Below are 288358 nucleotides of genomic sequence, written 5' to 3' on the forward strand. Positions count from 1 at the left end.
GTCTGTTAAAGTCATTAAGTCAAATGGATATCCTGCTATAAGAGATTAACATAGCATGTTCTCTAGGTCACGTTGTAAATACTTTTATATGATTTATATGTTGTGTTTTTGTAAACAAAGAGTTGGAGAATATTTGGAGAATTTTCAGGTCAGTTGGAGAATATTTGGAGATTATTTAGGTCAGTTGGAGAATATTTGGAGATGATAGGTATATAAGGTTAAGATTTTTCTTATTTTGGGCAGATTTTGGCAGATCTTGGGAGGACCTTTATAGCCTGATTCATAGAAAGTTGTGCTACATCACTATTCATTTGTATTTAGTTTTGATAGTTTTTCCGCACAGTATTGGACACTGTTGCGTGGTTTTTGTCCGCTCAGTATTGGCCGTGATGCGTGGTTTTTGTCCGCACAGTATTGGACACTGTTGCATGGTTTTGTCCGCTCAGTATTGGACACTGATGCGTGGTTTTTGTCCGCAGAGTATTGGACACTATGCGTGTTTTTTGTGTGTGCAAAGTATTGAACACTGTTGCTTATTTTTTATACGGAATGTAATGAAATCCGTTTGTGATAACGTGTGAAAGTGATGTACCGATGAATCTTTGAATCATACATTTTGTAAACTGTATATAATGTAAATATTCGCCTGGAATGAGACTATAATAAACGATAGATTAGTCGATTTACTTGTATATTTTTTTTTAACAACAAGACTAAACATCACTGGATTATCTGTCGTTAAATTGTCCGTTATTTCAATGTACCCTGCCTGACCTAAAAGTTTTATGATACTCGACCGCCATGTCATAGGTGTGGGAAAAAAGAGCACAATGACTTCAGACTATCCAATTGATCACTGCACTGATTTGTGATGGAGTAAAACTCGTTATTAAAAATTTACAAGACCTAAGACTATAATTTGTCAAAAATAATAACAAAGGATGCAGAAAATACGCACAATACAGATTTGACCAAAAAACACTTATCTCACGTATTGGCGGCACGAACAAGGGTACACCAAAATACAGTATCGAACAAAGAACGGGTTCAGACAATACGGTCAATGCGCATTACTGGTTATACCGAAGCACTTTCTGTATTAGATACAGTCTTCTCATGTCTGAGTGGCGTCTGCCACGAAGATAGGAGACGACTATATCTAATTTACATAGAAGAAAAACTCATCATAGATACCAGGATTGAAATTTTGTATTTGCGCCAGACGCGCGTTTCGTCTACAAAGACTCATCAGTAACGCCCGAATCAAAAAAGCATAGTAATTTATTCTTTTCTCGTGTTCAAAAAAGAGCAATTTGTTTTTGATAAAACAGGAATAGTGCCATTATCTTAAATTTACTAGATGCAGTTACAGTATCAGAAGATGTTGTAGTTACGAATTTGAAAAGAAATCTTAATTGAGTCTTTTTTTTCTGTCATCAAATTGATACCTCGCAATACTTTACTACTTTTTTATTGCAATATGAATAGCTGTACTGTTTTGACTTTTTCTAGTTTAATTGTCAAACCTAAACTTTCTGCTGATAAATAATAACACTATGTAAATGGGTACACAGTAGTTATATTTTTGGTACGACATTCAGGTGCTTACAATATTGGCTAAACAGTATGCTCAGCAGTTTTTTGACATACTTGTAGTCCACAGTTTATTATATAGATAGCAGAACACTACATTTTGTGATTTGTAGATTATAAAGAGAATAAAAACTAATTGGAATCCACTACCGCCTAATTTTCAGGAAATAATACCGCTTACCCATGAATGACTTGGAATACTTTTATTCATCCTTATAATCAGTGATCATTATAGGTAGTAATAAAGTCTACGGTACATGGTCATTAACCAAGAAATTTCTGAGCCATTGGAAGTGAAAATTTAGTGTCAACCAGAATAGATGTTGATTGTAAGTGGAATAAATAAGAAATGAAATTACGATATTGATTTTAGGGGATCCTGAAAGGGGGTTCATTTGCACAGCAAGTTACTCGGTAGAGTCAGCGTCAAGAGTTTAATGGTATGCAAGTTCTAAAGAAACTGGCGTTTCAAGGCCCGCCTACGATAGTATGGGTCATTATGTTTTACGTTCTGTGTGTCCGTTTGTCCGTATCTAGTTAAAGTTTTGGGATGAGATAGTTTACCATGAAGTTATAGTCACACAAACTTGACAATCAGTACAGTTCATTTAAAAAAAATAAAATATGTGTGCTAAATCAGGGTTTTCATCCAGATTTTTACGGTTCACTAAACATGGAAATATGACAGCCTAAGTTGAAGTCGGACATGGTTCCCTATGGTTACAATTACGATTAGAAAAACGGAAAATAGTATGTAAATCGGCCACAGGCACTTGTCTCTGAATTCTTTTTATTCGTATACTAGTATGCATTTTTTTCAAATGAATCAAAGTGCCTGTAAAATCGAGTACAACTGGGTAACTTTAATAAAAAAATGACGATTGGAAAATGGTATGATATGCGTACTCCTGTTACACTCCTTACCGTTTCATCGTTACACAAAACTATTCACTTTTTAAATCCGAATGTTCACTCAGTTACCAGTAAAGCAGAAACTGCTTACTGGGGCACTCGAGTTCACGCCTGTTATGATGAGATTCATGATGTTCAACGTTAATTAACTTTTTTAGTTAATATCTTAATCTATTTTATAGGAGTAATACGACAGGTGTCGCACGTGGAGCAGGATCTGATTATCCTTCCGGAGCACCGAGATCCCCCCAGTTTTAGTTGGGGTTCGTGTTGCTTAGTCTTTAGTTTTCTATGTTGTGTATAATGTACTGTTGTTTGTCTGTTTGTCTTCTTCTTTTTAGCCATGGTGTTGTTAGTTTATTTTCGACTTGTGAGTTTGAGTTTCCCTTTGGTATATTTTGCCTCTCTTTTTAAAGGGTTTAATTTTTTTTTTTTTTACTTGTCATGGTACTAGTAATCTATCGTGCGTGATTTTTTTTTTATTGTTCCGTCCCCTTGTCTTTGCCTATATTTCTTTTTTATCCCAGCCCTACGTTTTTTCATTATTCCGAGGAAAAAAAAACAGTTAATCAAGTTTAGACCCTCTTCAACACCCACATTTCATGCTGGATAATTAGACATTGACCACTATATATAACGTGTTATAAAACTAGGTTGCTGTTAATTGTCACATCTATATTCCGGTAATCTCGACAAGTTTCTAAGACCTTAATTTATCATCAGCTCGTATCTTGTCACAAACAGAATAAATTGTCACGTACGTTTCAGTAATCACGGCTTCCTTTCTTTAAAAGATGGATGGATTTGCCCTTCCTGTTGTATGGCGAATGAAGCAAACAATTAAAAAAGGTATTACAGCACGTTATGAAGATTTTAGCCATAAGCCAATAGTACTGGAAATATTGTCGAAATTATTAAGCGGACAATGTACCATTAGAAATTCATAACGGAAATTAAGCCACATTAATTTGATTTTTAACTCTATGAATTCGATCCGGTGCTCGCACCAAATGGGGGCATTATAAGGTTTTTACTAAATACAAAAAATTACTTTAAACATCCTGTAGAAAAATGACAAATATTTTTACATGAAATTTGCATAGAATTAAAAAAAAAATTATCATCTGCTCCTATGGTTGAAACAAAGATGTTCACCGTCATACTATATCAAATTTTCTCAGAATCAATATGAAAGCAAAAAAAAAAAGAAAAAGAAAAGAGAGATAACTATTCAACGCTTTTGGCGCATTATGTATCCCTCTTCAAAATAAATAAAAATAAGTAATTGACGTGTCCTGAAAGTGGACAGAATTGAAGCATATATAAAAATGCTTTGCGTTTTCCTAAATTGAAAGTCTGAACAAAATTGCCTGAGACAATTCACAAGATTGTATCTTCCTTTACTTCCTATGTCATTGTATGAAATCTACTCCGACGTACAGCCACCGATTGTAGGTTTTAGTGTGTTTTGAGCTTGCTTTTAGTAACTGCGAGCATTTTCTGATACGTATGTTGCTATTATTTTTGATTTTGAATTTTTGTCTATGTTATGTAATCATACTACAAGTATAAAAGAGTGAAATATACCTTTCCTGTTATACGATCTTGTGCGTACCGTTTTTGTGTTTATTGAACAGATATATCATGTTAAGGAGGGGTATTTGCGAAAAATACCAGTCGAGAGAATGTTAAATTTCGCGAGCCGTAAGGCGAGGGAAATTCATTCTCAAGACTGGTATTTTTCGCAAATACCCCTCAAGAACATGCTATATCTGTTTAATTACACCGAATGTTAACGTACAAAACGCATTGATGATCGTGACATAAAACGCATTGATGATCGTGACATTACAAGCGTCCAGTCGGATAGAGTATTTTTTGGCAAATACCACGGCAGAGAGGATAAGAAAGGCATATCGTTTTGCATATACCCCGGCGCTGTTAAAAATGAACGATATTCATTTGATAAAAGTAAATTGGTGAAAAATACACTGGCTATCAACCAATCAAAACCCAGGATTCTTACATAAGGTGTAATTACGTTTGTTATTACCACAGATCATTCTTTTGAGTACCGTTTGTTGTTACCACAGATCATTCTTGTGCGTACCGTTTGTTATTACCACAGATCATTCTTTTGAGTACCGTTTGTTGTTACCACAGATCATTCTTGTGCGTACCGTTTGTTATTACCACATATCATTCTTGTGCGTACCGTTTGTAATTACCGCATATCATTCTTGAGAGTACCGTTTGTTATCACCACAGATCATTTTTGTTCGTTCCGTTTGTTATTACCACATATCGTTCTTGTGCGTACCGTTTGTTATTTCCACAGATCATTCTTGTGAGTACCGTTTGTTATAACCATTGGTCGTTCTTGTGTGTAGCGTTTGGTCCACTGATCGTTCTTGTGTGTACCGTTTGTTATTACCACTGATCGTTCTTGTGCATACAGTTTGCTATAACCACTGATAGTTTTTGTGCATACTGTTTGTTATTACTACTGATTGTTCTTGTGTTTACCGTTTGTTCTTACCACTGGTCATTTTTGTTTTTACCGTTTGTTCTTACCACTGGTTGTTCTTGTGTTTACAGTTTGTTATTACCACTGAGCATTCTTGTGTGTATCGTTTGTTATTACCACTGATCGTTCTTGTGCATACGGTTTTTATTACCACTGATCGTTCTTGTGTATCGTTTGTTATTACCACTGATCGTTCTTGCGTGTACTGTTTGTTATTACCACTGATCGTTCTTATGTGTACCGTTTGTTATTACCACTGATGGTTCTTGCGTTTACCGTTTGTTAGTACCACCGATCCCTCTTGTGTGTTCCGTTTGTTATTACTACTAATCGGGATTTAAAAGGGGTTGAGCTTTGAAAAGAAGTAGCATTAAATGCCATCAAATAACAGTGTGTCATTTGCACATATATGTTCATATATCAATATGCTCTAAAACTTTCCTCATCAACGAAATTTCGAAACAATTGCATTAACTTACAAGATCAACAAGAATTTTGTAACCGCCGTCAACTAATATTCAGCATCAAAAAGTCGTTTGATATTTTATATGTTTCTGATGGCATTTCCTTGACTTAGCGTAAAAGACGAAGACAAGGAAAAATAGCAATATATATCAATATAAGTAATTGAAATCTCTTTTATCTATAACTATAAGGCAGCGTTATCCTAATTAGACTCTAGCATTACATGATTTACATCAGATGGAATTAAAATATATACAGAGATGTCAATATTTTCCTTTTTTCTTTATGCTTTTATAAGACTTCTGTCAATATCACCTAATATAAACTGTGATCTTTATGAGAATTCCCAACTGACTTTCTTTTTATGAAATATTGGTCATTTCGGTTATATTCAGAAGAGTTCGAAAAGAATTGTGACACAATATCACTTGAATATAATGCCGTAAATCTCATGTGGATGATAAAAATATATCCAAACATTTACCAATCTGATTGAAGAGCTCAACATTTATCAAGAATTCTTAATGGAGAGGTTCGCTTGAGCTTAAAAAAGCTTTTCTGACAGAATGAAGTTATTTTCTTTGCCTACATCCATTAACAAACATCTCAAACTTATGTACAGACCAATCGACACGCAATGTATTAAAATATGATATAGACAGATTTTGATTTATGATATTGTTAGCAAATTTTGGCATTAACATTTCATAACACAGAGTTTTGTATAAAATCTACATGATTTTACATCTGTTAAAGGAAATTTCAAGGAAATCATATTGGAGATTAAAATTATATATAAAAGTTTCATTTTTTTTTTGGTAATTAAAAAAGCAATATATTGTTTATTTCAGTACTTCGGTACTGTCATGAAAATACAAATATTGTGTTATCAAAATTTGCTGTAACAAAATTTAGAAAATATTTTAGAATAAGGAATACCTCTTCCACGTGTTAAACTCTGATTCCTTGCCTGGCTTTGGCTATACGATTAAATCAAAGGGACATAGGGGTAAAAAAGAAACTGGGAAAAAGTAGGGAAGTGGGGAAAAAATACAAAATAGCGGGATTTGGGAAATGAGCTCCCCCATGTCATTCTCTCCTTGACCTTTTAGATTTATAAGGTGTTTTTTTTTTAATACGTTTTTGATTTTGATTTTCTTTTTTGGCTTCGAGAATGACTGAAGAGACACTTATTGTCGAAAACTTGTACATTAAAATTGGTACCGTTAATGTTATTATTCAAATTCATGACACAACAACCCTACACAACCTTGACAAAACACAAAACAAATAAACCGCGTTTTATTGTTGTTCATCATCTTGAAGTCACTATGAGAGACCTGTATCGAGCAAAGGATCAGACGGTCCCTTGCACTGGAGTTAATTGCTTAATGTATTGATTACTCGTTAACGCTAAACCAAGGAGGGAATGACATGGGGGAGCTCATTTCCCAAATCCCGCTATTTTGTATTTTTTTCCCACTTCCCTACTTTTTCCCAGTTTCTTTTTTACCCCTATGTCCCACATTCCCACTTTTTACCCTCTATATCCCACATCCCAAAAAGAATGTTATTTCTCTCATGTTTGTATCAAAGCACACACATGCAGGGTTACATCAAGTTATCCGACTAACACGGTCAAAGAAATCCAACATATTCTGTCATGATTTGCTGACAATGCCATTTTTACATCGCGATGACCGTGAGGGCATTCCGATGTATTGCTATCGCCTAGATTTCCATTACGTAACTTTCGTTTTGGGTTTGTAACCGATCTATAAACATGATAAATACGCGGATATTAACGAGTGCAAACTAACATTCCTTATCGTTTGTTATAAATACATCTCTTCAATGAATACTGATAAAAATATTTTTGTTTAGAACATAAATCAGAGACATATATACACAGAGATTGGCAACTGTAACAGTGGTCAGCGAAATCCAATTAAAAACACGCATCACACGAGACTTTAACGAGATCGCCATTTTGCATCTGATCATGACAAGTTCACCACCGCTTCGATTTTTATTTTACATCAAGCTTTTCAAAACAGCATAATGTAAGTATATATTTCAATTTCGTAAATTACTTACCTTGTTTTATTCAGTTTGTAGTAATTGTTAGTTAAAATATTGTGACGATTAACGTTTTATTGTGGTCAATAATAAGGGGAAAGCTTGGCCGACATGGATGTTATGAAAATTTTTTACACGGACGTATTTTTTATTAAAACCTTTTCATTCGAAAAGGAATAAAACCATTTATGAGATGAATCACTTTTCCCAAGACATACTGGTTTTGTGTAAATATGTTGAATTTTTTATTAAATCACCCACTTTGATGCAATTTACAATTAAAATTCAGTATTCTCGCTGTCGGCCACGTTCAATTTTTAAAATGTAAAGACAGGCCCCTGTCCATGTCTACAGTCAATAAACTTTTCCATCTTTAGAGACTAATTATTCCCAGCACATGAATTACTTTCTTATGACATACTGGATTTGTGTATAACAGTTGTTTTTTACATAGTTTCACCCACTTTGATGCAATTTACAATTAAAAATGACCATTCAAGCTGTGGCCATTTTCATTCTCTTCAATATAAAGACAGGCCCCTGTCCATGTCTACAGTCAATAAACTTTTCCATCTTTAGAGAATAATTATTCCCAACACATGAGTTACTTTCTTATGACATACTGGATTTGTGTATAACAGTTTTTTTTTCCATAATTCACCAGCTTTGATGCAATTTACAATTAAAAATGACCATTCAAGCTGTCGGCCATTTTCATTCTCTTCAATATAAAGACAGGCCCCTGTCCATGTCTACAGTCAATAAACTTTTCCATCTTTAGAGAATAATTATTCCCAGCACATGAATTACTTTCTTATGACATACTGGATTAGTGTATAACAGTTGTTTTTTCCATATTTTCACCAGCTTTGATGCAATTTACAATTAAAAATGACCATTCAAGCTGTCGGCCATTTTCATTCTCTTCAATATAAAGACAGGCCCCTGTCCATGTCTACAGTCAATAAACTTTTCCATCTTTAGAGAATAATTATTCCCAGCACATGAATTTCTTTCTTATGGCATACTGGATTTGTGTATAACAGTTGTTTTTTCCATATTTTCACCAGCTTTGATGCAATTTACAATTAAAAATGACCATTCAAGCTGTCGGCCATTTTCATTCTCTTCAATATAAATACAGGTACCTGTCCATGGCTACAGTTTATAAAATTGTCCATCTTTAAAGAACAAATGTACCCATCACCATTGATCACAGGAATTACTTTCCCAAGACATACCGGTTTGGTGTATATAAATTGTTTTTTTTATTATTTCCACCACTTTGATGACATTTACAAGTTTATATACATGTATATTTACATTCAGTATCTGACAGCATTTTTTTTTAACAGGATCCTGCATGTTATAAAAGAACAAAGATGTTGATCAAATTTACCTAACAGTGCAGCATACAAGAGATGTAATATCATATATGTGCTGAATGTAGGACTCCCTAGCCTTTCTGATTGAAAAAAAGATTCCCTGGCAGACAGGAACAACTATTAGTGATGACTTTTTTCAAATGTTACTGCACAGTCATGTAGTGGACCGATTACATGTACTACTATCAATGTGATACTAAAAAATGGTTTTGTAAGAGAGAAAATGACATGTGCTTATCCTGACTGTGAAAACACCACATTATTGTAGTTCAAATATCATAGTTCATATGCCAAACTTGATGTACATTGTATGCAATTTTTGTGCAAGTGATGGTGACATCATTGAACTAAGAATAAATACAAGACTCCGCATTCAATCTATTGAATTTGAAACAGAAGTGGCAGTTGTGCAGAGACTATACGGATAAAAATGCAAATAAATATCTTGTGTTCAACTTCATTTGTCTTCTTTACGTTTACAAAGTATACATGCACATAATTTTTACATATATGTATAACAATATGATGATGTAGTATGATTGCCAATGAGACAATGATTTACATGTATGACTATCATTGGAAGGCCACTCTATAATATCTTTGTATATCATGAGAATGGAAATGCTACCTTTGTAGCATAAAGGTAGCATAATGTAAAAAAAGGGAAAATGTTCATTTATTCAACAACACTCCTGTGAATATATATCTTGACAGTACTAAAGGCAAAATATTTCGTTTCACAAATTCCTTCCTCTCCTCGGAAAATAACATATTTAATTGTTTACATGAAATGACAAAATGTGTAGAATAAGAAGCAAGAAATGTTCACTCTACTTGTACACTACTAGTCGCTCATATTAGTCATCATCTATGTTTGTTTCAGTCCTTTAGCAATGGTGCTTGTTTATATTTTTCTGTTGTGATGTGTTGTTTCAGTTTTACATGTCCTCATTCTGTGATCACTGTTTCACCTCGCCTATTTTGAAAAATGTTAATACAAATATTTTCTGCAATAAATTGAAAAGGCACAGCTGCTACGACTATTCAGAAATGTGAGGTATATGTCAATGAGACAACAACCCAACGACAAAAATATTCTTTGCACATCTATGAATGTTTAAGAATTCTTGTGGAGGTCAAAAGCACATAACGTGTACTTATATATTGGTGACCTGGTACATGTATGTACCTATTGATGCATTCCATCCTAAACATAAATTGTGTGAAGAGACCAAGCAGTTTATATGCTTATAAAAAAACTGATATTAAAATGAATTCCTGTATAACAAATTCCGGGAATGAGACACTATTTTATTTAAACCAGATGAGATATTAGTGGTAAAGGTTTAAACAGAAGCAGGAGATGTCAAGGGGCAATACAAAAAGTACAAGGTCATGTAACACAGATAAAAAAATGACAAATGAAAAGAAAATAACAGCCCACATAGCACTGCACCGAAACATAAACCCACAAAAGATCAGATAAAACTTGTCTTCAATTTTAAATCTTTCTAATTTCAAACTCGAGTTTCACTACCCGATAGGAAAGAGTAAAGATAAGGATGTTGCAGTACTTCTGTGGTCTATGAAACAGAACATTAAAATTCTACAGTCCACAGAGCATTTTACTGTACTTATGATACACGTTGTTTTTAATCAGGGTCTGTGATATTAAGTCTATAAAAAAACTACAAATAATGACAGATTCATATTCAATATTTCATGACAGCAAAAATAGTGATTTCGACAACACTGTACATAATGTACGTTCATTTAGGAAATTCATGCAAAGGTTCCAAAAATAATGTAATTGTAGGTCAATCAAAAATTAATCATTTAAATCCGTTTTCCACGAGACAAAATTCTACTGGCTACATATTTTTTTTATATAAAAAAGTTGCTTTCTGATTTCTTTTTTTGACATGTTAAATGACTATTTTTGTTCCTGATTGAATACTATAGTAGAATGTAGGACAGTAAGTCACAGGACAAAAAGTCACGGACGAAAAGTCACAATTCTGTTTTGAGATTATTTTTCTCTGAACAAGAAAACACTAATTTTTAAAATAATTTTTTGATTTTTTATTGAACTATAATATATGAAGCAACTTTGTAATTAAAATTTATTCAATAAATATCAATGATGATCAAATAATTGTTATGATAACAAAATGTCAAAGTGGTTTGGCACTTAAATGGCTTCATGCTGCCAAGAAATATATTATTTGCATGATTAAAAATTAATAATTTTTCATTTATCAAGGCTTATGAACAATTTCCTGAACTTAAAAATGAATAAATGTAAAAAAAAGATATTATTTGAAGATCTTTCTCTTATATATTCAAACAATTGTCAATAAATTATTTGTGACTTTTTGTCCTATCCAATTTGTGACTTTATGTCCTGTGACTTTTTGTACTGTGACTTTCTGTCCGTTTACCCTATTCATAGTATAGCCCAGTGTTTCTGTTAAAATAAAGTTGTGGTCATGGTTAAAATAATGTCAGAATTTGTTTAGTTGTAAAAACAATTACCAAGTAATAATCCACTTAGAACTTCACCTCCGGCAAAATTCAGGTGATCGGAGGGCAATAAATTGCGTAATCGCACACCTGTGAATCCACAGTCACAACTCTAAGGAAATAATGACCGGAAAATCGGACACACATAATTTCACTGTGTAATTTAGAAGCAAACTTTAGCAAAGAAATGTTTCTTGTAATATCATGATCATTACCAGATTTTACTTTTTAAATTAAAAGAAATGCCGAAAAAAAGAAAAAAATATTTTCTCAATCAAATACATTAAAAAAAATACAACTATTTCAAGTAGTTTTTTAGAAAAAGAATTTATTTGATCTGAAATAAGTTTTCCTGTTACTTTTCTTGATTAGCTATCGAGGTTATTCATCCCTGACTTGTCTACATGTTGTAGAATAATTATCGACGAGAATCTCATTCCGGGCCGCGTTTTTTAACGGGATTTCACGGAGTTGCCAATCTCTGTGTATATATGTCTCTGCATAAATTAATAATATGAAAAATGTTTTGTCGTTAGATATATATATATATATATATATATATAAGTAAAAAATCATTGATAATATCTATTCACACGTACCGAAATGTGTTAAAGCATGCGGAAGAATATCTCAAGAACGTCTTGCGACAATCCCGGCAAGGACCGGTAACTCTGTAATTGTTTTTGCGGGAAAATATGACTGGCAACTCATATCCAATCTTTTAGAAAAATCGAATTTTTACAGAAGTGTGTCCACCATGCACTTGCACTGCACTATTATTAGAATAGTTTAATAGAATGATATACAAATGGATGAACATTATATATATGTAACAGTTATATTAATTTAATATATAACAACAAACCAGTGTATACTGATTTGTATCACTACAATATAATAGTTATTACGGCGAGGTTGAATTTCCTGTCATTTATTCATCATCCACGCACGAACTTGTCTCAGAAAAAAATATATCTCTGTACATTAACTTCAGTTTCAGGTATAGAGATGTGATTTTTTTCTGCGACAAGTGATTTTGACCATCCACAAGAACTTGCGGTTATCCGATGTTCAGTACTTCAGTACTTTGATTAAAAAGCTACAGTAACATACAAGGATTTAGACCAGAGACATATAATGCCTCTGACCACACGGATGGGGCATAACTTGACAAGTATTTGCTTGATAACTTGGGAGGAAATGATATATGAAAAGGGTAAATAACTTAGGTTATGTTTATTTTCGGAGAAGATTTGACTTACTGAACTGAAATATCATTTACACACTAAAAGTCTTTTCTGAAATATTTAAAAGCAAAATTAATGTCAAATAGCTGAAATAATCGAAAGGACAAAAACCCAAAATGCAGATTTGGTATTGTTAGAAAGTCTTTGATAGTTTATGTTAAATTTATTTACAGCCCCCAGACGATTTATAGCTTGTCCCTACCAATTCTTGAAGAATATTTTGATCTCTAGATGTTTTTGGGGTATAAGTGCATTTGGGTTGCTGCCTCGTTGAGACGTATACCCGCATCTAGTTTATTCATTTCAACGATCGTGTTCAAGGTACGTTGTACAAGATAAGCATCAGGAAGAATTAAACAAATATATGGTACGCCCAGTTGACTTATTCATCAATCCTAGGTTATCTAACTTAAATTATATGATTTTCTCAACTTAAAATCGGGATAAATGTGAATAGGGTGTGCCATTATTTCGTGAATTTACTGTTTCATAGATGATTTATCAAGTGATTTTTCTTCGCTGAAATATTCGTCTTTGCTCAGCTGCATTACAAGATGGTGTCTGATGCCAGTTGCACAACTATATCCACAATAATAGAACTACACAAAAATAGTACTTGGACTGAAATGAGCCGGTCATGCACTTAAATCCAAATGTACTTTTAATTATTATCAGAGACATATATACTTATATATATAGATATATGTAGGCAATTATTTGATATTCTGCTATGGATGTCTAATATACAGATAATATATAAATGTGAAAGATTGCCGATGTAAACTAATGTTAGCTTAAAATGTAGGTCACGGTAACCCACATCGTGGAATAGTTTTGTACTACATTGGAGAACTGTGGCATTAACTATCATTGCTAATTTGATCCATAGCCGACTACCTGGGTATCTGAGCTACGGTCGTAAAAGAAAATTCTAAAACAACATTCAAGCAGAATATTTAGGTCATAGTGACTCAGACATTACCAACCGTGTTATGTAACAGTATGCTGTGTTCGAGGGTTGTAATTTTGAAATATCATAAAATATAAAAATTAAGAAACCAAAGTTACTGAAATTTAAAGTGTAGGTTATACTGATCTAATTGTTGCAAAGTGTATTTAATAGTACAAGGAAAACTTAATGAAATATCACCACAGTTGCTCTAAAATTTACACGAAGACATCAACCTTTTTTATTTATTCTTGTCATATTTCCATGTGCATATAGATCTTAAAAATTATCTCTCCATTTTTGTTGTATGATTCATTTATGTTTAACTACTTGGCTTCTTTCTTCTGCGTTACCAAGTCAAAGACCCCTGGAATAATATAATAATGAACAATTCAAACTTATAAGCGACGATATATTTTTTCTTAACGTGTAAGCATTTCAACACGAAAAGGAAAATAAATTCCTAAAGTAAATATAATAAAATTTGTATTTAATTTATATTCAATCATAACGATCATCAATAAGCATAAACAAATAAAAAAATTAAATTAAAAGACAAAATGTCTCGCCTGTTTAGGTTATTGTGATTTTATTTTGTGCTGAAATAATTTTAGAACACAAACACCACAAAAATTTAATATTGACCGATAAAATCTGGAGTCATACCTTGTTAACTGACGCCTTATGTTACGAAGTTTTCATCTGTCGTATGTCCATTGTCCTTGACCTATTTTCATGTTTTAGTGACTGTTTTAAAATGTCTTATTATGCCCCCCTCCACTGCAGCAGGGGCATAAAAAGTTACTGCCATCATAACTGGATTAGCATCCCTGGAGCTCCAGTAGGATACTTCCCTTAGGTCGCGAGGTCACTTGTAAAAATGTCTAAGGTCACCAGGTCACTATTAAGAAAATTAAGTAATTCTTTAAGTAAGGTTTTGAACATTTTTAAAGGTAGTAGGTTGCCTGAAATGATATGTCAGGTCGCACGGTCACCTGCCAAACCTTCTAAGGTTACAGGTTGGTTCGAGCCACATCCCGAGATCTCACATTCTGTGACATTCACATCCCGAGATCTCACATTCTATGATATTCACATCCCGAGATCTCACATTCTGTGACATTCACATCCTGAGATATCACATTCTGTGACATTCACATCCCGAGATCTCACATTCTGTGACATTCACATCCCGAGATCTCACATTCTGTGACATTCAAATCCCGAGATCTCACATTCTGTGACATTCACATCCTGAGATATCACATTCTGTGACATTCACATCCCGAGATCTCACATTCTGTGACATTCACATCCCGAGATCTCACATTCTGTGACATTCAAATCCCGAGATATCACATTCTGCGACATGCATTGCAAGCAAGACACAATGCATATTTTTTTTCTGTTTTCAGGACAATGATAATCACTATGCTATTAATCCTATTGAGTCATGCAATCAATTCTATAGTACTTGTAGCAGACTGTGTTTTAATTAAAAGAGATCATGTTCAAGTTCTGTCTGTAGTCTTAATGTTGAAGTTTTAAAAGCCTCTTAATTACTCATAAGTATAAATTAGCAGTAAGAGGATATAATATAGATATTTCATTGATTTACATGAAGGAATTTTAACATACTTTAACATATCAATTAAATACACTATCTTTAGATGTTTATAGACATTATAAGGTACCTGGGTTGGTTGTTGAATGTTCATCAGCAAATATTACAAGATCGACCATGCCAGAACAAAAAGTATAATTAAATCAATGTGTTCTGAAAAGTAGGTCATTCAGAGAAGTAAGACTACTAAATAACAAAAGTATATATCCTTTAGAGGATACATTGCACTAAATAACAAAAGAATATCCTTTAGAGGGTACATTGCAAAACCATGGGTAATAAACCAAAAACACAAATGTATAGTAAATGCCAAACAACGATATAATTGACAATAAAGACTTTAACTTATTGTTTTTACTCATTTGAATCACACTTAAACATGAAACAAAAATAATTGTTTGAAGTTAAAATGAAGTTGAAATGAGTATAAACCATACATTTGGGGTTTATTAAAAATGGTTTTCATTGTTTTTTTGGAATTGAAAGGATATGGGGTACTGCCTTGAGAATATGAAATCTTGCTTTAGGCAATTAGCTTACACGCACTCTAAAGTGTTTCAAGGTTTTTCTCTCATTTACAGATCATGGTATTCTCTTAATAGATAGCAATGTTTTACACCTGAACAAACATCATTTAGAAAATAAAAAGACAAAATTAAAGTTTATGATTTATTTGGTCAACAAAATAAATAAGAAAACAAATAAAATGTTCATATCACAATTCAATAATGTACAATATTACAGAAATCTATCAAGAACAGAATTGACATTTCAACAAGATAAAAACTCCAATACAAGAAATCTAAAGAATAATTCTAAGTAACAAACATCTTATAAAATTGTGAAATCACAATTTTATATAACAAATAAAACTGATAAAAAATGTAACAAGAGTGCACACGCTGAAATGTCTCGCCTTCTTTACTAATCATTGATATTATGTTGATAGTCCTAAATATAAAGCTTTATTACAACTGTCACATAAACTTAACATTAACCAAGTAAACTAAACATTGACCAATGAACCATGAAAATGAGGTCAAGGTCAGATGAACCATGCTAGGCAGGCATGTACAGCTAACAATTCTTCCATACAACAAATATAGTTGACCTATTGCTTATAGTTTAAGAAAAACAGACCAAAACACAAAAACTTAACACTGAGCAATGAACCTTGAAAATGAGGTCAAGGTCAAACAAAAACTTCGTGACTGACATATAGATCATAAAATATTTCCATACACCAAATATAGTTGAACTATTGCATATAGTATTAGAAAAAAAGACCAAAACTCAAAAACTTAACTTTGACCACTGAACCATGAAAATGAGGTCAAGGTAAGATGACACCTGCCAGTTAGACATGTACACCTTACAATCATTCCATACACCAAATATAGCTGACCTATTGCATGCAGTATTAGAAAAAAGACCAAAACTCAAAAACTTAACTTTGACCACTGAACCATGAAAATGAGGTCAAGGTCAGATGACACCTGCCAGCTAGACATGTAGACCTTACAATCATTCCATACACCAAATATAGTAGACCTATTGCATACAGTATAAGAAAAACAGACCAAAACACAAAAACTTAACTATAACCACTGAACCATGAAAATGAGGTCAAGGTCAGATGACACCTGCCAGTTGGACATGTACACCTTACAGTCCTTCCATACACCGAATATACTAGACCTATTGCTTATAGTATCTGAGATATGGACTTGACCACGAAAACTTAACCTTGTTCACTGATCCATGAAATGAGGTCGAGGTCAAGTGAAAACTGTCTGACGGGCATGAGGACCTTGCAAGGTACGCACATACCAAATATAGTTATCCTATTACTTATAATAAGAGAGAATTTAACATTACAAAAAATATGAATTTTTTTTTCAAGTAGTCACTGAACCATGAAAATGAGGTCAAGGACATTGGACATGTGACTGACGGAAACTTCGTAACATGAGGCATCCATATACAAAGTATGAAGCATCCAGGTCTTCCATCTTCTAAAATATAAAGCTTTTAAGAAGTTAGCTAACGCCGCCGCCGCCGTAGCCGCCGCCGCCGCCAGATCGCTATCCCTATGTCGAGCTTTCTGCGACAAAAGTTGCAGGCTCGACAAAAATGGTGGTAATTTGATGCTGTATAAAAGCAATTGAAACAAGAAGTTGCCTGTATTTTTATGCGAAAAATACCATCATTCATAAGTCACAGTATGGGAAAACAGGAAGTAAGTGTGCAACAGATCTAAAAACTAATCTCAGGTAATAACTAATCACTGTCAAGTTGCTGACCAAATAGAAGTCATTCTGTTCATTACTAGGTGAGAAAAGTGTGACAAAACAATTTGTTTGAGGAACTGACCGACAGGGTGAATGCAATATAGCCCCTGGAATGGGGTATAATATAAAAAGCTGATGGGGGAAAAAAAATTAGTACATATAGATACCAAGATTATACTAAACGATATACTTTTTCTCTATCAATATTGTACCAAATAGTCTGGCATTCTCTAGCGGTAATTGTTTCGGTAATTAGGTTTTCGCCAATATTTGATGACATAGCTCAAATTTTTGTTATCTATTTACCTACAATTAATAGTGAAAATTTCTTTTCTATTAGACCAATTAATAGGAACATAATGTTTTGTTCTTCAGATTTATTTTAAGATAAAAATGGTTCAAGTGGGTGGAATTCCAACTTTTATGTTTTTTTTCTTTTATAGATGTAGGAGATACATTATAGTGCAGTATTGGTACTTGTTTTTAAGATCTTTTAAGGGTCAGGAAATCTTTATTTTGTCTTACATATAGGTTTAACAATTTGACGTTTCATGAGTACATTGTATAATAAAACCAGTACATTTCAACAAAAAAAAGATCAAAGACTCAGACTGAGCAGAATGTTTCTTAAACAATGGAGAATACTTTATACTGAATATTTAAATATTTGAAATATGAAATGTAAAAGTTCCTCAAACAAATCAATAAAAACAGGTGCACAACTTCAACATACATGTATATGCAACATTCCTGTAAAGTTTTAGGGATCTGGGTTTAATATTGTAGGAGTTGATTACACAAATTAGGTGCCCACTTTTCCCCGCCCATCCAACACCCACCCACCATCCCCATTCAGCCAACCTGATAAAAAAATAATAACCTGTAACATGAAAAGCTAAAGGAAAAAATTTTTTTGTGTGGCTTAATTCATTTTCATACAATATTTTGCAAGATTTTTTTTCTCAGTTTTGTACATTATTTTAAATTTATCTGTTATCTTCTAGCTATCCTATTTTTCTTAAAAAAAAAGAAAGAGTTAACTGCCCTTTGTAACAGGCCGTCTTTTCTTTGCTTCATAGTTAATAACTTACAGGTTTCAAAAAAAGGGTAAGGGGGTTTCTCTTTAAATAATCAAGTCTCTATCCTTTGTAATTATGCTACTACATAAATCCTTACTTACAACTATTTGTGATGGCGATAAGGGAGCTACCATTTGATTCTTATGGGGGGGGGGGGGGGGGGGACAGGAGTTTTGAGAAAAAAAAAAGGCAGGATGAGACACTTTTCCAAAAAAAAAAAGGCTGGATGACAGTTTATGTACAAAAAGTCAAGATAAACTAATAAAAAAAAAATGCAGGACCGAATAGAGTGAAAAATAAAAAGGCAGGACAGAGATTACAACTAAAACTAAAAAAAATGCAGGACAAAATTTTTCATCCTAGCTCCCCCCCCCCCCCCCCCCCCATAAAAATCAAATGGTAGCTCCCTTAGGTCATCAACCATAATTCTTAAAGCAGATCTACAAATTATCATTAAAGCGAATTAGGGAACTATCATTAACACATCTTTCCATTTTAGAAAAAGATCAGAAGATCCTTGTACATAATAAATGAACTCTTAAACATACAATTATGGGGAAGGTGCTTATTACAAGTAAGAAGGTATTGAGAAAATACTCCTTTGAGCTCTTATGATAGTATGATCTGAGTTCCAATGCAGTATAATAGTAGAATGTCATATTTATTATTGACAATGATGATCTTATTCTAGCAAAATTACAGAATGATTTATTGACGTCAATAAACCCAGTTTGTTTCATGTTAAAAGAAATGTTGCAAGTGTTTGTAAGAATAAAATAAAAATAAAAATCTAAAATAAAAACTGATCAAAGTCACAATGACATAATCTAAAAAGAAAAACATGGAAAACCTTAAAAAAAATAATCTTATAACAATAAGCGCTAAAAGATAGTCCAATATTTTGACCTAAATGGGTTGTTGATAGAGAATAAAAATGATTTTTATTACCCTTCATTAAACAAGTAGTTTTATGTTTTCAAAATGAATCAATCCTAAAATACTGTTAACAATAAATTCATCATAGAAACCAGGATTAAAAGTTTGTGCCAGACGTGCGTTTTTTCCTATAAAAAGACTCATCAGTGACGCTCGAATCAAGAAAGTTCAAAAGGCCAATATTGACTCCAAGCACAAACAACTTCAAATCATTTAACTTTGACAACAAAAGATACGATGTTATGTACTGTTCCCAATAATTCGGTGAGTACCATCATCACAAGTTAATAAATATGCTAACGTTTTTATTCTGAGAAATTATGTCAAAGCGTCAGAAAAATCTAGTTTGTCTGTTTCAAAGATTTTAAAAATCCAAATCTATCATGTTTTGTAAAAAAAAATTGATTAACAAAAAAAAACTATATTTATAGAGGTAAAAAAAGACCAAAACTACAAATTATAAATATTGCACAGCCTTAAAACATAGATCTAAAACTCTGTAACTATTTTGATGAGGATAAAATCTATTTAGTAATAAGCAGAAAATTTATTAGTGATTCACATCAGAAGAATTAATATAAAAATCTATAAATCTTAGTTTTACTGCATAAAGACACTCTCAAAGAATAGCAGGCAAAAAGCCAGCTATGTTATTAATTTAATTAAACATGAAAATTAAACAGCGAGTGCTATTAAGGTTGAAACAAGTATTATCTACAAAGAATAGCTATATTAATTACAAAATATTATAGCTATTCATTTCATAATTTTTGCTCTATAAATATTCATGCATGTTAAAACAAATAATGAGAACGTGCTTAATTTCTCATATAAACTTCAAAATAAATAAAAATATCACATTCCAGGATCTGATTAAAACTTTAATGAAATACTTGTATGTATAATAACAAAGAAATAAAACTTTTGAAGAGACAAATATCAAATCTTTTTCCAATATAAAATAGCAAATGCATAGCATGATATGTCACATGTCTTTAATAATATAGAATATGGCTAAGTCTAATTAGATTGAAACAAGAGTTTAAAAAAAAAATGTTTGCTTTTGAAATAAGCAAAAAAGCTTGTTTCAGTAAACTTCACTCTGTAAAATTAACTATAAATGACAACACACTCTTATTTTGTCAATAAGAAAAAATCAAGTCAGCCATACATCATGTAAAAAGAAGAAAGATGAAACTAGGGGGAATGGGGTTGAATAAAATCATTGGTAAGGGGGGGGGGGGGGGTAAAAAGCATGAAAAAACTAACAGCAATCACAAAACATTACAAAGAAAACTAAAGATAAATAATGATTACATTGTCTCTCTTATCCATAACAGTTCACATCAGTGACAGAGGATAGATGAGAATTAAGACCTGTGTTTCAAATCTAAAACAAAGTAAAAAATAAAATCAGTACATTGTTGTCCACAGCCATAAAATGCTTTAAATTGATACACAACACATGGTATTGGTTTTAATTGTCAAAACATGCAACTTTATCTGATAAGTAATAACACTTTTACATAAATAGCAATATTTCTATGACAAGTTGAATGAAATTATGGACATGCCATGGTTAACTGGTTGTGGTCTTCATGATTATTATACCACAAGAAAGCCACAAATTATTATTATATCAAATGGACCAAAAGAATTGCAAAAACTGATTTATTAATTTGTCTTTCGGAAAGCCACATCATCATTTTTGTTTTTATTTTCATCTTTTCTGTCATTGCAAAAACTGTGCACTGAGTCACCACTCTTGCATGAGATCACCCAGTTATAGAAAACAATTACGACAACAAATCATTACTGCATGCCTTATATTACGCTACTTTCAAATTCATTACACAAATAACTTCAGCAATTGCATGATGTATTAACAGACTATTCCCTTGTTGTCCATATATTAACTTTTCAAATTATATTCCTGAAAAAAATATAATTTCAATTTTTGTTTTAAATATTTGGTAAAGTACATAAATATTTTAGCTAGAAGCTAAATCATTCAACTAGCAAATTTTATGCTTATTAGCTACAGAGAAGATCATTTCTAACAAATTTATTTTTAGTTAGATGTGTTTTAAACAAATTAAAAAGAATTCGTCTTAAAAGTTTCAGGAGATGATTTTAAAGAACGGCAGATTTTGAAAATTTCCAATCAGATTGAAAGATGACCTCTCCTGGTCATGTGATTCATTGAAATGGAATTATTGGAGGACCATTTGTAGGAAACCTTCCATACATCATTCTTGCCAACTTTGGTTAAAATTGGACATATAGTTTCAAAGAAAAAAATGAAAATGTGAAAAGTTTTCAGATGACAAATGATGATGGATACTATGTAATGGCTAATAGCTGACATTGCCTTATTTGCCAGGTGAGCTAATAAAAACTGTACCCTACACAATGTAAAACAATTGTGTCACTCAAGTCTAAAATGTTCCATCACCTCACTTTCAAGGACAAAACTAAAATTCATTTCTATGACAGTAAAAAAAAATGAGAAATAAACGTACAATCATCTTTTTCATAAGAACAATTTTAACAAACAAATATTCACCTATAATTTTTTATCAACACAAAGTTTGTATATATAAAAAAAATGAAAACAAATCCTTTGAGTATAAAACTAATGTTTTTCTCATTAAAGTTCTCTTAATTATTCTTAGAGTTTCATAGTTTTCATACCCCAAGAGTGAAGTATTTTTGTTATGACAAATGGACGTATATTAAAGAATTTTATGCATCCATTAGTTTGAAAAATTCAACAATGGGATTCAAGATAAATCTTATCCTGGATTCTGCCTTGTTAAATAGTTAATACTTTTTTATTCAAAATTGATCATGAGCAATAATGAAACTGAAGTTACAACAAATTAATCAGAGAGATGTTTTATTCTAACATACTAGATAATAACTAATGACAATTCCTAGATCACAGAAAAACATTAGAGGCTCATGGGATATGAAAAAATAGAGATGTGGGAAATACATCAATGACATAGCAACCTAAAAACATGGAAAAAAGACAGATAGAGGTCAACAAACTGTATTCATTGGACAAGGTCAAAAACAAGAAAAAAGATAAGAGGTCAACGTACATTATTCATTGGACAAGGTCAACATACATAAATCATTGGACAAGGTCAAAACCATGAAAATTTAAAGGTCAACATACAATATTCAATGGACAAGGTCAAAAATATGAAAAATAAAATAGAGGTCAACATACAGTATTCATTGGACAAGGTCATGAAAACTGAAAATGTACATATTGATAAAGCCCATTTTGTGACATTGCGATTATGAATTCTTACACAGACAAAAACGTTCTATAAATACATCCTTTCAAAGTCTGCCAAGTTTACACAAAAATAAATTAAAAATAACTTTTATCACAGCAATAAATTCCTGTGTTGAAAGTGTATAAGACAAAGGAGTAGGTTAGATAAGGCCCTAAAAAAGCCCCTATTTGTGGTTGAAATTTCTAATAAGGGTTTATTGACCAATATCACAATGAAGCATAGTAAACACAATGACTAGACAGGAAATATGACTTTTTGTTAAATATTTAAGTACTTTGTGTTTTATTCATGACGTCACAAATAAGACTCATTTTGATTTTCCATGAAAATTCAATGAAAATGGGTAAATTTACATTAATTTTTTGGACAGGTATTTCAACATAGAGCTCATGTATCAACAAAGTAGATTTTTTAATATAATGTTTGTTATGACATTTTACCTATCTGACTTGAGTATTTAGTTTGTCTATGTTTGTGCTCTATGTTTCCTAGGCATAAATTTGGCTAAAATTTGGACTATTTTGTCACATTTCGAAAAAATCTCTATTTTTGACCTATTTGGGTTGTAAAAATCAATGCTTATAAATAAAACCAACAAAAATAGTACTATTTAACTTTTTCACAAGTCTTTTATTACCCTTACCGAACTTACTCCTTTTGTTACTTTCCCCTCTCCTTATATGACACCCCTCTGCAACTAGGACAGACAGCAAATTTAACTCATTTCATTTTTCATTTTGCTTGATAAGTAGCCTATTGTATTAACTATTTTTGATAATTAAGGATCAACATCATAGCACCTGGCTGCTCAATGAAGATTAAGAGAGATTCATATGTACTGAATGAACAATTTGAACATACTTTTTCACTGGGATAATACATGTTAGAAGACAAAGATTTTTGAACTGTCTATAATAACGGTTGAAATAACTGTTTCAAAAGCTGTTGTCAGATGATTTTACGAAGAATGGGATTCCATCTCTGAAATTCTTGCTGCTTGATATCCCACCAATTCCTTTAACTGAAAAATAAAATAATGAAATGGTAAATAGGATCATTTAATATCTTATTTTAATAACTGAGTTGTGTTTTAGGAAAGTTTAAAAAAAAATAGTTTGTTACAGCTGGTTTGTTTTGCCTTTCACAATCATACATTTATGAAACTGGATATGTAGACAGGTGAGCTTGTCAATTGTAAAAATGATGAAGAATAAAATTCCAGGGAAAAAGGCAACAAAATCTATTGATAGAGCAAATATTCACTAGTAGGCAAGTAAAGATAAAATTATTTTTTTTGCATTACTTCCCTTGTTTGCAAAATCAGGTCAAACACAGTAATAACTAGTGGCACCAAAAGCTTGTATTGCTCATTTGGTATCTACCCATAGCATTGACTAATATGTCTGTTGGGTTTCAGTGAGAGCATGGTGCTTTTTCAAGCGAAAGAAATCTTTGCAGAAATTGCAGAAAATTTATTTTGAAACTCCAATCAGTAATTAAGCAGGGATACTCCATACCCATCCTCAGAATTCAAGGTCATTACAATAGAACCATGAAATAGAGATTATATCAACTTTATGATGAAATCAAGTATATATCAACTGTACCATGTTATCAAGGTCATATCAACTATACCATGAAATAAAGGTTATAACAAATGTATCAATTAATCAAGGTCATATAAAATGTACCTTTCAATCAAGGTCATATAAAATGTACTATTCAATCAAGGTCATATAAAATATACCATTCAATCAAGGTCATATCACTCATACCATGTAATCAAGGTCATATCACTCATACTATATGTAATCAAGGTCATATCACTCATACTATATGTAATCAAGGTCATATCACTCATACTATATTGTACCATGAAATCAAGGTCAACCCTACCTAAAATTAAGATCAAGCATTCTTTGGACCCATATTTTCAAAAAAATTTATCTTGATGTATTCTGTATCAAAGTTAGGTTGTGATATCTGCTTAACATGATTAAATAAACTGTTAACACAGAGATATGTCTCGCCTATTTGTTATTTTGATAATGCAAATGTTGAAATTAAAATAGCAATACTTTAACATGTAAGTTATGCAAATATTCAAAGTCAATGAACCATGACTGCAGGTACAGGGCTAAACAATCTCCATGGAAATGAGATGTGCCAATGCTAATACAACTGCAAACCAAATACCATTGACTTTTCATAAGTCGTTCCCATTAAACAAACCTAAACACAAACATTAACTTGTAAACTATGTAAAAGTTTCAAAGTCAATGAACCATAATTAGGGGGTGGGGTTATATAATCTCCATGGAAATGAAACTTGCAAATGCCAATACATTTGCATACCGAATATCATTGACCTAACATTAGTGTTTCATCTTAAACTGACCTAATCACAAACTAATACATGTAAACTATGCAAAAGTTACAAAGTCAATAGACCATGACTGAGGGTTAAAAACCAAATATTCTCCATGGAAATGAGATGTGCTAATGCTTATACAACTGCATACCAATTATCATTGACCTACCACTAATGGTTCCCCTTAAAGTGACCTAATCACAAACTAATACATGAAAACTAAGCAAAAGTTTCAAAGTCAATAGACCATGAATGAGGGGGCAGGGCCAAATATTCTCCATGAAAATGAGATATGCCAATGCGTATACAACTGCATATCAAATATCATTGACCTACCACTAGTGGTTCCCAATAAACTGACCTAATCACAAACTAATACATGTAAACTAAGCAAAGTTTCAAAGTCAATAGACCTTGACTGAGGGGGCAGGCCAAATAATCTCCATGGTAATGAGATGTGCAAATGCTAATACAACTGCATACCAAATATCATTGACCTACCACTAGTGGTTCACTATGAACTAGACCTAATCACAAACTAATACATTGTTGACGCCGCTGCCGTTGCCGCCGGAAACAGCATAATCTATGTCTGGCTTTTTGACTCTGTCAAGGCGAGACAAAAACTGAAGTTTTGAGTTCAAAACCCACAAGTTGGACTGCAATCTTAATTGACTGGGATTGCTAGTTTTCCGGGTGAAAGTTCAATGGTTCTATACAAGCACTCAGGCTTCTTCAATAAAAAAAAAACAGTACCCTGATAGAGCCAATAATGCTGAAACTGGCATTAAACACCAACAACCAATCAATCACTGCTTGACATAATAGACATATCAGTCCAAAACAAATATCCTCAGACCTCAAAATCATCATTGTTATTTTCGTTTGTTTGTTATTATGTTGAACACTAAACAAAAATAAACACAACTATGGCCTAATACAGATTTTAAAATTTAGAACAAGTCATCATTAACATAGTAAGACAAATCTTGTTGAAAGTACATAATAATTCTAGTATTAGTAATAGATGAAGTGTTATAGGTCTTATTGGGCATGATTTGTAACAAGTAAGCCAAGGTTCTTATCTGTTATAGAGAAATCCCACCAGACATTCTACCCATTATCAGTAAAAGCCTTCTGATCCCCCGACAATCAATCAACTTAAATAATCTGTCAATCAGAGTGTTATTATATATTTTTTTGTTCATATTTGTAATATTGTAATTGTCTAAATGGATAAAAATGACAGGGCGAAAAAAAAAACAAGTTTTCTCTCTGGTACTAGAGCAGATGTTCTCCAACCTTGGAGATCTCTATGGTTTTTCCAATGGAAAAAAAGTATTTTAAGAATTGAAAGCTACTGAAGTAAAAAAAAATCAGGGAAATCATTGTTACTTAGGTAACATTATTATGAAAAAATGTCATTAGTAATTTCGATTGTAGCAGCTATTAATTCTATAAATAAGTCTATTTGCAGTCATTATACATTTAATCTTTTGGAAACAATTTGACACATTATGGGTCATATTAAACATATTAGACAACTTTTGTACCAAAACAGTTTCCCCTGGTCGAAACCTCTTGCACTTACTCCAGAAATTAAACACACAAAAAGAAATATACTTGATTTTTCGGAATTTACAAATTTACAAATAACAACCAGATCAAAACAGCACCAATATTGATGCTTTTATCATAGAAATTAAACAGACAAAAACAAATTTGCTGGATTTTATTTAAAGTTTCCAAATCTACAAATAACAAGCAGATCAAAAGAGCACCAATACTGACGATATCCTTTATGAAGGAGAAGCGATAGAACTAGTTATGGAACAAAGATCTAAGACCTTCATTTCCAATCTAAAAATAAACAAAGAGCTTCCTGCAGCTTATTTTGAAAGACTCTGCATCTCATTTCCAGCTATCGAAGAAACATTGAAGAGAAATCATAGAAATTTGTAGTACTGACAGTTATCCCACATACAGCTTATCATCAACTGGCTTAAAACACAAAGATGCTGCAATTGTTACAATTGAACAAAGAAAACTAAAAAAAAATTCTTAATCAATTTTCAGCATTACTAAAGAAATAGAAGCTACGGCTTGGGAATTTAATCAACTAATAGAAAATCAAGCAGCAGATTACATTTGAAGGTTTATGTTGTCAATTAAGTATACAATTTCTCTATACAAATATTGCACAAAGACAGCAATGAACTTAAAATCTATTGCTTGAGTAATGCAGACAAGGCCACCATGAACAGAATATCAATATGGTATTTTTAGATATCAAAATATTTTTCAAAAATGTTAAAGCTCCTTCATTTTCAGGGCAAAGTGCAGAGGAACGAGTGCAAAAAAATGAAGAAAGGAAAATTAGACAAAAAAGTCGTCTGTTCTAATGTGACTTTATATGTAAAAAGGTAGCCTCAATATAACATATCATTTTTAAATATGCCAATACGTTCAGAGCAATTTTGAAAAATTTAGTTAATAATATAAGGAATGAGAGTGGGAAGAGGAAGGTAGCCTGAAACTCCCGCCACCCCCCCCTCCCCCTCCCAATTTTCTGAGTTAAAAACTTGTGTTTTTTATTCCATTTCTCAGCTTTTAGACTGTTGTTTCGCCTTCTTAGGAAAAAAAACCTTTCAGTACACCACTCAGTTCAAGCTGGCCTAGCTAGGGGCACCCTGTTTTTAAAATCCTGGCACTGCCACTGTTAGCTGAACAGTAATGTGGTGCAGCTAAAATAAACTTTTTAAAAATTTAGCAATTGCTGCCAACAATTTTTTTTTTTTTATCATTTTTCCTGCCATTTACTTGACAGAAAAATCTTGGATCTGGCATATATAATACTTCATGTGCAGTTTTAATCACTTTGGCAGTCATTTTATTATTTCAACCTAACAGACAATGTAATTATTGCTAATAGTTTGTAATTGGTTTATGTAAAGTTTTTAGTGGCATGTTAACCTGTTAATTCTGGCATCAGATAAAAACATATTTTATCTGAAGTTACACCCCAGACTTGATTGAACATGGCTCATCATGGAGGCAAAACAAATGACCAGACCAACATTATTCAAAACTTGGCTGTTGTACAAATCACCTTCACAAGATAAATATTCTTCAATCAGCTGAATTCTATTTTATAGAACTTTATCTTTTATATTTATTTATGGGGGGGGGGGGGGGGGGATTTATTTCTAAAACAGATGGATGTTCACAATAGGTCAAAATGACTTAAAAAAATCAATGAAAATAAAAATTTGGCATTTTTAGTGAATTCTGGTTATTGTAAAGGAGAAAAAATATTTTTCCTGATTGACACAAATTATAAATTGTTTTTATGTTTTTATATGCTAACAAAATAAATCTATCCTTAGACTCAAACTTATTCAGTAACAGATTTTTTGCTATTTCCTTTTCTGAGTACCTATGGGTTTAACATTGACCTGTGAGAATATGTGTCTTAACCTTCATTATGTTTAGATCAAATTTAGTTCACAACAACATACTGTTGATTCATTTATCTTCGTAGATCCAATACCAATTTTTCGTGGAAATTTGATTTCATAGTTTTTCAAAGTTTTTATACAAGCCTATAAAAAGTTTGTACTTCTTTGAACACTTAAACATGTGGTTTACATAGCTTAATCAACCAATGAAATCAACAAAATTGTTATCCTACGAATAATAATTAATCCACAGTATTAACACAACGTTAAATGCATAACATTCTAAGTGTAATCAATGAGATCTGAATACATTTATAAAATGAAAAGAATCAGAGAGGTTTTACTTACTGAATGTATATAATATTTGGAATTCATAACGGTTTACAGCCTATAGGCTACAATTATAGGACACTTTAAATTTATGATAAAGGGCCTTTATATTTGGCTGTTTTGTCAGGCCTGACAGCTAAATTAATGATGACTTTCATGAAGGGTATCTGGTAAATATATAACCCCCAATAAGCAATAAGACAAAAAAAAAAAAATAAAAAAATCCATATACAAAAAATTTATACTGTATCCAAAATCGTTAACATTCTTTTTACATCATTTGCAATTGTGCATTACCCTGTTGAAGAAAGCTGCCATGTTTTAAAGCATACTGTTTTCTCAAAATTTGTACCTTTATATCTGGTTACCAAAAAAAAATCATGAAAATAATACAGACTTCTCCCACTTTCACAGTAAACACCTGAATGGGAGATAACTGTCTGACCATCTGTGACATGGGAGATAACTGTCACACAATCTGTGACATGGGAGATAACTGTCACACAATTTGTGACATGGGAGATAGTTGTTACACAATCTGTGACATGGGAGATAACTGTCACAATCTGTGACATGGGAGATAACTGTCACACAATCTGTGATATGGGAGATAACTGTTACACAATCTGTGATATAGGAGATAACTGTCACACAATCTGTAACATGGGAGATAACTCACACAATCTGTGACATGGGAGATAACTATCACACAATATGTGACATGGGAGATAACTATCACACAAATTGTAACATGAAAAGAACCTAAAAGCTAAATCAGCTATACAGATAAACTGTAACATAAAAAAAACCAGATATACTGCTGAGCTTTACTTGTTCAAAACCTTAAAAAATTGTCCTTTGAAACCATTGGAGATGATTGCAATTCAACCTTGGACATAGAACAACCTTGAAATCTATAAGGAATTGATGAATTACAAATTACAGTACAAAAAACATACTGCTTTGTCTAATACTACTTATTATCTCCTCAATTATTTTACACATTTTGTTGAAGACATTCTATTGATTGGTACCTTAAGAAGTCTATTTTCATAACATCATCTGTCGTACCATAGTTAGAGAGACTTAAGAAATTGTTTGTTACAGTGCTAACTACTGAGTTAGATAATTGCACTTTAGTCTAAAAACCCTTAAAGACATTTAACATGTTCAAGTACAGTTTTGGAATGACTCAGTGCTGTGTTACACTCAAGTCCTCGTTAATTAGAAAACTAAAAACTGCTGAGATGCTTCAAGCAGTATGTAAGAGATGCACATTATATTTAACAAAAATCCTAACTTTACTAAACAACCTAACATATAGAATTTCCATTAATTGTCACAATTTTTTGGAAAACAAAAAATATAAAACCTGTGGATAAAAATCAAATGTACCCAATAATATCAGCCTAAGCCATCTGAGGTCAACTTTGCCTAAAGAACAAACCTTAGTTTCAGCATGATTACATAATTCATAAATTGGAAACTATCATTTTAACCTTACCAAGCAGATGGTATCATTGCGGGACTAGTAAGACAACAAGATCATGGCAGCTTTGCTTTATTTTCACTTTTATATAAAAGTGTTTACAGCATTTTGTTTGCAGCATATTCATTTTCATCCTGTCTTATGCAAGGTTGTTCATTTTCAGTTCTTACTAGGCCAGGATATTCATTTTCAAAATCTTCAACCCTCTAACTTTTTATTTAAGTTATTCACATCTTTTGCCTTATTTTCACTTTTATATAAAAGTGTTTACGGCATTTTGATTTGCAGTATATTCATTTTCATCCTGTCTTATGCAAGGTTGTTCATTTTCAGTTCTTACTAGGCCAGGATATTCATTTTCAAAATCTTCAACCCTCTAACTTTTTATTTAAGTTATTCACATCTTTTGCCTTATTTTCACTTTTATATAAAAGTGTTTACGGCATTTTGATTTGCAGTATATTCATTTTCATCCTGTCTTATGCAAGGTTGTTCATTTTCAGTTCTTACTAGGCCAGGATATTCATTTTCAAAATCTTCAACCCTCTATTTTTCTATTAATTTAAGTTATTCACATCTTTTTTTCAGATTTAGAGCTTGACATACTGTAAACCAACTAATTTTTGCAATCAATGTATTTTTTTTTAGTTTCCCCTGTAAAAAAATTACGAGAATATAAATCGTCACGATAATGTAAATTTTGTGTCATCCCTTATGTTGACATAAAGAAATCAAGATAATAAATCTCTGTGAAGCCAACTTGAAAGGACAAATCATGAAATAAAGTATCCTCGAAAGTAAGCTGTTGTTTGTTGAACACAGTATGTTGATCTATAAATTATTTGTGCTGCGAGGTTGCTGCCTCATTGAGGTATACACCACATCATCTTTTATTTTTAGATGTTATGAAATTTTCTTTTTGCACAAAATAATATAAATCTTTTTGACTTGTTCACATTGCGTGACTCAAGGCAGTTTTACAATTTCAACCTGCAGAAAAACTTATAATTTATATTGATACAATAAAACTGCAACTTTTTCAATATTTCAGCTCTGATTCAAAATATGGTTATATGAAGAAAAAAATCACAATGCAGTCCTTAAAATACAGCACTAGAATTCAAACTGCTCACAGAAAATGACAGAAAAAAAAAATAATATAACAGTCTTTAAAGATGATGCTCAAAGTGGTATACATAAATTGATTTCATATTCATGGGGGAATAAAAAGTCTACTTCTATTTGAGAGTAATTCAGGATGAATACATCAGCTCAAAACTTCTAATAAATCTTGGCAGTGTTTACTACATCTTTGAAATTGTAAAGTATAAATTTTGATGATGAGGGCAAACTTCCAGATTCCAGGGGGAAGATGTCGTGAGAAAGGTTCCTTAATTACTTTATCATACACTGAGAATATCTTATGTTTATTTATATTATGTAATTAAGTGTTTGTCTAGGTAATTACATGGCATTCTGAGAAATATACAATCAATGGACCAAGACACTCATCACATGTGATACATATTAAATTCTTAACGCGAGCACCTGTACTGACAGGCAATTTAAGCAACACCTGCATTTGATGTTTTATTGATGTAAAAAACAAAGATCAAATTTGATATGAAATTCTTTAAACAGGAACTTTTCACTCCAAATCCATTATTTCAAGAAACTTAACCACTTATAAACGAATAATTAGACATAATTCGTAGATAATGAGCAAAGACTCCAATCTTAATGAAAAGGTATAGACATGTGCTCCCCAATAAACAAAATGAGGAAAATTAATAAAATGAAACTTATAGCCTAATTTAAGTCAAAATTATCTTATAAATGATATATGACAGGAAAACAAAATCTAAAATAACACGACAGGTTCCTGACTCGTAGACACTGACATTGAGTAGATAACAGTGTGATTTTGAATTTGCTTACATGTCCTTTTTTAATATAGTCTTTACATGTTAAAAATCCATACTCAATCCACTTCTTTTAAAAAAAAACTTCTTAAATTGAAAATTTAAAAGATTTTTCTGAAACAATCTACCTTGTAGCGTTCCACTACTGGTTTGATTCAAATCATACTAATATTTATAGGTTTCAAATTGAGTGAGAATTCGTTATCTCGTGATATCAAATTGAGTCCTTAAATTTTAATTTAATAATAAACAATGCTCCATCTGTAAAGTTTATTATAATCATTGAAATTAGACAACAAGTTAATATGCACCAATATCCAATTCTGACGAGCAGATAAAATGACTTCTCTAATAGTAAAAATTCTTATTGTGTAGTGCTGACAAGTTGATAAATTTTCAAAATTCCCATATAAATCTAGAAGTAATTTGAGTACAATGAATTTTGAAATTATTTATCAATTCAGCAGCATGTGTTTTTCACACATTGTTTTGGCTTTAAAAAATTGACAGAGATGATTATGAAAAGTAATGACTGAACTCGTAATAGCATTTCAATGTTTTCTTGTAATGATAAATATGAAAACTGAAGGACATATCACAGAATTGTACACTTTATTTTTATCGCCTGCAATTTGATAGTAGTGCTACATGAGCTGGGAATAAATTGTATTACAAGGTTTTCTTGTATTGTACTCACTGATAAAAAAATATGACAAATAAAGTGAAAGTTTTGCTGAATCTACAATTTTTTTTATATAACTGAAATTTTAATAGTACTGAAGACACTGTATCATATTAACTTGCATTACTATGATTTTTTTGTACGGAACTCTCTGGTTGTAAAAATAACAACTGAATCAAATTTAAGAAGAAATATATACTCATGCAGGTCCCTCTTTACTTAACCAAAATCCCAGAATCCAGGGTGTGCACCATAATATCAAAATAAAAAAAATAAAAATAAAGGAATGAAAAATATGTCCAATTCTATTTCAGAGTTGAGCCCCTCAACCAAAATTCTGGTTCTACACCTCTAACAGATTTAATTCTATAAAGCCTTTACGACTTTCAGCTTGCATAACACATTTCTGAAATAACCTTTATGTTGCTTACATCCAAGTCATTTGGACTCTGGTGAATTGTTGTCACAACAGCAATCAAAACACATCTACCTATTTTTACATTTATTAAAAAAAATTTGGACCAAAACTTTAAGGAAATCAAATAAAAACATGTCCTGCTCATTCTATCACATTTCCATGTTCGATGAACCATGAAATCAAGCAAGGTCAAAGTACCTTACTTTGTTATATATTTTATTTCAAATTTCTTTCATAATAAACATATCTACTAAGTAATAAGGTGATGTGACTACAATACTTTAACCTGATATGGAACAGACTAACGCACAGATCAGACAACAATATGCCCCTCGAGGTAAAATCTAAGGTGGGCATAAAAAATGTTGGGGAACATCAAAACAAGAATGATATAAAACAAAACATTGGAACTCATTCCAGATCTAAACCTTGTTCAAGAGTTGCAACTTAATCATATTTGTGAAAAAAAAACAATCAAAAAAGATTTGGATTTAATTCTTACCAGTACCAAGCACTGACTACTTAGCTTAGTGACTAAATAATATGTGGGTTGTTTCATAAAATGTGTCAATTACTTTGATTGAAATGGATTACTAGTTTTCTCCTTTTAATGGAAGATTTAAGTGAATAAAATGTGTATGAAAAACAAATTAATTTGGTTGTTTTGATTTGTAATTTTTAAAAGCAGAAAATAAATGAAGCCATGAATCTCTTAAATTGTCTGTTGATACAAGGACATATATGTTAAGTTATAAATCCTTGGTTGCTACAAATAACATTCCTTTTTATTGGGACTTGACTGGTTTCCTGTAATTCAGAGCTTAACAATGATAGAGCAGACTACTAAATACTAAAACCATTTGGTACCCTAATTGAGGTTTAATATAGCAATCAATAAATGAAAAGTCTGTATTCATGGAAATGAAAACATACAGATTAACTATAATATGTATGTTAGTTGGAGTAAACCTTCTTATCATTAACTCTTTACTGCAACAAACCAGTGCACCTCTGTCAGAAGGGGGACAAATCATTCAGTTTTATTTCAATGATGTTCCCTTTCTCTTGATATTTTGTAACTCTCTACCTTTTTCCTAGGCTATTCCATAAAATTTTGCCGGAATTGATTTTCTTAGTATAACTAACTAACCTCTTTGTTTTCTTTCTCTAACAATGATATTCTTTCCATCAGTTTATTGACATCTATTGCCACTGAACTTTCTGTTGTATTATTCTGTTTAAAAAAAAAAAAAAGAAAAATTCTTAAATCATAAATCATAAATCATAGAAGACTTCATAAACTTGTGAAGATTATTTCAACTGATGGCTGAAAAAGAAGTCTGCTCTTTGCAATATGTGTAAAATATATGGCATCAAGACCTGAGGATTTTCTGAAATTTCCATTGTAAATTAATAAATTGATATTGTAGGAGTTAAGGGATAATAATATAATAATAATTTTTTATGAAATTTGTAATTTGTTTTTCTTTTAATACTGTTACCCAGAACCTTTTTGAAATTGAAATTGTCAATTCAGAATTCAATTGTTTACTTAATTTTTGACTTCACAATGTTGATACATAGATGATAGAGAGTAACTTGTCCCTTCAAAATTTTCAGTTCATGCTTAACTTATGAACTCTTGAAAAATGAGATTCTTTCAAAACTATGAAAAATATCACAAGAAACTACACATGTTTCTGAGTTGAATGATGAAAGTTTCATGAAAATTGGTAAAAAAAATAAAGTCAAATTTTTGTTATTGAAACCTTAAAAATTTATATAAAAAAACAATAAAAAATAATTATGTCTCTTAACCATGTGATATAAATCAGCATTAAATGTAGGCCAAGTTAATTCAAAACTCAATTTATTAAGAAAACCCCAAAACAAAATACTTGAAAACAAATGAAGGATTCTTTTTTATTATGATAGAATAAGATAACATATTTGTGACAGGTCGTATACATCAGTCAGAGAGTTGATTAAGCAGTGCTTTTTAATATTCTTCCGATGAAGAAAATACAGTTACCAAAGCCTGGAATTATATTCTCGTGGAGCAACTTAATGAAGTAATACATGTGACCCTCATATATCAATTGAACTGTTTTTAGCTAGCTATTATAGATTAAACTATCTAATAAACTTGGCTTTTATTCGATTAGTGGTTAATGAAGAAAGCTCAGAATATACGCTGTACTTTTATCGTTTGTTTCTTCCATTGCACTCTTGATAGAAATAAGACATTTCAAGGCTGTGATGATTTTCAAGTGGAATTTTTATTTCGCTAAAGAAAGCTTGACTTTAATGGATGTTTTGCACGAATCTATTAGAATCCACATTTGTTGGCAATAAGAATATGTGCATTGTAAAAAGGAAACTTGATTGCCTTATTTTATTTAATGTTCCCAATGGAATTATGTTAAAAGGGGAAAATAATTAAAGTTTCTTTTTGACAAAAAACCTTATGTCTCCCTTGCTACCACCTTTCTAAATTTACAAAGGAAAACTACTCTTAAAAATTTATCTGAGTTGTGAAAAAAAATTTAACATGTGATGAAGCAAATCTGTAAGGATTCAAACCATTCTAATCAAATAAATGTAAGTTTTAGAAGATTTGGCATTTTTTGTAAACAGGCAAAGGCCATGTTTTTTTTATGGGGAAAACCAAGAAATCAGTCTGATCAATGAAATAGAATAGAATGTTCTTTACAACATGAGGTTTACAGCTACTGCATGTGTATTTTTTTCAGAAATGTACTTTAAATTTTAGGTATTGAAAATATATCCAAATATAAATGCAGCACCAGTTTGGTAAAATAAGTTAACATATTTGTACTGAGTACTCTCAGATCTGTACTTAGTGTCCTTTTTGTTTTAAGGGATGAGGGATGGATAAATACCCTGTCACGTCCGGTCTGTGTTTGTGTTTATGTTTGATGTTTTTCTGCATTCTATCGATCTGATGAGTTAAGCCTTTTTCAACTGATTTTTATAGTTTGTTCTTATGTTGTGCTGTTACACCACTGTCCCAGGTTAGGGGAGGGTTGAGCCCTCACAAACAAGTTTAACCCTGCCACATTCTTTATGTGCCTGTCCCAAGTCAGGAGCCTGTAGTTCAGTGGTTTTCGTTGGTTCATGTGTCATATTTGTTTTTTTCGTAAATTGTTTTGTTATAAATTAGGCTGTTAGTTTTCTCAATTGAATTGTTTCATATTTTTTTATACGGTACGTTTTTTTCTCATTGTTGAAAGCCCTACGGTTGCCTATAATTGCTTACATCCAATTTATTTGAGCTTTGGTGGATAGTTGTCTTATTGACAATCATACCTCATCTCCTTATTTTTATATAAGTTTGAAGTACCAATTTTGTACTTTTATTGTGTTGTACTTGTAAACAGGTACCGTGACAAACCATATTGCACTTGTGCAATGAATAATAACTGCATCTTTTTTTAGTATATTTTTAGATGTAACAGTCCTCCAAAAAAGTACTAACAAGTCTATATAGTGTTTGTACCTTTATAGTTCAAAATGATTACAGTACAACTTTAGTAGACCATATTTTAATGTTTTTGCATTAAATTAATGTTTTATGTTTAGTTATCAGAATATATTAGAATATAGTTTGATGTGCGATATGGGTTTTGCTCATTGTTGAAGGTCATATAGTGACCTATAGTTGTTAACTCCTACGTCATTTGGTCTCTGGTGGAAAGTTAATTGTCTCATTGGCAATCATACCAAATCTTCTTATTTTTATATCAAATATATTTTATTTACAAATATTATAATTTGTAGTCTGCTAGTTTATTTAGGTATCTAGAACTGTACATTACATATTGATTAATTATTATGTTTTCGATTAGTATAAAGGAAAAATTAGTCGGGAATCTTTTGTTTAGCTTCTTTTTGTTTTGGTCAGTTGGCTAGATTAGTCTTTATCGTAAAAAAAAAAAGGATCTTAAGTGGTAGCCATTTCTTCAGTTAATGGAAATTGCCATAGTTTTGTATAATTGTCTAGGCCCATCATATTCTTTATTTTAGGTGTTATATTGATATTTATAGAAATGTAGAGACAGGTGCTTTACCAATCACTTGTATAGACAGGACTAGTGCATGTGCACTACATGTAAGTGTCATTTCATTTGAATATCTACATCAATAATGATGAAATAACCTTTAGACCCACACAGCTTGTTTCTGATTTTTTTTACAAGGAAAAGCCTGAAGTACAAATGGAGTAGTGCAAATGGTACTTAAAGGGAAAATTCACGATTTTTTACTTATCATCTTAATATGTTCATAATACCATAAAAAACATATTCACCAAGTTTTATCTGGATATGAACACTAATAAAGAAGAAAATTGGGAATTAATAATTTTATTTATTCGAACTTCCTGACTTCTGTGACGTAGTTTAAGTCTTTTTGCATGCCGGGAGTGGATTAATCTCATTTTAAGTCTTGTTCGTTAACCATCTTATAACGCGATTTAAAGCGCATCGACGACTTTTGGCGTAGCTATTAACCAACTAATAATTCAGAAAGAAAAGTGATCAGCCGTGCAACTTTTAAAATTAAAATGCACCTTTTATATTTTAAGGATTTCTGATATGATTATAGTAATAAAAGTAAATCATACAATAGAATGTTTTTATGATTTTTTTTCCGACGGATATGTTGAACAAACATATATAACTGATAGTGTAATAAAAATGCGTTTGTATTCTCACCTATTACTTCAGTCGAGGATTTGTCTTACTATACAAATTCTTGATTCAGTCTAGTACTGTGTAAATACAATGCATGTGAATTATACTGACACCACCTGGTAAAGGCGTGGTTAAATTCACGGTTATTAAAAGATTAGCATTATGTAATTTTAATCTTTTGATCTTCACAAGAGTTTTGTTTGGCCTCAAGGGTTCACCGTTGTAAGTATGAAAAAAAACATGGGGAAAAAAAGGATAAAACAGAAGTGCGGGTTTGAGACAGGATTTTTTTTTTTAGTATTTGGGGAGGAATATGGTGGCAAAATAACTGAATCGCCGTTATATAATTTTTAATATTTTGCGTTAGCTCAATTTAAAAAAAAATAGGTGATCATTTTGTTGTAACATCGAAATTCTTTTAATTAAATAAATTTATAGATAAAAATGGCTCACGAAAACGTGCGTATAAATCAAAACTGTACTATTTCAAATTATCATCGGTAACCTTGAATATTTATTTAAATGTGCAGAGAGAATTATCAGTTACATTAATATAGTTTGGTCCGTCCAAAGCGATCTACATATACCTAATCGGGAGTGCCCTGATTAAAATATTCTAAATCTCACAACAACGTATACACTACCAAGAATTTACCAACGTTTTTTTGGTACATTTCTACCCTCGTACATATCAGTACTGTTCGGCAAGACTAAAAACTTGTAATGTTATACTTTCTATTATTTCAGTACTGTTCATTATTATACAATAACTGTACCGTAACTAATTCTATAAATTCAGTACTGTTTTTTTCAGTACTGATTTCGTCAGTACTGTTTCAGTACTGATTTTGACAGTACTGTTTCAGTACTGATTTTGTCAGTATTGTTTCAGTACTGATTTTGTCAGTACTAGTTCAGTACTGACTTCGTCAGTAATGTTTCAGTACTGATTTTGTCAGTAATGTTTCTGTACTGATTTTGTCAGTAATGTTTCAGTACTTAATTTGTCAGTATTGTAATTGTACCGATTTTATTAGTACTATTATTGTACTGATGTTTGTCATTTACTTTTTTAATAAATACTTACTTTTTAGTGCGCACCTTATCCATATATATCAAAAATAGTTGTTTCTTTAGGTATAGCTGTAGCAGTCGATTTGGTGTGGTTTATCTTTTTAATCTGAATGCATTTTGTTTCAAAAAATATTGGGAATTGAAAACTTATAAACTAAGTAAGTATAGTATGGTATATTGTGACATGTTGATGACTCTTTTTTATTTTTTTTATATTTTGTATCTTGTGCAGACATCGCTGATTCAGTGTTGACCTCTATCATTAGAGAAATTTTGACACATGTGCATCTGAGTACAATTGGTATCCAAAAATAGGTTGGATAATTCCGTGACTATATTATTATAATCCTTGTTTAGCTGGCTACATATAAAAACTTATGGTTTTTCTCTTCGACTATATCACTCTGCTGAGCAGGACTTTTTAGCGACTTGAAAATGACTGAGGAAAAGTATCAAGCTTACTTTCGTCTATCAAAAAACTATTGAAGTGAAGGGAAAAACAACAAAAATGAAGCAAAGTAAGCAGTTTATCGGATTTTCTCTAGGGAATTGTTTACCCTTTAGAAGCATATGAATTCATTCCCGGTTTTTAGTCGAGTTGGTGTTGTTTCTTTTTATGTATTTTAACTGTTGTTGTAAATGCACTTTGGTTTTATGAGTCTTTGTTTACTCCTTGATTTTGATTGCGACTGTCTTTCTGTGTTTAAAAAAAAATACGCAATCGACACCAGAGAGATTTACATTGTGGTTCGAGGCTGATATTTTACAATATCAATGTGTATAAAACCGCACAATTTATACATATATCTAACAAGATAAGAATCTTCAATACTGATCATTTTTGGTATTTTGCTATTGCTTAAAACATGTTGACATTAATGATTCCATATGTTAATATGTTAGGCAATGTATTGTAATTAACATAAAACAATGTCTCATCTCCTTTTTTTTTTTTTTTATCATAACTGGAATTTCTTTTATTTATCATAACAATTGTTTTAATATAATAATCTTTATTGTCAAATAAACATATGAAGTCTGTGACAAAAATGTCAATCATTTTCATGCCGATAATTTGTAAAGTTTCAAATGATTTTTCTTTCATATTTTCCTTTCAGAGTAAGAATACTTGAAAAAAACTGGGAGGGTTATTATGAGAAAATTAAGATAATGCCTTTACCAAGTTAAGAATATGACGGTTGTTTTCCATTCGTTCTGCTATTTGATGTGCTTTAGCGTTTGGTTTTGCGAGATGTTTATGAAATTTCCCCGCTTTTTAAAATTTTTCAGAGTTCAGTATTGTTGTAATCTACTTTTAGAAACATAGTTTGTAATCTTGATTTTTGGCAGCAGCAGACTTTATTTCATATGGATGTACCAGTGACATTTAAGTTTTTTTTTATTTATGTAAAAGCTGGCAAACATGGCGTATTCTTGCTATGTAGCAAGTTTTTGGTGAATTTGAAAACAATTTTTCATAAAATATTGCCTGCAAGCACCATTACATTTTTTTTATATAACGGAGGATTAAGATTTGCACATTTTAAATTATTTAAAGAATATTTCTGTTGATATATATATATTAAGTACAAAATATAGTTAAATTCAACAGAAACTTAGGATACAATTGTACTATATAACCCCTTGATTATTTTATGACCCTTGTAATTAAGGTTCATAAATAAAACAATCAAAGAAACACTTAATTTTGCTTGTATCATGTTTTATTGCTCTCCCCCCTTTGCCATCTTTTCTTTGGAATGCTTTATAGAATGTCAGTTTCCTGGCTGGTGTCTTTTCCTCAATTCAGTCTCACATATGATGTGTCTTGTTACATGTAGATTGGTAATTCCAGAGGACTCCCTAGTTCTAATATGAGCTCATTACAAGCATCCATTTTTTATGTTTTGGTACTTGTACGAAACTCAACGGAATTACATGGTTTATGATTAAATATTGTCTTTTCTGATGAATGCCATATTAAAATACATCCTTCTGTATATAGGTCTTTAATTTTTACATCGTACGTTCCCATTTCAGCGGCTGTCTTCTATGCTGTTAATCATTCTGAGAATTTATTCCTAAATAAAAAAAGCAAAATATGATAATTAAATCCATCAACCTCGAAGTATTGGTGTTTGCCAGTGACAAATATTTCATGCACATGTAGCTTTAACCATCAGTCTATTTATGTGCTCTTTATAATAATTATAACGTGTCAAAAGTTTGCAGTTGATGATTAAAATGGTGTAGAAAGTTTCTGCAAGTCATAAAAACATAAATAATTAGTTTCATGATATGTCTTCAACTTAGTATTTTGCACCATCTCCAAAACCAGAGTGATCGCATAGATCCAGCATGGCTGAATAAAAAAATCTCAAAGTAACTAAAATGTTATTGTAAAACATTTCAAACGAGAAAAATAATAAACAATATATAGCAGTCAATGTGGCGGGATTATATAAGATTGTTGGCACCTGGGACAATGGTGGACGGTATCGGGTCCGTTCGCGCCCAATACACGTTCGCACCCTACACGTTCGCACCCCACACGTTCGCCCCCTAGGTCCGTTCGCACCCTACACGTTCGCACCCTTTTTTTATTCAAAAACCTGATAAATTTTTAGATGTTTTGTAAAATATTTTTATTTTCATAAATAAAAATTCGGGAATTTTTAAATGAAATATTGTTTTAAATTGATTTGATGATTAATTATTAAATGTTAATTATGTATGATTACTGCTAATTGGTATTTATACACAGCCTAATATGATGTTATTGTTGGGTGTTTAAAAATCATGATTGTTGTCATGGTTGTTACTTGCTTTAAATGTAAATACTGCATGTATTTAGCTTGGTATGAGTAAAACTTTGAAGATTTTAAATAAAAAAAAATGAAAGATAATTGTTTTTAACAGCTTGGGTCCTTTGATCTCATGTGTGTCAGAATCTCACTTTATTCATAAACAATGAAAAAAAATATTTATAGCAATACACTATCCAAAACATGATTACGAATTAATCAACATATAAAAAAAACGTTGTCAGAATCCCATTTCCTTTTGAAACAATAAAAAAGAAATATTTATAGCAATACACTAACCAAAACATGATTAAGATTTTATCAACACCTAAAAAAACGTTGTCAGAATCTCACTTTATTTAGAAACAATGAAAAAAAAAAATTTATATATATATATTTGTTTTACATGCACACGTATAAAAATTGCGGTTTTTATCCAACGCAATCATAGGTTTGAACGTTGTTTTCAATTTAGACTTGTATATATATAGATATATATAGAGCAATACACTTACCTAAACATGATTAAAAATTATTCAACACAAAACTAAAATACTGGTCGTCAGAATCTCACTTAATTTAAAAACAATGAAAAAAAAATGTTAATAGCAATACATTTACCATTTACCATGACACACAAAAAACCTTGTCAGAATCTCACTTTATTTAGAAACAATGAAAAAATATATATTTATAGCAATACACTTACCAAAACTCGTTTACAAATTATTAAACACAAAACCAATAAAAATTGGGCGCGAACGTGTAGGGTGCGAACGGACTTTGGGTGCGAACGTGTAGGGTGCAAAAGTGAAAGGGGGCGAACGTGCATGGGGGCGAACGTGATTGGGCGCGAACGGACCCGGATTCATGGTGGACTAATATCAAAATGTATCACAAATAAATGAAGCATCGGTAAAAAAAAAAAACCCGGTCAAAATAGGAACAAGTGGGATCGGGACAGAAGAGAAAGAAGTGGGAAGTGGGAAAAGATCGGAAAAAAATACTGTGTGACAAAAACACAGGATTTGAGGAAATGAGCATGTCACGTGTCGGTCGGATCCAGCAATTTTTAAAAAGGGGATCCAAATCAGGAGATAGGGTTCCCAAATTTATTTTCCCTTTCAAATGCATTAATCGCCAAAAAAAAGGGGGTTCCAACCCTCGGACCCCTCCCCCTGGATCCGCCGATGCCCACCCCCTTTTCCTTATCATATGTTCAGAAACATTCAGGATTTATCATTCTCAAATATCAATTATTGATTGATATTATTTCATAACGTTTGGTCAAGTAGTAATGAATATGAATATTCCAACTATATGTCCCCATTCAAATTCATTGATCGTCCCATAAAAGGGGGGTTCCAACCCCCGGACCCCCCTAGATCCGCCAATGTGTAACGCGTATTCTCCTACTTAGGATATGTGTTTTAAATTAGCCATGCGGCATGCGACAATTTTCTCAGTTTTAAAATATTCAATATATACCATACCTTTTGTCCAGAAGAAGTTTGAACTGTTGACTTGTTGAAATGTCACAGTGCGAGTGCAAAAATAACGTTTGTAAACAATGAATGACGTCATGAAATCCAATCACATATATAAACGTAGGCAATTGTAATACTATGTTCAATATTAACCCTCTTGCTGCCAAAGGGACATTTACGGCTTCTACACACAAATCTTGTTGATTGTGTAGAACGTCAAAGTTCCATAGTAACGTCACAATACTGAGAAGCACTGACAATGTCAAAAGACGGCGCCAAAAGGACGATTTTGGCGGGAATGAAGGTCATGAAGCATTTTACTGAATTAAATGCATTATTTGTATACTTAAAACGGATGTCAAAAAATGATACAGGATCATAAGCTTGTTAGTACTGTAATACCAACTTATTTAACGTGTTTACTAATCATCTAGTTCGTCATTTTCATGTAAAATGTTGCATACTAGTACTTTCGAGAAATTTGTTAAACATCAGTTTTTTTTCATACATCTTTCAATCAGAATATCTCATATAATAATCGCATTCCTAATAAATAATCATAGAAAAGGTAACTGTTATACTTGATTACGCGAAATATTAATATACACAATACACGCTTTAGTTAAGAGAACTGGAAAATTTCTTTAGGACTCAAATGCCGCGATTGAATTCTCAGTGAAGATTTTTTTTGTAAAAGTACATAAATGTTACCCGATATACTTGTATTGCCATACGATATTTCAATACATTTTATTCCCGTTTCATCATTTAAGCATTAATATAAAAAATATTTACTTTCATTCGAAATGGGGATGCTAAATAAGGGAGCTACCATTTGATTTTTATGGGGGTCTAGGATGAAATTTGAAAAAAATAGGCAGACAGGAGTTTTGAGTAAAAAAAAGGCAGGATGAGACACTTGCAAAAAAAAAAAAGTCAGGATGACAATTTAGGTAAAAAAAAGTCAGGATAAACTTAAAAAAAAGGCAGGACCGAATAGAGTGAAAAATAAAAAGGCAGGACAGAGATTACAACTAAAAAAAAAATGCAGAACAAAATTTTTCATCCTAGCCCCCCTCCCATAAAAATCAAATGGTAGCTCCCTAAGTAGGTGACCCAATGATTTTTTTCCTATCCTACAAATCATCCTTTCCCAGCCCTTGGCAAAATCTCAATTTTGAGCCATTCATCACAGATCTTTTACTTTGTAGGAACCACTGAGCAACAGATTTATTGTACATTAAATTTCAGACGTCCTAAATATTGCATGAAATACATGTACTTGCCAACTTGGTTAAGAATCAGTTATGCATTTCACTTGACAAAGATAAAACAAAAGCGCTTATAAAGCTAGTAGCAATGGGTATATTATTTTCATTTTTTTTTATAAAGACAAGAAAGATAAAAAAAAAACCTATATTTCAAGGTTAAAAGTTGTATTTTTAAATAATGTTGTATCAAAAACATCGTTTATAACAATCTTAGAGCAATAGTTTTCATAAAATTACTTTTACATCGCTTTTCATAATTACGGCTCCATTGACGCGGGAAAAATTATGGACGGCGGGAAAGCGCTGTTCTACAGCGAGGCACAAGTTTTGCAACGTCACAGATATGAAACGTCAATATAGCAAGAAAAAAACTCAGCAAGAGGGCGGCAAGATTTTGAGACAGAGAAAATATTGTTCTACAAGCCACTTGCAAAAAGTCTTAAAGTTATAGAAACAGACGATTTCCACGACAAGTCAGAGATGGAGGGTCCTTTTCGAATCGTCTACGAATTGCTATTGTTCATGTAAGTTTTACAAACTTAAGAAATCATACTTTTACTCGTTTTTTTTTTTGTGAACATCCTGATATAATTTTTTAGATTTTGTCTTCTATTTCGACAAAAAACTAGGCCTATTTGATCCTATTTCAATGCACTTTTTTAGTGCTAAGTCAATAGAGTTGGGTGCTCATTTTCGCCATAATTTTCCATGTTTTCTGCAGTTTATGTTCAGCCGGTATTTATGTTTTTGAAGTATACTGATATTTCTATATGAAGATAACATCAAAAGAAAAATATTCTTAGCTTGAAAACGTGTTTCTTTGAAAAAAACTCATCTAAAAAGTTAGATTAAAGGCAATTTGAAATTTCCTGATGTTTTGTCAAAGGGGGACACATATTCGCCATTTTTACACATCTATTTAAAACCACATAACTGCAGCTTAAAACAGTATTTATCAAAACGTTGTACGTTTTTTTGGTCCTTTGCGGTAAGTGCCAAAATTTTGTCTAAGTTTAAAAAATAATCATATTTGTTATAAAAATATAATTTACCGTCACATTTCTTCCATTTCATCCATCCTTTGAAGTTTTTACACCTCAAAATCATAAAACGGCGAAATTGTGTCCCCGGCGAATATGTGCACCTCACTCTAATTATTTTTCTGAACATAAATACACACTTCATGCATGTAATTATTAAGAAAAATACATCCAAAAAAACCGAAAAGAATAGAATATTAACAATGTCAATGAATGATTTTTTCCTCAGTGTCATCTGGATTATATAACGGTTTAGCACATAAAGTTACAGTATAAAATTACCTTAGAGTCTACCTTTTTGATTCCGTTAACGTCAGACGTATGCAGTCAAATTCACAACTGTATTCACCCAAATTGCCTTTTAAAACAAACAATAATTGTGTGTACATTTGGTTCACATGCATGTTGACATTTATGTGTAAGACAAAAAAATTATTATGTCAAAAAATGTCTTTCCTTTGGAATTTAGTTCAAACGGGTTCCATAAGGGGTAACAGAACGTTAGACTTGCATATATTTGTTTATAAAAAAGAAGATGTGCTATGATTGCCAATGAAACAACTCTACGCAAGAGACCAAATGACACAGAAATTAACAACTATAGATAGGTCACCGTACGGCCATCAACAATGATCAAAGCCCATACCGCATAGTCAGCTATAAAAGGCCCCGAAATGACAAATGTAAAACAATTCAAACGAAAAAACTAACAGCCTAATTTATGTACAAAAAAAATGAACAAAAAACAAATATATAACACACCAACAAACGACAACCACTTAATTACAGGCTCCTGACTTGGGACAGTCACATACATACAGAGTGTGGCGGTGTTAAACATGTTAGCGGGATTATATTTTTTACCTATATTCTTTTATAATAAGATACAAACTAAAGAGACATAAATTTTGCCTCCAACGGCAAGTGAGAAAAGACCAAGAAACAGAAAACAGACAATTATCCAATGTCCCTTCTTTTTTCACGGATTTAATGCAACTTTAGAATGGCAGGTTTCTCATATCAGTCCCTTTGTTGTCTGTATGAAGTAGCCATAAAGAATAGAGAATAATGTGGTGCTTAAATATAAAGAAAAGAGAATAACAGGCAAAATTTATAATAAATAGTGAAAATGGTATAAAATATTAAAGAATACAGAAATGAAGAAACCCCATCCAGACCCTTTTATAAAGTGCACAGTTTTCTTTGCTTTCTTAATCTTCCTGTTTGAACCGGTCTTGTCCTGGTTTTCATACGGCTACAAGGGAAACTGCATGTGAAATTTATATGAAGAGATCATGTACATACACTTTGTAGAAATATATTTTTTTTTATTGGTCAATGATTGAATTTATGTCGGTTCAAGGCTCCATTAGTCCGACACCCCAAAAGTCCGACGACCCAATGAACCGACACCCTAATAATCCGACACATAATTATTGAACAAAATTTCGTATAAATAATCTTTATTTCAAGAGGATAATTCCATTATATAAAAATAATCCTACTGAGTCAGTGAGAGTCCTCAAAAATACTAACACATTCATAAAGTACTTACAATACATGTATTCAAAATGTGCTTAATGTCCAGTGGCAAATATTACATGCATGTTCCAAACAATTTAATTATATAATAGTTATTGAAAAACTGGTCATGATCGTGATATATGGACTGTCCTATCTATGATTATAGAATTGACTGTCATACAGACTCTAATTTCATTGTCATGGATCATTGAACATGTCAAGTTTCTGTGGTACTTTTATGCATTAAACTTTCAAAAGAAATAGTGCATGGTCAGTAAAGCAGGCACGACATTTCAGCGTGGACACTCTTGTTATATAAATGTGTTATAATATTTCAATTGACCACTATTTCCCAAAGATTCCTGATTTAGGACAGGCACTTTTATTCCTGTTCGTGTATGTGGCGACTTAACCCACCTGTATGTCCTTTTGCCCTTATGTCCCATGTGTCATCAATTGCTCATTAACCACTTGACAGAACTTTGTAACACTTCGATACAATCTTTCTCTCATGATGTACTTTTTCAAATGACAATTTATAAAGTATTAGGTTCATAAATAATACCATAAAAAGCATGTTGGGAATAACAACTTTTTACAAATTGATGCAAAATATTTGATGCAGTATCTATTGTTATAGGTTTCCAAAAATGGATCCCACCAGAACAAAAATAATAAGTCTATGAGGAAAATAAAGGCATAGATCAACAACTAAAAACTGTAATGCACAGATAATATATAAGATCGAGATAGAACTGGTAAGAAATTAGGATTTTTTTAGGTAAGTATTTTCAGTTTGTCCGTATTATTTTATTTCAATAACATGAAATGTTGTAGTGCGCTCATGAGACAACAAACCAACAACGATTAATTCAAAAGAATAGAGAGCAGCATTCAACAATTGAAAGATGTCAATATGGTTAACAAAGAATCCTATGGGAAGTACATATCCATACACAAAACCTCTCAGTTAACTGTTTGACAGATTGCATTGATATTGTGCTCGAATAATCAGATTATGTTTTGTTTTGGTGCCGATCCAAAGATGAGTGTCACATCAGGACATAGTTTAACATATGAACCTAAAGGAAATCTAAACAAAGATCTCCTTCTCTGAAACTAGATTACAGATTGAAATGATAATTAATTTAATCAGAATTGCCACTGTTACAAATAATGAAAAATTCAACAACAAGAATACTTTTTTAAAATTTTTAAACTGCTGTATAAAATAATGAAATGTTGTATGATTGCCAATGAGACAACTACCCACCAAATTTCAGATGAAGTGGATATTAACAATCATAGGCAACTGTGCAGCCTTCAACAATGAGAAAACCCATACCGTATAGTCGGCTACAAAAGACGAAGACATGAAAAATATGAAACAATTCAATTTAGAAAAGTTAACGGCCTAATTTATAACAAAACAATTTAAGAATGTCAGAGTGCAGCCTATATTGAAAACATGGAAATTTGCCAACCCAGACTTGGGGCGCTAAAATTTTTCTCCCAATCGTATTAGATCAGTTTTCAAGTAGGTAACCCATAAATGATTATTCCATTCTTTTTTCATTTTTCTCCATGATAATATGAACCTTTATTTACGTAATACCACCTTTAGCAATGCATGTACACTATACATATTATGTTGTGGTTGACCTATAGTTGACCTTATTATTGGACTTTAACAAACATGATAACATTGAAATCTGACAGTGTTATAATCAACCTTTTATTTTTCAGAAACAAGTTGGCGAAGATTTGTGATATCACATGCACTGGAAGAGCAGTGCAAAATAACATTGAAGCAGAATTATGAAACAGTGATTAAAAACATCAAATTGAGAGAGAAATTTTACATGTTGTAACTATATCATGCTGTTCATTCTTAAGATTACTGTTTATTGTACTTGCAATGGAAGTGAATGCAGTAGATAAAAAGAGAAAGTCTTCATCTTGTTTTATTCAGTTAACAAAAAAATCAATGGTGATGAGCAAAGCATGTATTTTAATGGTCAACAAATGTACATTAGTGACACATCGCCATTAATCCCGATAGGGAGTGTCACTACACACGGATTCCACTGTACAGTCGCAGTTCTCGATGGGTGCTCCGTAAACGGAGGGATCTACGTACATACATACATACATAGCCACCTGACCACAATTGTCAGGAATAATGTAAAATTAGTAATCATGTTTTTAGTACTAGTATTGAAATATTTTCAAAAAGTAACTCAAATCCATGTAACTTGTAATAATTTATGTAATTTGTAATGTGAGGTATATTTGATTAAGTCATTTTTCATGAAAGGAGAAGGTCTTTTTGTGGGAATTTATGCTAAAAAATCAAAAAGGTTAATTTATGTACCAAATGACATCCTTCAGACATTTTAAAATCATTCTGTTGGAAATAGGTCTTTAGATTTACCTCTGTATGTCTGTCTGTAATATGCAAATCCATCACAGGTTTCTGAGGAATTACAAATCAAGAGTTTCCTGAAAGTCATCAGTCCTCATGTGAACATGCTTTACTGAGTAATGCAGTTTAAAATTCATCCATTCAACTTCCCGTTAACAGGATACCTATTAATTCTTACACAAAATTTCATTTATTTTTTAGTTAAATATGCTTTGAAGCTACGGTTAATAGGACAGATTACAATAGTTTTTCATATCTAAGTTACCCTCAATGCAGATACTATTCACAATACACAAATTACAAGTGAATGAAATTGCAGCATGATTAATGTATACAAAAAAAAGGAAATCTATCAATGACTGTCAATAAATTTATTTAACCATTAAAAATCTTAGGGAGCTACCATTTTGATTTTTAGGGGGCTAGGATGAAATTTGAAAAAATAGACAGGACAGGAGTTTTGAGTTAAAAAAAAAGGCAGGATGAGACACTTGTAAAACAAAAAGGCAGGATGAGACACTTGCAAAAAAAAAAGTCAGGATGACAAATTAGGTAAGAAAAAGTCAGGATAAACTTTAAAAAAAAAGGCAGGACCGAACACAGTGAAAAATAAAAAGGCAGGACAGAGATTACAACTAAAAAAAAATGCAGGACAAAATTTTTCATCCTAGCCCCTCCCCCCCCCCCCCCCCCCCCATAAAAATCAAATGGTAGCTCCCTTACAATATGCAAATAAACGGAAATGTATTTATGAGAGTTAGGACTGGAAAAGTGGTTGTATTATAATTGTTCCCTCAGCACATAGCGTAAACTTTTTTAAGGAGAAAAAACATAGACTGTTTAGTCTGAAGGTACCTGTCCAGTTAGGATGACATGTCTTCTAGCAGATTCTCTCCTTGTGGTGAACTAGCATGTCAAAAATTCAACTCAGTGTAATATTGGTCTAGTACAAAATAGTGTCATTATTTATATCTGAGTATCAAGTCCTCGTTCTGATTATGCACTTAACTTGCCACTGGATGACAAAACATCCACCCATCCATCTTCTCAAAGTAATATACCCAGTTTCAATGTTCAAGTCTTGTTAAATATGTTTTGATTTGACCAAAGCAAGACACAGATACATGTAATATGATATTGTCAAATATAAAACCTATATTAATAAGAACTTACTAAAAACATAAACCATATCAATTGACCGCACCAGAATGAGATGCAAATTTGACAATGCCAAAATATTGAAAAAAACAGCTAAAATAACTGTTGAAGAGCTGGACCTAAAGTAAAACAAAATCAGAACAAAAAATCAGCGAAATAAAAAAACATAACGAAATCATCAAGATGTCACAGTATAGAAAAGGATGGAAACGGGGTAAGTGTCAAAGAGAACAATTAACCCAACCCAAATGTACAAAACAACCTAAGACCACCGATACCTTAATTTTGCTATTAATACATAATTACCTAGTTGATTAGTTTTTCAGTTCTTTTTATTTTCAAATTGGCATCACTGTATGCATTCAAATGTAAACATTGTAACCAATTGTAAGATAAATAAACTAAAGTGCACAGCTACGTACTAAAAGAAATGACATCTTTTTTTAAATGAACACATTAATCCATGCACTGAAAAAAAGTAAGAATATACTTAAAACAATAATGAAATATTCCGTTCAGATACAGTACTGACTTAATCAGTATCATAATGAAACAGTACTAAAGAAATCAGTACTGAAACAGTACTGACGAAATCAGTACTGAAACAGTACTGACGAAATCAGTACTGAAACAGTACTGACAAAATCAGTACTGAAACAGTACTGAAAAAATCAGTACTGAATTTATAGAATTAGTAATTGTACAGTTTTTGTATAATAATAAACAGTACTGAATTAATAGGAAGTATAACATTACAAGTTTTTAGTCTTGCCGAACAGTACTAATATGTACGAGGGTAGAAATGTACCAAAAAAACGTTGGTAAATTCTTGGTAGTGTAAATTCTTTAGCTATTTGACCAACGATGTTTTAAAAAATTAACAGAATCAACCTAACGTCAACTTTCCTTTTTTGAATGGAGAAAGACCGGCGGAATCAATTTTCAATGTGCTTTATATCTTGAACCTTTGCAAGACTTGTCATTCATTCATAAACCCACTCTAAACCAGAGACATATATACGTCTGTTTAAACTGACAAGAATACTCCTAAAACGGAAAAAAGCAGTATATCCTTTAAATTTCTGTGATTTAATACCAAGAAAGAAAAAAATCCCGAAATTAATTTGATACTCAATATTTTCCTGGAAAATATTCACATCCTAACTGAAAAAAAGATAAAAATTTGGTATACAGAACATGCAGAAGTGTGAATGTCATAAAACCTAATTGTTATATCAGAAACCATTATAAATGTGAACCTGTATACGTAAGACCTCATGGGACGTCACCTAAGGTCACCTAACCACATACAGGTAATATACAAGTAGCTTGTTATACCCGGAAATGTCACTACTGATACAGAATATACCAATGCAACGAAAATTCTGATGATTGTGAAGCATGACCATTCATTATTTTAGAGGCGTCTTAGGTGGGGGATTGCCGGAACGATTTAATTTAAATTCTGACTAGATTTTTTTTTCTCAATTTAAATCACTGAACTAAAAAAAAAAGAAGAAAACTACGCCCAAGAACAGAATTCTTCTTGTAAATTCATAAATACACCGTTCTTATTTTGTAACTTTCGATAGACATGAACTCCAATCCCCCCCCCCCCCCCTTCCCCAAACCTGGGAACAGTATATCTTACAATGTATATATTCCTGCCAAAATAACAAAAAAGGAGAAAAGGAAAGACCTGAACGGTAAATCACATCAGATTCAGATATTTATATAGTTGATTGTCGTTAGCTAGAGATGTATGAATGTAGGACACAGGACAAAAAGTCACGGACGAAAAGTCACAGGACAAAAAGTCACAATTCAGTTTTGAGATTATTTTTCTGTGAACAAGAAAACACTAAGTTTAAAAATAATTTTTTGATTTTTTCTTGAACTATAATATATCAAGCAACTTTATGATTAAAATTTATTCAATAAATATCAATGATGATCAAATAGTTGTTATGATAACAAAATGTCAAAGTGGTTTGGCACTTAAATGGCTTCATGGTGCCAATAAATATATCATTTGCATGATTAAAATTTAATAATTTTTCATTTATCAAGGCTTATGAACAATTTCCTAAACTTAAAAATGAATAAATATAAAAAGGAAATTTTTCGAAGATCTTTCTCTTATATATTCAAACAATTGTCAACAAATTATTTGTGACTTTTTGTCCTATCCAATTTGTGACTTTATGTCCTGTGACTTTTTGTCCTGTGACTTTCTGTCCGTTTACCGAGATGTATACATGTCTCTGCGTTAACTTATAAAAATAACAGGAAAGTATAAACTTGAAATAGATTTATGATGAATACTATGCAACTGTGACACCTCTTTTTATCACAGCGTACATGCATGTATTTAAATGAGTGTCCGTTATTTCTATTAAGAATGACAATCGTACGTAAAATCCTATAGTTCATGGTGAGACTTTTTGTACCAGATATGCGACTTTTCGTATTCATATTTTCTCTTATATTACTCTCATTTGATATTTTATGCATAAGTGCAATATTGGGAATGGTTTATTACCACCACAAGCTAACTAAAAAAATTAATCAACCCTCTAGCTGACCCGACGTTAATACAACTACTATCAGTCTATTCGCAGTGAAGTTCGATGCACGAACTTGCTTTATGTAATTGTGTAATAAGAGTTTTTAAGCCCGACAGGAAATCGCTTGAATACCTGGTCATGTCACCTCACAATACCCCTGGGATTTCTTCAGCCATGCTAGTGATCAGATAAGAGAAGGTCCGAATTTATTTAAATAAGTTTATTACATAAAAGAATTATGAACAAACTAGATTTTCGAAAACAATTTTACACGGAACACTTATTTATGACTTTGAACTTTGACTATAAACTAATTTCCATTAAATTTTTTTGTTTCAAAAACTTAGTTAAAAAAAACAGTTTTAAAACGACAGACCATAGTACTAGTTATTTAAAAAAAAAATATATAATTACATTTTCCGTATCAAGTTAGTTAGGAAAGGTTGCACAACCATGTCTATTATAATCTTTTTTGTGACCCGGGAAACTGTTTATGCTTTCCTTGTCGGATAAAACAACTGTACGCTTGACAAGATATCGACACTCAATTACGGCTACGTTAGGTTACTGCTTGTTTTGGTCCTTTGTGGTTTATAGATATATCGTGGTTTATATTCAGGGAGGATGTCAAAATGGCCGCATGCGGAGAATTGATACTCTAAATTTAAAATCGATGGTGATCTCTTATCTAGCAGAATAAAACTTTAATATTTATGAATTTGTGCTTTTTTATACATAATGAACATAATATCAATTTTTCATTTTTTTGCGAAGTTTCCCTTTAAAGCATGAATTACAAATCAAGTACAGAGTGCAAAATTATGATACTAATAGTCATTAGAAGTGCTAAAACTGTTCCAAATAATAAAAGTTCATTTTTAAAAATACTAAAAATTTATGTACTGAAAAATACATAAAAAAGGAAGCACCAAAACACTGATCACAACAGACCACATTGACAATTTTGATGAATTAAAGTCCCACCTTCCTTTAAAGTGCCTAAAAAGTACAAACATGTAGGTACCTGTATATATGGTAATTATTTTCGTAACAAGATTTAATTCACAGTACCCAGATAATAAATACACCAGACTAGTTTGTCAACTGTAATTATTCGAAATAATTTTACAAATAATAGTTATATATAGTTATATTATTTATTTCTGAAGTTACAAATTACTAGATGACATTATAGTAATTAGGAGTTTTTTGTTATTTAGGTAAAGTGTTTTAGTATTTAAACATACTTTTAGACAGTTTAGAATTAGTTGAAAATGAAATTATTCCAATTTTGTAATTTTCTGATTTCTTCTATTTTATTATTAAGTTTTGAAAGAAAAAATGTTAAAACTTTGCGTTCAAACATGCCGAAAAAAGGACAAAATTCTAGCTGTATTAGGCTTGATAGTTACTGCACCAAAACATTTTAAATTTATGTTTTTGTCTCCCTTACAAATGTTAAGAGATTAGACCTCACCAATCGACATCAAGGGAATTTGCCAATACAAAAATTTACAGACATGTAAGAATGGTACCAAACTTGACAGAATTATTTCACAACATGCTAAGATACATATCTATTTATTAATCATTTGATCAGATAGATCAAAGGGGTTTCCAATAACAAAGTGTAAAAACATGACATAGTGAGCTCATATACAGATACAACCTATAAGTGTGTACTTTTTAGGCAATATGGAGGAGGGGATTGTTCACATGCACATGTAAAACTTGTTTAATTCCACCACATTTTGACAGTGTGGTCTGTTGGGCTGTCCAATGTTTCGGTGATGTTCTTCCTTTTAAATATTCGTCCTGAATATGCATGAAATATTTGCCACTGGACGTTAAGCAACCAACAATCAATCAATCCTTTTTAATGTATTTATTTTTCAGTACATACATTTGAGGTATTTTCAATAATTCCACAGTTAAGAGGACATTTTGCACTGAGATGTAAAATTATGAAGTTTATACATTTTTTTTATTTCAAACCTTATTCAAAGGGTAAGTCAGTATGTATGCTCATGTACACCAGAATAGTCCATCTTAACCTCATCAATGATAGTGACAGTACATTCCAACTCCTTTGAAAACCAAAGAAAACATCAACAAAAAGTCTTTTATAAAACAAAAACAATTATCATAAAACAAAAACTTACAACTGAAGAATTTTCTTTATGATCTGGTATTTCATTTTGTTGAACACTTTCACTAGATTTGGAGACCTCTGCTGGCATGGTGACAGACGTCTGCTGGTTACTTGTTACTGGTTTTTGTTGATTTGATTTAATACTGGCAGTTTTGATAGGGAGTGGTGGGATGGGGGGTTGGTTGCCTACTGGATAGGGTATTACTTCAGCGTCATCTAATTCCTGAAAAAGTTATAAATCATAATAATTTTAGTAATCTGACCACACCTACCGTAAATATCACCATATTTTCTTTGACCTTTATATAATGGTCAATGGAATTTTAAAATTTCAAAATTACTTGTTTTAGAGGTATTTATGAATAATTCTTTAATCTCAAATTTCATCATTTTCTAAAAATCATGGGTCATGAATCTACAACTTATTAGTCAAAGTCACAGAAATAAATGAACTCTTTGCATCATGTTAAAATATCATTTGTTAAAGTATGTACTTTGTTGTAATATTCAAACCCTCAGTTTCATTTTTTCTTTCAATAGAAAGGTCATAATTCTGCAACAATAAAAGTCAACACCGCAATATTTTAAGGCCCCTTACAATTAATAACAATCTTCTATCATTTACTTTATATATACTAGGATTTCGATATCTTTTGAAAATCTCTATTTTCAGCTTTTTACATTAAAAATAAGAGCCATAACTCTATAATAGTTTGAGTTTAAGTCCCAAAAAATGCAGCATATTAAAACAAAGCATTTAACGTCCTTCAGTAAGAGGGTCTAAATATAACTGACTCTTTATGGTGTAGGCATTAAAAAAAAACCCAATAAAATTAGACACCAGGAATTTACACAAAACTGAAATCTGATATAATGGAGAAATGTTCAAAATCTCATTCAATGAAAAAAAAAAAAATTCTGTCAATTAACGTGGTTTGCATTTTCTTATTCAATCCTTGGTTGATTTTCATTTTAATTTGCGACAAACAGGTTTTCCTTGAATGTTAAGCTTGTTTAATGGAAACATAACAGCAGTATCTTTAAACAACACTTTAGTTTAATTGATAACTCTTCTACAGAATTCTCAAAAATAAAAAAAAAATAGTAATTACATCAGTATCAAAACCTTAATCCAAACTGTTTATTTGGAAAATGAAAACCTTGGATAATTTAAACTTGTTTTAAATGAAAGGGGAATAACTCAATTTCAATTTGTAATACTTGTCATAAAAACAAATGGACAGAAAATAGGGTTAAAACCATGCACAAATTTTGTTTTAAAACGCAAATAAAAAACCCTCAAATGTTTCGGGATAAATATAGAATAAATATCAAATCTGGAAAAGACAACCACAAAAAAAAGTTTACTTTAACCATCTGTCAGTCTATTGAAAATGAATGGAATAAAAAAAATGAGAATGTGTATTGTAAAATTTTGCTATGTAAATATTTGGAGGTGTGGGGTGATTGCCAATAAGGAACCAAAGAGCAATGATGTGATTAATTACTCAACCCCCTAACCTATAACAGTGGTATATCAGTTCAATATAACTGTAAAAAGCTTACATATTTGTTTATTTTCAAAGATAGCATTAATGAAAGTAATGGAATATCTCGGAATTTACGGAATAGCCCAGTTAGACTACACCAACCCTTATTTACTTACCAAGTGTAAAGTATAAATGACGGTATGGGTTTTCCAATGTAAAATTTATGTATTCTTTCCTTTCAAATTTTTTTCAAGTAATTTTTCTTTGAAGTCCTCCATTTTAAATTTCATGGCAAATCATTAAATATTATATATATTCAATAGATTGGGTTAAACCAGATAAGTACAGATTATTAGGTCGGTTTTTTGTTAGATATTGGAAAATATCAGCTGAAAGCTATGACACAGAAAAATTTTATTGGATAGTTACTCCATAGATAAAAAGTTAAAACAGTTCATCCTATGCTGAACACAGAACAGACATATAAATAAAGTCTACAACAATAAAGCATTGATTATGATATTCAAATTTTCAAAATTTACAGTGAAAGGCTTGCAGAGCTTTTTAAATTTGAAAACTGAACTATCTAGATGGTATAAATAACCTGTGGTTAAATCTTTTCACTAGTGTTTTAAAGAAACCAATAAATTTTGTTGAGAATTCTTACACAATATTTGAATCAATTAGTGTTTTTTTTAATATTTCACTAGTTAGGACTTGTTAAATTCATGCAGAACTAGAGAAATTATAATACTTATAAGCTGAGAAATAGCTGAATATTTTAACCTATAATTGATTGAACATTGGTTCGCAGTGTGTCTGGGCAAATCAGCCATATTGCAAAACAGCTATATTAGCTCTTCAACGTTTGTGAAATGTTTTTTTTCATTTTCAAATACTTCGGCCTCAAGTATTAAAGTGATATAACTTGTCAAAATGTGCATCTGGTGCAATAAAATGGGTATCATAAATGTTATTGCAACAAAATATAAACCATTATGAATGTATAATAAAGTTTAAACAGAACTTTGTATCTTTCTTTCACTTGTATCAATTGATTTTATTTTAAGTTTAATTACAGTCAAACCTTTATTTGAAGGTCACCATTAGGACCAGAAAACAGCCTTATAACAGAGGTGACCTTTGAATTGATCTTCAAAATAAAGGGTGACCTCAATATTGATATATTGATTGCTTTTCAAATAAGAATAATATTTCATGTTTAGGGTGAGACTGAGACAAAAAAGGTGATTTGTTCCTATAGAGGAGGAATAATGCAAATCTTCAGAAAAGAAAATATTTACAGCTTTCAGCCAATCAGGAAGATCACTTTCTGCTGTTTCCACAGGGAGTTGGGATACTTCACTGGGCATAACGGGGCTGCCAGGCTTCCCAGAATCCTTTGCAGTATCACAATCTAATGTGCCCTCACTAGACATGTCACTGGCTCCATCACAATAAGCACTGTCCTCTTCTGTTATAATGGGTGGTGAATGTAACACAACTGAGGAAAAAAAGAACCAATACAATTCTATTTCAAATAGCACATGATCAAAATCTCAGTTTTCATTGGATGAGAGAATATTTAAAAAAAAAGTGTAAGCCCTGAAAATAAAGTTATATTAACATACAGTTTACAATTTAATGCATAAGAGTCTGCATGGGGATCCTATATTTCTGTATTAGTTAATTTCATAGGTCATATTTCTCTTTTCTATATATTTTTGCCCATTTTTCTCTATTCTTTATATTTTAGCATCCCAATATTTAAAAAAAAAAAAACAATTTCTGCCTATTTTTCTCTATTCTTTATTTTTTGGACTCATTATCTGTATTTGACCCATTATTCTCTATTCTGTATTTGACCCATTATTCTCTATTCTGTATTTGACCCATTATTCTCTATTCTGTATTTGACCCATTATTCTGTATTCTTTAAACCCCATCTAGACCCTCATGCAAGGCCAAGTATTTAACAAGGACTGTATGACACCACTTGTTAAACTGAAATAAAATTAATGTTTCAATAAATATTTGTACCTGCAGTTATAGCTTGAGAAAAATATAATTAATCAATACACAATGAAACATGAAATATAAAATTTCCAAATCCAATCAAAGGAACAAAGTTTGAAACCACAGATTTAAAATTCAGCATTATAAAACCCATATCAGCTGGAATCCATTAATCAGTAATAGTATTTTAGTTTCCAGGTCCCATTCTACAATGTTACAGTTTAATTTGTCCAATGGATTAATTTCCAAGTAACCAAAAACATTCCCTTTCGTATATAAATGCAACATTGCAGTATTCAAGGAAACTAACTCAATATTTAACACATAATACAGTTGTAGGTAGAATACTGTATTTTGATCCCTAAATGTCTTTTAGTTATGATTACTGTTATCTTTGTTGTTAGGATGCTGTCTCTTTGAAGCATATCCCACATCAAGATTTGTTCACATTGACGGAATCAAATTAAAAAAAAAATAGTGCTGTTTTCATTGTGTTACTTGGTGGCAGTCTGATTTAAGTAAACCCCATATCTTGCATCAAAATGTTTTTATTTCTTATCTAGATTCACACTTTTCACAGTGTAAACACCAGCAATTTGCTTCTTCATCTTTGAATTTGACTTTTTCTGTAAACAAATCCATTTCTTTTTCCCATAGATTTCAGTTTTTTAAATTAAACTATATGACATAAATTGTGTACGGAAAGGAAAATAATACACATGTACATCTACTACACAAAATACAAGTTTCAACAAAGCTGTCAAATGATAAGAGCAAATTTATTATTCACTTTTTACTGTATTTTTCAATTAAACAGTATTTTTTCCACAAATTGCTTTGCAGTCAACTCTAAATAAATCTGAATGAAATTTTCACCTTTAACCTTAGTTATTAATTAAAAGGTTCAATAAGCTCTAATATAACTTTTGCACAATTTGAACACCGAAAAATAAATCTTAAGTTTTGTGTTTAAACTATATGACAATAAATGAAAAATCTCCTGAAAATCAGTTGAAAATTACTTTAGAAATTTGGAAGTCCCTGTTAAATTAATCCACAACGTTTTTGGGCTTAATTGAGAACAGTTAGGCTATAGAGATTGGCATATGGTATAGACATTTGCAATGTATTGACCTCAGATGCGGATCCAGGATTTTGAAAAAGGGGGTGGGCCCCAAACTAGGCAACATTTGAATGGAACATGTAAAAAAATTAACCATTTATGTAGCTCCATAAGAGCCCCCCATCCCCCCCTTAAATATATATTTTTTTTGTGCTTGAATCTGTTGTTGGTGAATTCTTAACATCCTATTTGTCTATGTTATTTCTAAATATAATGATTTCTACATGATAACTATAGTAATTTATTCATAATCCTGTCCACTTTACCAATAAAAATTGTGATGTTTAAAAAAAATACAACAAACAACTGACAGTTACTGACAAGTGAAAAATACAATTTCCTATCAATTGAATTAGAGTTATCTCCCCTAGTATAGACATTTTAACAAATTTGTTCTCACCTGTTTAAGCAAATCTAATTTGCATTGCACACACAGTTAGAATGCCATAAAGCACCACAGAGAGTCGCAATGCTGTTGAATTTTACTAGTTAAGCTTGAATAAAATTTATGCTGAATGCCATGAATTATGGATTATATAAGCAATGCATGCTGGGAGTTCATTTTCATTTGTACTTTTTCAACACAACCTAGCCACATGCTTCCAAACTGCGACAGCAACATGCATTAATGAGGGTGGACAGGGTTATAATTAACTTTTAATTTTTACTTAGTACAGTTTTTATGAAGAATAGATAATTTTCAGTTGACCTAATTCCAGATAGAGTTATTACCCTTTGTCACCATGTTTGAAGGCAAGCCACAATGTGCAAAAATTTCTTCAAAAATCAACTAAATTCAGCTTGTTTTACTGACAGCTAGACTTAAGAAGAAGTTGTTTTCGATTGTTTTAAAGCCTTGCCAGGTTACCACTTTGATATAGAAAGCGTCTTTAGAAGACTTGCTCATACCACATGTAACATGTCTAAAAGAGAGGTGAAAGATACCAAAGGGACATTCAAACTCAAAAGTCGAAAAATACTGATAACGCCATGGCGAAAAAAAGGGAAAAGGAACAAAAGACAAACAACATTACTCAAAACTTATCATAGAAAACAAAATTTAGTAAATCAAATAATAAAATCAACCAGTTTGCTTTCTAACATGCTACCACAGGGAATAACTCCAACTGAAATTAGGTCAAGGGAAAACTACATATTCATACAGATACAGATATATATAATAGTCATAGGAGCAACTCATTATGCAGGCCATTAAAAATTAAATCTACATTTAATTTCACCTTCACTTGACAAAACCTGTATACAACAAGCAACAGACTTTAAAACAAAATTCGTAAAATTTCTATTTCAAATCTTCCATTTCTAAATGTTTACAGTATTTCAAACCTTTAAAAACATAATGTTTCTCTTCGTTTTTAGTTTTCATTATTTTTTGAGACCAGATAATCAATTAAAGATGTCCTCCACACTTTTCAGTGTTTTAATGAGTTTTTTTTATAAATGGTGAAATGGCTAAGATGTCAAACATAAATACATTAATTATCATAAAAAAAATGATTTGAATACCCTATTGTTGAGATATTTGTTTTAAAATTTAAAATAGAATAATAATATATATATAAAAGTTAAACAGACAAAAACACAACTCTGCTGTTTTAATTATATACCCCTTTAACTTTTGTTCAGTACAGGACTACCCTTCCCTGAATACCTTTTAAATCAGTCATTCTTAAAAGTTCCCCTCAAGATGCATAACTGACTGTCAACGAAACATGCATTTTTTTAAATCCTGTCCATCCCATTTTTCTTACCTTTTTTATTTTTTAAACCTATAGGAAAAAGAGAGCTACAATTAAAACAAACTTTAATAAAATTATTTAAAAAAAAAAGAGCTAATTATCTTTAAAGTTTGTTTTGCTCAAATGTTATTCAATACAAACAAAAACATTCCCATGTTAACATTACAAACTGTAGTAAATATTTTGTAAACACAACATAAATAAAAATAAATAGACCAAAGTGTGCAATCAATGACAACAAAGCACTTAAATTAATTAAATATTCAGCCTATACTGTACCTTTATCAATTGTAGCAGCTTCCAATTTCCTGGTTTTGATTTTCATAATATTTTGTAATATTAATTTATTGATTCTATTTAAAGGTACTATTTTTACACTTATATAGATACTATGAAAATAGCTGTAAAAGATGTTCACATTCCGACAGTAACTAAATTTTACACTTCAAGAGTATCTACAATCGTATCTGCCGGATAAAAAGTTCCTGTGTAAAAATCATATCTCATGTTCTGAGTGATGCTCAGAATTAAATTTACTTACTATATGTGATCATCACATTTTGATCAATATCATTCACTCCCTTGTATTAGATGTTTAGCATTTTCTAAATATTATTTTAGGCTAAAACATATAAATAAATTCTTGCATCTATCATTTAAACTGACTTAATTAGTTCTCAGAAAATTTTTCTGAATCAAAAAACAATTTTTAGAAGAAAAATGCATATCACAATAAATCCAAAATAAAACAGTTTCTTGCGAGAAAAAAAATGAAATTCTTTTATTCAACCTTCTGTATATTCAGAAATTAATGCGTGCAATTACTATTGTGATTTTGTCATTTTAGACTAAAATGTGATTATTATTTTTGCAATACATGTGTACTGGGAAAAATTCTGCTTTTTTCATATAAAAAAATCCAAAATGCCAGTTTAAATTATTGCAATTACAACTCTGTTGCATTTTTCGCAATAATAAAAACATCGTAATAATTTCCGAATTTACAGTATTTAAAACTGTTAAAACAGAGAAATAATCATGCCCGTTTAACCTTATCACTTTAAACTTTAACAATTGTGATGCCGCTGACAATGGAAACAGAGTTTTTAAGCATTGCTTCCAGAGTCACAGACTAAACAAAAATCAGTGAAAAACAAAATAACAAATCAATTTGGTCTGACCTCAAAATTCAAGTTAGGACCAATTCCTGAACCCTTTCCCCTTCTAATCCTTACCTTAGGTTACTGTTCAAATGACATTAAGCTACATAACAGATAACACATCTATCAAATATTATAAGCATATAATATTTACGCTTGGTTTCTAATGTAAATATTACACGTCTTAAAAATCAATTTATTTTTTTTTTTTCAGTTTGAAACTTTTTGCATCTTGCAACAGTTGGATGAGTTGTTAATAGGACAGATCCAATTTTAAATTTGAATGACAATTCTATATTTCTGTAAAGAAACATTAAATATGTATAATCTTATATAATGCATGAAAGACATTGAAAGAAACAGAAAATCTTTTATCAAATAAATAGATCAATAACCCATGTTATTAAATCTTGATACTTAATAGGTAAACACTTGTTAGTTATATCTCGGTTATATCTTAAAAAAAAAAAAAATGTTCATGGCAAATGAGAATTACAATTTTTAATTTCTCTGGAAAAAGATTGACTAAGTTTAACTGCACCAGGTGCACATTTAAGCAATAAATGTCTCTTTAGAGATGATCAAGGCCATAATAATTAAAAATATACTGCAGTTGTGCTATTTGCGCAGTCAAATTGCAATGACCCTATAATCATTTGTGATATACAGTCACTTACCCTATATCGCCTTGTTTATGACGTTGACAATGCGTTTTTGTAGAGTTTTATTTATTACGTCATTAAAAGTACAGGTTCATGGAATTTTTACGTGGTTTGCTCCAAATTAAAAAATGATGGTTTTTACCCTAAATATTTCATTTGGAACAGTTGTAGGAGTTGCAGTATATAAAGAATAACCATACATTGTCTCGAAATATAAATTTTATTTGTACAAGGCTTAGAAACTGGTAGAAAGCGAGGCTTATTCTATATACCCAAAATCTAATATAAACATTGAAGTGCTGATAAAACCAAAGAGGATCAAATGTATAGTAAATTCGGGACAAGGAACCTGAGGTATGAATGAAGGAGATCCATTCCTTAACTAGAAATGATTTCAAAGTCTTATAACAGCAGAGGAGTAGATTTGAAATGTTCCCAAAAGGCCAGCTTTGGCTGTAAATGTTCACATTTCACTAGAGAAGTTCTACAATATTGTTCTGTTACACTTTTACACAAGTTTATTCAACAAATTGAAACACTTTTCGTCATGAAATAATGGACTTGATATGTTGGGCCAAATAAAGCCTCTTACTGCACCTTCACCATTTAATTAAATTATCGATAATTAGTATGAAAAGAAACAAAAGTACAGATCATTGTATAAAAGATCTGCATTATCTTGTGAAGTGTTTTGTTCAATAAGCAAAGGAGTAATGAGCAAAACAAAAATGACAGACCAATGTCAACCACTGAATTACACACTCCTGACTAAGAACAAGCACAAAAAAGATGTGGCAGGGTTAAACATGTTTTGTGGCTCAACCCTCCCCTCACCTGAGACAGTTGTGTAACAGGACACCATAAAAACAAACTTATGCTTACTAATGTAAAGCTTTGTAACAAATTTTGATAAGCTCTCATTTGTATGGTGAGCCTCAGTGGCTGAGTGGTCAAAGTAGTCTTTCTACAGTAATCATTACAAAAATAAGAAGATGTGGTATAATTGCCAATGAGACAACTCTCCACCAGACCAAATGACATCGAAGTTAACAGCTGTAAGTCACCTACGGTCTTCAACATGAAACTAGCCTGTCAACACCTAGGTTGTGTGTTCAAACCCTGCTCATGGCAGGTGCATTCGACTCCAATCTTTATTGACAAGGGTGTGGTTCTCTCCAGGTACTCATCCACCCCAAACAATAAAAACTGGCCTGCACGATATTGCAAAGAATGCTGAAATTTTTGTTTAGCACCAACAATCAATCAATCATTTGTATAGCAGATGCTGAGAAAAATGCAACAAAAAATTCTTAAATTTGCACCAGGTGAAGAACCTACATGTATAGGGTTAATTGAAAGTAGATAAGATACTTATATGAAAAAGATGAAGCTTAGTACCAAATATCAAGTTAAACTGATGTGTAGTTGCTGTAAAAAGCCTCAAAATATAAAATAAAGAGATGTGGTATGATTGCCAATGAGACAACTATCCAATATATCAGTTAACTTTTCTAAAACACCTAGCAATTCATGCCATTATGTTTATGTAAAATCAACCATGTAATACTTAAAATCTGCCTTTGCAGTTACCAGGCTTTTAAAAGTATCTTGTATCAATCTCAAAACAGTAGATCATTATCAATAAAATCCTGTTAACAGATAAATGGTATCTGCTGTAAAACTGATCCATGCATATCATGTTTAAAATATTATCATACAGTATTTTTAAATACATATTTGTTAAATTTTTAGTGTGGGAGTTAAAAGTAACAACTATTGAATTTCAAATGCAAAATGTTTTAATTTAAAAATTCCTAACTCATAAATATTTCATTAAGCCTGTTCTACAACATGAAAAATAAATTATAAAATCATAAAGTATGATCAATATACATATTTCATAGACACACAAGCAATAGGCAACATATAATAACACTCATCTAAAATTCTTCTCAGCTATAAAATGCATATTCTTGAAAATCTTTAATCCTTGAGAAGCTACTGAGATGGAAAAATATAAAATGGATAATGGATGCCGAGCACCTTAACTTCTTATCTTTACACACCAAGTAGTGGTACCAGTATAAATAGTTTTCCATTGACATAATTTGGGTTAGAGTTGTTGCCCTTTGCTGTGAGGTCAACACACATAAATTCCTTGTTATACTGACCACTAAACATTAAAAAAAAGTTGCTTTCTTAAGAATGTTAATTAATAGATAACTGTATTGTATTTTAAGCTTTGTGGACGTCTAGCGGTAGTTTTACTGTCGCAAATTGTGTTTACCTGGTGACGTATAGCTGAGACAGTAAAACTACCAATAGACATCAGCAAAGCTTCAAATACAATACAGTTATCTCTATTCAAATGCAAAATAATCAAATCACTCAATTTCAGTCCTTATTTCAGTGTTAAATTTTCATTAAATGAAAATTCTGTGAAATGATGTTACTTCTTTTGCACCTAAATAAGGTGACGTTATAGGTATGTTTCCGGTATCAAACGTAAACACTGGGCGATTTCTGGCTTCTTTTCCTCCTCAGAATGTAATAAAATTTGATAAACAGAAGATTTATAGGTGCAAAATGTGAGATTTTTGCTAATTATTGGAGAAATTACATGTCAATACATTCGGGAATTCAAAATGGTGGCTCCCCTTAGTTACTTGACAGGGAGATAGAGAATTGTACACTGATTGTCATCCAATCAGAACCATTGATACAAAATAATTGCATTAGAATTTGTTTATTCCTTGTATATTTCACCACTAGGATCTACAAAGGAGACTTGCTAGTAACAAATGTTTTAATTTGGTTAGTCAAGAGCAAGGGAAATAACTCAAATTCAAATTATGTCATATTGAAAAATACCTATTCCCTCCATATACAGGTTACACAAGGTTAATTCAATAAAAAATGCTCTTGCTGGAGTTGAGTGAATCAACTTCAGGTTTAATTTAATTACATAAATTCATAGAGATATCAAAGTGAATCACTAACAATCACCATCATTCACTCGGAAAATTCACCAGCAAGGGTGATTTTATGCTGAATCACCTTATTTTAATTTTTTTTATCTATATTCCACAAATAACTTTGATAAAAACAATTTGCATGCTAAACAACACATGATATATCAATTTTTATTAAGTGGTGTTAAATCAAACAAAAGTACTTACATTTATCTTTTGGGGCTGTTAGTAAGAAATGAAAGATAGAGTGTGTATATCTATAAACTTCATTTAAATTGATAAAAATGTAATCAATAAAATATTTTATGTAACTGTAAACAAGTATAGTGGTTTCTTTTGGACAATTTTCATGTTTTGGACATGGGGCAGGGCGAATCATCCTGAAATTATTTTATTCTATGTTATTGAAAAGATTAAAAAACACTAGATTTGCTTATAAATATATGTATGGTTCTTGTTTTTCTTTTAAGTATAATAGACAACAAAAATTAAAATAAAACAAAAAGTTATGTAAGATAGCAATAGACAAATTCCATGGTTGCCATTGGTAACTGTCTATCATATTAGTTATTTGTTTATTGTTGGTAGATCAGGCTGTTGGTTTTATCAATTTACATTGTCATTGTTTTACATTTTGTCATTTCAGGGCCTTAAATAGCTTACTATACAGTATGGATTTTGCACCTTGTTGACCGTATGGTGACCTATAGTTCCTAATAGCTACCTCTTTCAGTCTTTGGTGGATAGTTGTCTCATTGGCAATCATGCCACATCTCCTTATTTCATATTGAGAAGTTGGTTCTTATTTTATTACCTTAAGGTTCATGTGGACCCTTTGACTAAAATGACTGCATTTTTACCTCAAAATTTACTCTGAGTACAGACAAACCTGTGTATCTGGAAAAGTTTTAAGGCAAAGCATGCCCTAGATAAATAAAATTTAAATATATTTTATGTTTTAGAAAATTAAAAACTTAACAGGATTTTGCAGTGCACATTTTTTTCATTTCTCCAGAAGATGCCAAAATAAACTAAGTTGTGAAAGAGGTTTGAGAATTTCCCCACAGATGATAATTGAAGTGCAATATTGATTGATATGGACAATAGATGGACAATAGATACCTGACAATAATTGGTGATTTAAACCTGTACCTGAGTGGACCATATCAAGTGAAACTCAACTGTTTGTTAATTTTATCACCTTCTGCAGGGACGTAAAAAAAAGCACTGCAAAATCCAGTAGAGTTTTAAATTTTCTAAAACATACAATGCATTTGAATTTTATTTATCTAGGGCATGCTATGCTTTAAAACTTTTTCAGATGCACAGGTTTGTCTGTACTCAGAGTAAATTTTGAGGTGAAAACGCAGCCATTTTAGACAAAGGGTCATCATGAACCTCAAGATTTAATTGATTCATTTCTTGTAGTAATTATTTTTTAATAACATATCATTAGAGCAATCAGAAACTATAAACTAGTTTCATATTAATGACTTTTGACTCGGAATTATTTAATTTTTTGACAGGGTACCTACTCTATGGTAGGACATCCTAGTAGGTCAAGTATGTGCAACCAAAAGAAGGTAAATCAAACACAAAATCGGTGCAATTTTAAGGGAAAGTTTACTGCCAATGATTTTGTCACATATAGAAAACATAAAACAGTTAGTTTTCCCCAAAATTGTACCGATTGAAAGCTTGATTTTACTCCTTTACCTTGCTCTTACTTGACCGAGTACCAGGATGTTCTACTACAGAGAAGGTAACCTGTCGAAAAAAAATATAAACTCTGGAGTCAAAAGTTGGTAATATGATAATAGCCTATAATAAAATGCTCCGCAGGGCGCAGCTTGATACGACCGCAGAGGTCGAACCCTGAACAGTTGGGGGAAGTATGGACACAACATTCAAGCTTGATACAGCTTTGCATTTGGATTGTGATTAAATATTTGACACAGCATAGGTTTCTAACACAGAATGAATGTGGTCTAAGAACGTAAAAATTTTAAATTGGACATTCACCTATTATGGTCCAATATCCAAAATCTAAATACATGGTTAGATTCAGCATATCAAAGAACCACAGGAATTCAATTTTTTGATGAAATCAAACAAAGTTTAATTTTGGACCCTTTTGACCTCAATGTGGACAAAGTTGATAACGGGGCCCAAAAATCAAAAATCTAAATACATGGTTAGATTCAGCATATCAAAGAACCCCATATATTCAATTTTTGTTGAAATCAAACAAAGTTTAATTTTGGACCCCGATTTGGACCAACTTGAAAACTGGGCCCATAATCAAAAATCTAAATACATGTTTAGATTCAGCATATCAAAGAACCCTAAGAATTCAATTTTTGTTAAAATCAAACTTAGTTTAATTTTGGACCCTTTGGACCTTAATGTAGATCAATTTGAAAACGGAACCAAAAATTAAGAATCTAAATACACGGTTAGATTCGGCATATCAAAGAACCCCAATAATTCAATTTTTGATGAAATCAAACAAAGTTTAATTTTGGACCCTTTTGACCTCAATGTGGACAAAGTTGATAACGGGGCCCAAAAATCAAAAATCTAAATACATGGTTAGATTCAGCATATCAAAGAACCCCATATATTCAATTTTGTTGAAATCAAACAAAGTTTAATTTTGGACCCCGATTTGGACCAACTTGAAAACTGGGCCCATAATCAAAAATCTAAATACATGTTTAGATTCAGCATATCAAAGAACCCTAAGAATTCAATTTTTGTTAAAATCAAACTAAGTTTAATTTTGGACCCTTTGGACCTTAATGTAGACCAATTTGAAAACGGAACCAAAATTTAAGAATCTAAATACACGGTTAGATTCGGCATATCAAAGAACCCCAAGAATTCAATTTTTGATGAAATCAAACAAAGTTTAATTTTGGACCCTTTGAACCTCAATGTGGACCAATTTAAAAACGGGGCCCAAAATCCAAAAACTAAATACACGGTTAGATTCAGCATATTAAAGAACCCCATGAAATCAAGAATAAAACCCCATTGAAATTGGTCAAGAAATAAGCAATTTATAGGAAGTATCTTCTTTTGCACAATCCTGTGCTATTAAATATTTCTTGCTATTGCGCAATACTGTACAATTGACAATTTCTTGCTATTGCGCAATATTGTGCTATTGGATATTTCTTGCTATTGCGCAATACTGTGCAATTGAAGATTTCTTGCTATTGCGCAATACTGTGCAATTGAAGATTTCTTGCTATTGTGCAATACTGTGCAATTGAAAATTTCTTGCTATTGCACAATACTTATTATATAATAATTTACACATCCTGTTTGGTGTGTATCTCCTACCATATCATTATTATTTGATTTTAAATATAAATCAGAAATAACCAACTTAAAATGGAAAATTTTTAAAAGAAACAAAAAAGGAAAAAAAGAAAAAAAAGGAAAAAAAAATAACCCCCCCCCCCCCAAATTTTTTGAACCCCCTTATGATTCATCACCCCCAAACTCAATCCCAGCCTTCCCTTTGTGGTATGATACCTTGCAGTACAATTTCAGAGAGATCCATACACTTGAACACAAGTTATTGTCTGGAAACTAGAAAAATGTGTTTTTTGGCCTCTTTTTGGCCCCAAATTCCTAAACGTTTAGGGCAATTACCCCCAAACTCAAACCCAGCTTTCCCTTTGTGATATGGAACCTTGTAGTACAATTTCAGAAAGATCCATACACTTACACACAAGTTATTGTCCTGAAACTAGAAAAATGCTTGTTTTTGGCCCCTAATTCCTAAAATATTGAGGCAATTACCCCCATCATCAATCCCAGCCTTTCCTTTGTGGTATGGTACCTTGCAGTACAATTTCAGAGAGATCCATACACTTGAACACAAGTTATTGTCTGGAAACTAGAAAAATGTGTTTTTTGGTCCCTTTTTGGCCCCCAATTCCTAAACGTTTCGGCAATTACCCCCAAACTCAATTCCAGCTTTCCCTTTGTGATATGGAACCTTGTAGTACAATTTCAGAAAGATCCATACACTTACACACAAGTTATTGTCATGAAACTAGAAAAATGCTTGTTTTTTGCCCCTTAATTTTGAGGCAATTACCCCCAAAATCAATCCCAGCATTCCTTTAGTGATATGGAACCTTGTGGTACAATGTCAGAGAGATCCATACACTAACACACAAGTTATGTCTGGAAGTTACAAAAATGCTTATTTTTGGCCCCTTTTGGCCCCTAATTCCTTAACTATTGGTACCATAACCCCCAAAATCAATCCCAACCTTCCTTTTGTGGTATTGAACCTTGTGGTAAAATTTCATAAAGATCCATTCACTTAAACTAAAGTTAGAGTGCGAAAACCAATGTGTCTTCGGACGACGCCGGACGACGACGACGCCAACGTCATACCAATATACGACCACAAAATTTTTTTTGCGGTCGTATAAACAGATAGATGTATGATACCTTATTCAAAAAGAAAAAAGAAAAAAAAAACTAAAGATTGAATAAACTCTAGTGCATAGGTGGAGTTAAGAAGATCCTGCTTTAACAGTTGCAGCCATCGTCTTATTAGTATAACTAGCTAAAATTCAGAGATAAGTTATTACTTAGGAAAGAAAGGATGCTTTTATGACAAAAGTATTGGAAACTATGTCTCTTTAAAATCAAGAATCATACAAAAATGGTTAAATTAAAAATGTCAAGCTGATATAAAAAGACATATAATATAAGACAAAGATGGAATACTGATGCAGTGTTCTCCACAAGGCCTTACATTTTTTTTACAATGGTGCTATTGGAACATATTTGATAATTGAATGCATTGTAAATGTGGTCCTATAAATTTTAGGGAAACAGTGTTTTACCAAATCCCATGGCGCTATTTGAATAATAGCTGGGAGAACACTGCTGCTAAAAAGGCGATAAAAAATCCCACACTCAGCATGCTAATAAATCTAAATCAATATATATATCTACTTACAACTTGGAGAGGATATTCTACTTCTTATAGTTTTCTGGTTTAATACTTTTTCTGCAAGTAAAGAAAATATTTCACTTTTTTAAGGATGTATGTTTATATATATATATAAACAACTCTAAATTGAAAACAACATTCAAACGTATGATTACGTTGGATAAAAACCGCAATTTTTATACTTGTGTATGCAAAACAAATTTCTTGGTATAGGGGTCTAAACAGCACAAACAACATTTTCCAAAAGACCAAAACGTGAAAAAGTATATTTTAACAAAACACATTTGACTAACAACTGATGTTCTTAAACCCTGCTGACTGCCATGGCGATTGCCAAATAAACGTATCACAAGATGTAACAAAATGGATCTTAATTATTAATTTAATACCAAACAGAAAACAACAAGTACCATAACTCTGCACAAAATCATCAGACTGGAACAAACTTCGAACTTGATCTGTAACCGGAAAAGATGGTATACCGCAAACATGAGGTGCAAAAATTTGTACACCATATCCAGATTTCGACAATTAATGTCTCTTCAGTGATGCTAGGAATCGAAATGGTATTTGGAAGGCCATATAATTTACCTCAATTTAGTATAGATTCTTGAATTCTGAACAGTCGAAATAGGATGAATGGATTATATAATCCCGAAGGCAAATATAATACAGGCCCAAACGAAAAAATATAAACAAGTCTAAATTGAAAACAACGTTCAAACCTATGATTGACTTGGATAAAAACTGCAATTTTTATACGTGTGCTGGAAAACAAATTTCTTGGTAGTGGGGTCTAAATACAGCACAAACAACATTTTCCAAAAGACCAAAAAAGTGAAAAAGTATATTTTAACAAAACGTATTTGACTAGCAGGTCGAACAACGGATGTTCTTAAATCCTGCTGACTGCCATGGGGATTGCCAAATAAACAGATCACCAGATGTAACAAAATATATATATATACATACATCCTTAAAAAAGTAATATTTCCCATGAACGCATTCTTCTTTCATTTGTTTGAAATATTGCAATAGTGGTTGTTAGTTACTATTGTATGCTTTAAAAAATATCCCAGTGAAGTTCACTGGGATATTTTTTAAAGCATACAATAGTAACTCACAACCACTATCGCAATATTTCAAACAAATGAAAGAAGAATGCGTCCATGGGACACAGATGCCCCACTTGTTAATATGCAAGAGTCAATGTACTAATTCATACCTTTTGACATTTTGTTCTCTTTGAACCTAAATGACATTTGTTTCTGAATGTTGTCAGTAGAGATTGCTTGGGGATTGAGTGCTCTCATTTGTTCAATAACAATCAGTAATTGGGTAATTCAAATTTTTCCATTTACAAAGGTACATAACTCAAGAATATTGAAATAAACACCACCCAAATTCGAACTTGATCTGTGTTTGGTGGTAATAAGCATTGTGTATAAATCTAAGAACAGTTTCAAAATGCTGAGAATTAAAATTATGCCAAAGTAAGCACAGATATTCCTAACCATGAGAAAGTTTTAAAACAAGCAGTTGAAAAATATATTGCAAAATAAGAAATGAATTAGACCAGAACCATCAAGCATCTTCCAAAGCAAATGGAGAAAGTATAAATGCCATTTCTAAAAGTGAAAGACAAATAAATGAAAAGTATAGTGATGTTCAGAATTTCATTAATACCACTGACATTTCTAAATTTTTCCAAAATAATGTCATCAGAATTGAGAAATCAACAGAAATATCTATACCTAAGCCTGGAATATCAAGCAGAACAACACTGCAGTTTATTCTTGGGGAGATAACTCTGTCTCATGTTGGCAGTTCCACAAAGAGTTTACATGCCATCATCTGAAACAATGGTGGTTTCTCTTAGTGTTGTCAATCAATATCAGACTAAAAAAAGCTCCAATACGAAGTCGACTGATGATTTCGGCCATGTTAACTTATAAGTAGATCTTGTCTTGCTGATCCTTTTTGTTATTTGCTACATATTAAGATTCAGTCCTAAAAGTCCTTCACTATATAATATCTAAACTTACCTGCTATAATGATAGTATGCCAGTGTCTGGCTGCCAGATTAGGTACATCATGCAGAGATCCAAACACAGGTCTGGGGAATGCTGTACACATACTGTTGGGACCTTTCCCATCATATTTAGCACCTAGTCTTCCATTTTCACCGTTACCCCAGGAATAAACTTCATTGTCTGCAAGAAAATAAAACATATCTGTAAATTAAAGAATACAGACATGTGCAGCAGTTATCATTGCATATTAAAGAATGTGGTGTAAGTTGTAGACTTGATCATATTTCTTAAATGAAGGGTAAATAAGCCTTCTCAGAATTCTATTTTTTGGGAGAAGAAAGATAACTCTGATGTAACATTTTCATTTCTATGTTTTAATAATAGCTTATTCTAATATGACGTTCTTCTTTCACTTTGGAAACAAAGCCATGTTCTAATTGCTATAGAACATAGCTAACGCTCGGTAAAAAGATATTGACAAATATAATGCCTACCCATGTTAAAATGAGCATAGAGCATGTCATGAAAGAATTATTTCTTAAACCTATATTGTAATGTATATTCCTATGGCACTTGTGTACTTTTCTCCAATATGAACTTATAACTTGTTAATAAATGCTATGTATATAAAATTTCATACATGGCAATAATGTGTTAGAATACAGACAAGGGTAAAACAGTATACCCCCTCCTTTGAAAATACCTCATCCTTGTTTTCCCTGCCAATTCTACATATAACTTACCACTAGTAGCTGCAACAGTAAAGCCATCACCACATGCCACATTTAATACTTGTTTTCCGGTCAATTCACCACCAATTTTCACCAAATGTAATCTTTTCCTATAATCTCCCACACCAAGTTGTCCATGTTTATTAGAACCAAAGGTCAATAGATGTCCAAACACTGAAACAAATAATACTTTGCTGTTTAATTATTTGTATATACTTCTCTAACTATTGGCAGATTACATGTATTATTTAGATAGGTACAAAGTATATGTTTCTATCTCTTATTTCTTAGAATAGTTTTACTGCCTGCTACATGTGTATATTCCTGAATAAAAAAATGAAGTTGTGGTATGAATGCCACTGTGACAACTATCCACCAGAGACCAAACGAGTGGATTTAAGCAATTATAGGACATTGTACAGCCTTCAACAATGAGCAAAACCCATACTGTATAGTAAGCTCTAAACATACCTGTCAAATGACCTATATTTAGCGGGTGTGACCCTGAAATTTACCATCTCACCCAAGATTTGTGATGACCGGCCCAAGTCATCAAATAACCCCGGATTTCAGTATCTGACCTGTTTTCACCCGTATTCTTGTTCGATGAGACTATTCAGGTCCAAATAGCAAAATTTCCCTCTGAAGTACTTTAAATTTGACATTCAATTTGAACATTATATACTGTTTTATATTGTTATAATAATAGTTTGTCACTCTATTGATGTAAAAGTCACTAATCTTCTAATTATCTTGTAAATTATAACATATAGAGATGTCAGACTTCAAAGGAAATAGTTGAGTCATAAAAGTGGAATCAGGACAACTGGACCAAGACAACTAGGACCAATTTAAAGACAACTCGGACCACTTTTAAAGACAACTTGGACCAGTTTGAAAGACAATTCAGACCAGTTTTAAAGACAACTCTGACCATTTTTTGATGACATGTTACAGACATCTCGGACCACTCTAAAAGACGACGAAAAAAATACTGCATATTATCGCACTTCAGGTATATTATTGACATTATGATTCACAATTTACTGAATTTCTTCATAATAATATTCAGAAATAAATTTGAATATGTTTGATGACCGTTTTCTTTTTCTATCTTTATAAACCTAAGACCAATAGTGCTTTTAGGTCTTTTATCATGCAGTGAATACAAAATTAAAAAAAATTCTCAAAATTCATTTTTACCTGAATGTAAAATTTTTTAATATTTTTCTACACCTGATTCATACCTCAGCTAAGGAAAATATCTTCAGTAGATGCTGTATTTTTTTCAAATCACAATGTCATTGTACTTTTTGTCCAATCACAGTGTTCAGATACGATTGACCTAAGTAGAGTGCACAAAAGAGAAACCTAGTTCCCAGAAAGTATATATTACAGTGCCACCTAAATAATGGTCATTGAAATCCCAAACCTGCATTAATCCATTTAATAATATAAAAATAAGGAGATGTGGTATCAAAGTCAGTATGAGACAGGCAACTATATGGACTTCAACAATGAGAAAAACCCATACAGTATAGCTGGGAACAGTATATCAATATATATATTCCTGAGTATAGGTAGCTATAAAAGGCTCTGGCAAGAAATATATGAAACAATTCAATTACCCGGTAATAGAAAAACTGACGGCCTAATTTATATTTAACTCTTTTTGTATATTTTAGAGAATGATAATGCATTTCTTCATGATTAGGTACATGTGTGAGCATGCAATTTTGATAATTAATGCATTAGTGGTACTTCCTTTTTAGGCATTTCATTGATGAATTTGTCTTGGTGATGTAAGGACTCCTTCTATAATTTCCAAAATTTTAATAAATTGTGTCTAAGACATTAGATGACATAACAGTACAATGAAATGGTAGGAACTGTATACGTTTCCTTTCATAATAGTGAGTATGGATGTAAATCACGTAATCATTTACTGGGGTATTTTCTGTTTGCTTTTTTACAGTTAGAATCAATAAATTCCAAATTTGAGTTACAACCAAGTTTCATTAGACAGCCAATATTTTGTCCTAGCTCTTCACATCAAATACTATTTCATTATGTGATGTAATCAACTTCAACTGTTCAAATAGAATGTTTTTTTTTATACAAAATGCAAAGGGCAATTTATCTTACTGATTTTGATATATCGGAATTCTTACTAACCGTGGATCCAGTAATGTGAATTTTGGAAAGCCTATAAGCTAAATATTTAGGTAATATATTCAATTTAATACTTTTTTTTCTTTTTTTCTTGCATTGTTTTGATAGTGTTAATTTTTCGATTGTAACTTTGAATTCATTATAATTATATTTACATAATAACATTAACAGTCCCAATATTACTTTAACAGCTAATTTCAAACTCTGATTTTGATTTTTTTGTCTAAAAAATCAACTTTTAGTCATGCCGTTTCAATCAAGAATCCTTTAAAGCTAATAAAGTGCTTTGGGGCAGTTTTATTACTCATTTATAGTAATTCTTGGTTGAACTGTAAGGTGGCCTAAATAACTGGATAATCCCTTACTTTAAGAACATGATTTACATTTATTTTTCACAAGTAATGAACATCAAATCCTACAATTCCATTGGTGGAGAACACTTTGCTATATTCTAAATGTCTTTAAATAGTAAAAATGTGCCTAAATCCCCCTTAAGGATGTTCGCTACTCTGTCTTAAAATAACAAGCTTTTTAAAAGACTGTAATAAATTGATAGTATATAAATAATGGAACTAAAATAGCAGAAACAAAATAGGGGTCCATGACCTAATGTTTTCGAGATATAAGCCATTGATAAATTGGCAGGAAATGATTCGCTCTAGATTTTACATACAATAAACATTGGCACCTTTTTTCTTTCAAAAGCTGTGAAAAAATAACAACAATTTTATAAGATTTTCAAAGAGAGCTTTTTAAATATATGTAATAAAATTACAAAAAGAAAAGTAGGGGTTAGCGGGCAAAATATTTATTGGCACTACATAGAAAAAACCAGAGGATTTAAAATATCTGACAAAAAATCATAAACAAGAGGAGCAAACATCCTTAATCCATGTGCGAAACATAAAGCATTTCTTCATGTTCTACTGTATATTGCTCTGTATTAGGAACACTTTGGAATGAGGTGAAAATAGTCTATCTAGTTATAAGAATATAATCTCCTTAGTTTACACCTCTCAGGTCCTGTATGAATTAAACTGTCGTGGACCTCTTAAACTATCTGATTTATATATTTATACCTGAAAACAATAAGGGGAACAACTCTTAATTATAAATATCTTAATAGAAACCCTTAACTGTTTGAAAACTCAACAATATAAACTTTGAAACTTCTTGACGATAAATTTGAAATTGTCATAATACATGACGAGGTTTTAATTAGTTTTTTGATACATCATGAATAAAAAGTTCTTTGTCATGTTTGACACTTTTAAATAAAGAATATTTTTCAAATAAATAAAATTAAGAATGGAAACGGGAACGTGTCAAAGAGACAACAACCCCACCAAAGATAAGAAAACAGCCCAAGAAGACTATTTCTAAATGATTAAAAAAACAAAATGAAATAATTACTCTTACCAGTAAGTGAATATGAAAGAATGTAAAACAATTAAAAGGAGAAAACCAAAGGCCTAATTCATGTAAAATATTATAAACAAAATACAAACATGATAGACATCAACCAAGGACATTTTTAATAACTCCTGTTTAATTGGGACAGGAAAATACAGAATGTGGTCAGGTAAAGCATATTTCAAGCACTTAACATGCCCCTTACTTGGGACAGTGGTGTTAGAGCACCAGATAAGAACAAACAGTAATTATCAGCTGAAAAGGGCTTGATGAGATCGACATAAAGCACAAAAAACAGCTAACATACAGACTAAAGACAAAAAATACCAATCTAAGAGTACTCACAGTTACTAAAAGCTAGTTCAAAACCATTAACAATTGTAATTAAATCATATTTTCCAGACTAATTTATCAATTGGTTCACATTTACTGGAATTAATGCAAAGATGTCATAAACAGTCTGAGAACATCATGACTTTGAGCAACTCCAAAACGGACAGACAGACCAACAAGCAATGCATCTGTTGACAAATAAACTCAGAGACTATCCTCCTCGCCTATTGTTGGTGGGTATAAAAAAAAATTACACTAAAGAAAACCAAACAATCAGATAACTTTATTCACGCCAAAAGAAATTAAATCTATAAGCAATTTAATATCATGCAATATGTAATCGATAGTTTATATGTTTGATAAAGAAGTCATTCTTCACCAATTTGTATTGTAATCTTTAAATAAATATGCACTGCATAGACTTCCTTGTTTGATCTTGTATGTTTGATACAGGTATGTTTATTATAAAAAAACAACATTAAAAGGTACCAGTTTTGTTTAGGTTATTTCTTAGTAATCGCAATATTGATGGTAAGAACAAATTATTTTACTGATAATACTAAATTATGTAAAAATTCCAATTAAAATAGATTTTCCTTTTTAAAGGGATCAGGGTCTAATTCAACTAGCTTCAAATGATCAGTCTAGATTTTTTCTAAAATTATCAATTTCAATGAAAAAACAGAACTAATTTGAGAACCATATAACATATAAGTTTTAAACCTTTGTTAAATCAGGGAAGATAACACAGATAATTTATTTCTATAAAGGAATGTACAGTAAATTTATCAATTTTGTTGATGAGAGTGCTTTTCTATGTTTACTCCTTACAAAACCTGACAATTTGTATCTTGAAAAAAATCTTGGTTACCCATTTTTTGTTATAATTACAATTTTTTTTTGAAAAATGGAACCCTATGTCTTGCCTGCGATTGCTGCTGTGAGTGTAGAAGTGTAATGTTGACTGTAAAAAGTGAGTCCATTTATCAGTAAAATACAGAACTAGAAAAAATAAGTTTTCTTGATGTTATTTCTTGATCTTGAAGATGAGTCTCTGTCCAAGTATTATAACAATCCATGAAGATAAATTATACTTATATTTGGTTATATTTTGTGTTTACAAAATAAGGAATTTGATAATTGTATTTTGTATTAAGAAATATAGATATTGTTTTATTGAAAAGTAACTGTTTATAAACATGGAAATAATTTTAAATTGAGGAACGTATCTCCCTTATGCAAAGCTCTGATCCCTTTTCAAGTTTTGGATTTACCTTAGGTCCTTTATCGGTTGTATAATTTCTTTAACATTTGAATTAGCTAGGTTTCAGATTTTCAAAAATTTTGACTTCAAGCAACACAAAAGAGACATCAATTGTTTAAATTCACATCTGGTGCAGTAAAAATGTGCTGTTCATATGTTAACTGCCACTGATGGATTGTTAGTCCTCAAGAGTATCACCAGTCTCCTTACTCAAGTTCTTTGGTACTGGCATGAAAACAAGGATATTTTTTATCTTTGCTGTTATTAAAACTTTAGAATGTATTTCCTGCATACATCATCTATGAGTCCTTGTATATGTGTAGCTATTCTTTAGGAATTTTTCAATTGTATTATTGAAGCTCTTCAACACTTAAAATAGGTTTTGGATTTTCAAATATTTTTGGCAATGAGCATCACTGAAAAGACATTAATGGTCTTAATGCAAATGTGGGCAGTAACATTGGTACTGTACCACTGGGTTGATACCTCTGCTATTGGACTGTTAGTCCATGAGAATATCACCACCCAAGTAGCTCAGTTCTTCAGTCTTTTAATGCAGATTTTATCTACTGTAAATTTTTAAAAATTTGCAAAGTTTTCAATATTGCTAAAATGGAAATGGAGAGGTTTTGCTAAAATAAAAGCTCACATTTTAAAATTTGATAGCATTATTGTTTGCACCATTTCTTAAAATCGCAATAATTTATCATGCATTTTTGTATATTGTTCATAAATCGCAATAATTAATGCATGAACAAATTTCTGAATTCCAGTATTGAAATTTGCTGTTCATTAAATTAAGAAATGTATCTCCCTCATAGCTCTTGATTCCTTGACTGGGTTTGTCAATACTTTTGGTCCTTTTGACTATTTTAGCTAATCAATATTTTAAGTATGTTTTGGACAGTGTGCTTTATTTCTTGGATGAGTCAATCAATTGTCCATTCTGTCTTAAAACAATGTCATCTATTTCTATTATATCAAATTTCAGAAATATAGAGAAAATGGCCTCGTCAGATGTGGAAATTTGTACTATCTGTTATGATGAATGGAATTCTGAAGAAGCTATCATATGGTGCACAGAATGTGAGGAGTTTCTGTGTATAGACTGCGAAAAACATCATAAAAAGATGAAAATATCTGATGACCATAAAACAATGTCTATTGAGGACTATCACAAGTTACCTCAATTTGTACAGGATATAAGTACCTATTGCCAAGATCACATGGAGAAATTTAAACTTTACTGTTCTTACCATGTCTGTCCATGCTGTGAAAAGTGCTTTGGTGATAAACACAAGAAATGTAGGGATATGAAACCACTATCAGACATTGTAGCACAAGTGAAATCATCTGCCTGGGTTCAACTTCTTGATAAAGATTTGAAGGATGTGAAGGAAAGCTTTGAAGAGATAATAAAATACTTAAATGGTAGGGTTAATACATGCAAAATTCAGAGAATACAAGCGTTTGCAAAAATTCAATATATGAGGAACTCAATAGATGAATTATTCAATAAACTAGAAAAAGAAATAAAAGATGACTTAGAATATAAACATTCAGAGCTGGAATCAAAGATGAATACTCTCCTACATCAACTGGAGCAACAAGCCAATCAGATAAGTCAATTGCAGAGTGAGTTTTCCCAAATGACACAATATGCAACTGAACTACAAATGTATGTTGGTCTGAGAGAAATAGAGAAAACTACATCTAAAGCAGCACAATACATAGAAGATTTAAAAAGGGGAGACAACTTCAAAGAAAATAACTTTGATGTAACCATTTCCCCTTCCGTTCAATCAATTTTAAAATACGTCAAATCGTTTGGTGATATAAATATGAATACCAGACCATCTCCTCTTCAAGTTAATGCTGGAAGAGAAGACCAAGCACAGTTTCTAGTTCCCACTTATCCAGGATTTGAACTCATTAAGACATCAATGTTGAGAACACTGATTATCCCAGATGATAAGAAGTTTATTCATATAGGTGCCTGTAGGATATTATCTGATAGCACATATCTAACTCTTAATAACCAGGATAAAAAAAGTCAGCTGTGGTTATTCAATAATGATGGTACCTTTAAAAGAGAGGTAATAGGAAAATTACCAGGATCTTCATTGGATACATGCTTTGTCAGAAATAATACAGTGGCTGTAACATTAGGATCAGCAAACCAGACAGTGCTGGTAGATATAGAAAAGAAAAAAGTTATTAAAAAAATTAAACTTTCTCATGATTGTTGTGGAGTAGCAAGTGATGGTCAAATATTGGTCATTGGCAGTAGAGAAAAAAGTACCATAGTGAACTTGGATGACGTTAAGTCTCATAAAATCTTAGAAGAAGTTAAGGCAAATTTTATTTCGTTATTCAAAGGAAATATCTATGGAACCATTGGCGATGAACAAAAAGTCTGCTGCTACACAAGTACTGGAGATCCTCTTTGGACATTTAAACACTGTGACATCAGCTTCCCACAAGGGATAACACTAGACATGAATGGCTTCATTTATATAGCTTCTACTGAAAACAACAGTGTCATGGTAGTATCACCTGATGGCAAAACAAGCAAGACAATACTATCAGGGGCTGATGGAATCAAAAATCCTATAGCAATAGACATTAACAGAGAAACAGGAATGATGTTGGTGTCAAGTATAATAAGTGATGATAGCGAGGAGAAATCTTCTCAAAAAGTTTTTGTTTTTCAAATTTGATATGTGAATATAAATAAGTTTGATAATAATGACATTTTGTATGAATCAGCTTCTGGTTATCAGAAACGAATTTGAAATTTAAAAAAGCGACGACTGACCATAACAAACATCTGTAAAATATTAAAGTTATAGTGTGAGATGTTTTCATTTTGTTAATAAAAATGATATCTATATTAGGTTTTTCATTATACTGGCAATACAAAATCTACTACCACTTGGAAGCTCTGATTCTTTTTTTTGTGTGACCAATTTGTAACTTTCATGAAAAAATAATTTTTTTCATAAGGGAAAATGCCTGACAATTTAAAACAGCTGACTGTCTCAGTGCAACTGAGTTTTCAACATTGATGATTATTATATCTAATATAATTTATATATAGTAACAAGTTTTCCACTCTGTAAATGTGCACTTTGTATCTAGCTATTTATAAATCAATAATCACAGGTAAGTGTACTGGTTAAACAAGACATTTTACTTCCCTGTGGAAATTTCTATTACTGAGCATGCACCATCTATCACAACATTTAATGGTAAGAATATATAAAAAGCTCTGGGAGATTAGGGGTATACATTAAACATTAGACAGCAACCCATCAGTAAAAGTAAAGGCATTTACACAACAGGAATCGGAAATGATAGTCGACTTTATTATTTACAGAGTTTTATTGATATAATTTCCGATTCCTGTGTTTACACATAATATAAAACTCATCAAAGAATTATACCAGGCTTATAATTTGATGGGCCAGACGGTTGTTATGTCTTCATCAGACTCATATCAGAGGCTTAGTAATAAAAAAAAATGTTGAAAGGTGACAAATCAAACACAAAATTGCATACAGCAAATCAAGCAAAAACTTATGAAAAGTTGTACCAAATATGTGATGCTCTAGTAGCTTCCAAACAAAAGTTAAAGAAATCCAACAGGGACCACCAAATTGTCATCAACAGCAAATTCTATTCAGGACAAAACAAAACGACAAAGGCATGGGCCCCCACTTTTTAAATGGAAACATCAACATCTGAGGAGATAGGAATTGCCTTGCATTTTGAGCACATAACATTCCCCCTTTTTTCAAATCTTCAATAGATTACATTTGATGGGTATAATGAAAGAACCTTAAGTGAGAAAGCTCACATACCCAAAATCCCACATAATTAATATAAATATTTTTACAAGCCATTGCCCAACGAAATGTACTCTAATTTTATTTTTTCTGATTAACAGACTCAATCATTCAATGTTTTTGATGAGAGGAAACTGTAAACAAATTTGAAGAGGGTCGGATAAAAAAATTAAGGCATCATCCCTGCAACAAGAATAAAAACGGGATATGTTTACGAGGTTCCCTGTTTAAAAAAGATTATTGAACTCATCCAAGGTTTTGGTGAGTGGAAACACATTTGTAGAGGATCTAAAATGAAATGAGTGTGTTTTCCCCACACAAGAATTAAAGTGGGATATTTTTACAAGTTCCCCTCCAGAAAAGATGGTTCCCCATTTAAGATCTTGTATTGTCAACCTCCATCAAAGTTTTAAAGAGAAGACATTTTCATACAAAATTGAAGATGATCCAAAAAATATATCTAAAGACACTAAAGACCTAGATCGATTCTCATCTTCAACAACAACAACACTCTCCAACATCGTAGACTAGATCTATAATTCATAACTTAAATCTCTTTTTTGTTGATCTTGTATTATGCATCATTTTATTGTTGTGTCCAATTTCTCTCTTTGGTTTTTTCTCTCTCTCAAAACACAAAAAAGTGAAAAATGTTTAAGGAAAATAACTCCTATAAGAAGATAACTGAAAATTTCATCTATGCAAGTGGGCTAGGTGAGCTAAAAATGAAGGCATAATACTGTTGACAGAAATTAATATGAAAGTCCAGTGTAGTAAAAGAGTCTATTCAATCAGATTGTTTTTTTTTATCAAAAAATAAAATTGCAAAAATATGGAACTCTTAGGAAATTCAAAATGGAAGGTCCTTTAATGGCAAATCAAAAGCTCAAACACATTAAAGGAATGGAAAACAACTGTCATATTCTTGACTTGGTACAGACATTTTCTTATGTAGAAAATGGTGGATAAATTTATAGCTAGATAAACATCTCACTGATATGACAGTCGCATATAATTCCATTATATTGACCATAACATGTGAGCAAAACATACGGACATATTATTAGGTAAAAAGTTATAAATTTGGGGTACAGCAGACAACATTGTGTTATAATCATTTATTAATCATAATAAAAACTTCCTAGATATCATTGAGATGGGAGCCATCTCTGTGGGCCCCGCTGTGAATAATGTGTGGTAAAAAATTTGTATCTTTATCATTGGACATGGGGTTGTCAACTGAAACCAAAGTTTTTGACCTTGACCTTTGACCTAGGAAGTTGTACATAAATTATGACACACCCTCTGGTGTTGGTTTATATACATGTCCAGTATAAACTTTGAAATCATAACATTTCTCAAGATATAGAGCTGACACGATCTTTACCATAGGACATGGGGTTTTCAACTAAAACCAAAGTTTTTGACCTTGACCTTGATTTTTGACCTAGGAAGTTGTACATAAATTATGACACACCCTCTGGTGTTGGTTTATATACATGTCAAGTATAAACTTTGAAATCATAACGGTTCTCAAGATATAGAGCTGATACGATCTTTACCATATTACATGTGGTTGTCAACTAAAACAAAAGTTTTTGACCTTGACCTTTGACCTAGGAAGTTGTACATACATTATGACACACCCTCTGGGGTTGGTTAATATACATGTCAAGTATATACTTTGAAATCATAACGGTTCTCTAGATATAGAGCGGACACAATTTGTTATGGACGGACGAACTGACGGACAGACGGACGGACAGACTGATCACTATAGGGCGTCCGCCATTCGGCGGGGCCCTAATAACTATTTCAACTGATCTTTTGATATGAGGAAATGGCTAATTTATGAATTGAATGATTGTTGGTGTTTAACACCAGCTTTCAGCACTACTGTGGATTCATTATTATTGGTTAGATACCAATTTTCGTGGATTTCATGGTTACCCGGGAACCACGAATTCCAATGTACAACTAATTACTAATTTTCTATTAGTATGTATGCAGATTTTGGCAAAACCACAAAATCAAATATCCACGAAAATGCAATTTTTCCTCAATCCACGAAAATTGGTACCCACGAAAATAAATGAATCCACAGTATATGCTATATCATGGCGGTCAGTTTATATTGGTTGATGAAGCTGGATTATCCAGAAAGAACATAGACCTTTGGCAGAAAAACCGACAATTATAGTCAATTAAGATTAGGCTTAAATGCACCTGCCATGTGTAGTTTACAACTCACTACCTCAGTGTTGACAGGCTAATGATACGCAGATTTACAACTGAGACCACGTTATCATCAAGAGCCCTTCAAGTTGGAAGAGATCTGATTAGATAACGGCACTATCCAGGCAACAAGAATTTATATGGGATACTTTTTAAGTCTACTTCTAGATGAAATGATTCCCAATTTAAATATCCTGAAAATTGAACCTATTTAAACTTTTCAAACTTCATACAATTTGAAAATGGTCTGAAAATGAAGATGCTATCCTGGCAAAAAAAAACAATATTTGATATTTGAACAAGTGAAACTGCATGCGAGCTACTGCTCACTGAAGATACCCCCGCCCGAATATTTCGGTAAACAGGAAGTTGTTGAGTGATGAATCTGAAAACGCATCACACTGTATAGCTGACTTATATAAACCCTGAAACCAAATTTCAGAATCCTTGTCATGTAGTTCCTGAGAAAAATGTGACGAAAATTTTCAACTTGGCTACATAATGTGTAAAATGATGTAAGAGTTTGGTTAACAGGAAGTTGTTGAGTGATGAATCTGAAAACGCATCACACAGTATAGCTGACTCATATAAACCCTGAAACCAAATTTCAGAAATCCTTGTAATGTAGTTCCTGAGAAAGATGCGACGAAAAATAAAATGTGACGAAAATTTTCAACTTGGCTACTCATGTTTAAAATTTTGTAAGTGTTTGGTAAACAGGAAGTTGTTGAGTGATGAATCTGAAAACGCATCACACTGTATAGCTGACTTATATAAACCCTGAAACCAAATTTCAGAAATCCTTATAATGTAGTTCATAAGAAAAATGTGACGAAAATTTTCAACTTGGCTAGCTATGTGTAAAATGATGTAAGTGTTCGGTAAACAGGAAGTTGTTGAGTGAAAAATCTGAAAACGCATCACACGGTATAGCTGACTCATATAAACCCTGAAACCAAATTTCAGAAATCCTTGTAATGTAGTTCCTGAGAAAGATGCGACGAAAAATATTCATGGGACGGACGGACGAACGGACGGACTGACGGATGGACTGATGGACAGACAGACAGAGGTAAAACAGTATAACCCCTCTTTTTTAAAGCGGATGTATAACTAGTCTTTCTCTTGAAAAAATTGTTGCCAATTTCAGATTTATTTGATAATGGAACTCATTCTTACTTTTAATGAGTGGAAAACTTCCTATAATTTGAAGAAGCTCTGACAAAAACTGTAAGGGTTAGCATGCTGACAACAATGTTATGTTTTGCTGTTCCTCCACGGTCCAAAGTAAAGGGGTGGTGTTAAGGACTGACAAACATGTTTAGCCAAACAACATTCTCTATGTGTCTTTTCCAAGTCAGGAGCCTGCAATTCAGTTGCTGTTGTTTACTGTCGTTTATATTTGTCTTTTATTCATTTATTGCTTTTTCATAAACAAGGCAATTGGTTTTCTTGTTTGAATTGTTTCACAATTCCTCATTTGATCTTGTCATGGCAGGCCTTTTATAACTGCATAACAATATAGTATAACTAAATTTCTTATTGTTGGAAGCTACAATGACCTATAGTTGCTTTCCCAAATCAGCAAAAAACATTTTTTTTCCCGAATCAGAAGTGTAAACAGGAGAGTTTAATAAATGCAAATTTCAATATATTTATATTTCGAAGGAAAAATAGTTGATCAACAATGAATTTAAAACTCTTCTGAGACATTGCTGATATACATCTTTGATATAAATTTCAATAAAAAATTGAGCAACAGTTGTACATGTGAGAGGGCTTATAAGACAAGAGAGTTGATGCCTGGTATTTTTTGTCTCCAAGCATGTGTTGCAGAGGGGGGACAATTATTTACAGCTGATAATTCCTTGCATTAATTCAAAGCCTGATTTTTATGTGCTTTGTCTATATGCCTTTTTGTGTCTCTTTGTAGAAATATTTGTTTGTTTTTATAGTGATTAAGATTATAACACAATGTTGACTGCTGTACCCCAATTTTGACATTTACTTTTTACATACTCATACAATTAGTTTATTCCTGTTAATAAGCTTAAGAGTGTTTACATTTTCAAATATGAAATGTACGTGATCCCTATTACCTTTCCAATAAACCAAGTTTTTGATGGCAATTGTACGAGCATTAATCTAAAAATATCCATAATATGCCAAATATTTAAAAAAAGTCATGCTATCTTTGCTACATGCTGTGTTACTGAATGTAACCATGTTTTCTATCTTAGCAAAGTGGATTCTTATTAATTGTGCAATTTGCATTCATTTTTCAATATTTTTGAAAAACTGTTTTTCTATTGTAAATTTCAGAAATAAGAGAATATGGCCTCATCAGATAGGAACGTGTGCACTCTCTGTTATGATGATGGAACATCTACAGAAGCTGTCACATGGTGCACAGAATGTGAGGTGTTCCTTTGTACAGACTGTGAAAAACATCATAAAAGGTCAAGAACATCCAAAGAACACAAAACCATTTCTTCTACAGAATACCATAAATTACCTCAATTTATGCTAGATATAAGTAGCCAGTGCAAAGACCACAAGAAGAAGTTTGAACTTTACTGTTCTTTCCATGCCTGTCCCTGTTGTGTCACATGCATCACTGATAAACACCAGAAATGTCAAGAAATGAAACCACTATCAGATATTATTAAGCAAGTTAAATCATCTGCCTTTGTTCAACTTCTTGAAAAAGATTTGAAAAATGTAAAAGAAAACTTTGAAGAGATTATAAAATGTTTGAACAGTAGAATCGAAATCAGCAATTCTCATAAACAGAAAGCTGCTGAAGAAATTCGATCTATGAGGAAATCTATAGATGATTACTTAAACAAAATAGAAAAAGACATTCTGGATGACCTCGAATCTAAACAATCAAACATAAAATCAGAAATAAACACTCTTCTACAACAACTGACACAAAGAGCCAATGAAATCAGCCAATTGGAGAGTGAGTTTTCTAAAATGACTCAATATGCAACCGAGTTACAAATGTATGTTGGTCTGAGAGAAATTGAGAAAGCTACATCCCAAGCTGCAAAATATATTGAAGATTTGATCAGTGGCAATGAATTTGAAGAAATTAACCTAAACCTTAATATTTCATCTGAACTTGAATCAATTTTAAAAGATGTCAAATCATTTGGAGATATTTATATCAATACCAGACCATGTACCCTTGAATTAAAAGCTGGAAGAAAAGATCAAGCACAGAACCTAGTTCTTACTATTCCTAGAATTGAACAAATTAAGCCATCTATGTTGAAAAAGCTGGCAATTCCGGAAGATATCTTATCAATGAATATTCGTGCCTGTAGACTATTGCCTGATGGTAAATATCTAATCATTGACAACCAGTTTTATACAGGTCACCTGCTGCTGTTCAGTAATGCTGGCATGTTTCTGAAAGAAGTAGTGGCATTCAATGGATGCTCATTTGATACTTGCATATTAAGAAATAATACAGTGGCTGTCACATTAGGATTGGAAAAGCAGATAGCATTTGTGGAAATAGAAAAGAATAATATCATCAGAACAATTCACTTTTCTCATGTCTGTGATGCAATAGCAAGTGATGGTCAAATGTTGGTCATCAGCAGTATGGAAAAAAGTACATTAGTAAATCTGACTGATGAGTCACATACAATCTTAGAAGGAGTTGTGGCAGATCGTGTTGCATTATTCAATGAAAGTATCTATGGTACACTATATAAAGCAAAGCAAGTCAACTGCTATACTAGTACTGGAGAACCTCTATGGACATTTCAGCACCAAGATATTGTCAGTCCAAGAGAACTTGCATTGGACAAGAATGGCTTTGTTTATATAGCCTCTCGTGGAAACAACAGTATAGTGGTAGTGTCACCAGATGGTAAAACACTTAAGACAATACTGTCTGAGGCTGATGGAATCAAACATCCTTATGCAATAGACATAAACAGAGAAACAGGAATAATGATAGTGTCAAGTCATATACGTGATCATTGTGAGGAGGATCTTTATCAAACAGCTTTTGTTTATAAAATCTAAAATGTGAGATTTTTTAAAATTGCAAATAAAAGTCTAAAGATGTCGACTCTAGTGTTACCACCAGTAATAAGTCTAAGAGTTATAAGTCTTCTTTTTTACCAACAGTTATAGGTCTCTGATCAACACTAGTACTCAAACTCCCTTTTTTAAAAACATACATTTACACAAAATAAAAGATTTGTCTTAGTATATAATATCACAAAGGCCAAATTAAATCTGACACAGAAATGGTGGACATGCAAAAGTTAATTATCTAAAAAATAGTTTGCCAAATTTTACGACAATCTGGTCAACTAGTTAGGTAACTAAGATCATAAAGAATTCTGTGAAGAAAAAATAGTTGAGGGAAAGGATAGAAGGTGACGATAAATTTATCAAACCAAAGAGCTTTAGTTTTTCTTTTGTAATTAAAGTCTTATCTATATAACAACAATTAATACAAAAATCAAATGTAATAAGTCCTCCTACATTAGAATCAACAGTACATTGTCATCTATACATGAAATAAAAAGTTTCCAGGTAATTTTTGTATTTTCAACAGACATTTCTTATTCCTCGACACATAAAAACAAAACAAGAGTGCACACGCTGAAATGTCTCACCTGTTTTACTCATAATGATTGAATTTCATACCATACAACAAATATAGCCTAACCTTGATCACTGATCCATATGATGTCTCGAAGTCAGGTGGACAGATATTTAGATCTTGCAAGGATCCCATGTACCAACTACATTTATTCAACTACTCATAATGAGTGAATATTTCACATGACAAAAAAATCAATTTCTTTTTCAAACAGCCACTAGTCGCTGAACCAAGAAAATGAGGTCAAGGAAATGGCCATTTGACAGATGGAAGGTTTGAAACATAAGGTATGAAGCTTCATGTTTTCTACCTTCTTATATCTTTTTACAAATACCGGTAGTTTATGCTGCTGCCAGATTGAAATCCCTGTCTCCCATTCTGTCACAGCGAGAGAAAAAATCATATAGTATGGGTTATGCTCATGGTTGAAGACGGTATGGTATATATAGCTGCATTACTCTACGTCATTTAATCTCTGTTAAATAGTTGTCTCACTACATTGTCTGAATCATTTTTGATTCTGACAATGTAGTAATGTATCATGCAGAACACAGGTTATGAACATAAATTATGTAATTTTATTGGAATGAAGTTAAGATAAAAATGTTTATATGTTAAGTAAAGGCAATAATTGAAAAACACCCAGAAATGAATAGACCACATAAATAAAAGTAAATATAAAGGTATCGAAATTTAAACCGAAAATGATTAAATAAGGCATAAACTTCTTCATAACTCAAATTCACAGAGATATTAATTTTCTTTAAATAGTACCAAACAAATTGTAGTATAAGGAAAGACATTTAATGCATATATATCATCTAAATGTCACTCCATTGATAAAGGAAGTTTCTTCTACTGTATTATGCTTATTTGTATATCGCCTGTGTGTTTTTATCTTTTAAAAAAATACTTGAATGTACACACACCTGAAGAACTTTGAATAAAGCTATTCAGCTTTCTGTCTTTATTTTCAATACTTTCTGACGCATAGAAATATCTTTTTTATATATACTATAAAAGTAAGTATATGAATTTAAATCAATAATTCTGTGAGACTGGTGTTGGGATAGGTAGTTTAAACAAATGACTTCTCCTTAGAATGCATCATTCAAGTTTTCATGGTAAGACAATTTAATTAGTTCAGGTACAAGCTTTAGATAAAAAAAAAGTAAAAATTGGTATAGGGCAACAAGGCAACACCCAACTGACATAAAAATCCAAAATATATCAAGAGGTCAACATACATGTATGATATGTTTATACGTAGAAACCGATGTCTAACTAAAAGTCATTAAAATCATTTTAAATTTCTGAAATTTTACTTCAACAATAAAACATCTGAGATTGATTCTCATATTTTGTCTGAATCATTGTAAATCTCATTTTAAGGCTGAACAAAAAGAGAAAGTACAGCACAGCATCTTAAACAGATGCCTTTAACTCAGTGACTCCTCGATATATTTAAGTCCATTTGGGAAGGGACATAGTAGTTGATATTAATATTTTGTTGGAAAACAACTCACCTTACGAGTGCCACATGTGGAGGAGGATCTGCTTACCCTTCTGGAGCACCTGAGATCACCCCCAGTTTTTGATGGGGTTCATGTTGCTCAGTCTTTAGTTTTCTATGTTGTGTTTTGTGTACTCTTGTTTGTCTATTGGTCTTTTTCTTTTTTAGCCATGACGTTGTCTGTTTATTTTCGACATATGAGTTTGAATGTCCCTCTCGTATCTTTCGCCCCTCTTTTAAATAGTACATAATTAGAGGCAACAGAATTTAACAGATGTTCAATCTTATACATCCCTTCAGAACATGCAAATCAAACAAAAAGAACAACTGGAGGGAATCACAAGAAATTCAAAATGGGCATAACTGTGTGAATTGACAGGGTACGAAGATCATCTCATGTTACACATGCATTATCTGCCATGCAAACCCACATTCAGAAATCATGTTTTAAATAGGAATGGGACACAAATGGTAAATTTCAAGATTAGAATACTTCTCTCGTATCTAAATATTTAAGACTGCAAAACATGTTCATAGCAATTTGAGACACAGAAACACTAAATCTGTCAGTCAACCATTTGCGATGGTGACCATTAAACTTTTATTGATTTGTTATTCTTTCTCATAACCCTGTTGGAACAGTTTTTGTGTGGGGAGCTTGCCCATGTTTATGAAGTCTGTATAATGCTAACATGCACAAGTATAACAGTGTAACATTTCAACTGAGATATGTAAACACCATACAATTGGGCAGAGGGTATGTTATTGCTTAGTACTGAAACTAGAGGCTCTCAAGAGCCTGTGTCGCTCACCTGTATTTACTGATGCTTTGGAAATCATGTAAAATAAGGTTAAAATCATAATTAATAGTATTAGATATTAGATATTATAATGATATCTAAGATAATAACAAAAAACTGCAAAATTTCTGTAAAATTACTAACTCAGGGGCAGCAACCCAACAATGGGTTGTCAGAATCGTCTGAAAATTTCAGGGCAGATAAATCTAATTCTGATGAACATTTTTGCTACCTGTCAGATTTGTTCTAAATGCTTTAGTTTCAGAGATATAAACCAAAAACTGCATTTTACCCCTATGTTCTATTTTTAACCATGTCGGCCATGATGGTTGGAAGGCGGGGTCATCGGACAAATTTTTTGAAGTAGATACCTAATAATGATTATGGCCAAGTATGGTTAAATTTGTCTCAGTAGTTTCAGAGAAGAAGATTTTTGTAAAAGATTACAAAACTTTACGAAAAATTGTTAAAAATTGACTATAAAGGGCAATAACTCCTAAAGGGGTCGACTGACAATTTTGGTCATCGCAACTTATTTGTAGATCTTACTTTGCTGAACATTATTGGTGTTTACAGTTTATCTCTATCTATAATAATATTCAAAAAAATAACCAAAAACTGCAAAGTTTCCTTAAAATTACCAATTCAGGGGCAGCAACCCAACAACGGGTTGTCAGATTTGTCTGAAAATTTCAGGGCAGATAGATCTTGACCTGATAATCAGTTTTACCCTCGTCAGATTTATTCTAAATGCTTTGGTTTCAGAAATATAAGCCAAAATCTACATTTTACCCCTATGTTCTATTTTTAGCCATGACGGCCATCTTGGTTGGTTGGCAGGGTCATCGGACACATTTTTTAAACTAGATACCCTAATGATGATTATGGCCAAGTTTGGTTAAATTTGGCCCAGTGGTTTCAGAGGAGAAGATTTTTGTAAAAAGCTAACGACGACGACAGACGACGGACGACAAGTGATGAGAAAAGCTCACTTGGCCCTTTGGGCCAGGTGAGCTAAAAATGACAAAAGCTCAATAAGACTGACTGTGAAGTTATAATTGTTTGGTAAAAACTGTCAAAATATTCTCTACATTAAATTTCAGAAATAAAGGCATAAAGAAAATGGCCTCATCAAATAAAGACGTTTGCAACCTCTGTTATGATGATGGAACATCTACAGAAGCTGTCACATGGTGCACAGAATGTGAGGTATTCCTCTGTACAGACTGTGGAAAACATCACAAAAAGTCCAGACTATCTCGAGACCATAAAACCATGTCTACAAAAGACTACCACAAGTTACCTAAATTAATGCAAGAATTTAGTGTCCACTGTCAAAACCACAAGAAGAAGTTTGAAATTTACTGTCCTTTCCATGATTGTCCCTGCTGTGTCCAGTGCATCACTGATAAAAACCAAAAATGTCAAGAAATGAAACCACTGTCAAACATTCTAAAGAAAGTTAAATCTTCTGCCTCAATTCATCTTCTTGAAAAGGAGTTGCAGGATGTTAAAGGAAACTTTGAAATGATGATTAAGTACTTAAACGGAAGGTTGGGTATAAGCAATGACCAAGAACGAAAAGGTATATATGAAATTCAATCTGTGAGGTCCATGATAGATGCTTTCTTAAACAAATTAGAACAAAAAATTATTGATGACTTAAAATCTCTTTTTTTTTTTTTTTTTACTCAAATTGATTCTTTATTGCACATATTGCTGTTTTAACAATAAAACTTGGTGTACAGCATTCCATCAAGTATCCCTGCTAAATTTACTACTAAATATCCAGGGAGAATATTCCGTAGAATTAACAATAAATAACATTGGTATAAATATCTGAATAAATAAATTACTGTTACAAACAGTCTTTATTAATACAAAATTTGTATACTATTTATATTTATAATAATATCTGTAATATTCCAATATCTATAATTACACAAGTTTGTCGGTATTTTTACGGAAATTATTCTTTACTCCGGAATTGGTTTTTTTATACTATCTTTAATGTATCAGAAACGAAATGCGGTCAGTGACCTCGCACGTTCTTTTCAATCTTTCAATTTTGAGAATACACAATTTTCAATCCTGGTGTTTGCATGTATTATTTAATGATTTGAAAATTTGGAATAATGATTCGAAAAAGGTAAGTTGTTGTACTAATATAATTTTGTGTTTACAACTTAATTTATAATTATTAAATAGATTCGTTATTGATTTGACCCAAATAAATATTGTGTCGTGACCTTTACCTATCAAATGTTTGTAAACATTTAAAACATTGGTACAGCATCAATATATTCAAAGATCACACACACGCCTACATATACCAATGCATCTGAAGTATCCACAGGAACATACTTTGGTACATACATACTTTTGCAATTACAACATTGTACAATGTACAGCATCACATGCCTATGCTTTTTTCTACAGTACAGGTACTACAACAAAAATACTTTCTGTAGCTCTATTAATAGTACCAGCTTAATTTTATAAAATTACATCAGTTTTTGCTCAGAGTATAGAGTCCTTTTTTTTTGTAAACTATTTGATACATATATTTCATACTGTTTTATTTTGTACTCATTTCTTCATATCAGAGGTGAATTATTAAGCTAGTCCAAACAATTATGAGTCTCAAAAGACCAACCCAATCATTTTTCCCTGACACCTTCCTTCGACGTAGTTAAGCCTCACAGAAAAAGAAACTAAATTAGCCCTTCAAGACGTCACAACCATTTGGACTAATTTTTTGCGAACAAATTTATACACAACTCACACACACCCAAAGTACATACCGTAACATATATAGATACATGTAGGTACTTACATTGTACATTTACAATTAAAGTATCACAAGCATTAACACATTAATTGATAGCCTCTGTTTTTTTTTACTATTAGCTTAATGCATTTTAATACCATAAAATGACATCAATTTTTTCTCAAAATATTCAACACCTTTGTTAATAAGCAGCTTATCTCTATATTTGCTATACTATATAATTCTACTATATTTTCTACTTCATATTTGAAAATTCTTAATGTGTCTACCATTTTAGCCTTTTTATTAGAAACATAATGTGCTTTATAAACTGAAAAGAACATTAAGCTAAGCAGATGATTTAGTGCATAATATGCCTCATCATAAATTTTGTATCCTATTACAAGAGAATGGAGACTTATTACATGTTCATCAATACAGACTTTTTGAAGTAAACCTTTCATTGATTTCCAAAATGTTTTATGATATGAACATGTAATGAAAAAATGATTATAATTATCTAGTTTATTACAGTATGAACAAAAATTGTTTGTTGAAATTTTCCACTGGAAAAGCAGCTCCTCGTTTGGCAAAATATAATGCATTAATTTCCACCTGAACATTTTTATTTTATTATCTTTAAGATACTCAAAAGTAAATTTAATAGAGTCTTTGAATTCATTTTTAGTCTTCCTATACTTAAGACTCTTTCCCATTTTAAAAAACCGGTTGGTATTTCTATTTTTACTAGACTTAGTACAATTTTGTATATGTCTTTATTATTGATAGTTAGTACATTATTATTATCTCTAAGTTTAATTTTAGTTCGGTTAATATGGACTTTAGTTTTGAATGATTCCTCTGTTTTTTAATTTGTCTGTCCATTGTTTTGGTATGGATTTTTTTAGTTTTGATAGTTCAGAAATCCAATTGCTTTTATTTCTTAATTTTGAAATAATTATTTCTTCTGATATATTTCCCCTATTATCAATTATGTCATTTATATATAATATATCACTATCAATCCAATTATTAAAGAACAGACATTTAGCTTGAAATTTTATGGATCTATTGCCCCATATTACTTGTTTTCTGATATCTAAATAATTATCGATTTGATCATGATGATTGTTTTCATAATTGTTTACAGTTATCCATGTTTTTATCATCTCTTGATAGAAGATTGGTGTATCATTCCATATTTTTCTATCTAGAAGTTTTGTGCTATTTAGATTCATCTTGAAAATGAGCAGGTTTTTTCCAAATTTATTAAGGTGTAATTTTGATAATACAGACCAGTTTGCATTTCCTGATTGTAGTATTTTTAAAATCCATTTTAAATGTATTGATTTTATATAAGACTCCATATCAATCATTTTTAACCCCCCCTCAGAGAAATTTTTAATTATTATTGACCTTTTTATTTTATCTTTTCCTCCATTCCAAATGAATTTATATAAGATTTTATTTATATTTTGTAGATAATCTTTAGTTATGATACTGTTAGTAGCAATGTACGTTATATTTGGTAACAGAAGAGCTTTTACTATTAATATTTTTCCAAGTAGTGTTAACTTTCGTTTTGACCATCTTTCTACAAGTTTTGCTATTTTGTCTATCACCTTTTCCATATTTAATGCTTGACATTCTTTTCTGTCATACCCAAAATAGATACCGAGGCTTTTAATTGGTTTGTTTGTCCAGTTTATATTTTCATATTTATCTTTTGAACTTTTTAATCTCCCTAACCATACCCCTTCTGTTTTGTTTCTATTAAGTTTAAGTCCTGAAAAACTTCCAAATGTTTCAATTATGCTAAGAGCCAAACTTATTTCTTTTCTTGACTGTAGAAAGAGTGTTGTATCATCCGCTAATTGGCAAATTTTTAAATTACAAGATTTTCCTTCTAATTTTATTTTTATTCCTTTAAAATCTTTATTACTTCTTAGTCTTATTGCCATTAATTCTACTGTTATGACAAAAAGGAGAGCTGAAATCGGACACCCTTGTCGTATTCCACGATATATTTTGAAAGGACCTGAGACCCACCCATTATTTAAAATACATCCCTTTATGTCTTTATACATAGTTTCAACCCATCTGATAAAACTAGTTTTAAATCCAAACTTTTTTAGAGTTTCCGTCATAAATGTCCATTCTAACGAGTCAAAGGCTTTACTAAAATCCAAAAAAAGAATTGCTCCTTCTATATTAAATTTCTCAGAATAATCTATAATATCTTGTATTTGTCTGATGTTAAAACCAATATATCTGTTTTTAACATATCCGGTTTGATCTAGACTAATGATAGATGGTAGAACTTTTTTAAGTCTCTGAGCTAACACATAAGCTAATAGTTTTGTATCAATATTCAATAAAGTTATGGGACGGTAATTATTTAATGAAAGAGGGTCATTCTTTTTAAATATTAGTGAAATTGCACCTTTCTTTTGAGAGTTTGTTAATTCTTTTTTTTCATAGTTATAATTAAATACCTTGACAATAATATTTTTTAAGCTATTCCAGAATTGCCTATAAAATTCCACTGTTAGACCATCTAGACCGGGGGATTTATTTAGCTTCATTTTAAATATTGCAGCTGTACATTCAGTTTCTGTTACTTCCCCTTCACATTGATTACTATCTGAGTCTTTTAGCTTTTTTGGTAGCTCTGTTTCTTTAATATACATTTTAACATCATCATCACAAGGGTTAGTGGACTCATAGAGAGTTTTGTAGTATTTCACTTGTAGATTTAAAATTTTATCTTGGTCTGTTGTAGCAGACCCATTTTCATCATATAGTTCAGTTATAATCTTTTTTGTTTGGCGACTCTTTTCTAGTCCCAAGAAGTATGCACTATTTTTTTCTCCTTCTTCAAACCATTTTACCCTTGACCTTATTTTTTGTCCCTTAATTTTGTCTTTATACAAGCCCTCTAAATAATTTTCCACATTTTCAATTTCTTTTTGTAATTTTTGATTTATAAGGGTACCATTATTTATTTCTTTGTTGAGATAATTCAGCTGTTTTTCTAAAATATTTATTTGATCTTTTTTTAATTTGGCTTGTCTTTTACAATAGCTTAAACTTGCATCCCGCACTTCTATTTTCAAGTTATCCCAAAGTATCCCCAAATCATTACAGTTAATTGATTCCTTTTCATATTTAATTATTAGATTTGTTATTATATTTACATAGTCCTCATTGTTTAATATACTGGAATTTAATTTCCAGTAGCCACGCCCCTTATTTCCTCTATCAGTATTGATTTTTAAAGATACTGCATTATGGTCAGTTAGTTTTTGAACAATAGGTCTAATATCACAACTTTTACAATTTTTTAGTACTTCCTTGGAAATCAAGAAATAATCAATCCTGGTGGCCTCTGATCTATCTTTCCTACTCCAAGTAAATTGTTTTAGGTTTTTATTTTTGTTTCTCCAAATATCTATTAATTTACATGATTTTATAAGCCCCTTTAAACTTGTAACTGGTTTATCAAATTTTTTGGAAGATTTAGTTTTATTTTTTGTATCTATCAATGACCAGATGTCGTTGAAATAACCCCCAAGAATTGTTTGACCTAATCCATATTTATTTATATAAGATTTAACTGTTTTGAAGAAACTATTTCTTTCTCTTAATTTATTTGGAGCGTAGATGTTTACTAGCGTGTAGATATTTTCATTGATTTCAATATTAATCAGAATAAATCTCCCTTCAGAATCTTTGTGTTCATCAATAATTTTGAAATTAATTCTATCTTTTATCCATATTGCTACCCCGTGTGAATTACTTGTACCATCACTTCTGAAAAGATTCTCGCCAAATTCTTTATTCAATGTATTTTGCATTAAATTGATAAAATGAGTTTCTTGAATGAATATTACATCACATTTTTGCTGATTTGCCCAACTTACTATTTTATTTATTTTTTCAGGTTGCTGTAGGCCATTAGCATTGACCGTGCATATATGCAGATAATTTCTCATGGTGGTTTATAGTTGGATATTTTAAATTTCATACATGGTGAGTAACATTTTTTTACATTAATAATAACACATTCTATATATTTGTTCTTTGATATTATTTTTTTATTACTTTTGACTGCCTTAAAACTAAATTCGTTTAGTCCTGCTTCTTCACAAGAATAATTTAGAAGACTGTTTATATACTGATGAAACGTTTGTTTCACCTTAGTATTGACATTATACGCTTCACTGATTTCTATTAACTTTTCGAATCGTTGGTATTTAAATTTTGAATTTACATCAATCACGTCAATAACTAAGATTGTTATCACCAGTAATACCGCTTTGTTCACGTTATTCTCTATTTTTATCCTTTGTGTATTCCTGGTTGATATTTTAAGCAGTTCATTTTCCCATGTTTTAACGTATTTAACATGTATTATTTTATCGATCTTCTCTAGCATTAGTTTTGATAACCTATGATCATGCTGATTATTTTTATCACTTTTATGGTGTTTATTTTGTATAAAAAATAGACTTCCGTGTTCCAGGTACACTCGATCTCTAGTTTCAATTTCGTTCGCTCTATATCTTGACCTCATCGTATTAATAGACTTTTTGGTCAAGGTTTTTTCGGAAGACTTTTTAAATAGGATTAATTGTTTTTCCATTTCAGGATATTTTTTATCAAATGATAAAGACATTAATTTGATTGTATTGTAACTTAACCTACATATTCTCAACCACGTGCCTGTGTTCATAAACATAAGCACATGTTGACTCAATTTATGTTTACGTGTTAGTTTGTTATTTACACGTGCACGACGCTTTATGTTTGGCTGTAAAGGTGTATACAACCACACACTTAATACAGTAAAATACAATATATACCATAAAAACATTTTGTATTCTATAATGTCTATATTACTGTTGTTAAATTTGTTTTCAACTTTTATTTTATTTAGCATGTTTAACTTAGCGCTATGGTTTACATCTTCTATAAAGATAATTGTAATAGCAAGGTATAGCTTTATACATATTTTAGACATCAGTGTTATTAAACAAATAACTACCTTTACACAACATACTATGTTTTTAACTAGACTCTCAGAATAAAAGTTCTTTGCTATATTATTACATACATGTACATTAATATAAATATGTATGAATCAAAGTACATTAATGTACATGTATGACTTAAAATCTCAGCATTCAAAACTAACATCGAAGATAAATACTCTCCTAAAACAACTGAAACAGCAAACTGAAAAGATAAGCCAATTGCAGAACCAGTTTTCCAAAATAACACAATGTGCAACTGAGCTACAAATGTATGTTAGTCTGAGAGAAATAGAGAAAACTACATCTCAAGCAGCTCAATACATAGAAGATTTACAAAATGGAGATAACTTCGATGAAAAATATCTAGAGGTTACTATCTCATCTGAACTTCAATCAATTTTAAAAGATGTGAAATCATTTGGAGATATTAATACCAATTCAAGACCCTCTACTCTTCAAGTTAAGGCTGGAAGAAAATATCAAGCACAGTACCTAGTTCCAACTGTTCCTGGAATTGAGCGAATTAAGCCATCCTTGCTGAGACAACTGACATTTCCAGTTGATATAAAGAATGATGTCATGTTTGCTTGTAGAATTTTACCTGATGGTAAATATTTAGTTTTTAATTCGGACTATGATTATAAATACCTAGCACTGTTTAGTAATGATGGCATCTTCATCAGAAAAGTAGTTACATTCACATCATATCCAAAAGATGTTTGCTATGTCAGAGATAATACAGTGGCTGTCACATTAAAATCAAATAATCAGACAGCACTGGTGGACGTAGAAAAGAACAAAATCATAAAAGTTATTGATCTTTCCCATACCTGTAATGCAGTAGCAAGTGATGGTCAAATATTGGTTGTTAGCGGTTATAAGAATCATATGGAGAAAAGTACAATAGTAAACCTGAATGATGAGTCCCATAAAATCTTAGAAGGTGTTGAGGGAGTTTTTATTGCATTATTCAAAGGAAATATCTATGGTACCATTAATAAGAAAGTCTGCTGCTACAAAAGTACTGGAGAACCTCTCTGGACACTTAACCTCAAAGACATTTATAGTCCATATGGACTTGCACTAGACAAGAATGGTTTTATTTATATAGGTTCTAAAGGAAACAACAAAATGGTGGTAGTATCACCAGATGGTAAAACCTTTAAGACAATACTTTCAGCAGCTGACGAGATCGAATCTCCTCAAGCAATGGACATCAACAGTGAAAGAGGAATAATGATAGTGTCAAGCAGAAGATACATTGATTGTGATGATAGTGATGATGACGATGATCATTTTAATAGTTATGATGATTATGTAAATAAAACGTATCAAACAGCTTTTATTTATAAAATCTGAAATGTGAAATTTTTCATTTTGCAAATAAAAGTCTCAATATCTCTAGTGTTTATTGTTATCACCAGTTAGAAGTCTTTTATTTATAAAGAGTTATACGTCTTCTAGTTCACAAACAATAACCAGTCTTCCCACTTTTGCGTCTCTGATAGACACTTAGTACTCAACCCCCTTTTAAAAACTATAAATTAACATTAAATAAGAGATTTGTTTTTTTATTCAACATCACAACAGCAAAATTAAGTTTAACACAGAAATGTTTAAAATTCATCTATTAGAAATAGTGGAGTGACAAATCAGGAAAAGTCGCTTATTTAAAGAGTTTAATGGACCGAAATACCTCACGCCTGAAAATTCACATGAAGATAGAGTAAACATTATACTTTCATTTTAGCCCTGTCGTAGAGTTTTCCCACGGTGCAGTTTTTTGTAAAATCGCGTTAAAGTGTGATTTTCGGATTTTTTTCTTCTTCATTTTCAAACACAGGAACACTTATAATAAATTCCCGAATGAAGATATCATAAAAAAATTGGTATCAGATGAAAGAGTTATGTATCAGCTTTTATTTGACATCAAACTTTAATATCATATGAACATATAAATTGAGTGAATTGGACGATTTTCAAATGTATGTAACATTGTTTTCAATCTTACCGTCTGTCAAAGTATATTACATTTCTTATATATATCACCAATAGTAAATTTTCACAAAAAATAGTGGAACAACGAATACTTAAGAAGTTTTGATATATAAAAGTTTGATAGAACATACAAATCAACTTTTACAAGCATTTTTATAAAACTCATCACATAGCAGTATTACTACTCAATTTTCACCTCAATAAGTCATGTAACGTTCCCCTTTCCTATTTTTCCCTGTCATATGAAATGCAATAAATTTAATATGCATTTTCTTAAGTTTTATAAAAAAGAATATATATTTGTATTAACAGTTGTGTCTATGCGCTTGAATAAGTACAGATGCTAAGGTTTAATAACTTTTGAGGTGCTTTTATTTTTGTTTTTCGAAAAGACTAATTTTAAACCACATTGGAACACATCCGAAAAATCCCGGAAAATTATTGTCAGTGCTTATTCCATCAAATAAGAACGAGTAAAGTAGCTTAGATCATGTTATTAAGCCTTTACATGTCCAAGAAGAAAACATTTTCATGCATTTGAATTAGTCAAAAAAAACCATGCGTGAAACGATGAATCAACTTTCGTTAAAACGCGCTCCATGGCATTACCATGACTGGTAAAAATGTCTATTCTGGAGACAAAAGTCATACAACAAGCTAAGCAATTAAGGCATGTCGAGTCATTTGAGCGTGCCGATATTGTTTTAAATGACGCAAATTATCAGGCAGGCAATCCAGTGGTGAGTTTACTCTTCATAAATAACTTCAAGGACAAGCCGCTTCAACATTCAGCATGCTTTGTTTTAAAACTACTTGATGAAATTAAAAATAATTTGCTTCTGATGCTTCAAATTGATCGGGGCATGATGTTGCTTTTAAATACTTAAAGAAAGTCTACATGATGATCTGTTTGCAAAAGAAAGAAAAAAACCATTTTCGCTGTGGTATAGTTTGCCAGTTACATATGTTTACAGATTTTGCATTTTGCGAAATTTCAAATTATTTCTATCTTTACAATGTATTCCAACCTCTCTGATAAATATTTTGCCTGGTTAGTAGACGACAATTATTTTCAAATGGATAATGATAACAATGCACTCTCATTTGATACTGAACGGAAATGCATACTTTAGCTAAGTGTGTGATATTCCTTTATGAAAAACCAGTACACCCCTGATCAGATAGATGGTATTGGTATTGTCCGAAGTATTTATGTAAAATGGTACAACAGTTATTGAGATTTGGCCAATGACTGCTTTAAAACCAATTAAAAAAAATATGTGCTATGATTGCCAATTAGACAAATCTCCACAAAGACCAAAAAAATACACATACATTTACAACTACAGGTCACCGTATGGCATTCAACAATAAGCAAAACCCTTACCTCATAGTCAGCAATAAAGGGCCCGAATTGACAAATGTAAAACAATTCAAACGAGAAAAACAACGGCCTAATTAATATACAAAATAATAAACGAACAACAAAAATGTAACAGCAACAAATGACAACCACTGAATAACAGGCTCCTGACTTTGGGCCGCCACATACAGAATGTGGCGAGGTTAAACATGTCAGCGGGCGCGCAACCCTCTCCTTACATCAGACATTGGTGTACTAGTATATAAAAAGAAGATGTGGTTTGAATGCCAATGGAACAACTCTTCACAATAGACCAAATGACACAGATATTCACAACTATAGGTTACCGCACGACCTTCAACAATGAGCAAATCCCATACCAAAAAGTCATCTATTAAAGGCGTCAAAGGGACAATAAGGTTTATTTCAAATGGTGGTAGATCCAAATTGTTCTTCTAGTCATTGAATGCAGATCAATTAGAGATTATAAGAAATGTCTTTGTGCACCTGAAAATAAACATGGGTTGATAAGATTTGTAGGTACATTGTAACTATGCCCTATCACACTACAATGATTGTGATTTGCAAGAAAATGACGAAATATTTCTAGCGGGATCTTTTCAAAATCTATAGACTTTGAAGCAATTTTGTGTAGGATCTGTAAGTGACTGAAGAGGCAGATATAAGAATTATTCTGCCGCCTCTTTTTGCAATGAACAAGTATTGAAAAGTTATTCCAAGGGTTGCATCATATTAAAATCATGACAGTTATGTTTTATTTCTAATAAGGTCTTTTCCTCAGATGTCAAACATGTTGAATTTTGATTTTAGACTGGAGGCGTTTCTTCAACCAAAGCCACAAAACAGTTTTTACCTATTCACGACATATGCAACTTTTTAAAAGTTATTGGACCCCTGATGTCTGGCACACCAACAGCAGCTCGCGCTCTTACAGGATGCGACACGTCTTCTCTAATCGAAATTGGCAAAGGAAGACAATTACAAGGGGTGGGGGAAAACATGCATGTATCAAAGTTTGTCATTCTTGCTGGTTCTTATATTGACACATATGTTGCAGTGAAAATCAATTAACCGCGGATCAAAATGACCCCAGAAGCAATGGTCAATCAGTACATGGTGATCTGAATAAACTCATGAGTTTTGTCGGCGCCATACAATGACATCCACTTTTTTTCTAGTATTCCGTTACCTTTTCAAATTGATGTGCATATTGATGTCTAGTGTTAGTGTATTATAATTAAACATAGACAGCAACTTTTGAAGCGTAATATCCCTGTGAATCTTTGTTTGTAGTTTACATATATATCAGGCTTTCAAGTCTGCTATATATATTCCATTGTTTATAGATATAAGAAGATGTGGTATGAGTTCCAATGAGACAAATCTCCATCCAGGTCATAATTTGTAAAAGTTAACCATTATAGGTCAAAGTACGGTCTTCAAAACGTAGCCTTGGCTCACACCGAACAGTAAGGGCTCCAAAATATGACTAGTGTAAAACCATTGCAACGGTCTAATCTATATAAAAAACTAGAAACGAGAAACATTTATGAACCACATCAACAAAAGACAACCATGCATGTCTGTCGTTGTTTCAATAAAAAGGGGGACACATCTTCTCAATGTGCTATTGGTCTACTACGGTACTGATTTATTTATTAACATAAAAACAAACTTCATATACTATAGTGTCATGAACATAAAGACTAATTTTTATAGTTCTAACATCCTTTTAAGTTTAAGTAATCAGCCAAGAATTTAATCATTTTTTTTCATAACATCATGGACCGGGTGTTAACTTTACAGTTCTTATTTCTCCTCTGTTCTTTATGGCATTTTAACAAAACTTTCCCAAAAATATCTTCATATGTGGCCATATATTATTGCATAGCTAAATCTTAATTATGAATATTTTTTGTCGATAATTTCCGTAGATAAAGATATTTGTTTCATTTTCTTACATGTTGCAAGCGAGGGTTTGTATTACTAATCTCTGGTAATCAGACATAAATATGACTAGCCGTATTCGTGTATTATTCCTAGCGCATGCTTCCATCGAAAAAATTTCTCAGTTAACATGAGAGACTACCAAGAAATTGTCCAAAATGTCTAAAATTTGCGATTTTTAAAACCCCCCCCTTTAGACCTTTGACCGCAGTTTTCAAAAATAGGCACCACTTTGGCACTCTACGACACGCCGTTATCAAAGGATATTATATTTATCTACAAAATAAGACCAAAATTAGCCGTGAGGTATTTCCGTCCATTAAATTTTCAAATTTACCTTATTTGTCACCGTACTAAAAAATTATACAAAATCCTCGTCAACTAGTTTTAAAAGTACATAATATCACAAAGAACTCTGTGCAGAAAAAAAAATAAATGAAGGAAAAGAAGAAAGGGGATGATGGATTCATTATTTCAAAGTGCATTAGTTTTCTTTTGTAATTAAAGTCTTATCTTTTCCACAAAGTGTTTAAAAATTTCCAATGTTTTAAATCCTCCTATATACTACAAGAGTGCACACACTGAAATGTCTCGCCTTCTTTAAAAACCATTGATATTATGTTGATAGTCCTAAATGAAAGCTTTACTACAACTATTACATAAACTTAACATGATCCAAGAAAATGAAGTCAAGGTCATATAAACCAAACGAGAAATACATGTACACCTTGCAATCATTCAATTCACTAAATATAGTTGACCTATTGCTTATAGTTTCTAAGAAACAGACTTAACCAAGAAAACTAAACATTGACCAATGAATCGTGTAAATGAGGTCAAGGTCAGATGAACCATGCCAGGCAGACATGAACAGCTTACAATCCTTCCATAAAACAATTATAGCTGACCTATTGCTTATAGTTTAAGAAAAACAGACTGAAACACATAAACTTAACACTGAGCAATGAACCATGAAAATGAGGTCAAGGTCAAATAAAACCTGCAAAACTGACATGTACACCATAGAATATTTCCATACACCAAATATAGTTGACTTATTCAATATAGTATAAGAAAAAAGACCAAAACTCAAAAACTTAACTTTGACCACTGAACCATGAAAATGAGGTCAAGGTCAGATGACACCTGCCAGTTGGACATGTACACCTTACAATCATTCCATACATCAAATATAGTAGACCTATTGCATAAAGTATAAGAAAAATGGACCAAAACACAAAAACTTAACTATAACCACTGAACCATGAAAATGAGGTCAAGGTCAGATGACACCTGCCAGTTGGACATGTACACCTTACAATCCTTCTATACACCAAATATACTAGACCTATTGCTTATAGTATCTGAGATATGGACTTGACCACCAAAACTTAACCTTGTTCACTGATCCATGAAATGAGGTCAAGGTCAAGTGAAAACTGTCTGACAGGCATGAGGACCTTGATAGGTACGCACATACCAAATATAGTTATCCTATTACTCATAATAAGAGAGAAATTAACATTACAAAAAATCACAACTTTTTTTTTAAGTAGTCACTGAACCACGAAAATGAGGTCAAGGACAATGGACATGTGACAGACGGAAACTTCGTAACATAAGGCATCTATATACAAAGTATGAAGCATCCAGGTCTTCCACCTTCTAAAATATAAAGCTTTTAAGAAGTTAGCTAATGCCGCCGCCGCCAAATCACTATCCCTATGTTGAGCTTTCTGCAACAAAAGTCGCAGGCTCGACAAAAATCAACAGCATTTTTCTCTGAAAATTTGCAAATATTACATAAAGTATCAATATATCAAATATTAAACAAAAAGATACTCTCATTACATTTTGAGTGACATTACTCATTACTAACTTAGAGTGGTTAGACATATAAAAAAAATCATAAATTACTCTATGGTATGGGTTTTGCTCATTGCTGCTTTAATATATGTAATTTGGTCTCTCATTGTTAGTTGTCTCATTGTCAAAAGCTTTCTGGACATTGGGTCTTTAATATGCTCTTCAACTTAGTTCTTTATTTTGCCGTTTAAATATTTTGATTCAAGCCTTGCTGATGAGTCTTTTGTAAATGAAACATGCATCTGCTGTACATAATTCTAAGCCTGGTCTCTATGAAGGCATAAAGGCATGAAATTTAAATATGTCTCTGTAAAATTACAAGGTATACATTTTTTAAATAATACAAAACCTTGAAAACTTTATGAGTTAAAGAATATTTACTGTTCATACATTTCAAAAGTTCAAAAAGTTAACTTGGTCCCATTGCATTATAATTTGTTGTGTTTGTATGAGCATAATAAACAGAGAAAAAAAGACCCTTAAAAATAAAGAAATAAACAGTACAATTATAAGGATGTACCATATAGGATTAAATATTGACAAATTTATGTGAATTGAAATTTAAACCAAATAGGATTGATTAAGTCATTAAAGAGAATTGTAGATAAATCACATTGACAGTTATCTGTAATTGTTAAACACAGAATTTTGATTCAAGACATTATCACATATATGTCTTTTGTTTTAAGGAAAACAACACAATTACTTTACATCTAAATAACACTTGATGAGTAAGGTTTTTCTTCTTCTGTATAAAGGGGCCTCGGTGGCCGAGTGGTCTAAGTAGTTACTGCTGTAATCACTAGCCAGTCAACACTGAGGTTGTGAGTTCGAACACCACTCGTGTGAGTGCATTCGACTCTAATCTTAATTGACTAGGATTGTCAGTTTTCCTATCAAAGGTCGGTGGTTTTCTCCGCGCACTCCGGTTTCCTCCACCAAAATAGAACGAAATAGCCCAAAAGCGGTGCTTAAAAGTGGCATTAAAATCCAACAAGAGTGCACACACTGAAATGTCTCGCCTTCTTTACTAATCATTGATATTATGTTGATAGTCCTAAATATAAAGCTTTATTACAACTGTCACATAAACTTAACATTAACCAAGAAAACTAAACATTGACCAATGAACCATGAAAATGAGGTCAAGGTCATTTGAACCGTGCCAGGCAGACATGTACAGTTAACAATTCTTCCATATAACAAATATAGTTGACCTATTGCTTATAGTTTAAGAAAAACAGACCAAAACACAAAAACTTAACACTGATCAATGAACCGTGAAAATGAGGTCAAGGTCATATAAAACCTGCGTGACTGACATATAGATCATAAAATATTTCCATACACCAAATATAGTTGACCTATGGCATATAGTATTAGAAAAAAAGACCAAAACTCAAAAACTTAACTTTGACCACTGAACCATGAAAACGAGGTCAAGGTCAGATGACACCTGCCAGCTAGACATGTACACCTTACAATCATTCCATACACCAAATATAGTAGACCTATTGCATACAGTATAAGAAAAACAGACCAAAACACAAAAACTTAACTATAACCACTGAACCATGAAAATGAGGTCAAGGTCAGATGACACCTGCCAGTTGGACATGTACACCTTACAGTCCTTCCATACACCGAATATACTAGACATATTGCTTATAGTATCTGAGATATGGACTTGACCACCAAAACTTAACCTTGTTCACTGATCCATGAAATGAGGTCGAGGTCAAGTGAAAACTGTCTGACGGGCATGAGGACCTTGCAAGGTACGCACATACCAAATATAGTTATCCTACTACTTATAATAAGAGAGAATTTAACAATACAAAAAATGTTAACTTTTTTTTCAAGTAGTCACTGAACCATGAAAATGAGGTCAAGGACATTGGACATGTGACTGACGGAAACTTCGTAACATGAGGCATCCATATACAAAGTATGAAGCATCCATATACAAAGTATGAAGCATCCAGGTCTTCCACCTTCTGAAATATAAAGCTTTTAAGAAGTTAGCTAACGCCGCCGCCGCCGCCGTAGCCGCCGCCGCCGGATCACTATCCCTATATCGAGCTTTCTGCGACCAAAAGTCGCAGGCTCGACAAAAATCAAAATCAAATCAATCTTCTGTATAATGCTTATATGTATAGGGATTGTGCTTTTTTAATCTATCAAAAGATCATTTAAATTCCACAAACCTGTAGATCTTCAATAAAGCTATTCGCCTTTCCGCCTTTATTATCAAAACTGACTAGTGCAAAGAATTTTTCTTTAAAAGACAAGCTTTAAGACAAATTTTTCTTTTAAGACAAGCTTCAAGACAAGGTGATGAATTTAAATCAACTATCCTTGAGCCAGGTTTTTGAAAATGTAGATTCAACAAATACATGTTCTTGAAAGTTTATAATCAATAAACTATACATAGTCAAACTGTATGGTTAATTCAGAAATATATTTTGCATATCAATAAAAGGAATTAATGGGTAGAAGTCTATGAAACTGCAAATTAAAGACACAAAAATCAACCAGAAATCAAGAGGTCAACACACAGTCATCAACAACAGACAGGATGTAAACAAATCAGGAAAATCTATACAAAATACACAGATAAGATTTTTTGGGGATTATAGAGTTGTCTGTCTGTCTTAAAATTTTATTTGCAGTTTCTAATTGCCTTTTTGCACTACTTCATCAGGAAAAAAATATGGGGTTCTTTATAGCCTGAATCATTCATTTGTAAAAATTATACCTTGTTTTGCTGATCATTTTTGCTGTGTAAAAGTTCTACCTAACTCATGAAAATAAGGCCAAGGTAAGATGAACCTAGTACCAGACATAAATGAACATTTTGCAACCATTATGTGCACTAAATGTAGTTGACCTATCGCTTATAGTATCATAGAAACATACCAAACCAGGGAAACATATCATTGACCAATGAACCATGAAAATGAACTCAAAAGTCAGATAAACCCTACCTGACTGTACACCTTACAATTATTCCATACACTACATGCTTAGAGTGTAAAAAAAAAAACGAGGACCAATGAACCATGAAAATAAATGCATTTTGTCTACCAAAGACTCATCAGTGATGCTTGATTCAAAAAAGTAAAAAACCCAAATAAAATACAAAGTTGAAGAGCATTGAGGATCCCAAATTCCAAAAGGTTTAGGCCGAATACAACTGAGGTAATCTCAAGTGAACTTTATTTTCATGGTTCATTGGTCAGCTGAAACCTTCCTGACAGAAATGTATGCCTTACACTATATTCCATACATGAATTACAGCTGACCAATTGCTTATTGAACCTTGTTCACTGATCCATGAAATGAGGTCGAGGTCAAGTGAAAACTGTCTGACGGGCATGAGGACCTTGCAAGGTACGCACATACCAAATATAGTTATCCTACTACTTATAATAAGAGAGAAAATCTATTACCGATCAATAAAATTAGGTTAAGGTCAATAAACTCATCCTTGCTACATAAATAATGTTTTGTACACCAGAAGGGCATTTCTTCTACAAAAGAGTTTAAAAGACTAATCAGTAAAACCTGTCTGAAGGAAATTGGGACCTTGCAAAAGTCCCATATACAAAATATAGTTATCATTGCATATGTTTAGAAAAAAGCACCCTCTGAAATATAAATTTTCAAACAAATTCTTAACACTAGCACACACTTAGCATCTTCAGTCGCACATTATATGATGACTTCCCATGACAGGTGAGACATCTAAACTACTATGTTACAAATATGAAAAGGATAATCATGTCGAAGGTTAGGCATATTAACAGGAAAGCATGGTTAAACTAGTTTTTGAGTAGTCAACCATTCATAAAATATACAAATCATACAGGTAGAACTAGTATTAAATGAAACCGCATGTATTGAATCCTATTTATTAATTAAAAACATTTTTACCTCAAAATAATACAGTTTCAGATACCAAGAGTATTAGAAAGCTAAATTAAAAAATAATAATACTGATTAAAGACAAAATCAAATAAAAAAAAAAGACTAAAATAAAACAAAATAACAGACATGACCAATTCAAACTTTGGATAATTTATCATGGTTGGAAAGAAGTCGATCTTCAAGTTAAAATGACTGAATTTTAATTCAAAATATAAAACATTACATGCTTGTAAGTCATATTTCAGTATATCTTAACATCAATTTGAATACTTATTGTATTCTTTAAATGGAATAGTTGATCTTTAACTTGATGGTATTAACCTTCATTATAACACCAAGAGAAATATTTATATGCTTTGGTGCACACAGCAGATATTTCTATGCGCACACATTTTAAGACTATATAGAAACAAATGAACAATATCCTGTCCAAATTTTGTCAAATTTGCCACCCCAGTATGATTTCTTGTCATGGGCATTATTAAAACAACATATTTATGGTAAGAAAATATTTACTCTTATAAATAATATGTCATGTATTCTTAAAATATAATTGAAAAAAGTAAAATCACAAAAATACTGAACTCGGAGGAAAATTCAAAATGGTAAGTCCCTAATCAAATGACAAATATAAAAGCTCAAACACATCAAATGAATGGATAACAACTGTCATATTCCTGACTTGGTACAAGAATTTTCATTTTAAAATGATTTCCATTGTCAAAATATTAAAGGAGTAGGGCTAATTTCCTCTGTATTTTTTTTTACATGATTTTCACTCAAAGTGTCAAAAACAGAAATTCATTTAAACAAACTGGAATTAAAAAGAAGTCTATTCTGTATTTTAAAATAAAAGATGCTGCAGTTTTCTATATTTTCATTATCTATCAACACAATGTTCAGTGCTACAAATTGCTGTTGAAGACATAATATGTTTCAAAGATTTCAAGTTTTCATGTTTTTTTGTAAAAGTTTGACTTGAAGGACATTGTTAACCAAATGAATTTATTTGAATCTATCAGACTATATATTGAATTACTTTTTTAAAAATGTCATGTTTATCAATTTTTTCAATAGTTACATAACTTTGTAAAATTTAAACAAAATTACTGTTCTGAAACATCTTTAGGGATTTATAATTTTGTCACATGCTGAATAATATGTCAAATTGCTTTTAAGATTTTAAAGAACTTCAATGAGAATGACAGACTTTTAGAAAATTTACTTAGTATGAAATAAATTCAGAGGAAATTGGCCCTATGCCTCTTTGAGATTTTTGACAATAAAATAAGGTCATGTTATATCAGATGAAATTTGAGCTGTTAAATGAAGCAAGATTGATCGAAATGTAGTATTATATTATATATTTATGTAATTCTCTGTCCTGAGTGTTCTTGCATTTATTTGTACCGTATTCCTGTCATGTAATGTTGTCATTTTAGCGGTATATTTAACATTGCCATAAAGCGCAAGGTTTGGCTAGCCACAAAACCAGGTTCAACCCACCATTTATTCTTAAAATGTCCTGTACCATGTCAGGAATATGGCAGTTGTTATCTAATAGTTCGTTTCTATGTATGTTGCACTTAAGTGTTTCTGTAGTCTTCCTCTTATAGTTGATGTGTTCCCCTTGGTTTTAGTTTGTAACCCAGATTTGTTTTCTCTATCGATTCATAACTTTTGAACAGCAGTATTCTACTGTTGCCTTTATTTATAACAAATGTCTTCCACCAATGATTAAATGATAAATAAAATGGTGTGGCACAAGGCTTCATTGCATTGTTGTAGAGTCAAAATAAGACTAAAGTCGAATGGGGGCAGACTGATATCATTATAATAGTCTCGGCAGGGGGAATAGGGGTTGGGGTGGGGGAAAGTGGGTGGGGAGACAAAAAGGTCCTTTATTTGTTCATCTGACACAAGATAAAAAAAGGAATGCATACATTAAAATTTAGTATATTTCCTTCTTTTTAGGTGGTCTATGTTGGACAGTTACATGTATATCGAATGAATAACACATAACGTATTTCTTTTGTCACTGTAGGTAATTGATGTTTTGATCGGAGTTGTCAAGCATTTAAATTTAATAAACTGTTATCACAGAGATATGTCTCGCCTTTTTGTAATTTTGATAATGCAAATGTTGAAATTAAAATAGAAATACTTTAACATGTAAGTTATGCAAATATTCAAAGTCGATGAACCATGATTGAAGGTACATGGCTAAACAATCTCCATGGAATGAGATGTGCCAATGCTAATACAACTGCATACCAAATACCATTGACTTATTATAAGTCTTTCCCTTTAAACAAACCTAAACACAAACATTAACTTGTAAACTATGTAAAAGTTTCAAAATCAATGAACTATGATCAGGGGTGGTGCTATATAATCTCCATGGAAACGATACTTGCAAATGCCAATAAATTTGCATACCAAATATCATTGACTTAACATTAGCAGTTCATCTTAAACTGATCTAATCACAAACTAAGCAAAAGTTTCAAAGTAAATAGACCATGACTGAGGGGGCGGGGCCAAATATTCTCCATGGAAATGAGATGTGCTAATGCTTATACAACTGAACACCAATTAACATTGGCCTACCACTAATGGTTCCCCTTGAACTGACCTAATCACAAACTAATACATGTTAACTTAGCAAAATTTTCAAAGTCTATAGACCATGACTAAGGGGGGAGCCAAATAATCTCCATGGAAATGAGATATGCCAATGCTTATACAACTGCATACCAAATATCATTGACCTACCACTAGTGGTTCCCCATAAATTGACCTAATCACAAACTAATACAAGTAAACTATGAAAAGTTTCAAAGTTAATAGACCTTGACTGAGGGGGTGGGGCCAAATAATCTCCATGGTAATGAGATGTGCCAATGATAATACAACTGCATACCAAATACCATTGACCTACCACTAGTGGTTCACCATGAACTAAACCTAATCACAAACTAATACATTGTTGACGCCGTCGCCACCGCCGGAAACAGCATACCTATGTCTCGCTTTTTGACTCCGTCAAGGAGAGACAAAAACCTTTCAAATTTCAGCTGATAATCATTGTGGCAACAACCCTACAATAACAACACATTTTCATATATAAGCAACGCTTTCAACCAGACTTTTTTCTGAAAAAAAGTATTATGCTTTCACATTTCAGTTTATCTTAAGATCAATTTTTATTGTTACATTTTTAGGAAAAGTGCTACATCATTCTAAAACAAACATCGTTACTTAAGCCATAACTTTTTTTTGTTGAAAATGATAGTTTCAACGTTATTTATATTGGGTTAAGGAGATAAAAGCTAACATTTGCTAAAAACAAATTTTCATTGGAATTTATCCTAATTTTCAATCTTTGCAAGGATAATTTCTTGACAATTAGTGTGATTTCTTTCTTGGAAAAGATAGTTCTTTTCAATTGTGAAGTTTGTTTGAATTCCGAAAATTTGGTTAAGACTTATATGTACATTTATGCTACTTTATTAGATTTTAGAAATAAAGAAAGAACATGGCCTCATCAGATAGGAAAATCTGCTCTCTCTGTTATGACGATGATGGATCATCTACAGAAGCTGTCACATGGTGCACACAATGTGAGGTGTTCCTTTGTACAGATTGTGGAAAACATCACAAAAAATTGAAAACTTCAGAAGACCATAAAACAATGTCTACGAAAGACTACCATAAATTACCAAAATCTATGCAAGAAATCAGTTCCAACTGCAAAGACCACAAAAAGAAGTTTGAAATTTACTGTTCTTTCCATGCTTGTCCCTGCTGTGTCACATGCATCACTGATAAACATCAGAAATGTCAAGAAATGAAACCACTGTCAGATATTCTAAAGCAGGTCAAATCATCTGCTTCAGTTCAGCTTTTCGAAAAAGATTTGAAGGATGTGAAGGAAAATTTTGAAGAGATTATCAAATATTTGAACAGTAGGATGGAAACCAGCAATATTCAGAAACAGAAAGCTGCTGAAAAAATTAGATCAATGAGGAAGTCGATAGATGATTTCTTAAACAAATTAGAACAAGAAATTCTTGATGAACTTGAATCAGAGCAATCAAAGCTGAAATCTAAGATGAACACTTTACTTCAACAACTGAAAACACAAGCCAATCAGATAAGCAAATTGCAGAGTGAGTTTTCCCAAATGACACAATATGCAACTGAGCTACAAATGTATGTTGGTCTGAAAGAAATAGAGAAATTTACATCTCAAGCAGCACAATACATAGAACGTTTAAAAAGTGGAGGCAAATTAGATGAAAACAACCTAGAAGTAACCATCTCATCTGAGCTACAATCAATTTTAAAAGATGTCAAATCATTTGGAGTTATCAATATCAGCCCGTTTTCCCTTCAAGTCAAGGCTGGAAGAAAAGATCAAGCACAGAACCTAGTTCAAGCAATTCCTGAAATTGAACAAATAAAGCCCTCTATGTTAAGAAAGCTGACATTTCCAGAAGATATGAAGTCTATCAATATATTTGCCTGTAGAATTCTACCTGATGGTAAATATTTAATTCTTGATAGCAGCTTGGATAAAAGTCACCTGCTGCTGTTCAGTAATATTGCTGGCAAGTTTCTGAGAGAAGTAGTGGCATTCACTGGATCCTCATTAGATACTTGCTTTGTAAGAAATGATACAGTGGCTGTCATATTAGGATCACAAAAGAAGACAGCTTTGGTGGATGTAGAAAAAAATGAAATTATCAAAAAAATGTACCTTTCTAGCAATTCTGGTTCAGTAGTAAGTGATGGTCAAATGTTGGTCTTCGGCAGTAGGGAAAACAGTACCATAGTAAATCTGAATGATGAAAAGGACTTAGAATCAAAAGTTTTGGCAAATCATGTTGCACTATTCAAAGGAAATATCTATAGTACCTTAACCGCGGAAAACACTGTCCGCTGCTACAAAAGTACTGGAGAACTACTCAAGTCAATTAAGCACCAGAGTATTGTCAGTCCAAGAGGACTTGCATTAGACAAGAATGGCTTTGTTTATATAGTTTCTCGTGGAAACAACAGTATCGTGGTAGTATCATCAGATTGGAAAAAGTGTAAGACAATATTGTCTGAGGCTGATGGGATCAAACATCCTTATGCAATAGATATCAACAGAGAAACAGGAATGATGATAGTGTCCAGTCATATAAGTGATGGTAGTGAGGAGGAATCATATCAAACAGTTTTTGTTTATAAAATCTGATATGTGAGATTTTTTCATTTTGCAATTAAAAGTGTATAGATCTCTTGTGTTTATTGTTAGCACCAGAAACAAGTCTTTATATCTTATTTTTGTTCCATGTGTGTTTACCTTATCTTATCACACTTGCCTTGTGTGGTTGCCAAAAAGGGAACATTATGGTTAATGTCACTGCATACATGAAAGCTGCCAGTGTATACGAGTACAGGAACACACTAATTTTAATAGCAGCACATATTTTGAGGACTTGGATAAAATGATGGATTTTCTTTAAAAGAAATTCTGTGTGCATGTGCTTTGTAGTTAAACTTAGCCATGTGTAAAACATATTCAACTGTTTTTGTAAAATTTGCAATATCATATAACTGTAAACCCAAAATGGCATCTGAAACAAGATCTGCTTACCCTTACGGAGCATTTGAGATCACCCACTGTTTTGGTGGGGTTTGTGTTGCTCAGTTTTTTGTTTTCTTTGTAAAAAGAAGATCTGGTAAATTGTAAATGAGACAACGCAACACAATAGATCAAAAGACACAGAAATCAACAACTATAGGTCACCTATACATATTCTATGTTGTGATTAACTTTTGTTTTATTAGTTATCAAAGGTACCAGGCTTAAAATTTGATACGCCAATGAATGCACCAATAAATTTAAGGATTTTTCTGAAGAAAAAAAAAACAGAATCATTTTGAGGATGTTCGCTCCTCCTGTTTCTGAATTTTTGCCAGATACTCAAACCTCTGGTTTAAATCATGTAGTGCCTTTAAAATATTTGCCCGCTAACCCCTACTGTTCTTTTCATAATTTTATTACATAGAGTTTAAAAAGAGCTATATTTGAAAGTATCTGGAGATAGTGATAACTAGTGACATGACATTAGTTTTATTTATTGATTGTTGCTGTCTTAAGCCACTTTCAGCTTCGCGCTTTCAGCACTCTTGGCTATTTCATAGTAGTCAGTTTTTATTGGTGGAGAAAGCCAAGTACCAGAAAGAACCTCACCTCAATCGGTAGGCATATCTATTCATTTTCTGTCAGCATGTTTATCTCTTGGTAGTCAGGTTCTTTTTTTATGTGAATGTACATTGCCTCGTTTCCCAATATTTTTGGTAAACCCTATTACCTTATTATTATATTAAACTTTCAGAAATTAGAGAAAATATGGCTTTTGCACCTTCTGTTGTTATTGTAATTGTAATAAGTTTATTGCAATCAGCATATAAGAAAATGATATAGCATCAACAACATATATAATATAGTAAGCATACAATTATAATGGGACGTGTACCCAACAATATTGCACATATAAACATACTTGTTTGAAATACAGTAGTGTACATCTGGTTAAATTATGTACTAGTAGCAAAGTGACTAACTCTAATAATCCTCAGTCACCTGGGATTGTTCAGAGATTCAGATCAGCCTGGCCCCTTCATCTGTTATGATGATGATAAAACATATTTAGACACTCTCACATGGTGCACAAAATTAGAAGTATTCCTTTGTAAAGACTGTGAAAAACATCACTGAAAGTCTAGAACATTCTAAAAAACACAGAAAATATCTATTAAAGATTACTTTAAGGTACCTAGATTCATACAAAAAATAAGCAACCCGTGCAGAGATCACAAGTATGAATTCTACTGTTCATTCCATGCCTGTCCCTGCTGTGTCCAGTGTGTCACTGATACACCAAAAATGTCAAGACATGAAACCACTGTCAGACATTCTAAAGGAACTTAAATCAACCTTAATGAAAAAAAACAACACTATGCATGATGATGTAACTGTAGGACATAGCCGGACAAACCATGATCTCTTTATGCAGCTAGTACCAAAAAAAAAAATGACTAAGTCCAACTACCTGTCATTTTCAGAATATTTGGAAAAAAACATCAAAATCCTGTGGCCATGCACACCTCCATTATGTGTTTGAACATCCTACAAAATATTAAAGCTGTGTCTCCAAAACTGTAGGAGGATATAGCCTTTATGCAGCTTGTACCAAAAAAATGACTAAGCCAAGCTACCTGTCATTTTCAGAATATTTAAAAGAAATCAAAATTCTGTGGCCATGCACACCTCCATTATGTGTATGGACATCCTACAAAATATTAAAGCTTTATCTCCAAAACTGTAGGAGGAGATAGCTGGACAAACCATGATCTCTTTATGCAGCTAGTACCAATAAAATTACTAAGTCCAACTACCTGTCATTTTCAGAAAATTTAAAAGAAATAAAAATCATGTGGCCATGCACACCTTCATTATGTGTATGAACATCCTACAAAATATTAAAGCTGTACCTCCAAAACTGCAAAAGGAGATAGCCGGACAAACCATGATCTCTTTATGCAGCTAGTACCAAAAAAATTACTAAGTCCAACTACCTGTCATTTTCAGAATATTTGAAAAAAAAACCAAAATCCTGTGGCCATGCACACCTTCATTATGTGTATGAACATCCTACAAAATATTAAAGTTGTACCTCAAAAACTGTTGAAGGATCGAGATAGCCGGACAAACAATGTATCCTAATCCAGACAGACAACAGACAGACAACGGACAGATGGACGGACAGGGGTAAATTAATATGCCCCTCGACATTTTGTCGCGGGGGCATAAAAAAAACTACTTAAACAATTGAACTTTCTCATGCATGGCATGGAGAAGCAAGTGATGGTCAAATATTGATTATCACAAGTGAAAAGAAAAGTACCATAGTGAATCTTAATGACATGTCTCATACAATCTTAGATAGACTGGGGGTATTTCTCATTTCATTATACAAAGAAAATATTTATGGTACCAAAAAAGATGCAAACAAAGTCTGCTGCTATAATAGCACTGGAGAACCTCTATGGACATATCAGCACCATAACATTGTCTTTCCATTAGGAATTGAATTAGACAAAAATGGTTTTGAAGACTTTTATCTAAACAAAGTATCAATAACCATAGAAGCAGCTTTAAGATGTTTCAGAAAAAACTAACAAACAATCGTTGTTTTCCCTTATAGTTGATGTTTTCCCTCGGTTTCAGTTTGTCATCCGAATTTGTTTTCGCTTAATTGATTTATGACTATTGAACAGCAATATTGATTACTACTGTTGGTTTATATATATTACCTATATTGTATTGGCTAAAGAGAATAAAATAAATTGAACAATTCAAATATACGTAAGTTTAAACTTGAAAACTATAATAAATTGAACAGCAAAATTGACCTACAAACAAGTCAATCTGAATGAACCAAGAATATTTTAAATCAAATTTGAAGTAAAGACCAACTATATATTGTTTCTGTACACATCTGCAGTTTTAAATGACTCTCTGTCACTTAACTAATTCCATAACATTACAATAATTGGAACCTTCAAATAGAAAGCTATGTAAAATATTCTAAATTGGAATATGTCCAACCATTCAAATGTTAACCTTTAATTCAGATATATCTTAATCAATTATCCAAGGTAGGTGTACCATTTATTGGACATTTTACTTCCCTGTCGAAATTCCTTTTCCAGAGCACCAGCAATCCCAATATTAAGGGTAAGCATGTGTTTGTTTTTTTTTTATTTTAGATAATGAAACAGAAATCAAACAACACAAAAACATAAAACATCTGCAGGACAATATAGATATAAGAAGATGTGGTATGAGTGCCAATGAGACAACTCTCCATCCAAGTCAAAATTTATAAAAGTAAACCATTATAGGTCACAGTACGGTCTTCAACACGGAGCCTTGGCTCACACCGAACAGTAAGCTATAAAGGGCCCCAAAAATTACTAGTGTAAAACCATTCAAAAGGGAAAACCAACGGTCTAATCTATATAAAAAACAAGAAACCAGAAACACTTATGAACCACATCAACAAACGACAACTACTGAACATCAGATTCCTGACTTAGGACAGGTGCAAACAAATGCAGCGGGTTTAAACATTTTAATGGTACCAAACCTTCACCCTTTTTCTGAAACAATAGTGTAACATCACAACATAGAAAGAGACACTATAAAATATCAACTGAAATAGCTTAACTCAATCAAAGGACATATTAACACCAGTGAACATACACTGAACAAATAAATTTGACCTATGATACAATGCAAATAAAAAAATTAATAAACTAAGGGAAGAATAATAAAAGTAACATGTTATATCGGTATGAAATGTTTAACAATTTAAGAAAAACAATAAGCTCAAACAAAAATATCAGCCATTTGCAATAACTTTAAACACAGGTAAATGAAAATAATTTTGTTGTTAGGTATACGTGTACAGTTCCAATAGAGAAAGGAAATATTTTTACCAAATAAATAATTTTGATGTTCATAGTACGAAGTGAAAATTTATAGTAATACCAAACACTTATCAAAGCTGGTATATAGACCAGATATAACCCTGAATAACATTAAATAACAAAAAAGCATTACAATTAGTATCAACAGGTCAAATAAACAAGAAAGTACGATTTGAGAGTACTCACAGTTACTGACAGCTAGTTAAAAGCCAAAACAATTAATAATAAAAAATCATGCATCAGAGACTAAAATCAACTAAAACACATCCCAAGGATTTAGTATTTTAACGTCATGGACAGTCAAAGAAGACATGACTAGTGCAATGCCCAAAATAAATGTATCGACAGACAGTAGGATAGTTAGGAGTTTAACCTCTTTATAGATCAAAATGAACGTGGGTGTGTCTTTATACATCCCGTTTGAAAAGAAAACAAATTTAGTTATGTTTTAATTTGCTGATGACAAAATCGATATTTAAGTGCCAATGTAAACTATATTCAAAGATCTAATTACAACATTGGTAAGATAACCTTTACTAATAAGTTTGTTTAAAGGTTCGATGAGTTTACACGGATCACATAGTGATTTCCGCGCTTTAAGTACAATATTACCGTAAAATTTAGGATCTGAAATACTGTTTTTAATCAGTTTTCTACAGGTACAACCAAATTTACTAATCAAATCTTTGTATCTATGAAAGAACTTAGCAAAAGTTTTACATAATTTATGGTAACGAAATCCATGACTTAATAATTTACCAGTGATGCATTGATTACGTTCGTTAAAATCTATGACATCACTTCACACACGGGCATGACGAACGAGTTGGGATATATAAACACCGTATGATGGAGCCAAAGGAACATCGCCGTCTAAAAAAGGAAAATTAACAATAGGGAATTAATAATCGTCTCTTTTGTCGTAAATTTTCGTATGGAGTTTTCCTTTAGAGATTGAAATGTCCAAATCCAGAAAAGGACAAATACTGCTGTTTATGTTAGATTTGGTTAAAGTAAGTTCTATTGGGTAAATTTCGGTAGTATATTTAGAGAACTCTGGATTATTTAACGAAAAAATATCATCTAGATAACGGAAGGTGTTGTTGAATGTATCAACCAAATGTAACAATGACGTGTCTTTACTGAGTTTGGTCATAAACTGAGATTCATAGCAATACAGGAATAAATCTGCTATTAAAGGGGCGCAGATAGTGCCCATAGGAATACCTACTACTTGTCATACACTTTATCGCCGAAATGTACATATATGTTGTCCAGGAGAAAATTTAAAGCTTCAATCATATCTTCACATTTCCAGTAAGTGTATCTAGCATACTTTCCTTTATTGTTACAGAAAAGGCTTTAAACGAGTTACAGCAAATAAATTTGTATTGAGATTTTTCAAAAGACCATTTAATCAAATATGAAAACTTTTTCTTGATAAGATTGCGTGGAAGTGTAGTATAGAGAGTAGAAAAATCATAACTGTCAACAGAATTAAAAGGACCATCAAAAGCATGTATTTTATCTAAAACCTCTAAAGAATTTTTAACACTCCAAAAATAATTAATACCATTATTTTCATAAGCTTTATTACAAAAGTTAATAACAAGTTCTTTGATAGTAGTAAGGGAGGTTGTTAGAAGCACTGATAGATTGGTAGTAGAACACTTACTAGATGTGGAGATGAAACGAAATTTAAATAGTTTTTTGTGCAATTTAGGTAACCAGTACATAGTAGGGACTTTCAAATGTTCGAAAGAGGCTTTAAGCTGGGTAGTGGCAGTGATATGCTTGTTTACAATTTGACTCTCTGTGGAGCATACGGACCTGAATGTAGATGAATTTGTAATTTCGTTTTGGAGAACTTCCTCGAAGTATATGCGTCACACCACCACTACATTATTTGCTTTATATCAAGCTTTAAATCAAGTCCAAACAGGTATTAAAAAAAAACCAAAAGAGATCACAAGAGCTCCCCATCAACAACAATATTTCTATGGGACAATTAAAAAAACCCTAAACATATTCACATTGTTCCCCACTAAGAATGGCCATATTAACATATGGTTGGAGGGACTTTCCATTTGAGAATTGATCCTTTTGAACTTCAAGATGTGAAGAAAGACTAATAAAAGTGTTAACATAGATTCATTGAATCAATTCTTTTCATTTGTTATATTTACTTGTTCCTTTCAAGAGTTATTTTTTGTTATAACAATGACAGTAATAAATGTAATTAAAATCTAGTTTTTTGTCATTTTGATAGCCTCTTGTTATTGTATCTAGTATTTATATTATTGCATATTAAAGCAATTGGGGGTCATAACTCTTAACAGCAAATATGTGATTTTTTCTTTCAATATCATACTTGACCTCCATTTTCATCAGTAACAACAAAAAACAATTTCGAAAGGACTGGTTCTATGGTTCTCAAGTTATTGCATTGAAACGACATAAGTGCCATTTTCCAATTAATCAAGGGCCATAACTCCTGAATGGAAAACATGAAAATCCTAAACATCAAACCTTTACCACAGTTTTGTCAACAACACATTAAAATGTGAAAAGCATTGGTTCTGCAGTTTATAAGTTACTGTTCAAAAATAAACTTAAAGCGCCATTTTCAAAACAATCAAGGACCATACTACTCCTGAACGGTAAAGTGAAAATTGTCAATATTGGGCATGCCCATTCCAATCCTGTCAAGTTACCACCCATCCATATCCTTCAAACCAGATTGACAATATTTATTCTCATTTTTGACAGACTTATGTATTTACCATCACTCTCATGAACATCTGAAGGATAATATTTGATAGACTTAAATACTTTTTGATTTTGCAATTTTAAGGGCCAATAGAGGTAAAACGTTTAAACCCATTGCATTTTATGCACCTGTCCCAAGTCAGAAGCCTGTTCAATTGTTGTTGTTTGTTGATGAGGTTCATAAGTGTTTCTCGTTTCTTTTGTTTTATATAGATTAGACCATTGGTTTTTCTGTTTGAATTGTTTTACACTAGTCATTTTGGGGCCCTTTATAGCTTGCTGTTTGGTGTGAGCCAAGGCTCTGTGTTGAAGGCCGAACTTTGACTTATAACTGTTAACTCTTTACACATTGTGACTTGGATGGAGAGTTGTCTCATTGGCACTAATACCACATCTTCTTATATCTATAGACAGGATGTAGGACCATAAGTATTCATTTCTGTAATAAATAAATAAGTAAGTAAGTAAATTGCAGGTGTAATACAGTAATGGCAATAGTGCTGTATTATCCACCCTTGAAGTTATCAATATCAGTCATGAATGCAAAGACTTTATCAAACGAAAAAAATCTGTTTGATGGGATAGATACATTCAGTATACTCACTAAACTTTGAACAATTTAGTGAGGGGGCATCACCTTTATAGCAGAATATGAAGTTAATGGATAATGCTGACTTCTTTTCATCCTTCCTATGCTAGCTTTTTCTTTTCTTTTTTTCTAAGAAGCTCCTGTATGAAGTCTGCCTTGTTTAAATAAAGATAAGTTTATTCAAAGGTTCAAAAAGCATAACAAACTGTAGTTGCATTTTAATAAGGGAAACTAATGACTTTTTACAGGTCATTTGTTTATGCCTTGAAGCACATTTCATTCAAGAAAGAGCTATCATTCTGAAAGAAAATAACTCTATATAGGTATAGAATCAATCTGAAAATTGCCATTATGATTCAAATGTTTTAAAAGTCATGCTACATTTGTGCTATGTTATGTTACCACATGCTAGTACTATGTTACTGTGTTTTCTCTTTTAATCAAAATGGTTCTTGGTGCTTGAGCAGTTTGCCATCATTATTTATTTTTTAAAAACACTGTTCTTTTATTTTCTTCACTTAATTTCCGAAACAAAAAGAGAGAATATGGCCTCATCAGATAGGAAAATCTGCTCTCTCTGTTATGATGATGATGGAACATCTACAGAAGCTGTCACATGGTGTATAGAATGTGAGGTGTTCCTTTGTACAGACTGTGAAAAGCATCACAAAAAGTTAAAAACATCTAAAGACCACAAAACAATTTCTACTAAAGACTTCAATAAATTACCGAAATTTATGCAAGAAATTAGTTCCCACTGCAAAGACCACAAAAAGAAGTTTGAAATTTACTGTTCTTTCCATGCCTGTCCCTGCTGTGTCATATGCATCACTGATAAACATCAGAAATGTCAAGAAATGAAACCACTGTCAGATATTCTAAAGCAGGTCAAATCATCTGCTTCAGTTCAGCTTTTCAAAAAAGATTTGAAAGATGTGATGGAAAATTTTGAAGAGATTATCAAATATTTGAACAGTAGGATGAAAACCAGCAATATTCAGAAACAGAAAGCTTCTGAACAAATTCGATCCATGAGGAAGTCAATAGATGATTTCTTAAACAAATTAGAACAAGAAATTCTTGATGACCTAGAATCAAAGCAATCACAGCTGAAATCTAAGATGAACACTTTACTACAACAACTGAAAACACAAGCCAATCAGATAAGCCAATTGCAGAGTGAGTTTTCCCAAATGACACAATATGCTACTGAGCTACAAATGTATGTTGGTCTGAAAGAAATCGAGAAAACTACATCTCAAGCAGCACAATACATAGAACCTTTAAAAAGTGGAGGCCAATTAGATGAAAACAACCTAGAAGTAACCATCTCATCTGAGCTAAAATCAATTTTAAAAGATGTCAAATCATTTGGAGTTATCAATCTCAATACCAGCCCGTTTCCCCTTCAAGTCAACTCTGGAAGTAAAGATCAAGCACAGAACCTAGTTCAAGCAATTCCTGATATTGATCAAATAAAGCCATCCATGTTAAGAAAGCTGACAATTCCAGAATATATGAAGTCTATTAATATATTTGCCTGTAGAATTTTACCTGACGGTAAATATTCAATTCTTGATAGCAGCTTGGATAAAAGTCATCTGCTGCTGTTCAGAAATGATGGCATGTTTCTGAGAGAAGTAGTGGCATTTACTGGATCCTCATTTGATACTTGCTTTGTTAGAACTAATACAGTGGCTGTCATATTAGGATCAGAAAGGCAGACGGTTTTGGTGGATGTAGACAAAAATGAAATTATCAAAAAAATGGACATCTGTAAATCTGGTTCAGTAGTAAGTGATGGTCAAATGTTGGTCTTCGCCAGTATGGAATACAACAGTACCACAGTAAATCTGAATAATGAGAAGAATGACAAGAAGGGCTTCAGATCAAAAGTTTTGGCAAATCATGTTGCATTATTCAAAGGAAATATCTATAGTACCTTAACCGCGGAAAACATCGTCCGCTGCTTCAAAAGTACTGGAGAACTACTCTGGTCAATTACGCACCATAGTATTGTCAGTCCAAGAGGACTTGCATTAGACAAGAATGGCTTTGTTTATATAGTTTCTCGTGGAAACAATGGTATCTCGGTATAATCACCAGATTATAAAAAGTGTAAGACAATATTGTCCGAGGCTGATGGAATCAAATATCCTTATGCAATAGATATCAACAGAGAAACAGGAATGATGATAGTGTCAAGTCATATAATTGATGGTAGTGATGAGGAACTTTATCAAACAGCTTTTGTTTATAAAATCTGAAATGTGAGATTTTTTCATTTTGCAATTAAAAGTGTATAGATCTCTTGTGTTTACTGTTACCACCTACCACCAGTAATAAGTCTTCTTATTTACCAACAGTTATTTGTCTTCCCACATATGTGTCTCTGATCAACAGTAGAACTCAAACTCCCTTCACACAAAATAAAAGATTTGTCGTATCTAATATCATAAAGGTAAAATTAAGTCGGACTCAGAAATATGGTCATATAAATGTTATTCATTTAAAAAAAGTTTGGCAAATCATACCAAAATTTGGTCAACTAGCTAAGTACTTGATCTTAAGAACTATGTGAAGTAAAGGGTATGTTACTGCTTAGTACTGAAAATACGATGAAAGTTCATAATCTTTGTCAAATATTCTAGGTTGAAGCTGTTTATCTATGACTAGGAAAGATCATGATTTGGAGAAGATTTTCTAGTAATGCTATCTAAGATAAGACTGAGAGTGAAGTCATAATTGTTTGGTAAAAAATGTCAAATGCTACTCTACATTAAATTTCAGAAATAAAGACACAAAGAAAATGGCCTCATCGAATGAAGACTTTTGCAACCTCTGCTATGATGATGGAACATCTACAAAAGCTGTCACATAGTGCACAGATTGTGAGTTCTAAAACAAATTAGAACAAAAAATTATTGATGACTTAGAATCTCAGCATTCAAAACTAACATGGAAGAAAAACACTCTTCTAAAACAAGTGAAACAGCAAACTGAAAAGATAGGCCAATTGCAGAACCAGTTCTCCAAGATAACACAATATGCAACTGAGCTACAACTGTACATTAGTCTGAGAGAAATAAGAAAACTACATCTCAAGCAGTTCAATACATAGAAGATTTAAAGAATGGAAACACTTTGATGAAAAAGATTTAGAGGTTACCATCTCGTCTGAACTTCAAACAATTTTAAAAGATGTAAAATCATTTGGAGATATAACTATCAATTCAAGACCATCTACTCTTCAAGTTAAGGTTGGAAGAAAGGATCAAGCAGAGTACCTAGTTCCAATAATTCCTGCAATTGAGCAAATCAAACCATTCATGCAGAGATAACTGACAATTCCAGTTAATATGAAGTATGAATATATGTTTGCTTGTAGAATATTACCTGATAATAAATATTTAGTTCTTAATGGTGATTATTATTATAAATACCTAGCACTGTTTAGTAATGATGGCATCTTTTTGAGAGTTATAGTTGATTTAGACTCATCACCATTTGATGTATGCTTTGTTAGAAATAAAACAGTTGCTGTCACATTAGGATCAGATTATCAGATAGCACTGGTTGATGTAGAAAAGAACAAAATCTTGAAAAGAATCGATCTTTCCCATGACTGTGATGCTGTAGTAAGTGATGGTCAAATGTTGGTCATAAGCGGTAAAGCGAATCATATTCAAAAAAATACCTTAGTTAACCTAAATGACGAGTCCCATAAAATCTTAGAAGGAGTTGGGGCGGGCAGTATTGCATTATCCAATGGCAATATCTATGGTACCATCTATAAAGAAGTCTACTGCTACAAAATTACTGGAGAACTTCTCTGGAAATTTATGCACAGTAAGATTGGCTATTCAGATGGACTTGCCCTAGACAAGAATGGCTTTGTTTATATAGCTTCTAGTGCAATGAATGGAGTAATGGTAGTATCACCAGATGGTAAAATCTATGAGACAATACTGTCAGCAGCTGATGGGATCCAATCTCCTGGTGCAATGGACATCAACAGAGAAACAGGAATAATGATAGTGCCAAGCAGAATAAGCATTGAAGATGATAGTAATGATAATGTTGATAAATCATATCAAACAGTTTTTGTGTATAACATCTGAAATGTGAGATTTCTTTTGCAAATTCAAGTCTATAGGTCTCTAAGTGTTTAGAGTCATGAGTCTTACTATTTACCAACAGTTATAAGTCTTCCTACTTATGATCAACACAAGTACTCTAACCGCCTTTTATAAATCTACAAATTTATTCAAAATAAAAGAGTGTTCTTAGTATTTAACATCCCAAATGTATAATTAAGTCTGAAACAAAAATGGTGGACATGTAAAAGTTATTCATTTCAAAAACAATTTGGTAAATTGGTAAATACCAAAATCTAGTAGCTAGATCAGAAAATACTCTATGAAGAAAGAAAAAGAAGTTGGTGGAGAAGTTAGAACGTTTAATTGAATTGATCATACCAAAGATCTTAACTTTTTAGTTTATTGAATAATTCGAAATGTTGTAAATCCTCCATCATAAGAATCAACAGTAAATTTCTCTGCGATGGTTAAAAGCTACACATATCATCATTACATAAAATGACTAGCTGATTTTATCTACATCATCATCATGCAACTCCAATGCTTTTAAGAACAGTATCCTACACAAGAAGGTACCCCTTGAGATGTGGCTCTACTGATTTTGTCAATATAATGCAACTTTAAACAACTGTCATACAAGTGGGCAGTTTAACTACCTATAAAACTAGTTTTAACCCATCATTTTCTTTTGAAAATGCCTTTAATAGGTCAGGAATATATTTGTTGTTTTCCATTCTATCTGTTGGTTGATACAGTTGAGCATTTTATTTTGTCAGGATTTATGTTCTTCCCCTTTTTAATTTACTTTGAAGTTTGTCATTTTAATTTATAATTTTTTGATATTGTTATCTAGAATTCTCTCTTCCAGCAAAAAGACCCAAATGTAGGAAAACAGTAGTTTTTTTGCACAATAGGGATCAACACACTCATGCTATGCCATTCATTGCAAATGTTTCCATCTTTTGTAAAAAAAAAATATATAGTAAATATACACATTGCAGTAATTCATAAATAAAAAAAATGAATTTTGTAAACCACTGTGTAAGAACAAAGTAAACCCATAGACCTCTTCGTAATAATGCACAAAAATGATCAAATTCATCAGCCTGTCATTTGTAGAAAGCTTAAAGCAAAAAGAAAAATATGCACATCATAGTCTTATAATATAAAGGTTCTAACTTGAAAACTGCAGAAGTAGCTTCTATATTAAGTTGGACAAACCATTTATCCACATGCATAATTCAAGAAAAAAGACAACGTTCAATATCATGTCATTTGTTGAAAACTTGAAAAATCCAGAAAATATGCACACCTTTAAAGTAAATATCTAATAATATGAAAGTTATATCTTGATAACTGCAGAAGGAGTCAGTCTGACAAACCATGTTAACTCATGCATAATTTCACCAAACAATTACAATTTTCAACATCCTGCCATTTGTGGAAATTTGTAGCCAATTAAAATCATGGCAATATACACATCCTTATGTATTTTCAACCTGCATTTTATAAAGATTTTAGTTTGAAAGCTGTGGGATTAAGCTTGACAAACCATGTACACAAAGTAGGACAGACAGTCACAGAAGGATGGACAAAACAAAGAATGGAGGGAAAGGGGTACAACAATATGCCCTTTCACATTCGGTTTTGTTGTGCTGGGATGAATATTATTATACTCATATATTCTGTCACAATGCTCCAAACGTATCTTCCTTGATTTCAGTACAGTACATCAAAAGGCAGCCTTTATCCAGGAAAATTAAAAACTTGCTATACTGGAATACAGGGATATAAATAATTATCATGATATCATCAGTACCAAGCTGAGTTTTTACAATAATTTTTGCTACTAGTAAAACTTTCTGTACCCATTACTTACAGAAAAGTACATTGTTTTATGTCTTCACCATTATTTCCTCTTTTGTATTTTTTCCTAATAAAACTTGATAAACTATATCAATTATGAATTATTTTGTTTCAAATTAAAATAATCCTTCTACATCTACTTATTTTAATAATAATTCATTACCAGTTTGGAATGGATTTTAATGATATAAGTGAATTTAAAAAAAAGTAGTTTTATGGTGTAATCCCACCATTGATTTTCCCCTAATAGTCTTCGTTAAATTTGCAATTTAAACAAGAGGCTCTCAAGTGCCTGAATCGCTCACCTGTTATTTTTTTTGCTTAAATCTTTCATCAATGATTAATTTTGCTTTTTACCCATATGTTCCATTTTAGCCATAGTGTCTATGTTTCTTGACGTACAAGGAAATGAAATACAAAATTTATACTAGATTCATTTGAGAAGATTTTTAAAGTTAAAAAACATAAAACAACTTGTGTAAATTGTCCTTAAAGGGCAATAACTCCTGAAGGGGTCAATTGACAATTTTGGTCATATTAAACTTTTTTGTAGATCTTACTTTGTTGAACATTTTTGCTGTTTACAGTTTATCTTAATCTTCAACAATATTCAATATAATAACCAAAAACTGCAAAATTTCCTTAAAACAACCAATTTAGTGGCAGCAACCCAACAATGGGTTGTTCGGTATGTCTGAAATATCAGGGCTGATAGATCTTGACCTTTTGAACATTTTTACCCCATGTCAGATTTGCTCTAAATGCTTTAGTTTCTGAGATATAAGCCAAAAACTGCATTTCACCCCTATGTTCTATTTTTAGCCATGGTGGCCATGTTTGTTGATGGATCAAAATTTCAGATACAATTCATAAACTAGATTCCTAAAGGAACGTTCATTCAAAGTTAAAAAGTATTAGGCACAATAGTTTCAGAAGAGAAGATTTTTAAATGTTAGCAAACTTGATGAACACATTGCATAAAATTGTCTTTAAAGGGCAATAACTCCTTAAGGGGTCAATTGACAAATTTGGTCATTTAACTTTTCTGTAGATCTTACTTTGCTGAACATTATTGCTGTTTACAGTTTATATCTATCTATAATAATATTCAAGATAATAACAAAAAACTGCAAAATTTCCTCAAAACTACCAATTTAGTGGCAGCAACCCAACAATGAGTTGTTCGATTATTCTGAAAATTTCAGGGCTGATAGATCTTGACCAATTGAACAATTTTACCCCAAGTCAGATTTGCTCTAAAGGCATTAGTTTTTGAGATATAAGCAAAAAACTGCATTTGACCCCTATGTTCTATTTTTAGCCATGGTGGCCATGTTTGTTGATGGATCAAAACTTCTGATAAAATTTATAAACTAGATACCCTAATGAACATTTAATTAAAGTTTGAAGGTATTTGGCCCAGTAGTTTCAGAGGAGAAGATTTTTGAAATAGTTTACGACGACGACCATGGACGCCAAGTGATGGCATAAGCTCACATGGGGCCCTTTGGACCCCGGTGAGCTAAAAAAAAAGTGCAGAATTTATCTTTGTTTCAAATAAAGAAATACTAGGCATGAGTAAAGTTTTATCCTGTCCATTTCTAAAGGCAAAATTTCACATAATAGTTCATTCCATACATATAAGAAAATAACTATCACTTGGAGATAACCAATCCAATGGTCATCCCCCCCCCCCCCTTTTTTTTTACCTGTGTACAAGCTGTAGTAACCGTGTAACCTTAAATTTCCAAAATATTCTATAGATACACCAAATGAAAAAATAATGGTGCAGTTGAAACACCGAAGATATACGTTTATGACCAAGAATTTTTTTACTGCAATGAAATGTAGGACTAATTTCAAATTCAAGGGAATATTTTTTTTAACCCTTTTTCGTATGCATACGGATGTGAGGTACGGTCATTTGGTGGTAAATTGCACCTTATGTTTAAGTTTCATTTTATATACTTAACACAGAATTATTCTAACTCAATAAAATAATTGATAGCAGTTAAATCATCTAATCTTCAGATAAATGTATAATAATTTAAACAAATCATAAATATAAAGTCCATATTTATAAAAATTTTTGTTCCCAATACAATGGTTTTCGTGAGCATTTCTTATATATATCCAAATATTTAAGGTAAGACATATTAAATGCATAAATTACAGTTATACCGTATCATTAAATATTGCAAGTAAAGTCAAATTTCTTTAAAAAATATATTAGGGTTCAAAAAGTGAATTTCTATCTTTTTAACCTTAAAATAAAGATTTTAAATTCGACTTTTTTTTTAATGTAATAAGTGCTTTTAACAGTCAAGATTCAATCAACTTTAATATACACTTTCAAAATGGCAAAAACAACAAAATTGATTAGTCCCTGTAATTTCAGCTAAATGATCCTCTTCTCGTAAATGATTGTAATAGTGAGTCAAATAAATATTTCAACAGCTTGAAGTAGTTGATGCACTTGCTCTTAGGTAATTATGTTAAAAACATCTTAGTTTTGGATAATTTTTCTAGTTCGTTTAGGGTGTGTGTAGCTCAATCTTGCATTTACTTTTTCTTTTGTCTATTCCTCATTTGTTTTCCATAGTGATTTCTGTTTTTCATTGACTTGTCCCGTCTCTTGGTCTCTTCTCCTCCTTTTTTTAAAGGCTCCTTCAAACAGATTATTCGGATTGTTGTTTTGGTTGACGCATTTGATTAGTTAACTCTGGTTTAAAACTGAAGATGATCAAATGAGGCAGTTAACACAACTTTTCTTTGATTTTCTCTGAGATTCAATGGATATTATTTTATTATAATCTGCTAAAGTAAAATTTTAGACTCCATTTTTAATTGAGGATATCTCCCTCATGCACAAGATCTGAATCCTTGTCTCCTCTTGAGTTTTATTTGGTCGCTATTGCTTTTATCAGGTCTTCATTTTTCATTTGTTTTATAATAAATAGATTTTGGCACTGAACATCACTGAACAGGCATAAATTGTTTTGCATCTGGTGCAATAAAAATTGTACACATAATGTCTTCACAAATAACTTTTATCTACATAAAATTTTAGTAGTAAAGAATGGCCTCATCTGATCGGGACTGTTGCACACTCTGTTATGAAAATGGGACATCTTCAAAAGCTTTCACATGGTGCACAGAATGTGAGGTTTTCCTTTGCCCAGATTGTGAAAAACATAACACAAAATTAAGAATGTCGAAAGACCATAAAACCATGTCTACAAAAGACTACAATAAATTACCGAAATTTATGCATGAAATAAGTAGCCAGTGCAGTGACCACAAGAAGAAGTATGAACTTTACTGTTCTTTTAATGATTGTCCCTGCTGTGTCCAGTGTCTGACTGATAAGCACAAGAAATGTCAAGAAATGAAATCACTCTCAGATATTCTTTAGGAAATTAAATCATCTGCCTCTATTCATCTTACTGACAAAGATTTGAAAGATGTAAAGGAAAACTTTGAAGACATTATAAAATTCTTAAATATAAGGATGAATGCCACTAATATTCAGAATTTAAAAGCTATTGAGGAAATTCGGTCTATGAGGAAGTCCATAAATGAATTGTTACACAGATTGGAAAAAGAAATTCTTGATGACTTAGAATCTAAATATTTAGAGATGAAATCAAATATGAACACTCTCCTACAGCAACTAAAACTGCTAGCCAATTGTGTCAGCCACTTGCAGAGAGAGTTTTCCACAATGACAGAATATGCAACTGAGCTACAAATGTATGTTGGTTTAACAGAAATAAAGAAAAATATATCACAAGCAGAAAACTTCATAAAAGATTTGGAAAGTGCAGACATCTTTGATGAAAAGAACATAGAGATAACCATTTCATCTGCTCTTAAATCAATTTTAGAAGATGCCAAGTCGTTTGGAGATATTAATATCAGTATAAGCCCAAATACTCTTCAACTGAAAGCTGGAAGAGAAGATCAAGCACAGTATGTAGTTCCGACTATTCCTTGTATTGAACACATTAAACCATCCATGTTGAGAACACTGACAATTTCAGAAAATATGAAATCTATGTGTATAATTGCATGTAAAATCTTACCTGATGGTAAATATCTAATTCTTGATCACCTAAATAAAAAATGTCACCTGTTGCTATTCAATAATGATGGCATCTTTATAAGAAAAGTAGTGACATTACTAAGATCATCATGTGATGCTTGCTTTGTCAGAAATAATACAGTGGCTGTCACATTAGGATTCACAAACAAGACAGCACTGGTGGATATTGAAGATAATAGGATTAAAACAATAGAACTTTCTCATGACTGTGATGCAGTAGCAAGTGATGATAACATTTTGATCATCTGCGGTGAGGTGCAAACTACCATAGTCAATCTGAATGATATGTCTCAAAGAGCCCAAATTGGAATTCATGTAGATTTTATTTCATTATTCCAAAGAAATATATATAGTTCCATTTTGTATGAAAACATAATAAGTTGCTATAAAATCAATGGAGAACTTCTCTGGACATTTACATGTATGCATTATGACATTGAAAGTCCATATATCGTATTAGGTCACTAGCACACTATGTAACAAATTTATCTTACCGACTATCTTTATTTGTTGAATTTAGACTAGAGTTGTCTCATTTGCAATCATACCACATCTTCTTATTTTTTATATTGAAGTGTTCAAGTGTTCAATTTTAAGAACTTCTTCCATTTGTCTGCACAAAAAAAATAATGTCAACAATAACAATTTAATATGAACAACCTTGGTATAACAATATTAAACAGAACTTTCAATACATTTAAATAATCAAATAGTGCAAAAGTCATAAATCCACTACTAGTACTGTATTGAAATAAGCCCCGCCTCCCTACTAACCTAATATGGAATATACATGGTCTCCAGGCGGACGCTTTTAACCAATCATATTCCTAGAAACGTATAGGAGGTAAGATAATATGTGATATTAGTTTGCAAAATATAATTGGGTCCTATCCATACGTTTTGTTTTTTTAAGCTTCTGAATCCTGTAAGTAGGTCCAAATTATGATTTTAGATAGTAATATTGTATTATGCACATCTGTTCTTAGTAATAAAAAGAAGAGTCAGATGATACAAAGAGGACATTCTAAAAGCTATAATGACAACACCATGGCAAAACAAGAGTGCACATGCTGAAATGTCTCGCCTGCTTTACTGACCATTGATTTTATGTTAATAGTCCTAAATATAAAGTTTTACATAAACTTAACATAATCCAAGAAAGTGAGGTCAAGGTCAGATAAAACAATCCAGAAACACATGGACACTTTACAATCAATCCCTACACCGAATATAGTTGACCTGTTGCTTAAAGTATACAAGAAACAGACCAAACCATGAAAACTTTATATTGACCAATGAACCATGAAAATGAAGCCAAGGTCAGATGAACCCTGCCAGATAGACATGTACACCTTACAATCACTCAATACACCGAATATAGTTGACCTATTGCATATAGTATCTAAGAAATAAAGTTAACAAGGAAAACTTAACATTGACCAATGAACCTTGAAAATGAGGTCAAGGTCAGATGATACCTGCCAGACAGACATATACGCCTTACAATCATTCCAAACACCAAATATAGTTGACCTATTGTTTATAGTTTTAGAAAAACAGACCAAAACACCAAAAAAAATATCATTGAGCAATGAACCGTACAAATAAGGTCACGGTCAAATAAAACCTGACATGTACATCATAAAATTTTCCATACACCAAATATAGTTGACATATTGCATACATTATTAAAAAAACAGACCAAAACACAAAAACTGAACTATTACCACTGAACCATGAAAATGAGGTCCAGGTCAGATGACACCAGCCAGTTGGACATCTACACCTTAAAATCATTCCATACACCAAATATAGTAGACCTATTGCTTATACATTGTACTATCTGAGATATGGACTTGACAATGAAAACTTAACCTTGTTCACTGATCGATGAAATGAGGCTGAGGTCAAGTGAATACTGTCTGACATGCATGAGGACCTTGCAAGGTATGCACATACTAAAGATAGCTATCATTTTACTCATAATAAATTAATTTTTTTTCAAGTATTCATTGAACCATGAAAATGAGGTCAAGGACAATGGACATATGACTGACGGAAACTTCATAACATAATGCATCTATATACAAAGAATGAAGCATCCAAGTCTTCTACCTTCTGAATAATTAAGCTTTAAGTAGTTAGTCAACATGGCCTCCATCGCCGGATCACTATCCCTATGTTGAGCTTACTGCGACAAAAGTCGCAGGCTCGACAAAAACAAAAGACAATGATAAGTCATCAGAAAACTGAAGCTGAGCAACAAAAACCACACCAAAAAATTGGAGTCATCTGGGGTGCTCCTTGACCTTGACCATAGATCAATAGCCATAATCCTATTAAAATTTTGTTACATATCAATATTAGATTGTAATCCCATAAAAAACATATTTAAAACACTTTTGAAATGAATACTTTGACCTTGACTTCAGACACAATGACTTCAAAAATCAATATAGATTCAATCATCATTTAATGTGAACATATATTGCAGTTAAGTTGCAATCGTATATGGAGAATTTAATATAAACCACATTTTGGCACAAATTCTGGTCTAGTTAAAGTAATTTTGACCTTGATTTTTAAGGTTAAAACCTCAATATTTGTAGAGATGATCCTTTCATTATATGTGACAATATATTTGAGTAAGGTTGAAATCTCATATGTAGTATTTGATTGAGCATAAGGAATCCACTTTCATTGCACAATTTTTCATCTATTTTTTGTGACTTTAACATAAACTATTGAGAAGGAGGCCTCAAATCTGGTCCTTATTGTAAAACATAAAAAGTTGAAGTATTAAGAGTAGACCTCAATGAGATCATTGAAAGCTCATAAACTGAAAATTTCCACAAAATCTCTCAAAAGATCCAAGAAACAGAAGTAAAACAAGAAATGATTGTAACAGGATGCTGTTACGAAGTCTCCCAAACGAAGCTCCCATAATTCGTCATTCCTAGAGTCACCTGACATTGGGCAAAGTCCCGTTAAACTGGTTTGGTCTAGTAAAGTGATATGCAATAGTGACGCCTGGGGACAGATGAACAGGAATATATATGGTTTAGGGGTGGAGATCTTGACCATTTACAATATATTTGAACAAATTTGAATGACAGGGTCTTACCCTGTATACCATTCAAATCATTTTGGCATGACAAAGCTGAATATATATGGTAAGGGGTGGGGATCTCCAACATTTAAAAACTATTAGATCATTGGGGGTGGGGGAACCCCTGGGGACTGACCCTATATATTATTCAAATCTTTGAGACATGACGAACAGGAATATATAATATGGTTTAGGGGTGGGGATCTCTACTATTTACAACATATTAGAACATTGGGGTTGGGCAATCCCTGGAGACATCTTCTATATACCATTCAAATCTTCATGACATGATGAACAGGAATATATATGGTTTAGGGGTTGGGATCTCAACCATTAACAATATATTTGAACATATTCAAACGACAAGGGGTGGGGATGACCCCTTGGGTCTTACCATATATATAGCATTTAAATCATCTTGGCATGTCAAACCAGCATATATATGGATTAGGGGTGGGGATCTGACATGACCAACAGGAATATATATGGTTTAGGGGTGGGAATCTCCACCATTTACAAGGTATTAGAACATTGGGGTGGGGGACCCCTGGGGACTGACCCTATATATTATTCAAATTTTCGAGACATGACAAACAGGTATATATATATGGTTTAGGTGTGGGGATCTCTACCATTTATAAGATATTAGAACATTAGGGGTGGGGGGAACCCCTGGGGATATCTTCTATATATCATTCAAGTCTTCATGACATGACCAACAGGAATATATATGGTTAAGGGGTGGGGATCTCGACCATTAACAAGATATTTGAACATATTCAAATGACAGGGGGTGGGGATGACCCCTTGGGTCTTACCATGTATATCATTTAAATCATCTTAGCATGACAAACCATCATTTATATGGGCTAGGGTGGCGATCTTGACCACTTACAAGATGTAAGAACTTTTTCAAATGGCAGGGGGAAATGATGACCCCTGGGGAATATCCCTGTATTTCATTTGATGTGCTTTATCATTACAAACCAGAATATATATGGTTTAGGGGTGGGGTACTTGACCACTTACAAGATATTAAATCTCAAATGGAAGCGGGTGGGGTGACCCCTGGGGACTAAACTTTTATTTCATTTAATGTGCTTTATCATTTAGAACATTTTTATTTATAAAGTTTGTGTCTATCACTTACTGTTTTCAAGTTATAATCATTTGAAAATTAAAAAGAAACGACTCACATACCCAAAATCCCAGATGATATTTAATATGGGATATTTTAAAAAGCCCCCTACCAGAAGAAATGGTCCCTCATTTCAGATATTTCTGATTAGCAAAATATTTAATGTTTTGATGAGTGTAAACCTTTATACAAATTTGAAGAGGACTCATAAAAAGATTGATAAGAATATATATGTCATATTTTTACAAGTCCCCATATTAGAAAAAGGTCCCTGACTCAAGATGTTTCTGATAATCAAACTCAGCTGAGGTTTTGGAGAGAAATAAACATTGAACAAGTTTGAGGATGATCTGATAAGAAATGACACAGCCACAAGAATAATTATGGGATATTTTTAAAAGTTTACCTCCAGAATTTTCTAAATATCATTTTTTTTAAGGTTTTGATGAGCAGATACCTTCATACAAATATGAAAAGGATAGGATGGTAAATAAAGGCCACAAGAACTGATATAAAATTGAGAATGGAAATGGGGAATGTGTCAAAGAGACAACAACCCGACCATAGAACAGACAACAGCCGAAGGCCACCAATGGGTCTTCAATGCGGCGAGAAACTCCCGCACCCAGAGGCGTCCTTCAGCTGGCCCCTAAACAAATATGTATACTAGTTCAGTGATAATGGATGTCATACTAAACTCCAAATTATACACAAGAAACTAAAATTAAAAATGATACAAGACTAACAAAGGCCAGAGGCTCCTGACTTGGGACAGGCGCAAAAATGCCGCGGGGTTCAACATGTTTTTTGAGATCTCAACCCTCCCCCTATACCTCTAGCCAATGCAGAAAAAAAACAAACGCACAACAGTACGCACAGTAAAACTCAGTTTAAGAGAAGTCCGAGTCTGATGTCAGAATAGGAAACAAAAGAAAATAAACAAAATGACAATAATACATAAATAACAACAGACTACTAGCAGTTACTGACATGCCAGCTCCAGACCTCAATTAAACTGATTGAAAGATTATGTCTTCATCATATGAATATCAGGCACAATCCCTCCTTTTAGGGGTTTAGTATTATACCATCATAAAATATATGAGAAGAACATAACCTGTGTCATGCCAACAACTGGTTTTAGAATAAATATGTTTAATTCAGATGCAAAGACCCTATAAGTGAATCAATATTAAAGCCAAAATATGCAATCTTTAATGACCTGACAACAGTATCGTAACGATATCCCTTCTTAATAAGTCTGTTTAAAGGTTTTGTTAGCCTTTGAGGTGAATACTAACATTTTTGTGCTTTGTAAAGAATATTACCATAAAAGAATGGATGTGAAATACCCGAACGTATAAGATATCTGCATGTTGAGTTATATTTACGAATGATGTCCTTATACCGATGATAAAATTCAGTAAATGTTTTGACTAGTTTATGATATTGAAAACCCTGGTGTAATAATTTTTCAGTAATACATAAATTTCTCTCGCTAAAATCTAATACGTTGTTACATACACGAGCGAATCGTACAAGTTGAGATATATAAACATCATAAGATAGTGACAAGGGAACGTCACCATCTAAAAATGGATAATTAATGATAGGAAATGAAAAATCATCTCTTTTATCATAAATTTTTGTATTAAGCTTCCCGTTAATGATATAGATATCAAGATCGAGGAAAGGACAGTGGTCATTGTTAGTATTAGCTTTATTTAAAGTAAGTTCAACAGGATAAATTTCTTTAGTATACATACTGAAGTCGTCATTATTGAGAGCCAATATATCATCCAAATATCTAAAAGTATTGTTAAATTTTTGTATCAGATGTTGTTTCGATGGGTCTTTGCTGATTTTAGTCATAAATTGTAACTCATAACAATACAATCAAAGCACCAAAGGCGCTATAGGCAGTTAATTAAAAAAATCAAAGGTAAACTTGGCAGAAGTTAAGATGAATATAGTGGAAGAATGGATGAAAATATTTTTCTCTAATTCTTCGTCAATTTATCCCTTTCTGCACCCATTGTATAAAAAAAAATTAATCAACGTGTGGTTCGTTTGATCTCAGTTCTTCATTGGTTAAAATCCGATTATGACGTCGAATTTACTTGCTTTCCTCTGAATTTCCTATTGTGACGGCATGAAAAAAGGCGACAATGCCTGATGACGTCACATAGAAAGAACACATCTTTTTACAGATCATTCGAAAAGACGCGAGCCTCGCGTTTTAAATTTGAAAATTTAACTGTCTCGAGTGGATAAATATCGTATCACACTCGATGCAGTGGTAGAATCTATATATCTCAGCTATTTCTCAAGTATCAAATAATGTTTGTACTGTAATATTTCTGCTATCCAATCCTACCACTTTCAAAAGTTATTTCCAATTTATTTTTTAAAGATTTAATGTCTGAGATTATGCACATACACTGTCCCATGTTAGGGGAGAGTTTTGTGCCAGCTAACATGTTTAACCCGCCACATTCTGTATGTACCTGTCCATAGTGAGGACCCAGTAATTTGGTGATTGTTGATTGTTGCTGTATATCATATTTATTTTTCATAATTGTTTTGTACATAAATCAGGCTGCTTTAGTTTTATTGTTTTACATTTGTCATTTCGTGGTCGTTTATATCTTACTATGCAGTATAGGTTTTGCTAATTGTTGCAGGCTGCATGGAGGAATATTCTTTTCAGAATAATAATTTCAATTATGGTGTCCAACAGTGGTGTATGGTTTAATTCCACTATGTACTAGAGTTTGAATATGCCATATTAGCGCTTTTAGTTGGATCAGCTGGTGCCACTATGCACAATTATCAAATCATACCTGAAACTATCTGAAATGGTGTAATTTTCTTGTATACTAGTATTACAAGAAATGATGATGTTGTTATAATGGCCTAGCAATGATGCAACATATATTTTTGAAGGCTGTACGGTTGCCTGTAATTGCTTACATCCACTTCATTTGAATTTTGGTGGATAGTTGTCTCATTGGCAATCATACCACATCTCCTTATTTTTAAAATAATTACACATGTCTAATCTATAATAAGCTATTAACACAACGTAATGTTTTGCCTATTTGTTATTTTGATAATGCAAATGTTACACTTAAAATAGTAATACTTTAACATGTAAGTGATATTCAAAGTCAATGAACCATGACTGAAGGTACAAGGCTAAACAATCTCTATGGAAATGAAAGGTGCCAATGCTTGTTCAACTGCAAACCAAATACCATTGACTTTTCATAAGTCGTTCCCTTTAAACAAACCTTAACACAAATTCAATTTCTAAGTCAATGAACCATAATGAGGGGGTGGGGTTATATAATATCCATGGAAATGAAACTTTTGAATACCAATACGTTCGCATACCAAATAGCTTTGACTTAAGATTACTGGTAATTTTAAACTGACATAATCATAATAATCACAAACTCTTTCATGTAAACTAAGTAAAAGTTTCAAAGTCAATAGATCATGCATATGACTGAGGGGTGAGGACCAAATATCCTCTATGGAAATGAGACGTACTAATGCTTCTACACCTACATGCCAATTATTATTGACCTACCACTATTGGTTTCCCTAATTCTAACCTAATCGAAAACTAATAAATGAAATTCCAAAGTAACATAAGTTTCCAAGTAAAAAGAGCATGATTGAGGGGGCGGGGCCAAATAATCTCAATGGAAATTAGAAATGAAAAAGTTTATACAACTGCACACCAAATATCATTGACCTACCACTAGTGGTTCCCCCTAAACTGACCTAATCACAAACATATACATGTAAACTATGCAAAGTTTCAAAGTCAATAGACCATGACTAAGGGGGTGGGGCCAAATATTCTCTATGGTAATGAGATGTGCCTATGCTAACACAACTACTTACAAAATGTCATTGACCTACCAGAAACCAGACCTTATCACAAAATCACAAACTAATACATTGTTGATTCCGCCAAAACAACATGCCTATATATATATATATATATGTCTCACTTTTTGACTCTGTCAAGGCAAGACAAAAATTGCAACAAATTTAATACAAATATTTTGTCCATCTTTTTTTAATATTCTTCATTTCTTAGATATATCAATGCTGCGTTCACACATAAATCGAATTCGATTCACATTATTAGTATTAACTGATTTGAATTAGTTTAATACGCATTCGAAACGTTTAATGTCCAAAAGTAAATTCTACTTGGAATTGCAATACACGTCAAAATCGCTTTACTGTGAATGCAGGGGTTAAAATTAACATTTGGTACTGGACAGTCCAGGACCTTTGACACTCCAAACTGAAAGGTCCACAACCTAAATTCCAGGTCCTGCTTTTACTTGAAATAGTTCATAACTCAGTAAGATACTTTAATGTGCTTTTGGTGTTAAGTTAGCTTGTTTCATTGTCAGTGTCACTGTCGTTTAACATGTTTAATAATAAATGCAATTGTCTTGTATATTAATTTATGAATTCAAATAATCTTTTTTTTGTATTAGGAAGGCTGAGGGAGGCTGAGGGTATCACTGTGGGTGGGTGTGTTGTCTCAACAATTGATTATTTATTACTAATTATACCATTATATTAAACAGTTCAAATTCAAAACTGTTTAAGTGTATCATATCTAGTTGCACTATATATTATATTAGCTAGTTCCTCTGTGAAAATAAAGTAAGAAACTTCCAGATTTTTATAGGCCCTTCAAAATTGAGAAGAAATTACCTCATGGAATTGTAGTAATATGTTTAAACAATAAAAACATCTACATGTAATATCAATATTTATTAATGATAAGGAAAATACTGTCACATTTGATTGGTTTTTGACATGAAAATTTGTGAACTAAAAGTAATTTTGAGTTTCTGTATAAAATATTTCCTGCTTTTTCTTTCTTTTCAATATATCTTTGGTTTTCAATTCTAGAGTTTATATTTCATCGTGATAGATGTATTTTGTCTCATGCCTGGAATTATTATATTTTTATTGTATTTGATCGGCAAACCCGGAATTACCCTTATCCGCCCCCGGAATTAGATCCGGTATTATAATTGTCTTCATTTCCGGTTTATGGCATCCATTGTTTTTCAATGTTGTTTTTGTCAGTCAGATACGATTTACTCGGATTTACACATAACATGTTGGCGATTTTCGGTATAAAGCTAGCGGTTGAACAAAATGATTATTATCAGAAATCACCAAATTTAAAACGTCCTTGATTTACGTTTTGTCGACGAAGTTAAAATTAGCGCCAACTGAGACTTCAACTCCGTGTCATATTAGTCACAGCCGTTATACAATATTCCTGCGCTTTGTGCCATTTGGCAACTGTAAACGACTTGTAATTAGAGATTTTCGGCGATGAAATAATTCATGCAATTGTTCTTTGACATCTTGGCCAAAAGCACAGGGGATAATTAACTACGTAAGGATTTCTATTGAGCACTACTTCCTATGTGCAACTTCAAAACTTTTGGGTGGTTCGACGATCATTTAAGGTTTTTCTGGTCATATTTTTTGTATTCCAGAATTAAAAGTATGAAAAAAGTGTTCAATTAGTTATAAATAACATAATAGCCAGCCAGATATTAACAATGGCACATATTTCAGCATTTATTGGGTAGAACACAAATCTAGGGTGCTCGCATAAAGCAGCTTAACTGCTTAAAAACAGGTCCGCAATAAGTGATGCACAGTAAGTCCCCATTGGAATTCCGATAACTTGACGATATACAGAATCTCCAAAGCGAACAAAAATGTTATCAAGTAAAAATTCAAGGCTAGATATAGTATCAAAGCATGTCCAATTGGCATAGTTCTTTTGTTTGTTGCTTCTAAAAAATGACCTTAAAGAGTTTGAACATATGTATTCGCATTCCAACTTATTAAATGCCCATTTAATTAGGTGTGTGAATTTTTTCTTAATAAGAATATGAGGCAAAGTGGTATATAGGGTAGAAAAATCAATACTTTGAACAGACTCAAAAACACCAATATATGCATGCAATTTATCAAGTACTTCCAAAGAGTTTTTTACACTCCAAAAGCAGTTAATTCCACTTTTTTCAAAGGCTTTATTTGAAGAATATTTTTAGAACACAACCTGATAAAAATACTGCACTATCTAGACAATAAGAACTGCTATTTAATATTTTTACTAGTCCAATAAAATGGTCTCTAAATAAGGAATATCCAACTCATTCAAGATTTTCATGAGTGGAAACCTTCATTCAAATTTGAAGATGATCTGATAAGAAACAAAGATGCTAAATGGGCTTCAAGATATAATATGTTTGAAAATTTCCCTAGTTCCTTTACTGAAAATATACTACCCAACTTCAGATTTTTCTGATTATAATACTTGTCTATACCCTTAATATACATGGGTGTAAAACTTACAATTATCTGAAGACGCTGTGACAAAAAATGAATGTGCTAGCTGCATGACAACAAAGTAAGGAAAGACAGACGAACAGACCAATGAATGGAACAAAAACCTTGAAATCTATGCAGCTATGTTCCTTGGGGCATAATAATGATTTAAGCATTTACCTAATGAATCAAGAATTTGCAAATTAAAATTGACGAAACAAACTATAATATATATTTTTGTATGCCTCTGCAGTTTTTAAATTAATCTCTGTCACTACTAATTACATAATATTATATCACAAAATCTTTAACTTGACAGCTATCTAATCTATACCATATTGTCATATTCCAATAATTGAAATGTTTATTTATCATTTATATTTATCTGAATCAATAGTCAAAAAGGTGTATCAATTATTTGACTTTTTGCTTCTCCATAAAGTAAGCACCACCCATCACAACATTTAAGGTAAGAATGCTTTTGAGATTTGGGGTAAACATTAATTAAACATCCATCTGAACAAAAAACAGAAGATATCTGCAGGCCAACATATATTGGTTAAAATCGAGTTTAGATAAGTATTTAATAAATCCCACAGAATTCACAATGAGGATTGCTGTCAACAACAATTTATTTATGAGACACATGACAGGACAACACAACAAAAACAATGTTATCCATTTGGGAGGGCATTTAAAACATAGAGTGCCATTTTCCAATCAATCAAGGACCACAACTCCTTAACAACAAATGTGAAATTCATCATCATCGCATTTGACCCAATTTTGTCATCAGTAACATTATATTAATTGGTTAAAAAATTGGTTGAACTGTTCATAAGTTACTGCTTAAAAACAAAATCAATCAAGGACAGACAGACGAACAGACCAATGAAAGGGACAAAAAAAATGAAATCTATGCAACTATGTTCCTTGGGGCATAATAATGATTAAAGCATTTACCCAATGAATCAAGAATTTGCAAATTCAAATTAACGTAATCAATCTATAATATATTTTTTCTGTATGCCTCTGCAGTTTTTAAATTACTCTTTGTCACTACTAACTGCATAATATTATATCAAAATAATTTTTATATCACAAAATCTTTAACTTGACAGCTATCTAATCTATTCTATATTGTCCTATATCCAATAATTTTAATGTTTATTTATCATTTATATTTATCTGAATCAAAAGTCCAAAGTAAGTGTACCAATTATTTGACTTTTTGCTTCTCCATAAAGTAAGCACCACCCATCACAACACTTAAGGTAAGAATGCTTTCGAGATTTGGGGTAATCATTAATTAAACATCCATCTGAACAAAAAACAGAAGATATCTGCAGGACAACATATATTGGTTTAAATCAGTCTAGATAAGTATTTAACAAATCCCACAGAATTCACAATGAGGATTGCTGTCAACAACAATTTATCTTTGGGACACATGACAGGACAACAAAAGAAAAACAATGTTATCCATTTGGGAGGGCATATCAAACATAGAGTGCCATTTTCAAATCAATCAAGGGCCATAACTCCTTAAAAAAAAGTGAAATTCATTAACATCAAACTTGACCCAATTTTGTCATCAGTAACATCATATTAAACGGGAAAAACATTGGTTGAACTGTTCATAATTCACTGATCAAAAACAAAATCTATCAAGGGCTATAATTCCTGAATGGAAAGAGTAAATATCGTCAATATTAAACTTGACCTCCATTTTGTCATCAATAAAAATGTATAAAAATTTGAAAAATTTAAAAGCATTGGCTTTATAGATCATTAGTGAATGCTCGGAAGCAAAGCAACTGAAGCTGCCTATCCCAATCCATCTCCATCACAGCTGATTGAAATAGAGCTGTTTGTATAGTAAGACTTATAGCTACCAAATGAGACAATGAATTACTAAAATAGGGGTCAAAGGTCAAAGTCAAGGTCAGTTTGATGATTCTGCATACAATTTTGTCCATTTAAGTCCTACAGTACACAATTTATGCACAGGACACAAATGAGACTAGGTTTTACAATCATAGGGGTCAAAGTCAAGATCAGATCGCCCATAGCCCAAGATGCAACTGCATACTAAGTTTGGTTTACCTAAGTTTTATGGTACAAAAGCTATGAACTGGACAGGATTTGGACAAGGATTTACTTTAAATAAGGGTCAGAGGTCACTGACTTTTGTCTATGAAACACTCCCAGCCCATGATGTATCTGCATACCAAGTTTGGTCAACCAAAGTTCAATGGTACAAAAGATATGCACTGGACATGAAGTAGGATGGACAGACACCAATCTGCTGAAAATTGTCTGAGATGCAGATTGTAACAGCCTGGTCAGACAAAAATGATGCCTACCTATATATATATATATTGAGATATTTTTGATTTGTCAACCTACTGGTCACTTAGAGACAAAACTTAGGAATATACCAGTATAAATACAGTTGGATAGCTGCCAACATAAATTCTCATTACTACTCAAAGAAAAGGGAGGGGTATTACAAAATTTTAGTACAAGCTAAAACTACATTTTGCATATTGAAAATGATGCACAACACTACGTTTTGACCATTGCAAAAAAAAAAGAGTACTGCATGTGAATTTTCCTTTCCAGATTTTGTATGAATGATTATAGTTAAACACTCACAATTTTAAGTGTAAAAGAATTTTCTTTGGAAAATTGCACACACACAGATGCTTTGATATAAGAAATTGAATAACTCTTTTATTCAAGCGTCTTTCTTTAAAACATCTTTCATATAAAATATACAGAAGTTGTATGTCTAACATAATGTTAATTGATTCTTTGTTTTTAAATAAATTAACATTGATGTTTTAATATTTTTAAAATACACAGTTTTTCTACTCTTAATTTCAGAAATAAAGGGAGAATAATGGCTTCATCAGATAGGAACGTCTGCAACCTCTGTTATGATGATGATGGAACATCTACACAAGCTGTCACATGGTGCACAGAATGTGAGGTGTTCCTTTGTACACACTGTGGAAAGCATCACAAAAAGTCCAGACTATCTAATGACCACAAAACCATGTCTACTACAGACTACCATAAATTACCAAAATTAATACTAGATATAAGTAGCCAGTGCAGAGACCACAAGAAGAAGTTTGAACTTTACTGTACTTTCCATGCCTGCCCCTGCTGTGTCCAGTGTGTTACTGATAAACATCAGAAATGTCAAGACATGAAACCACTATCAGATATTCTAAAGCAAGTTAAATCATCTGCCTCGGTTCAAATTCTTGAAAAAGATTTGAAGGATATGAAGGAAAATGTTGAAGAGATTACAAAATATTTGAACAGTAGGATTGAAACCAGCAATATTCAGAAACAAAAAGCTGCTGAAAAAATTCGATCTATGAGGAAATCAATAGATGATTACTTGAACAAAATAGAAAAAAACATTCTGGAAAACCTAGAATTTAAACAATTAAACATAAAATCAAAGATAAACACTCTTCTACAACAACTGGAAACACAAGCCAATGAGATAAGCCAATTGCAGAGTGAGTTTTCAAAAATGACACAATATGCAACCGAGTTACAAATGTATGTTGGTCTGACAGAAATTGAAAAAACTGCATCACAAGCAGCAAAATACACAGAAAGTTTAAAAAGTGGAGGCCAATTTGATGAAAATAACCTAGAAGTTACTATCTCATCTGAACTTCAATCAATTTTAAAAGATGTCAAATCATTTGGAGATATTCATATCAATACCAGCCCATTTACTCTTCAGCTTAAGGCTGTAAGAAAAGATCAAGCACAGTACCTAGTTCATACTATTCCTAGACTTGAACAAATTAAGCCATCCATGTTAAGACAACTGACAATTCCAAAAGATATGCAGCCTATTGATATACTTGCCTGTAGAATATTACCTGATGGTAAATATTTAATTCTTGATAGCCATATTAGTCAAAGTCACCTGCTGCTGTTCAGTAATGAAGGCATGTTTATGAGAGAAGTAGTGACCTTCACTAGATACTCATCAGATACTTGCTTCGTAAAAAATAATACAGTGGCTGTCACATTAGGATTAGAAAAGCAGACAGCAATGGTGGATCTAGAAAAGAATAAAATTATCAAAACAATTCACCTTTCTCATATCTGTGATGGAGTAGCAAGTGATGGTCAAATGTTAGTCATCAGCAGTATGAAGAAAAGTACTAGAGTAAATCTGAATGATGACTCACATACAATCTTGCAAGGAATTGTGGCAGATTGTGTTGCATTTTTCAAAGGAAATATCTATGGTTCCATCTGTAAAGAAAACAAAGTCTGCTGCTACAATAGTACTGGAGAACCTCTCTGGACATTTATGCACCATGACATTGAAAAGCCAGGACAACTTACATTAGACAAGAATGGCTTTGTTTATATAGCTTCTCGTGGAAACTACAAAATTATGGTAGTATCACCAGATGGTAAAACCTGTAGGACAATACTATCAGAGGCTGATGGAATCAAAAATAATTTTGCAATAGACACCAACAGAGCAACAGGAATGATGATATTGTCAAGTGAAATAAGCATTGATAGTGAGAACAAATCATATGAAACAGCTTTTGTTTATAAAATCTGATCCCTAGTGTTTACCATTGCCAACAGTATGAAGTCTTCCTTTTTATGCACCCCTGACCCCTACCCGAACCCCCTTTTTTAACAACTATACATTGTTTAGCATTTACACAAACTAAAATATTTTCTTAGTATTGAACATTATAAACGCAAAAAGTTTGACACAGAAATATAACAAAATTGTTTGGAAATAGTATAAAAATCTGGTCAAACAGTTGAGTAAGACTTATCCAAGTTGAACTTTATTCAAACTAGGGATCCTGATAACTACGTTGAAATGTCTAACCTTTTCATGACAGACAACAAAGATGATGCCCCTGCTCCATGCATGAAAACAGTTATTGGATTAAGTAAAACAGTACTATGAAGTAAAATTTGAAATGGTTGTGTCTAAAAGACAAATTTGATGCCCACATCAAAAACATTCAGTCATTATTGGAAATTTTGTAGAAAATACAAATCCTGATAATATGCACTCTATTAAAACATGTTATAATACCCTGCTTAGTTTATAACATTATATGATTTAAAAGATCGAGCTAGAAAAGAGCAGGAGGAGTAAACTAGACAAGCCTGCACCCTGCATCTAAATGACAAAGCTCAACATGGTTATTTGTGGAAATTTGGGAAACTACTAAATGTCAAAGAAAACCAATGCACATCTTTTATATATCTACAAACACTCAACATAATGTAAAGTTCAAGCTTAAAAACTGTCAGACAAACCATGTACCCTGCATGCTAAATATTGTCAAAATAAGTTCAACATTCTGTCATTTGTGGAAATTTTAATGAATATCAAAATTCTGCAAAAGTGCACATCTTAAGTATAAAAATTATGCACTAAAATCCTATTAAATATAAAAGTTCTAGCTTAAAAACAGTAGAAGGAATGTAGGTGACAAACCATGTAGTCTACGTTAGACAAATAAGATAACAACAATATATCCCACATTCGTCAAAGAGGCATATAAAAGAAAGTCAATCAATGGAATTGGATGGCAGGAATATGTTATACTACATTGCATGATACTTCATACAAAAAAACCTTTCACTTAAGCAATGGATAAACATTTTTCACAGTCTATTTAGTTTGAAATGAACTCAAAACTGTAATTGGGAAAAAATGCCAAATAGTATTGTGAAAGGGAAAAGCCTATTGTATAAGCACACACACAGTAATTGTAAAAGTCTGAGAGTTAACTTTTTGCTTTTCCCGCTACAATTCATATTCTGAACCTGGTTAGTCCATGGTTAAATCTTGTTCAATTAATACATGAATTGATATCTGCTTAAACTGATGCAAAAAATTATTTTTATATTTATTTTAATTTTATTTGCGTCTCACCTGTCATTCCTGTCCTGTCAGTGAAGGAGTGAACCGGGAAGTTTGACTGCCAAAAACTATTTTCATGAAGGTATGAATTCCCAACCAACAAGGGAATATAGGATTACTATGTCTTGCTTCCACAACTTTCATCGCAGGCTTGACAAAAATACTGCACCAGTAAAAACTGAAACAGGTCTTATAAGTATAGAGGCCTTTTTGGGGGAAGATGGCTTATAAGAGTGAACAACTGTATTAAACTTGATCTACTATTTTGAAATATAAGCTGAAAACCAAAAAGATAAAAATATACACTTACTATCTATGGCTGCTGAATGTGTGTTACTGGTTGCTATGGAGACTATATTATAGCGTACTAATGGTTTTACTGTGCTGAAGGTGTATTTACATGGGATATCATAACTCTGGAATATAAAATATACACAGGATATCAAACTTTGGAATATAAAATATACACAGGATATCATAACTCTGGAATATAAGATATGCACAGGATATCAAAACTATTGAGTATAAGATATGCACAGGATATTATAACTCTGGAATATAAAATATACATGGGATATCATAACTCTGGAATATAAGATATAAACAGGATATCCTAACTCTGGAATATATAATATATACAGGATACTACAGCTCTGGAATATAAAATATATGCATGATACCACAGCTCTGGAATATAAAATATATACAGGATACCACAGCTCTGGAATATAAAATATATACAGGATACTACAGCTCTGGAATATAAAACATATTCAGGATATCCTAACTCTGGAATATAAAATATATACAGGATACTACAGCTCTGGAATATAAAATATATGCATGATACCGCAGCTCTGGAATATAAAATATATGCATGATACCACAGCTCTGCAATATAAAATATATACAGGATACTACAGCTCTGGAATATAAAACATATTCAGGATATCATAATTCTGGAATATAAAATATATACCATACAGGAATTCTTTACTCTGGAATATAAAATATACACAAGATATTATAAATCTGGAATGTAAAATATACACATTTTGTCATCAGCAAATAAAAACATAACTAAATTTGTATTTTTTTCAAGCAGGATGTATAAAGACGCACTCACGTTCGTTTAGATCTATAAAGAGGTTAAACTCTTAACTATCCTACTGTCTGTCGATACATTTATTTTTGGCATTGCACTAGTCATGTCTTCTTTGACTGTCCATGACGTTAAAATACTAAATCCCTGGGATGTGTTTTAGTTGATTTTAGTCTCTGATGCATGATTTTTTATTATTAATTGTTTTGGCTTTTAACTAGCTGTCAGTAACTGCGAGTACTCTCAAATCGTACTTTCTTGTTTATTTGACCTGTTGATACTAATTGTATTGCTTTTTTGTTATTTAATGTTATTCAGGGTTATATCTGGTCTATATACCAGCTTTGATAAGTGTTTGGTATAACTATAAATTTTCACTTTGTACTATGAACATCAAAATTATTTATGTTGTAAAAATATTTCCTTTCTCTATTGGTACTGTACACGTATACCTAACAACAAAATTATTTTCATTTACCTGTGTTTAAAGTTATTGCAAATGGCTGATATTTTTGTTCGAGCATATTGTTTTTCTTTAATTGTTTAACATTTCTTACCTATATAACATGTTACTTTTATTATTCTTCCCTTAGTTTATTTATTTTGTATTTACATTGTGTCATAGGTCAAATTTATTTGTTCAGTGTATGTTCAATGGTGTTAATATGTCCTTTGATTGAGTTAAGCTATTTCAGTTGATATTTTATAGTGTGTCTTTCTATGTTGTGATGTTACACTATTGTTTCAGAAAAAGGGTGAAGGTTTGGTACCATTAAAACGTTTAAACCCACTGCATTTGTTTGCACCTGTCCTAAGTCAGGAATCTGATGTTCAGTAGTTGTCGTTTGTTGATGTGGTTCATAAGTGTTTCTCGTTTCTCATTTTTTATATAGATTAGACCGTTGGTTTTCCCGTTTGAATGGTTTTACACTAGTAATTTTTTTGGGGCCCTTTATAGCTTACTGTTCGGTGTGATCCGGCTCCGTGTTGAAGACCGTACTGTGACCTATAATGATTTATTTTTATAAATTTTGACTTGGATGGAGAGTTGTCTCATTGGCACTCATACCACATCTTCTTATATCTACATATTATCATAACCATGATAACTCTGGAATAAAACATGTACACAGAAAATAATAAAAACTAAAATTGCAAATGCAAGCAAAAGTTGATGTCACCCCAGTCCACCAATTGCAACAGTTACAGCACCCACTTTGAAATGTTAAAACAGTGAATGGAAATATAAATATGTGCATAACAACAAATATTTTTGTAAAAGTTTGGAGCATTTTTAATTTTTCACATTTTTCCTGTTTCTATGGTAACGATGGCCAATTTTAAAATTCCAAAGTTAAAGAGCATCTCTACACATGCCAGCTGACACTTCTGTAAAGTTCGTTAAGCTTGGAGCATTTTAAATTTTTTGACATTTTTGCTATTTCTATGGTATGATGGCCATTTTGAAATTTTAAAAATCTTATTCCACATCTATACATTGAAAACAACCTGGTCTTATATTGAACTGTTACACAACTGTCCCAGGTTAGGGTTTTATAAAGGACAAAGGATGTGAACAATTACAGGTAACTGTACAGCCTTCAACAAAGAGCAAAACTCATACCATATACACATGTAGTAAGTTAGAAAAGATCCTATTAATGAAAAAATGTGAAACAATTCAAAGGAGTAAATAACAGCCTGATTAATACTACTACAATGCAATGAATGAAAAAGACAGCTACCAACAACATCCACTGGATTAAAGGTTTCTGACATCCATCCCCTAACCTTGGACAGAAATTAAAATGTAATAACAGAACATAATAACAAACTGTAAAAGTCAATTGGAAAGGGTTTAACTCATCATATCTATACTAAGCTAAGCGCATAACTCTGGAATATAAAATATATACATGAAAAACTCTATAATATAACATATACAAATTATATCATAACTCTGGAATATAAAATATTCACATGATATCATAACTCTTGAATAAAAAATTTACACAGAATATAATAAATCTGAATATACAATATACATATTACATAATACGATTGATTAAGAGGTTTGGTATAATAACCCTTGAACATGAAAAATACACAGGGTATAAGGGTAACTAACTTTGGAACATAAAATATACAAGGCATAATATAACTTTGGTATACACAATATTGATGGGATATCACTATGAATTGAGTCTCTTAAAAGCTTGCATTGCTCACCTGAAACTATGGCAAATGTAAACCATGGCCACATTCAATAACTATTTCACTAATTTAATCTCCTAAAGTTTGGAAGAATTAGTTAGTCCTTTAATGCAGTTAAGAAATGTGTCATTGCATTTTAAAATGATTCAGAATAAAGAATTACCATATTCAAGTTGTGAAGCTCTAATTCTAATATGCTTCTTTCGCTATGTAAACAACAGCTTAATAAAATTCTCAATATATCTATACTTAATGCAGACTCAGAGATGTACGATCGAGATAAAATTGGAATATAATGGCCCAGACCATGTGAAAACTTCCAACAAATCTATGGATTGTATGAATAATTTCTTAAATAGAAAATTAAGATGAGAATGACTAAACAAAGAAACATTAACTGTACACTGGAAATAATAACTCTTGCATGAATACAATATTTATATTTGGCTTTAAAGACTATAAATAGCCTTTTCGATAATACATTGGTACTAATTTAGTCCATTTAATTATATATATATATATATATATATATGGTAAAGAAAAACAAGGGATATTTATGACTTAAATCCTTACAAACACTTGGCTACTCTCAAAGCAAAAGAAAAAAGTTCTTCAATTAAGGTTTTCATATCTCAAAGTCACAGTGAGGACATCGACATCACAACTTACTGTAAATTAGGGAATAAAACATAATACTGTATATTCAGATATGTATTTGTGTGTGCATTTCATATTCAAATTGATGTCAAATTGACAAAAATGTCATATTAATCAATGCGTTTTCTAGAAATGCTACATACCAGTAATGTTGTGGAAACACCAAATGCAAGATTTTTCTATTTGCAAAACCATTTCTATTGCAATTTTCGCTATAATAAAAAACAGTGCAAACATTTCTAAGTTAACAGTAGTTATTAACTTTCATTGTGCTTTAAAACATCCTGATACAAAAATGACTAAAAATAGATTTTATAAATTGAATAATTACACACCTGTTTTCTCTTCCGTAGTCCAGACATTTCTGAATTAAATCCTAGAATATTATGTTCATTACTACCACAAGCCAGAACACGACCAGTTGTTGTAATTAAGAATGTCCCTTCACTTCCTCCTAATACATGCTTAATCAAATGCTTTCCTGGGGTTTTCACCTTTAAAAAAAGAGAAAGAAATGTGTATTGAATAATTATAAGTGAACATGTTATTTGTTTTCTATGTGTGTACACATTTTATAATGCAATTTTGAAAACCTACTTGAGTTTTTATGTGTATTGGGTGTTTTCCTACATCTTAGATTGTTAAAAAGCAGAAAATAATCTCTCTATATAAAAATAAGGAGATGTGGTATGATTGCCAATGAGACAACTATCCACCAAAGTTCAAACGAAGCGGATGTAAGCATTTATAGGCAACCGTACGGCCTTCAACAATGATAAAAACCGATACCATATAGTCGGCTATAAAAGGCCCCGACATGAAAAATATGAAACAATTCAATTGAGAAAACTAACGGCCTAATTTATAATAATCAATTTAGGAAAAACAAATATAACAGACATGAACCAACAACAACCACTGTACTACAGGCTCCTAACTTGGAACAGGCACATAAAGAATGTGGCGGGGTTAAACATGTTTGTGAGCGCTCAACCCTCCCCTAACCTGGGACAGTGGTGTAACAGCACAACTACAAAAAACGGACAACGTTATACCATAATACAACCTGTAAACGGGCGTACAAAAACCTGTGACCCATAATTTTTATTATATTTTTGAAAAAAAGCATGATACACACTTCATTTTATTACTGGTAATTATTAAAAAAATCTATCAATTTAAACTTAGACTCCCTTCTACCTTAAGTATTTAGTGTCAAGCTGAATTGCAGGTTTCATACAGAACTAGCCTGTGTACACTCCATAACATTTCATAAGACCAACTATTCATTTTTTTCTTTAGAAACTTCAATCAGGGTTATTACTAAGGATTTTTGATGGCTAGTTCAGGGACTCACCAATTTCAGTCATGGTGAGTCCAACAGGGAGAAGATGAAATTTTATTATATATTGCTATAGTATTTATTATTTCAGTCTCCATGACAAAAAAGAGCAAGGAAATGACTAAAATTTAGATTGTTCTTAAACTTTTTATATGAATTGATATTTGTGCTCAGTTGATACAACATTTCAAAATCTTGATGCACCTTTGGATTCAGTTTTGAAAATGATGATCAGCCCAGATAGATTTTCATGAGTGTTGGACTCATACACTCTTGTGATTTTAATTTATCAAATAAAATTTTTACCTTTTGAGGTGAAAAGTAGTCATCTTCACTGTTTAAACCAAGTCGACCTAAAACAGTAAAAGAAATATTATCTTAATTAAATTACCTTGATATTTTTGTGACAGTGATTGTGAAAATATAAAATGTTGAACAACAAAAATGCATGCAAAATGTATGATTGTAATAAAAAAAATTTTAAGAATCTATAAAATTTCAGAACACCTGATCTGTTGACATTTCAAAGTTCAAATCCAACTTAATGAGCTCTTGAAACATGAAGGACACACTGCAAGGCAAAAAATTGAACCATTCATGAACTTGGTTTCCGACAAAATTTTCTGTCAATTTTACTGATACCCCCCTATTTCAGTATCTACAAATTGATTGATTATACTCAATAAGCTTAGGTAGTCATGAAATCAAAAAGCAATTATATCTATCTCTATCAACATTTTTTGCAGTAATTACAAAAAAATTAATTATGATATTTTACTCTTCTGAAAGCACATCATAGACAACTTTCATTAAAATCTCCCAATCTCCAAGTGGAGGATAATAACATATGTCGAAGCGAAATAGTTACGTGCATATGATAAAGGGGAGATAACTCTACCAAATCCTAACAATTCCTACTTTACAAGTCTCAATACACCAGTTCCTGAAATGAATGCCCACTACACACATCTCAAGAGCCTACAGGAGGTAATTATTTAACTTACCAAACTCTCCTTATCCTATATATAATTCAATTATTTGTGAGGGCAATTAAAGAGAGGACAACTCTGTAACTTGCCAGACTTTTCACATCCAATGTGTTAACATTTATTTTAAAGGGTCACACACAGATTGTCAACAGCATACCAAAAAAGAGAAATAATTCTGTGAAAAATTCTAAAAGCAAAAATTCTACACATCTAATGTATACATTTATCTCTTTGTGGTTGTAAACACAACATTTCTAAAGAGTGGATGTAACTTTTTTACTTATTAAACCTCATTGCCCAAGCAGACATCTACTACCATTTTAAGGTACAAGGGTTACTAGCTTTGTAACTTACTAAATCTCATGTCATAGTAGACATTTGCTTCCATTGCAAGGTACTGGGGGAGAAAATTTTGTAACTTTCCGAATCTGATCTTGCCTAAGTAGATATTTTCTTCCTTAGCAAGGTACTAGGGGAGCTAACTTTGTAACTTACCCAATATTATGCCCAAGTAGACAATTCATTCCATCGCAAAGTACAAGGGAAACTTACTTTATAACTTACTGAATATAATGCCCAAGTAGACATCTGCTGCCAATATAAGGACCTCACAGCATACAAAGGGAAATAACTCTTACCAAATCTATTTACTTTGCAGATATCTGCTTCCTTGTAGTAAGAGACTCACAACAGTAATTACCCCAACAGACAAGGGGATGTAACTCTATTTACTTACCAAACTCTCCACATCCCCATGTATAGACATCTCCTTCCTTTGTAAGTGCCACACAATGGTTGTCACCACAGGATATCTCTTCCACAGGTCTGCTGCTGAAGAAATTTATTGGTATCAGAGAAAGTACAGAATCACCTTCTTCATTGTCAACACCAAGGCAGCCATAATAATCTGACCCACTAGCATAAACCTGGCCTTCATCTGCATAAATAAAAGTATGTCTAATCATGCATGTAAACCAAAATTCATCAAAACAAAAGTATCTAAACCTGGCTTTCATAACAACACTATATTAGGAACTAAATATACTGTAAGCAGAGTTAACAAATTTATACATGTATAGACAAAAGATAGAAATTGCCATGTTTTTCTAAGGGAAAATTAAAATCACTAAAGATGAAAAACAGAACAAGAGGCTGTTGACATAAGATACTAAAGAATCTTTGGCTCTATCTTTGATCTTAGATCTATACAAAGGAATTGTCAAGTCCATGTTAGCATAAAGGAAACCCATAACTTTTTAATGCATAGCCTTGGAAAAAGCCAGTCTGACTGTATCATAATAATAAAGCATTTCCTAAAATCACATTGGTTTAGCTCCCATCTTTTTCCGATGAGCAGCAATTACAATAATCCAACAGTTGCACTATGTACATACCTGTAACAGCCAGTGTAAAGTCCTCTCCACAAGCTGCCTGAATAAAACCTGCTCCACTTGGTCCTTCAACTTTCTGTGGGGCTTTGTATGCAGATTTGTTCCCCTGACCTAACTGTCCTACAATCTCTGTCCCGCCCTGTACATTCTGAAAAAATAAATATTTCAAATGGTAATCAATGTGTACATCCTATACCTATGGATCACTCACTAAATCCTAGTGTATGCTTAGCATGACATGGTTGAAACATTTTTTCACAATGCACTACAGTATACTCAGCATGCTTTGTATGTTTGACAAGTCCACCATACAGTTTTAGCCTTTAGTCTGGAATTTTTAAAAAAATTTTAGTTCATTTATATGTTTCTGAGTTAGTGTGACATCAATTTTCACTGAACCAGTACACATTTGTGTTTAGGGGCCAGTTGAAGCCTGCCATCGGGTGCGGGGATTTTCTCGCTGTGTTGAAGACCCATTGGTGGCTTTGGGCTGTTTTCTGCTCTTTGGTCGGGTTGTTGTCTCTTTGACACATTCCCCATTTCCATTCTCAATTTTAGTGTCTTAAAGATTATATCATACTGCAGATTTATTTTTTTCATGGACACCAATTTTTCGTGCATTGAAGAAAAATTATATTTTCATGGATATTTGATTTTGCTTAAGTCTGCAATCTAGCCTAAAGAAAATTTGCACTTGGTAAAACATTTGAATTTATGGTTTATCTAAAGTGACATAGTATACATGTACCAACGAATTCCATGAAAATTGGAATCCCACGAATGATAATGAACCCCCAGTACCTAGTATCTTTCTAATTAAAAATGTTTTAGTGTTCATTTAATATGTAGATGCAATCTATCTATATGCATAGCTTTTTCTTTCCATATCTCTTTCCCTTTGTTTCCTTTCTTCTTTTTTTTCAATTCCAGTGTATGTTTAGAAGAATGTCAATAATACAAATTCTTAATTCATAATATGTAGAAGGTCCTATAACAACAACACTTTAAGGAATGCTCCCGTAATTTATTGAGATCGACATGTTTCGGTGGCTAGGCCACCGTCGTCAGGATAGAAAACATTACATAAAATCATGCTGATGTACAAAATCAGGTTGAGAAAATTAAAACGTCACAATGTTGCTATGGTGAGTAACGTTATAAATAGCAATTGAAAGAGAAAGTGAAAGTAAGTACTGACAGAAGATTTACCAGGCGTTGGTTCACTTGTGTTTAATTTTTTAATTCATAATAGTAACTTATTCATTACAATGTGAAAGGCAAAAACAAATATAAATGCATCAAAGGATCAAAAACTCCCCCCAATGGGTATCCATGATACAGGGGCAATAATTCAGCACTGACCTTTATTTATTGACTACATTTTTGTAAATTCTAAAATATTAAATTTTGAAAATTTTTGAGAAATGTATGATGAAACGCAATTTTACTGCTCTATGCCAAATAGAGAAACCAGGAAGAGACAAACAATAGGAAATTTGTATTTTGTGAAACATTTAAATTCATTTAAGAATTGAATGCTACTTTTTGTAAATTTATTGGGGTGTAAAAGCGTTGATCGAAGTACATTTTGTATTCCCCATTTCAATCTAAAAATGTGCGCACGGTCAACGCTTTTACAACCCTATAAAATTACTAAAAGAAGCATTCAATACTTATAATTACATTTTTTTTGCTAAGATCTTGAAAACACTATTTCTATCAAGTTTTTCTTTTATTTACCTGTGCACTTTATTGTGGAAGCTCGTGTCATCATGAATGTTACATTTCATTTTGAAATGAAGGTTAATTTCAGAATGATGCGAGATTGCTGTTAGCCAATCAAAATAACGTATTATAATGAAACATACATGGAATGTAATTATTACCCTCAATCCACCAAATCAACTGATATTAAGACCCCAGAAATAACTATGAAGACACAGTATGTTTGACTTTGATTATACAAGTTCCATTCACTATAAAGTTAAGAAAAAACAACTTGCACCAGTTCCATTCATTCAATTAGAAAAAATACAGAGCTTATGACTTGATACCTATTACCTTACAGATATGTCAAAGTCTAGCTATAGGGAAAAGCAAAAAAAATTTCACAAAAATAACAAAGGCGGAAAACAATTTCATTAACTACTGGAGATTTTATTCAAAGCAGCTGGGCCTCTGGTTTTTAGTTTAGAAGGATATGCAAACAAACTTATACTAAGTGCAGACATGAGAACGAAAAAATCAGAGGAATAGCAATGGTGAAATGTCTAAAAATCCTGATAACATTTTTCAACTTAATTTTGATCAAGAAAAGCATATTTTTCCATGGAAATACTGCAAATAACCACATACGATTTGAAATTTACCAGAGTTTCATCAAGTGGCAAAAAAGAATTTTTTTCTCATAAACCTGTGGCAAATAAAAAGTTCTTACAATGATAAGAGTTGGTTCTATAAATTTCATATGAAATCCCAGAGAAATCTTTTTGTGCTTGCTATGTGGTTTCCAAATCCCCATAAACCATCGAGTTTCCATAGAACTCTCTAATAGTAGTTTTGGGGAATTCCCAGAGAGTAAAAATAGGGATTATGTTTATGCTTATGGTCACAATGATCAATATACACCCAGTGAAGCAAGTTAAGGGTATACAAATGTTGATACAATACATATTAAACACATTTACTTACTGCCCATGTATACAGTTCTTTCTCCATGGTAACAACAGCAAAGTGGGAATTTCCAACAGCTACCTAAATTAGGTTTAAAAAAAAGCATTTAAAAGTTTAATTTGGATTATTTGTTAAATACATTTTTTATCAGTATAAAATTCTTGTCTAATTTTCAAGTTTTAGATGTGATACCATCATGATTAAACTAAAAACTTTAGTAGTGACATTAAACATTCATCATTTAGTAAAGAAAAAAAACCCAGCTTGAACTGCCAAGTTTGGAAATATGAATAAATAAAAGAACAGAGTTCCAATGTCCCCCACGTTGCACATATTTTATCTGTCCAAAGGCAATAGCTAAGGCCACACCAATTTCATTAATAGTTCTTTGGATTTTCCCACTCCTGTTTTGGAGAAACTGACTTTTCAATAAAAAAAAAAAATTACCGCTTCTGAAAATTTTTGGTCCACATGCCACTCCAAAATTTGTTTCTCCTTGAAATTTTTTTTCACATAGACGCTTTTCTGATGGATATAATCCTCCTATCATTTTAAACGTACGTGTGATAAATCGATTTGTAAATAATAGGTCAAAAATTGGGATGCCAACATGCAGTTATGTCAGTTCATTGCTGTGGACAAGTAGTTATTGAACACACAGTTATCCGAAATGCTTCTCGTTTTACCTTTAAAGACCTGTTCTAGGATGAAAAATTAAAAATCTTTCGTAAGTTGACCAAAAACACATCAATATTTGTTAGAACCATCGTCATCCCTGATCCTTGTTTCAACAGACATAGACCTATCTATCTTTTGGATGAAATGAATTGTAAACTCCCATGAACTTTTTAAAAAATCACAGAAGTATTTGATGTTGATGAAACCCCATATCCCCTTGTTAGCCTTTTGGCATGTAAGCAGAACTCTTCTTTTGTTGGGGGGAATTTAAAGAGTTCCAACGAGACCAAGGTGATGCAGTATTGTGATTGGCATGCTCATAATAATTAGGGGTGTGTAATTGGTTCAACCACTTCCAGTCATGTTTAAGAGTTTTAAATGCATTACAGCTTTTAAGAGCAAAAGGAAAGAGTATTTTGCTCAGTAAGAAAAATGCATGTGAATGGGGCGACAGTTATTTTAATACATTTGGATCTACATGTATAGCAATATAACTATATTAATCAGAATGTTGTTTTAGTACAAAGCAAGAAATATTCACCTCACTCATTATTTTGATCCTAAATATGCATAAATAGTTCTAACTGGATGTCAAGCAGCCAATAAATAAAGGTAACAGTAGTATACCACTGTTCAATAGTCATAATTCTATTAAGCAAAAACAAATCCGGGTAACAAACTAAAACCGAGGGAAACACATCAACTATAAGAGGAAAAGAACGGAACAACAGAAACACTGAACTACAACAATAAACAATCATTACCATACAATGAAAACAACTATCAAATATCTTTCAGGGGCATTTTTTTGGATACATACACATAATTTAATTTTATTCAACATGTGTCATTTACCTAACTAACATACTTCCTCTTGTAAAACTGCATCTGCTATGCTTCCTAAATATATATATATGGATTTAAGTGAAAATTCACACAGACAAAGCTTATTTGAAGAAAATAACCAAAATTAACTAAACCACAGTGAGACAAGAAAGTCTGATATGGTACAGGCACCAATAAATCAAATTATATGCATTAGAGCATTTCTTGCTCCTCGTTTTTCTATGAAATAACCCAGTTATAACAAGCATATAAATTGTACAACTTCTAAATCACACAATTTAAAAAAAAAATTATACCGCTTGCTTCACTTGTAGAGCACTTGCCTCAAAAAAACTCATTTTCAAGAAATATATAAAAACAAAAAAATTCGCTCGCTCGCCCCATATTTTTTGGAACTATTAATCAAATTGGTGTGGCCTAAAAAAATTTTTTTTTGTTCTTTAATACAATTTTTTCTAAATTTTTTTATAATATGTTAATGAAATTAAAGGTGAAAGCCCTTACAATGCAATTTTCCATATGATCAATATTTTTAAAGGGCATAAAAAAGTTGAACGGCACTGATTTTCAAAAAAATGTCTGAGACATTGCTGATATAAACCTCTGATATAAGTTTGATAAAAATCTGGCAAGAATTGTACACACAAGAGTGCTTACAAGACCAGACAGACGTACCTACAGACGAACCCACAGACACACAGACAGATGCCCGATATTTCTATTCCCCCCAACGCATCGTATTGGGGACAAAAAATAACAGTGGACATAATTTTATTTGATGCTGCAACTTTGAAAGCAATCACATTAAATTCGTGCTGAATTTGTGATTCCAGTACAAAGATGAGACAAAAAAAAATAAATATAAAAATAATAAAAATATAAATGATGGCGTCTGTTTGTATTGATGCATCCAATACAAAATTTACTGTTTCATTGAAAGTATAAGTATAAAATATATGTACATTGTCAAATAAAGAAAATATTTGTATAAGCTTCAGAATCTGGAAGAATATTGAAACTCTCTGAACTTTTCTCCTGTTTCATAGAGTGACTACTACAACTCTGTTAATATCGTTTTTGAATGTGCCAAGTATTTACCGTTTTAATCAAATTTTGTGCTTTACTTTGGTTCTGTGGTTACGAATTCAAGTTTTAGTAACCTTTTAGCCAAATTACTTTTTGTGTCAATTAAAATTTAAGAATGGGCCAATTCTCTATTATATAAATCTCAAGACTTATGGGTAACATTATTATATGTTTACCAAAATGGAAATAAGTCATAAATCCAATGTCAAGGACTTTAAGACAAAAGAAAATTACTAACTCACATTAAAACAATGGTTATTTGCACTAAACATTTCAAAGAAATTAGGTTAGAGAAAATTAACTTTGGGTGGAAATATATTTATTTGACCTTGTAACATGTTAGTGCTAATTTGGCCCTGTAAATTCACCAACACTAAAAAATTGTAGGATAGTCAATATCCATCAAATTCTGTAAGTTTCCAGAGAAAGGTTTTCAGAAAATAGGAATATTTGTAAAGCCTTGATGACAAAAACTGTCTATGACATAATAAGGGAGATTTTTCAAATTTTAAGCAAAACTAAGTCAATTTCCGAAAAATGGCTGTATAACCCATGAAAAGTGTTTATTTACAACCCAAATTACAATGTTAATAATATAAATAGTTTCACACTTGATAAAGCAAATTAAAGATAGATTAAATTACATTTGACTTTAGGGCCACATATGCCCTAAATCGTACCTTCTCCTTTCCTGCTTCAAGCTTACCTGCACTGCACTTTTGCCTTTAGTAAATATATCTTGTTTTTGTGGAGTAAACTTCCCACCTCCCCACTGGTACACCTAATGGAATAATAAAATATTTGTCATAGTCATTAAGATATGAGCAACAGATCTATCAACCAGGGTATTTTGTAACATGATTTTTTTTCCCCTCAATGTTAATATGGGGTTTATTTTCGCATCAGGATTTGTTTATGGTTTAATGCTGCATTCACACGTAATTCGAATTCGTTTTTCATTAACTAATTCGAATTAGTTTAATTCGCATTCGAAACGTTTAACGTCCAAACGTAAATTCTAATTCGAATTGCAATGCGCATCAAATTCGCTTTACTGTCCTAACGACGTTAACTTTTAATTCGTATTAACAAAAACGCATTTCTAATGCGAATTGGATAATGCGATTTAGCCAATTCGAATCAATTCGAATTAAAAAAGAAGAGTGTGTGAATGCGATTAGCGATTTCGATTCGCATTCGATTTGAATTCAATTCGAATTAAATGTACGTGTGAACGAGGCACAAGTCTTTGACTGGTATTTTCCCTGTGTTCATTGATTACATTTCGGCACCTTGTAAAATGCATTTAAATTGACAGAGAAATATTTGCTTAGGGTAAATGGTTCAGTTTACTGCTTATCGAAAATTAGAAATATGTGAAAATTTGTATGTTTACATATTATAAACCTATAGAATGAATAAATTGGTACAAATAAAGGTATTGTTAATCTTTTTCCTTTACAATACCTACCTCACTAGATTTTGATTTGATGATAGGTACGGTTTCAGTTGAAGCTACGGACTGTAATCTTAGTCGTCTAGATTGCGTGTTCAATTCCCAAACTTTTCTCTTCATATCTTCATTGCTACAAAATGAATTTTAAGACTACAGTCTTTAACTGTTACATAGATATTTTCATTAAAAACAGATAATATTCCATTATTTCTGTGATATTTAATAAGGCAGTATATAATGCTGTGTTTGTCTTTCAAAAGACATTTGATGTGAACAGACTAAGAATGAAATACCAATTTGAAATTTGAAATACCAGTATGGGCTTTGCTCATTGTTGAAGGCCGTACGGTGACCTATAGTTGTTAATTTCTCTGTAATTTGGTCTCTTGTGAAGAGTTGTCTCATTGGCAATCATACCACATCTTCTTTTTTATATAAGAGCTAAAAGGGTTAAGTTGTTGATACTTCTGTTTAAACAGACTAGGAGCAAAAGTATTTAACTTTTTATCGTACAATATATAAAGGTATTTAGAAATTAACATATCTAAATAATTACACTACTTCAATATTTCATAAAGATTGCATCATGTTCATTGGTAGACAACAATCACATGCTGTTTTAAAATGATGTTTCATATCCAAATAAAATGCAATATTCAATGACAAAATTACAACAATGTGAGGGAATATTTTATTAAAACATATAAAAGGCCTTAAAAGTAATAACACTGCAAACCAACTTATTTTTTTGCCAGCGACATTTGTGAGTAGAAAAATAATGTAGATATTTATATTTGAAAATATGTAAAACTTTTAACTTCCCTTATATAAAATTAATGCATCAAGCAAATCAGAAAATCTAGACACAAAATCTCAATGAAAGTCAGCTAGAAAGGGCATAATTAAAGTGATATAAACTGTACACAAAAATAAGCAAATTTTACATTAGCCTGTTTTTAACATTATAAAAGAACAGAGTGCTAATGTCCCCTGCATCACACATATTTTATCTATCCAAGGGCAATATAATTATGAAACAAATTAATTTTTTTTCATATCTTAAGAAAAATGAAGGCTTGTGAGCAAATACAATGCAATTTCCAATATAAGTAATATCTAAAAGGGGCATGACTCTTTTAAAAATATTTCAACAGTTCTGATTTTCAAACGTTACATAAATTGACAAAAAATGTACACATTAGAGCGCTAACAATGCAATTTTCCATATAATTTATATTTCAAATAGGCATAAATCTTTTAAAAAAAAATGATCAGCACTGATTTTCAAACTTGTCCGAGACATTGTTGATATAAACCTATGATATAGGTTTCATAAAAATCTGGCATGAATTGTACACATTTGTTGCATCAAAGGCCTTTTCTAGTTTCATCTGGAACACTTGGTAAAAAATTTTGAATCCCAAAGATATATAAACACATTGGAGGGGCCTAGCATTAATGTGAACCTTTATTGGGATACTTTATGATCTTTATGTAACATAGCAATAAATAAGAGCAAAGAATATATGTCACCTGTTGATGACCTGTCTACAGTAGATAGGTACTTTTCCAAAGTCTGCATACAAGCATTATTCCTAGTAGATGAGAAATTATATGCTGTGGATTCATTTATTTTCATGGTTACATGTACAAATTTTTGTTGATTGGGAAAAATTTGCATTTTTGTGGATATTAGATTTTTAGTGTTTTTTCCAAAGTCTGCATACAAGCATTAAGTAAATGTGTACTTCATTGAACATTTTAATTCATGGTAAACCTTTATCCACCAAATCTAAGAAAATTGGTATCCCAGAAATAATAATTAATCCACTGTAATAATATTTTATCTGCTGATGTTCTGTCTATAGTAAACAGATACTAAACCTGTTATTTTGAGTTAATATAAAACTACAAAGTATTTTATCTGCTGATGGCCTGTCCACAGTAGACAGGTACATACCTATTTTCTTTAGTAAATGTAGGACTAGATAATATTTCATCTGACGATGGCCTGTCCACACTAGATAGGTACCTACCTATTTTCTTTCGTAAATATCGGACTAGATAACTTTTCATCTGACGATGGCCTGTCCAAACTAGACTGGTATTTACCTGTTTTCTTTCGTAAATATAGAACTAGATAATATTTCATCTGACGATGGTCTGTCTTTTGATTTTTTCTGTAAAGTAGACTTGATTAGATCTTTGATTTCCTGAGAATACTGTGGGTTAATGTCCTCATAATCACCTTTCACTATCTCGTAAGCTAAACGTAGTTGATTCTGTTAAAAAAAAAATGTAATAGATTCTGTTATGATACAAAAAACATAGTTGATTCTGTAATGATAAAAAAAACATTGCTGATTCTGTAATGATAAAAAAAACATAGTTGATTCTGTTTTGATGAAAAAAACATAGTTGATTCTATTGTGATAAAAAAAATACTTGGTAAAACTAGATATGGACAATGCCCCCCCCCCCCCCCCCCTTTTCTGCTCTGCATATGCATGAGTATAGTTCCACATATTTTAGATTTGACAAACAGTGATGTTGGCATAAAACTTGAAATTGTTACGCTGTCTGTAAAACACAAATGATGACCCCGCCTGATCATAGGAAATTATAAATTTAACACTATGTATGATGATGTAACTGTAGGAGGAGATAGCCGGACAAACCATGATCTCTTTATGCAGCCACTACCAAAAAATGAGTATGTCCAACTACCTGTCATTTTCAGAATATTTAAAAAAAAAAAAAAAAATCCTGTGGCCATGCACACCTCCATTATGTGTTTGAACATTCTACAAAATATTAAAGCTGTATCTGCAAAACTGTAGGAGGAGATAGCCAGACAAACCATGATCTCTTTATGCAGCCACTACCAAAAAATGAGTATGTCCAACTACCTGTCATTTTCAGAATATTTAAAAAAAAAAAAAAAAAAATCCTGTGGCCATGCACACCTCCATTATGTGTTTGAACATTCTACAAAATATTAAAGCTGTATCTGCAAAACTGTAGGAGGAGATAGCCAGACAAAAATGGATCTCTTTATGCAGCCACTACCAAAAAATGTGTATGTCCAACTACCTGTCATTTTCAGAATATTTGAAAAAAAAAATCCTCTGACCATGGACATCTTCATTATGTGTATGAACATTCTACAAAATATTAAAGCTGTACCTCCAAAACTGTAGGAGGAGATAGCTGGACAAACAATGTATCCTAATCTGGACGGACAGATGAACAGATGGAGGAATGGACAGACGAACGGACAAACGGACATGGGTAAATCAAAACTATAAATTTTGTGTTTAAGAAACTGTTTATTTTATTTACCTTCAACTGAATTGCTAAAAAAAACATTTGAAAGTCTGGGATGTCCAAAAATTTAGAAACAATTTGAGCTATATAACCAAAAGGGACATAAAAAGAAAAGCCAAATTTAGATTAGCTCAACTTTGCAAGAGGGAGTTGGAATATTAGTTTCTTTTTAATTTCATACTTTATCAATGTCTCTGTAAAATTTATTCACTACTATTTTAGACTTGAGGAAATAAGATATATTGTGTCTACCAGTACATCTGTCTCTTTTCATATAAAGACAGTATGTTGACCTCAAGAAGTGTTTTTTTGTGTCACTGCCTTGCTGTCTCATTGATGTTTACCTCACATCTTCTTTTGTTCATTTCTTATTTCAATGTGTCAAAGAGCTGATGACAGATGCATGTCAAAACTGTAATAATTATATCTTTTTATGTAATATGATAAAAACTGAATAGTTATTACAATTTGTGTTGAATTATTTGTAAAATGTTTCATTGAAATAAAACATGTTTAATCAAAATAAAAAGTCATTTTCATAATTAGAAGTACTTACAGTTGCTTGGAAGACTCTTTTAAATGTTAGAAGTTCATATAATACACAACCAAGGGCCCATATATCTGTTTTATGGTCATATCTATTCAAATAAAATAAAATATATCAATGGCTTTATAATAAAACACCACTTTAAATCATGCATCACTATTTTTGTCACATTGATGAAAATTTTCTATGGATTCATCAATATTCGTGGGATATCAATTTTCATGGATATCATTGGCAAGGGTAATCCATGAGTTTAAATACATGCACTTCACAAAATACAAATAATAGCTGCTTTGCTAAGAGCAAATGATGAAAGGACGAAATTAAGAACTAGTATTTTTTTTCTTGAACAAACTAAAAAAGTTGTGATGTTTTTTAATTTACAAGTAAGATCTGTTTTTGAAAACAGTCATAATCAATCACAGAAAATATAAAAACAACTCAATTGGTGAAAATAGCTGAAAATTGTGTGGTTTTTGTCAAAGAGGGAGATTATGACCTTCCTTGCAGGTGACAGGTCCAAAGAGGGGGATTTAAATTTTTTTGAGGAAAGAGGAAAGTATGATCATGCAATGTATACATATCTTATAATACACAGCTGATTTGTATTTAGCTTCCTTCTACATACAAAAGATACTGTTTGCCTTGTTTTGCTTTCTTTTATATGGCATTTTTGCTTGCTATTACTGAAGTTTTGTTAAGCTTTTTGCTATTTACTTAGTGCTATGTTTTTTTTCTTCTATTTTTGATAGCCTAATTCATATGCTATGCTTTTTTGGAGGCTTTTTTTCTATGATATTATTTGTGATCTTGTTTGATTGCTTTTTATTATGCTGCATGTGTTTATGTTTTGCTTGTACGTAAATATGCCGATGGTCTATATAGTTAGTTGTGAGAGCTCCTAACGGCTCATGTTACTTTATGTTTTATATATATGCGCTTACTCTAAATAAAATTTACATTTTTGCTTATATCTTCAATACCAAACATCGATTTATGAATACAATTTGACTTACTTACTTAGGGCATCTTAACTATATTGTTTAACGGGTTATAACATATAATGCAATTGAAGGAAATCCCAACAAAAATAAAAAGGTGGTATTCCCTGAGAAATGGCACCAGGTTAGGTTTAAAATCAAATAACCCACATATTTTACAGGAAATTTGGAGCATCATCACAAGTTCTTGATTTTAAGGATGTTCGCTACTCTTGTTTTTGACTTTTTGTCAGATATGCTGAATCCTCTTAGTTTTATCAATGAAGTGCCAATAAAATTTTGCTCAATAACACCTACTTCTATTAGGTATAGTTTAAAAAGCCATTTTGGAAAATCTTATAAAATCCTTGTTTATATTTTTTCATAGTTTTTGAAGGAAGAAAGGTGTCAATGTTAAATATATGAAAAATCTAGAGAGCATCATTTCCAGCCAAATTTTCAATAGATTATATTTCAAAAACAAGGACACAGACCTTTCATATTTTCCAGCTTTTTTAGTTCCGTCATTTATATACTATCAATTTATAACAGTCTTTTAAAGGAAATTTGTTTTGAACAGAGGAACAAGCATGAATAGGCCAATTTAGTGGAAACTTTAGTTTTCTGTTTAGTATTTTGTGCACTTTTTTTTGCCTTTTCATCTTTTTTCTTTGGGTCATTGAATTGTCTGCTTCTTTGACATTATTTTTGTTTTTTTTTAATTAAACCTCAGCTTTGCTAGTAAAATTTTCAGTCAATCCTTAAATTTATTTCCATTTGTCAACAGCACTTACTTTTCACCTTGTATAATCTCTGGTGACATATAATATGGTGTCCCAACAACCTAAAAATAAATTAAATATGTTTGAATTAGGTAGAAATATTATTTTTTTTATCAAAACTGAATTTTCAAACTTTACATAAACACTCAATCCCTGATACTACATATAAAACTATTTAACCACTTCCTATTGAAATTTGAATCTTGACATGACTTTCAAGCCATAAAAACAGTACACTATTGAATTGGTTCCAAATTAAAAAATTGGAATACAAATTTGACTCAGGTAATTTATTGGTAACAGCTTTAACAAGTCCACCATAGCTCCTAATGTGCTGATTATCTTTTGGTAATTGAAACACTCCTGGCTTTAAACTCTCATAAAAACTTATTATAACAAAAAAGATTACATGTGATAATTTCCTATCTCTTTTTTTCTAGACTACTCCTGTGTATCTGTATAGAATATTTACAAAAAATTAAAACAAATGATTATCTTACGCTGTCAGCCATCTTGGATTCTGTTTCTAAAACCTTTGATATTCCAAAATCTCCAAGCTTCAACAAGCTAGATTTACTCATAAATATATTTAATGTCTTCACATCTCTGCAAAAATGAACATATTTGATTTGGTTAAATCAATATGAGAAATTAAAGAACCTTTGTGAGCACGCTCACATACCACACGCCCCCCCCCCCCCCCCCCCCCCCACAAGTTCAAAGGGGCATAACGCCATGAAAAAAAAATAGAATCATAAATTTCCGTCAATATGCACATCTACATAGTATGTCCTTATTATCTACAAAGTTTCAGGAAACTGTGTAGTGTGGTTTCAGAGGAGCTGTGATGACGAGAACATGACTGACAGATCAAAAACAATATACCCTAAGGAACTTTGTTCCATGGGGTATAATATTGGATAGTTATTGTTTCAATGTGGAGATCGAAATAGTGGTATCACATGACATTTTTCTATGCACTTGCCTAGTTTTTTAAACAGGCAAATTAAGCAAATGCAATAATCTAAATAGATTTCCATTTAAAAAATTCGACCACAATGTTCTAGTATAATCCCCACACCCTGATAAAAACCTACTGTAAGGTTACATCGCCCATATGTTGAGGTTTTCATGCAGACGATGATGTATTAATCAAAACACTGCATAGATTTCTGGGGTTTTCATGTGACATTTGTGTGTAAAATGAAATCAGACACGGTAAAACAGAATATCTTGGAACTAAAGTATCACCAAATTGTGTTGATTAAAATCAAGACTTAACCCCACCATGTGCTTCTGTTCTTGTCGAAATTCAGAAATTGCATTAGTGATTGTCTTTCAAATTACATTAAGTGTTTTAAGTCCTCTCAATAAAATAATGTTTAAGGAAGATATCAAGTAGTTTCCTTTGATATTGCCCACAACTTGTCTAGATTTTAGGTGATTTAAACCTTGACATGTATGCATAGACACATGCCTACTGTTGAAGACAGTATTTTGACCTCTATGTATCTTTTGAATTTTTGAACCCAGCATCGTATCTAAATCATTTCACTTTTCTTTACTGTGTGTGTTCCTTATTAGATCTGTTTCAGATTTTGCATTTGTTTAAAAATTTCTATATCAAGAAAGAACATTCCACTTTTTATGTATAAATGAAATGCTTGTTTTAAAAAAGGAATTTATTCCAGTCCAGTCCTGCAATTTAGATTTGGGACTTTCAATCAGTAGCTTAATTCATGAAGAAAACCAGACACTTGTAGATATCTATGGTATCTGCATGTTAAAAAACCTAATTGGAAAAATTTCTCTAGAATGGGTCTATCTAGTAGCTAGTGGGGAATTCTAACACTTCACACCAATTGCATGATTTCTACTGGCAGTTCTTCATACATCTGTCCAGTTCAACTATGTATAGAACCTTTCAAATGATTAATTTTTAATAAATTTAATAACTTTTTTTTGTGGAGGGTATGTAATACTTCGTTGCCTTATTAGCATCCAAAAAAATATTAATTGTAAATCAATACATCTTTTTTGTGCAAAAAAGAGATTGTAAAAAAAAAAATGATTTAAAGTGAATTAAGTACAAGAATGTCTTTACAGTTTACCATTTTCATTTTTATAAAATTCTTTTTAGAAAACTTTTGCAAATAATTTGATTTGGCTTCGCCCATTGTGTAATAATGTCTAATTATATCAATAAATTGAAATTTCTTTTATATCACAAAAATAAATATTAACAAACTTCTTTTAATTGTGAATTCATAAATAAATGTTACCAACACAACTTTTAGCAAAGCCTAATTCTACTGCTACAATAAGAGATGCCTGAATTATCTAATTATGATTATTTGCTACCAAATTAAGAGCTTTTTTTATCTAAACCATAATGCATCCATTAGCAGTTTGATATACCTGTGAATAATGTCATAGCCATGTATATGTGATAAAGCAGAAGCTAACTGGAACAAGTACCATCGTACAACCTGAAAATAAGAAAAACAGAGTTATCTTTAAATATTGTTTTTATTGGTATAAATATATACATATGAAATGCACATTCACAGTTCTACAATCTGCCAATACTTGAATACTTGTATTTTGGCATTGCACAAGGTCATGTTTTTCTCCGACTGTTTATGACGTCTTTACACTAAATCCATTGGATGTTGGATGTGAGCTGATTGATACTTTAGTCTAAGATACTTGATTTTTTTTATTAGTTGAAATTGGCTTTAAACTATCTGCCAGTTACTGTGAGTACTCTCAGATCTGTACTTAGTCTTTTTGTTGTTGTTGTTGTAGGGATGTATTATATACCCTGCAACTTCCAGTCTATTACTTGTTTTTATGCTTTGTATCAATCAAATTAATTAAGCCTTTTTCAACTGATTTTTATAGTTTGTTCATATGTTGTACTGTTTCACCACTATCCTTTGTTAGGGGAGGGTTGGGTGCCCGCTAACATGTTTAACATCTCCACACTGTGTGTGTGTCTGTCCCAAGTCAAGAGTCTGTAATTCAGTGTTTGTCCTTCGTTGCTGAATATCAAATTTGTATTTCGTTCATTGTTTTTTTACATAAATCAGGACGTTTGTTTTCTTGTTTAACATTTTTTATTTCAGGGCCTTTATACCTGACTATGCGGTATTGGTTTTGCTCATATTTGAAGGCCAAACGGTGACCTTTAGTTGTTAACTTCTATGTTATTTGTCCTCTGGTGGAGAGTTGTCTCATTTAATTTGCAATAATACCACATCTTCTGATTTTTATATTACCTACCATGTTTTTGAAACTTTGCAATAAACTAAAACTTTCAGTATAAAAAAAGTTTAAAAATGGTTGATGACTCAATATAAAAGATAAAAAAATATAAAAATCTTGAGGAATTTTCATATTAAATTAAGAAATAAGATAATAATTATTATACATGTAATTTCCACTAAAATATCAAAAAAGCTCTGCAATAAATATCATTCATGAACAAAGCAAGCCATGCTGTACTTCTTCTATATATTCTAATTAAGGCCAAACCCGTGTTTCTCTTAATAATAAACTCCAGAACTAAGCTAGAGAGTGCCCAGCTGTAGAAAACTGCATCCAGGCCCCAGTCCTCCCTAAACACTGTGATGTCATGGGAAAGAGCTGAAGGTGGTCAGGTGTTTGCCTTGTGCTGGATTTTAGTGGTGTGATTTTATAGTTCTACAACATTTGGTCTAGAAAGTTAAAGAGGGGAGATTTGTACCTACAAAAAAACTAGTTTTTCCCCAACCTGTACCAAGTCATGCTATCTGGACCATGTGTTTGTTGCTGTTGTCTGCCTTTTGTTTAGCACTTTTGGTTTTGAAAGCAGTTGGGTGACAGTGTGTTGGTTGTTGATGGGGCCTGTTGTACTGTGCAGTATATTTGGGGATCCCTGATATCTAGGCTTTTTATATTTCAATTTTTCAATACCTCTTCAGAAAACAGTTCTGTTTGCTCAGCAATTTTGTGGTACAATGATCCTCCTGAAATGTAAAAATTGTCTCGTGTTAAAAGCAGACTTACTAAAATATATGCTACAACTTTCCTATCTTGACTGGTAAAAATTGAAAAATTCCTTTCCTATAGTTGGTCATTCAAAAAATCATTTCAAGGTCTTCAGAAAGTATGTTAAACTCTATTTTGTAAATATTTAGCAGGCTATAAAGTTGAAAATTGTCAGTCTCTTAAAATTCTAAGCTAGGAAATTTAAACTTCAGCTTAATTTTTAAAAACTCTTCATTTTTGTGGGATTCATTTGGGAATTTTTAAATTTTGTATTCCCTTTTATTATTTTAAACCATATGAATACATTTCTCCCCGAAAAATATTTTATAGGATATCAATTTTGCCAAAAATTAACTTTTAAACATACAACCCATCTTTATTTTTTTCAGAATTTCAGTACATCTTACATTATCTTTTGAAAAAGATGTTGTTATTTTAAATTGGTGAATGATACATGTAATAAATATCTCAATATAATCAAGCTCAAGATTAAGTAATATAACATACCATTGGCATATTCCATTTCTATGAGTAAAGTTTCCCCATCCAGGAAATGGTTGTAGTATGTAATGATGTTAGCATGATTAAGTAATGATAATATATCCACTTCACTGAGGGCATCTCTTCTCTCTTTTTCATGCAGCCTGGCTAGATTTACTTCCTTCCATACCACTAAACTTTTATCCTACAATAAAATATTAATTCTTAGAATCCTAACTATCTAAGGTAAGAACAATTGTGTTACTTATTCTTTGAGCTCAAAGTGAGTGCGGCACTGAAGTTTAAATTTGTACCTTGGGTTTTTGGATTTTTTTTTAAAGGTTTTTTGTGCTTTGTACCAAACTGATCAATTAAGCCCTTTCCTTATTATTATACTCTTTGTTTTTATCTTATGAAGTGTTCACAAGTTATATGCATATACCGGGTATATATATTTGAAATCACTTGTAAATAAAAAATGTCTAACATAGCAACGATTGAAAAAAAAGAAGGGCCATGGTGGCCGAATGGTTAAGTATAGTCAAACTACTTTATTATTAGTCTGTCAACACTGACAATGACTGAGGTTATGAGTTCCAAACCTACACATGGCAGGTGCACTTGACTCAAACCTTTATTGACTAGCTAGGATTTTCAGTTTTCCTGACAAAGGTTATGGTTCTCCCAGGCACTCTATGGCCAGCTTCCTCTATTAAAAAAAATTAGCCGCAACCAAATAGCCTATAGTGCAGAAATCAATCAATTAATTATCTAAAAAAGATAATGTTTTAAAATAATCAATTATTCTAAATTTCTATGTTTTAAAATAATCAATTACTGTAAATTTCTATGTTTTAAAATAACCAATTATTCTAAATTTCTACATTCTTAAGTTTATTCTGTAAGTTTCAACTGGGTAATTTCTTTATTCTTTAACTTTGTTAAGCCATTTTTCTCAATTCTTTATGGACACTTAGTATAATCAGATGATTGAAGGATTAGCTCCTCAACTTTTCTTATATTCAGAATAATGGCAAATTTTTATACCTGGTTCTCTTAATTGAAAATGACACAAATTTATAGAAAATGGAACAACTTCTTTCAAAGAACCATATTTTTAATTTTGGTTTTTATTGCGAACAAAATGAAACTTTTCCACAGTTTCACAGAATCCGATTGGTCAATCTTTTTAAACTTTTGTTAGTTCTACTGTCCCATTGAATAAATACAATAGCTATATATTGTTCTCTGTGTAGTTTTTTTTTCGCTGAGACCTTTAAGTTTCTTCTGAGAGAAATCTATCACTCATTGATTAATTTACCATAGTAAAAAAAATATCTTATAAATTGATGAAAATACATGTTTTAACTAAAAAACTGCATGTGATGTATTTATCAAATATCATTAATATATTTTCAATCTGTTCAATATAAACACTGATAAAAAGTTGATTTCTGACAAAAGGAAGGGTCAAAGCAAAAAAATAAGATAGCCTTTCAAGACTTTATAAGTATTTGGAATATTCCTCATGTAGAAAATGGGGATGGAAACATGCATACGATTTCCCATACTATCATACTATTTCCACCTCTATCCAAAAAATCTGCCCCCTATTCAATCAAGTGTAATAACTGTGAAATGACTTATTATATGCCGAATTATAGTTATCTCGTACCATTGCAAACTCGTACAAAGGTAAACTCGTACCACTAAAAACAAACTCGTACCACTGCAAACTCGTACCACTGCTAACTCGTACCATTGCAAACTCGTACCAACTTATTTAAATGCATCCAAAAAGTGTTAAATGATGAATAAATATTTAAATTTCACTCAATACCTCATTAGTCTGTAAAAAGTATATAATTTGAAATGGATAAGAAATCACAATGACCAATTTGTAGCTGATTTTTCCTTGGCTAATTGGATAAAGAAAGCTGTAGCAGATTGGCTTTGTTGTCTCCCTTGAACTGTTCAACAATTCCATTTTTTTTAACTTTTACTGACAACTATTTGATTAAATTTTTAATCATTACAAATTAGAAACATTGAATAGATTTTGTATTTATAATTGTTTGTAAAAGGAAATTTATCTATCAAGAGAATTTATTTATCTTGTTTTAAAAAGTTTAAAATTTATTTATATACAATATTCAGCTCTTTGAAGTATGAAATTTATTTATATACAATATTCAGCTCTTTGAAGTATGAAATTTATTTATATACAATATTCAGCTCTTTGAAGTATGAAATTTATTTATATACAATATTCAGCTCTTTGAAGTATGAAAATTATATGTATACATGTACAAAATTCAGCTCTTTGATGAGTCTCCGATCCAATCCATCATCAGTCACGTCTCAGCCATTACAGCTGAACAGACGTGCTTGGTCAGCTCCTCTTTATCCGCTATCTACGATGTTGGTTTACTGATGGATGGCTCAACAACTTACTACTTTCGATGACAGAAACCAATCCAACGCTGTACAGTCTACATTTTGCTTGGTGTAAAAAAAACCATTAGCATACACTCCAATCGTATTATGGATGTGGGAGTGTTAAATGCCGACTGACGTCAGAGGGTCTGTATCCTAGGTGTTAGATAATGGACCGCCATTTCACTGTCTCAAGACTTTGGTCCTGATAATGCTTCCTGTCATCTTAATACTATGTCCAAGACTCATTGACCAGTACTTCATCATCGTGGTTAGCGGGCTGCACAGCTGGGTCAGTATGCGTAATTGATTTCCCATAGGAGGTAATGGTAACATTTCTTCTGTAGCTCAGTCCATATCGTAAACTTGGATATGCATGATTGCTCGTTTCAAAGCTGAGACATTTTCACATATGTGGTTAAATTTTCTGGGTACGAAGTAAGATTCATTTTTCTGTAAATTAGCACACCCCGAAAATCCTTTCGTGATGCGGCTCCTTGTGGTAAAAAATACTTTTTTTCACACAATTAGTTCTTTGAAAATTTAATACTTTGTATACATTTAATAACTCCAAAGTTTTTACACATTTATTCTATGGTCCTCTTCGATTTCTTTCCAAATCAACACAAATGGTTAAGCTCAGTCACTTGTTAAAAATAGAAACATGTCCAATATCACTACACAGAGACTTTTTGTTTATGCCCAACTTTTGTGTTTCTCAATTTGAGGCGCATTAGGGATATTGACCCAGCTGACCAACCTGGCCCTGAAAGCAGCCGTTGTGAAGGCAGTAAACTACACCAAAAAAGTCAACAAACCAAACCATTGTACCAAAACCAAAATGGCAGCCGTTCTTTCCAAATTTTTCATCATTACGTCAACGAATTATTTAAAGCTCACAAAACGTCTTCGGGCAACGAGCCGACCGTGGGAGGGCTGAATACCAGCCAGTCAAGGTTGTTAAAAACCACCAGTTAGATGAGACTCCCCCATTCATGAACCTCATGGGTACAGAAGGTCTATCTATATAAGCCTTCCTAATCTTGTAGATAAGCAAAGTCGGAAAATTTATAACACCTATCATAATTTAAAATTGGATTAAACAAGTTGATTAGTTCACTACAGATATAATCAAACAATAATCACACAATCAAAGGAATTCAATTTATCGATCAATTAACATGGTAATTAAGAAATTAATTATTTTTTTTTATAAAGATATGCAAAAACAATTCATAAAACATTTGAATTTTGTCTAAGTTTTCAATAAATTTTTGTATAAGATTAAGGAAAACCTGAGACTACTATAACACAGAGATTGGTCACTTCCCGTACTGACCAGTCAAATAGTAATTAATTGTAAGTCTTCGATCACGTGACTCGGCACGTGACTCGCAATGATTGACAAGAAGGATTCGACCGCCATTTTTGACAGCGAAAGAGAAAATAATAATTAACAAATGTGGATTTATAAAGAGTGTTATGTTCCGGTAAGTGTGAATATAAGATTTGACATGTTCATAAATGTTGGTTTATAAGCACTTTAAATAAAATAAGTGCAGTTATAGACTTGAATTTACCGACCAAACCGGAAAGTAACCTCGAGTTATTACCAGTCCGTGGGACAGGGTCAATGAGCAACTCACCCATAACTTACATTCAGATGAACAATCTGTTTTCCGGATAATGTATGTGCAAGCCTTAGTAATTAACCGATGTAATGATGTAAAATTTGTAATTATATGAAATTCCAATTTTTCTGTATCAGTAAGTTCCCGCTGCAGAACTGAGAAACACACGAGACAAGTTGCACACACACAACATGAGGTATGATAGGTGAATTTGTATTGTTAGTGAAAGAAATTTAGATTTATATTTGGTTCCCTTGATAATATATATGCAGTCTATACATGCTAGTATAATAATATTATGCAATGAAAATGCGTCACCATGTGAAATACCAGTACATCATGAGTTCCTAAATAGACGTTTTTTTTTTTAAATAATTGACCCAAACATGATGTAAAAATTACATGCACCTTTGGTCTGCATCCTTTATCAGTTTAACTATTTTGATCCATATTGACATGATAGGTCAATTACTGCTGAGTCTCAAGTCTCAGATTACTGTCTTAAAAATTAATGAATTGCCTATGCTATAAACTTGACAAACATTATTTCTTTTTATTTATAATATATTCTTTATTGTAGGAATACCCCCCAGAAAGAAATCACGCATTAGAAGAAGGGAGAAGTACTACAGGAGAAAATGACTTTTTTTAATATTTTTTTTAATTTCATTGAATTTGTCATGCTTGTCTTACATGGAGAAATAAATATTTAAGTCTTTGAATATACATTTTTATTATTATATACATTAAAACTAAGACAGGAATGCAGAAATTCACTACATTGTGTAACACGCTCAGTTTGGATAACAGCTCAATGAAAGAAAAAAAACAAGTAACCGCACATCTTTATATATTAAAGGAATAGCCACTTGAAGCAAACTTTAATGAGATTTTTATATATTTTTGCTAATGATCATCAGACAACTCCTTTAGTCCAAATGAAGTTCAATGAAGTGGATGTAAGTTATTCGAATGCACCGTAATTACCTTCAACAATGAGAAAACCTATAACGTGCAGTCAGCTTCAAAAGTCCCCGACATGGAAAATATATAACAATTCACTAGAGAAAACGAAGTGTCTACAATAACAAAGCAATTTACGAAAATTCAAATATGACGGACATGAACCAACAGCAACCACTGAATTACAGGCTCCTGACTTGAGACGGGCACTTAAAGAATGACAATGTTAAATATTTTTAGGCGCTCATCACCACCACTAGCATGGGACATTGGTGTAACGACATAACATAAAAACAAACTTTAAACATAATTTGAAAATAGTTCATTTCGGTTTAATCAGGCTGACTGTACATGAAATATTTGCCACTGACAAGCAGTTGTGAATCGAAGTTGAATTTACAGAAAGGTGATATCAATATATGCTATCATATTTAACATTCTTGTTTAGATCTGACATTGCTACTTATTTATAAATTTCACATTATTTTTGGCTTCTCAGAATTTTCACATGGTAAACTGTTAGCAGTTACCCAACAAAAAAATGTTATAGGAAACCTTTTTACAAAGCATCATGCAGACAACAATTAACATGGTATGTCACCAAACATTGAACAAGCACATTTATATTTGCTGTGGCTAAAAAAACTAAAGCAAATCACAACTCTTTTCATCTGAGTTGCTCAATTATTAGGGTTACAAAAAGCCTAGCGATATAACTAAAACATACGACACTTTAACAATAGACAATATTCAAATTTTCAAAAACTTTACGGCTCTGTATTGAAGCACAAAATTTCTTGTCTGGGATTTTGAAAGAGGGCACATATTTCTGGTGTTGAAAAAATGTCATCGTAAATTACCCTAATGTGGTTCTATTTATGTTAACATAGAAATAATTTGATTATTCAGTCACATAATTTTGAAGCTTCTTCGTTCTGATTTACATGTACTTGCGGTTGATGCTTCTTTAGGAGTTTTTGCAGCAGGGACGTATAGTCATCCTCAGATTCAAAATCTGATGCAGTATATTCACCACGTAAAAGATCAAGATTGAGATCACTATCATCCCAAGATAAAAAATCAATGTTACTGGACATTGTGAATTGAAAAATGAAAATGCCAGCGATATTTTGGGAACATATATATAATTTGTAGGGCTTATGTTTGCTTTATGTATCCATTGCAGTTATAACCTCTTTGCTGATCTGTTACGTAAGGAAATTACTCATTTACCTTTAATGAAATTTTTTCTCTCTTCTGTGATCGCCGCTTATTACATTGTTTGCAAAAACTTGACCTAATTATCAGACGAAAATTTAAAAAAAGTGGGAGGGGGGGTTGAAACTTGTTTGAAAAAAAAAAATTTACGTTGGATAATCTGAATGGGGGTTCTTTATTTCCTATAATTTCTATGCCATTTTTCTCTATTCTTTAAATCTTAATAACTTATTATTTTCTCTTCTCTATTCTTTGTCGGTCCATTTTTCTCCATTCTATACCTTTTTTGCCCCTATTTCTCCATTCTATAAAACCCCATCCACACCCTCCTGAATCCTACCACAAGTGCACCGACGATATTTGACAAGGTTTACTACAATAAACATGTATATTGGGCACTCAGCAGTGAAATACCTTACAAGTATAGAATAAAAGTTTACTGCAATAAACGGAGCCTCGTGTACCTTGGGCACCCAGCTGTGAAACAAAATTCATCTCCCATGCTTTTGAGACTACCTGTCTTTACAGGTAAAATATTTGTATATTAGATACAATTAACGGACGTGTAGCAAAACAATGTAACTGTAAGATTGATAAGATTATTCACATTTTCAAGAGTGGCCGCATAATAACAAACTATTAACAAATTATTAATGATTAAAAACAAAAATTTAAATATGAATAGAGATAACTGCATTTGAAAGATAAAAACTATATTCTTTTTTTTTTTTTGATTAATTCAATTTTGTTTTTAAATTATTTTTAAAAGAAAAATAATAATATCCGATACTGTTATAGTATTCTCAGTATTAGGTGATATATGTCGTCTGCTACGGTCGAATACGAAACTACGTTAAAATAACGTAGCTAACTACCGGAGACTCAGATAATCCGATAAATCTATAGTGACCAATCTCTGTGTTATAGTAGTCTCAGGGAAAACCAATTAATATTTTACAAAGATTTTCATAATCAATGCATAAATTTTTTAATGTGGTGCGAGTTCGCAATGGTATGACTTCGCAGTGGTACAAGTTGATGTTTAGTGGTACGAGTTGATGTGGTACGAGTTAACTTGCTTCCTTATATGCCTGTGTACATAGTTTTAATCATAATTTTAAAAACTATGCACTCCATATTCATTTTCAATCATTTTTGTATTTTTGAAAATATATATACATATATAGGCCACGCTGCACAAAACAGTAATTAATCTTCAGACCATTGAAGGACTACTGTAACCCTAATTAAAGAAGAAGAAAAAGAACTAGTGAGACCAGAAAATCCCTATAGACTAAGAATCCAACTACTGCATGGCCATGTACTACAATGATGATGATGTACAAAATGTATGCTATGATTCTTTATTGTTAATGTTATTACTACATAGGATAGTGATCGGAATGGGGTTCATGCTACTAGAATTTTTTTTAGGGGAGGAGTCGTTATGTGGTTCAGAGGAGTGGTGTGGTGGTTGTCAACAACTTTTTTTTTCGCAAAATTTGGTCCGACCCCCTCGGCTGATACATGCAACTAATTACTGTTTCCTAAAGAATGCATAAAATATACTTCGGTTTTCCTGTACAGATTTGCTTCGCCAAAGGCACCACGTCCAAGAACTTTCACATAGATATATGAGGCTTCTAATGCACCTTCTTGACTTCTTATTTCAGTATCGACTTCTTGGCCGTCGGTCGCCATTGTAAACAATCTAAGGGAGACCACTCGATTTATTTTTTACCACAAAACAACACATAACCACAAAACACAGGGAAGGTCTAAAATTAGTTGCAACTGAAGATTACCGATGTCTAAATCTCATAAATCAATCAAGAAAATACAAATCAAGGAAAATTGTTGACTTCTCAAATGCCTCCGACATCAACAGCTATTAGCCAAATATATAGAAAAACTATAGAATCTCAAGGTATCAGGGGAAACGTTTCACAACCATAGACAACAATATGGAACTTTGAAGCTCCTCGCAGATATTGTAAACTTGTATGTTTTCCTCCTAACGACCTAAGGTATGTTAAACAAAAGTTCTTCTGGAATCTTTGTTATAAAAAATAATATCTGAACCATTGTTTCACCAGGAACATATTTCTTTCAGTGGAAATAATATTCCAGAATAAAATTATATTTCTTCCATTTGAAACTAATATTATAAAGGAACTTCTATTCCATGACAATAGATCACAGCAAGTTATCGTTGATGGAGCCACGTCTTACAGAGCACCAGTATTCAGTTGAGTATAACAAGGGACAGTTCTTGGTCCACTGTTATTCCTGATATTCATCAATAACCTGCCAGAACTTGTGTTTCTTCAAAAACTATAGACAATTTGCAGACAGTTTTGTTCATAGACGATAAAAGACCACAAATATTTTGAAGGACTCCAGACAAACAGAAGACCACACCGACTGTGATTGGATTAAACTAGCCGCACGGGAAGCCTGAAAAAGCGGGTATGTCATTCCATCCAACCAAGTGCAATGTTTTACTATAGAGCAATGAAAAAAACTTAATTAGAAGCAACAGAAACGACCAAGTATACATATACATATACCTAGGAGTTAATTGACATGAGCCAAAATATGTGTAATAACTATCATATAAACCGTAATCTCAAAAAGATACTAGCAGTATGATTGGATTTTAAACTGTTAGGAACCTCAAAATCAACCCACACAAAGAGACGAAATCTGTAGCCTAGGCTCCTTTCGTTAGTTCATCCAAAATTGGAGTATTGTGCATCTGTGTGGAATCCATACAATAACCAGTATATTCAAGAACTAGACGTACACGGTAATATATGTTCAGTGACAAACAGATATAGAATCACCAGTTGTGTCACAGATATATACTAAATGACCTTAATCGGGAGACACTAGAGTAACGAAGAACAAACCCTAACTTACCTGGTTCTTCGACGCATCATGAACTACCTACACGATTACCTCACACCATCATCAAACCGGAGGCTGAGATTGATTGGTGTCAAGTTAATGCCACTTTCAACACTATTGTGCTATTTCGTGGTGGGCGCCCCCTCTTTTGTGGGAAAAATTTGGTTGATTATATAGGGAATCACTGAAGCATGACTGGAGCGGGCCTCCTCTTAGGGCAGTCAGTGGGCCCCCCTCATGAAAATTTCTGGACCCGCCACTGCCTCGCTACGGTCAGCAGCGTTATTTTATTTTATGGAATTACGCCACCTTTCAAATACTAGTATCCTGTATCCACCCATGTATCTTATTTTTAATCTTTTTCTTCTTCTCTCTTATTTACTCATATACAAACTACTTATTTTATCCTTACTAGTTCAAATCTTTATTTAACCACCCACGCAGCGCATTAGTATTTCCAAAGCATAGAAGACTATTAAGACAGTGATTTGTATCCTGTAGATGTAAAAAGTAAACGAAGAAAAGATAAAAATGTCACAATTCCAAAAGGAGTAAGACTGGGTGTGTTGATAGTGAAAGCGTCTCCTGCTATGCATATGCATCACCTGTGCCAAGTGAATCCGCTATAATTAAAAACGGCAGCTGTTGGGAAACGCGGAATGTAAAAGGACTTACTTTAAGTTATTTCAGGAATGACATAACCAGTGGACATAAATGAAGCTATATGTTAAAACTAAAACAGATTTAAAGTTTACGAAGTCATCTACACATTGTAATAAATATTATTTTGATTTTGAAATGCATGACCGGAACCGTAAAATGCCAATGTGTCAGATCAGTCAGATTTGAACTAAAATTCCAATATGAATCCAATGAGACAACTAGACCACAAAACACCAAAATGTGTGACATGGATGTAAGCAACTTTACTATAGTAACTATGGTCTACCATAAGGTTTTAAACAATGACCAATTCCATAGGGTATAGTAAGCCATAAATTAAGGCCCAGACGTGACAAAATAAAAAACAGCGCTCAACTCTCCTTTAAACTGAGACAGCGGTCAAACAACACACTCAGAACGAACGTGTAAAAGTCAGTTGGAAAGCGATTGACTCCTCAGATCGGCACCTAGCATAAAAACAGCTAAAAAATAGACAAGAGAAACAACGTACCAATCTAAGAATACTCGCAATTATACTGAAAGCTTGTTCATAGCCAGCTAATACAACTCATAAGTAAACCATGCGTTCTATATATTAATATATCAGTGACCGCTGATGGAAAGCACATATGTACTTGGGGACAGGACAATTCTTTTAGCCCTCTTTTTTTCCAAAATCCGTTTCTTTTTTTTTCTATTAATTTCAATTATTTTCGCGTTTTTCTGTATTAAATGAACTCAAATATCACGACTAGAAATAACTTGTATTTGCTATTTACTATCAATTCGAAGTTTACAAAACTTTGAATGTTTGAAATACTAAGGCTATTCTACCTCAGGAATAGATTACCTTAGCTGTATTTGGTAAAACTTTTAGGAATTTCTGGTCCTCAATGCTCTTCAACTTCGTACTTTATTTGGCTTTTTAACTTTTTTTGATTCGAGCGTCACTGATGAGTCTTTTGTAGACGAAACGCGCGTCTGGCGCAAATACAAAATTTCAATCCTGGTATCTATGACGAGTTTATTTATCAGTAATACCAGAGACAAAAGATATATGATATATTGTATAAGTCTTTTTTGTTGCAATACGAATAAAATTTAATATCAAATTACAAGACATTTTTTAAAAAGTCTGGACTTGATCTCGGACAGTATATATGATATTTCTTATCATCTTTAAACTTTAATTTAACAAATATCATCATGCAAAATGCCCAGTGTTGATACAACGTTTCAATGACTTAAACGAAGTATGGTACGAAATGTTCACATGCAGTTGGCCCGCGATGCCGATGAACATTACGAAATGGTCTTTGTTTTAGGGGACTACCATTTATTTTTTTTGGGTGGACCGTGCGTGTGTTGTATGGGGATTTTGAAAATGAATATCCTGTCCTGGTAAGAAATAAAAATAAATAACTTTGCCCGACAAGACAAGATACAAGATAAGGTTCGCCGGCGGTAGATGAAAGAGAAAGAAAAATTCCTCCTGACCCTCTTTTCCCAGTATATCAAATGGTCGTCCCCTTATGGTAAGAAATGGTAAACTTCTTGATTCTATTAAGAAATGTTTTGTGCCCAATTGCCAGAAATGGTTATGGTACGAAATTACTTGCTTCAGTTTCTAGTTTTTTGTTGCCTGTTGGATTGTCGTACCCAGCACCACTGTCCATTTTCGACAGCAATTACTTTTCATTTAGTTAGAAAATGAATCTTTTTAAAGTAACAGAAGCAGCCTGATGACGGTGGTTACTCAGTAGGAAAGGTCGTCTATTTAAGGTAGATTAACTGTATAACGCCATCTTGAATTGTAAAATAGCAGTTCATAATAGGTCTAGTTCTTTGCTTAATTCTTCAAATTTTGGGACAGATTGGCAATTAATGGGTTAGACTGTTCATTGGAATAAAGAAAAAATAAGTGATTTATTGCATTATTGAAACTGATTTATCAAATACCAAGTATTTGTGTTTGGTCAACTTACCCATTTAAGGATGTACACCTCTGAGGAGCCAAAAATTTCTAGAATTAAACTTTTTTTCTTAACCTGATTTTGGGGTCTATATGACTGTAAGAAAGTAATTCATGAAGAAACAATCATATAGTAGTGCACTTCTTTTTTTGCTACGACCATTTGAAAGTACCTAATTTTAATGATTTTCCCATTTTTCATTAATTTTTTCCGTGGGCCCATTTTTGGGCTATTATCATGAAAAAATCACAGTTTCACAATTAAACTTTTCTTCATACTTTCACTAAAGTTGAAGTGTACCAATCTGAATAAATTCAACTTAAAAAAAATTATGGGTAGGTGTTAACATTAGAAAGTTTTATAAAATTTTGTTGCAGTTTTTCGTGTCAAATTGACCATGTTGTCAATTTTGTAAATTTGGGGTTTTTCTCTATTTTTAGAACAAAAAGCATATTGTTTCAACTTCTTTGTTATAAATGATTGAAAAAATACACATCAGAGAAATTTAAAAAGAAAAAATTGATATGGGATGTACATATTTTTGGTAAAATCAGTTTTTGTACCCCTCACCAATTTTCTCACCATTTTGGCTGATGAAACTGACTGGAGCGGTTATAAAATTTGAAAATTTTGTTACTCAAAACCTACTTATTGTAAATACACAAATTTTTCATAGAGTTTAGTTTGATTATAATATTTTTTGAATTCATTGATATTTTCCACTTGTATCACATGCTTTGGAAATAATTTCAGAACGAGATTTCAACGAGACTGGAACATCAGAAGAATACATCCTTAAGGAGAGATAACTCAAATAGTAAATTTTTATAAAGGAATGATGGAGAAATTTTAAAGTTTTAATGGTAGCAAGAAAACAACGTCGGTGATACCACTTTTTATTTTTATTTTCTTAAAGCATATATATAAGAAAAAGTTTTTGGTCAGGATTCTTCTGAAAAAGCTTATAACAAATTTATGAAATATATTCAGGGCTTGGTGTAAACAGAAAGTCCAGTAACATAGCTGTGATGTCAGAGCTTGGTAGATTTCCTATTTATTTCACTATAATTTTATCAATGTTAAAATATTGTCATAGACTGGAAGGTTTGAAAGAAGGTTTATTATTTGATGCATTCATATGATGTAAACAATTACATATTTCTAATTTAAATACATGGTACTCTAGTATAGATTATATTCAGAGAGAGATTGAATTACCAAATTTTGACCAATCAATTGAATTGGTTCTTTATGTCAGTATGTTAAAAATAAACTATGTGAAAGTTATTTAACATTTTGGAATAGACTGAAGTATCAAACAATTAACTCTGAAAAAGGGAAGCTTGGTACTTATTTTTCTATAAAAAATTGTTTTAAAAAAGAAAAATATTTAGAACTACAGGATTTAAAAAAAAAGACAGTCAATTTATAAATTAAGAATAAGCGCTCACTCTTTAAAAATTGAGACAGACAGATATTTAAAAAAATATATAGAAAGATCTGAGCGTCTTTGTTCAAATTGCTCACTTGGTAATGTTGAAGATGAGCTTCATTTTTTGTTAGAATGCCCTCTTTATGATACTCAAAGGGAAGATTTTTTTTCAATACATTTCTAACAATTGTTATAATTTTAAAAATTTAAATAAATCTTCTAAATTTGTACGGCTCTTGACCCAAGAAAATGTAACTCATATGGAAAAACTGGGCTGTTATATTTGTGACTGTTTTGAATTAAGGAGATCAGGTATGAATATTGACACCAAGTCCACAGGCACTTGTCTCAGAAAAAAATTTTCCTATATACCTTAATGTTATATTAAGGTATATAGGAAAATTTTTTCTGAGACAAGTGCCTGTGACTAAGTCAAGTAAATGATTTGAGAATGAATGCATATAATGTAATTTTATTCTTTTATTCACAATATATATGTGCATGTTTTTGGCTCTGATTCTGACCAATGCTAATATACTAAATATATATTTACAAGTGACTATTATTGTTGTTGTTACCAATTATGTAAATCAATTGTATCTGATTTTATGCCCTTTGTGGGCCCTGTAATTTGGGAAATAAAAATATTCTATTCAATTCTATTTTTTAAAAAACCTATCGAAGTTCTCATATTCTAATTCAAAATTTTAACTCATAGGTTTCTTTATATTCACAAAAAAGTGAACAATCATATGAACATTTTGGCAATTTGCACGACTTATAGCTTGGAAAATAGTACGATGACCCATACTTTTTATTATATTTTTTAAAAAAAGCATGGAAAAGTCTACATTTGATAATGTAAAAGAAAATTCCATCTGAGGAAATATATACGATATACCAATGATTCACTTTAAGTAGAAGTAATTTTAATTGTTTGCGGTGCACCAAAATGGGAGGATACATACATATAATGATATACAAATCGACTTGAATGAATTGAAAGAATGAATGTCTGTCCCCATTCGTTGTTTGTCTCGTTGGGAAAAAAAACGCCCTCCACCTGCTCCGCCTACAAATCCAGTGAAAATTATGGCTTGGGCAGCAATAAAGTCAGTTTCAAGTAAGAAACTATAGTCACGATTAATGCATGGAATATACTCTATATGTCCATCATTATACCCCTGCTGCTTCATTAATACACAAGGTATTACTTAAAAACTAGTCAAGGGAAAAGAGAAATCATGATTGCATTTAACTTTTAAGTGAAAAAATTAAATAGCTTACAGGTAGAGTGTCTCAGGTACATTGTAAATGTACATGTATATGATATGTCCCAGTTAAACAATATGTGATTGTCAAATTTGATAAATGTGATAATGGCAAGATAATAAAAAATAATAAAACTAACTGAACATAATTTTTTGCTAAATAATATTTTTAGAAAGAAAATGTCTTATGACATGTCATGTATGACCTTAGTTTTTATATGTATAAAATATAGGAAAATATATGCCGTTACAACTTAATGACAGCGCCTGATGAAAAATTAAGCCTGGCTGGTTTCAGTCCTTTAATGGACCTTCTTCAGAGGCTGAATGGTTTAATTGTGTTTTTGCTCTCATTACATGTATATAATGATCCATCGACGATTGACATCCAGCGGTTCTGACGGATTAGTTTGTTTGTCTGTAACCAAGGTTATCCATTGTGTTACCCGTGGTTGGATTAACTGTCGGTTGGTTTAGCCGGCGGTAGATTTAACTGGCGGTTGGGTTAACCGGTGGATGGGTGAACCGGCGGATGAGGTTCTATTCTGGCAACAATGGATGTTACCTCATTATACACCAACATTCCAAACCAAGAGGGTTTGGTTTCAGTTGCCAAAAGCCTACATTTAAACAAATCGTCTTACCAAATATCAAACAAAGGACTACTAGAAGTACTTAAATTAGTCCTTCACTGCAACAATTTTACATTTAACAATACTGTCAATAGAACTTACCTACAAGTCGGCGGCACAGCTATGGACACCAAAGTGGCCCCGTCTTTTGCAAATATCTTTATGGGACATTTAGAGGAGGGAGAAACTAAATGGATTCCCTCTTCAGCCATTCTTATCCCTTAGGTTCATTGATGATATTTTCATCAGTTTGAAGCATGGTAAAGAATCACTCAATAGATTTATACAACATATGAATTCTCAGCATAGAAGATCATAGAACAATCAAATTCACCCCTGAAATATCAGAAGAACAAGTTGTATTCTTAGACACTATTGTGAAATTCCACAAAACACTTGGCACAGTAGACAAAAAAAAATGGTAGAGGTTGAACTACAATGTATACACTAAACCCACTGATACCCATTCGTACCTCCAGTACGTTTCGGAACATCTACTTCCATGCAGAAAAGCTGGACCTTATGGACAGTTCCTCAGGGTTAAGAGAAACTGCACAAATGAGGCAGATTTCCGTAAACACTCTACAGAATTGTTTAAATATTACAAATTCTGAGGGTATCATGATACTCTTCTTCGCACTAACCTCGAAAAAGCAGAAGCAAAAGACCGAAAAACACTACTCAAACCTGTCAAAAACGACACCAAAAAAATTACCAGAGTTTCACTAGTCTTGAGCTATACAAAAGCCAGTCCAAATCTAAGAAAGATTATTGACACTACTTGGCCTCAGTTGCATATCAAAGACACAACCAAACAGATTTTCAGTGAACAACCGCTTTTTGCCTATAGAAGAAATAAAAACCTCAAAGATATTCTAGTTTGAGCGACATTCCAATATCCGCCAATCACGCCGGGGACTGCGGACCTCAAGGATTAGTACACTAAACAAGTTGACCAATTGCAGCAATGATGAATGTAGCTACTGTCCTTGGATTAATTTCTGAAGGTCCTTCTCCAGTACATTCACAGAACGCAAGTATAGAAAAAACTATATCGGTGACTGCAACACATCAAATATCATTTACATGATTACATGCAAGTCTTGTAAACAACAATATGTTGGTAAAAGCAAACGTCCATTTAAAGCTCGACTCGGTGAACATCTCCGATATGTCAAAAACAATAATGCAAAGAAATAACAATTCTATAAGAAATGAACGCATGGAATATAATGGCGACCTTTTTTCTAATTCTAAATTATGGTCACTAATTCTTAACTTAGTGAAGCATTTTCTTATAGAAAAGGCATTGGATGCTAAATAAAACTAAATGCTAGTTTACAGAGAAAGTACAATATAAATACAAATACAATAGATGTACCATGCAAGTCCAGCAGTTTTGACAACATAAATGCTTCTTTAAGTAAAGGATTTATTTTTTCAGAATTCAGAGTTCAGGTTCAAGATTTTTGTATTTCATAAGTTGCACATGTACAAATGATGTATATTTTATTAGAAAATATATCCATGTATATAACATACATGTATAATATTTTTTTTTAAATTGAAATTGCTTGTTATATAATTCAGGATAATCAAATAAATAATTTTATTAAATTAATAATTTAATAATCCTAAATTGTATATTAAATTTAATAATTAATGCAAATGAACAATTCACTACAATGTACATGATGCACTAAAAATTAACCTATTTTCTTATATATATATATATTATTTCTGTTTTGTTTTCAAATGCTAGTCAATAACTTATCTTTGACGTTTTATCTTAATATCTACTTTGTGTCTTTCTGTTTGTTTACATATATTTCTTAACACCCATCTTTGCTAGCCAAGGGTAACGATCCAGTCCCCTCCTCTCCAAGGGTTACGATTCAGTCCCCTCCTCTCCTGACTGGATCGTAACCCTAGGCTAGGGAAGATGCATAACACCATGAAGCCAGTCAAGTAACAACTTTAAATAAACCATATTGACCGATAGTTTTAATGTTTATTAATAAATCATTATTCTATTTTTAGAAGAAGTTTTGTATACAAATTGTAAAAATTTAAAAAGTAATAAAAACACCTTACTTCCCATGTCATAAGCATTATGAAAAGATTCAAATGAATTTTCTACAATATAAATACTTGACACTGATTGAGAAAGGGAATTAATTTGCATCCCTTAAAAATACAGGATGATAAGATTAGTATCACATATACAAAAATAAAAAAATACTACATTTTTACCTATACATGTAATAACCCTATTTCTCCAATCAAACATAATCTAAAAGAACTCGCCAAGGAATTTATTTTTCTCCAGGCTGATAAGGCTGCTAATAATATAATTATTGTTTGACAATTTTACATTGAGGTTCTTCAAAAGGAAATCACGAACAACTAACTCCATTTTCAGAAAATGACATCTGTAACAAACATAAACTAATAGCCACTTCTTTACAAACAGAACCAAAAACAATGAAAGTTCCATCCATGTACTGGCTTCCGAAACTGCACAAAACACCTTACAAATATAGATTTATTTCGTCTTCAAGCCATTGTTCCACTACTAAACTGTCTATTCTACTTACTAGTACACTTGGTACAATCAAAATCCTGGTAATAAATTGTTCATATAAGGCCTTTGAAAACAGTGGAATTAATTACTTTTGGAGTGTCAAAAATTCGTTGGAAGTACTTGATAAATTGCATGCTTATATTGGTAATTTCGAATCTGTTCAAAATTTTGATTTTTCTTCCCTATTTACCACTTTGCCTCGTAATCATATTAAGAAAAAAATCACACACCTAATTACATGGGCATTTAAAAAGTCAGAATGCGAATATATATGTTCAAACTCTTTTAGGTCATTTTTTTAGTAACAACAAACAAAAGAACTATGTCAATTGGACCTGCTTTGATACTATAATTACTGCCCTTGAATTTTTACTAGATAACATTTTTGTTCGCTATGGAGATTTCGTATATCGTCAAGTTATCGGAATTCCAATGGGGACTAACTGTGCACCACTTATTGCAGACCTGTTTTTATATTGTTATGAGTTACAATTTATGACTAAAATCAGTAAAGACCCATCGAAACAACAACTGATACAAAATTTAATAACACTTTTAGATATTTGGATGATATATTGGCTATCAATAATGACGACTTCAGTATGTACACTAAAGAGATTTATCCGGCTGAACTGAATTTAAATAAAGCTAATAATAACAATGAACACTGCCCTTTCCTGGATTTTGATATCTATATCTTTAACGGGAAGCTTAATACCAAAATTTATGATAAAAGAGATGCTTTTTCATTTCCAATTGTTAATTATCCATTTTTTTCTCGCCTTGACGGAGTCAAAAAGCGAGACATAGGTATGCTGTTTCCGGCGTCGGCGGCGACGGCGTCAACAATGTATTAGTTTGTGATAAGGTCTAGTTCATGGTGAACCACTAGTGGTAGGTCAATGATATTTGGTATGCAGTTGTATTATCATTGGCTCATCTCATTACCATGGAGATTATTTGGCTCCGCCCCTCAGTCAAGGTCTATTGACTTTGAAACTTTGCTTCGTTTACATGTATTAGTTTATGATTAGGTCAGTTTATAGGGATCCACTAGTGGTAGGTCAATGATATTTGGTATGCAGTTGTATAGGCATTGGCACATCTCATTTCCATGGAGATGATTTGGCCCCGCCCCCTCATTCATGGTCTATTGACTTTGAAACTTTTGCTTCGTTTTCATGTATTAGTTTGTGATAAGGTCAGTTCAAGGGGAACCGTTAGTGGTAGGTCAATGATGATTGGTATGCAGTTGTATAACTAAGCATTAGCACATCTCATTTCCATGGAGAATATTTGGTCCCGCCCCCTCAGTCATGGTCTTTTGACTTTGAAACTTTTGCTTAGTTTACATATATTAGTTTGTGATTAGATCAGTTTGATGAACCGCTAATGTTAAGTCAATGATATTTGGTATGCAAATGTATTGGCATTTGCAAGTCTCGTTTCCATGGATTGTATAGCCCCACCCCTCATCATGGTTCATTGATTTTGAAACTTTTACATAGTTTACAAGTCAATGTTTGTGTTTAGGTTTGTTGAAAGCGAACGACTTATGATAAGTCTATGGTATTTTGTATGCAGTTGTATTAGCACTGGCACATCTCATTTCCATGGAGATTGTTTTGCCATATACCTTCAGTCATGGTTCATTGACTTTGAATATTTGCATAACTTACATGTTAAAGTATTGCCATTTTAATTTCAACATTTGCATTATCAAAAGTACAAAAAGGCGAGATATATCTCTGTGTTAACAGTTTATTATTGTTATGAAAAGGTACATTTGTGTAGAAGATCAACATCATACCCAATAGGCCAATTATCATTCGCATTTCAAAACTATATATTTTTAGTCCCCTATCGACGAAGTCGAAGGGAACTCTAGGTTTGCACTCCGTCCGTCTGTCTGTCTGTCCATCTGTCAGTCCTGCAAGTTTTCAAAACTTTTTTTCTTCGTCCTTGAAGATATTGATTTGATATTTGGTGTATTGTTTTAACATGACAAGTTACAGATCAAGTTCGAATTTTGTTCCGGTCTGACGATTTTGTGAAGAGTTGTGGTCCTTGGACTTAGAAAATTCACTCAAATAATCAGTTTTCCGCACTTTTTTATGCCCCATCTAGGGGCATTATGTTTTTCAGTCTGTGCGTCCGTTCATTCGTCCGTCCGTCTGTCCCGCTTCAGGTTAAAGTTGAAGTCCAATCAACTTGAAACTTAGAACACATGTTCCCTAGGATATGATCTTTCAAATTTTGATGCCAAATCAGAGTTTCGACACCAATTTCACAGTCCACTGAACATAGAAAATGATAGTGCGAGTGGGGCATCCATGTACTATGGACACATTCTTGTTTCGTCATGCTTGAAGATATTGATTTGATAATTGGTATATAGTTTTATCATGACAAGTTACAGATCAAGTTCGAATTTTGTCCCGGTCTGATGAATTTGTGCAGAGTTATGGTCCCTGGACTTAGAAAATTCACTCAAATAATCAGTTTTCTTAACTTATTTTCGTCATGCTTGAAAATATTGATTTAATAATTGGTATATAGTTTTATCATGACAAGTTACAGATTAAGTTCAAATTTTGTTCCGGTCTGATGATTTTGTGCAGAGTTATGGTCCTTGGACATAGAAAATTCAAGTTAATCAGTTTTCCACACTTTTTTTCATCATGCTTGAAGATATTGACTTAATATTTGTAATATAGTTAACACCATGACAAGTTATAGATCAAGTTAGCATTTTGTTCCAGAACAAAGAATTTTTAACCGGTAGGGGACTATGTATTGCCATGCAATACTCTCAGAATGCTTGTTTATAATTGATATGCCTAAATTAATGTTTTATTTTAAATTCACAAAATAACAAAATGAAAGCAATCTTTACCCTTCAATGCTCACAAGCATTTTGATTTTCTGTAAACACTTGAGCATTTGTGACCACAAGCATATATTAAATACTGTTTTCAGACAAACATAAAAATAATAAGCCTATTGTTAAAAGTTTATATAAATCGTTTCAGGAATTGCTGCCTCACAAGGATACTGGTCCCCAGAACACATAACTCAATTTGAAGATCTGACACTTGACCAAAACTTTAATACAGTTTTCAAGAAATGGAGCAAGGAGGAAGATAGATACTCAGTAGAGATGACAACATTACCAGGAGAAAGTTTAAATCTCAAATTCGGCAGCATGTCAAATTCACTTTGTTCAGAGCAGTCAGATGATCAGGGAAGAAACAGATCTTTAGAAATGTCTGGCAATAATGATATGAAGGTGAAAGCTGGTGGGTTTAGTGACACTGATGGAAGTAGAGGCTTTGGTGCAGCCAGTCGTAGCTTTGGGGGAAGGGATGAAGATTCTGGTAGAGGTGGCCGCAGAGGTGGTTTTGGGGGTGATAGAGGAGGACGAGGAGGATTTGGTGGTGGAGACCGTAGTAGTGGTTTTGGAGACAGTGATGGTGGGGATAGAGGTTGGAGAAGAGGAGGGTTTGGTGGGGACAGAGGAGGAAGAGGAGGATTTGGTGGTGGAGACCGAGGTGGTGGATTTGGTGCATCAACAAAAACTGATGATGACTGGGGAGATGGAACAAATACCAGTTCTGGATTTGGTGGAAGTAGTTTTGGAGGTGACAGAGGAGGTAGAGGAAGTTTTGGAGGCGGTAGAGGTGGCCGTGGAGGTAGAAGTAATGGGTTTGGAAGAGAAGACAATAACGATAGAGGATTTGGCAGCAGCAGAGGTCGAAGTGGAGGATTTGGCAGAGACCAAGATAACAGTAGTGATCAGGGAAGTGAAAGTGGATTTGGTGGCAGAATAAGGGGTTTTGGAGGAGACAGAGGAGGTCGTGGTGGAAGCAGAGGTGGCCGTGGTGGATTTGGTGGCGACCGAGATGATGGTGGTAGTGGTTTTAGTAGTGACAGAGGTGGACGTTCTGGTGGATTTGGAGGAGATCGAGGAGGTAGTTTTGGTGAAAACAGAGGTGGCATAGGAGGTGGTTTTGGTGGAGTCCGAGGTGGCAGAGAAAGTGGATTTGGTGGTGGCAGAGGAGGTAGTTTTGGGGGCGACAGAGGTGGTAGAGGAGGAGGTTTTGTTGGAGACAGAGGTGGCAGAGAAAGTGGGTTTGGTGGCGACAGAGGTGGCAGAGGAGGTGGGTATGGTGGCGACAGAGGTGGCAGAGGAGGTGTGTTTGGTGGCGACAGAGGTGGCAGAGGAGGAGGTTTTGGTGGTGACAGAGGTGGTAAAGGGGGAGGTTTTGGTGGAGACCGGGGAGGTGGCAGAAGTGGGGGATTTGGAGGTGGAGGTTTTGGTGGTAATACAGTTCAAGCTTCTGCTGATGAGGATTGGGGAGATACTACATCAAGCCCACCAGTAGCTAATCCAGTTACAGACAGAAAAGGAAATGGAGATAGTTGGGATGTTAAACCATCAGGTAACCTTGCAGTGATCCATAGTGGTGGTGATAGTGAAGATAAATGGACACATAAAAACTTGAACAGATTTGTGTCTCAGAAATTTGTACTTGGAAAATCATTAATAGTTAATGTTGTCTATTCAAATAACCCAGCGGAATTCTGGTGTCAGAGCTTAGATCAAGTACCTGCTTTTGAAGAAATGTCTGAGAACATGAACAAAGAATATAACAGTATTTCTGAAAATGAATTAAATCTTGACAAACCTGAAATACAAATGCCTTGTATTGCTAAATTTTCAGAAGATGAACAATGGTACAGAGCAGAAATTATAAACATAAAAGGAGATGACTTAGAGGTCTTATTTGTTGACTATGGAAACACAGAAACAATATCAAAATCATCTGCAAAATCCATTAAAACACAATACTGTAGTATGCAGATACAGGGAATCAAATGCTCATTGAATAATGTAAAGCCAAATGGTAATTCTTGGTCAGAAAAATCTAATGATGATTTTTCTACATCAACAACTGACAAAAATATGGAATTGAAATTTATAAGTCTATCATCAGGAACATATGAAGTTGAGTAAAAGGATTCTGAGACCAATGATGAAATTGCAGTTAAACTAGCAGAAATGGGTCATGTCACATTTTTCTTAGGAAGTCAAAAAGTAATCAACCCATACCCATGTACTACACTACCTATAGACACATCAAAAGAAGTGTTTGTATCATGGATTGATAATCCACACTGTTTTTGGATTCAGCTCGCTGAGACTACTGATAGTCTAAATGAACTTGTTGAGAAAATTCAAGAGGAATATAACCCAGGATCATCTTCAAGTTCTGCTGTTGAGAAAGCAGAAGTTGGAATGCAGGTTATAGCTCAGTTTACTGATGACGATGCCTGGTATAGAGCATACATAGAGAGTATAGATGCTGGAAAATATTGTGTCCGTTTTATTGACTATGGTAACTCTGATAAAGTAGAAATGGAAAGGTTATGTAAACCTTCTCCAGAATTGTTAAGTACAAATGCATATGCATTTAGATGTAAATTAGCTGGAGTTAAACCATTACAAGCAGGTTGGAATGTTGACTCGAAGGATATAATGGAAAGTCTGGTAACGGATGCTGTCTCTTGTCTTGTCAAGGCATCTGACAAGAGTGAACACACTGTAGAGATGTCAGTGGGATCTAAAAACATTGCAGAAGAACTAATTAACACAGCAGTGGCTAGAAAGGATGTAGGCCCAGCAGAAATGGCTAAACCAGTAACTACCAGCTCAGGAAGTTCTATACCAAGTAGATCTATACAGAAAAACAATCCAGTCTCTGCTTATGTTAGCTCAGTTATATCTCTGTCCAAATTTTATATTCAGTTTGCAGATGAAGAGGCCGCCTTGGAAAAATTAATGAGTAGTTTACAAGTAGCTTATAATGAGAATCCAGGAGAAGGTACAAATTTTGCTGTAATAGGACAGTTTTATTGTACAAAGTATACAGAAGATGATTCATGGTATCGTGCCATAGTGGACAGCCTTGGTGATAAAGTTACAGTCTGTTTCGTTGATTATGGTAATTCAGAAAATGTCAATGTATCAGATTTAAAACTTTTAAAATCTGAGTTCTCAACTTTACCTGCATTCGCTGTAAAAAGTTGTTTGTCTGGGGTTGAACCAGTAACAGATAAATGGTCAGATGAGGCCAATACAGCTTTAGAAGAAGCAGTTGTAGACCAAGAGTTAACTGTAAATTTTATAACTGATTCTGATGTATTTGTTTCCAATACAGAAGGAGATGTAGCTCAGAGTTTGATTTCAGCAGGACATGCCAGAGCCAGACCTTCCTCTAATTCTACAGACTACATTATCAATGGAAGACCAGGTTACACCAGTTGGAGAAGTAATTGTCTATTTATCTGCTATAAATGATAAAGGATTTTATTTACAATTGGCAAGTCAGGAAAGTACACTACAAAACATGTCCGACCTTTTGCTAACATTATGTCCAACCTTACAACCTGTCAGTCTACCATCTTTATCAGTTGGAAACTTTTGTTGTGCTAAATTTTCTGAAGATGACGCATGGTATAGAGCAGTTGTGACAGACATAAAAGATCAAGAAGTTACTGTTACTTTCATAGATTATGGAAATGGGGAAACATTGCCAGGTAGTAGTCTTAAACAGCTGCACAAAGAAATACTGTCCCCAGCTATGGCATTCCGTTGTTGTTTGGATGGTTGTGAATCTGTAAACCCAACCAACCTAGAGCCAAGGCTTACAGCCCTAATGGATTCAACAGAACTTAATGCCTTGTTTAAAGGGAAGATAGGAGACTTATTTAAAGTTGTGTTGACAGACAGTGGTGTAAATGTGAACCAGGAATTGGGTGATAAAGGTATGGGAATTATATCTACTTTTCAAAAGCTGTTAAACCAGTTTGTTTCTTTATTTATGATAGCTAAGCAGGAATTCATTTCTCATCCAACAAATAAGCCAACTGATTTTTTTTGTATAAGTACACTTCAAATAGTTGAAGTAACAAATTTTGAAGAGAAAAAAACTGGTGCTCACTTAAATAGGCACCATATATACAGATAAAGAACACCTACATGTGTTTCACATTGATTAAAATGTTTTGACTGTCAGTAAAGCAAATATTATAAAAGCTATTTTGTTTATATAAAACACACACTGGTAAATAGGAATTTTACATAGAAAATTTAAAAACTTTATAATGACATTGAGCTTTTCAGAAAATGTACTTCTTTTTTTCTTTGAAAATTACTTAATTCTGAAATTATCTTGCAGGTGATGCTCTAGCTGGTGGTGATATGATGGTTCTTGATGAAACAGGAGATGCACAAAAACTTTCAGAAATTAAAGGTATGCTGTATGATTAAAAAAAAAGAGATGTGGGGTATACACAATGAGACACTTTCCTAACAACAAAACCATAACATATCTAGAAACCAACTTGCAGTCTGCAACAATAGACTAGGCTTAATACCATATGCCAAAGATTAAATTGATTCAAATCTAAAATAAATTTTACAGAGACTATAGCTACCAAAATTTTGCCATATTCCAAATTATTTTAGAAGTCAAAAAAAAAGACTTGATGATATTAATACCACTAATGATTTTTGTGACAGTTTTTTTTTGTCGTATGAATTTCTTTCTGGTCAGTTATAGGATAACTTTATTTGCTATATGTGACCCTTGCAAGGTTTTCACATCTGTCAGGCAGGGTTCACCTGATCTTGTCTCATTTCATGGATCAGTGATCAAGATTAAGTTTTAGTTATTAGGTCTAAATCTTAGATACTTATAGCAAAAGGTCAACTATATTTGATTGTAAGGTGTACTTGTCCCCCTGGGAGGGTTTATTATGATCTTGACCTCATTTTCATGGTCTTGGTCAATGTCAATGTTAAGTTTTTGTCTCGCCTTGATGGAGTCAAAAAGCGAGACATAGGTATGCTGTTTCCGGCGGCAGCGTCACCAATGTGATTAGTTCTAGTTTATGGTGAACCACAAGTGGTAGGTCAATCATATTTGGTATGCAGTTGTATTAGCATTTACACATCTTATTTCCATGGAGATTATTTGGCCCTGCCCCCTCAGTCATGGTCTATTGACTTTGAAACTTTTGCTTAGTTTACATGTATTAGTTTGTGATTAGGTCAGTTTATGGGGAACCACTTGTGGTAGGTTAATGATATTTGGTACACAGTTGTATAAGCATTGGCATATCTCATTTCCATGGAGATTATTTTGCCCCGCCCCCTTAGTCATGGTCTATTGATTCTCAAAATTTTGCTTTGTTTACATGTATTAGTTTGTGATTAGGTCAGTTTATGGGGAACCACTAGTGGTAGGTCAATGATATTTGGTACACAGTTGTATAAGCATTGGCATATCTCATTTCCATGGAGATTATTTTGCCCGCCCCCTTAGTCATGGTCTATTGACTCTCAAAATTTTGCTTTGTTTACATGTATTAGTTTGTGATTAGGTCAGTTCAAGGGGAACTATTAGTGGTAGGCCAATATATAAATAACGCATAGCTGAGGGGTTGATAGAGCAGATTGTTACCCCGAGAAAACATTGTCAACTGAGGCGAAGCCAAGGTTGACAATGTCTTTTCGAAGGGAAACAATCTGCTCTATCACCCTCTCAGATATATGTTATTTAATTTATTATACTGAATGTTCTGTTATTATTGTCTATCAAATTTCAAATTCAAAGTAATAAAATAAAACGTCTTGTACATAACAATCATCCGCATTTATTAAAACGCGAACTTGACCAAGCGTCTCCATGAAGGGTAATAGAGTATTTGCCATGAGGTAGAGTAAATTGTCTCCCTCATCAACCAATCAAAATCTGCATTTTGATATGAAGTATTATAATGTTAATCGGTATTCAGTAGTATAAGCATTAACACATCATTTCCATGGAGAATATTTGGCCCCGCCCCCTCAGTCATGGTCTATTGACTTTGAATCTTTTGCTAAGTTTACATGTATTATTTTGTGATTAGATCAGTTTATCTGCTAATGTCAAAGTCAATGATATTTGGTATGCAAATTTATTGGCATTTGCAAGTATTGTTTCCATGGAGATTATATAGCCCACCACCTCATCATGGTTCATTGACTTTGAAACTTTAACATGTTTACAAGATAATGTTTGTGTTTAGGTTTGTTTAAAGGGAACAACTTATAATAAGTCAATTGTATTTGGTATTCAGTTGTATTAGCATTGGCACATCTCATTTCCATGGAGATTGTAGAGCCATGTACCTCAGTCATGGTTCATTGACTTTGAATATTTGCATAACTTACATGTTAAAGTATTGCTATGTTTATTTCAACATTTGCATAATCAAAATTACAAAAAGGCGAGACATATCTCTGTGGTAACAGTTTATTAGATGGTGACGTTCCCTTGTCATCATCTTATGGTGTTTATATATCTGAACTTGTTCGATTCGCTCGTTATGTAACAACGTATTTGATTTTAACGAAAATAATCTCTGTATTACCGAGAAATTATTACACCAGGGTTTTCAATATCACAAACTAGTCAAAACATTTACTAAATTTTATCATCGGTACAAGGACATCATTCGTAATATAAATCAACATGCAGACATCTTATACGTTCAGGTATTTCTCATCCAATCTTTTATGGTAATATTCTTTACAAAGCACAAAAATGTCGGCATTCACCTCAAAAGCTAACCAAACCGTTAAACAGACTTATTCAGAAGAGATGTAGTTACTATACTGTTGTCAGATCATTACAGATGGCATATTTTGGTGTTAATATTGATTCACTTATAGGGTCTTTGCATCGGAAATAAACACATTTATTCTAAAACCAGTTGTTGGCATGATACGGGTTATGTTCTTCTCATATATTTTATGATGGTATGATACTAAACCCCTAACGGGAGGGATTGTTCTTGATTTTCATATGATGAAGACATAATCTGTCAATCAGTTTAATTGAAGTCTGGGGCTGGAATGTCGGTAACTGCTAGTAGTCTTTTGTTAATTTATGTATCATTTTAATTTTGCTTAGTTTCTTCTGTTACGTATTCTGACATCGGACTCGGACTTCTTTTAAACTGAGTTTTACTGTGCGTATTGCTGTGTGTTTGTTTTTTCTACATTGGCTAGAGGCATAGGGGGAGGTTTAAGATCTCACGAAGCATGTTTAACCCTGCCGCATTTTTGCGCCTGTGCCAAGTCAGGAGCTTCTGGCCTTTTTTTAGTCCTGTATGATTTTTAATTTTAGTTCATTTCTATGTTTTTGAGTATAGTATGACGTCCTTTTTCACTGAACTAGTACACATTTTTATTTAGGGGCCAGCTGAAGCCCGCCTCCGGGTGCGGGATTTTCTTGCTGTGTTGAAGACCCATTGGTGGCCTTCGGCTATTTTCTGTTCTATGGTCGGGTTGTTGTCTCTTTGACACATTCCCCATTTCCATTCTCAATTTTATGTAGATGATTTCTAAACTTTGGAATTGAATGAATGAAAAAATTCTATTTCAATCTTTAAACAAAACTTATTCACACGAAGTAATTGAAAAGGGACAAGAACAATTTACCTGTACAGGTAAACTTTTGATGCAGGATGTCATTTACACACCATTTTTTAATCAATAGATGAAATTAGTGCATCTTTCCAGGTAACCTAATTAGACTGACCACCAGCCCATGGTTTATGACCCCAATAAATGGCCAACATCCCAGGTTTTATGTGCCCAATAAATAGTCACCATTTGATGTTGAACATAGCAGATGGTGACCATTATTCAGAGAATGTCACAGGTTGTACAGTATATAAATGAGATACAAATTGACTTCACTTCAACCTAAGTAGTGTAACGTACACGTGTATATTAATCTAAAACATACGGCTAAGACAATCTATACCTTGGGGTAGAAAAACCTTTGACATTTCAAATTATTCAACATTTTATTTACAGTATATTTAAAAAAAAAAATTAACATAATTATCATTGAATCAATGATCAGTGATGATTGAAATTCAATGTCAACACAAATGTACTGACTACTTGGCTGGTGATAAATTGCTGTTAAGTTTCATGCAATGTGCGTTAGACTCGTCTATTTTCGTGCTTATTTGAGGGCATTTTCCTTTGATCTATTGTTTTTTCCCTTCGATGTTTACATTTTCGCCAAATCTCACGCATATGCTTCATGAAAACTTGACAGCCCTGGGTGATACGTTTTGGAATGGAACGTTCACCAGAAATGGCATTGGCCCAGTGGTTGTAAAAATTCATCAAAGATTTTATAAAACCTGTAAACAGCAAAAATGATCAGCAATACAAGATCTACAAAAATGTCAATATGAACAAATCCATTGGAAGACTCATTGTAGGAGTTATTGCCCTCAATTAATGATTTGTTACTAATTTACGAGCTTTTGCCTATTTTCAATAAAAACTATAAATGAAATGTAGAAACTGAAAACATAAAAAATTATCAGCAATACAAGATCTACAAAAATGCCACTATGACTGACACAATTTGATGAATCCTTATGCGTTATTGCCCTTAAGGGAATTTTATATAAATTTTCTAGTTTTTGTCTATTTTGTAAAAAAATATAATGGATAGGTAGAAATTAAACTGCAAATAGATAAAATAATCAGCAATACAAGATCTAAACAAAAAATGCTAAAATGACCAAATCATTTTGATGAATCCTTATGAGTTAGGCCACACTTAAAAATATTTTGGTTTAACTACCCAAAGGTAGAGACGGTGGGTAGGTTAAGGTAAGCATTTTCTTTTTTTTTCAGCAAAGAGAAATTGAAGAGTCCGATGTTTTTTAGTCTTCATGCCTACCTGATAAAAAAAAAAAACTTTTTCACATCAGGACAATACAGCTATTTTATGGGTAGGTAGGGTTAGCACAAACATATTCTTTTTTATGGCCTTATTGCCATCAAATGGGGATTTGATACTAATTTTATAGTTTTTGTCTGTTTTGTGGAAAAATATACTCAATAGGTAGAAATTGTAAACATTAAAAAAATTATCAGCAATACAAAATCTATAAAAATTCCAAAATGACCAAATTATTTGGATGCATCCTTTTGAGTTATTGCCCTTAAAGGAGCATTAGCTGTCAAATTCATGTTCACCGATTTGACTCAAAAAATTCTCATATTTAATTTATAATATACTAAAACGTATATCCAAATAATAAAAAGTCTAAAATAAACAATATACGATGCACTGACTCGATAATATGTATCAGCATTTCGTGTGTATTTTAGTCTAGACGCCATCTAATTAACCATCCCTTCGAAGACTGCCAACGGTCATATAACCCGATATAAACATAAACATAGATATAAATAGAAAGCGAACTCGTGCAATTGGATTTTTCTAGGTCTGTTTGATTTCATATTATAGGTTTAAAAAATATGTAATTAATCGTTTTTACCTGTATAATAAAGAGTTTTTGTAGATCGAATCAGTCAACCAAATGGTTTACCCTAGTTTCACTTCCGATGTTGACATTTTTTTCTTCTTAATAGCTGAACGCGCCTAGTTCATGCGTAACCCATCTCTATCTAAGGGGTTCAACTGAAGTTCACATTAATACGAATTCAATGAGGTCGGAATATTCACTTGCAAGTGAATAATTCATTAGCGATGTTTCTTTGCTTATTATGATAAAACTGAGCCAAACTGGCTGCTAAAAACGAATTATTATATAACTACTTCACTTTCATTAATGATTGAACCAAAAAAAAATCATATTTTTTTTTGTATATCTCGTAGCTAATGCCCCTTTAGATAATGATTTTGACTAATGTTTTATTTTTTATTTATTATTTCAATTTTTGACAGCTGAGAAATTCAGGCTCTTAGGAGCCTCTTATTCGTTCTTAAATCTGAATTAAGTAATCGATAAGCATTTGTATGCCTCCCCTATGGTAGAGGGAGGACATTGTGTTTTCTGGTCTGTGCTACTCTTCATTTGTCTTTTCTGTTCCAGGTGATAGATTTGGATTTTGAAAGGTAGTTTACAAAGAAGTTGCGGTCACATCATATATTCTTATTGTTGCTTGAAATCTATATTTTGCAGCATGTATAGCAGAGTATTGCGTTTACCATTCAACCTAGCTTTCGAAAATGAGTGCTGATCAAATATTTTTAACGAGTTATGCCCCTTGGAAATATTAATTATAATAGAAATCACATTGCTTTGCTCTGAAGCTTTCATTTCTCTAAGATATTAATAAAAAGTTTTAAGGAACAAAAAAAAAAGTTGCTTTTTTAAGTTATTGCCCTTGTACCTTGGATAGATAAAATATGTGCAACGCGGGGGACATTGGAACTCTGTTCTTTTATTAAATTATATTCTCCTTTTCATAAGCCTATTTTGTTGACCTATTTAAAATGGTCATTATTGTCTTATAGACATGAGATTTATTTAATTTCTTTTCTTGAGATTTTGTTCTATAATCTGATAATAAATGATAACATGTCGATTTTATTTTACAGGTTCTTCTTTAAAAATATCAGACACAAAGTGTGGACCGTGTGATGTGAGAGAGAAAAATAACCAGTCACTATACTGGTGTATGTCCTGCGAAGAAGGTCTGTGTGAAGAATGTTACGACCATCACAGAGCAATAAAGTCATCTAGAAATCATTCAGTTGTTCCCCTTGAAAGTGTCAAGCATCTAGAGCAATTCATTTCATCTTTCAAAACAGATTGTTCTATTCATGATAAGCCATTAGAACTTTTTTGCCCATGCCATGAAGAACCTTGCTGTACCAAATGTGCTTCACTAAGTCACCAAAACTGCGTAGGCATCACTCTGTTCCAAACGGTTGTAAATGATTTGAAGAGATCTGATAAGCTTTCCTATCTTGACAATGATATTGGAACTCTATTGAAAAACATTGACTCGTTAATTGAAAATCGCAAAGTCAACTTGAAAGAAATTTCTGATCAGGGTAAAACAAAATTTGACTTGTTTGCAGTTCTGAAAGAAAAATTAAAAGATCTTGAAATCAAACTGCAGTCTAAATGTCAAGGGTTGCATGTGGCTGCATATGCAGAAATAGAAGCAGTTGTAGCAAAACTCCAGAAAAAGCGACAGATGATAATAGACTATAAAAATAACTTGTCACAGCTGAGACAAATTGGTGCAGATACACAACTGTTCCATGGAACCAAACAAATGGAAAAATTCATAGAAGAAGAAGGGAAAGCTCTTTATGCAATTGTAAAAGAGCCATCTATGCAAGAAGTTAAAATAAAATCAAAAATGAGTGACAATTTCAAACAAATTGTGTCTGATTTAATAGATGTGACTATAAAAAGGGAAAATTCTACGGTGATTCTGAAGGATGTAGAAGGCAGTTAAACTTGCCAAAGTGTTAAGGATAATGAAACAGAAGTATCAGTTGTCCAAAAGACACAGACTGAATTTGACAAATCAATGTTTAAAGGCAATACAAACATTTCCTGCTTAGTAGCCTTACCAGGAGGTGATATAGCCGTTACAGGTTATGACTCTGAGGATCAACAACTTTTTATATTTGATATCACTGGGTCAGTAAAGAAAAGAATATGTTACCCTAATAGACCATTTGGATTGACTGTTATTAATAAAGATATCTTTGCAGTTTCATTTCCAGAATTATGGTGCATTAAGATTTACTTGCTAAATGCATTCGCAGAAATAACCGAAATCCAGACAAATGGAGAGTGTTGGGGTTTACAGTTTGAAGATGGTATATTTATAGCTGCCATTAGAAATGTTGAAATTTCATTTATGAACTTATTAGGAACTGTTCAAAAACATTTCCAATGAAGCAAAAGAATCTTGTTTATGTTTTGAAAAGCAAAGAGAGGCACTTTCGAACAGAGTTTGAAAACCATAGTGTTCACTGCTATAGTTCCATCAAAGGGCGGAAAGAGTGGCAATTTTCTCACCCGACTGTACTTGGTCCTCGAAACATGTGTATTGATGCTGAAGGCAATTTATTTGTAGCATGTCAAGATTCCAACTGTGTAATTCTTATTTCTAGTGATGGGAACCATTTCAAAAGAGTTGTTGAAATGAGATATGCAAAGTGTATTTACTTTGATGTGCAAAAGTCTCTTCTTTATGTTTGTAGTGTCAATGGAAAAGACATGGCTTCATTCATTATTCCGAAGAACTTTTGCTCTTTTTGATAACTATAAATAGAAATGATACAGAAAGAATTAAAAAAAATGAAATGATCTAAATAATCTGTCACTACACAATACAGACTTCTATCATTTGTCTAGTGATGATTGTTAATATAGTTGTATATCTTTATATTGAAAAATATCACAAGCCATTTCTTGTGTCGCATGTTTTTATTTAAAAAATGCCTTGTTTTGCTTATAGTGAAAACTTCACTTGCCAAAAATATGTTTAGGTTTCAATAGTAGTTTGTTTCTAAATGTTCCTTGTAGGCACTTTATATCTTACTTTTTTTGGTCAAGATTGTGAGTAAATTCATATTCCAAAAGTTTTTATTCATTATTGATTTTATTTTAGTAGGTTACCGTTATCCAAAGGTCATCATCAATAAGCTAAAGTAATTAAACATGCTTATACTTTGATGGGTTAACGATGCTTAAACATGTTTCTATGAAAAGTTTTATACATAATTCATTATTTGAACAAGACCCTAGATCATGCAGATAGCTTCAACTGGATTGAGAATTTATCCGGATTGGAATAAATAGCGATAACGTGTACTCGCATACCAGAATCCGGCCAAGCTGCACCATATCTCGTTTTGCGACAGTATGATAGTAAGATGACTATGGCCAATACTTCTTCACAAAGAATATCAGGGATTGGAATAATCTACCAACATCAATATCATGAATATCATCGTTTAACACAGTTGAAGAATTAAAAGCCTTGAAGACATGCTCTGAAATGAAAAAGACAACACCAATATGTACATAGTTTCAACTCTTAAAATATTGCGAACGTTTTAAATGTAAATAGCCAAGAGAGAACTTTCTGTTTTTTTCTGTCACTGCGAAATTTTTCGTAAATTCTAATTTCGAATCCGGTTCATTATAATAAAAATAAGGAGATGAGGTTTCATTTCCAATGAGACAACTATCCACCAAAGTTCAAATCAAGTGGATTTAAGCAATTATAGGCTCCCAATAGCAATGAAAAAATATCACGTATAGTCAGCTATGAAAGGCCCCGCCATGAAAAATATGAAACAATTCAAATGAGAAATATAAAGGCATTATTTATAACAAAACAATTAACGAAACACAGATATGACACAAAAAAATAGTTAAAAAAAGCTTGATGTCTTGAGCTGGCATTTCAGTAACTGCTAGATGTCCTTTGCTGATTTATGTATCATTTTTATTTTGGTTAGTTTCTTCTGTTACCTATTCTGGCATCATACTCGAACTTCATTTCAATTGAATTTTACTGTGCATATTGCTGTGTGTTTATTTCTTCTACATTGGCTTGAGGTATAGGGGGTGCGTTGTGAATTCACAAAATTCTATTCTAGATGGAGAACGATATTTTGGTCTGTAATAACATGGCCACATGGATCATATCTAAAATTCGACTATTCTCATTTTTAAGTTAAAGGAGTATTATTTTCTACATTGACGTCTGATGTTACTGACGTAAAATTAAAAATTAAACTTCTGGTTTTTTTTAGTCCCCTACCGACAAAGTCGAAGGAGACTTTAGGTTTGCACTCCGTCCGTCTGTCTGTCTGTCTGTCCATCCGTCAGTCCGGCAAATCAGTTTTCCACACTTTATTTCTTCATGCCTGAAGATATTGATTTGATATTAGGTGTATTGTTTTATCATGACAAGTTACAGATCAAATTTAAATTTTGTTCCGGTCTGATGATTTTGTGCAGAGTTATGGTCCTTTGACTTAGAAAATTAACTAAAATAATCAGTTTTCCGCACTTTTTTTTGTCATTCTTGAAGATTTTGATTTGATAATTGGTATATAGTTTTATCATGACAAGTTACAGTTCAAGTTTGAATTTTGTTCCGGTCTGATGATTTTATGCAGAGTTATGGTCCTTGGACTAGAAAATTCACTCAAATAATCAGTTTTCTGCACTTTTTTCGTCATGCTTGAAGATATTGATTTGAAAATTGGTATATAATTTTATCATGACAAGTTACAGATCAAGTTCTAATTTTGTCCCGGTCTGATGATTTTGTGAAGAGTTATGGTCCTTGGACTTAGAAAATTAACTTAACTAATCAGTTTTCAACACTTTTTTTCGTCATGCTTGAAGATATTGACTTGATATTTGTTATATAGTTTACACCATGACAAGTTATAGATCAAGTTAGAATTTTGTTCCAACACAATGAATTTTTAACCGGTAGGGGACTATGTATTGCCATGCAATACTCACAGAATGCATGTTTTTGTATAGGTGTATTATACGAAATAATAGGTGGTTCTGTACGTGTTATCAAAATATGGAGGTTTAAAGTTTTGAATGGTAAAGTCATTAAATATACACGATAAGTTGATGAAATCATTACATCTGGTAGCATATTTAATTTACAGAAAGTGATATTTAGAATTTTCAGGTTTATCGATACGCGGGAATACCCTATTGTGGCAAAAAGCTGTAATTATACGCGAATACTCATAGAGTGGGCTAAAGAACTTGATTTGTGCCACACTCCTTGAACATATCATGTAATTTACTAATTGGTATTTGACCTAGTTCAAATAATAATCGATGCCTACCATTGTTTTTAGATATAGATAATTATCAAGTGTATAATTTATACGATATTTAATTCGTTGATTTCGATTGATACGTTTGCCATGAGACCTATCATTACGTTGTCTTTAATCAACAATATTCATGATATAAATAGAAGTTTTTATATATGTTCCTTTGTCCCAGTATATTGTCATTTAGACCCAGGGGATATGTCTGCAGTCGTTAAATCCAAGACATTTTGATAATTTTACGGTAATCTTGAAATTGTTTCTACGATTGCCCTTGTTGTTTCTGGATCGTACCGAGTGGTGGAATCTTATAAATTTAATATTGTGGTTGTGTTAACGTAAATGTTGGTAAATTATACTTGTGACTTTCTTATGTTTTCGTAAGCGGTATATTTGTGCTCGTTTAAAACTTTCCATCCTGGTTGTCCTACATTACTGTATATCACACTTTGGCTTCGTTCAAGTAAACAGATAAACGAGGCTTTTAGTTTTTCATGGAGCTGAGATTGAACCGGTTCAGAGAGGAAACCCTCCAAAAGCGTTTATAAACTGACAGCAAAAATAGGAAAAATTAAAATGTAAAAATATCAAAACGATATCTGTATTGACTTCGGAATAGATCAGAGGAAGTGAATGATGGATTTTCCAAATGTAAGATCATTTAAAAATTAAAAAAGAACTGTCCTAAAAATGAATACAGCACGTTATTAATTTAATGCGTCCGAAGTGCTTTTCTGGATCTACCTTCATTTTTTAATATTTGAAAGCCAAGGATTTATTAGAACCGAAACAGATTAAGAGCTATATGACCTTAAGTACCTAAAATAGCCAAATTCATCTAAGGTCAACTTCACCTGAGGGAGTTGACACCTACCTAAGGGTACCAGAAAATAATAGGATCAACATTTATTCAGGGGTTCTATAAAGCAAATGAAAAAGACAGTATTCCTTGATTTGGCTGGGTATCCTGGGACCTGAATCATTGATATTGGCAAGTCAATGAACATTAACTGTTAAAGGAGCTGATGCTTCCTCGATAATTAGGAAAATGTACGAAAAAGCTCCCAAAAAATTAAAAATTGAAACCGTTACAAAATTGCCTTTCAATACCATCATCTTCATATTTCCGAGTGAATTTGCATTGCTATACGACGTGTCTCGGTATTTTGTACATCCAACATTCATGTATAAATTTTTATACGACCGCAAAGATTTTTTGTGGTCGTATATTGGTATTACGTCGTCGTCGTCGTCGTCGTCGTCGTTGTCGTCGTCGTCCGCGTCGTCCGAAGACACTTAGTTTCCGGACAATAACTTTAGTTTCAGTAAATGGATCTCTATGAAATTTAAACACAAGGTTTGAACCACAAAAGGAAGGTTGGTATCGATTTTGAGGGTTATGGTTCCAACAGTTTAGGAATTAAGGGCCTAAAAAAAGGTCCAAATAAGCATTTTCTAGTTTCCAGACAATAACTTGTGTGTAAGTGTATGGATCTATCTGAAATTGTACCAAAAGGTTCCATACTAAAAAGGAAGGTTTGGATTGATTCTGGGGGTTATGGCTTTAACTGTTTAGGAATAAGGGGCCAAAAAGGGGCCAAAAACAATACTTTTCTAATACTTTGTATAAATTGCTTATTTCTTGACAATTTCAATAGGGTTTTATCCTTGAATTCTTGGGGTTCTGCAGTATCCTGAATCTAACCGTGTATTAAGTTTCGGATTTTGGGCCCCGTTTTTAAATTGGTCCACATTGAGGTCCCAGGGGTTCAAAATTAAACTTTGTTTGATTTCATCAAAAATTGAATTAGTGGGGTTCTTTGATATGCCGAATCTAACCGTGTATTTAGATTCTTAATTCTTGGTCCCGTTTTCAAATTGGTCTACATTAAGGTCCAAAGGATCCAAAATTAAACTTAGTTTGATTTTAACAAAAATTGAATTCTTGGGGTACTTTGATATGCTGAATCTAAACATGTATTTAGATTTTTGAATATGGGCCCAGTTTTCAAGTTGATCCAAATCGGGGTCCAAAATTAAACTTTGTTTGATTTCAACAAAAATTGAATATATGGGGTTCTTTGATATGCTGAATCTAACTGTGTATTAAGTTTTTGGATTTTGGGCCCCATTTTTAAATTGGTCTACATTGAGGTCAAAAGGGTCCAAAATTAAACTTTGTTTGATTTCATCAAAAATTAAATTATTGGGGTTCTTTCATATGCCGAATCTAACCGTGTATTTAGATTTTTAATTTTTTGTCCCGTTTTCAGATTGGTCTACATTAAGGTCAAAAGGGTCCAAAATTAAACTTAGTTTGATTTTAACAAAAATTGAATTCTTGGGGTTCTTTGATATGCTGAATCTAAACATATATTTAGATTTTTGCTTATGGGCCCAGTTTTCAAGTTGGTCCGAATCGGGGTCCAAAATTAAACTTTGTTTGATTTCAACAAAAATTGAATATATGGGGATCTTTGATATGCTGAATCTAACCATGTATTTAGATTTTTGATTTTTGGGCCCCGTTATAAAATTGGTCCACATTGAGGTCAAAAGGGTCCAAAATTAAAGTTTGTTTGATTTCATCAAAAATTGAATTCTTGGGGTTCTTTGATATGCTGAATCTAACCTTGTATTTAGATTTTGGATATTGGACCATAATAGGTAAATGTCCAACTTAATTTTTTTTAGTTCTTAGACCACATTCATTCTGTGTTAGAAACCTATGCTGTGTCAAATATTTAATCACAATCCAAATTCAGAGCTGTATCAAGCTTGAATGTTGTGTCCATACTTGCCCCAACTGTTCAGGGTTTGACCTCAGCGGTCGTATCAAGCTGCGCCCTGCGGAGCATTTTATTGATGTTTCTGTTATGGTTTCGGTTCGATAATCTCTTATGTCTTATCGTTTGTAGTCCAAATAATAATAACATTGCCTTTCCATAACATTTTTGCCATGAAAATTCTTTGGACGAGTTTTGTGAAAATAATTGTATACAGTTCGTTATTGCATGTTAGTTACGTAAGCGCGTCACTGTTCTTTATATCCAATGGTGTTTGTCGTTGATGGAATATGTTCGTTGTTGTTCTTCAGTTTGCATGTTGTGTCGACTATTATATTATTTGTTTGTGTGTTTCTCTGTGATGAATGTTCTTGCTTGTGTTTGTGCTGTATTTCAGTCACGTAGTGTTGTCATTTCAACGATATTTTAAAACATTGTCATAAAGCGGGATGTTTATAGCCATTAAACCAGGTTCAAACCACAATTTGTTCTTAAAATGTCCCGTACCAAGTCAGAAATATGGCAGTTGTTATCAAATAGTTCGTTTCGATGTATGTTGGCGTTTGTTTTTGTGTGTTCTTTCTGTTCCTTTGTTTTCCTCTTGTAGTTGATGTGTTTCCCTCGATTTTAGTTTATAACCCGGATTTCTTTTCTTTCAATCGATTTATGACCGTTGAACATCGGTATACTACTGTTGCCTCTATTTACAGACTGTGAGAAACGGGGCTCTTGCAAATATCGGATAAAGAACAATTTTATTCATTATGAATTGATTTTACGTTTACCTATTTTTTACAACAGTTTAACATGTTTAAATAGAAACCTAAGTTTAGGCTTAAAGAACACGGCTTTTTGACTTTATAACTATCTTGATATGTTAAGAATCGGTAAGACATATGATAGTCTAGAGGAAGACACTTATATTTCTTCAATCTTAAGACGGGATTAGTATCGATCAAACCCCAGAGAGTTGCCATATTTTTGTAAGATTAAACAAGGGCTTCTTAATTCCAGTATTGAGACTTGTTGCAATTACAAATATAGACTCAAGTTGCCTTCTTGTTGGGCAGGTCAAACAAAACAGTAATAGATAATTAGAGTGAGATGGGCACACAGGATTTCTGTTATGCTTTCTAATCATACCCATACACATTATACCTTTGAAGGTTCGTTGATATCGTTGACCAACAGAAAACACACTTGAAGATTCCAAAGAAGACAAAATACCTTTCGAGATTAAGACATCCGTCTTGAAACTTAAAGAAGAACACCAACATTTTTGCAAAGAAAGACTGATCTTTCCAGACTGAAACCGAAAATGAACTTCAACACAGCAAATCACACGCCAATCAAGACCAGATCATATCGTGTACCATTGAACAAAACGAAAGTAAAAGATAAGACAATAGAAGAAAGGTTGAGGCGAATGGCATTGAAAAGTCACCTCGTTTATTAGGTCTTTCCACTTTTCTGTGGAAAGACTTATTGGTTTTCTTCTGATTATTAGGTCTTCCACTTTTCTGTGGAAAGACCTATTGTATTTGTTCTGATTATTATTATTATTTTTTTTTTTTTTTTTCTTCCGCCAAATTTTGTTCTTGCGATAAATGTTTGTTTCGCAATATGTTGCTTAGATATTTCTCATATTGTATCGTATAGTTTATGCGCTTTTAAATTTCACCCTGCTAAGCCAAACCATTTTCTTTGTAAGAGTTATCTCCCTATTCACTGTTTATCATCTGTGTGCATCTCCTTCGTAACAAAAAAAGATATCGACAAAATTCTTTTTACAAATTGTTCGTTACATCCTCAGGAATTTTTGGCTAATTTGGATCGAAGCGATTCGATGAAATTTTATAGGAGTTATCTACCTTTATCAAATAAATTTGTCGTAATGTTTTTGTTACTCATAAACTGTAAGCCGTATAAACCTATAGTCTTTTTATTTAAGTCCTTGGATCCTAACTTCGAAAATGAGGTCAAGGTCAAAGGTCAAGGTCATGTTCTGAATTTTGTCTTTTGCTTGTTTTTGCATTTTCTCCGATATTTTTAATGTTATATATTAAAGAACAAGTGCAAAATGATTGTTATATTGTGATGAAGATATGATACATTTGGTCTGAGACAATCCAGCGACATCTTATTGGAGTTATTGCCCCTGAAATGTTTTATTTCAAGGTAAATTGATTATTACTTCATATTGGTACATGATCAAGCCATAAGATCTTTTGCAAAATGTTGGGTGACATATGACCTTGAAAAATGTCAACCGGAAGTGACCTTGAGTGAACCGGAAGTAGTCATTTTTGCACTTATTTCATGTAGAAGTACATAGAAACCATATATTTTTTTAATAGTCATTCATTAATCTATCATTTGAGACCGGAAGTGATATTTTATAAACCGGAAGTAGCATATTATGTCCCTTTTTACAGGCAAAAGTATATATAAACCATATATTTTTGGAATCAGTGTAAATAAAGCTATCATATGAGACCGAAAGTGACATTTTCTAAACCGGAAGTAGCCAATTATCTCCCTTTTTACAGGCAAAAGTATATATAAACCATATATTTTTGGAATCAGTGTAAATAAATCTATCATATGAGACCGGAAGTGACTTTTCTAAACCGGAAGTAGCCAATTATCTCCCTTTTACAGGCAAAAGTATATATAAACCATATATTTTTGGAATCAGTGTAAATAAAGCTATCATATGAGACCGGAAGTGACATTTTCTAAACCGGATGTTGACAATTATCTCCCTTATTTCAGGCAAAAGTCTATAGAAACCATGTTTATTGAATCAGTATGAAGAAACCTACGATTGGACGCCAATAGTAGCTTTGAGTAAACCAGAATTATCTTCTCATCAATTATTTAGAAAATTGATGTGGAAAGACCTTCAATTGTTCTTTGAACAATTGGTTTTTAATTATTATTATTATTTTTTTTTTTTTCCGCCAACTTTTGAAATTTTTGTTTCGCAATATGTCGCTTAGATATTTCTCATATTGTATCGTATAGTTTATGCGCTTTTAAATTTCACCCTGCTAAGCCGAACCATTTTCTTTGCAAGAGTTATCTCCCTATTCACTGTTTATCATCTGTGTGCATCTCCTTCGTAACAAAAAAAGATATCGACAAAATTCTTTTTCTAAATTGTTCGTTACATCCTCAGGAATTTTTGGCTAATTTGGATCGAAGCGATTCGATGAAATTTTATAGGAGTTATCTACCTTTACCAAAAAAATGTGTCGGTATGTTTTTTTAACTCATAAACCTTTAACCGTATAACCCTGGAATCTTTTTATTTGAGTCCCGCAAGTCCTAACTTAGAAAATGAAGTCTAGGTCCAAGGTCAAGTTCTCAATTTTGACTTTTCCTTGTTTTTGCATTTTCTCCGACACTTTTAAAGATATATATGAACAAGTGCAAAATGTTTGCTTTATTGTAATGAAGATATGTTACATGTGGTCTGAAACAATCTAATGGCATCTTATAGGAGTTAGTGCTCCTTAAATGTCTAATTATAAGGTTAATTGATTATTACTTCAACTTGGTTCATTATAAAGCCACATGACCTTTTACAAAAGGTTTGGTGACATATGACCTTGAAAAATGTCAACCGGAAGTGGACTTGAGAAAACCAGAAGTAGCCTTTTTTGCACTTTTTTCATGAAAAAGTACTCAGAATCCATATATTTTGTAATATAAATACATAAACTAATCACTAAAGACCAGAAGTGACTTTCGATAAACCGGAAGTGGCCAATTATCTCCTGTTTAACATGCAAAAGTAGAAAGAAACTATATATTTTTGGAATCAGTGTAAAAGAAGCTATCAAATGAGACCGGAAGTGACGTTAACTTAACCGGAAGTAGTCCATTAACTCACTTATTTTACTCAAAAGTATATAGAAACCATTCATTTATCGCATCAGTTTGAAGAAACTTATGGTTGGACACCAATTTTAACTTTGAATAAACCGGAACTAGATTCTTTTCAATAACACTGAAAATTGATGTGGAAAGACTTTCAATTGTTCTCTGAACAATTGGTTTTAAATTTTTTTTTTTTTTCTTCCGCCAAATTTTGTTCTTGCGATAAATTTTTGTTTCGCAAGATGTCGCTTAGATGTTTCGTATATGATATCAAACAGTTTATGCGCCTTTGAAATTGACCCTGCTTAACCGAATACTTTTCTTTGTAGGAGTTATCTCCCTGAACACTGTTTTCCTTGTGCGTGCATCTCCTCCATAACCGTGAAAGAAAGCAACAAATTTATTTGCTCGTAATATCCTCAGGATGTTTTGTCCAATTTTGACCGAAGCGATACGTAAACTCCATATGAGAGTTATTTCCCCTTCTGTATTTGACATAAGGGATATATAAATGTATAGCATGAATGGTAAGGGATAGAGACCTAAGGTATATTGATTTGAGTTCCTTGGTTCATTTAAATGAAATTGAGGCCAAGGTCAAAGGTCAAGGTCTTATTCTAAATTTTGACTTTTCCTTGTTATTTGATCTCCTCTGTCACTTTTAAAATTACAAATTAAAATACTAGTGCAAACTGTTTGCTTAATTGTGATTAAGATATGATACATTTGGTCTAAAACAATCCAATGATATCTTCTAGGAGTTATTGTCCCTGAAATGATTCAATTTGAGGTTAATTGATTATTACTCCAAATTGGTACATGATAAAGCCATAGGGTCTTTTGCAAACTGTTGGTTGACATATGACCTTGAAAAAAGTAAACCGGAAGTGACCTTGAGTGAACCGAAGAAGTATTTTTTGCACTTATTTCATGGAAAAGTACCTAGAAACCATATATTTTTTGAATGATCATAGGTTAACCTATCATTTGAGACCGGAAGTGACATTTTATAAACCGGAAGTAGCATATTATCTTCCTTATTACAGGCATAAGTATAAACAAACTATATATTTTTGGAATCAGTGTGAATAAAGCTATCATATGAGACCGGAAGTGACATTTTCTAAACTGGAAGTTGGCAATTATCTCCCTTATTTCAGGCAAAAGTATATAGAAACCATTTATTTATTGAATCAGTATGAAGAAATCTATACTTTGACGCTATTAATAACTTTGAGTAAACCAGAAGTAGCTTCCTTTCAATTATTTAGAAAATTGATGTGGAAAGACCTTCAATTGTTCTTTGAACAATTGGTTTTTAATTCCCTTTAGTAGTGGTTAATACAAAGAATGGATAAAAAGAATCTGTATATACATTTTATTTTCTTTACCTTTTATGAATGACATACTGGCCCTGCTAATCGTCTTACTTTATTTCTTTAGATGTTAAACGTGGTTACTGGCAGGTCAAATAAACAAAGACAGTAAGGAAAACATTGCATTTGCTTGTCAAAAGGTCTTTTTCAATTTAATGTCATGCCTTCGCAAAAACTAAGAAACATTATTTTGCAGGTTTGAAATTTGCAATTGCTTACTTGGAACAAATTCTTGTATTCTCTAAGACTCCCAAAGAACATCTTAAGCACCTTCAGGTGGGCTTCAACAAATTGAAAGAGCGTCATATAAGATTGAAATTGAAGAATTTTCAAGAAGAGGCTAAATACTTTGTTTTTTTACAGGCAAAAAAATTGAGAATAAAAAAATATAACGGAAATTGGAGGTTTTGTTGGCATGTGTTCTCACTATCTACGTTTTAACCCAAATTAAAAAAAAATAACATATCCACTTATATTGTTAAGATAAGTATGCTATAATTAAGTGGACAGTTGAATGTCAGAAGACTTTTGATTTCTTGAGAGATAATCTTACTGTTCTACAACTCCTCGCTATCCAAATACCAACAAATATCGCGTCTGGTACAGATGCCAGTAATACCTGTATTGGAGTGCTTACTTGACTCAGCAAACCGATAACGATGAGAAGTCAATCTACTTTTTATCTCAGAAACTCTGTCCTTTGCGAACCAAATAATCGACAATAAAAGGAAGAGTTTGCAATTTATTACACACTACAAGGAACATTGGTATATCATGTATAATGTAATGATATACATATGCTTGTTAACCCAAATCTAGAATAACAGGCGAACATGCAAGCAGAACGAGAAATTGCAAAAGAAGGTGCCACAGTTCCGAACTTTTTGGTAACAAATTATGTTAACACTCCTTTCTTTCATGTTTACATATCTTTGTAACAGTGATTATTTTATTTCAGATGTTAAATCTACATAGAACTACGCTTGTCGTAATCATGTTTTTATCATTCTATTTAATTTTCAGGTTTCTAAATTGATTGAAACTGATATCTCAAAGGTTTAGGTCAATGTCAATCAATACGGGGAATGAGGAGGTGATCACCGACAAACCAGAAGACACACATTCCCACATCAGATGGCTGAAGTATATCAAAGATCTTGATCACATGATGCAAGCAACTCTAATTTTTAGTCACGTGAAGCAGACACGCAGCTTACCTTGGACGACCGGTCATTGGACCAAAGACAGGAAAATGATGGTGCCCAATACTAACCTATCGTGATTCCACAAAACCCGATACAAGAACGGACAAAGCACGATAAAACGAACAATGATCACGCATAACAAGACGACTAATGGTAATGGTAAAACGAATCACCAATATGACACTTTTGGTCAAGCTAGGAGAAAGGTACCGCAGGTCCAATCCCAATTCAAGAACAACTGGATTCGGATCAAACACTAAATTAAGAAGTATTCATACCCATATCACATGAATCAACGAATGCAAGGGATGGATTTTATACTTGGTCGTAAACCCTTGTCACAAGCCTTTGTCAGGCCCCAACGACATGTCTACATATAGAGACAATCCTTGTCAACCTTGTAACAAGCCATGACAAGGTCCCTACCATACACTCGTAATCCTGTTCATGCATATATGCATGGATTACCTTGACACAATGCTTTATTAAAACGCATAATGTGATAATTGGGTAATGTTAACAACGGACGAATACCAGGACATTTACATTCGTTGTTTGAACATGTTAATTGTGTGCCTGTCCATTCCTTAATGTATTGATATTAGGGTTATACAAATTCTGGTCAAGTTATAATCAATGAGTGTAAAGCGTACCGAAATTTATTACCTTTCCCATCTTGATCGCAGCTATTTGTCCTGGTCAGTTTCTTATACATATTTTTATTAGAAAGAATTTGTACCCTATCGCTTTAAAAACAGTAAAACATCCTGGTCACTTTATATTGTGACCACGTTCTTGTCACTTCATGTTAACAGTTATTTTAAATATAAGTGTTAAATTATCATTCATTATCATAATCAGCGCAATTGGTAAGATAATCAGGCATAGAGGACCTTAGCACAACTTTTTGGAATTTCGGGTCCTTTATGCTCTTCAACTTTATACTTTGGCTTTTTAACTTTTTTGATACGAGCGTCACTGATGAGTCTTATGTAAACGAAACGCGCGTCTGGCGAATTAAATTATTAGCCAGGAATACAGGATAACTATCAATAATAATCCTGTTAACAGCATTTATAAACATTACGAAAATAAATATCAGATAAACGAAGAAACTGGAAGAAGGCTATTATGATGTACACGTAGATTATTTCGGAGAGCGGCTGAAACCGGACTGCTTTCGATGACGGATACATTCTTCTAGAGGGAGAACAATATGAATCAGGGGCAGCGGACAGCCACATCAAGTTAGTAGGAAGACCTCGGGATGACGGATATAATTTTAAAGAAGGAAGATAACATAAAACAATGACAGTGGGAAGTTTTGAGCACATGTTCTGGTCACACGACTCATGTACAGTCAATCTCGTTGGTTTTTGACAAAACATTTCCAAGAGCTTTGATGGAAAATGTCGATTGAAACAGGATGGCCATTTTGACCATGTATGCAGAGAGTCAGAAAATATCATGATAATTAATATAGATGTATAATAAGTAACCGATGACCTACTTCTATGATTATAATCTCATTGGTATAATGTAATGATATCGATATGTTTCACTTATGATGGATACATGATCACTTCACTGGTGTTAAGAATGCTATATCTTAAGTATACAGGTCGGGGCAGGTTTATACTGGACAATTCAGCATTTCATTATTGTTATCAACCGCGAAAGTTTTAAACAAAAGATGTCCATATAAACATTTTCTAACCAGATATGTCCACATATCAGTCATCATAAATATAAAAAAGAAGATGTGGTATGATTGCAAATGAGACAACTCTCCACAAGAAACCAAATGACACAGAAATTAACAACTATAGGTCACCGTACGGCCTTCAACAATGAGCAAAGCCCATACCGCATAGTCAGCTATAAAAGGCCCTGAAATGACAATGTAAAACAATTCAAACGAGAAAACTAACGGCCTAAATTATGTACAAAAAGTGAACGAAAAACAAATATGTAACACATAAACAAACGACAACCACTGAATTACAGGCTCCTGACTTGGGACAGGCACATCCATACAGAATGTGGCGGGGTTAAACATGTTAGCGGGATCCCAACCCTCCCCCTATATGGGACAGTGGTGTAACAGTTCAACATAAGAACTAACTATAAAAATCAGTTGATAAAGGCTTTACTAAAGTTCATTATATATATATATATATATATATGATAACTTTGTGCTTTGCGATTGACAAATGATTGACCGGTGAGCTCTAAATAGTGATACATATTCATTGCAATATTCCATGCACATCTGTTATTAAATCGTTGTCCAAACAGGTATTTATTTTAATTTATACCATGATATCATAAATTCAAAAGCCAGACAAAGCTTCGGTAGTTAGTAAACTCTGCTCAGTCTGGATTATACACTGTTCATGTTATAGATTAAAATATTTCGCCAATTTTAACCTCATCGATGTTAACTTCAACTAAAGCTAAACGATTAACGATATTACCACTAAATGATAGTACCACCTTGTATCAGCCAGGCCATATTTTGAAATTTGCCTGGAAACCAAACAAAAAATTGCTTGTCAAGGGGTTCCAGTTCCACAAACGATCAGGATTTCTCTTAAATTTGTTTAGCTTAGCTTATATATTTGTTATCATACAATTATCTCCTTATGTTTTTGATTTCTTTTTGCCCGATATTTAACAATTTGATTTTATTTCTTTTCTTTTCGTTGAATTTGTTAGTTTTTGTTAAGTTTCATTCGATTCGTTTCGGTTTGTTTTATGTTTGTTTCGTTTTGTTCATATTTCGTTTAGCAATTTATATTTATTTTGTACACAACTGATATAGACACAGTTGAACTTTCCATACAATGGCATGTGCATCGGAAGTACAAAGTAAGAGTGTTATATAAATATAGTTTGACCTTAGACGACCATTACACATGTGTAATAGTATTTTCAGGTTATACATACTAAGTTTCAAATTTGTAGAGTAGACAGTCAGTGGTAGTGAAGCGCTATGTACACATGTAGACACATCGGTATATATCTCTTTTACATGGTGTTATTTTTTAGTTTTAAACTCTGTCCAGTTAATACATTAATACATTTATAAAGAAATTGAAACTTCCCGACCTATTTAACGAAACTTGAGGTGGTATTCAGAATTAAGTGTTTTTTTTTCTGATCAGGGAACAATATGGATGACATGCACTCAGTGCTAAAACAGAAAATAAAGGTAAAATGCATTAAGGTGTCGTATATATACAAAATAAAGTACATAATAACATCAGGTTGGGGATAAATTGCACGGAATAAAATGATCTATTTTATACAGAAACCAGACTGTGACTCCTTCGGCCGAAAAAAAAAATATTTGTGTACGTGGTTGTCATGGTTGTGATAAAAATAAAAAGTTAAAAATAGCAACCGAATTTACTTTCAATTTGTTGTTTACCTAAGAGAAAGATGTAAAGGTATACCTCACATGGTTGAAATGATCTTTCAATCAATGATTGGTATTTTATTAGCTTTTAACTTTCTAGTTTTGTGTCAAATATTTATTACCTGTGTATTCACATATATTAAAGACGATGTTCAATCTCACAATTATGACCTAGATTCTCAAAGTTGAATAGTGTGGCCCACTTATTTTTTTAAACTTTACCTGTGCGGAATACAAACGTCACAAATACGTTTTTATGAGATTGATCCAATGAAGTGACGCGCAGTTTATATTTTGATTGTGGTGTCATGGTGTGCTGCCGTAAATTCATTGGTGGTGTCCGTTGTTATTCTGCAATTTACATGCTGTAATGTACTATTATAGTATTTTTTATGTATTTCTCGGTGCTGAGTGTTCTTGCGTTTATTTGTACTGTATTCTTGTCACGCGGTGTTGTCATTTTAGCGGTATTTTTAACATCGCCATATAAGCGGGAGGTTTGACTAGCCATTAAACCAGGTTTAACCCATCTTTTTTTCTTAAAATGTCATGTACCAAGTAAGAAATATGGCAGTTGATTTCAGACAGAACGTTTTTTTTGTATGTTAGCGTTTGCTTATGACGTAAATCTGTTGTTCCATTGTTTCCCTCTAATAGTTGATGTATAGTACAACCTGTGAAATTCTCTTAACTATGTCCAACCTCCGGTATGGTCAACATCATATGGTGACCATTTATTGGGGTATTAAATCTTGAGATGTTGGCCTTTTATTGGGATCATAAAACATAGGTTGATGTTTAATCTAATTATGTTACCTGTTAAAATTAATCAGGGTTGTATGGTTCATTAGAATTTACACGTAGCGGTAACGTATGTTTCTTTTAAAATTGACATTTTAACCTATTGTTGAAATTGTAGTAGAAATCACAGACTTTACAGTGGGTTCAGTGGGATCTTTCACGAATTTTAAATTTTTTTTTCATAAATAAATAAATGGTTTTCATGTAAAGAGGCTATGCACATGTACGTTATATATGTACTAAGCAATTTTTATGATCCTGTTTTAATTTCATAAACAACTCAACTTGTATCATATACTTTTAGATATATCTGGATTAACATACCTAAAATGTGGCCCTTGTCAGGTAAGGGATAGGGATAGGCCCCCACAATATTGGTGTATGTCATGTGAAGAGGGTCTTTGTGATGAATGTTATGAGAACCAGAAGGCAATTAAAGTATCTAGAAATCATTCTGTTGTCCCTGTTGAGTCATCTGAAACAGTACAGACTTTTATTTCAACACTGCAGACAGAATGCCATATCCATGATAGTCCGTTTCAGTTATATTGCCCAAGTCATGAAACACCTTGCTGTTCCGAATGTGCTGCCATGAATCACCCTAACTGTTTGGGAATAACCCTTTTCCACACATTTGTACGTGATATAAAGAAATCAGACAAATTGGACGAACTTGATAAGAATATTGACATTGCTTTGGTAAACATCGAAGATTTGATAGAAAATCGCAGAAATAATTTGCAGCAACTGGAAAGTAAATCTGATGGAAAGTCAAAGTTGGGCAAAATCAGGAAAGAAATTGATGAAATTTTGAATGCTCTTGAAATTGAACTTCAATCAAAATTTGAAACATCTCTCCAGAATCAGAAAATTGAAATAGAAACAGTTTTATCAGAACTTGATAAAAAAAGAAAAGTGATAGCAGAATATCGAAATAATCTAACTCAGCTGAAATTGTGCGGCACTGATACACAAATGTTTCTTGTAATGAAACAAATAGAAGACATTGTGTCTGGCGATTGGGATGCAACTAGGGCTATGTTGAAAGCACAGGCTATGAAGGAGACGGATATAGTGATAGAAACGAGGGATAATATTGGCGATATAATCTCTGGGCTTCTTGATGTAACAATTATTAAGATGGATTCCAAGGTAGTTCTGAAAGACCTAAAGAATGAAACTACCTGTCAGAATGTAAAAGAGGGGAACACCGGGATTACCAATAAGTAAGTTACATTTGATAACCCAATTTGAAAAAAAAATTCAGAAACATTGTTATCATGATATTGTTACAAAATGTTAACATAATTATCTAAGACAATATCCTTAATTTTTATATTTGGCTGTAATCATAAACTTGTTTAGTTGGCGCCTAAGATGATTGCACTAACAATAAACATTTACCAGCATTACGAATACATGATTTGCAGTTACAAAATTTATCACACTTAAGTAAAACAAGTAAACATTAAAAATGCTTAAGAATACAACTTACCCGTATTTATACTTAACTGCGACCAAGCTTAGAGTAAAGCTATGCGTTATAATCAGTCAAACAAACTTTATTAGATCAACTCGTTAGGAAAGATCGTTGTCATTGGTCAATTTAAACCTTCGATCTCACATAAATGTTCATACCCCGCCTAAGCACACCTGTGAAAATAGAATACGCGTACTATAAATAATTGAAAGTTGAATGGACTGATCATAATAGAAATTGTGTACTTCATTATCTCATGGCAATTCTAGCTTATATACATGTCCAGAATTTATTGCATAAGTTCTAATGAGGTAGTTTTTGAATTTGATAACAAAGACTCTTAACAGTTTTCATGGCAAAATATTGAATCTGAGTTTTGGAGTTATTAATCACCGTGTACCTTTTCTTTCTGTTAAGTTACATCATTATGTGTTTGTAATGAGATCATATCAGAAAAAATGAATGAAATAACTCGATGTTGGATAAACGCAAATGAGACTGTAATTTACTACACAATTAACCAAATAAAATAATAAAAATATTGCACGATTTTACAGTAAAAAGGTTTGTGAAATAAACTGCTCACTATTCATATTCTAACGCAAGTATATCACTTACTTATACTTAACCTTTTTTATAAATATGAAACTACATAGAAAAAGCAAAATGGAAACCCAATGAGAGATGAATGACAACTTTTAAAAATTTACATCATTTAATGGCATAATTCAGTAACTTTTGAAAGCAAAAGAATTGGAGTTTTTAGGGAATCGACATGAGATAGTGTGATTTTTTCTGATTCAGTTTACTTGATTTTCGCGAAGAAAAAAAAAATCCCGACATTTTAAGTTAACACAGAGCATGCAGGTTACCATGCTTTGCTTAGAGAAAAATTAATTTGATTAAACATTGGGGAAGAGAAAGGAAATGTACTTTATGTAACTCTGACTATATAGTTAATGAGTTATAATTATTTTTTAGCTGTTCTCAGTTAGAAAACGAACGTAAATTGTATACTGTAAATATTTACATAGAAGACCAAGTATTATGTCAATTAAGTCACTGTTTGGTAATAAAAACAATCAGTGTTTTTAAAATCATCGTTACTTGTACATTTTGACCATAGCGGATAAATAATATTTTACCAGATTAAAACTACTTAGAGACATTACAAAAAATTGTGGATTTCATCCATAATCAGCTGTGTATATGTACATTTTTTTTGTATTTTGCACAAAACAACACGGGATCACGGGTAGTCTTGTTTAGAGAAAAAATGTAATATTTGTTTATTATTTTTTGCATTATTTGGAATTTTGTATGATAATGCGTGACATTTTTTTGTATATTGAATTGGAATTTCCTGATTTTGTCGTAAAAGTTAGAGTAACAATTGGGAAAACACTTTAACAAGTACAATATGTTATGCTTTCTTTTAAATGAGCTGGTAGCAATCTTTCTAAAATTGTTAGTAAATGTTTTTAGAAATTATTCAGAAACTAAGATTTCACTCCCTCAGGCAAAGGCAATGGTTTTAATTATTATTGCTAAATGGCTCATCAATTGTTTCAGTTCTTTTACATCCTTGGCTTTCAAATATTCGACTTTGAGCATTCCTGATGAAGGTAAATTCAGAAAAGCGCTTCGTACGCATGAAATTTATAACATGTTGTTTTAATTTCAACACATACATTTCATACAGTTTCTAATACCTATACAAAATATTAAAAAAATGACAAAACAGCTCAATCAAGGTCGGCCCATTTGACTTAGTTGGGCATTTAATGCAAAGTTCTAATAAATTTTTGTTTGAAATGAAAACACTGATTTTGTTTTTAGCTTATGTACCTCATTATCCCTATCTGACTATTTTACTGCAACAGACTGTCTTTAAAATTTTAGAGATATCAAATTTGTTTACAATATTTTAGGGAAATTCCTAAATGTCTACATTTTGAGCCTCATTTTTTAATTTAAAAACTAGTATAAAAAATATAGTAACTATTACCAGAACGGTATTCAGCAGTAGAAAAATCTACAAAAATGGCAATATTTCTTAAAAAGATTATAAGAATCTTGTATGAGTTTACGACCTTTCTATTTTTCCCTAATGTATTGAAAACTATAATAGATAGACAGTTACTATAGAAGACACATTTCATCAGCAATATCAGATCTACAAAAATGACTGAAATCTTCATTTGACCATACGTTATAGGAATTATTGCCATGAAATGACAATTTTTACTTTTTTTTGTTATTTGACCCTGCTTTGGGGTAAATGATATGTAATATATCTTTTTATTTCTTTGTTTAAGTTAGTGGTCATATGGTTTGTAGCTGCACTGTGCAGGTGTTCATTTGTTTAATTTTTTTTACCTATGATATAGATTTTATACAGAAGAGGATGTGTGCAAAAATTAGTTTAACCCCTCAATAATTGGTGCTCGTACCAAATAAGGTTATCTAGATGGATGTGTTCGATGATATTTGTTTTTCTTAAAGTTATTTTTTTCAAATGGATCGAGGGTTCGTGGTAAGGCAAAGAACTATATAGATATAAGAAGATGTGGTATGAGTGCCAATGAGACAACTCCCCATCCAAGTCACAATTTATAAAAGTAAACCATTATAGGTGAAAATACGGTCTTCAACACGTAGCCTTGGCTTACACTGAACAGCAAGCTATATGTCTTTTTCTAATCATTCTTTTGATGTCAACATCATTGACAACACTAATTAAGTCTCCCAAACGAAGTTTGGGAAGACTTATTGGTTTTGCTCAGTTCTTATTATTATTATTATTCTTCTTCCTCTTCCTCTTCCGCCGCTTTTAAATTTGAACTTGTCCGCACCCGTTCTCCAAAACCGCTTGTCAGATTAACTTAGGGTTTCACAATATGTTAGACTAACATGTCTAGTGGTGCAATCAGGGTTTTGTTTGTACAAAAGGGTTTATAAAGGGGTACTTTGAGGGGCAAAAAGAAAGGAGGGTTTTACTATTGAACCCTATGGGATTTTATTTTTTTTAAATTTTCAAATGATTATAAATTGAAAACCGTTTGTGATAGACACAATCTTTTTAATTGAAAATGTTCTAAATGATAAAGCACATTAAATGAAATACAGGGTTAGTCCCCAGGGGTCACCCCACCCCCTGCCATTTAAGAAAGTTCTAATACCTTGTAAGTGGTCAAGATCCCCACCCCTAAACCATATATAATCTGGTTTGTCATGCTAAGATGGTTTGAATGATATACAGGGTAAGTCCCCAGGGGTCATCCCGACCCCCTGCCATTTGAAAAAGGTCTAATATCTTGTAAATGGTCGAGATCCCCACCCCTAAACCATATATATTCTGGTTTGTCATGATAAAGCCAAAAATGAAATACAGGATTAGTCCCCAGGGGTCACCCCCATCCCCTGCCATTTAAGAAAGTTCTAATATCTTGTAAGTGGTCAAGATCCCCACCCCTAACCCATATATATTCTGGTTTGTCATGCGAAGATGGTTTGAATGATATACAGGGTTAGTCCCCAGGGGTCATCCCGAACCCCCTGCCATTTGAGAAAGTTCTAATATCTTGTAAATCGTTGAGATCCCCACCCCTAAACCATATATATTTCTGTTCGTCATGTCTGGAACATTTGAATGACGTATAGGGTAAGTCCCCAGGGGTTCATCCCACCCCCAATGTTCTAGTATCTTGTAAATGGTCGAGATCCCCACCCCTAAACCATATATATTCTGGTTTGTCATGCTTAGATGGTTTGAATGATATACAGGGTTAGTCCCCAGGGGTCATCCCGACCCCCTGCCGTTTGAGAAAGTTCTAATATCTTGTAAATGGTCGAGATCCCCACCCCTAAACCATATATATTCCTGTTCGTCATGTCTCGAACATTTGAATGACGTATAGGGTCAGTCCCCAGGGGTTTCCCCCACCCCCAATGTTTTAGTATCTTGTAAATGGTTGAGATCCCCACCCCTAAACCATATATATTCTGGTTTGTCATGCTTAGATGGTTTGAATGATATACAGGGTTAGTCCCCAGGGGTCATCCCGACCCCCTGCCGTTTGAGAAAGTTCTAATATCTTGTAAATGGTCGAGATCCCCACCCCTAAACCATATATATTCAGGTTTGTCATGCTAAGATGATTTGAATGATATACAGGGTTAGTCCCCAGGCATCACTTATGCATATAACTTTACTGGACCAAACCAATTTTCACTGGACTTTGCCCAATGTCAGGCAACCCTGGGAATTACGAATTATGGGAGCTTCGTTTGGGAGACTTCGTAACAGCATCCTGTTACAATCATTGCTTGTTATTGTATGACATCAATGGAGTGAAATTACTGGATTTTTTCTCCATGTAAACTTATTGATTTTTAATTAAATAGGAAATTATTGTATTTCATTGAAACAAATTTCATAGGTTTATGTTTCCGTTTTTATTCTGTGGTTAGTCACCACTTCGGTGTTATTATGTATATCTATTATATAGTCATTTTTATAAATTTACTGTTTGCAAAAGTATGAATTATTCTAAATACTAAGGATTTTCTTATCCCAGACATATAACCTTAGCTGTTTTTGGCACAACTTTTTGGAACTTTTGGTCCTCAATGCTCATCAACTTTGTACTTTTTTGATCTGAGAGTCACTGGTTAGTCTTGTGTGGACGAAACGCGCGTCTTGCGTATTAAATTTTAAACCTGGTACCTTTTGTTAGCTATTATTCGAATGTTTCTCTGTCCTATATGTTCTCCCATTTATTTGTATTGTAGTCCTGTCATGTAATGTTGTCATTTTAATGTTATATTTAACATTGCCATAAAAGCGGGAGGTTTGGCTAGCCACAAAACCAGGTTCAACCCACCATTTTTTTCTGAAAATGTCCTGTACCAAGTCAGGAAAATGGCCATTGTTATATTATTGTTCGTTTCTGTTTTCTGTGTGTGTTACATTTTAATGTTGTGTTTCTGTTGTGTCGTAGTTCTATTATATTTGATGTGTTTCCCTCAGTTTTAGTTTGTAACCCGGATTTGTTTTTTTCTCAATCGATTTATGAATTTCGAACAGCGGTAAACTACTGTTGCCTTTATTTACTTTTACAAATTGTGACTTGGATGGAGAAGTGTCACATCTTCTTATATCTAACTACTCTCTTTCGAACCAAACAAATTAGCCTTAATTCGAAATATGACATACATCTTTAACAGAAAAATTTCCCTTTTCATCTACACTCATTTCTGATGTAGCAAACCTGGATCAAAGATTTTCATCACTTCATAATTTAAGATGGTGGATATTTCTATATTGAAGATAAATCATTAAACTCATGATGTGTTTTATGACTTGCAGAAAGTTTAAAGACCATTGTAATCATATAGATTCCACCACTGCAACAAGTATATTAATAAAAATTTCAACCAAAGATGAAGAACTGGATCTTCCATCACTGTATTGGATACCTAAACTACATAAGTGTCCTTACAAACAACGGTATATTGCTGGGTCTTCCAAGTGCTCCACGAAACCTCTTTCTAAATTATTAACATTTATTTTATCAGCAATCAAAGCTGGGCTCCAAAGTTATTGTGAAACTGCCTATTCTAGAGGTGTCGTGAATCAGATGTGGATACTAAAAAATTCCAAAGATCTTTTAGAGTACATACAATCTAAGACTCTCTCATCTTGCAATAGTATTAAAACATTTGACTTTTCTACACTTTACACAAGTATTCCCCATTCCAAACTAAAAGACAAATTGAAAGAGTTGGTATTACTTTGTTTCACTAAAAAGAATGGCGAACGTAGATACAAGTATCTTGTCTTGGGGAGGGATAAATCCTACTTTGTAAAGAATCACTCTGATTCAAACAAAAATTTTTCTGAAACTGACATTATCAAGATGCTTGATTTCTTGATTGACAACATATTTGTTACGTTTGGAGGACGTGTTTTTCAACAGACTGTCGGAATTCCAATGGGAACCAATTGTGCCCCTCTTCTTGCCGACCTGTTTCTTTATTATTATGAGGCTGGCTTCATATAGGAACTTCTTAGGAAGAAAGATAAGAAGCTAGCAGTATCCTTTAACTTTACGTTCCGCTATATAGATGATGTTCTCTCACTAAATAATACTAAATTTGGTGACTATGTTGAACGAATCTATCCCATCGAACTAGAGATAAATGGTTCAATAATCGTTAAGAAATTCGAGGATGGCCCAACTAAAGTTGTTACTACCAAAGATGAAATTGAAGATCTTGCATTCAATACTCTTGCAGAAGAACTCGATCATGTTTAGTAACTGTAGATTTTGTTTGTCGTTACATATATATATGACATTTTACTACGTCAATTATACAGTCTCTGTTGTTGTCTATCACTGTTTTGATAGAAACATTTTCGTCGCTTATTATTTACTGTTCCCCTCTTGTATTATTTAATTATTTTTGTATTTTATTTTATATATTAGACCAAAATTTCCGGTACATTTAAGTTTAAGTGTTCAGTTCATTATCATATTACGATAGTCATTTTGTGGCAAATGTTAGTAAACGCACGTATTATCCTATTATAATAAATGGTGAATCTTCCACTAGCTACTGTACGCCCCTTAAATGTTTCAAATGTTTTCAAAACAAATTTACCACGTGTTTTTGTTTATAAACAAAAGTTATGTGTACTAATCATTCTAATAAATACTGAGTTGTGATTGTTTAATACCAGCAAACAAATAATATTCAACGCACTCGTGCGTTTAATTGGTGTGTGGGTACTCATGCGTTTCATTTAAAAAAAAAAGTTACTCACTACGTATATTGATAGTTTCTGTGGAAATGAAGACCCCTTTTGTCATAATTATTTTTATTTGATCAACTTAATTTGATAATTAAATTGTCTGTATCTTTTTTTCTCCTTATTTCGTTTTCTTATTGATAAATAGCAAATGCAACTCATTTTTGTTTATAACTGTATTCTTTGTTTTTGTTTTTTTACCTTTAACCGTTTACATTGTGACCATGCAGAGTTTACCTGGATGTATAACAGTATAAGTTTATATGTACTTGTATTTTTGATTTCGCAGCCCTATTTCGCACATGTCAAATATTTTTCCTTTGACAATGGGTAATGATGCAATAGCCCATAGGATTGTTATAGGGCTGTTTTACCACAAAATATGTATGGTTTATTGTAGACAAAATATAAAAGTACATTTAAATATTGTAGAAATTTTGAAATGGTTATGTAAACAAGTTAGTAATATATTGAACAGTGCGTTGTCCAGGCTCAAATCTGCATATTCCTTCTCTTCGTTTATGTTGCTTGTGGTTGGCCTATTGTTATTAGCTGGTGATATAGAGACTAATCCGGGTCCCGGGGGCACATCTGATCCGCATGATACTAGTTTGTCTATTTTTCATGTGAATATTAGGAGTATCAGAAATAAGATTGATTATATTATCAACATTGTTCAGGACTTTGATATCATATTTTATATCACTGAAAGTCACTTGGATGGATAAATATTAGATTCTGACATACGTATAGAAGGTTTTGAGTCTCCTGTCAGAAAGGATAGGAATGCACGTGGGGATGGGATATTGATGTTTTACAAAAGTGGTATTAATATAATTAGAAGATTAGACCTAGAACATGAAAATGTTGAAAGTATGTGGCTTGAAATGAAAACCAAATTACAGTCTATATTAATAAATATAAATTACAGGTCGGAGAGACAGTCTCATGGAAATTATTGGCAATTTTTTGAACAGATGTTGAAAAAGGCCCAAGACGAGAACAACAATATTATTTGCTTTGGAGATCTAAATAAAAATTTCCTGCAAACACTGCCACAAAATTTGAAAGATATTTTTGCTATCGGTGGACTGGTAAATGTGGTCACAAAACCCACTCACTTTGACAGCCATACGGGTAACATGTCACTTTTGGATCCGATTTTAGTTACGGATTCTATACCTGTTATAGATTGTGATACGATACCTATTGATAGACACGTGAGTGATCACAACGGAATTTATATAAGCTTAGACTGTGGTTTTAATCAAAAGAGATCATTCCAACGTTCTGTGTGGAACTAAAAAAGGGGGGATTACATACTTATGCAACACAAAATTATAGAAACAAACTGGTATAGACTTATAGTTGAGATTGAAGATGTTAATATAGCGTGTTCTAATTTTACAACTACATTTTTAGATATTGCAAAAGAATGTATTCCTAGAAGCGAGGTAACCATTCGTAGTGACGACAAAGTCTTGTATGATTCCAATTTACGTCGTGAATCGCGAAAACGGGACAGATTACGAAAGGTGTTCTTACGGACCAAAACGGAAACTGCGGAAATCAGATTTAAGAATCAACGGAATAGAGTAAATAATATAAAGAAACAAGCAAAAAAAAACAATTTTACGAGCACATTAACGAAAATCTTGATGAGTTAAAAACCACTAACAGTAAAATGTATTGGAAAACGATACATATGCTTTTAAAGGACGATCGTTCTACGAATGAGTTACCACCCCTTACAGACCCTTGCGATAGTTTTAACCTTTCATATGACGTCATTGATAAAGCAGATATTTTAAACAAATATTTCTGTTCGATTTCAACTGTTGATGATGAAAATATTGATTTACCAGATTTTTCGGAGAGATGTAATATTATTTTATCAGAAATAGTTGTAAGAGAACAAGAAGTTTTAGATATAATATCTACTCTAAACGCTAACAAGGCTGTTGGTCTAGATATCATCAGTTATAAAATGTTGATTTCAGTGAAGAACGTGATATCAAAGCCTTTGTGTATGTTGTTTAACAAGTCTTTACAAGAGAGAGTTTTCCCAACAAACTAGAAAATGGCACATGTCATTCCTCTGTTCAAAAGTGGGGGTAAATTTTTACCATCAAATTATAGACCAGTTTCATTGATCTCTTGTGTGAGTAAGATACTGGAGAAAATTATATTCAAACACATTTTTAATCATTTACAAGAAAATGTGTTGTTATATAAGTTCCAATCTGGATTTATAACAAGATTTTCTAACACCCATCAGCTGATAGAATTGTATAATACAATTTTACTTGCCTTGGAAGCTAAATTAGTAACCAGTATGACTTTTGCTGATATCAGCAAAGCGTTTGATACCGTATGGATTAGGGGTCTTTTGCTTAAGCTTGAAAAATATGGTATCAAGGTCCTCTTAAGTTGGCCTGGAAGTTACCTTTCTTATCGTACTCAGAGAGTTATGGTTAAAGATGCGTTATCTAATGCTGGTAAATTGAAAGCAGGTGTGCCTCAGGGATCTGTTTTGGGGCCTATATTATTTCTTATTTTTATAAACGATATCACAGATGATATTATAGGTTTTGGACGATTATTTGCTGATGACACATCGATAGGTCATGTAGCGTCAAACGGAATTTCTTTGCAGAACAATATTGACTCTGATATGACTCATTTGAAGGAATGGTCTGATAGATGGATGATAAAATTTAACCCAAATAAAACTGACATTATGGTCTTCAATGCCAGGGGCACTGGTTGTAATTTGTCGTTTGAATTTGACCAAACAACATTTCATCCAGTAAATCTTCATAAGCATTTGGGAGTTGTGTTTAGTAGCGACTGTGGGTGGACTAAACATATTGATAAATTAATAGAATCAGTTTCAAAACAACTGAATGTACTTAGGAAACTAAAATATAAATTAAAGAGGAATTATCTAGAAAATATTTACCTTACGTTTATAAGGCCTGCACTCAAATATGCCTCTGAAGTTTGGGATAATTGTGGGCAAATGAACTCTGATAGATTGGAAAGGGTCCAACTTGAAGCTGCCCGAATAATCACAGGACTTCCGTCATTTGCCAGTATTTATTCGATTTATATTGAGACTGGATGGGAAAAATTAAAAATAAGAAGGGAAGTGAAAAAATTAATACTATTTTATAAAATTGTAAATAATCAGACACCGGACTATTTAACGGAGCTAGTGCCACCTACAGTCGCTGAAACTTGTTCATATAATTTGCGTAATAGTCAAAATATTACACAACCAGCTAGTAGGTTAACCATGTATGAACAATCTTTTTTTCCAGCTACAGTTAAATTATGGAATTCTTTGGATTTGAGCTTGCGCCAACTTCCATCCAACTTTCTCAAACTTCAAACTCAAATTGCAACAAAAGTACTCTCAGTTAAAGAAGAAGCCGTATTATTTTTACTGTGGAGATCGGTATATGAACGTTCTTCACACAAGATTAAGAAATGAGTGTAGTTCATTAAATGGTGATTTATTTCGTTGTAATTTGGTTCCTGATCCATCATGTTTATGTGGTTATAGAAATGAAAGTGTAGGACACAATTTGTTTGATTGTTACAGATACACTTTACATATAAATATATTATTTGGAGAGCTAACTCTGTTAGACTTAGTCGATTTACAACTAAATACTGATATTTTATTATATAGTAACGAACTCCTTACCACCGAAAAAAATACTGCAATTTTATTTTTGAATGTTCATAAATATATAAAAGATACTGGACGATTTCCTTCGCATAACAAACCATTGTAATTGTAATGATAAGTACACATACTTATCGCATGGTCATATCTGTCAACTTTGTTTAGCGAAATAAACTTTGCGAGTCGATAAAATAGTGGCAAACTTTGTAGCCTAAGTACTTTTATAATAGCTATTAAACACATAGATTGTACTTACAGTCTAGAACTATGTGTATAAATCCATTTTTCAAAACTCATATCGATATCGTAGTAGATTAACCTTCTATTCCATGCACAACGATACACTATTTTATTGCGTTATGTATGGTATATATATATATATATACGTGTTAAACGTACTAAGTAGAACACCAAATTATCAAAAGGTGCGTTCGATTAGTTGTGTAAAATCATCAACTCGCAAAGTTTTATATACCTAAACCAATTTCCACTTCATTTTCAACGTCTTCATACGTTATAAAAAAAGTATATATATATATATATATATTGTATATTTCTTTTAATGTTCATTTATTTGTAAATTGTGTATGTACTGGAGAACACATTATTAAGTTGTAAAACTTGTGTCTCATCCATTTGTTTAGTTTCTGAACAATAAAATATGTTTAAACTAGAGATAAAGGATACTACAGATACAGTTAAGTCTGCCTCATGTCTTGACTTACATCTAGAAATTGACAATGAGGGTCGGTTGAAAACAAAACTTTACGACAAAAGAGATGATGTCAGCTTCCCAATTGTGAACTTTCCATTTCTATGTAGCAGCATTCCAGCAGCGCCTGCATACGGAGTATATATCTCCCAATTGATACGATATTCCCGGGCTTGTATTTCCTATCATGATTTCCTTGATAGAGGATTGCTGCTCACAAGGAAGCTATTAAACCAAGAGTTCCAAATGGTGAAGTTGAAATCATCCCTTCGTAAATTTTACGGACGCCATCACGAGTTGGTTGACCGTTATGGAATAACCGTTTCACAGATGATATCGGATATTTTCCTTTTGTTGTAACTACAATACCCTTCCCTTTTCACGAATGTGACCTACCGAATAAGACTATTTACCGGATTTGTAATAATATAAGCAACACGACGGGTGCCACATGTGGAGCAGGATCTGCTTACCCTTCCCGAGCACCTGAGATCATCCCCAGATTTTGGTGGGGTTCGTGTTGCTTAGTCTTTAGTTTTCTATGTTGTGTCATCTGTACTATTATTTGTCTGTTTGTCTTTTTATTTTTGGCCATGACGTTGTCAGTTTGTTTTCGATCTATGAGTTTGACTGTCCCTCTGGTATCTTTCGTCCCTCTTTTACAATATTTCACCTCTCGAGACAGTTAAATTTTATTATTTAAAGCGCCAGGCTGGCCGAGCTTTTTAAATAAGTAAAATTTAATTTTGAAAGTGGAGACAAATCATAATACACGAGCTAAAGTGGTCGAATCTGTTTCTCTAATGATTTTTTATCTTTCCTTTTCAAAGATTTGCAGAAAGCTGTGTTTTTTTAATACGTGACGTCACTTTTCGTGACGTCACAATAGAAAATTCAGAAGAAACCAAGGAAATTTGACGTCATAAATAAATTTCGACCAATCGTTTGCTGAGAACAGATATTTCACTAATGAGGGGAAATATTTTTCTCGCACCGATCAAGAAATGTGAAAATTGAACAAAAATTAAGGAAATCTACTTCCAACTCTTGACCTCTAATTTGACTTAATCCACTTCGTCCCAAGGGGGACATAGGGCAACTACAATTTCTCTCCATTTGTTCCTGTCCATGATTGTTCAATTTTTTTCTTTCAAGGTCTTCCCAATTTTTGCTCAGCTCAGTTGTTAATCCCCTGCGCCAGGTGTTTTTCGCCTCCCCCTTTTTCGATGTTATTGGGGTTCCATTCTAGGGCTTGCTTGGTAATGTTTGTGTCTTTTTTTCTGAGGGTATGCCCGATCCACTTCCAATTTCTTGTTCTTATTATCTGAGTTGTTGGCTGTTGTTTGGTTCTTCTCCATAACTCATTGACTTCTAATTTACCCTTTAAATAAAAAAGAGTAGTTGAACAGTTACTAAATTTCAAATATACTCTTACATAAAGTTCCTTTGTAAATCAAAATTTATAAAACATTTCTATGGATTAATTAAAATGAAAAGGTAAGATAACAAATTAAGCAGTTGATGAAAATTACGCAAGTATTTTACCAGTTTCTTATGATTGTGTAGGTAATTGAATAAACACAGTTATAAGCCGCAAATTGATATCAAAATGAATCACACACTTTTTCAAAGACTTCTTTTCCATTTTATTTCTAAGGAAAACTGAGGTTCAATAATTGTGTAACGAGTTGCGTAATTTTACTTTTAATCACTACATAAAATTTATCTGTATAATATGTATCATAGATAAACGATTTAGGGTAAAAAAGATGGATTTTTTTCAAAGGAAAGGCCAAAAAAGGAATATCTACAACATGCAAGCAGGGTCTTTTTTACTTGTAAAATAAATGTAATAATCATCTGATGTTTTTCAAGAATTCAGGTTGAATCAAGTTTATATCATCTAACTCGAGCATTTTTTACAATAGAATTTATTTGCTTCTGTTTTTGTTATTGCTATTTAAAAGGTATTGGTACGTATATGTGACCACGACTGAGAAAATTGGTCCAGATGAGGAAAATACATATTTTGATAATTTTGCATTTTTTTAGCCGAATTATCATTAATAACATTCTGTAAAAATTTCAAGGAGATATCAAAAGTAGTTTCTGAGAAAAAATACATTATATGCTTCGTAAGTTACATTTATCTTGGAAATAAATTGACGAATTGAAGATATCATTCGAAAAACTCAAAACTTTTTCTTGTAAATGTGTATTCTTCCAAAATTGTTCATTCTAAGTTTATGTTTAATGTTTGTTAAATAATTTGAAAAAGTATGATTTAATCTAACTGATTTATATTTTTGCACTATTAAATCGGTTACCATCATGACCATAGCCACCAATGTTTTTTTTTCTTATTTTTTTTTTAATTTTTAATTTTTTTTTTCAGATTGTGTGATGAACTTTAACTCTAAGAGAACTTTAAATTTCCAAGTTCATGTATATGAAAGAAGAAATAAATGGTTTCTTTTTATAATAGATAAATATATAGGATATGAGGGTCTGGATGGTTGGTCCCTCATTTCAATTTTTTTTTAATACCTTTTGCCCAGTACATTGTATTCTCTATTCTTTATCTTTTTGGTCCTTTTATTTTCTTTTTGCCAATTTTTCTCTATTCTGTAAACCCCAATCCACACTGGTCCATCGTATATGCGGTATGTGCACATATTTACTACAATAACAATTTGTTGCCTTGATACAGAAAAATAATTTCAAAATACATTTTATTTTTTAAATAGTTCTTTTTTTGCTGGTGATTGTCTCATGGAAGCGACATCCACTTTGAGTTTGACCTTTTAGTAATAGGTCATTTCTAGTAATCATAGAACTGATTAATTTTTTTACTTCATTTATTTTGTATGTACAGGGCATTGGTTCATGTCTTCCATATATATTTTTTTGGTAAATTGTTTTGTTCTTAATTAGTCCTTTACTTTTCTCAATTGAACTGTTTCATATTTTTCATGTCATGCCATATATAAAGCTGACTATACAGTATGGGTTTTCTCATTGTTGAAGGCCATACGTGTGCCTATAATTGCTTACATCCGCTTTATTTGAACTTAGGTGGAAACTTGTCTAATTGGTAATCATAACACATCTTCTTATTTTTATATAGTACAGCAAGTATTGTGTTAAAATTCAAATAATTTTCACTGAAATATTTTATCTTTTTATTAAGTTCAGTAGAGTCTTTTTTCTTCCTCCATTGGATTTGACATTTTGTTAGTCTTGTTGTGTTAAGTCTATTTCCTTTTTAGGAACAAGCGCTTTTGGACATGTAATGTTCTTAGCTGAATCTGAGTAGCAGTGCTGTCTTATCTGCTCATATAAATACCACTACCTGGCAGGTTCAAGTCCTTAATGTTAGATTGATGTGGAAGCTCACCTCCTGGTGGAGTTTTAGTTTTGCATTTCAGTAAATTAAATGTATATGATTCTGATGATGCATTTTCGCTGCATGTTACTACTCCTGGGTGTTGTGAATCTATGTAAAAATGATGATAATCAGTTATATGTTTCAAAGTTTTAAAGTACTGTTGCAAATAAGGCTTCCATTCATAAAACATTACAGGATCTTGTATATTTCCTTCAACTTGTGGTATGTTGTGTCCATTTCTGCTGGACCTTGTCACAGTTTCAGCTACCTGTAATAATTCAAAGAACAATAAAATCAACTGCAAGACTTTTAATAAAAGATTTGAGAGAACTAACAACTAGAGGCTCTCAAGAGCCTGTGTCGCTCACCTGACTCTACTTTGGTTTTAGAAATCATGTAAAGATAGATAAAAATCATAACAGATACCCAAATAATGATTGAGGCCAAATTTTGATTAATATTGGTCCCGTTATTTAATTAAATATCCTGGTGGCCATCTTGAACAGTAAATCAGCAACAAAGTAGCAACACTTGGTCAGCACTTCATAAGGAACATTTATGCCATGTTTGGTTTCATTCCATTCAGTGGTACTCTAAAAGAAGACATTTGTATGTATTTCCCATAGGGTCCTATGTTAAACTAAGCCCCCCCCCCTAACGGCCATCTTGGATGATGGATCGACTGCAAAGTAACAACACTTGGTCAGCAACTCATAAGAAACATTCATGCCATGTTTGGTTCAATTCCATTCAGTGGTTCTCTAAAAGAAGACAATTGTATGTATTTCCCATAGGGTCCTATGTTAAACTAAGTACCCCGCTGTCGGCCATCTTGGATGATGGATCGGCTGCAAAATTACAACACTTAGTCAACATCTCATAAGGAACATTCATGCCATGTTTGGTTCCATTCCATTTATTGGTTCTCTAAAAGAAGACATTTTTATGTATTTCCCAAAGGGTCCTATGTAAAACTAAGTCCCCCGCTGGCGGCCATCTTGGATGATGGATCGGCTACAAAGTAACAACACTTGGTCAGCATCTCATAAGGTAGATTCATGCCATGTTTGGTTTCATTCCATTCAGTGGTTCTCTAAAAGAAGACATTTGTATGTATTTCCCATAGGTCCAATGTTAAACTAAGTCCCCCGCTGGCGGCCATCTTGGATGATGGACCGACTGCAAAGTAACAACACTTGGTCAGCAACTCATAAGGAACATTCATGCCATGTTTGGTTCCATTCCATTCAGTGGTTCTCTAAAAGAAGACATTTTTATGTATTTCCCATAGGGTCCTATGTCAAACTAAGTCCCCCGCTGGCTGCCATCTTGGATGATGGATCGGCTACAAAGTAACAACACTTGGTCAGCACCTCATAAGGAACATTCATGCCATGTTTGGTTTCATTCCATTCAGTGGTTCTCTAAAAGAAGACAATTGTATGTATTTCCCATAGGGTCCTATGTTAAACTAAGAACCCCGATGGCGGCCATCTTGGATGATGGATCGGCTACAAAGTAACAACACATGGTCAGCACCTCATAAGGAACATTCATGCCATGTTTGGTTTTATTCCATTCAGTGGTTCTCTAAAAGAAGTCATTTGTATGCATTTCCCATAGGGTCCTATGTTAAACTAAGTCCCCTGCTGGCGGCCATCTTGGACGATGGATCGGCTACAAAGTAACAACACTTGGTGAGCACCTCATAAGGAACATTCATGCCATGTTTGGTTTCATTCCATTCAGTGGTTCTCTAAAAGAAGTCATTTGTATGCATTTCCCATAGGGTCCTATGTTAAACTAAGTCCCCCGCTGGCGGCCATCTTGGATGATGGATCGGCTACAAAGTAACAACACTTGGTGAGCACCTCATAAGGAACATTCATGCCATGTTTGGTTTCATTCCATTCAGTGGTTCTCTAGAAGAAGTTCAAAATGTAAAAAGTTAACGCCGACGACGGACGACGCCGGACGACGACGGACGACGGACGACGGACGCCAAGTGATGAGAAAAGCTCACTTGGCCCTTCGGGCCAGGTGAGCTAAAAACATACAGATTTAAAGAAAGAAAATTTGAAAAGGTGACTTTACAGTAAAATACGGCCAGACATCAAAAACAGATGACAATAATATGCAAGTCAGATAAATCTATAACTTTAGAAACTAACTCAGATAAAAACTGGATATGCTATCTATGCTTGAATGAATTATGAGTTCATTTTGTAATTTGTATACAAAATAAAACAGTTTAAGAAACTAATGTTATGTCATTAATCCAAAGAAATAAACCAGGTTACATATGTGTAAGAGTTATTGCCCTTTGATGAATATTGAATAGGTGAACAAATGACTATTTGAAATGACTTTAGAAAAAAAAAACCATTGAAAGCTTTATCTTAAATCAAGTAATAATGTTTAATACATGTACTACTAGTATTTTAAATTGTAGTTTTAATTATTATATAAACTACCATAATCTACCTCTGATAATGTTTCTGCTGCTGAATTTCTCCAGTGTAACTTCCAAACACCAGAATGCCAATCAGGCTCAAACTTGGTATGTCCTGCAATCATCATTGAGTATTCTTTGCTTTTGTGTAATCCTGTCAAAACAAAAATAAAAATTCTATTACAAACAATACATATTTAAAAAAGCAAATACCAAAACGAGAAAGTTAACAAGATACCAGTAGCTAAAATTGGCACACTAGAAATAAATAGTGTATGCAAAATATATACATCTGTACATATCACTTATAAAAATAAATAAATCTGTTGAATGTTGATAACATGAAATGTTGAATTTATCACAGAACTATCACAATAACATACTCTGTATAAATTGTTAAGTCTAAATTTAAAAATACAGATAGAATAAAATCATTATTGTTTATTCAAAAAGAGAAATTTCAAACTTTTGTCAATAAATTGTTGTCTTGGTTTATATAGTTTGAATATAATATCACACTGTGTGAAATAATGTAACATAATCAAATAATAGTTATCTGTCATTACTCTCCATAGCGCATACCACAATGTTACATTATTCTTGTTCTGACCAGTGCAGTTGTCAAAATGAATTTTAGCAACAGTCTCTCCATGACCAAGTTTGTTGAAATAGTGATGCACCATACTAACAACAGAGTGTGCTGCTTTGCCATTATTTTCAGCTTCATCAATTAAATAGAAACTTTGTTTTCCTACAAAACATTATAAACAAAGTTCACCATAAACCGTTGTGAAGACATTTAAAACAAAAGCATACATATCGTATACAATAGTATATTCACAAAGTACAGTTTAACATGTACATGATGTGTACAACAGAGGTAAATAAATAAAACTAAATTGTGTTTAAGAAATCTATTTCCATATATGTAACTACTCAATACATACATGAATCAAAATGGTATAGTTATTTTTATCAGAGTTATTTACCTTGAAAACTGCACCTTACAATGATCATGTACATCAAATATATATTTGTATGTCCAGTGATTATGTAAATCAGTCTATTTTAAAACTATAAATTATAATAAATCACATGTTCATGTTACTGCTACCAACTATCTATCAAAAGCATATATTTAATGTACAAGAATCAATAAAAAATTACCTGATCCTTCTGAGCAGACTCCAAACACATTACATTTTCTTAGTGTTTTAAAATAAATGGGTCCCACTTGCTGAGCATGGTGAGGAAAGTGAACTTGTTGGGCATAATCCCAGGAAAAGTGTATAGGTGGTCTGTACTGACTGTGGAGAGTTACCTGTAAAACACATGACTTTTGCAAGAGTTAACAACTAAATACATCAGATCGAGGATAGCCTGTTCAATAAAAGCTTTTGCCATTCATTAAAAAAGTATTCCTGCAATCATGGTAGTACAATTAAATCTAATTTACCTGATCCAGGTCATATTGAGTCCAAAAAGGACACATGAACATTGTATATTGAGACATGTACATGTATGTTTAGAAGTAGAAGTGTCAAGATTTTGTATGTTATTAATGGTTGTCTGGAATATTTGACCACTTATATACAACTGAATGTATATGTGAACAAAAGTCTGGAATAAAGTTCACCACTTAAAAAATGTTTATATATACTACTGTTTTACATATGAACAAATTGCATGCACTGACTATTTGGTAAGGACTTTATACATGTTATATAAATAATAATAAAAATATTCAAAAGTGCTCTAATAATATACTAGTTAATGGAGTGTGTGTCCGAGCGAGAACATCTCTATGTTCATTACTTTAGGAATATTTTCTCTTTGGTCGGGTTGTTGTCTCTTTGACATATTCCCCATTTCCATTTTCGATTTTATTTTTTACAGAGTTTGTCTTTAGTGCCGTGTGGAGACAGTAGAGTGCCTCCCCGTACTTCAGGTTTATGCTCTTATAATATACTAGTTGATGGAATGTGTGTCCAAGCGAGAACATCTCTATGTTCATTACTTTAGGAATATTTGCTCTTTGGTCTGGTTGTTGTCTCGTTGACATATTTCCCATTTCCATTCTCAATTTTATTTTTTACAGAGTTTGTCTTTAGTGCCGTGTGGAGACAGTAGAGTGCCTCCCCGTACTTCATGTTTATGCTCTTATAATATACTAGTTAATGGAATGTGTGTCCAAGCGAGAACATCTCTATGTTCATTACTTTAGGAATATTTGCTGTTTGGTCGGGTTGTTGTCTCTTTGACATATTCCCCATTTCCATTCTCAATCTTATTTATGAATATGTACTGATATCTAGGAGAGACATAAAGAGATATGTAATATTAATACAGAAGTCATACTTTGGCGGAATAAATTATTCAACCTTTACCTGATTGTTTTAGTGCATCTGGCGAGTCCATGTAGCTTTGCTTGCTAAGTTTCACCTGCTCACGATAGATAGTAGTCTCTTTATTCTTTGGCAAGCTGTACATGAATATTGTATTGATTTAACAATAACTGTTTTTCCTCCTCAGACAGATTTCCACTATTAAATATTTTACCAGCATATTCCTGACACTTTTGGCATAAATCAGTACATGCATTGTAACTACAATATTGGGACATAAATCATGCCACTGTCTTTGAAATGTTTTTACACTCAATACTTCATATATATTGCAAGTTTGTCAAATTCTGCATGAATGTCAACTGAATTTTTTGTCAGATGATAACAACAAAACTTGTAATTAGACAACCTGCCTGGCAGAGGCAAAGCATTATCAGTAGCATATTTGATAAGAAATGTTTTTATACTTTCTTAATTCTGAAATGTAAGGGCATGTTTTAGAAGTTTCCCTGTGCTAGCATGAGTTCTCGGAGATAATCCATCTACATCGAGTGATTTTGCAATAGAAAGTAATTTCTTTTTTTCAACTCCATGGATAAAACAAAATGTCTGTCTACATACCCGCTTTCATTTGAAATAAAACTCCTGGTATAAGCGTTCCCTTTCTTTAATTTTGTGTTTCTTGGTTTCGGTGACACTACCAGAACGCCTGTGTGCAAACAATTCAGCCTTGATTATCATATCAAGTTCATCTTTAAAAAGTTCCTTGCAATGCTCTCGGAATTCAATAACGGCGTCCATTTCAATGATCCGGCTACAAGGTTCACCATAAAATTCATTGCACCCGGAAGTGTCATTTCTAAAACGGGCCTGTGCAATATATTCTCGTATATCGTCATCTGAAGGTTCGACTAAATGATCGACATTGTCGTCGTCATTGTCAGATTCAAAATTTTCAACATCAAAATTAATCGCGGACTTTGGGTATTCGTAATCGTAAAAACAATTGGTCGACCCTATTCAACTCATTTATGAAATCATCATCTTGGTTCTGCAAAATCTCAAGCGGTACGCTACTCTGACTTGCCGAAAATCGACTTTCCTTGCTCATTTTATTGTCGAGCCTGCGACTTTTGTCGCAGAAAGCTCGACATAGGGATAGTGATCCGGCGGCGGCGGCGGCGGCTACGGCGGCGGCGGCGGCGGCGTTAGCTAACTTCTTAAAAGCTTTCTATTTTAGAAGGTGGAAGGTCTGGATGCTTCATACTTTGTATATGGATGCCTCATGTTACGAAGTTTCCGTCAGTCACATGTCCAATGTCCTTGACCTCATTTTTATGGTTCAGTGACTACTTGAAAAAAAAGTTCAGATTTTTTGTAATGTTAGATTCTCTCTTATTATAAGTAATAGGATAACTATAGTTGGTATGTGCGTACCTTGCAAGGTCCTCATGCCCGTCAGACAGTTTTCACTTGACCTCAACCTCATTTCATGGATCAGTGAACAAGGTTAAGTTTTGGTGGTCAAGTCCATATCTCAGATACTATAATCAATAGGTCTTGTATATTCGGTGTATGGAAGGACTGTAAGGTGTACATGTCCAACTGGCAGGTGTCATCTGACATTGACCTCATTTTCATGGTTCAGTGGTCAAAGTTGCGTTTTTGAGTTTTGGTCTTTTTTTCTAATACTATATGCAATAGTTCAACTATATTTGGTATGTGCGTACCTTGCAAGGTCCTCATGCCCGTCAGACAGTTTTCACTTGACCTCGACCTCATTTTATGGATCATTGAACAAGGTTAAGTTTTGGTGGTCAAGTCCATATCTCAGATACTATAAGCAATAGGTCTTGTATATTCGGTGTATGGAAGGACTGTAAGGTGTACATGTCCAACTGGCAGGTGTCATCTGACCTTGACCTCATTTTCATGGTTCAGTGGTTATAGTTAAGTTTTTGTGTTTTGGTCTGTTTTTCTTATACTGTATGCCATAGGTCTACTATATTTGGTGTATGGATGATTGTAAGGTGTACATGTCTAGCGGGCAGGTGTCATCTGACCATGACCTCATTTTCATGGTTCAGTGGTCAAAGTTGAGTTTTTTGAGTTTTGGTCTTTTTTTCTAATACTATATGCAATAGTTCAACTATATTTGGTGTATGGAAATATTTTATGATCTATTTGGCAGTCACGCAGGTTTTATTTGACCTTGACCTCATTTTCAAGGTTCATTGCTCAGTGTTAAGTTTTTGTGTTTTGGTCTGTTTTTCTTAAACTATAAGCAATAGGTCAACTATATTTGTTGTATGGAAGAATTGTTAGCTGTACATGCTTGCCTAGCATGGTTCATCTGACCTTGACCTCATTTTCATGGTTCATTGGTCAATGTTTAGTTTACTTGGTTAATGTTAAGTTTATGTGACAGTTGTAATAAAGCTTTATATTTAGGACTATCAACATAATATCAGTGATTAGTAAAGAAGGCGAGACATTTCAGCGTGTGCACTCTTGTCTGTTTTATACTTAGACCGCCATTTGTACTTTTGTATCCAGTGTAAATACAAAGAGGGACAATTTAAAGTTTTGTGACTGGTTTACGCCCCATGTTATGCATTTCAAGGTAAACAGAATAAATTTTTTTTAATAATTGATATAGAAATATTATACAATTTTATAAGTGACAAAAGTTCAGTCTATATTCAACCCTACCGCCAACCTATTTACAAATAGGTAATTACGAACTATAGGTGTTCGGTGCTCGTTTAGATTTGACAATGTCAACTTTACGAGACTTTACGACGTCATAATACGAAATCGTAAATGCCGCATCTGGGCCCTTTTTGTCAGTCGCAGTAATATCTGAATACAGGAAATGTATTTTTTGCCATGGTTAATAAACACTAAATTAAATAAAATGAAGTTCCTTTTTTTTTTTTGCAAAAGTGCAATAGGGTTCACATATTTGAAAAAATAAGATTAAAGCTTAAGTTGAAAACAAATCTATTGTAGTGCTCCGCATTGCCCATAAAATGTTTTGGTATACACACAACAATCATTGTTTGCTGAAATCAGTTTGTTAATGAGTAGTTTTCATATTTTATTGATTTATTTTTGTTTTTTTAAAATGTCTAATTTCCAGTAGTTATTGTAGTTATATGACAAATAATTGTTTGATGTTTAACGTTTTAAAAATGATAGTTTACTAACAATCGTATGAAAGATAAGAGGCAAGTTTACTTTTGTTATAATACATCTGTTTGTTAATTCAGTCTGGAACCGGAGAAAAGAAACAGCACCAGCCTACAGTCTCCTGGTTTTCCTGATGATTGCGATGAAGTCCATGAAGAAGGTACTTTATTGAGCCAAATATCAAATTAGGTAAACTAAAGGACACACCAATAGATTGAACAGTTCTATTATAAGTGGAGAAAATAAAAATATGATTTCAGACTAATGATCAGTAAAATTGTTATATTTTAAAATATCTGCATCATGTATGCTTGATGCCAAATGTTTGCAAGGATAGATAGAAACAAATATTTGAGAAAGAATCAAGAAACAAACACATCGAGAAAATGACGAAAAGCGGATGGGCGTAACTTTAATCTATAAGCATTTTTAGATTGAAGTCTCTGAAACTGAATAGTATTTTTTTAACCATGCTCCAATCGGATACAAAAAAACACATTAACAAAATGCCTATTTCCATCAGAAAAAATTACATAAATAAAAACAAAGATGTCTCCCTACAATGAAAAAATAGGAGGAAAAAAAATGACAAAGATGAGCGTAATAGAAATGTTGTGACAATGGTAAAATGTTGGTAGGAATTAAAGGGATGTCCATAACTATGCATTGTTTATATATATATATTAAAATCATGAACATTAAACATACAATTAGATAAGCTATTTGCTGTTTAGACTTGACAAATTGATGAAACATAATGATCTCTCATGTTGAGATCCTGTAGCTTGTTATGTGCATCAATTTTACTCCAGTAAAAACAATTAGAGCAAGAACAACTGTGGTATAATTAAGGAGTTGTGGTATGATTGTGAAAAAAATATCCAACAGAGACCAAAGGACATCCTACGCACACATAACTTGGGACAGTCGTACAACAGCACAACATAAACTCAAACTGTAAAAAAACAGTTGGAAAGCACATGAACTCATCAGATCAGCAATATCTGAAGCTTAGCTTACCCGATATAACTTTATTTAAATAAGAACTATGGTGTTGTATGTGTTATTACTTTTTATTTTAACGATAAGCAATATATATTTTTTCGATCATTTCCTGATATATAAATACCTAAGTAGTCCAGATCGCACACTTAGTGACCCCTGTATTTTAACAGCCTCACTTGAGAAGGGAAAAAATCAAATGCGTTTAGACTCCCATTGTTTTACATACATATATTTAAATAACAATTGATTTTACCTGATAAGCATGACTGTAATACATAATCATTCTCGTTTATCTGGTTCACTGACTAACATGAGTTGATTTAAAGGGGCATTAGCTGTCAAAATCATGTTCACCGAATTGACACAAATTATCATATTTGATTTATAACATACTAAAACACATATCCAAATTATTATAAGTCTTAGATAAACAGTTAACAATGCATATACAGGACAATATATATCAGAACTGCGTGTGTATTTTAGTCTAGACGCCATCTTATTAACTATCGAGATGACCTCCGAAAACTACCGACGGTCACATAACACTATATAAACATAAACATAAAATATAAATAGATAGCGACCTCGTGCAAATGTATTTTTCTATGCCGGTTTGATTTTATGTTATAGGTTAAAAAAATAAGTTAATTTTCGAATAATTCATCATCGATGTTTCTTAGCTTATTTTGACAAAATTGAACCATACTGGCTGCTAAATATTCCATGAGCAAGTTATTTCGTACCTTGACCATTTCGTACCTCTGCCATTTCGTACCCAGAATATTTGTAAAAGTTAAAAAAAATTTAAGATAAAAAACATTTTGAGATGATTTTAATTTTTTTTTAAATAACATTAATAAAATGCATCCAGCCGTAGAAATGTTATAAAGACCGATGATTGGTTTGACTTAGCAGCACACTTTGTTTGTTTGCACGATTTATCCTTAATTAATTTTTCAACTCTAAAAATATGATGTTAATTAACCAACAAAGGAATAAATATCTGCAACTGCTTTTATAGTTATTACCCGTTGTTTTCGTCAGTAAATGCAGTGAAAAGGGACACAAGCTGATATTCACCCAAGAAAGAAGCCATGAATAAAAATGTTTGCATAAGAATTTGCACCTTTTAAGGCCAATCAAAGAACTTGCTATGGCTTTTTCAATTTGAGAAATTACAAGTTCATTTATTTTAAATCCTTATATCTTACCTTCTAAATTTCAAAAAACGTTTGGTAAATATCTTTTTTTTTTGTGTATTGCATATTTTCTAAAAGTATTATTTAAAAAAATACCATGCATATGATATATACATTTAGGTTCAACTACACTTTACGATAATCAATTGAATATATATCAATATTTAGGCGGCACACGTCACAATTTCTAATGGCACGTGTATTCAATAAACATTTTATACAATTAAATAGAATGCCACCTTTTTTAAACAATACGCCAGTACGGCGCGTATCTTTAGTTACAAATGTATACAAAAGTAACAAAATCAGTGTTATCGGCAGAAAAGTGAACTTTTACTAAAGCGCCAGCTAATATCTGAAATAAATATCTTAAAAACAAAGTTTTACAGATTTAAAAAAAAATTCGTTTATATACATACAAATCTTCCATGAGGTACGAAATGGTATACATACAAATCTTCCATGAAGTACGAAATTCCATGAATACAAATCTTCAATGAGGTACGAAATGGTATACATATAAATCTTCCATAATTTACGAAATGGCGCACATCAATGAGACAGTTTGTACCAAGAAATGAAACACTAATAAATCTTCCATGAGGTACGAAATGGTATACATGTAAATATTCCATGAGGTACGAAATGATCAAGGTACAAAATGGTCAGGGTACGCAATGGTTTTTGCCAGGGTACGAAATGGGGGGTACGAAATGGTTAGGGTACGATATGTCTATAATTCTGAAGATTCGATGTTTATAGTCAACGCAGTCTTTTCGGACATATCTTTGTTTTACAGTAGGAACATTTAGAACCGTTAAGACAGTCTCTTGCAAAATGCACAATTTCTGAACAATTATAGCAGCGCTTACTATGATTTGGTTTATCTTTGCTAGCATAGGAAGAGTTATTTCTTTGTTTACAATATATACATTCTGTACAACCATTGTCGGCAAACATTCGGACATCATATCTCCTAAATATTGTTTTGTTTGATATTGTCGGAACACAAATAATGATTTGATTGTATCTTGAACCATTTTCTATATTTTTTCCTCGAAAATATCCCCGCTTTACTGAACTCGGAACGACATTGCCATACTGAAGCATTTGTGTAGCTACATAGCAGTCATTTAGTTCATATGGAAGGTCTTTGATTGTTATGTTATCAAAGGTACCAGGCTTATAATTTGATACGACAGACGCGCGTTTCGTCTACAGAAGACTCATCAGTGACGCTCAGATCAAAATAGTTAGAAAGCCAAACACGTGTAAAGTTGAAGAGCATTGAGGACCCAAAATTCCAAAAAGTTGTGCCAAATACGGCTAAGGTGATCTATGTCTGGGATAAGAAAATCCTAAGTATTTCGAATAAATCAAACTTTTGCAAACAGTAAATTTATAAAAATTACCATATAATTGATATTAATGTCAACATCGAAGTGCTGACTACTGGGCTGGTGATACCCTCTGGGACGAAACGTCTACCAGCAGTGACATCGACCCAGTGGTGTAAATAGTTATCAAAGGTACCAGGCTTATAATTTGATACGACAGACGCGCGTTTCGTCTACAGAAGACTCATCAGTGACGCTCAGATCAAAATAGTTAGAGAGCCAAACACGTATAAAGTTGAAGAGCATTGAGGACCCAAAATTCCAAAAAGTTGTGCCAAATACGGCTAAGGTGATCTATACCTGGGATAAGAAAATCCTTAGTATTTCGAATAATTCATATTTTTGCAAACAGTAAGTGTGTGTTATTTTGTTGTCTACATCAATAAATTTGACACTTTTACTTTTTATTGTTGAATCACACTATTAACCTTTCTTTGGCATCTAGGTCGCTTAAAGTAACAACACAACTTTTTAAGTCAGTTGGAGTGATTTACCACTCTCTAATTTTATTTGATTTTCAAGTTCCTTTATTATTTCATCATGTGTTATCCCTTTAAAACCACGAGTATAAAAATGAACCGATAGTATTCTTTGTATATTGGTCGTTTTGAAAGTTTTGAAAAACTGGTGAGTTGAATGCAGATGTCACACAGATTAAAATGTCGATAGAATCTCACTATCTCCTGTATTTTACAATCAAAAATTTATCGGAGCTCCGAAAACACTCACTCTGCAAGTTGGGAGACAAACAATCGTATTATTACTTTGATATACTTGTACAATTTTAACACAAACACCATTTTATTACCGACCAGTCGACGCTTTCAACAGTGCGCTATACAAACACCAACATCGTGCTTAATAACCCCTGCAAAATAATTTTTTAACTAACTAATTACTTATGTTGTGTATACATTTGCATGATATGGCAATTATATGGACATTTTTGGATGTGAGCAAGAAATATAATCTCTAAAGAAAAAATGACCTCAATATACCATAAAGATAAGCAAACTCACTAATTTAAGTGCTGTTATTAGAAGCCGTTGGATATCAATGTGCTCGCCTGACAGTTGCAATCACCCAATCACCACAAACATGTGCAGACTGATATGAAACTCACATGAGACATTTCAATAAGGCAATCTGCTTTACTAAATTGTCCGGTGTTTCGGAAATTTACATTACAATAATTTATAGCCCTATTTGAAAATAAAAGTATCTAAACGAATAACTAGTTTGTGACACTTTTGTATGAAGATGTACCTCCCGAGGAACATACACTTACCAGTAAAATGTGATGTGGGGTATTCTTGACAACCAGACACTAACCAAATGTCAAGTAACTTTATATTATCACATTTCAGTCCTATCTCCATTCCAACCTAGTGCAATGGCCCAAGCTGCTAGTGGTTGTTATGAATTCCCAGCACGGTTACGTACCCTTCACAACCTAGTCCTCCAGTATGCTTCACAAGGACAATACGAAGTAGCTGTACCCCTATGTAAAAAAGCATTAGAAGAGTTAGAACTGACCAGCTGCCATGATCATCCTGACGTAGCTACCATGTTAAACATTTTGGGTCTTTTATACAGGTAAATTGATGCATTTAAAAATGATTGGAGAAAGTGATGTTTAAGCTATATAATATGAAAATATTTGGAAGACTACATAAGATGCATTAAAAAAAGTAGTATTCTGAATATGTTTTGAGCCATATTGATTTGTTCCATGGTACTCAAGTCATCAGAGCTTATGAATTATTAATTTTTATGCCCCGCTAAGGATAGCAGGGCATACTGTTTCCCAATCTGTGCATCTGTTCATCTTTTTTTTTTATCAGGTTGAAGTTTTGGTTGAAGATAGTTTACCATGAAGTTGTCATAATATCAACTTGAAACTTAGTACCTTGTTCATTATAATGTGATCTTTCTAAAATATATGCCAAATTCAGTTTCTTTTGAAAAAAGCATCTAACCATTGTTCTCGTTTTAAGATAGTTATAGATTATTTATGTTTTTGAACTCAACATATTGTCTCGACCTTTTCTTATCTCTTGGTAAATAAAAATCACAAAGGAGAGTATATATAGCTATTTTCTCAGGCAACATTAATGAATGAAAAATAGATGTGCAGATGTGTATAGATATAAGAAGATGTGGTATGAGTGCCAATGAGCCAACTCCTCATCCAAGTCAAAATTTATAAAAGTGAACCATTATAGGTCAAAGTACTGTCTTCAACACGAAGCCTTGGCTCACACCGAACAGTAAACTATAAAGGGCTCCAAAAATTACTAGTGTAAAACCATTCAAACGGGAAAACTAACGATATAATCTATATAAAAAACGGGAAACGAGAAACACTTATGAACCACATCAACAAACTACAATTACTGAACATCAGTGTTTGATCCAAAACTCTATAGATTTTGTTTCTCGCCAGATGTTTTTATTTTATGTGCACATGTGTGAGGTGATGATCTTCCTTTTAAACTGTGTCATTTTGAAATTGATGGAAAGAATAAGGGTTGACACAAAATTCAATGTTGACACAAAAATAGATGTTGCCACAAAAATATAGGTTGACACATATTAAAATTAAGTACAATAGGCAACAAGAAACCTATATTTGGTCACTTATCCTTGTATAAACAAATGATTCAACTTCTTTTCTAAATCTTGATGAAAATTAAAGAACAGTACTAATGTTGTTTATTTTTGTTCAATTTTCAGTACAGTGCAGTTTTAAAAAATGTCGTTAATCGGTTTTTAATTGTTTGTTTTTGTTTGCTGCTGCTATTTTTGTAGAGATCAAGAAAAATATATAGAGACTAGTAATCTCCTTCACAAAGCCTTAAAAATACGGGGAAAACATTATGATATGATCATCCTGCAGTGAGTGCATTATTGATATAAATCTTGGGAGATAGCTTGATGTATGTAAACAGCAAGAAGGTCAAACATCCTAGGGGAAAATTCATAAAAACGCTTGGCCCTTCAGCATGAAAGTTACATAATTACTTTGATTTTCCGGGGAATTTGCGAAGATATTTTTTATTTCAAAACTCGGACAATACAATATTAAATTTTCTAGGATTGCTGCACTGGTATATTACATCAAGTTCCTTTCATTCTGTAAAACATCGAATTGATATTAATGAATACAATATGTGATTTGAAATTTGCAGAGACCAAGGAAATTATAAAGAAGCTGCAAACGTGTTGAACGATGTTTTAGGTATCCGTGAGAAAACGTTAGGAAAGGATCACCCAGCAGTGAGTTCTTGTACTGCATGTATAATCCATGGTGGTTCATGTTGTACCCAGTAACATACATCACCTGTGCATTGTCATTCTCACAAACTCACTAGATTCTTTTCATCTCACGAAGAAAGCCATTCTTTTCTGTAATATCTTTTCATATCAAGACGCCAACAAAATCAGTTTTTTCTGAAAATTTAAAAACCTTTTCAAATTTTATCTATAGAAGACATTCATTGATATAATTTCTGCTTTAAAATGACCTATATTGTTTAGTGTGCATCAAGTAGCTTTTGCAAGAATTTAAAAATTTCAGAATTTTAAAATGACCTTTATCGCAGCAAAAGAAATTCACTGTTGAAGTATAGAAAATAATGTAAATTGAAGATTTGCACACACATCTTTGAGGTATTTTGTTTTGATATATAGAAACTTGTAAACAATGAAAACATTTTAAAAAAAAAGTAAAAATGTTACTATTTCTAAGAAGAAAAACACTTGTGCTATTATTTTATACAGTGTACAGGTGGTGTTAAGCGGAATACCTGTTTTTTTTTTTTTTTTTATTTTACCTGATTATAATTTTCTATTTAATTTATATGGAGAGATATGGTAAACTATATCAGATTATGATGTAGTTAATTGCTAAAATACTATATCATGTTTAAATGTGTGCATGAATTTTGTAACTAATTTATGTATAATATTTTGAACAATTGGGTTCCTTGTTAAACAAATGGCAGGGGCTAAAGTTAAAAAAAATGACATGTTTCAGTTTCATGAAAATAGTTTTAAAAGTATTCATGAAGTTTGCTGAATTTCTAACTAACGTAGCTTTAGTTGAATAGAAGGTTAGATAAATACTTTTGCTAGACCTTGTTTAGATTCATCTTTCTGGTTCACTATAAATTCCCTGCATGGAAGAAGAATTTTGACCTAAACCTCTAAGTGGTTTGAACAGCAATAACTTATCCAGGTACATTTAGTTATACAACTATCTTTGCATTATGGTTATTCATATCTTTATAACATACCTTTACATATTATAACGGAACAAATACATGCACTTGTAGCCACCTAATACTTAAACTAATTTGAATATTTTTACCTGTATAATGTACAATTTATTGCCCCATGTCGAATAACAATTCCTGCACCGTCTTCAGTTTTCAGCAATACTTTTCGATGTCTCTGTTCCTTTTAATACTATGTAAGGACCATTTAAAAGAAAATGCTCTGCTTTGCTCCTGTTTTTATTTAGTGACATATCATTTAACTGTGGCCTCAACAGAAAATAGGAAGGTGTAAAATATTTGCAAATTCATTCAATAGTTTGTTAAAGATATTCACAAAAATATGCATCATTTCATAAATTAAAGGCGAAAAACAAACTAGGACACAAAAGGCATATTCAATGACTGGATAGTTCAAACAAGTAATGCAGTATTTTGGTATAGGTAATTATTGGCAACCTGAAATATATTTTCTCTCTAACATCTTTTGACAGGCTTTTACTGGGATAAACAAGGTTTGAAGAATTTCCATTAACTATATATTCTTCCAGCAGAAAATCATATAATGTACATTGTTGTTTTAAAGTTGTAATCTTATTTCATGAATAAATTTGTTGAATTAACAGGTAGCTGCAACATTAAATAATTTGGCGGTGTTATATGGCAAGAGAGGGAAAAATAAAGAAGCAGAACCTTTATGTAAACGTGCTTTGAAAATAAGAGAAAAAGTGAGTATTGGCATAGGGAGAATGTAAAAAATAAAAGTATTTTCTGTAGGCATGGAGCTTTTCAATTGATTAAATGCAGTTATAACATTTTACTCAAACGATCATCATTTTTCTGACTGTACTTATGATAAAAAGGATATATTCTAAACAAAATACAAAATTATCATTGTAATTAGTTTATATTAAATGGATAATCCCACAAATTTCTGTGACAGATTTTAAAATGTATGATTGCGGTGTATTTTTTTTTTGACTGAATAAGAATGGATATAACAGTTTTGTATTCTAAGGTATGCAACCATCTAATCGTAAATCTTCAAATGCAATATTTTTATCTACTAAATGTAGATATGTAGATCTTTAGTCAGATAATGAACTTTCTTAGGTTTGTTTAAATTCTGTGTATATATATTTAGCATTATATTTACAGGTACTTGGTAAAGATCATCCAGTTGTTGCCAAACAGCTTAATAACTTGGCTCTTTTATGTCAAAATCAAGGAAAATATGAAGAGGTAAACATTCTTCAAAAAATTTACCATAGAGCTTCAAAATAACTTGGTATTATATTCATTTGACCTGAATAACAAAAGATTAAAGACAAAGGCCACTTTTTATCTTACAATCATATCAGTTATTGATAGATATCAATGATTGTTGTTTAATTAGATTCATATGTCTTGTCAACTGCGTAAGATATGATTATTTGAACATCAAGTACAGAACAAAATTACAGAGCAGAATAAAAATTTGTTTCTTTATTGTATAATAATATCCAGGTATTTCATGACATTTTGTTTTACATATTTTAAATCTTAGGGAGATGTGAGGTATACATCAATGAGGCGGCGACCCAGTGACACAAAATACTGGAAATCATCTAGAAGTCAGCATATCGCCTTCAAGAATAGACATAAGTTTATGAATGTATATTCTTGTGCAATATTTTGATTAGAAACCATATGAATGTGAAGGTAGTGGTCAACACCATCAGGCATACAAAATCAAAACGATGACAAATGATGAATTGAATGTCAATTTCGTTTTCGAAGATTTCAAAATAATATTTGTTATTCAATTCGATTTATTTTGAATTTGTAAATATAATTCAGGCTACTCTAACTATAGAATGTAAATGCTTTATAAATCGATCAGTTAATTAGTTTGAAAAATCAAGTTTACACAGGGTTAGAATTATTTGTGATGTACATGTATTTATTGTGATTTATCCAGGTAGAACAGTACTATCAAAGAGCTTTAGAAATATATGAAAGTAAATTAGGTCCAGATGATCCAAATGTTGCTAAAACCAAGAATAATTTGGTAAGGATGGCCGTACAATGTTGTCTTGTGCCTTACCCAAGACGAACGTTTATTTGGATGCTGTAAATTGCATGTGGCTAAATTTGATTTTATTTTGAAATATATTATGTTTTCACATAGGTGTGGGGCTTCAGATATAGGTAGAATTAAACAATAATTCATTACAGCATGTGGTTGGATTTATTAACATTGGTTGGCCTTATCTGTTGGCTGATATTCCTGTTACTAAAATGGGAAATGTATCGGGGCAATTTCCACAGTTTGGCTTATCCATGGTGTTAATGAAATCAAACCATGGAATTTGATGATTTTTTTTTTTCCATTCTGTTATAAAAATATGCTACAAGTTTCTTCGCAAAAGAAAAGTGTGTGGTCATAGAGTTATCCTGATTGTAATTTGCTTAGTATTTATAAATTGCTGTATGTAAGACGTCATTTAAGATTACCTTTTATATAAAGAAAAATCAATATCTCTTTTAACCACCTTAAAATTATATTTATGTTTGCTCAAAAGCAATTTTTTAGAGAAGCAATTCTAATATAAAAGAAGATTGTTACGGTTAAATTTTTCTTTTCTGACTTAAAATATAACTTTCGATGTTCTGAGAATTCCAATTAAAACAAACCATGTCTCTGTTAAGTTGCACCTTTGTGAAGACATAAAACTGTTTATATGGAATATTATTTCTTTTGCTTGTTTTATATGTTGTGTTATGCATGATTTTGGTTGATTTGGCAGGTTGAACATTTTTAGAAACATATTTGAAACGTTTAGGTACAGACGATTCTAATGTTTCTAAAACAAAAAAATAATTTGATAAGGTTTTATTTTAGCTACGTTCTCTTCCTTTTTTGCCTTTTCGTGACTTATGTTATGTTGTTATATTATTTTTATGATTTCTGAAGAATTATTTAAAGTGTGCAAACAGCATCTTTTTCATAAATCCAAAAAATTGGTCTGAACAATTTTTTTTTTAAATTGAATTTTCTATAAAATACATACATATATATAATTTAGACTTGTTTATATTTTTTCGTTTGGGTTTGTATTATATTTGCCTTCGGGTTTATATGATCCGTTCGTCCTATTTCGACTCTTTCAAAATTCAAGAGTCTATCCTAAATTGAGGTAAATTATATGGCATCCAAATACTGTTTCGATTCCTAACATCACTGAAGAGACATTAATTGTCGAAATCCGGATATGGTGTACAAATTTTTGCACCTCATGTTTGCGGTATACCATCTTTTCCGCAAGTTTATTATTTTCTGTTTGGTAATAAATTATTATAAGATCCATTTTGTTACATCTGGTGATCCGTTTATTTGGCAATCGCCAATGGCAGTCAGCAGGGTTTAAGAACATCAGTTGTTCGACCTGCTAGTCAAATGCGTTTTGTTAAAATATACTTTTTCACTTTTTTGGTCTTTTGGAAAATGTTGTTTGTGCTGTATTTAGACCCCTCTACCAAGAAATTTGTTTTGCATGCACAAGTATAAAAATTGCGATTTTTATCCAACGCAATCATAGGTTTGAACGTTGTTTTCAATTTAGACTTGTTTATATTTTTTCGTTTGGGTTTGTATTATATTTGCCTTCGGGTTTATATGATCCGTTCGTCCTATTTCGACTCTTTCAAAATTCAAGAGTCTATCCTAAATTGAGGTAAATTATATGGCATCCAAATACTGTTTCGATTCCTAACAACCTGAAGAGACATTAATTGTCGAAATCCGGATATGGTGTACAAATTTTTGCACCTCATGTTTGCGGTATACCATCATTCCGCAAGTTTATTATTTTCTGTTTGGTAATAAATTATTATAAGATCCATTTTGTTACATCTGGTGATCCGTTTATTTGACAATCGCCAATGGCAGTCAGCAGGGTTTAAGAACATCAGTTGTTCGACCTGCTAGTCAAATGCGTTTTGTTAAAATATACTTTTTCACTTTTTTGGTCTTTGGGAAAATGTTGTTTGTGCTGTATTTAGACCCCTCTACCAAGAAATTTGTTTTGCATGCACACGTATAAAAATTGCGATTTTTATCCAACGCAATAATAGGTTTGAACGTTGTTTTCAATTAAGACTTGTTTATATTTTTTCGTTTGGGCTTGTATTATATTTGCCTTCGGGTTTATATGATTCGTTCGTCCTATTTCGACTCTTTCAAAATTCAAAAGTCTATCCTAAATTGAGGTAAATTATATGGCATCCAAATACTGTTTCGATTCCTAACATCACTGAAGAGACATTAATTGTCGAAATCCGGATATGGTGTACAAATATTTGCACCTCATGTTTGCGGTATACCATCTTTTCCGCAAGTTTATTATTTTCTGTTTGGTAATAAATTATTATAAGATCCATTTTGTTACATCTGGTGATCCGTTTATTTGGCAATCGCCAATGGCAGTCAGCAGGGTTTAAGAACATCAGTTGTTCGACCTGCTAGTCAAATGCGTTTTGTTAAAATATACTTTTTCACTTTTTTGGTCTTTTGGAAAATGTTGTTTGTGCTGTATTTAGACCCCTCTACCAAGAAATTTGTTTTGCATGCACAAGTATAAAAATTGCGATTTTTATCCAACGCAATCATAGGTTTGAACGTTGTTTTCAATTAAGACTTGTTTATATTTTTTCGTTTGGGTTTGTATTATATTTGCTTTCGGGTTTATATGATCCGTTCGTCCTATTTCGACTCTTTCAAAATTCAAGAGTCTATCCTAAATTGAGGTTAATTATATGGCATCCAAATACTGTTTCGATTCCTAACATCACTGAAGAGACATTAATTGTCGAAATCCGGATATGGTGTTCAAATTTTTGCACCTCATGTTTGCGGTATACCATCTTTTCCGCAAGTTTATTGTTTTCTGTTTGGTAATAAATTATTATAAGATCCATTTTGTTACATCTGGTGATCCGTTTATTTGGCAATCGCCAATGGCAGTCAGCAGGGTTTAAGAACATCAGTTGTTCGACCTGCTAGTCAAATGCGTTTGTTAAAATATACTTTTTCACTTTTTTGGTCTTTTGGAAAATGTTGTTTGTGCTGTATTTAGACCCCTCTACCAAGAAATTTGTTTTGCATGCACACGTATAAAAATTGCGATTTTTATCCAACGCAATCATAGGTTTGAACGTTGTTTTCAATTTAGACTTGTTTATATTTTTTCGTTTGGGCTTGTATTATATTTGCCTTCGGGTTTATATGATCCGTTCGTCCTATTTCGACTCTTTCAAAATTCAAGAGTCTATCCTAAATTGAGGTAAATTATATGGCATCCAAATACTGTTTCGATTCCTAACATCACTGAAGAGACATTAATTGTCGAAATCCGGATATGGTGTACAAATTTTTGGACCTCATGTTTGCGGTATACCATCTTTTCCGCAAGTTTATTGTTTTCTGTTTGGTAATAAATTATTATAAGATCCATTTTGTTACATCTGGTAATCCGTTTATTTGGCAATCGCCAATGGCAGTCAGCAGGGTTTAAGAACATCAGTTGTTCGACCTGCTAGTCAAATGCGTTTTGTTAAAATATACTTTTTCACTTTTTTGGTCTTTTGGAAAATGTTGTTTGTGCTGTATTTAGACCACTCTACCAAGAAATTGTTTTGCATGCACACGTATAAAAATTGTGATTTTTATCCAACGCAATCATAGGTTTAAACGTTGTTTTCAATTTAGACTTGTGTATATATATATATATATATTTATATATATTGTTTTCTTTAGAGCTAGCAGTTAATATGTTTATTAAATAAAAATACGCCTCTCATTTTGAAAATGTTCTAGAAGACAGGATTAGATGCTAGTTTTTTTTTCCATCTTTCCAAATACATAGATAGAGTAAAGACAGAAACTCAATGCCTATGTGTTCGCTTTTAATGCTTTAGTGATGAAGACATACAAAAACATTTTGCATGTTTAATTTTGACCTCATTATCATCAACATCTTATTTATTGATCATTCCAATAACATACATACCTATATATTGACACAGCCTTTTATAGAGCTTATTTTAGGGGAATTTTAATGTAAAGCATACAGTATCAATTTGAACCATATGACAAAAATCTATCATATTTCCTTTGTTTGTATAACATTTTGTTGTCCTCCTTGTGAGGATTAAATTATCAAAGTATTCCCGGAAAATATAATTCTGTATGTTTTGTATTTTTATCATTTTTACATGCTTTATGAAGTCAATCAAATAAATGATGAGGGGTGTGTTTAACGACCTTGACTGGCTATAAAGCCCTCACACTGTCGATAAAAATGGCCCCGTCCATGCTAGTTTTTGTTTACCTTTTCTCGGCATGAAAAAAATACTATCCCAGAATTGTTTATTAAAAGTCAGTAATTGTGTAGTTAAACTAGGAAAAAGTATAACAAAAATACCGAAGTACAAGGTAATTTCAATAAGGGAAAGTTCATAAAAACTGAAAAATTCCAACTTTATCAACCAACGGAAATTAAAAAATCTTTAAATTTGTATTTAGCAATGCATAAATATAGGCAGAATATATAAAACAGCTGAAGATGTTATTTCATGATAATAAATGCATGTATTTATTTCTGGAAATCTTGAAACAACATACTATTCTGCAAGATTAATAATGCAATTTTAGCTTATATCAGTAGAATATTATGTACAAAGTTTCAGTAATTTCCATGGTTGGCTACTCACATTTTTTGCAATAATTTAAACATTGCGTATTTTTCAGAACTTTAGGTTTTTGTAAAATTCAATGGGAAATTCTTACTTGATGTGATACTGTTACCCTAAAACTACATTGAAAACAATGTTTGTGATAAGTTCAGAGATATTTATACAAAAACTATTCTTTTAAATAAAAAAAGAGTCAAGACAATCGATTGTGAGTCAAAACTTTTATGTGAAAAGATTATGAGTAAAGAGTTGTTAATTTTAAGGCAACGAAGTTTGAAGTAATTTGTTAATTCATGAACGAAAAATGATATTTTATGATATTTTTACACACACTTATACTATTTCAGGCTTCAGTTTATTCAAAACAAGGAAAATATAAGTTAGCAGAAGCTTTATATAAAGAAGTACTTACCAGAGCACATGAAAAAGAATTTGGAAAAGTTAATGGTAAGTTTTATTTTAGTGTTGTATCATGAACTCATGGTGGATTCTGTGTGTAGATCGCTACATAATCTTTTTGGAAACTGTAAACTGTTAAAATCAAGTTTTTCTGTATATTTAAGATAAAGTTCTAGATTATACGATGGTTTCTCAGCTAGCCCTGAAAGTTTGAAAAACCATTGATAATCTTTTTTTCGCTGTTATCGTAGGCAACGTCAATGACGATGGCTCATGATGTCATACGTTCTCATTATCTGTGAATATATGGCTTCTGCTGTAACACTTCAATGTGATTTGCCAAATTAGGTAAAAAAGCTTATGAATTTAATGATATATTTTTTAAAAGATCAGGTTTCATGGAAAAGTATTCTACCAGACAAAGAGACCTCATTCAACAACCTAATATGTAATATGTGAAGAGAGATATAAAGAAGATCACAAACTTCATTTATAGAGCCTTCATGCAAATGTATGCCACCATAATTTTTTTCTTATCCACATCAATTATTTAGACTCTTACAATTTTTGAACATCGTGAGTGTTTTTGAAAATAAGATCTTGCTACCGATTCCATTGGTCGATAAACAAGTTTGTTTTACAAATGCTTAACTTGCTTTAAGGCAATAGCCATGTTTAGTAAATATTAAATTTATATGAATAAAATCTATACAGTATCTTAAAGAAGATAAGATTTGATTATTTTCAGTTATATGACTACCATGGGTTCAGACACAATAAGGTGGCAAATATTTTTCAGGATGCAATAAAAAAATAGTTATATCTATCAAGCTATATATTTTACATATTGTTAAGAGTTGGTAGTAAAATAATAGTAACATACTATTTTGTAATGTATAAAAAGATCTTTGTGAAGTATATGGTACTATTTGATTTAACTGCAAATTTCATTGAATCAACATTATATGTTTTAGGTGATAATAAGCCTATATGGATGCAAGCTGAGGAAAGAGAAGAACATAAGGCAATTAGAAATATATCTTTTGGCCAGGATGCATTTGTCTAATTACACGCCCGTCAAAATTTTGACGGGACGTATTATGGTATACAAATGTCGTCTGCCCGTTTGTCCGTCTGTCCGTCTGTCTGTCTGTCCGTCTGTCTGTCCGGCGTAAACATGTCGCACCGTAATTTTACACACTTCTTAGTTCTATTAATCTAAAGATCTGTATACTTTTTGGTTTTGATTCAAAATTTTATTTTAGAGATATTGAGTTTTTTGAAAAAAAAGGGGGGTTTTCGCATGTCGCGCCGTATGTCAGAAACTATTTATGATTATTGCATAAAAATTCACACACAAGACGACGGGCGTATCATGCGCTCATGGCGCAGCTGTTTATTTTTCTTCTGTGATTGTGGTTGTACTTAATGAACCTAAATTATGTGAAAGAATCTTCTAGTATGTTCAAATGTAGTTGAAGTGATATTAAACAGATCTGTAGGAGAATGGTAATTCCAGGTTTATATATGTGAATGAAAAGATGGGCTGGTGTAAATATCATTGAGAAAAAAACATGTTAACACAAGTAAACCAAAAGTAGATTCATAGAGGTCAATATAGTGTTTTAGTGATGAACATCTGAAGATTTGACATCAATTCCTAAATGGACAAAAACACTTTTAAGTTGTGAAAACAACAACTATTTTTGGACAAATTTATAGTGATAAACATATTCATCATGTATATAATACATATACCACACACCTTAACATCATGGTTTGTTATTGTAGATATAAAGTTTTATTTAGGTAATATTTTTCTAAATTTATTTATGATATATTCCAGGGAAAATTGAAATATGGCACACCAATGCCTGAATATGGTGGTTGGCATACAACTGCAAAAATAGACAGGTATGTTAAATTGTTTACCGTGGTCTATTTTTTTCTTGTCATCAACCTCCTCTATCTGTTATCATTAGGAGTTTTTAACCTTGTTGATTCCTTCAATTTTAGATAATCGAAGATTTTTCAGAACAAAGACTTTTATCTATATTTTCCAGTTGATTTTGATTTTACATGGAGCTTCCCATTTTCAATTTATGCTGCTATATCAAGCCCAAGGTTGTGAACTAGATTTGAAATGTGGGAAAATATAGAAATGCCAGGTTTTTTCTATAAGTTGTATTACCAACTCGACAGTAATCATTTCTTTATCTCAGTTTACAGAGGTTTATGACTATGAAGGTACTACCTTCTGTTAATCACATCTTCTCGGCATCATTACTATAGAAAAAAGCTCGACTGCATCTGGGAACGTAGAAACGCCCAATAAATACAATTACACTTATTTTTTTTCAAAAGGTGAGAGCACATTTAAGGATATCTATGGGAAAATGCAACCACTGCCCATTATTTAATTAAAGTGTCCCCAATCCCATTGCAATTATTTAAACAGAGTTTAGCAGACTAATATAGAGCTTTCATTGAAATTTTGTTTAACCCAATTCTTAGTCCTTTCTATTTGTTATATTAGCAAGCTAAAGTGGTAGAAGGCATGACAATGAATAAATTAAAAGTACTTCTTAATAAAATCAAAAAACCAAAATTATATTTACTATTTATATATTTAACAGTCTCACAGTTTCCACAATATTAAAAAATTTGGGAGCTTTATACCGTCGTCAGGGAAAGTATGAAGCTGCCGAAACATTAGAGAAATGTGCAATGCGGTCCAAGAAAAATGTAAGTAACTTGGAATGTTTTGTGAATGTTGATATCTATATAATATGAAAACTTTTTGTATATCTGTGTGGGATTTGGTTCTTTGACATGTTTATTTTTTATTTTGTTGCTTTTAGAAAACTGATCTGTCATTTTAAAGAAAAAGATTTTGGAAGTTTTACGAATTATGGTCGTACACTCAATGCTCTTTAAATGTACCAAATAGCTGTTGAAAATCAGTCCTCGACCTTTTTAGTGTGAAAGAAAAACTTACTGTCACGATTCATAGTTCGTTATGATTTCCACAAGTCATATGGCATCAAGAAAAATAAGATGAAAATGTGCAAAAATGTAATACGATCAAATAAATATAAACAAAAATTAAAATAAATAATTTGGTTAAACAGTTTCTCTTTATGGAGTATCAATAGTTATCAAAACTTATTGCAGGTTAATCAATGATTGTATTTTTACAAAGAGAGGTGAAAATGTCTGAAATTCCCTTTTTATATGAATATTCGAAAAAAAACACATGGATTTTACAGATATTATCGATGTCAACTGAAAAGCAGAGTATTTCAAATTATAACGTTTCTATTTTCTAATAAGAAAAAAAGGTCCTTTAGTTATACATTTTATCCAAAAGATACAAGTTTTTAGCTTACAACAAATAAGTGGTCAATAAAATATGAATCAGTGTTTTTCTTTGTTTTCTGTGTTTACACATTGATAAAAGAATTTCATCAGTGCGCTTATCAAATTAAAAAAAGTAATCAAGTTTGTACTGATTTTTATATAGTTGTGAAATATTGTAGTTTATATAAAAAAAAAGGATGATCAATTTAATGCCTAACCAAAATTCTGTTCAATTTTGTTCACTGGAAAAAATGAAGTGAGAAAAAGTCAGCTAGAAAGCATTGTGGTTTTACAGTAAATATATTTCAGGGATGAACTGAGATTGATACAAATAACTTTATATAATATTTGAAGCATGCTGTTTCTTGTCATTGTTTAGATTTAGGCCATAAGAAATAAATATAGATATCTGTATCCCTCACTTTAGAAACATATGGGCAGAATTGAAATATTTCATATTGGAATTTTTTACCTTGCCAATAATCAAGCAGACAAAAAGTTTGGTCCCTTAAAAAATTATGCAAAATTTAAATTAGGTTGAATTTGGAGATAAGAACTTGAACAGCTAAAGTAATGACGAAAAGAAAAAGTTGCTTGGCGAAATGAAGAGTGTAAATTTATGCTATATTAAAAAGACTGGAGGCAATTTAGAGTTTAAAATATTGGATAAACACATCTGGAAATTTCTGAAATATGAATATTGCTAAGATAAACGTTGATTTGAATTGATAATCGAATGAACAACTTTGTATTGTCTCACATTTGAAGATTTTTTTTCTGCTGATATATTAATAATTACATGTTCATTACATTTTGTGATTGAATTGTAAATGTCACCATTAATAAACATTTTATAAATAACACATAGATGAGAGGGTGATAGAGCAGATTGTTACCCCGAGAAAACATTGTCAACTGAGGCGAAACCAAGGTTGACAATGTCTTTTCGAGGGGTAACAATCTGCTCTATCAACCTCTCATATATGTGTTATTTAATTTATTATACTGAACGTTCTGTTATTACTGTCTATTAAATATCAAATTCAAAGTAATAAACTATGTCGTCTTGTACATAACAATCATTCGTATAATAAAGCGCACACTTATGCAAGCGTCTCCGTGAAGGGTAATAGAGTACTTACCATGGAATAGAGTAAATTGTCTCCCTCGTATTAACCAATCAAAATCTGGCATTTTGACATGAAGTATAATAATTGTAAATAGTTTCTATGTTCTATCAGTAGATGTGAATGTTTTTTTTGTTACTGTGGATTCATTATTATTAGTGGGGTACACATTTTTTGTGGGTATTTAATTGTTCAACCTAAGGTCCGAGTACACAGTTATTTTACCCTATCTGTCCTTTATAACAAAATGATAAATATAGATCCACCACTGCATCGAGTGTGATACGATATTTATCCACTCGAGACAGTTAAATTTTCAAATTTAAAACGCGAGGCTCGCCGAGCGTTTTAAATATTTAAAATTTAACTGTCGAGAGTGGATAAATATCGTATTACACTAGATTTTGTGGTGGAATCTGTTTCTCTAATGATTTTCAAACAATACGAAGGCAAATTTATTCCTTCTTTTCGAATGATCTGCAAAAAGATGTGTTCTTTCTATGTGACGTCATCAGGCATGGTCGCCTTTTTTCATGCCGTCACAATAGGAAATTCAGAGGAAAGCAAGAAAATTCGACGTCATAATCGGATTTTAACCAATGAAGAACTGAGATCAAACGAACCACACGTTGATTAAATTATTTTCATACAATAGGTGCAGAAAGGGATAAATTGACGAAGAATTAGAGAAATGACTTTACATTCACATAAAAGCAAAAAAAAAAAAAAAATGGAAAAAATTCAAAGGAAAGGCAAAAAAAAAAAAATAAGAAAAAATATATTGAAATTAAAGGGAACTATATTTGTGGACAACGAAAATTGAGGGAAGATAACTGTGTATCCGGACCTCCTAGGCCCTTTTTAGTTATCCAAATGATATAAAATTTTATATTCATTATCTTTAATATATATCAAGACTGCATACTAAATTTCAGACCAATCGGACAATACTTGCACCAGTAATGACATTTCTTAAACACCTACCCTCATACCCAAATTTCAACAGTTTTCCTAGCATGAATTTGTCATCTTCCTATGACACCCACTTTATCAAAAGATTCATTATTTATTTCATTAGTGCAAGTTTTTAAAAGAATTAAAGTGATTCTGAAAGGTGCATCATTACACAAATTTATTCTAAGATAAAAATTCCCAAAATCAGAACTGTTCATGGTGCAATTAAAGTTAAATTTTCATTTTTTTGTAAATCAGTAAGATCCCAACTTAGAATACTTTTAAAATTCATATAAAATTTCAAAACTCATCCCTAAATTGTGAGAATTGCATTGAAAAATTCCAAATTCTAAATAACCTGTATATTCAACACTCCCTTTACATCATCTGCCCAAGGCTAAATATCAAATGTGATAAAAAAAATTAAAATGATATAAAATCCTTATTTCTTTGAATATTGAGATGAAGTAAAGTGTTTTGGAAAGGTTAAGAAGTGAGGAAATAATTGCAATTGAAAAATTTAATAAATAGTACAGTCTTTTTTTTCATTTTTTTTTTTTTTTTTAATTTGAAAAAAAATCAACAAAAAATTCAACACAAATTCACAAAATCACATTTTCTGAACAAAACAACTTTTAAAATTTGCCTAAATTAATGTTTTTTGAAATCTAAACAAGGAAAAAAAATATTTCCCATTAAAAAGGCCAAACAAAGGCATTTTCTTTGAAGCAGACCAAACCCTTTGAAGTTAAAAATCACTTTCTTTAATCCCACAGCTAAAAATAGATCAAAGCAATTAACAAAAATGATTGACAGCATCATTAAGCCAATTAAAAATCAGCATCAAAGTTACATAATGCAAAAAAGTATAAAAACTAACAATTTTGAGGTCTGTCATCAAAGTTTCATTCGACGCTTTACACTGCACCAGAATATTCTATTCATCATCAAAATGTTTCCAAAGGGTTCCCGTCCATTTAACAAGGACCTTATTGGACTGCAGAGAGGGAGAGTTGCACCTGGTTACAAGTTCAAGCATAACAGTACGCCATGGAATAAAGTCCCTGTCTTACAGCTGTCCACATCACCAGATCCAGAAGAAAACTATGCTCCTGCTGTTGAAATGAATGTTGAACAGAATGCTATCCTTGATGAATCCCCATGCACTTTTTCTACTTCACCTGCAGACAATGACAGAAAAAGGACTCGTTCCCACCTACTGGTTCCATCAGCTGACCTGAAAACAGAAAAAGAGTGGTGTTCAATATCTGGTATGAGGTTCGTCGACCATGAAGAGATGATGAAGATGCTCAACAAAGTTATAAATGTCCATACAAAGAAGTTTAGGCACTGTAAAACTCCTGAAATACTGGCACACAGACAGGAAAAATGGGGAGTCTGCTGGAAATATACCCTTAGATGCAAGAACTGTACCTACATGAGTCCAGTTATGAAGCTGTATAAGGAGATTGTTACAAATAAACCTGGTACCAACCCTGGAGCACCCAATGTAGCAGTAGCAGAAGCAATACAAGACTGTCCAATGGGGAGTACTAAACTCCAGGAGCTACTTGCCAGAATGAACTGTCCTCCTCCTTCAAGAACCAGCATGCACAGAATGACCCACAATGTTGGAAAAGAACTGGTACAACTTAATAATAGAGATATGGCAGACAAACTGGAGATTGTAAAGGCAAAAAATCAAGAAAGGAGACTTGCAAAGAATGAAATCAAAGTCATAGTCGACGGAAGGTACAACAGTCATACAATAACCAGTCGAAAAAAACCTGGACTAAATGCTACCCAAGGTTTTGCACTTGCCATTGAGACTTCCTATGTGGAAAGTTGAACGACTAGCCGACTATGTACACCTCGGACAGTCACAGTTTCGGGCATTACTGAGAGCTAAGTTCAGTGAATCCATGTTCTATGGGCGTACGAAAGAGATAAGGAAGGAAATGAAGAAAGCGTTTAGCCTAGATGTGAAGTGCAGGAGCTCAATGATCATTGGACAGCTAATGGAGAAGCACAACAAAGTAACAGAAGATGTGTGTAAAGACTTACCCTAAAGTCCTGGAGGCTTCACTCAGATGTTATGATGGTGACTGCTCCATGTGTAAACAATACTCTGTACCGATGACGAGGGTTATAACTGGTGGACTCGGTCCAAGTATCTAGAATGCTACAATATCACTGTCCGGCAAATGGATGGAAAAGACAAATTATTACTACAAGAAATATTGAAGATGAAGCTAAGTGAGCAAGCATTGAACAGCATGAAGTTATATGGCACCACCAATAAGAATGAAGGTGTTCATAGAGCCCCCAGTGTCAACTTGCCGAAGAATTTATTCATTCAAGAGGCATGCAAGCAAGATTGGCATTCGGAATACACCGTAACAACAACAAGCCAGGAACATCAGCCAAAATGAAGTGTGAACAGTTTGGGGTTAATTTGTCGGAGAGCAGTTTACAGTTTTTTTTAGCAAAATGGACAGCGACTATACTTACAAACAAGAATATGAAAAAAAACCTGAAGGTAAACGTAGACGGCTAACTCGGAGTGGTGAAAAAATATTGGAACACAGAGAAGCTAAGCAAAGCCGAAAGAAGTGTGATGTTTACAGAAAAGGACAGTTAGACCCGGTTCCTGCATTGCTAAGCCATAGTACAAACTGTAAAAGGCCACTTCCATCTACACCTTAGATGACAGACACCCAGCCAGCCAGCAGCACATAATATTATCCAAAGGTCCTTTTAAGGACCAACCATATCTTTCAAAAAGAAGTCTGAAATTGTTGTCTAAATCAATAAAATAATTAAAAGATAGAAAAATAAATAAATAAATAAATAAATAGACCTTAAAAGATAAATAACATAAATAATACCAATATTATTGTTTGCCATCTTCAGGTGTACCTTGCAAGGTGGCAAAGGGTCTGGATGCCCAAGACAATGACCACACGAAATGCATGTTTTTCTACTGTTGTTGAAGCCGTGTGGCTCTAACACAAGATGATCAACATTGATACATTTTGTGTTGTGGCACAGGTGCGAGACATCAAAATTGGGTAGTTGAAAATTAAGATGCCTTATCATGACGCAAGTCTGTGAACATGCATTTGTTTCCACCCGCCGGCATTGGGAAACTTGCAATTTATCACCCCATATTTTCCATTTGGTGTACAAGCCCCAGTCCAAATCAGACAATGTCCATTTTGGCCAGGGGCTGAATTTTCTGACAATTTTCCTGAATATTTTTGTATTATTCCCTCCATTTAACTTTAAAGAACTTTTTTTACACTTGTATGTGTAGTAATTTGCCCCAAAAAGAGAAAAATTATGAACCCCTGTTAGCAAAATTGAATCAAAAGTTACAACAAGTAAAAACATTTCAACCAGAAGGCCAAAAAATGTTTTTTTTTGCAATTTAAAATTTTTTGTGCATATTTTCTATAAATAAACAATAAATTATCTTTAAATTTCAATTTTGAGGCAAATTGTGCAAATCAGGGGGCCACAAAGTCGATTTTTAGATAAAGTGGGTTCTGCCTCTTAGGTCCGAGTACACAGTTATTTCCCCTAGCTGTCTATTATAACACAATGATAAATAAAAAAAATCCCACCTGCGCTTTTCTAACAAGATTTGTTGTACATAAAGTTTGGCATTAACCACAAAACATATCAAAAAATAAGAAAACTTCATTGGCTCATTTTCTTTTGGCAACACAAAACACAAGAACACCAGTATGGGTTAAGCCAGAGAGCTTCCGAAAAGAGGAAAATAACACCTATGTTTACCCAACCAAATCACTCATTTCTGCTCAAAATATCAAAAAGAAATTTTACAGAAATTATCTTAGATGACTTTACATTCACATAAAAGCAAAAAAAGGGGACAAAATCAAAGGAAAGGCCAAAAAAAAAAAAAAATTAAGAAAAAAATATACTGAAATTAAAGGGAACTATATTTGTGGACAACGAAAATTGAGGGAAGATAACTGTGTACCCGGACCATAAGAAAAACCTTTAGGATTGTATCTGGAATGTTTTAAATTTGAAATCAAGTTTGCACAACTGTACAATTTTTTCCTTAATCCTCAAAAAGTAATGCCCATGAAAGTAAATAAATCCACAGTATTAAAATCTATTTAGTGATTCGTATTTATTGATTATCAATATTAAGTAAATGATGTACTCTTTAAAATGTTGTATGAAAGAATTGTTAAGTTATTTCGGTCCACGCAACAATTGTTTCTTGCATTAACTTAAGATTACATCTTTTAAATTATGTTCACATATTTTTCTAGTCAATGAACAACTTTTCAGGTTATAAAACTGTTTTTAATTTACTACCACGTAATGAATTAACACAGGCATGCGACAGAGGCTGATTTTGGAATGTTTGTATTTATTTCTTATTGTATATATAGATTTTTCCAGAAAGCAGTTTCTTGGCAGAAAAGAAGATGAAACTTGTCTTAATTGAATCCAGATGATGCTCTACTTGTAATGTTTTGTTAACTAATAAATATCTTTTCTTTGTCTATAAAATGCAAGGCAAGATTAACATTTAGGTACTTGAGAAAGGCAAGGTGAAGTAACATTGTGGCAGTTTTGAAAGGCAAGGCAAGACAGTCGTTATTATTTCCCTGACACATTTTGGTTTTCTTGTAGGCCTTAGATGTTGTCAAACAACAGACCAACTTAACTGACATAGGCAGTGAATATATAAACAACAACCGACGGAGATCGGCCAGCCGAGATAGAGTATTCAAAGGCTCTATGGAAAACATATCAAACAATAATTCTACGAAATATGACGACGTAAGTATCAATCGTTTCTGGTAAATATTAGTATTGCACAGCCAAAATCTTTTAGATTTAGGATCCCGTCATTTTTCTACATCCTGCTGTTAACTTTGTTGCTATTTATAATTTTGTTTTGTTCATGTTTTCCTGGAATGATTTTTTCCCCTTATTTGGATGATAGTATTTTTACCATTTCGTTATAATTTGATTTTGTAAAGTTAAAAAACTATACTACTTTTTTTAATTCTGATTGGAGATTGCTTAATAAAGGTGATCTGTCTGCATGCTCTAACCCTGCATGTTTGTTTTTTTTTTTATCTCGGAATATAGGGACCTTAAATCTAAATATAGAATTGAACATTTTATTCAAATAATTTTGTACTGAAAAAAAGTAACTTGATCTAATTGTCCACAGAATGAAGAAAACGCCTTAAAAAATCATTCATGCTTTTAACTGCGGCTTCAATAAACAAAAAAGAAAATGATTGTTGAGCAAGGTTTTTCGAGTGTTTGATTATTTTGCATGATTTCAAAGTCTTTAACTTCAGCTTGCATGCCACTAGCTAATTTTTCACTTCAATGATTTCCTTTCACATTATTAAAGTAATTGCATTGCATTGAGTAGTATTGTGACAAGTTGTAAAATTTTACCTAAACTTACTATATATGTATGTGCACGTGTGATAATCCTGAAATGTAGCTTGCTATTTATTAACAGTGACGTAATTTAATCTCTGCATTTTTGTCCTAATTTTTGTTTTTATCATTAAATTATTACCTTCAAATTACGTAGGGCAAATTAAGGAGAAGTGGGACTTTTTCCAAACTACGAGCCTCGATACGACGTAGCAGTGCAAAACTGGTGCAGAAATTAAAAGGAAAAGGTGACGAGAATTCTGGGAGGTAAGTTACTATGGTGATGGAGGAATTGTTGGTAACCTACATTGAAAGTCCTTCATCTGTTGCTTTAATCTTGCCTGGCATTTATATATTGTAAACAGTATAATGTGTTTGTAACACAGATTTGGTAAGCGGATATCAGTGTAACGTTCCCTTCTTTTTTAATTTGGTGTTTACTTTTTCATGAACCCTACTTACTTTTAAAGCTTGTAGCTTAATAGAGCAGTTTGTTATTTGTTAAAATTGTTAACAATTATATTACTGCATATTATTATTTCCTACATTTTACTTAAAACAACTTGCATATTTGTACTTTTATATTTGCAATGGTAAGGTTGTTTTTAGATGTGAAAACAAAATGTTATTTTAACAAAGCATCTTTAATAACTAAAAGAATATCTTCGAAAAATTAAATAATCTGAGATAATGATTTAAAAATATAGAAAATGTCATGTCAAAAATGTCTTACTTAAGGTCAAGTTGAAGTAATTTTAAAATAGAAATGTCCCACAAATTTGATTCTATGAATTGTAGAACTTCTTCGGACTATGCAAAATTATGAAGAGGTTCATTATAAAAGGTGTTTTACATTGAGTGGAATGCTTTTGTAATTTAAGACTAACCTTTACAGATACAGATGAAAAATTTATAGATGAATTAATTTTATTTTGATGAACCTTATAGCAGATTTATATGTAAATTGTATCAACGTTTCCGTACAGCCCTGCTATTTTTTTCTCTGTGTATGCAGACATTAAATGTATATCGTTTTAATCCTGCAGCAAAATCTTTAATCTTAAATATTCATAGCTCTCAACTATTGTCTTTATTTAGCATAAACAAATTTACATGACTTGTATGTGGGTCACAAAGTGTTCACAAAATCAATTGATTGTTGTTCGCTAAATTGAATTGCATTCACTCATCTTGTAAACTCTTCAAATATTTCAAAAGTAAGAACAATTGCTGGATGAAAGCTATTAAGTAGATTTCTACAAGGCATTAAGTTACTGCAACTTGACCTTAATTGTTTTGTAGATTCTGTCAATTTTGACAAGTATTTGGTTTTTATTTATTTTTTGAACATTTTGTCATTTTTTTTATTTTTGTTCATTGGAAATTCTCATTTTACCAAAGATTTTTCTTTCAAGACCATTGTGTTTTTGTAGTGAGCCTGTTTTGGTCTTCACGCTCTTTGAATGCAATAGCAGGTATTACTTTCTATAGACAATATAACACTTGCTAATAACTTGCTAGACGTGTATAACATTAGAACGTCTCGTTTTTCTGGTCTTTAAAAAGTCACCTCAAAATAATTTCTTCTCTTCTTCATCATATATCCTTTCTTAACGTGTAGGATTTGATTTGTAATTTTTCACAAAAGTAGAAATGGTGTGTTTTTTTTATTTCTCCTTTGGCACTGTTTCTTTGCATAATGCCAATTTTTTTACAAATGATAACAGTTCTATTAAAAGAAAATCTTAATTTGTGTTGTACTGGTTTTGCAAATGAGAATTTTTTATATATTTCAAACACAACATTTTTTGTTGGCCTTGATGACTTTTTTAAGGCATTCTGTGTATCTTTAAAAAGGATTCTGTGGGAGTTTTTACTAGCCTGATAAGTTGTTTATTGGTCTTGGAGTAGGGGGCTTGTAGTTTATGCTGAAGACTGCACATAAACTTAAGATAATGACAGATTTGTTGAAATATTTGCCCATTTTCCATTTTATACAAAAATAACACCGATCTTTACTTTGATAACATTTTATTTTGAATGGATATTCCTGATTTTTTTTATAGGTATATATTAATATTTATTTGGAAATAGGAGGTGGTTTGTATTTAGATATGGATTTTGCTATACCATCTTCACTTTAAAAGATATTTCTTTCCAATTTACAAGACTTATTTATTTTAAAAGTACAATTTCTATGGGAAAGCTTGAACTTGTATCAATTTTCCACAGGGCTAAATGGGCTTACCTCAACTCTACCAACATTAACTCTTGGGTTGAGGTTTCATTAAATGGGGAACAAATCCTTACTAGACTTAAAAATGTAATTTCTCTAGGAAACTTGAAATTGGAATAACAAAGCCCAGATGTTAGCTGAAGATCTTTCAAATTTAAATCACTCAAAAGGGAAAATGAAAATAAAAAGTCAAAATAAATACTGTAAATTCATAAATTATTGCTTGCACTTATTATTACTATTGCTGATCAGTTGACAAAAATGGAGATTAATTATTGAGGTTTCAGGAAATGCTACATAAAATAAAGCTATACAATTTAAATACGAGTTGTAATTTTCGAAATAACAAAAACATCGCAATAATTTCTGAATTTACAGTATATGTAAAAACCATGAATGAAAAGTCTTCTTTATGAAAGTAACATTTTGACCTGCTTTAAATGTGTAAACAAGAAAGAAACTTGTATTTTTTGGTTAGGTTTATCTTGACTATTGATATAGCAAACATTATAAGGATCTGGTTTTATTTATAGACCTCTTTTAGATATAGACTGCATGATGTGTTTCCATATTAATATTCTGATTTATTATAACAGTTGGTATTACTATGAACAAAATACCCTTCTACCTCGCTATTGGGGTACAAATGACGGGGATACTAATGATATGACAGGAAGGAGGTTTGTAATATTGGTTTGACCCCTGTATCACTAATCCTGTATACATTTGTATATCAGCACTTGACATTCAGCTTTTCAGACCGCTAGACCATCTACATGTGGATTTTATCAAGCAATGATTTTTTGGGGATAATTGGATTTTTTTTATACGTGTATTCCAATTACAAAATAAAATCTGGAAAGATGAACATTTATAGATATTTAAATTTAAATTTTGAAAAATTTCAAATTTTGGATTTGAAAAATGGAAAATTTTGGATATTTAAATTTTAATTTTGGAAAAATGGAAAATTTTGGATATTTGAATTTAAATTTTGGATATTTAGATTTAAATTTTGAAAAATGAAAATTTCTTCTATTAATCATGATTAATATGATGCAAACTTTAATGTGGAATTATTTATATTATGCTTGATAAAATCCAAGATCATGTTTTCTTCCAGCTTATATAGATCTCAGATAGACAAAATATTTGATAATAATGTTTATTTCAGATATTTGGTCTAGACTATTTATGCAGATAATAGAGCTATTAATTAATGATATGTTTAATTACAGGATTATTACTTAAGAATTAATCTATGAACATGTCAAAATCAGCCTTATAAATCTAGCTTGTGTTGTATCGTCTTATTATGAATTGAAATATATATATATATATATATATATATATATAAATGTATGCAATATGGAGTATATGGATTATGTTAAAAGTAAATATGTTTTTAGATTAGATATTTAAATTAATTTTTTTAGAATAATTTTTTGAAAGTTGCACACCTAAACATGAACCGTTTCCAACACAAAATGCCTGCAACAAATGCTTCCTTTTCAATAGAGCAGATTTCATCACAACAGCAACCAGTATAGAATTACCCAGAAAATTACATTTGAAAATAATTGCATAAATAGAAAGTTTTGCTTGAAAGAATTATTAAAAAGCACTTAAGAAAGATATTTGTTCCATGGTTAATTGGTCTCGTACAGTGTAACTGATTGATGAAGAGAAATGTAAATTCTGAAATTCTCATTCTTTATGTATGACAGTAGACGGGCAGTTTGAAATTGTTTATATTTTCATTGATATAAAGATAACTTTGATGTTGACCTTTGTATTTTCAGTATGAAAAGAGCAAGCTCCATGTCAGTGCTCAACACAAATAGTAAAGATGAAAAATTTAGTGTAAGTATCCAATTATTATAAAGATAAATTTAACTTGTTTTTTATAACTTCCTGTGACAAAAATTTCATGTGTTTTAAGGAAATAAATCATCAGTTTCAACTTTGTGGCCCCTGGACATAAAGCAATCAACAATCATTTATTCAACTTGGTAACCCGCTTAAAAAGAAAAGAAGCAAAATCTGATGTTGTTTATCTGTCGGACATTAATCCTGCTGTGATAGATCCCACTTCAACTTTTTGTCAGAAAAATACATTGTATTACTCTTTGATACTTTAAATAGTTTTTGTCTTGACCTTAAAAATCAACCAGCATTCTATATGTATCATAGTTATATATGAATTAAGAATTGCATGCCTAAAAATGGTTGATAGTTTTTGAAAATTTTTAATGAACAGGACAGTGCTGGTGAACTAAGTTTTGTGATATTTATAAACTCTTAATTTGTGATCATGCTTAAATTTTTTGCTTGATTGAAACTCAATGAAAAAGTATATAAGCATTACATAATTAGTGACATGAACTTCACATAAAATAGGGTATTTACAAACAAAGATATATGATAAGGCTAATAATAAATATGACCGTGGAATACCAAACATTTCAATACTCGTACAAGTCCATGAACAAACAAATTAATATAGATATATTTCTTTGATTCAGGAAAGTAGGCGTTCTTATGGTGATTTACGACAACAAGGACGGACAGCCAGTTCAGATCAACTCATTAATCGACCATTTTGACAACAGCTATAGTTTTAGACTTCATGTACAATAATGCAATATTTGACAAGCTTTTTTGAGATTTTAATTTGTGGGCATCGTCAGATTTCGTCTTGCCGCTTTCAGTTTCAGTTCTTGTAAATATGGCATTTTACGCCATTAATCCAATGTAATTTATGTATTCCATATTTTAAAATTATATCTCAGTAACGGTGTCTAATCATAACAAAAGGGTAGGCAACTCCGTATTGACAAGAGTTCATTCCAAATGTATCATACAACGCTTCCATCATTCACTCATTAATATGCATCATTAGTGTGAAAATGTGTTAAAAACTCAGTTTAGTAGATACAAACGGAAGAAAATTGGAAAATCTTGCCACTGTCAACTTCAAGTATGATTTCAAATTAATCAAATCCAGTCAAAAAACTCCCTTTCATTTTGAGCACTTTGGATGAAAACATCAATTGCTTTATAAAAGAGTGTTAGAATTTAAATTGTGACAAAAATTGCTTAATTAATGTCAGTAAGTAATGAAGAGTAAGCCTAGTTTGTTTTCAAGAAACAATGTTCCAGGATTTTCCGAGTTTCTTCTAACTTGCTGTAAAAACAAAATGTATCAAGTGTTGAATCATCAATATTAATGAGTGTTGTGGTTTTCAGATATCATTTTCAGTCTTTCAAATTTTGTGCAAATTTATTTTTAAACTGATTGAGTGGTCAAATGACTTGCTGTTATTGAAGAATATACAGTGTTTTAGAACACAAACTACAAAATATTAATGATTTTTTTCATATAACGTTATAGCCTTGAAAATTCGCGGAGGTGTATAAATTTGAAAAAAAAGACTCCCATGTATCATTTTATGTAAGAATTGATTATAACACAATGAGACTTGAAATATTATATGCACAGATCAGTTTTAAACTGGGTTTTCTTTGACATTTAATTTATACTCATTTTATTTTATTTTGTTGTGTGTTACACATGTTAAATTCTTAAAGGATATATTCCAAAGTTTAGAATCACATTATTATGTACATACAAAAGAAACAACTGTTTGAATGAATCATTGTCAGGTAGTCCATATAAAGCTTCATTAAAATTAATTACTTAAGATCCAGTCAACTAGTGTTGAATCCACCATTTCTGTATCTAAAGGATTGTGGGTAATCTCATTGTTCATACCCCAAAATGAAATTCCATCACATCATTGGTTGAATTCCCATTGTTTATGACGTTGTAAGCCAATCACAACGTTTTGGTGAAAATATTACACAGAATTCATTAGATTCTGAAAAGGCAAATTGTTCATTCCTTTCTCTGTAGATATTGGAATTTAAGGATGTTGACAACTTTATAAAGACATATTAAAAAAATATAAACATAAAACCGTTGTGAGGCTGTATATGTATGCTTAGATACTCAGTTCATAAGGATGATCTCGTCATAAATTGTAGTCTTACATCATATCTAAAAATAAACCATGGAGTTAATTTGTACCAAGGATTAAAGATCTCACACTCGGAAAAGATCTAAATACAATAGAAAGTACAAAAGTTCAAAATATATGTATATGTGCTGGCAGTAGTAAATTGGTTATTTTTTTAGAGAAATTACACTTTAATGACGATATACAACATTCATTTAAGTTATTTTGGGTTATATAATTAATTGCTTCTAGTTATTTTCCCATACTATTTGTTATTTTTGGTTAATGGTATAAGCTTTGTGTAATAAGGTATTAAGAAAAGTGTTATGATACTTTGCTATTTGACTCCATTCCATGACAAAGTGCTGAATAGGCCACATAAAGTAAGTTCCTTGATTCTCATCCTTCCACCCTTTTTTGTTGTGCATGTTTAGAAAAAATTTAAACATAATTTTGTTATAAATTTAGATTGAAAATGACTTGTTTTGGTATTATAAAATTTCTCATCCACCATTTTTTAGGGGGGGGGGAGGGGGTGTCTATCAAAACTGAACTCTCGAGAATATCACCAGGACATTGTTTACTGAAGTTTTCTATGAAGAACCAAAAGTGCCCCATTCTTTTAGTTTCACTTTAGATTGATGAGAATCCAGGAATTTTTTTATGTGGCCTTAATGAAATGTACTAAATGTTCTGCATGCTGTAATGTGCTACCTGATGTAATTCCCAAATCAACACAGTTTAGTGTAGATAAAAGTTGTTGACATTTTATAGATAAGTTACAAATCTGTATTAGTTTGTGACAAATGAAAGAAAAAATATTTGGGACTATTAATTATATTTGATTATAATTTGAAAATAGATATACACTGTATTACATCAATTCATATTTTAGAGAACTATTAATCATATCTAATGTTTTTTTCACTCATATAATCAGTTTTCCACACTGTTTTTAGTCATGCTTGAAGATATTGGCATGATATTTACTTTTTGTTTACACCATGACAAGTTATAGAACAAGCTAGCATTTTGTTCCAGTAAAATGAATTTTTACCCGGTAGGGGACTATGTATTGCCATGCAATACTCTCAGAATGCTTGTTATACTTTTTGCGGTCGTCCATAGACACATTGGTTTTTGCACAATTACTTTAGTTTAAGTGAATGGATCTCCATGAAATTTTACCATAAGGTTCAATACCACAAAAGGAAGGTTGGGTTATGGTACCAATAGTTAAGGAATTAGGGGCCAAAAAGGGGCCAAAAATAAGCATTTTTCTAGTTTCCAGACAATAACTTGTGTGTTAGTGTAGGGATCTCTCTGAAATTTTACCACAAGTTTCCATAATTTAAAGCAGTGTAAGGGAGGTAATACAAATACATCATTTAAATTACCTCCCTTACACTGCTTCTAAATTATGTATAAAGTAATGGTTAATGAACAATTGAGACAATTTAAAAGCAGTGTAAGGGAGGTAATCCAATTTTTTCTCATTTCAGAGTTCAGAAATTAAAAAGAAAAATTCTTCAAATATTATTTTTTTGGCAAAAAAAAGTGTGTGTGTGTGAGTAGGGTTAATACCCAACAGCATAGTGTATTGCACAAAAGCAAAAAAAAAAAGGGGGGGGGGGGGTAAATTTTTTCATTTTTTTTTGTGCGTCTGTCTGGCTGTCCGTCTGTACGTTCGTCCCAAAATTAGTTTCTGTTTTCTAACTCTAGTTTGCCTCAACCAAATGGTATGAAACTTATACACAATGTTTATTACCACATAACACAAATCAAGTTTGAATTTTGGTCGCGTCACTTTTACCTGTATAGAGTTATGTCCCTTAACAAATGGAAAAATTGCTGAATTTTTCGTTTCCGATTTCTAACTTTAGTTTGCCTTACCAAATATTATGAAACTCATACACAATGCTTATTACCACAAAACTCAGATCAAGTTTGAATTTGGGTAGCATCACTTTTACAGTTCTAGAGTTATGTCCTTTTATAACGTTATATGCAAGCGTGGCCATCATCTGTGTCCAATCGACACATTATCCATTTATTTATATAACATTCCAGCAGCACCTGCATATGGAGTAATTTCATTTGACATAATATTCCAAGGCTAACTTTTCCTATGATTTCCTTGATATACAGTTTCTGTTTACACAGAAGCTATTGAACCAATGGTTTCAATGGGAAAATTTATCTTTTTGAAAGTTTTAAGGACACCATCATGATTGAGATAACCGTTATGGAATACCTGTCTCATAAATGATCATGGATTTGATCCACTTGTTAAAGCCGCATTCCTTTTTTATGACATCACTGAATATGACTGAAAACTGAAAACGATACTTGGCTAAATATTATTTGGTACAACAGATACATGTTTGTCTACATAAGACTCGTCAGTGGTGCTTGAATTTAAAAGTTGGAAGACCAAATCAAATCTGAAGTTAAAGAGCACTGAAAAACAAAAATTTCAAAAAAATTGTGTCAAGAAAGCAGTCTATCTATGTCTGGAGGTAGAAAAACCTTAGTGTTCGAGTAGTTCAGCATTTTATAAACAGTAAATATATAGAAATTTAACGTTTTATAAACCGTTAATATATAGAAATTAAATGTTTTATAAACCGTAAATATATAGAAAATGAAAGTATCAATGATATTTCATGTCAACGCAAAAGTGCTAACCACTTGGCAGGTGATACCTTCAGGAACAAATGATCCACCAACTGTGACATTGACCCAGTGGTTGTAAAAACACATCAGAGATAACATACTTATAATTTGGTACGCCAGGAACTGCTAAGCCTTCATGAGATCACCCCCCCCCCCCCCCGTTTTTGTCCCCTTGCAACGCGTTGCAAGGGGACATAGAAATACTGGGCGTCCGTCCGTGCCTCCATCCATCCAATCTTGTTAACGCTCTCGCATGTACAATTTTTTGCCAGATATTTATGAAACTTATATCATAGGTTTATATCAGCAATGTCTTGGATAAGTTCAAAATCAGTGCTGATCGATACAATTATTTTTAAAAGAGTTATGCCCCTTGAAAACATTAATTATACGGAAAATTGCGTCGTTAGCGCTCTCATTTTTTCAATTCTTTCCAGATTTTTTTGAAATTTATATCACAGGTTTAATTCAGCAATGTCTTGGATGAGTTCAAAAATCAGTGCCGATCATTTATTTTTTTAAAGAGTTATGCTCCTTGGAAACATTAATTATACGAAAAATTGCATCGTTAGCCCACTCATTTGTTCAATTCTTGCCAGATTTTTATGAAATTTATATCATAGCTTTATATTAGCAATGTCTTGGATGAGTTAAAAAATCAGTGCCGATCAATTAATTTTAAAAGAGTTATGCCCCTTTGAATCATGAATTATATGAAAAATTGCATCGTTAGTGCTCTCATGTGTTGAATTCTTTCCAGATTTTTATGAAACTTATATCATAGGTTTAATTCAGCAATGTCTTTGATGAGTTTGAAAATCAGTGCTGATCAATTATTATACGACCGCAAAAATTTTTTTTTTGGAGGGGGGTAAAAAAATTTGTGGGGGTCAATTTTGTTCCCCTCAAGATTTAAGAAATTGTCAATTTTCCAAAGAAAAAAATTGGGGGTCACAATTTATTTTGCTAATTCTTTGTATATAGTCTGAAAACAGATTTACTAAGTATTGCGCAACAGCACAGTGTATTGCACAACAGCAAGAAATCTTCAATTGAATATAAATTCAAATCATACACCCAATTTCAAGTTCTTTGACTACATTTATTCTGTGTCAGAAACCTATAATGTGTCAAATATTTAATTACAATCCAAATTCAGACCTGTATCAAGATTGAATATTGTGTCCATTTTTGCCCCAACTGTTCAGGGTTGGACCTCTGCGGTCGTATCAAGCTGCGCTCGGCGAAGCAGTTTATTTTTAAAAGAGTAATGCCCTTGGACACATTAATTATGTGGAAAATGGCATTGTTAGCGCTCTAGCTCATGTGTACAATTCGTGCCAGATTTTTATGAAATTTATATCATAGGTTTATATTAGCAATGTCTGGGATGATTTCAAAAATCAGTGCCGATCAATAATTTTTAAAAGAGTTATGCCCCTTGGAAACATTAATTATACAAAAAATGTCTGAAACTTTCGAAAATAAGTTCTGATCAAACATTTTTAATGAGTTATACCCCTTATAAATTTTAATTATAAATGAAAGCACATTGCATTTGCTCTGAAGACTTCAATTCTCTAAGATATTAATAAAAAGTTTTAAAGAACAAAATAAAGTGCTTTTTTGGAAAGATTGGAATTGTTCCAATTCTTTCCTAAGGCACAGGCCTCCCAAACAGAAAGTAGACAGATTTGCTACTAAATCAGCACGTGGCAGGTATGCTAAACTCTAATCTTAATTGACTAAGATTGTCAGTTTTCCTACAGAATGTCGGTTGTTCTCTCCGTACACTCCGGCTTCCTCTACCAATTAAAACTGACCTATCTATCTACTGAACTATCATAAGATACATTAAAAGTAAATTTCGCCATCTTATTCTATTTGATTTAACCAGTAAATTGATGTTCTCATAGCAAACCAAAGAAATTCTTCTAGAGTTGAAGCAAACAAGAAACATATCCTACAACTGGCCTTCTGAGATTCTTGTATGAAATCTTGATTACTTTAGTATCTAATTTTATTGAAAGCATCTTATTTTCATTTTATTTTCCGCTTTACTCTACTGTTTAATAAAAATAATACTTTATAAATTTCGTGCGTCAGAAACTAGGTTGACATTCATCAGTAATGCTCAAGCCTAAACATTTGAAAGCCATGGATGTATAAATACGTAGAAGCATTTAGAGCTATTTAATGGACTTTTTTTTATCCAATAAGGTATTTTTAAATAAATATATCAACCTTTACAAACACCACTCTGTTTTGGACCAGAAAGATAATGGGGAAACAAATGTTACGAAGCCGAATAGATAAACCATTTTTTATACGACCGCAAAACTTTTTTGGTATCAGTCGTCGTCGTCCTCCTCCTCACCGTCGTCAGCGTCGTCCGAAGACAGTTGGTTTCCGGACAATAACTTTAGTATAAGTAAATAGAAATCTATGAAATTTAAACACAAGGTTTATAACCACAAAAGGAAGGTTGGGATTTATTTTTGGGGTTATGGTCCTAACAGTTTAGGAATTAGGGGCCAAAAAGGGGCCCAAATAAGCATCTAGTTTCCAGACAATAACTTGTGGAACGGTGTATGGTCTCTCTGAAATTATACCACAAGTTTCCATACCACAAAGGGATGGTTAGGATTTGCTTTGGGGGGTTATGGCTCAAACCGTTTAGGAATTAGGGCCAAAAAAAGGGGGAAAACAAGGGTTTCCTGGTTAATGGACAATTACTTAAGACAATTTAAAAGCAGTGTAAGGGGGGCAATTCAAACACAACGTTTTGATTACCTCCCTTACACTGCTTTTAAATTATGTATAAAGAAATGTTGTATTGTCTTGAGATGATTAGCTGTCAATTCATTTTTAGAAGCTACTATTAAGGAATATTAATTTTAGCCATGATTATGTATGTCATTTTCTATTTTAAGACTTTTATGGTATATTTAAATGGGTAATTATGGTTGCAAACTCCATTGGAAATTTGAATTGAGATTATAACCATATCTTGAGGGAAGGAATTTTTTTTGGGGGGAAAAGGGGGAGGTGAAAAAAATTGGGGGGGGGGGAGGGGGGGTAAAAAGAAATTGTGGGGGTCATTTGGGGGGGAAGTCAATACGCAACAGCATAGTGTATAGCACAAAAGCAAAAAAAAGGGGGGGGGTAATTTTTTTGTTTTTGTGAGGGTAGGGGGGATCAATTCGCAACAGCAAAGTGTATTGCACAAAAGCAAAAAATTGAATATAAATTCAAATCATACACCCAATTCTAAATTCTTTGACTACAGTTATTCTGTGTCAGAAACCTATTCTGTGTCAAATATTTAATTACAATCCAAATTCAGACCTGTATCAAGCGCGAATATTGTGTCCATTTTTGCCCCAACTGTTCAGGTTTGGACCTCTGCGGTCGTATCCAGCTGCGCTCGGCGAAGCAATTTATTAGACTTAGCATAAAACCAAATTCATCAAAAAAGTCTAATGTCAGCATCATGAATTGACTGATGGATAAGGATTTATTGATTGATTGAGTGTTAGTTGCTTAACGTCCAGTGGGTTTATTAAAGTATTGTTGTCAAATCTATGGTCGTAATCTTTTGGGTAGTAAAAGTGACATACATTAAGGTTCATGTGCACCCTTTGGCTAAAATGGCTGCATTTTCACCTCAAAATTTACTCTGAGGACAGACAAACCTGCGCATTTGGAAAAGTTTTAAGGCATAGCATGCCCTAGATAAATAAACTTCTAATGCATTGTATGTTTTAGAAAATTTAAAACTTAACTGGATTTAGCAGTGCACTTTTTTTCGTCCCTGCAGAAGATGATAAAATTAACAAACAGTTGAGTTTCACTTGATATGGTCCACTCAGGTACACAGTTTAAATCACCAATTATTGTCAGGTATCTATTGTCCATCTATTGTCCATGTCAATTAAAACAGTTCATTTCAATTATTACCTGTGGGGAAGTTCTCAAACCTCTTTCCCAACTTTGTTTATTTTGGCACCTTCTGGTGGAATGAAAAAAAGTACACTGCAAAATCCGCTTCAATATTTCGTTGAGCATTGCTTAAGGTACAGTTTATTACCTTGCTGTATCAAATCTATCCAGATTTATAAATGATGATATTAGATTGTAAGAAGGTGTATTATTAGCTTACAAAATACTGTTAACTTGCGTTTTGTTACATGAAAATTACTTGGATACAAAATTGTCTTGCATTTCTTCGTGTACATGTCCAGCTTTTCATTTTCCTGCACAATGTTGAGTTTGACTAATGGATCCGCACCCGTGAAAGTATACAAAACTAAAACAAGAACTAATTTGGGTTCAGGCAGATGTATCTTTGACTGACTATTTGCATTCAGTTCTTTTCTAAATTAATTTGAATGTTCGAGTTCTGTTCTGATCTGTTCTCATAAACAAGGTAACCTACAATCATACAATTTGTCTTATTGTTGCATTTAAAGGCCTCT

General features: G+C 32.3%; 7 protein-coding genes and 4 long non-coding RNA genes across 20 annotated transcripts; 9 read left to right on the forward strand and 2 right to left on the reverse strand.

Moving 5' to 3' along the window:
• The first annotated feature begins 7393 nt into the window (after positions 1-7393).
• On the forward strand, positions 7394-9416 carry LOC127738997 (uncharacterized). The gene is made up of 2 exons (XR_008000238.1): positions 7394-7560; positions 8932-9416. It is a non-coding gene; the product is annotated as an uncharacterized LOC127738997 (long non-coding RNA).
• Positions 9417-15959: 6543 nt separating this feature from the next.
• On the reverse strand, positions 15960-183989 carry LOC127737176 (serine/threonine-protein kinase Nek9-like). The gene is made up of 23 exons (XM_052247707.1): positions 183858-183989; positions 176068-176245; positions 175486-175538; positions 173947-174017; positions 172029-172134; positions 171541-171590; positions 169776-169857; positions 168005-168174; positions 165908-166022; positions 165143-165217; positions 161845-161907; positions 159157-159301; positions 158499-158699; positions 157080-157126; positions 155767-155925; positions 151769-151874; positions 74755-74916; positions 74024-74191; positions 71985-72035; positions 58603-58802; positions 55819-56031; positions 34742-34825; positions 15960-23942 (listed from the first exon to the last, which is right to left on the reverse strand). The coding sequence occupies exons 1-23, from the start codon at positions 183987-183989 to the stop codon at positions 23880-23882; spliced, it is 2694 nt and encodes an 897-aa protein (XP_052103667.1). The 3' UTR covers positions 15960-23879.
• On the reverse strand, positions 41087-43716 carry LOC127738999 (uncharacterized). The gene is made up of 2 exons (XR_008000240.1): positions 43678-43716; positions 41087-41461 (listed from the first exon to the last, which is right to left on the reverse strand). It is a non-coding gene; the product is annotated as an uncharacterized LOC127738999 (long non-coding RNA).
• LOC127738988 (uncharacterized) lies at positions 79071-82817 on the forward strand. Of its 2 annotated transcripts, none has more exons than XM_052250497.1 (2): positions 79071-79113; positions 80916-82817. In XM_052250497.1, exon 2 carries the CDS (start codon positions 80929-80931, stop codon positions 82642-82644), a length of 1716 nt encoding a protein of 571 aa, XP_052106457.1. In that variant the 5' UTR covers positions 79071-79113; positions 80916-80928; the 3' UTR covers positions 82645-82817. The 2 variants fall into 2 exon arrangements, with proteins under 2 accessions (XP_052106457.1, XP_052106456.1); XM_052250496.1 differs by lacking the exon at positions 79071-79113 and adding an exon at positions 79138-79191.
• LOC127738990 (uncharacterized) lies at positions 83096-127102 on the forward strand. Of its 7 annotated transcripts, none has more exons than XM_052250502.1 (4): positions 83112-83175; positions 88330-91764; positions 94057-94162; positions 115513-117170. In XM_052250502.1, exons 3-4 carry the CDS (start codon positions 94076-94078, stop codon positions 117127-117129), a joined length of 1704 nt encoding a protein of 567 aa, XP_052106462.1. In that variant the 5' UTR covers positions 83112-83175; positions 88330-91764; positions 94057-94075; the 3' UTR covers positions 117130-117170. The 7 variants fall into 6 exon arrangements, 6 of the variants coding, with proteins under 6 accessions (XP_052106466.1, XP_052106460.1, XP_052106465.1 ...); XM_052250505.1 differs by lacking the exon at positions 115513-117170 and adding an exon at positions 125430-127102; XM_052250506.1 differs by lacking the exons at positions 94057-94162; positions 115513-117170 and adding an exon at positions 125430-127102 and having other exon boundaries at positions 83096-83175; positions 88330-88428.
• Positions 95057-99756, forward strand: LOC127738994 (uncharacterized). Its single transcript, XR_008000235.1, has 2 exons — positions 95057-95102; positions 99667-99756. It is a non-coding gene; the product is annotated as an uncharacterized LOC127738994 (long non-coding RNA).
• LOC127738998 (uncharacterized) lies at positions 179774-180829 on the forward strand. The gene is made up of 2 exons (XR_008000239.1): positions 179774-179966; positions 180688-180829. It is a non-coding gene; the product is annotated as an uncharacterized LOC127738998 (long non-coding RNA).
• A 6306-nt stretch (positions 183990-190295) lies between the features above and the next one.
• Positions 190296-199423, forward strand: LOC127739000 (uncharacterized). Of its 2 annotated transcripts, XM_052250514.1 has the most exons (3): positions 190296-190389; positions 196786-197901; positions 197935-199423. In XM_052250514.1, the coding sequence occupies exons 1-3, from the start codon at positions 190359-190361 to the stop codon at positions 198768-198770; spliced, it is 1983 nt and encodes a 660-aa protein (XP_052106474.1). In that variant the 5' UTR covers positions 190296-190358; the 3' UTR covers positions 198771-199423. The 2 variants fall into 2 exon arrangements, with proteins under 2 accessions (XP_052106474.1, XP_052106472.1); XM_052250512.1 differs by having other exon boundaries at positions 196786-199423.
• Positions 199424-199467: 44 nt separating this feature from the next.
• Positions 199468-209028, forward strand: LOC127739001 (tudor domain-containing protein 1-like). Its single transcript, XM_052250515.1, has 3 exons — positions 199468-200581; positions 200995-201069; positions 207247-209028. The coding sequence occupies exons 1-3, from the start codon at positions 200011-200013 to the stop codon at positions 208116-208118; spliced, it is 1518 nt and encodes a 505-aa protein (XP_052106475.1). The 5' UTR covers positions 199468-200010; the 3' UTR covers positions 208119-209028.
• Positions 209029-223538: 14510 nt separating this feature from the next.
• On the forward strand, positions 223539-265478 carry LOC127739002 (kinesin light chain-like). The gene is made up of 10 exons (XM_052250516.1): positions 223539-223617; positions 225273-226194; positions 249126-249205; positions 254017-254245; positions 255841-255928; positions 257553-257654; positions 258085-258168; positions 258887-258976; positions 264009-264108; positions 265035-265478. The coding sequence occupies exons 1-10, from the start codon at positions 223593-223595 to the stop codon at positions 265124-265126; spliced, it is 1812 nt and encodes a 603-aa protein (XP_052106476.1). The 5' UTR covers positions 223539-223592; the 3' UTR covers positions 265127-265478.
• Positions 265479-265824: 346 nt separating this feature from the next.
• On the forward strand, positions 265825-281013 carry LOC127739003 (kinesin light chain-like). Of its 2 annotated transcripts, XM_052250517.1 has the most exons (6): positions 265825-265974; positions 266697-266805; positions 274179-274328; positions 275107-275216; positions 278988-279048; positions 279711-281013. In XM_052250517.1, the coding sequence occupies exons 1-6, from the start codon at positions 265931-265933 to the stop codon at positions 279789-279791; spliced, it is 555 nt and encodes a 184-aa protein (XP_052106477.1). In that variant the 5' UTR covers positions 265825-265930; the 3' UTR covers positions 279792-281013. The 2 variants fall into 2 exon arrangements, with proteins under 2 accessions (XP_052106477.1, XP_052106478.1); XM_052250518.1 differs by lacking the exons at positions 278988-279048; positions 279711-281013 and adding an exon at positions 276383-276508.
• The last annotated feature ends 7345 nt before the right edge of the window (positions 281014-288358 follow it).

Source organism: Mytilus californianus, unplaced genomic scaffold, assembly GCF_021869535.1.
Source record: "Mytilus californianus isolate M0D057914Y unplaced genomic scaffold, xbMytCali1.0.p SCAF_4, whole genome shotgun sequence".
NCBI lineage: Eukaryota > Metazoa > Mollusca > Bivalvia > Mytilida > Mytilidae > Mytilus > Mytilus californianus.

Bases quoted from the DNA above. Each gene is read 5' to 3' on its own strand.
- LOC127737176 (XM_052247707.1), bottom strand. From the start codon at position 183,989: ATGGCGACCGACGGCCAAGAAGTCGATACTGAAATAAGAAGTCAAGAA. The intron at 175,539-176,067 runs GTATGTTATATT...TTTACATTTCAG, and splicing joins AGAAATGGAATATGCCAATG to GAGGATCATTGTACCACAAA. The intron at 151,875-155,766 runs GTGTGTAATTAT...TTTATATTCCAG, and splicing joins GACTACGGAAGAGAAAACAG to AGTTATGATATCCCATGTAA.
- LOC127739001 (XM_052250515.1), top strand. From the start codon at position 200,011: ATGCCAGAGCCAGACCTTCCTCTAATTCTACAGACTACATTATCAATG. The intron at 200,582-200,994 runs GTATGGGAATTA...ATTATCTTGCAG, and splicing joins CCAGGAATTGGGTGATAAAG to GTGATGCTCTAGCTGGTGGT. The intron at 201,070-207,246 runs GTATGCTGTATG...TTTATTTTACAG, and splicing joins AAAACTTTCAGAAATTAAAG to GTTCTTCTTTAAAAATATCA.
- LOC127739003 (XM_052250517.1), top strand. From the start codon at position 265,931: ATGCCTGAATATGGTGGTTGGCATACAACTGCAAAAATAGACAG. The intron at 274,329-275,106 runs GTAAGTATCAAT...CAAATTACGTAG, and splicing joins ATTCTACGAAATATGACGAC to GGCAAATTAAGGAGAAGTGG. The intron at 275,217-278,987 runs GTAAGTTACTAT...TTGTATTTTCAG, and splicing joins GGTGACGAGAATTCTGGGAG to TATGAAAAGAGCAAGCTCCA.
- LOC127738988 (XM_052250497.1), top strand. From the start codon at position 80,929: ATGGCCTCGTCAGATGTGGAAATTTGTACTATCTGTTATGATGAATGG.
- LOC127739000 (XM_052250512.1), top strand. From the start codon at position 190,359: ATGGCTTGGGCAGCAATAAAGTCAGTTTCAA. The intron at 190,390-196,785 runs GTAAGAAACTAT...AAATCGTTTCAG, and splicing joins AGCAATAAAGTCAGTTTCAA to GAATTGCTGCCTCACAAGGA.
- LOC127739002 (XM_052250516.1), top strand. From the start codon at position 223,593: ATGGCATGTGCATCGGAAGTACAAA. The intron at 254,246-255,840 runs GTAAATTGATGC...TGAAATTTGCAG, and splicing joins ATTTTGGGTCTTTTATACAG to AGACCAAGGAAATTATAAAG. The intron at 258,169-258,886 runs GTAAACATTCTT...TGATTTATCCAG, and splicing joins ATCAAGGAAAATATGAAGAG to GTAGAACAGTACTATCAAAG.
- LOC127738990 (XM_052250500.1), top strand. From the start codon at position 88,342: ATGGCCTCATCAGATAGGAACGTGTGCACTCTCTGTTATGATGATGGA.